Source organism: Phocoena phocoena, chromosome 13 (assembly GCF_963924675.1).
Source record: "Phocoena phocoena chromosome 13, mPhoPho1.1, whole genome shotgun sequence".
NCBI lineage: Eukaryota > Metazoa > Chordata > Mammalia > Artiodactyla > Phocoenidae > Phocoena > Phocoena phocoena.
In genome coordinates, this window is record NC_089231.1 from 62,096,531 (window position 1) to 62,376,166 (window position 279,636).

Here is a 279,636-nt window from a genome sequence, read left to right on the forward strand (position 1 = left end):
ATACTACAAAGCTACAGTCATCAAAACAGTATGGTACTGGCACAGAAACAGACACATAGATCAATGGACCAGGATAGATAGCCCAGAAATAAACCCATGAACTTATGGTCAATTAATCTATGGCAAAGGAGGCAAGAATATACAATAGAGAAAAGACAGTCTTTTCAATAAGTGATGCTGGGAAAACTGGACAGTTACAGCTAAAAGAATGAAATTAGAACATTCTCTAACACCATATACAAAAATAAACTCAAAATGGATTAAAGACCTAAATGTAAGACTAGACACTATAAAACTACTAGAGGAAAACATAGGCAGAATGCTCTTTGACATAAATCACAGCAATATTTTTTTGGATCCGTTTCCTGGAGTAATGGAAACAAAAGCAGAAATAAATAAACTAATTAAACTTAAAAGCTTTTGCACAGCAAAGGAAACCATAAACAAAACGAACAGACAACCTATGGAATGGGAGAAAATTTTGCAAATGGTGCAACCGACAAGGGCTTGATTTCCAAAATATACAAATAGCTCATACAATTCAATAACAAAAAAAACCAAACAACCCAATAAAAAAAATGGGCAGAACACAACTGCTGAGCCTGTGCTCTAGAGCCTGCGAGCCACAACTGCTGGGCCCGGGTGCCTGGAGCCCATGCTCCGCAACAGGAGAGGCCACCACAGTGAGAAGCCCACTCACCACAACGGAGAGTAGCCCCCACTCGGCGCAACCAGAGAAAGCCCGCGCACAGCAACGAAGACCAACAGAGCCAAAAATAAATAAATTTATTTTTAAAAAATGGGCAGAAGATCTAAATAGACATTTCTCCAAAGAAGACATACAGATGGCCAACAGGCACGTGAAAAGATGCTCAACATCACTAATTATTAGAGAAATGTAAATCAAAACTACAATGAGGTATCACCTCACACCGGTCAGAATGGCCATCATCAAAAAATCTACAAATAATAAATGCTGGAGAGGTTGTGGGAGAAAGGGAACCCTCTTACACTGTTTTGGCAGGAATGTAAATTGGTGCAGCCACTACAGAGAACAGTATGGAGGTTCCTTAAAAAACTAAAAACAGAGTTACCATATGATCCAACAATCCCATTCCTGGGCATATATCTGGAAAAGGTAAAAACTCTAATTCAAAGAGATACATGCACCCCAGTGTTCATAGCAGAACTATTTACAATAGCCAAGACATGGAAGCAACCTAAATGTCCATCAATGGATGGATGAATAAAGAAGCTGTGGTACATACATACAGTGGAATATTACTCAGCCATAAAAAAAGAGTGAAATAATGCCATCTGCAACGACAAGGATGGACCTAAAGATTATCATACTAAGTGAAGTCAGAGAAAGACACATATCATGCATCACTTATATGTGGAAAAAATGATACAAATGAACTTATATACAAACAGAAATAGACCCACAGACATAGAAAACAAACTTACAGTTACCAAAGGGGAATGGGGGTGAGGGATAAATTAGGATTTGGGGATTAACATATACACACTACTATATATAAAACAGATAACCAACTGTATAGCACAGAGAACTATACTCAGTATATTGTAATAAGCATAAGGGAAAAGAATCTAAAAATGAATACGTGTGTGTGTGTGTATACACACACCCATGTATAACTGAATTACTTTGTTGTACACCTGAAACACTGTAAATCAATTATACCTTAACTTTAAAAAATAATGAAGTCAATGACTTTATCTCCTCTTATCCTGAAAATTTGGCTTTGCCCCCATTCAGCAGTTAGTAGCCAGAGTAGTCATCATCCCTGTTCCCCTCAGGATTGAGGAATATAAAGAAAAGGGGGGACTGAAACTGGGCAGGACCCTGTGGGGTCTTCCTTGTGACAGATCCCACCCTCCTGTGTCCCCTGCCTCTTGTTTGTAGAAAAGTTTTAGCCTCCTAGGCCTTCCCCAATTTCCAAACAGATTTAATCAGAGAAGTGAGAAAATGCAGAAACAAAGGAAAACAGTTAAGCAAGTCAAAACAATAGTTTAGCCATAAAACAAAGTCAAGGACCTTTAGTTCTTCCTCAAAGGCAATAGAAAATATCGTGAGTCATATCCTGAGTTGTTTTGCAGACACTAAATCCCCTACCAGGTGGAGAAGTTAACTACATGCTGACCATCGGCACACAGACCCCCCAGAGTGGTCGGAACCAGAAGGTTGATGATGTTGACTCCTGAAATACCACCCTGTTACCTCACCACCCACCAATCAAACAAACGTCCACAAGTTGATTAGGCACCCTGACCCTCTTCCTCACCTTGCTTTTAAAAGTGCTTACCTGAAAGCCATCAGAGAGTTCGGGTCTTTTGATCATGAGCTGCCCATTCTCCTTGCCTGGCCCTATGTTGGGTGCCCTGCACTAACTGCTGCACTTCCCTTCACAACCCAGTGTCAGTAGATTAGCTTTGCTGTGTCAGGCGAGTGAAATCACATTTGGTTCAGTAGTTCAGTAACGTGCTCAATCATTGGTAGCTATCATTAGCTACTAAAAATCAGCAAAATATTTTAAAAGTTATTAATAGTAACAGCACAAAATATCTAATCTCATAAAGCTTACCTTTTTGTGTGTGTGTGTGTGGTACGTGGGCCTCTCACTGTTGTGGCCTCTCCCGTTGCGGAGCATAGGCTCTGGACGCGCAGGCTCAGCGGCCACGGCTCACGGGCCCAGCCGCTCTGTGGCATGTGGGATCCTCCCGGACCGGGGCACGAACCCGTGTCCCCTACATCGGCAGGCGCCACCCCCTCAACCAATGCGCCACCAGGGAAGCCCATAAAGCTTACCTTTTATCTTCCCTTATTTTCTTTTCTTGGCCAGATTATTTTAATATGACAAATTTGAAATCATTTAATATATTTAATTTCAGCCCAGTTGGTACATAAATTTTAATCAAAGTATTATGATTACTACCATACTATGAAAGGGGCAAGTAGTAAAAAGGTAATGAGTACCAGCCCAGTGCTGATAAACATACGCTTTGCATTTATGTAGTGGCTTCGATTATGGGTTTTTAACATCTGCCCATCAATTTGTTAATGGGAAAAAGCTGGGTCAGGAGGCTGGGCTGTACATGGTGGCTCCACCCAGGGGCTCTGGAAGTGGAAGAGTGCCTGGAGAGGAACTGTGATGAGTGGCATTTACAAGAGTGGGGTCGGAAACCCAGACTGGCAAGTAGGGTTTCTGCGAGCTGCAGGTAACCAACAGATGCATGAGCTGCTAACTCAAGCCTCCCTATTCTAATTGCCCACGTTAGGCCTGCAGTGATTTGTTGACTTAGGATTGTACTCCTGCCTTAAAGGAAAAACACAGGGCTGTACGTGGCCCTTACGTGTTAAAGAGCACAGACTACACACTGTGTCAGCTGTTTTGAAGACGTTGATGATTCCATCTTTGTATTGCTGACTTTTTCTCATTTCCATATTGAACCTGCTCATTCATTGACTCCACAAACATTTATTGAGCACCTGTTGTTGCATGCCAGATAGTTTTCCAAATCTAGGGATGTGGTGGTAAAGAAATCTGACAAATATCCGTGTCTTCATGGAAACAATGTAATAGATGCTGACTGCAGTGGAGAAAAAGAAGATGCAGGAGGAGTAGGAAGGGCAGGAAGCACTGCAGAGACATGGCAGTCGAGAAGCTATTGGAAGCAGCCCCTGGCCAGGGAGGAAGCCCGGTCTGTAGAGCTGTGAGACAGAACCAGGGAGTAAACGACTGCGTGAATGACACAAGGGCTCCATCCCAGCTATTGGACCTGTTCAGTGATGGAACGTGGCAGAGCATAAGCATCTGCCTGGCCCTTGATGTGTTTCATCAGGGCTGAGAACTGCGAGGGCCAAAGAGACAAGCTTCTTGGCTGGGGGTCCCATTACCACACACGGGAGGTGTGTAGACTGGGGACCCCTGTAGCTGTGGTAACTATTTCTTTGATCAAGCTGGACAGCAAGAGTTGTCTGTACTTTTGTTTCCACTTAACACAATTAAAAGTCTGTTACATGTAGTCATCCCTCCAGCTACTTGCTTCCCTTTACGTCTCGACAAGAGCACACGTCACACTGTAGGAACAGAGACCTGCCAAGACAGACCACGTCTTTCCATCGTGCAGGGCTGGGAGATGAACCACCAGTAACCGGATGGTGCCAACACAAAGTGGTGGGTGCAGAGGTGTTTGGGTTTTTTTGTCTGTTGTTAATATGTCAACTCATCTTTCTGTCTTGTTTTTTAATTTTGGGAGATGGACTCAGGTTCTTTACAGCAAATAGTAAAACTGAACTTGCCTTTGCCTCCCCAAGTTTCAAATAAATGCAGCATATACTGTTTCTTGCATTCATGTAATATAATCAGGTTCGTCATCAATACAGAGAAATATTGTTTAATAACACTTGGCTTCAGTAAAAGCGCTGGCGTGGATGCACAGAGATCTCTCTGAGTTTCTCACTACAGTGGGTCATGCTCTCGGTTACTCACTGTTCAGTGTTTGTGCAGTACTGGTTCTTTGACCCCGTGTGTGTTGTGTCTCTCCTGGTTAAAAGTGACCTCAGAGACCACCTCATCCAGCACCCTCACTTTAAAATTGAAGAAACTGAAATCCAGAAATGTTAAGGTGCTTTCCCAATGTCTGATAGCTGTTTTGCTGCCATGCTGGAGCAGTTTAGTTAGAACCATTTCAGATACTTGAGACCAGGTACTGCTGGAAGGTTCTGCTTCACTAATTACAGACTAGTTTGCATTTTTTTTCCAGTTATCATAAAGCTCTTTTAGCAAGTGAATACCATTGTGGAGCAGAGTCGGCTCCAGTTCCTACCATGAAGGAGGTGTGCCCACCACCGGCTGCACCAGGAGGAGTGCCTTAGGCCACCACAGGAGCCACGCAGAAGTGGGGGTGTCCAGCCAATTACACCCACAGTGCTCAGTCCAAGCTCACAGTCTGTGGATCTGACTCCTTAAATGACCTTGAGATTGTGGTAGGATGACCCAAGTCATCTTCCCTTCCTCGGTGGACAGCTGAAATCTCAGGCTTCTTCTGTCTTTGGGGTGTCTAAGATCAAAATTTTTTCCCTTTAAATGAGAAGTTATTCTGTTTTCTGTTTACACCTTAGGCTCCCTGCTGCAGGAGCTACACTGCTGAGGTTTACCTGTGCAGAATCTTGCTGTTCCTTCTCTTTCTCCCAAGTGATTTCCTGCAGCTTTTATACCATGTTTGCTTAGGAATTCGATATTCAGGTTAGCTCTCCAGAAATCCTCAATTTCTCTTTGGCATTTCCACTCTCCCAAACACTGTTGCTCCCGGAAAAGTTTGGGGTGTGACATTTTCTGCTGTGTTACCCTAGGGAAAGGAACTACTGGGGGGGTGGTAGGCCAGGGACCAACAGATGATTCCTGCAGTTACATGGGAACATCAAAGCAAAGAATTATACAGAAGGGCAAACTTCTAGTGAGGCTGCCCCTTTTTTCTAGCCACTCCCGAGGGAAGGAAGTTCTGCCTTTTCTTAAATTCATAGACAGTCACGTTCGTTGGAGCTGCTCTGAGAGCACTCACTCCTAGTACAGGAGCCAGCGTCTGGCCCCCTGGGTGAGTGGAACATCCAGGTGATCCCTCAGCTTTTAAGCCCCAGGGACATAAGTGAACTTTAATTAATACCCCAGTTTTCAAGAGCCCACTTTTAGAGAACTGTGTCCTGTCAGTTCTGAAGCCCTTTTACTTCCACTACTTCGATGGTAAGGAAGTGGCTCAGATTTTGCCACCAGCATCACAATTCAACAGCAGAAACAGAGCTGTAGAATGTTCCACACTGTAAAATCTATTCTAAGTAGATAAATATATACATCATACACATTTTAATGGAACGAGCCAGAACAGCATTGTGAATTCAGTCTGCCAGGTAACTGCACCTGAACATTTAATTAGTACAAGCAGAATTTTATATTAAGTAGGTTCTTAGCTCTTAAATTTTTTTGGATGAGCAAAGGGAGATGTTTCTAGACGTGGGCCTTAGGCTGACATGCAGGAAGAAGGCACATTCTGATGAATGTATGTGTATGTGTGTGTGTAACTGGAGTCTTGAAACACATCATATGTGCAATCAAGCCCTTACCTAGAAGAGTTCTCCTTATGAAATTCTAGACTCTGATGATTTGCAACTATACAACTTCTCAACAGGAGCTAAGAAGGAAAAAGAAAGTTGCAGTTAAATAAGGGTTACCCAGAGCTTCCCTTCCTGGTACCCGACCTCTCTGTGTCTCTGGAATTCAGGAGGCACAAGGCAAGGGCTGTGACCCGGATTCAGAAAGTCAGTGAACATTAGAATTATGAGCTGACTTCTTGTTACACACATGTCACAGAGAAACTTTAGCGGAAGAAGAGCCTAAAATATATCTGGCAAATAAGTAATGAATTAATATCACACTCAATATCATGTAATGTTTGGTACGTAAAGGGCTAATGATGCTCTATATTTAGTTAACATAAAGACAAAAGAACTTTCCTAAATTCATTCTGGGTTTAATCTTCCTAATTTTTTCTCGACCCTTTAAGAGCTACAGCAAGAAATTTTCTTCATTGGACATTTTAAGAATATATACCTTGAGGAATTCGATTTAGGAAAAAAAATAAAAGCTCTATCTTTCTATACATAATTTGTCTCCATAGATGTGACTTCTTATATAATAATTGTTATATACACTATTTATAGATTTTAGTTTCCTACCCTGCTGAGCTGAAAAAGGAGGCAGGCTGCTCAGTGACACGGCAGAGTTACGGTGACTGCTCATATTCATTTATTTTTCCAGTGTGGTCCTTGTAGATTGTATTTCTCAAGCTGATCGTAAACTGCTGATGTCATATAAATATATCTTGTCTTCCCAACCTAGGTGGTTTCCAACAGCTAGTTACCAAAAGACATCATCATTTTACAACAGGAACTCCACAAAGAAGGTATGATGTAAAGTCATTTATTTTCCCCTCGATAAATTTTAAAAGACTTTAATGGAAAACGTTTAGTACTGTCATGTCACACTGAATGCCAGCAGTACCTTGACTTTTACACACAGGAAGCCAGGTCAACGTGTACACATTTCCCCATGGCCCTTCAGCAGTTTTACATGTACAAAATTGTCTGCTATTTTGCTTTAGCAAACAGCAACATAATTTAAAACTTTCATGTCTCCTATGTGACACCTAAAATCAGTCCAACATTTATTAATACAGTTAGAAAAATAAAAGCCTTAAAAAATTCATGGTATGAGCTCACGGTGCTAATCACATGACATGAGTTTATGAGTTCATGGGATCTCATCAAATGTAAGATCATTTAAAAAACTCCTACATAACAACTTTCTGGTTTAATTTGAAAGGCCTAAGACTTGAAATCTAGTAAGACTGTTAAGTCGATGTACAAATCAATTACTTGATTTAACTTTTACTTGCCTTGGGAGAGTTAATTCTCATTGTCCACTGAATGAACGCCTTTCAAATATTACTATATTACAGTATTTACAAGCTTTCTTATCTATCCTAAACTGACAGAAAGTTCAGCTGTGAGAAGGGTGAGCTCATGAGGCAGGGGATGCAAGGGAGGGTGTGAGCCTGGAGGGAGAGGGTGAAAGTGAAGCCCCCCGCTGGGATACATCAGGCTCCAGGAGACCAGCCAGCCAATGATGCTGTTGTTGTCAGACCAGAAGTAAGTGCCAACAACCAGGACAAAGAGGAGGCCTGGGAAGGTGTGTTATCCCAGTAGGAAGGGAGGAAGGAAGCTAGGCCTCAGGTCAAACGAGGCTGAGGACTGAAACCACGCCCCACAGGCTGGCAGTGAATGACCCTCTGGAAGTTACCCGATTTGGGTGAGGTGCTGGGGATACATGTCATGGATCAGGGAGGGGGTAAGTGCAAGAATTTGTTTTGGCACCAGATAGTGATGCTGATTTGATTTCTACAATATTAGCTGTGCCATGTGCCCTTTTCTACTGTACTTTCTGCAATCTGTCCCACGGAGACCTACCACCCACTTGACCTCTTCAATACACTTGGCAAAGCCTGTTAGTGCTTTGGACAGTGCTGTGGACGCTCTGCTAAGAGACGCCCACAAATGCCCAGACAACCTGCACAGTGTCACAAACCTGGAGAAGTGAAGTCAAAGACTAGATGTGCTAGCTTTTATGTGCCTTGTGAATGTGGACAGGATTCTCATTTAGGGGCTTCAGTTTCTTGTGTTTTAATAACACCTGTAAAAAACTAGTTATTTTTATTTTTTTTTTGTGGTACACGGGCCTCTCACTGTTGTGGCCTCTCCCGTTGCGGAGCACAGGCTCCAGACGCGCAGGCTCCGCGGCCATGGCTCACGGGCCCAGCCGCTCCGCGGCATGTGGGATCTTCCCGGACCGGGGCACGAACCCGTGTCCCCTACATCGGCAGGCGGACTCTCAACCACTGTGCCACCAGGGAAGCCCAAGTCGTTATTTTAAAAAGCACACTCTCCTAGGTCTGGTCTGTGCATGGATACAAACACCACCCCATCTCCCTTGCACCCTTCCTGGTGGTTGTTTAGAAGCTGCTCACACCAAAAAAAAATTTTTTTTTTTTTGCGGTACGCGGGCCTCTCACTGCCCATGGCCTCTCCCGCTGCGGAGCACAGGCTCCGGACGCGCAGGCTCAGCGGCCATGGTCACGGGCCCAGCCGCTCCGTGGCATGTGGGATCTTCCCAGACCAGGGCATGAACCCGTGTCCCCTGCATCGGCAGGCGGACTCAACCACTGCACCACCAGGGAAGCCCACGCCAAAATTTTATAAATGAGATTCACACAATATAATGTTTAAAGCTCTTATGTGAGAGTCTTTAAAACTTTAAACGTTTCCATAATCAGTAAGGGTTCTCTGGTGGCCCACTTTTACATGCAAATACAGACAAACTGTTAACATGCATTACTTCAGTCAATTGGTAAAGTTTATTTTGTAAGTGTAAGTAATTTTAAGCCATTTACTAATTTATAAATTTCAGTCACGTAAAACCACTACCAGGGCAGTTCTGAGGTATTACTGTTAATTCGCTATAGAAATGTTCCTGTATTGTGAGGTGGTGTGAAGTGTGACTACCCTGCCTTTTGGTGAGCGGTGCTGTCACGGTGCTGACTACAGGTGTGTTCTAGAGAGTGTTCAGGAAACTGCTGTGCATGTGCATTAACCGAACTTCCAAACATGACTGGCAACTTGGCTGGCTGGTCTGCCAAGCGAACCAAAACCATAAAGATGGCCACGGAATGGGCCACACAAGTCGAGAAATGACAGTGTATGGTGCCGCCTCAACCTGGCTTCATCAAAACCCGTCCTACTCAAGTCACTTACAAGGAGAACGTGTGCAAAAAGCATCCACAAAGCCTATCAGCAGGTTAATTTTAAATGAACTAGACCATGTTTTTGCTTTTAAAATTCATTTATAAAAATAAATTTCAGTTTGAGACCTCAGATACCAAATTGTGGCTTAATTTAGTCATGATGGCGAGACTAAAGTTACGAAAACCACGGTTGGAAATGTGAGCGCTCCAGCTCATTCCCTGCAGCATGGCCGACGCACTCACAGCCCTTCTCCTATTGGCCAAAATACTCAACTTCTGGACAAACTTCTAGCCTGCCCTTGTCCCCAAATGCCACAAAACTTTAAATCTTAGACCTCCAATATAAAACTACTAGTAACCATAATACATTCAAGACAAGGAAAGCCCTGCACCTGCCTCAAGAGACACCGCCCCACTGCCCGGGCACAGACACAGCGTGGGGAACATGGGCGCCCACTTGAGCGTACAGCTTATTCAGATGCTTTGTACTGGAGCGCGGAGTAAAGTCCCTCCCGAGTCTTTATCTCAGAGCAACAATAATTTAAAACCAGTTTGAGAGCATGAGCAAATCCTTGTAGGTTCTGTGCTGTGAGATGGTAACAGCCTGGCCCAGCCTCCAGGGATCTGTGTGCATCAGGCAGGAACACTGTCGGGTGGAAATGCCAATATGACTTACTTCTTAGACTGTGCTGACTTCGACGCCTGTGTTAGACCGATTTCTCACACCAGAAGCTTTCTGCCTCAGTCAGAAAATTATTTGAGGGACAGTAAAGAACTGAACTAAGGAAAAAGTTTCTGGCCTCCAAATCACCACACACACAGAAGCAAGTTTCAAACTACTGTCCTCTCTCAGTGCAGACAAGGGACTGGCTGATATGAACACAGTGTTCAGTCTGTGGAACAGTGTGATGCAGCAAAACCCTGATCTCATGCAAACCCGAACCAGTTAACTGCGGCGAGAAGACAGCCCCGCTCAGTGTTCTCTCGCGAATGCGACTCTGCACACAAATGCACGGGGCTCAGACCTCACTGATGGTCCTCTCTGAAGGGCAGTACTCCGAAGGGCCTGCTGAGGACACGTAGAAAGACTGCGTTTTCCTTTTCAATCTGGCTCTTTTGTTGGCCAGCACCAGGCTATGCCGGCTTGAGTTGATGATTTCTGAAATGAACTTTTTGCAGTCTACACACACCTCCATGGTGCTCCAGTCCTCCATCAACTCTTTGGGAAATTGGAGTTCTTCATCTGATTTGTCCACAGACTTGGATTTTGAGGACAATCTGGAAAAAAACAAAACATTTACGACATCCATTATTGTTACTTATAGTTCTACTGCAATACTAAGAAAATATGTGCAAAAAAAGTAAATCTGTTGGCAAAACATGATGGAATGGGTGGGTGATTTAGTCATGTCAGTGTTGTCCAAAGAAGAAGTTATAATTGGTGACAACTTTCCAAATATTTTTGGGGACTTCCCTGGTGGCGCAGTGGTTAAGAATCCACCTGCCAATGCAGGGGACACGGGTTCGATTCCTGGTATAGGAAGATCCCACATGCCGCGGAGCAACTAAGCCCATGCGCCACAACTACTGAAGCCCATGTGCCATGACAACTGACCCGTGTGCTGCAACTACTGAAGCCTGCGTGCCTAGAGCCTGTGCTCCGCAACGAGAAGCCACCGCAATGAGAAGCCTGCTCACCACAACTAGAGAAAGCCCACACACAGCAATGAAGATCCAACGCAGCCAAAAATTTAAAAAAGACTTGTCAAATTATTAAAAAAAAAAAGAAAATTTTTTAAAGAAAGAAACCAGGAAACCTTTTACTAAGAAATAATAATACGGAACTTCCCTGGTGACACAGTGGTAAAGAATCCACCTGCCAATGCAGGGGACACGGATTCGAGCCCTGGTCAGGGAAGATCCCACATGCCACGGAGAAACTAAGCCCGTGTACCACAACTACTGAGCCTGTACTCTAGAGCCTGTGAGCCACAACTACTGAGACCATGTGTCACAACTACTGAAGCCTGTGCACCTAGAGCCCATGCTCCGCAACAAGAGAACCCACTGCAGTGAGAAGCCCGCACACCGCAACAAAGAGTAGCCCCCACTCGCTGCAACTAGAGAAAGCCCACACGCAGCAACGAAGACCCAACGCAGCCAAAACTAAAAATAAATAAATAACGTTATATTAAAAAAAAATACTACTACTAAAAGCTCTTAGTATCCCTTCTAGAATTTTTGGAAAATAGGATATTCAGAGTATTCACCTGACTACTATACGTAGATAGATCATGAACTTTAACAACCGAAATGAAGTACATGTTGCTAATCTCTCTGATGATTCAGAGAAAACTTCAAGTTCTTTCTCCAGTGACCCTGTGTCATGGTTAATGAACATTAGTTAACTGTAGATGGTAGGTGAGACTATAAGAAACTGAAGTAAATTTATCTTAATCCTACAACAAATCCTGAAAAATTATCTTTGGACCAGCTTTCTTGTCATTTCGTATTTATCAAATGTGTTTCCCACTCCACAACAATTCTCTATATCTGGGTGACTGACTATTTGGATTCCAGAGAGCTGGAGTTAACTAGACCAACATCATCATAAATGTTGTGGGTAGTTTTTGGAAATAACTAGGAACCATCTACTCATTCACTATTTTAATTAAACCAAACAGGAACACAGAGCTAGTGCAGGAAAGAACAGACCATAGTTCACCGGCCCTGAGCCCGTGGACAGCAGCCCATACTCAGAGGTCAGGATGGGGACTGAACACAGGGGCAGGAACCTCGGGTACAGGTTACTGCTGGGCTCTCAGCTCCCTCACCTCACTGTCCACAGACCCTGACATGCAGAATGGCCACCGTCCAGCATCTGGCACCAACACCAGTGTCCCTCCCAAATAGGAGGCCGCTGGTACATAAAACCCCAACACCCTGGGCCCTGCCAGCGTGTGGTCTGACCTCCTGTCTTTCTTAAGGACCAACACTAACCTTACTCTGTATTAAATGCAAAAGGATTGCTATTCGGGCACCTTTTTTCTTTTAAATTGCCAGCTCTTGGCATAAAGCTTTATTTCTGCCTTTACAATAGGAAAGTAAGCCAAAGTTATCACAGACTACTGTAAACACAGGATTAAAAAGATTTTTTTCAAAATTAAAGAAGGAAAGAAAGATTAGACTGTTATGCTCAAGTTTTCAACTCCATTGAAAACAAGGTCAGTTTTAAAGATGACTTTTAAAGGACACACAAAAGTAATTACTTCCAAAGTAGAAAAAAAATTAAACTGAGAGATTAAGTATTTTTCAGGGAGCTAGCCATCATCCCTTGTCATGTGACCTTTGGCAAGTTTTGGAGATTTGTGTACAAGTCAAAACTATATTAAAACCAAGCCACCCACCCACCCAAACTCCCGCAAGCCAAAACCCCACCATATCACCACAGTCCTCAAAAGAGCTCTCGCCTTTCACAAAGGATGCTCTGGAGACCCGGCCCCTTACTCACCTGGCAATGCTCCGAAGTGGCCGATGGTGGCCAGTGGAGGGTTTTTCTGGCCTCATACAACTTTCCCCTCTCTGCAAGGCAGAAGGTCCCAATGAAAAGATAGGAAGGGTGGAGTATGGCTTGGAGGGCAGCCGCATCTAGTATCCCAAATAAAACTGAGAATGAGCAGTACTGTTAAAGAGGCAGAGTCAATAAAATTAGCACAAGTTGTAATTTCACTAAGCTCAGCTTACCTTTTTGCAACACTGTGAGCACACCGGCCTGTACACAAAATCAGAAGTGTTACTCAGCGTGATAACCACGAACGCAACTGCAGAGTTAGAGAAGCCGCAGGCTGCGTGGCTGTGAATTTCTACACTAAGTCCCCTGGACTCTCTGCTTCTTCTATCAGAACGTAACAAACTGAGACAACTGGATTGCCAAAAAGACAATCACACTGTAAAACTTAACTCTTACACTGTGTCCTATGAAAGGATCAACTTACGTCTGTTTGGGATTTTCTTACTTGTCTATCCTGGGATCACGTGACAGTCACATCTATTTTTTTCTGTTCAACATGACATATTATTATTAGACCTATCTTGGATATGAAAAGAAATACATGCAGAGAAACTTTCCAGGCTTAATATCAAATAATTGTCCACTCTTGAAGCAATCACTGTTACTAACTTACAAGCACAGCACACGATAACAGACTGGATTATTTCTAATATTGTTCCTCAGAGAAAAATGATGAAACAGTGGATCCTTGACTGCTGTCATCAATTACAAAAGCCTTACCTCTTACAGAACTGACAGGTATAAGACCAAGTGAAGAAGGAAAATCTCCTGGTTCGGCAACAAAAGCAGAGCTAAAAAATAAAAATTTTAAAGGAGAAAAAGGCATTGCCAATAGTTAATTTCCTAATTTGCATGTTTGGACACACATTTATATGTGGAAAGTTTAGTAGACAAAGGGAGAAGAGCATTTAGAGACCCTTTTATTAAGTTTGGTTCTGTGATATTTATAATCTGCTCTGTATTTGATTATAATTCTACCTTTAAATGGTAGTAAAAGACCACAGTTCTCAAGGGTCTTGCCACCATGAAAGCAACCTGAAGAAGGTTCTGAAAAAGTCTTCTCTGTTTCTCAGATACATTTTCTCTACAATCCTTTAAAAGTGTAACTAAGGGCAGACCTTGTTTTATGAAGGCATACCATTATTTATTATGGTGGTTTTAACCTTCTGGTTTTCAATTTCTCAGGGAGAAATAAAAATACTTTCGTGAGCAAGGCAGAAAAGGGACTGCCTGCCACGGGGTAAGCCTCTTACCTCCTAGAATCCCCCCAAAGTCCTATGCCATCTGGCCACCAGACAGTGTCCTCAGGGGACATGCCTGTGACCGACCAATCTTCTAACCCTGCTGATCCATCAACTGTAAGTGGCTCTACCTTTCCTTTTTTCAGAGCAGTGTAGACATCTTTATACTGTTGGTATTTTTCCAGCTCTGCCTTCACCAGGACCTGACGAATATGCATCACCTCCTCCACAGTAAGTGCTAGGCATTCCACTGGGTAGCAGAATTCCTCCTGAAATTCAAAATTCCACATGAATAAGAAGCTCCCACCACCCTTCTGGCAAGGCAAAGTTCCCCTTCAGATCAGTCACCTGGTTAGTAGCTTCAGAGAAGAAAAGAGGTTTCCCAGTAAACACTGGAGCAGAGCTGGCTCACTCTGGGGACCACACAGTTTCTAATTACACTGAGACAAGAGATGGCAGAAAACTTCCGGGACCATGTGAAACGCTGTAGCCACTGAAATTTCCAATTAATAAAATTTCCTCACATTTGTTTAGATGTTTTGCCTCAGGTATCTCTATCCCATGAAGTGGAGCTACATATCTATGCATTGAAATCTTGGGAAAAAAATGTTATTGTTCTAAACCAAATTTCTGTCACTTTTCTCCTATGATTACACAAAGATATTATTTACTTTTGTGTTGTATATATCTGCTAATAGATAAACAGCAAATCTACAACATTGGTACTGTTTTAAAAACTGATTTGTGGTACCCAGAATAGCCAAAAGAAGGTGGTTAGTAATCAATATTGAGAAGCGTTATTTAGTGGTAAGTTACATCAGCACAGCCTAAAAACTCCTAACAGTGTGAGTGGAACTGGACCTGGAAGCCAGCAGGCACTTCCGTCAGGCTGCCCCACACTCTCCAGATCTCTCATCACTTTTAAACAACTGCGGAAGTACAGTCCGCACTGGACAGATGTGGAGACACTCAGAGAACTCTGACGATAAATATCGAAGTTGGCTGTCTTATGTTAATGGTTTCCCTAACAACAGTGGAGGAAGATGTTGATGTAACTGATCCCACTGAATAAAGAGCCTCACACCATCTGCTCCCCAGCCGGCCCTGCGCTTGATTGGTGGGCCCAGTAGAAAGACAGAACGGTTTTGTGCGCCCGCACCCTGCTGGACTTCACAAGGGCTATTGTGGCGGAGCGACACAACCCCGATGTCCTCGGTGCACACACACTGTAACTCACGCCCACACACACAATAGTGCTGCTCACAGGCATTCTGGAATCAAACAAGCCAAAGGAGACAGCACAGGACTATGAGTGCAGTCAGTTTATGGAGTTTTAACATTTAGTTCTGTCTTTCAATCAGAGAAAAACAAAAATAAATCTAGGTTGCAAACTTGAAAAACATTAGCATTTACTAAAAAAAAAAAAGTAGTTTGCAGAACTACTGCTTCTTACAAATAATCAATACAAAATCATCTCTGTTCAAGCTAACTTAGGGAAGATGAAATTTGTTAAAAATGTTTTGGAAAAAATCCTGCAATTGAACGTTTAAGATGAAGAGCTTAGTATCTGGAGGGTGGGAGGATAATTCATGTGCTCTAGAATATCTGATATACTCAAAAAAACCCACCATTACCCAATTTTCTTTCAATGGGAAGAGCTTTAAAAGTTGGCATGTCCAATATTTCCTGAGCTTCGCTTGACCCTGAGAACAGAGTGTGGGAACGGGCTCGCCTCCGAATGCTGGGCATCACAACTGTGCACAGACAGTAGGGTCAGCTGCACACGTCTGAACAGCGACTTTTCTCACCTTCTGACATAGTTCATAAGAAGTATCCCTACGGTCATCTTTATTCATCAGCAACAAGCATGACTTGTACATTTTCTGACAGTTACCTACGTGACAATATTGCTGAGCTGGAGTAAAATAACATATGAATCTAGCAAACAAGCAGAAGACCACTCCCTGAGATTGGCTGTCGTGTATTAGGAAGATGGTGCTGGTGCCAACGTCACAGCTGCGACGCCTGGGTGGCGGGGATGCTCCACACACAGCAACCCAGACAGCCCGCAGCTCCCAGTCCTCAGTCTCAAGTCATAAAGGGGCCAGTCAAGCACACTTCCGACTTACTGCTTTGACCCATGCACAAATCCAGTGTTCCATCAGATGTAATAAGAAATAGTGGATTTTTCTGTGTTCTTGTTCTTTTTTAAAATTTCAAGCAGATTACCCTTTAGTAAAATACCTTCCATCAGGTCAAATGCTAATGTTTTAATTCTGGTGCTTTCCCAAGGACAACAAAACTTTAATGCAACATGAAAGAAAATAATAGTTACTAGAATAGCTTTCATTATTTTTTTCAAATGACAAAAAATATTAATTCAACATCCCCAAAGCCAAATTAAACCTTAACAGATCTTGCTGAGATGCTGATGCCCCAAAATGTGAAGAGCACTCAGGGTTCTACCCATGAGCCGAGCCTAGTCCCCGTTGTTACAATGGGCCAGGTCACACCTGCAGCAGGCACTGACCTCAGTTCATGGCATGGACTCCAGGGACCAGAGCAGCACAACTCATTCTCTGGCTGCTCTGTGCTTCAGTATGGCTTCCAAATTTAGAAAAGGGAAGCTAAATCTTAAAGAGTTTTAACAGAGATTACAATATACTGTAGGAGCAGATGTGCCTTTAGAACTCACTGTTACGTATGTCACTAAAATGGCTGAGTTTTTGTTAAATATTCTGGTTATATTTACCATTCAAAAGGGGTCAGAGTTAGGGAGCACAGAAATCAGAGAGCATGGTGTATAATCTGGTTACTGAGCCAGAGAAGTGGAAATGGTCATATTTTATAGAGTGTTCTTGGTTAGCAAAAACTTCATAAATAAGTAGCAGATATTTGACAATTATCCAAAACAACCATTGGTTTTTGTTTTTAATAAACCAAAGGAAGGCAGATTTAAATAAAAATAGCAAATATTAAGTTTAATTACTCTCTTCTTTTTTCAAGTTCACCTTTAAATTTCAAGGTGTTCTCTGTCTAAAGTCACATGTCGACTTAGTAGACAGACTGTTTGGGGAGGGTTGAAAATAAAAATAAAATGTCAGCAGATCTTCAGAAACAGCAGCAGGAGGGACAGGATTAAATGCCACCTCCGCATCTGACCATGTGCTCACAGGGCCAGATCTAAAATGAAAAAAAGGAGAGATTTATCCTGTATTTCACGGCAAATAAAGAGAAAGGAATCTGTTGTACCTCATTTACATTCAGTCTCTTTTCTAAACCAAGCTGGGTCATAAAGAAAAAGAAACCAGCTGCTGGTTCACTTATCCAGGACAGGTCTGGTAAACAGAGGACGGTGGAGAGCCGGGCTGGGCAGCTGCCGACACCTGGTCAGCAGGTCAGCAGCTTGGGTCACACTGGGGGCAGGGGAAACCTCACTATGGTGCGAGGCTTTTTATCCCACTTAAGTTCAGAAACTATTATACTTCCTTTAAAAAATGTATTCTGTATGAAAATCTCAAAAACAATACAAAATGAGAATTATTTAAAATATTTTAAATAATCACATCAATTAAAAAAAACTTCAAATTTCTCTCTACAGAGAAGCATGGTGATTTTTCATAACAACCACATAACATCCTGACCATCACAACACAGCTTTAAAGGTGCTGGAGAAGAGAAAGAGTGCCCGAGCCTCCCTGGCCAGGCAGCTGAGTGTATGGGCAACGGCTCTTCTGAGGGTGGGGCGGCCCTGGGCTGGGGGAAGGCCCTGATTGGGGGGTGGGGGGACGTGGTTCAATCAGGGGGCTCAGAAGCACCGCCCACAGCTCCTCTGTGCTGATGCCGCTGCATTCTGAGTTTGTTGTCCTTTCACTGTCGTCCCGTCAATTGAGATCATGGTGTGATCTACGCGTCTACCAAAGATTGGAATCAACAGAAGCAAAGTGTCCATCTAAGCTGTTAATTTTTGCAGAGTGCGGTAGCTGAGGGATCACTGCCAAAGAGGCAGAGAGGAAAATAATTCCCAGAACCAGCAGAAAGAGGCCAACCTTTGCGGATTTCCACCTGCTGGTAAAAGCTCTCTCACACAGATAATACATAGCCCCTGCTACCCCCAACAAGGCTGCCTCCAAAGGGTGAGAGCCGAGCAGAGAAGCTGTTTGAAGGGTAGAAAAAAGCGGTCGGAAAGGTGTCGTTGGCCATACTCTGGTTATCCTAGGAACCTGAACAATAGATAAAGGAAAAGAAAACGGCAGGGGAAAAAGAAAAGGAGAAAATAATGCTGAATATGAGTGACCTACAAATAGCGATTACAGAGCATGAAACAAAAATAAACAAAACACCACGGAGGATGTTAATGGTAGATTCCACATGCAAGTCCATGCCATCGTCTGCATCCACATGTATCAGTCAGGAGCCCAACCATGCCTAGAGAACCTCAGAGTTCACACGGCAACACTTAAGCTTTCTGGAACTCGGCTGTCCTGTGAACACTGAGTCTCCTGCACGGGGCTCGGTGGGATGCAGGCCAGAGGCGAATGCAGAAACATACACCACGCAGCCACCCCTCCCCCGGTCGGTACTTAAAAACAAGTCGCCTTCATTTAGAGGCGTCATCCACAATCATCTGACCAAATGATGAAAAGAATTACACTTTCAACATCCTAAGGAAAGGGAGGAAGATACAATAAAAATGAAAATCAGTAACAACAAAGACATTTCTGCCATTTTTAGTTGAGAGCTTATAAATACAAAACGATTCCACGTTTTCTAAAACATAGCTAAAATTTTAAATTATCATACTTTTAAAAACAATACTTACCAAGCTAGACGGCACTACCATTAAAGGAGTGTGATTTTATGGATTTCCCAAGATAAGCTACTGGCAAGAAAAGTCAGGACTTTGACCTGGAGGTTCTTTTGTCTCAGCTGGTGTCTAGAGGCACTTCGGGGACAGAGTTCTGTGCCAACCACAGGTCTCCCCTGCCTGCTCACTGAGCCCCTTCTCCGCCATGCCATGTGGGTTGTATCTTCCTCTCCTCCATAAAAAACTGACAGCCAGACTACACACACACTGAGTTCCCCTTCACCAGGAAATATACCTCATGGGCCTATCTTGGTAAAGCTTCCATCACTAGCCACAAAATCCTTGTAGTTGATCTGACAGTTTCTTTTTTATTTTATTTAATTTTATTTATTTTTTTATCTTTCTGCGTTACGTGGGCCTCTCACTGATGTGGCCTCTCCCGTTGCGGAGCACAGGCTCCCGACACGCAGGCTCAGCGGCCATGGCTCACAGGCCCAGCTGCTCCGCGGCATGTGGGATCTTCCCGGACCGGGGCACGAACCGTGTCCCCTGCATCGGCAGACGGACTCTCAACCACTGCACCACCAGGGAAGCCCAATCTGACAGTTTCTTTACACTGATAATTTTAAAATTTAAGCCTAACCTCAACAATGATGTCATATGATCACAAGGCCAGGTACACAGCTGAATACTAAACTGACTTCTAGGAAAAGCTGTGAAGAAAAGAATCTCCTAATCGTTGGACTTGTGGAAAAAAAAAAAAAAAAGGAGTTCTCTCTTTTTCAGTTGTGACAATATTTTCCAGTTGTGACAATAACTGTGTATTTTGCTAAATAACTTATTGACAAAAGTCTTTGGATTTTAAACTTTGAACCTGTTGGGTCAGAGTTCTGTTTTTCAGTTGGTAAACCACTGATGAGGCTGTACTTCACCATATATCAGTGTGTGGTGATTATTTAGGAGTTAGAGGTAATCCTAACAGGAGTTGCCATGAAATCATTAGTTCTTTAATCACATTATTTGGGAATAGAGAAGACTGATCAAATTTCAACACTATCAGCATGGTTCAAACTTCGTTTCTTCACAAGATCCATACTATCTCCCTTCACCTGGACAGAGGGACCTCTATCATTGCTTCATTGAAGCCCTGATGATTCATCGCAGCCTAAAAGTATGGACTGAGTGTAGTCCAGTGTTTTATTCATGAGAATCTGAAGAATAATTAGGTATCAGGTTGGCTGCTGGTAGAATTATTGACTGAAGCCCTGCATCTTGCCTGCAAGTATTTTAGAAGTCAAGTAGGACAGAAAGAGTCTTCTCAGGCTTTCTCTGGCTGGCAGACCTGTTAGCTCTTCCTGGAAGGGCCTCATGTGCTACATCCCCTGTCTGAGAAATGAGTAGCCCCTACATGAGCCTGGAAGTCTCCGGAAAACAGCAAAAACTGTCAACCCGTCCAAATAGCTGCTTTGGCTGCAATATCACAAAACATGCTTGAAAACAATGAACAATGGTTTTTCATGGATCAAAATTCTCCCCTTGGACTTCTGCCTCAATAAAAGAGTCTATTGTAGTCAGACTTCACTAAGTTTTCTGTTTAGTTTCAACAATTTTTAAGTGGATTAATGCCCTTTGAAAGGAAGAAAGTATTTCTTTAATAAATATCCATACTTTCAACCATTAATAAGTCTTCTGGGAAAAAAAAAGTACTTTAAATGAACAAAGAATGGTCAGACTTCATTTGGGTTACTCTTAGGTTTGGTTTTCTTTAGCTACTAAAAACCAATAAGGTTATTTAAAGTTCAGTCTAGCTTGTGGAAGTTTCTCAAGGAAGCTAATGATTCCAGACCCTCTAACTGCTTGCAAGTTACTCTGCAGAGTCTGTCGGTTACTTACGAGAGACCGGGAGCTCTGCCTGGACGCTGGCAGGAACTGTCTCACGTTAGTGGGTGTTTCCTTTTCAATGGAATGTCGTCTCTGGGGTGGCTGCCGTCGTTCTGGCTGGGGTGTGGAGGATATGGGCAAGAACTTCGGAGGGTCTAAAGAAATGGAATGAACCACACTGAAATCAACTCTCTTATAAAACAAACTTAAGTTTTGAATTTCTAACAGAAAACCCTTTGTCATTTGTGACAAACACTGCATTCAAAGATGAAGTGTTTATTTTGTTGGAGAGGTATATTAAGATTGGAGGTCCGTAGGGGGATACTGGAAGGATTGTTATAGAAGAATCTTTGCAAGATAAACTTGCTACATAAATAGCAAGGAAAAGGAAAAAACAGTTTTTAACATTCATTCAAATTCATGCATAAAACACAATATAAATAGTTTCTCAGATTTGTAATACAAATGCCATCATGGTATTTTCCACAGAATTTTGCAGTTAAAGAGTCTCAGGCTTTATTTAAATTTTTTTTAATTGGACAAAAGACTTGTATTCAATAAAAAATTTTAAGAGCAAAAAATTCAAGAAGTAGATCTTGGGCTTTATTTTAAAAGCATGTAAAAATTATGTATTCTGTATGTCAAATCATACCAAAATTCTCAAGTGTACCCTCCTTTTACATTCTTTTTGAAAATAAAATATGAAAACTCTTTCTTCTTGATGTGTATCAAGACATTTTATCCTTAGGTTTAAATCAAGCTTTATTTAAATTTCAAAAAATAAATTCCAGCTTCAATGTTAATACTATATATGCCACTGCTCCTCTGCCTAGGAGTATTTGGGGACAGGGTTTAAAAGGAGAATGTCTCAGGGTCTGATTCACATTTTGGAAACATAAGGAGGACAACAGAAATCATTTCTGCTGTCAGAGCTTTACTTCTGTTATTGATTTCTAATCAATTGGTAGCCACCCCAGCTCACTTTTGGTTACTCTCTGCATGGAATATCTTTTTCTATCCTTTCACTTTCCATCTGTTTATGTCTTTGCACCTCAAGGAGTCTCTTGTATACAGCATGTAGTTGGATCATGTATTTATCCATTCTGCAAATATCTGTCTTTTGATTAGAGAGTTTAATCCATTTACATTGAAAGTAATTACTGGTAAGAAGGGACTTATTTCTGTCATTGTGCTATTTGTTTTCTATATGCCTTATAGCATTTCGTTCCTCATTTTCTGCATTCCTGTCCTGTTTTGTGTTTAGTTGATTTTTTTTTTTTTTTTTTTTTTTTTGCGGTACCCGGGCCTCTCACTGTTGTGGCCTCTCCCGCTGCAGAGCACAGGCTCCGGGCGCGCAGGCTCAGTGGCCATGGCTCATGGGCCCAGCCGCTCCGCGGCATGTGGGATCCTCCCGGACCGGGGCACGAACCTGTGTCCCCTGCATCGGCAGGCGGACTCTCAACCACTGCGCCACCAGGGAAGCCCTAGTTGATTTTTTATAGTGAAATCTTTAAATTCCTTTCTCATTTACTTTTTGTTTATATCCTATAGCTATTTTCTTTGTGGTTACCATAGGGATTATATTTAAGATCCTAATTTTATAACACTATAATTTGGATTAATACCTGCTTACCTTCAGTAACACAGAAAACCTCTGCTCCTATACAGCTCTGTCCCCATCCCTTTTAGTTCATGGTGTCACAGAATTACATCTTTATATATTGTCTGCCTCAAAACAGACTAATAATTCTTTTAAATGCTTAAGTCTCTCAAATTATATAGAAAACAAGATTTGGAATTACAAACCAAAATTACAGTAAAACTAGCTTCTGTACTAATAGTTCTTTTTTTCTTTAAATGTATTAGTTTGTTAAGTCATGCAGAAAACAAAAAGTACAATTACAAACCATTGTTATAACATTAGCTTTCATAATTGCCTATTTATCTTTATTGAGATCTTTATTTCTCCATTTGGCTTTGAGTTACTATCTAGTGTCCTATCATTTCACCCTACAGGACTCTGTTGAGCATTTCTTGAAAGGAAGGTCTAATGGTCTTGAGTTCCCTCAGCTTTTGTTTATATGAGAATGTCTTGATTTCTCCCTCACTCTTGAAGGACAGTTTTGCCAGATATAGGATTCTCAGTTAAGGACTTTTTTCTTTTAGCACTTAGAATATAGTGGCCCAGGGTCTACTGGCCTCCAAAGTTTCTGATGAGAAGTCTGCTGAAAATCTTACTGAGATCCCTTGTGTGTGATGACACTCTTCTCTCTTGCTGCTTTCGAGATTGCCTTTTGAAATTTTGAATATATGGGTTTCCCCCCACTATCTGAAAGAGTATTCCTATGAATCCTTTCATAAACTGAAATGGTATAAAGCAAAGAAGCAAATACCTTAGGACACATCTTGCTAACGAATGCACAAAATAAATCAAGGTAAAGCACAGATGCTCACAGCCACAGTTCAAAGTTATGGTGGCCTGATGCAAAGGCTGAACAGTTTTGTTTTTTTTTTTTTTAGAAAACTGGGCTGGAGATTTAAATTTATTTATTTATTTTAATTTTTGGCTGCATTGGGTCTTCGTTGCTGCACGCAGGCTTTCTCTAGTTGCGGTGAGCAGGGGCTACTCTTGGTTATGGTGTGCAGGCTTCTCACTGCAGTGGCTTCTCATGTTGCGGAGCATGGGCTCTAGGCACATGAGCTTCAGTAGTTGTGGCCCGCGGGCTCTAGAGCACAGGCTCAGCAGTTGTGGCTCATGGGCTTATTTGCTCTGCAGCATGTGGGATCTTCCTGGACCAGGGCTTGAAGCTGGGTCCCCTGCATTGGCAGGTGGATTCTTAACCACTGTGCCACCAGGAAAGCCCTGAACACTAGTTTTGCTTTTCAGCTTTTTTTTTTGTAAAAGCAAAAATCCTCTGCTGATTTCTTTCAGTTAGTGAAGACAGGTATCAATGTAGGTCTTTTGTAAAAGTGAAGGGACATAAGGTGAACTTTTGAAAAGCAGGGGATACCTGTAATGTGTCTTGGTGTGCGTCTCTTGACTTCACCTCAGTTGAGCTTCTTGGATATTTATATTCATGTATTTCATCAAACTTAGGAAGTTTTAGCCATTATTTCTGCAAATATTCTGCCCCTTTCTTTCTCTTTTGCTCCTGGGACTCCCACAACACGTATGTTGGTCCATTTGATGGTGTTCCACAGGTCCCTTAGTCTCTGCTTTTCTCAGTCTTTTTTCTTTCTGATCTTCAGTCTTGATAATTTCTACTTGCTAATTCTTTCTTTTGCCTACTCAAATCTGTCTTTGAATGCCTCTAGTGAATTTTTCATATCAGTTATTGTACTTTTCAGCCCCAGAATTTCTTTTTTGTTTCTTTCTAGGTTTTCTCTCTATTGATATTTCCATTTTGTTCACACATTGTTTTTTTCAACTTTCTTCACATCATCCTTTATTTCTTTGAGCATCTTTAAAATTGTTGTTTTAATGTCTTTGTCTAGTATATCTGTCATCAGGTCTTTTTCTGGGACCTGTTTCGGTTATTTTGTTCTTCTGAATGAGCCATATTTTCCTGTTTCTTTATATGCCTTGTGATTTTTTGTTGAACACTGAACATTTGAATTTATCAATGTGGTAACTCTGGAGGTCAGATTTTCCCCTTCCCCAGGGTTTTGTTATTGTTTATTGTTTTTCTTACTGTTGAAGGCTGATCTCTGAAGATCTCTAAACTTAACATTTCATCAGGTCTTTTATGAGCCATTCCCTGGGCAATCATAGTCACTTTCTAATCCTCCCATATGCATATGCCGTTGTTTTTGCATGTTCTAGGCTTTTCACTCTCAAAAGGGGAAACATGAAAAATGAAGGGGTAGGGGAAAGGCACCAGCCCTTTAAATCCCCTGGAGATGACTTCAGCTAGAGGGGAGGGGATGAAGCTAGCAACAGGGCAACAATGGCTGCCTGCCTCTTTGCACTTTTGAAATCAGAAGCAGTAATCAGCAATCAGAGGACAGATCCCCAATATTTGGAGGACAGGGTCCTTCTTGTCCACCCTGGCTCCTGCAAGCTGCTCTAAGAACAGCACATAGCTGCCTGTCATGGGGCTGGGGGTGGGGGATGAGTAGTTGCCACTGTGCTATGAGCTGAAATCTACTGAAGTTAACCCTGGAAGTTTTAGGCATTCAACAGACTCCAGAGTTCCAAAAATAATTACATCAGACAGATTCTACCACTGCAATTATTGTCTAGGTGGAAAGACAAATTCTGGTGCCTCCTACTCTGCCATCTTCCCAGAATCCTCCCCTTTAATATATAAGTTTTAATCCTTTATATTGATCTTATAAATGAAAAGATTACCAATAGTATTTTAAAAAATCACTTAACTTTAGATTCTGTATTGCCTGAAGAGTTATAAAGGTGTTTTTACTATCTACAAATGTATGTGGGTAAGGGTGTGTGTGTGTGTGTGTGTGTGTGTGTGTGTGTGTGTGTGTGTGTGTGTGTGTGTAGGGGGGATGATAACAAGTGTGATTATTCAGAGCTTCTGGTTTAAATTTAGATAAGGAGGTAATTAATCTAAAAAATACATACAGTTGACCTGTTCCCTACAACTATTATCCGTAAGCCCAAAGGTGACTGATTTGTTATAAGGTGAGAATGTGAGACCCAACTGTCCATTTTGCCCTATGTTATGATGTCATTCTAGGAAAATAACAATATTTCTCTTCTTAACTAGTGAAATTCCAGGGTTAGTTCTTTAATTAACTAGTTACCCCAAATGACAACAAGGCACTTTGGGATTCCCTTTTTTAGGTCAAGTATGTTTTTTAAGGCATCTGACACTAGTTCTTTGTACTACAAATACTCACTCTTCCTTGTGGACACAGCCTCCAGAAAGGGAGCTTCAAGGAATGAGGAAGGTGCACTGCTGCTGGCTGACCTGGGCAGAGTTTCTTCCTAAGAAAGGCACAGGCAGACAAGAGAGAGAGAGAGAGAGATCTCATGCTAATTAATAATGTTCACTCATAAATATTTAACATGAGGCACAAAATTTTAATGTCAAAGGTTCAAGGCAAGTTGGAGACAAGCTAGAAGGGATCTAAAATTAGACATGTCCGGGTTGTGCCCTGGCTTTGTCCCTCATTAGAATGATGTGACACTGACCAAGTTTCTTATCTTAGTTTCATAATTTCCATAGGTCACTACAAGGACAGATCTGAGAACACATTTAAAATGCTTACCACATTACCTAGCACACAAGAAATGGTGATTAATATTATCATTAGTGGAGTATTTAACACACTTATAAAAGTAATAAACTTGGAACCCCACAAGGGTAGATGTGGTGTATCTTGTTCATCGTTGTTACCTAGTACCAAATCCATCACTTACTAAGTAATGAATAAATATTTGTTGAATGAATGAAAACAAATATTTCATGAAATGTCATATGAATCTAGAAAAATGTCTGCATTGTGCCAAATAAAGTTTAAATTCCTATTACCAGTGAGAAGAGACCTTCTTAATTTGTTTTACACTATACCAAAATAAAGTATAATATTTATTCATGAAAAATTTACTATTTACTATGTGACAGGGGATATACATTAACTAGAAGACAACTTATTTCCATAATATGTATAGAAAACTGATAAATATTTTTAAATATATAAGAAAGTTAGGTTAATATATTAATCTATGACTATGTGAAACAAATAGTGAAAATTCTCTCTGACCTACTTAGTTAAGGTGACTTTAAGCATTAGCCATTCACTAAAAACTGGCTTTACCTAAAACCTACTGCTGAAAGCATTAGTTTTGAACACACCTCACTATGAAGGATCTGACCAAGGAACAAGAGAAGAAGAAAGCCTTGTAAACCGCACAGTCCAAACAAAGCCAGTCTGAGCAGCAACCTCCACATTCTTGATACTCACCACCAAGAACAAGTCAGGCAACGTAAGCAAAGACTCACTCCAGACATGCTGGAGGTCACACAAGTCTCTAGAAAAGCCAGCAAGAACTAGCATAATCCCCTTCTGTTATGGAAGGTCAAAAAGGAAATAAAAGCTAAGAGTATCTCATAGGAAAAGAAAAACGGAGTCATACCAGGACTTTCCAGTAGTTATGAGGTGGGAGCTAGAAACAAACAGCAGAAACCATCCCCAATGCACATATTTCAGCCAACCTTCCCCAGAATCATTTTTACAGCCTAATTTCACGTAAGTCTGAGACATGTCCATCCATGCCTTGCACCCCACTACTTACTGATCTGAAATCCCCGCATTGAGAACAGCCAAGAGCCTGTCCTGGGCAGGCAGGGCCATTGCAGGGACGGGGTGTGGCTCAGGGCCTCTTGGGATTTGCTCCCAGAAGCTGTGGTTGGTCCTCTGGCCCTGCACACCCACCTCAGGCAGCTGCATCCACTTTCAGACTACTTGAAAACTAATCCTACCATTAAAAAAATAAACTCAATCTGGATTAAAGACCTAAATGCAGAGGAAAACATAGGCAGAACAGTCTTTGACATAAATCATAGCAATATTTTTTTGGATCCATCTCTTAAAACAGGAAATAAAAGCAAAAATAAACAAATGGGACCTACTTAAACTTCCGTTTGCACATCAAAGGAAACCACTGACAAAATGAAAAGACAACCTACTAAAGGGGAGAAAATATTTGCAAATGGTATGACTGATAAGGGGTTAATATCCAACATATCTAAACAGTTCACACTATTAAACATTAAAAAAAATTTTTTAATGGGCAGAAGAACTGAACATTTTTCCAAACAGGAAATGCAGGTGGACAACAGGCACATGAAAAGATGCTCAACACTGCTAATCATCAGGGAAATGCAAGTCAAAACCACAATGAGCTATCACCTCACACCTGTCATTTTGATGTCAGAATCACTATCATCAAAAAACAAAAAAACCCCCCACAAATAACAAATACTGGAGAGGATGTGGAGAAAAGGGAACCCTGATACACTACTGACAAGAATGTAAATTGGTCTAGCCACTGTGAAAAACAGTATGGTGATTTCTCAATAAACTAAAAATAAAACTACCATATAACCCAGAAATTCCACTCCTGGGTATATATCTGAAAAAAAACAAAAACACTAATTCAGAGAGATACATGGACCCCAATGTTCACAGCAGTATTATTTACAGTAGCCAAGATATGGAAGCAACCTAACTGTCCACCAATAGATGAGTGGCTAAAGAAGATGTGGTGTGTGTGTGTGTGTGTGTGTGTATATATATATATATATATACACACACACACACACACACACACACACACACACACACATACACACACACGCACACAAACACACATATACATACAATGGGATATTACTCAGCCATGGAAAAGAATAAAATTATGCCATTTGCAGCAACATGGATGGATTTGGAGGGTACTGTGCTGAGTGAAATAAGTCAGAGAAAGGCAAATACTGTATAATCTCAATTATATGTGGGATCTAAAAAATATGACAAACTAGTGAATATAACAAAAAAGAAGCAAACTCACAGATATAGAGAACAAACTAGTGATTACCAGTGGTTAGAGGCAGTGGGGGAGGGGTAATAGAGGGGTAGGGGATTAAGAGGTACAAACTACTATGTATAAAATAAGGGCTTTCCTGGTGGCGCAGGGGTTAAGAATCCGCCTGCCAATGCAGGGGCCTTGGGTTCAAGCCCTGGTCCAGGAAGATCCCACATGCCATGGAGCAACGAAGCCCGTGTGCCACAACTACTGAGCCCGCATGCCACAACTACTGAAGCCTGCACACCTAGAGCCTGTGCTCCGCAACAAGAAGCCACCACAATGAGACACCTGCGCAACGCAATGAAGAGTAGTAGCCCCTGCTCGCTGCAACTAGAGAAAGTCCGCGCGCAGCAATGAAGACCCAATGCAGCCAAATAAATAAATAAAATTTAAAAATAAAATAAGCTACAAGTATATATTGTACAACACGGGGAATATAGCCAATATTTTTTAATGAGTATAAATGGAGGATAACCTTTAAAAATTGTCAATTACTGTATTTTACACCTGTAACGTATAAAATTATACATCAACTATATATATAAAGTATTTACTTCATAGAAAGAGAGAAAGGAAGAAAGAAAGAAAACTAATCTTCACCAGGATTAGTTCCTGCCCCAGAGGAGTCATGGAGACACCCAGAAAGGAACCGGGGAGCGTGTGGTGTCCCTGTCATGTCCACTCCTGTTGACTAAACACTTTCTGCCTGGCTGAGGTCTTTCAATGGGTCTCTGACATCTCTTAACATTAGTCTTTTCTACAGCCGTTTCTGAAATTTGCTTATTGTCTGCATATTGTCTGATCCAAGTTACTAGTCTCTGACACTAAGTTAGGCCTTTTCTAGTTCTTGACACTAAGTTAGGCCTTTTCTAGTTCTATGTCCTGATCAGTGACTCTTAATCAGGTCCTGGATGCAATGAGGTCACTGTCAGAAGTCCCGCAGCTTTGCTCCCGGGGTGGCGCTGTCACTGAAGGCTGCCAGAATTGTCTCAGATGCCAGCCTGGCACCTAACTCACTTAACAGGAAGGTAAGTCTCCTTCTTCCTGAAAAGAATCCCAGTGAAGGCATAGATACAGCTCCTTTGCTTAGTTTTCCTACTGAAAGCTTTGATATAGCTCCAATCAAAGCTTATCTTGACTTTTAAAACGTTACCTGGGACAGGCTAGCAGAGGTTATTAAAGATAAGCAAGAAACACTGAGGTTTAGAGTTTTAGGAAGAGAAAAAAAAAGTGATGGAAAAAGATCTGGTGTTGGGAGGTCTGGTTTAGCAGGGATTCTGCTACTGAAAAGTTGTCTTTCTAAAGTTGGTCTCTATCTCTACTAGAGGCTCAGTTTTCTCACTGAAAAGTAATGACGTTGAACAAGATTTCTAAGCCCCTTTCCAGTTTAAGTTATTTTAAATTCAAGCATTCTCATATACTGCTAGTTGGAATACTACAAAGTTTATGAGATATGCAGATTTTGGAGTTAGACTTGGGTTTCAAATCCGTCTCTATAATTTACTCTTTAACAATCTTAGTTCAAAGACAACACCTTTCTGTGTGTCTTGTTTCCTTATCTTTTATATAAGGATCGTAGCTACTTCTAGGGTCTGATCAATTTATAATACCTAAAGTATACATAGAGTTGGCTCAATAAAAAGTAGATATTAGAGCTTTCTTTAAGGAACTTGGCAATATGTATCAAAAGCTATAAATATGTACATTCTTTCACCTAGCAAACATTCTTCTAGAAATATCCTGAAAAATAATTCAAAGCAAAAATGTATCATAAGGATGTTCACAATATTATTGTTATTTATAATAACAGAAAACTGGTAACAGCTTAAATGTTCAAAAACAGGGGACTGGTTAAATATAATATGGCAAATTATTATGACAGAATACCACACAGCTATTTGGCATCATGTTGAAAAAGGATTAATCAGATGGGAAAATGTTCATAATATTTTGTTAAGTAAAAAGCATGGGTTAGTTCCAGTTCTGGCAAAATGGCAGATTAGATAACCTATTCCTACGGCCTCAAGCAGGGTATAAAGTCTCTGGGTCACTACCAATAGCCCAGTTTCACAACTAGAAACTTTTAAGGACATCAATTCAAGCTTGTAGTTAATGCTGATTATTTAACTATTATAATTTAAATGCACAAAGCTGCTGGGTAAATCTAAGAGAAAAAAAATCCCTTTACTGGTTCTGCAACTGGAGGTCTCACTTTACAGAAAGGAAGAAAATGCATTTCCTTGAAGGAACAAAGGACGCACGGCATTAAGAAGACTGAGGGCAAGTCATCATCTCATGGCTCTGAACAGGATTAAGGAGTTTTTCTTTCTACATAAAGCAGCTGAGTTTATGTTGATAAAGTAAATAATCCATTAATATCCATTTCATAAGAATATCTGACTTATAATAATATATTGACTCTTTACAGGGAAATTCACTACTCAATGGGGAATATTTAGACAGGAACCTGCTCTTTGTGATAATTTGGGCCCAACTTTAAGTTAACCTCAAAGACAGCAAGGGGCAACAGGAACTTTCTGGTGCACAATGGAGTCAAATGAAATATGTCTGCAGAGGTGAGCAGAGCTGCTACCCTGGAATGGTGGCAGTTACCTCTTAGTATGAAGTCTCTGTGGAAGAGAAAATTAAATGAGATCATGTACGAATGAGTTCACCATACACTCGGTATTCTGGTGGCTGGAAGGGTTTTTTTGGTCTGTTTTTATTTTTGTTTTTGGCCGTGCTGCATGGCTTGTAGGATCTTAGTTCCCCAACCAGGGATTGAACCGAGGCCCCCAGCAGTGAGAGCCTGCAGTCCTAACCACTGGACCACCAGAGAATTCCCCTGGAAGGTATTTCTTAAACCTGAGGGAAAAACCTCCGGTGGAGAGACTGCAAGGCCAGCAGGAGACGTGTGATCGTGCACAGAAGCACTTCCTCCAGGAGTGAGTACGGTGCCCCGTCCGCAGAGGGACGAGCTCAGTGTCAGGCATGCTGGGACTTCCTAGGGGACACTTCCTCTGAGAATGGAAAAGGCATGAAGATGGGGAGGTGGTGGGGTAGGAAGTGGAGAGCAGGGCCTAGCCCCGCCTCCATTTCTAGTTGACCCGCCTTGTACTTCTACAGCTTTGATGTGAAGGAAAAGTTTTGGTCCTTAAAAAAAAATTTTGGAAGCCACTCAGTAAATGGGAGGGAAGCAGGAAAAATGGGGAAGTGGTAATAAAATTGAGGGGATGGAAGAAAAGAGTAAGACCAGCCTTTTCTGAGCTTTTTCTTTATTTGGCCTCCACTGTCCTCCCACTACAGGCCTGAGTATTAGTCTTTGTTCCTGTGCAACCTCCACCAGGAATGCTTTAGACAAGTGAGAGAGGCAGGGTCAGTCCGCTCCTCCGCCCCCAGGGGAAGTCCAGGCCAGTAGGGGAGAAACAGGAGACCGGCTGTGACCTGGCCTGGCACGTGCCACAAACAGCAGAAGCCCTCTGCCCACTGCTCTCCTCGCCTGACTCCTCAGCCCAGGTCCTCCCTCTCCCTGAGGCTTCTCCAGCCCCCGGCCCCCTGGTGGCATCACACACGGGTGGCTCAAAAGGTGCCTGGCAGGCCGCGAGCACTCACCAAACACGTGTAATGACTCAGTGTATGTTTCTTATTTCCCATTTGGATTATGAGCAAGGGGACAAAGCCTATCGCACTGCTGTCCCTTTACTGCTTACTGAAGGCATCTGGTAAATATTTGAATGGAAAAAATGGAGAGGCATTGGAAAAAAAGAAGTTGGCGAAAAGGAAAAATAGGAGAAGAGTTAAAGAAAAAAGTGTGAAAAAACATTATTATAAAATGTGAATGAAGACACTGTGCAATGTGATGTGGGATATATCTGTCTTAGTATCTGTGGCCATTTTTATAAGTGAGCAAATAGGACCAGAGATAAATCAATCTTGGTTTAGGAATTCCCTGACATCAGGAATCCATTAAGGTGGGGAAAAGAACACCCATCCATCAATTTAGAGAAGGCAGGACTCCTCAGCCTCTTTTCCGCTTTCATATTTATGGGCAGGACTGCCACATTCTGGAGCTGCAGGAGACCTCAGATGGAGGACATGGTGGAGGCTGACACAAAGGGACCTGTCTTCGTGTCCTGTCCACAAAGCAGAGCCAGAGCCCACGGCACGTTCCTCGCTAACTCACACTGTAAGGAAACCCGGCTTGAGTTTCAAGGTGCTTCATTCATGTCTATAGAAACATCGGATAATTGTCAGGCTTTTACAAGAGGCATTTTTCTGAGTTGGCTTCAACCAGTCGGTAGATAATCTTAAAGAGGCTAACGTTAAGAAAGCTTTTTAGGATGAACACAACTAATCTACCACAATTAAATTAAAGCTGAGTTTCATCAAAAGAAACCCTACGGAGCCTCAGAGAGGGCACCAAAAAACAAAACAAAAAAACCTCTACTGAAACTTTGATTATCACAAAGCCCAAGTTTGAAATATAGCTGTTTAAAATTAAAGGCTTCTGCTCATCTGTGTTTTCTAAATTTCAAAGTTTGAACATATTTAGAAGTTTTAAAATTCTATATTCAGGGCTTCCCTGGTGGCGCAGTGGTTGAGAGTCTGCCTGCCGATGCAGGGGACGCGGGTTCGTGCCCCGGTCTGGGAAGATCCCACATGCCACAGAGCAGCTGGGCCCGTGAGCCATGGCCGCTGAGCCTGCGCGTCCGGAGCCTGTGCTCTGCAACAGGAGAGGCCACAGCAGTGAGAGGCTCGCGTACCGCAAAAAAAAAAAAAAAAAAAAAAAAAAATCTATATTCAGAAGTTTAAAAAAAAAAGGAATGTAAGGCATTCTCACATTCAGCATCTTTGCCCTGCCCCTCCTTAGTACTTTAGAGCATCAGCTGTAAGGGAAGAGGACAGAGGGGTGTGCTTGCTCCAGTCCTGGCCCAGGACCATTCCCTCTGTTCCAGAAATCAGAGATCCCCACCTTACTTCCAATCATGGGAGCCATGACTGCCCAGGCCTGGACCAGCAGCCAAAGACCAGGCTCAACACTTCTCAGCACCGTATTTCACACCCCCTTTCTAACTAATGGGCAGGCACGCAAACACAGCCTCGCTCTGATTAAGAGAATTGTGTCTAGCAAATCATCTCAAGATTTGGATTTAGGGCATCAGCACAATATTTTCACAAAGAGGAAAACTAAGACAACTGCAGAGGCCGCCCACTGCCCTCCTCATGGCCTGGGCATTCTAGCTCAGGGCAGTGAAGGACGAAGAAAGGACAGGAAGGGGGTCCTGGACACAGGATGGCGCGCTCGCTGCACCGGACACAGGTGCTCCCAGCAGACTCTGCAAGGGCGGCACTGGTGTCAGCACCGTCCACCTTGGTCACCTCCAGCCACACGTGAGAACTCAATTAACTGAGTTTTAAATTTATTTAATATAATTTGCATTTCAATTATCACAGTTCTAGTGGCTAACCACTAGATCTTCTTTTAATTTAAACTGTTGTTCTCACAGGTTAGCATGAATTTCTTTAAATATGTGAGTGTCTGCTGGGGATCAGGACCTGGGAATATAAGGTGAATTCCGTACCTTCCCTCCTGGGAGCTTGCACTTGGTGAGAGAGAGAAAAAAATGGATAATTATATTACAAAGGGTCAAGTGCTCTAACACAACAGACGGATCAGAGGGTTATTATGGAATCGGAGAGGAGCTGGGTGTAGGCTGCACGCAGATGCACAGAGCGGAGCAACAGGGAGTGAGCAGGAAAGAGCAAGGGACCCAGTGGGGCTGAAGGGTAAACTGAAGCAGAGTGATGCTGCAGGCACCAGATGGCGCAGGCTCTGACGCAGCTTCTTCAGGGACAGGAGCTTAGTCCTGTAAGTGGCAGGAAGCCTTCAAAAGGTTTCAAAGACAAAGACCCTCGTGGTATTTGCAAGATGGAATCAGGGAAGCTAGGAAGAAGGAAGATAAGATATGACTGATAAGAGAGCGCATGCACTGAATTGGGCAGTAATAAGAATACTTCTTTACTATTCTTGAAGTTTGAAAAACATTTAGTGGCAAAATTGTTATTACTGATATTGCTGGATAAGGTGTGGAGACCGGTGAGGGCGTTATGAGAGAATAACCCCTCAAGTTCTAACCTGGATGAATGAGGAGAGAATGGAGCCAGCAACCGAGACAGCAGACAGGAGACTAGAAGCCTGCGGTGTGTGGCATGGTTTGGCAGGGGGCGGGGAAATCATTTCATTTTATATAAGATGACTTTGAGGGTCGGGTAGTGGAGACATACAATAGTGACACTGCGGACAGAGGCTTGCAGAGATCTGGGAGCACCCACGTCAGGAACAGGAAGGATCCGCAGGGCATGGGCACAGTGTTGGGGGACTTGTCTTTTGGTGTTACTATTACATAAAGAAGAAGATTCAGTATGGGTGTGTGTGTGTGTGTGTGTGTTTGTGTGTGTGTGTGTGTGTGTGTGTTCTAGAGAGGGAAGAATCTATGAAGATGTTTTTCTTTTTCCTTCCCCAAAACAAAGGGAAACATATTTAAGAAAATATAGGTTTGAAAACTATTGACTTATTTTAACCCCACTGTAATCTAAGACTATGTATGTATGTCACAAGTTATTCTATAAACTACAGCCACTATATTGGCCTTTATTAAATAACAGTAAGTAATCCACTGTTTCATTTCCTGCTAAATGAATGAATTTTAAACCTAACTTTAATTGACTGAAAAATGGGAAGAGATTAAGTAACAGCTGGAGCAACACGAGGACCGGTCGGAGGGCGCTCGCCTCCTGACCCCGAATCGGGACATGGGGGGCCGTGGGGCCTCACCTCCGAGTCAGAGCTGTCCAGCTCGGCCAGAGTTGGGGCTTTGAGGAGTTTCTTCCGCTGCACAGGCACCTGCTGTACGGCACCTGCCCCATTTTCTTTTGATTGTGACGTTAAACCTCCATTCACCATCGATGATTCCAGGACATTCTTTGGAGATTCAGGGGTAGCTACCTCTGGTAAAACAAAGGTGAAAGCTTACCTTTTCTTGAGCACAGAAAGGTAGTCAGTGAACCAAACACACTGTTCCAAGTACCTGCACTTGGAATCACACCCGAGGTGATACAGCATTTCTATGTCATGCAAATACAACACAGAGGCTAGACACAGTAACACCTATGCCTATACAACACTTGCGTTGACATTAACTGTCAGATTCAAATAAAGGAAACCTTTAAATGAATAATTATATATTCACATTTGTAGATAAAAATTTAGAGCTAGAAGAAATACTACAGATAACTGACTCCAACTTCTCTATTTTCCAGAGGCCCAGAGAGGCTAACTTTCCTTTTAGCCTCTAAAGAGCTAGTGATCTACAGATCAGAGTGATGGCATGCACATATGGCTGTAGTATCTGAAAGTGGTTTTATTTTAAAGTAAAAATAGCTAATAATCTATATGCATATAAACATGAACACAAAGACTCTGAGATACATTTCCTCTGATAAAGCTGGTTTTGATTATCCAAAGCTCAAATCTGGATGGGAAGGCAGTGAAAGAAATGTGGCAGCACAGAGCATGGAGTACAGACTACAGAACACAGAGCATACAGTATGGAGTACAGTGAACAGAGTACAGAATAAGAGTATGTAGCATAACGTGTAAACTTTAGAGTATACAGTATAGTTAAGATGCAGATGGTCTGGATTCAAAGTCTAGCTCTAGTTGTTTGACCTTGAGCAAGTTACTTAAACTTTCATTCCTCAACTGTAAAATGGGGCTAACAACAGAAATGGGCTTGTTGTGAGGATTAAATAAGTTAACAACTGCATATAAAATACTTTAGTGTGTAATAAAGGCAGTGCACAGTAAATGTTAGCAATTATTAACACTGACTTTTATCTCCATTTGTAAGTGAGTGAACCAAGGCTAAGGGTGATTCAGCCAGTCACACAGCCAGCGCGGCACAGCTGACACTGGAATCCTTGTCGGTACTGATTCTAAAAGGCCACCTTTTTTTGTAGTGGAGCCTGTAATCTTCCAATGCAAGTGGAACTAATTTTCTTCAGTATTTCAATAACTAATAATTTTAATAACTACTAAATTAGAGTATTTAAAAGTGAGAAAAAGCAGTCCCTGCATGATTTAACTCACAGACCAGCCCATAACCTGGTTTTTGCCCATAGAGCAGTCTGTGAAACTCCCATGGTTGGGGGTAAAGGGTATGCTGGGCACTGAAAAATCAGGATTAATGCTTGTTTGTGGGGGGTGGGGGGAAGCGTTGTACCTGAAGTAACTATAAAATACAAGAATGTTCTATTTATAGTAGCTCCCCCCAACATGTAATAGTTTTATGCTTGAAGTGGAAGAGGTGGATTTCCAGATAACATTCAGAATGTAAGTATGTTCTAGTACAGCTTTCCTTGACATTATTTAAAAGAATTATGTGAATTATTTATTATAAATGATGTATATCTAACTTAATGTTCACAATTTCTGCATATTTTTAGATATCAAGAAGGCCAGAACTAGAACTGCCCCTGTGAACTACAAGGGTTTGAGTGAGCAAGAAAGGAATGAGGAAAGGAAAAAAGGAAGAAGACAGACTTGTCATAAATCATTTATCATTTTACATAAAATGTTTAACAGAAAACTTGACAACACATGTGTTGACAACACATGAGTTAATTTTGTTACTACCTCTCCAGGTATTAAGTAGCTAGAACAAATATATGATTGGGGGATGGGGTGTGCTGAAGGGACAAAAGGGCAAAAGCAGCAAGTTTTTACAAAATTACAAAGGTTAAAATCTTTAAATAAACCTTTCATAAGGTGTAGAAAGCAGTAGGCTGCCACACTTACAAGCGTAATTTAAAAGTCTTCCAGAGAGCAAAGGAGGAAATGATTGGGCTAATTGATTAATTCCTATTCAAGAAAAAAGGTAATGTTTAAATATGGTCTTGAAGTATCTTTTGAAAAATCGTATTCTATAGCACACATTTTTTACACACTTCCTCCAGAGGTTCATGCAGTAGCGGCAGCCAGTCTTCCAAGAAAAAGCACACGTATCTCCAACTGGTCCAACTATCCACACCCAACTGAGGCTCTGCCTGGAGACACAGTGAGCTTCTCCAGGCAGGTCTCACAGGTCCAAGCCAGAGTTTCCTTAAGGGTGAAGTCACCAGTGGTGTGTGGAGGAACATTAACACAGTTTTAATGGTTATATATTTAATGTTTCAGAAAAAATATAATTACTATATCAGATACATGATTTTATGGATGTTTTTGCTTAAGAAAAATTTAAAAGTCATTTATGGTAGATTTAAAAAGTTTGAACAGTACTGGTGGCACTTAAGTCTGGTAAAATCATGAGGGTGAGATCTGCACTGAAGTTTAGGGAACACTGTTAAGTGACAGTGGCTGCCATGAGCTAACTTCATTCTCAATGCAAGGGATCTGAGAAATTACCCAATAGGTCTCTAACTGCCTGAAGACTTTGCTGAGGTTGGTAACTGTACTTGAGCTCACTGACTCAAACTACTGAAATAAACACCTAGTACTCAATTCAAAGCTTTCGGATAAATGGAATTAATAGAAGAATATGTTATGTTCCAGTCAGGCTTCAGGATGATCTCCATATGTAAGACTAAATATTGTGTGTGATTTTATCTAATACTGCATATTTGTAAAAGCCCCAGTTGAACACACTTTTAAGAGATATTTTTAAGTAGTTTGATTACTTATACTTTTCTCTTCAAATGAATGAATCCTCATTATCACTTCAGTGTATCTGATGAGAAAACCAAACCCTTGGATAAGACTTTAGACTTCTTCTATATAAGACAATTTCTGGTGATATTTATAAGTAAGCAAACTATTTAAGATGCTACACAGAGCATTAGAAGTCACATGCCTCAGGTTCAGAATCTAAAACACACAACCATGATATTAAATACCTTATGTAATAACTTCTATTATTACATAGTGTAATAATTATGTCTGTTAGATACACCCAGGCTGCTGCCTTATTTAGTTGGAGGAAATATGGCTGAAATAAAGATTGTATATTTAATATTTGCATCAGAAAAATAAATTATACTTACCTTAATTAATGTTGACTGGATTAACATTTTCCACTAAGAATTAATATTTCTAAAACATACCTGAGCAGCAGAACATACTTCAATGTGTCCTATTCTACACTTACGTGCATTACCTACACTACACGTTTAAATATTTACTCCTTAGTTAGCTAATTTCCCAACTTAGACAAGAAATGCATCCCGATCTTTGCATTTAGGTTAGAAGAATAGATCAGTCTTTTCCATTTATAATTTGGGACATTTAAATTGGTTAGTCAAAATGACACAATGAAAACACAAGAAATCGAGAATGAAGTGTGTGGAAATTGCAAAGTACACTAAGGTACAAAATAAATTATGGCAAATAATAAGCAGTGAAAGCAAATCAAAAATTTTTGTTGCTCCTTTACATTGAGAAGCTCAGCACCAAGAGCTTTCTTCCCAACACAAGAACCCATCATATAACCTATAAGACACGAACACACCTACATACATGTGTGTGGGCATGCACGCCATCCAGGTCAGCCACCTGTGCCTACTTCACGGGAGAGAGCAGCCAGTGTGCTTAGGCAGTGGCCACTCCCAGAGAGCCCGCCAGGGAGGAACATCTTTAGTAGATATTTAGAAGAGATGGATCTTAGTATGTGTTGCCAACTTTTGGAGATTAGCAGTAACACACATGTTCTCAAACGTTTCTGAGTTTATTTTCCAGACCAAGCTTTTTTTTTTTTTACAAAGTTACTCTGCAAATCGTTGATAAAATAAAGATTGTCAAATGGATAAAGAAAATAGAAAAAGCTCCTCAGTGGTCAGTCAGAAGTAGTAAGTGAAGACTATAACATATTTATCTGAGTTTCTTGAAAGTGCAAATATTAGTCATGCCTAAGAGAACTACAAATATACATAGAAATTCAAAAAGCAGTTGGGAACTATTTTAGCAGTTGGAAGACAATCAGTAAATATTCACAGACAGAACATGATACTAGAACTCTCTGGCTCTTTAAATATGAATTTGTATGTAAGATATGCCAACAGTTCCATGGCGTGTAAAAGAAAATTCTGGAAGGAAATACTAGTTCCAATATCTTATCTCATTTTGCATTCAAAACAGCAGCTTCCAAAGTCTAAAATTCTAACGTGCAAAACATTTTATTGGGTCTAAGCTGGCTTTGAAAATTTGCTCATATATAATTTAAAAATTCAATTTAAAAGGGGGGCTGATTTTACAGGTCAAATTTAATCATTAATAGCTACTTGTTTCACTATTAGTCCCTGTCTGTTTAACAGAAGGGCTCTAAACGTGTCCTACAAACCCGGGACACATGATTATATTTTACAACCAAAGCCATTACAACGCTCATGTGTTTTTAGACTCTTAATCAGCACAAAGAACCAGCGTGACAAGGCCCTACGCACAGCAGCACTGGGTACGCAGATAGCTCTTGCCCCTCAACTGAGGAGCAGTCATCCTCTGAAGCAGCTGACAGTTCTGAGTTCAGCTACCTGAATAACTGAGTGCTTTAGAGAGTAAGAAGTGTCAAAACTTTGTTTCTTGAAAGTGTTTTCTATGCTCTGAAGGCAGAATTCTGTTAGACTCTGACCGCTGCTTTATGAGATTGGGGGTGGGGTGGGCACTGTGTTCCATGACCACAAGTGTCACGGCTCTTCCACAGGCTCTTGCAAGGCAACAGATTTATTACAGTTTTAATTTTTTAAAAGTATACTATTTTCAAAGAAACAGAATGTTTTATTTGACTGACCACAGCCTAGAAGAAGCCTTTCAATTTTCTTTTTTGACGTGTTTGAACAAGCAGATGAATGAAATGTATTTCACAGAGACCACAAAACCCACGTCAGGTGTGAAAGTGCTTTTTTTTTTTTACCTGACAAGTCAAAACTGTAAGACATGCTAAGTGGCCGCATTGCTGAAAAAAGAAAACAAACAATAAAAAGAAAATAATTCAGCTGTTAGGATATACAGGGAAGATGAAAAAGGGAGGAGGGTTCAAGACCTGTGGTGGCACATTTCACACTTTAAGGCAGAAGGCAGTGAATAACAATCTGAAATACAATAAAACCATGAGTCTTAGTTTTAATTATATTACTAAGACTTGAAATGGAGTAACAATAAAAGAAAACAAATAACTTTTAAAGAACATGTTAAAAATGAAAGCATGTTAAAGATACAAACATTTTAGAATCATAGTACAGGACTTTATACTTAAATATAAAAGAGTTCAAAAGAAAAAACTAGCCATGTTTTAAAACATGATTTTATGGAACATACAAAATCTTTAAAATTTAACAACAAATGTATTCTTAAATAATTAATTTCAGGATGAAAATGTGGCTTTCTGCATACAGGTGAAACATCTTATCAAAAATCTCATTCAGGTACTACCAGCATCACAAAGTATCACTAATTGTCTATTGTAGGCAGTGTAACCTGGCAGTTGAAGCAAGGCCTCAGGAGCCAGAGAGCCTGAGTTTGAACCTCAGCTCTGCCACTTACTAGCAGTGTGATTCCGGGCAAGTTACTTAACCTCTCTGTGCTTCAGTTACTTCATCTGTAAAATGGGAATAATAGTGCCTATTTCATGGGATTGTTATAAAAATTAAATGATTCCATACAAAAAAAGGCGCTCAGAATAGTGCTTAGCACATAGTAGAAGTTAAATAAATATAATCTCCTATGAATAAACTTATTTCTTTCCTGTTGAAATCATTTGTTTTAAAAATTTTATTCCATATACTAAAAAACACTGAATTGTATATTTTAAATGGGTGAATTTTATGGCAGGTAAATTATATCTCAATAAAGTTGATTTAAAAAGGTTATTACCAAGGTTTGATGAATTTGGGTATTCATAAGAATGAGAATTACCTATTTCCACTGTAGCCCCATCCATCCTATGCCCCAGGTCAGGGAGGACAAGTGGCTGTGTGGTCGGAAGAGGAGAGAACCGCAGGTCCACAGGCTTGTCAGGCACAATGTCCCCCCAGCTCATGTTTCCGAGGCAGCCCGCATACAGTTCTAACACCCAAATTTAACAGAATGAGAGTATCTCTCCATATGCTTTTGGCAGATGTTTTTAAAGGAACAATTTACATTTACAACCCCAAATCTCATAGTATGAGATGTCAGAAAAGGTGTTGGGAAAAAGAAAATGATAAGATATGAACAAAGACTGATGCAAAAGAATACTAATTTCAGACTTAACAGGAAAAAAATGGAGCTAGCCTGTAAAACAATAGGGAAATAGGCGAGTAAAAGACAACTTAGCCATGTGTTAGTAATCACATCCTTATAAATAATGCTGTGGGGCATATTTAACCACGTGGGAAGATGTTCCTGCCCCACACAACGTTACATGGGGACATCAGACACTGTGCACACAGCTCTTGTCTCCACCTCACGACGCACAAGCTCCATCACAGCGCATGCCTCTGCTGGTGAAACTACGGGTAACAGTTCTTCTTTAAACATTTCCCCAATTTCTACAGTGGGTTTCTACTTGCAATTACATGGAGGGGTAAGGTTTTAAAACTATTTAGGGAACTTTTCTTCAAGATAATTCTGCCAACTTTACCCAAACTCCCCAAGGGAAACTTTATAGTAAGAACCAATGTAGGTCTGCAGAAAGAAGAGCCCAAATCTCTTACTTTCCAATTAAGATGCAAGATCAATTTTAAAAGTAAGATTCTCATAGAACAATCACTTTCAATAACAGCTCAATTCTGGTTGTTGTGAAACACCAATTCATAAGGTTAAAATAAGATATACTATACAGAAAATTGATATTTAATTATTCTAAAGTAGATTTCCTGCTAGTTAGCATCTAACTTGTTGAAAATGAAACAGAAGAATATGTATATGACAAGGGCATGTGATGCCCCTTCTATGCAACGTGCGGTGTCCCGTTGCCACCCACAAGGACTGCTGGTTTCCTGAACGCTCAGCCCCGGCCACCCCCATGCCCCTGACGGGCTGCTGTCGGCGCTGCAGGGGGAACATGTACCTGCTGCCCCGAGCCTTTCCTCTGTCAGTGCCTGTGGGCAGGGACTCTGACTGCTCATCTCTCTACTCCAACAGCTGACACGGCTGTTTAATAAACACTTGGAAAAATGAAGGAACTGTATGTCAAATACCATCCAAATCACACAAGCACGTTACGTCTGTCTTGTTCCTTTCTCTGTCCTGTTGGTGCTTCCACTGGAGTTTATAATCCCTCCTCTTTTCTCCTGAAAATCATGAAGCTTACTTTTCTCATGGTAATATATTTGTTTTGCCTTATAATTTTGTTGAAATCTTTTCTATTACCCCATTATTCCTTCTCAAGGTACAGTAATTTTTAAAAATCCAGTCTTAAGCAGCCGTCCTATAACACCGTTTCCTTATTTTTCCATAGTGGTTCTTATTCTTTGAGGCTGTGGACCCTTTAGGAATCTGAGCAAAGCTATGAACCCCCTCTCCAGAAAATGCACATACATACACTTTAGGAAATACATACAAATTTGTTATATTTCAAGGGATTCACAGACCATCCTTAGGTTCATGCAAGGACTCCCAGAATAAGAACTCTCCATTTACTTCATGTATATGTTCTGGCTTATTATTATGTAAATGCTCATATGGATTTGTTTTAAACATCATTTTAAAGGGAAACACTTGCTGCCATAAAAATCAGACAGAGATAAATTCACACAGCCTGCCCTCACTCTGAAGCTCTGTACATGGAAGATACGTGCTATTATTTCAACACCTCTGGGAGTACTTTTCATCACTGTCCCTGCAGTGGAGACCAGGACATAACAACCAACAAGACAGACGTGGGCCCTGCTGCCACGGAGGCCACAGTGTGACAGAATGGCCAAAAGTCAAACAAAAGAACATCACGCAGTGACTGAGAGTCATGGGAGGCAGGGAGAGCCGCTGAAGTGGATGTGACTGACCAGACGGAGGAGAGCCTGGGTCAGAGAGGGGAGGACTAGAGAGACCTAGAAGTAAAACCCACAGGGCTTGGCTGTTGGGTAAGAGTCAGAGGTGATGCTGAGCAATCTGTCCTGGGCTCTGAGATGGGGAACCAGGAGGAGACAGTTGGTGGAGAAACCAGGCGAGGTCACCGCTTGGCTGCGGGGCTTGTCCTGCGTGAGGGGCAAGGAGGCCCTGCTCAGCAGACGGCTGCACGTGTGGGTCTGAACTTTCAGAGAAACCTGCGCTGTAGGGTGGGAGCTGAGGAAACCAGAAACAAACCCTGGAGGAGGACGTGGCTGCTCAGGGAGAGGGAGCCCGGGATAGAAACCAGACGACTAAGCAGGGCTTGAAAGAGGCAGAAGAGGTCGGAGGAGAGAACCAGGAGACAGTGCCACAGGGCTGGCTCCTGTCCTGTTCAGGCACCACGAGACTGTTTCCCTGAATTCTTTGGGCATCTTTAATCTTACAAATTGGAGGACAGCTGCATCAACAAAAATGTTTACATTTTATAATATGGTTTTGCTCTAAATGAAAATCAATGTGTGCTTATAAAAAAAAATTAAACATAATAAATGTAAAGGAACGTGAGTAGTAAGTTAAGTGATATCAGTAATAATTGAGTCTCTTATCACATAATACCATATCTTCAAACCATAATTAAGACAACAGAAACCTGAAGTAAAACTATGTATCACTTATATTTCTAAAACGTTATAACTTATCCATGTATATGTATTATCATTTATAAAGTATTTTGACCATGATCCTATTTAATTCTTAAATGAAAGTCATAACGAAGGTGTAGAGGACTTTTTATCCCCCTTCTGCTGACGAAGAAATCGATGCTCACAGAGGTGAAGAGACCGTCCTAAAACCACAGCCTAGAGGTTGCCAGAGCTCTGTCCACTATGCAGCGTGGTGCTCTCCTACACTCAGCATCACGGGGCAATAATTTCCTATTCCATGAATCTCAAGTATAGACTTCCAGCGTGAGGGTGTGTGTGTGTGTGTGTGTGTGTGTGTGAGTGGGAGAGGGCCCTGCAGACGGCAGTCTCTCACTGGGCTGCTGTGCTGTCTTCCAGTGACGCCCCGGACTCACCTAACCTGCCGCGTCTGGTTTCCTCTGGTGACACGGGCCGCAGCTTTCTTTCTGCTTTGATTTCTTCCAGGATCCTTTCATGGAGGCTCCGTGGCCGCGGTGGAGTAGGCTTCAGTTTTCTGGCTGAGGCCTTAGAAAAAATATAATGGCTATAGAGACTTGCCTGAGTAGTTTTCCTTAAATAATTTTTACTGAAGTCCACTCATACAGTACATTATGAAATTATATTTTACTGATTGCAACACTGCTTGATAAAAGACCATTTTCAAGCAATAGGGTGATTACTGGACTTCACAGTGGTTCAGTCACATGTGCTCCAGTAACTTTAAGGAGTCAGCTTTGCTGCAGCTGTAGTCATGCTCCCTATGTGCTACTGTGACAGGCAATCCATTGAAATGTAAGCTGTACATTACCTATTATGATTATTGTTTTTGAAAGTAATGTTTTTGAGTAAGTCATCACAACCTTCTTAGAGTATTATCTTCGTTCTATAGTTGAGGAAATACAGGCTCAGGGAGGCTGATCAACTCTCTCAGAGACATGTGGCCACTAGGTTGTGTAGCTAGTGTGCAAATCCGGGCCCATCTGACTCCATGCTCTTTCTGCTCCACCAGGACCGGCCTTAAAATTATTTCCTACGTGGCCTCTTTCCCTTATTTTAAAAACATTTATAAGAGGGATCATTAATTATGTTTTAGATGTTCACAAACTGAGAAAGAAACACCATTCCTGTTCTAGTTACTGAACACACATGGGGTTTGAGAGGCCTTGGTGAGCACTGGCTGTGGAGCTGGGGGGAAGTAAGTGTAGAACAGAGGAAACGCAAACCAACATTCAAACCAGATCAGAACACCCTGATTCCATGGTCACTAGAAAGAACCCCGTCAACAGACGAAGATAATTAATACAAAAGAGGAGGTACAGCAGGGTGGATTTACTGTAAAACAGTATCAAAACGACAATTTAATCAAGGTGAAGTGTTTGTAACATAAAGTAAACAGGGAGGGCAGCCCACACCAGGAACTACTTGGAATCATATTCAGCTGTTATTCTAGGAGGTATTTGGCCAGATTTTGCACCATAACTCAGGTTGTTTGAGTTAAAATATCCTAAGACAGCCTGTATTGAATAATTTTAAGTACTTTTTTGTGAATTAAGAATGTAATTTACGGTTGGGCTTCATAATTCTGAGAATGAAAGCTCAGTGTAAATACTCCTTTAAGAGCTGAGTTCTAGAGATCATAGGCTAGAGGAGAATACTTCATTATGTGCTCTCCAAACAAGGGGAATATGTCAAATTACATACTGGATTTAAAGGAGGTCTTGATCTGATGAAGTCCAGGATGATTTCATGAGCACTTTTTTTTAACCGAGGGGGAATATCACCATTCACCTGAAAGAAGACAAAAAGTAGAAGATTCATGTGACTACAGGTTTATCATTATAAGTTTCTGGGTACGTATGTCAACATATGTCACTTCAAAATTACTGAAGTGGAATCTGGCTCCACCAAGGATGCATTTCAAATCAATAAAAATGGAGAGTAAATGGCTGAATGATTCAGAGCAAAAATAACTATGCAGAATTGAAGAAACTCCACGTCCACTTTAGTTCTACATTTGGGGAAATTATATATAAGATGCATCCTTCCAACAAAAAGTTTCTACAATTATGAATGTGAATGGAAAAAATAATACTATGCTTAATTACTGTATAATTTCAAGTGTCTCTGGGACTTCCCTGGTGGTCCAGTGGTTAAGACTCTGTGCTTCCACTGCAAGGGGTGCGGGTTCAGTCCCTGGTCAGGGAGCTGGGATCTCACGTGCCAGGTGGCGCAGCCAAAACAACAACAAAAAGTCTTTTACCTCTTATTTTCATCCTTGTACAAAATCTTGGTAATGGGAAGGAGTGGGGACATGGTTCACGTTCTTAGACAAAGCTGAGGCTCAGATCGAGGTGGTGTCTGCCCCCTTCACAGGGTCGGTGAGCAGAAGAGCCTGGCAGGGGCCTGGTCTGACTCTGACTCTTGCCCTAACATCCTCTCTTTTTAAAGAAACAGGTTACAAAAATTTTAAGAAATTTAAGAAAAACCCACCAAACCCCCCCCCACCTAAACTCACATTCTGACCACTCAGAAGGCACAGTTGTGGTGACCGTAAGTCATACTTATTTCCCAACCTCATATGAAAAAACAGAACTGCTAGGTACTTTCTGTCATTATTCTCATAAAAGATAGATGAAAAAAGAACTGTTAACAAATTACAAATTTAAAAAACTGATGAATACCTTAAACTTCTCAAAATCCAGAAAATCAGCATACTATTTTTATTATGAACTGCCTAAAAAACCTCTATAATACTTTTTCACTCTCCTTTGGTGACCTACTCTTTATCTTGTCATATTTTAATAATTTTATGTTATCAATTTTATTGGAGAGAAAAAAGATAATTTGTTTATTCCTCTAGCACCAATAGTTGATATATTTTTAATTTTGATTGGTTAGAAAGGTTTCTTTAAGCTTCACAATTTGTTATTGAAATGTCATGCCCAATTTTAGAGTTATCGTAAAATTTGGTCAAACTTTTTAAAAGTATTTTCTTATCTGAATTGGAAGACTTCAGGGCATGGACAGTTTTGTTATGTACTTCCCAATCTTAATTACTGTTTTAATTGCTCAGGATCATTAATCAATTGGTTATTAATTTTTTATTGCAGCTGTATGAGTTTTGATCTTTTTGTCAATGTCACTATTTTGTGTCACCTGAGAAATGAAGTTAATTTAAAAAAAAAAAAAGAACCTGAACTGCTGCTCCCAGGCCCAGTGGCTGCCCCCCACAAATGCGACCACTCAGGGTGTGTGACAAGCCTGCTGACATCATCCACTCCCCTTTTCCCTGTGCCCCCCGTCCCCCAGTCCTGAGTGAGGACAGGACAGCCCTAAGGTTAGAGTTAGGAGTGAAAGCTGCCTGAGCTGAGCCAAGCTTGTGACCACTAGTACTTGGTTTAAGGAGGGCGTGTACCCAAGCAGCAGAGCTGGGGGCCTACCGTGGCACCACTCTTCACCCATGGACTTCATGTTACACAAGACTTTTTAAAAAATCCTTATTGTATGAACAACTTAATCAGACCTTTCTATTCTACTCCTGAACAGGATAACACATATCTTTCTAGCTACTTTTTTTAATTGGCATTTTTTAAAATTAATTTATTTTTTAATTTTATTTTTGGCTGCACTGGGTCTTCGTAGCTGCGCTCAGGCTTCCTCTAGCTGTGGTGAGCAGGGGCTACTCTTCGTTGTGGTGCACAGGCTTCTCATGTTGTGGAGCACGGGCTGTAGGTGCGCAGGCTGAGTAGTTGTGGAGAGTGGGCTGAGTAGTTGTGGAGAGCAGGCTCAGTAGTTGTGGCTCACGGGCTCTAGCGCACAGGCTCGGTAGTTGTGGCACACAGGCTTAGCTGCTCCGCAGCATGTAGGATCTTCCTGGACCAGGGCTCGAACCCGTGTCCCCTGCATTGGCAGGCAGATTCTTAACCACTGAGCCACCAGGGAAGCCCTCTTTCTAGCTATTTTTCGTATACTTTTATTTTAATGTTCTTTCCATCACAACAGCAGGATTGAGTGAGATAATGGAGTCAATAAGGCCAAGGTTGTGAGTTCCATTCCCCAAACAAGCACGTTAACATCAGTTTCCTCACTAGTCAGAAACTGGATCCTGGATCCCAATTACAAAATGTGTGTCAGTGCTCATGAGGGAGCTGCAGGCCAGTATTGATGTGAGTCAGTCAGTCAAAGTCCTTACTAGCAGGAGGAAAAGTAACAGCAAATTCCATTCTGCTGCTGGGTCAGTGAAATTACTTTTTTTTAAATATAAATACAGAACACACTCTGAAACAAGCTCTCTGAAGCTGCAACAATAAATGATTTCTAGATGAACACAAATAGTAGGCCCATAAGTAAATGAGACCAGTTATAGAACTTGATCTTACTTTTGAGCCACAATGCCTTAAACAAATAACTTCTATATAAAAAATGTTTAAGTTTCTACATCTTTATTTTTGTTTTGAATTTTATTTATTTATTTTTGTACAGCAGGTTCTTATTAGTTATCTATTTTATATATCTTAGTCAATCCCAATCTCCCAATCATATATGTCAATCCCAATCTCCCAATTCATCCCACCACCACCAACTCTCTGACTATACATTTTACAAGGATCTTTCATTACACTGGACTAGTCTTCTCAAATAATTGGTTTATACTTAAGAAAAAAGAGGTTAAGACAATTAGAAATAAAATGCCTCCTCTGTTAGGCTTCTATTAATCAAAGAAAGACAAAGTTTTCAAGAGCTCAAAAACATCAGAAAAACAACAGATCATCTGATCAGGCTTTAGACCAAGGTAAATAAATAGAGGGAACTTGGTAATGCTTTAAAAAAAAAAACCTTTAATGAGATATAATTCACATATAAAATTCATCCCTTTATTTATTTTTTTTTTGGCGGCACCACTCGGCATGTGGGATCTTAGTTTCCTGACAGGGATTGAACCCACACCCCCTGTAGTGGAAGCACGGAGTCTTAATCACTGGACTGCCAGAGAAGTCCAAAATTCACCCTTTTAAAGTGTACAATTCAGGGTTCTAAGTAGTCACAAGGTTTTGCAATCACTACCAATAACTTCAGAGAAATTTTATCACCCCAAAAGTATATGCTGCACCCATTAGCACTCATTCCTCATTCTTCCCTCCCCACAGCCATCGGCAGCCACTAATCTACTGTCTTACTGATGTGCCTACTCTGGAAATTTCAAATAAATGGAACCCCTCATACATTATGTAGCCTTTTGTGTCTGGCTTCTTCCACTTAGCATGTTTTCAAGGTTCACGCAGGTGGTAGGATGTATTGGTACTTCATTCCTTTTTATGCCTGAATAATATTCCATTGTATATTACCCACTCATGAGCTGATAAACATTTGGATGGTTTCCACTTTTTGGCTATTATAAATATGCTATGAACATTCATACATAAATTTTTGTGTGGACAAATGTTTTCATTTCTCTTAGGAGTGCATGTAATGGCTGGGCCGTAAACTCTATGTTTAACACCTTGAAGAATTAGCAAACTATTTCCCCAAGTGTGCACCATCTTACATTTCCATCAGTGATATGAGGGTTCCAATGTCTCCACATCCTCACCAGCATGTTACTTCTTGTGTTTTTTATTTTAGCCACTCTAGTAGGTGTAAAGTAGCATCTCACTGCAGTTTTGATTAGCATTTCCCTAATGACTAATAATGTTAAGCATCTTTTCATGTGCTTATTGGCCATATCTTCTTCAGAGAATAATTCAAATTATTTGCCCACTTTCCAACTGGGTTGTCTTTTTTATTGTTGAGTTTAAAATATTCTTTATATGTCCTGGATACAAGTCCCTTTTTGGATATATGATTTGTAAATATTTTCTCTCATTTTGTGGGTTGTCTTCACTTCCTTTATATTGTCTTTTTAAATCACAAAAGTTTTAATTTTCGATCAAGTCCAATTTATTTTTTTCTTTTGTTGCTGTACTTTTGGTGTCATATCTAAGAAAGCACTGCCTAATCTAAGATCACAAACCTGTTTTCTTCTATGAGTTTTATAGTTCTAGTTCTTAAATTTAGGTCTTTCATCCATTTTGAGTTAACTTTTATATATAGTATAAGGTAGCAGTCCAACTTCATTCTTCTGCTTGTGAATATCCATCTGTCCTGGCATCATTTGTTGGAAAGACTGATATTTCCCTTTTGTCTTGGGATCCCACAGAAATCAACTGACAACAAATGAAGGCAATTATTTCTGGACTCTCAATTCTATTCCACTGATCTATGTTTATCTTTATGCCAACACCACACTGTCTTGATTACAGTTTCTTTGTAGTAAGTTGTAAAATTAGGAAGTGTGAATCCTCCAACTTTGTTCTTTTTTCAAGATTGTCTTGGCTATTCTGGGTTCCTTGTAATTCCATGTGACTTTTAGGATCTGCTTATCAATTTCTGAAATGACCGGCCAGGGAGCAGCGACAGCAACACACAGGCATGGCGCGGGGCGCCCGAGCGCAACCACCATGGCCACCTTCCTTGGTGGGGTTGCCTGTTCGGGGCACCTGCCCAGTTACGTGGTCCTTGGGTCGCCCACGCCCCGCGCCTAGCCGTTGCCACAGCTGCCGGAAGAGGCAGTTCAACAGCCGGCCGGGCTCTGGAGCAGCCAGCCAGGCTCTGGAGCACCCAAGCCCGCTTCAGGAAAGCGGCTTCCGCTCCTCAACTGCTGGCAGCCGGCTGACGGCGGCCGACGATCTACATCTTTATTTTTAAAGGTGAGTTATCTGAAATTCTCTGTTAGAATTAAAGCATTTTACCAAAACATTTTGAAAAAATTCCATTGAAATGTTTTGTACTTCTATAACTTAATGTTCTAAATATAATCCCATATGGCTAAGCCATTCAATTCCCATCATGAGCATCACAAATATACCAAAAAAAGTGGATTACTATGGTATAGTTATGTAGTTTAAACCTGAGGATTAAATTAAGAACATCTTGGCACACCGCTTCAGATACAGATAGACTATGTGTGAAAATCCATTGTGTTTACTCTTTACAACAAAAATTTTTTTAAAGAAATTAGAAAGTGGCATTATATTGATAAAAATAAAAATTTTTTAAAAATATATCCAGTTTTTGAATGATGAAATATGAGTAGCTGGGGCTTCCCTGGTGGCACAGTGGTTGAGCGTCCACCTGCCGATGCAGGGGACACGGGTTCGTGCCCCGGTCCGGGAAGATCCCACATGCCACGGAGCGGCTGGGCCCGTGAGCCATGGCTGCTGAGCCTCTGCGGCCACAGTAGTGAGAGGCCTGCGTACCGCCAAAAAAAAAAAAATTTGAGCAGCTGAATTTCCACTCTCATTTTATCAGGTACATATATACATAACAAGGAACTAATCAAAATCTTAGCCTGTTAGACTAAAACTTGAAAACTTCCCCCACACAAAACCAATCACCACTAGAACTGCCAACTGCCTAGTCCCCTGCACAGAGGCTCAGTATAAACGTATCCAAGTGAACTGCATGGAATTACCCAGACAAAGAAAGACAGAAAAAAGGAAAACAATAATGGGTACCACAAAGTAGTAACATGTTCTTCTTTACTTACTACTCACAACCTCCAAACTGTATAAACATGCACATAACAGGAGTCCCAGAGGGACTGGAAAGACAAGAAAGGACAAAGAAAATGTGAAGAACTAATGGCTAAAAACTTCCAAAATTTGATAACAATACAAATCTACTCATCCAAGAAGCTCTATAAACTCCAAGCAATAAACTCCAAGAGGGCCACAACAGAACACATTATAGTCAAGTCATTGAGAGAAAAATATTGAAAGCAGCAAGAAGTGACTATCACATACAAGGGATCCTCAATTAGATGAACAGGTGATCTCTCACTAGAAACCATAAAGGCCAAAAGGCAGTGAGCTAAGTTTAAAGACAGAAAAAAACACTGTCAACCAATAATTCTGTACCCAGAAAAACTCTGCTTCAAAAATGAAGAAGAGGGCATCCCTGGTGGCACAGTGGTTGAGAGTCTGCCTGCCAATGCAGGGGACACGGGTTCATGCCCCGGTCCGGGAAGATCCCACATGCCGCGGAGCAGCTAGGCCCGTGAGCCATGGCTGCTGAGCCTGCGTGTCCGGAGCCTGTGCTCCGCAACGGGAGAGGCCACAACAGTGAGAGGCCCGTGTACTGCAAAAAAAAAAAAAAAAAAAAAAAAAAGAAAAAGAAGAAGAAGAAATTAAGACATTCCCAGGCAAACAAACACTAAGGGGGTTCATCACTAGTAACCCTGCCCTAAATGGAGTTGTTCAGGCTTAAAGAAAAGGACAGTAGACAGAAATTTAAAGCCATGGGTTGTGGAATTACACATTTGTAACTTTTCTGTGAGTTTACTGTATTTTCCAACTTTTCCATATTGAGAAGAACATTTTCAACAAATAAGATTACCAAAAAACAACCATTTGAGTCCATTAACAGTTTTCTTTATTACTTACCATCACTTTTCGCAAAGTGTATCTTTTGGATCGAATGTCATCCATTAGCATCTCATAAGGGGTGAGCTGATATTCAATAGGCAGAGGGTTGTACTGCCGCTCTTGGACCTTCTTGAGTTTTACTCCATTCCGCAAATCCCTCATCACCTGCACCCAGAATCGAGCCTGAAAGAGCCAAGGGTGGAGAGAAATCCATAAATAAATTTACCAGTTTCCTCTAAAGAGCTATAGTCGTAAAGAAAATATTAAGAGCTTGGATTACAAACAACCAAGCAAACCAAAGAGAAACGATTTTAAAAATTAGATTTTAGGGTACTAAAAAGCAGGTAGGATGCCAGCAGAGAATCCACCAGCTCTAACTGTGGGGACACCTGGATAAAACCCTAATTCACCCCCTGTGCTACCTGCATCCATGGCCTCAGTTCCTCAGGCCCTCATGTTCCACCTATCAGGTGGCTTTGCTCACTGAAGAGGTGTGTGTTTCTCACACTAGACTTTGGGTTTGGCTCTATTACTTCCTTGGCCACTGGAATTTTAGTGGATATGACATGACCAAAGGCTTCAACAACAAATGCACAATGGCTTGTCACTCTGCTCCTGTTACTGCCATGAGAACATCATGCTTGGGTTGGCACGAAGCACACTGGCAGGATTATCCAGGAGAAGGACGATGCACAGAGTAGAGCCACCACTCTGATCTGCAGACTCATGAGCTGAGTAAATGCTACCACTTTATGCCGTGGTATTTTGTAGTGTTCAGTTACGCAGCATTACTGTGACCACAGCTAACTGATACAGCCATCTACTGCTATTTGACATCCAGCAAGTTGCTTCCCCTTTCTGAACCCTGGCTTCCTCATCAATAAAAGAAAATGGCACTTTATAACTTGTTGAGATGATCAGAGCTGATGTACAGTGTTCTGCACATAGAAAATGCTCAAAAATGACAATTTTTATGTTATTACTATCTCTGCACAAATTATTTAATATCGATTTTCTTATCTACAAATAATAGCAAGTTGCTCTGCCTGCCCTTCAAGAAAATGAAATATATGTAAAATATTTATTATAATTTAAAATATATTAAATGTGTTAATATTATTATACTTTAACCTTTTTGTTTTCCTGCCTATAAGCTATCATATTCTCGGCTTCAGTAAAGAGAAAATCAATATGATATTTAACTGAAATATTATAGGTTGTTAAACATTAATAAGTGGCTCAATAGCTACATAATATATTTATTAAAAATCAAGTGACATATTTCATAAGAAATGCCTACATAACTGATTAAACTTCTCAAAAAGTCCTCAAAAAAATTTTTTTTAAAAAAAATTTTTTTTTAATTTTTAAAAATTTGTGATTTTTAAAAACTGTATACCATTTCTTATTCCCAAAAGGATTTGAGGTACTTAATACTGTGGTATAGCCATCAGAACATCTTCTAAAATATTAATATTTAAGACAAGTTCTTAGATTCTGCCATTAAATTATCCTAATATAAATCCCTAAAATATTTAGATCTCTCCTTTGGGAATGCTCGTCTCAACTTCTCTTGCTCATTCCTTGAAGATCCAATTCAAATACCATCTCATTTTTAAAATACTGTCTCTTCTCTTCACCTCCTCTGGCTTTAAGAAAACCTGACATATGAAACTTTGAATTTTCAAAACAGATAAATTAGTGATGATTACTCACATTAGAATCTTTTGCTATAATTTACAGAAAAATTCAAACAGACTCTTTTATATAGCCAGCTCATTATATATTACTGTTGGCAAAAATTTTACAAATGACTTTTCAGAAACTAAGTTCCAGTTATATAAAATAATGGACAACTGTCACTGTATGTATTCCCAGAGATTTTATCATTTACCCCTTATTACACTAGAAAGATTCTGAGATGTATAGATTCTGCCATTAAACATATTCTAATTCTCCTTCATACTATTCCTCATTCCTTCCTCATTTCATTCTAATCTTTCTAGGTAGTTCACTTTCATGATCTTATGAAAAAGAAGCTGGTGATCTAGGCAAATGTAACTCCCTTTGGAGATAGTATGTCTCTTGTCAGTGATCATACTGTTGTAGATGAGGTTGCCTTAAGACAGTTAATTAAATTTTTGGTTCAACTTTATACTAGCTATTTGCTAACTTCTGAGCACCTGGAGTTATTTACCTGGCTTCAATGTCTTGGAAAACAAATTTAAAAATTTATTAACCGGGCTTCCCTGGTGGCTCAGTGGTTAAGGATCCGCCTGCCAATGCAGGGGACACAGGTTCGAGCTCTGGTCCAGAAAGATCCCACATGCTGTGGAGCAACTAAGCCCATGTGCCACAACTACTGAGCCTGCACTCTAGAGCCCGTGAATCACAACTACTGAAGCCGGCATGTCACAACTACTGAAGCCTGCGTGCCTAGAGCCCGTGCTCCGCAACAAGAGAAGCCACTGCAATGAGAGGCCCATGCACCGCAATGAAGAGTAGACCCCACTCGCTGCAACTAGAGAAAGCCTGCGTGCAGCAACGAAGACCCAACGCAGCCAAAAATAAATTAAAAAAAAAATTTATTAACCAAGATGATATACACCTAGAGCAACACTATGCAAAGGAAACTGATCATCAATATTATTCTAAAGTGACAATACTAGCTTATAAGACAATATAGGCTACTTGTTTTTAAACTTTACTCTTAAATATTCCTGATTAATATCATTCCAAATATCTCAGGAAAGATATCGTCCATAAATTAAGAATATTGCTAACAGGAAACACCCAAATGACCATCAACAGAAGAATGGATAAACAAATTGTGGGACTTACATACAATGGAATACCTCTCAGCAATAAAAAGTATAAACTATGATACAGGCAACAACATGGATGAAATCTCCAAAGAATTATGCTGAATAAAAGAAGCCAAAAAAACCCCTGTATATACTATGTGATTGTATTTACATAAAAGTGTACAAAATGCAACCTAATCTATAGTGACAGAAAGCAGATCACTGGTTGCCTGGAAACTAGGGAGAAGGGAGGCAGGATGTAGGGTTACAAAGCAATACGAGGAGACGTGGGGTGATGGACAGGCTCACTGTTTTCTTATGGTGATGGTTTGTTTCACAGGTGTGAATGTGTATGCGTATATGTCAAACTTATCAAACTGTACTTTTTAAACATGTGCAGCTTGTTGTATGTAGATTATACCTTAATAAAGCTGTCAGAAAAGAATATGACAATTGAAATCTAACATGGTCAAAGGCGACTTGTTCATATCCTCCAAATCTGTATCTTTTCCGATTCTGTCATTTAATGTCATTATTTATCCAGTATCCTTAACATGAAAAGTCAGAATCCTAAAATGTGCCTTCCTACATGGATCTAGTACCATGTTGGAAAAACAGTAGACAGTCAGTGAGTCACATGAATACACTGCAATCATCTGTTCTAGAAATCTGTCTTCTGTTTCACCAGGGCAGAACATTGTAATGTATCACTCATTCTGCATCCCCAGGGCCCTAATCCAGTAACTATTCATTGGATAAATGAATGTACTACACTATAGTTTCACTATATCCTGAAACAGAGCTTAAACTTTGACTTCCACATAAGAGGATGCTAAGGTATTAATGTAATTAGAAAGGTCAATATCTTAAACACTGAAATTCTCAGAGACATTGGGGTGGTTCTAATAAAATTAGATAGTTTTTAAAAAATGGATAGCTATTTCCTCAAATGTAAGGTTAGGCTTTCTAATTGGTATAATATCATTTCATAATAGTCCTTAAGATAGATCATTTTACAAAACATGATACGACTTCTTCAACACTAAACAGAACACAGAGAATACCCAGCTATCTCACCCAGTCAGCGTTTTTCAGCTCCTCCAGGTCTGTGTTAGATTCGTTACTCTTCTCCATTTCTTGAATCTTCTTCAGATTCTACCAATTAAAATTCAAATAAAACATTTAAGCACAAAATTTCATTAAGTCACCTTCTCAAATTAAAATTTCGAACGGATACCTTCAGATAAAATATATACAGAAGTGTTACTGAAGCAGATAGCACAGAATCTACTCCTCTGTAAATTTCAGCCAATTTCAGTAAATTAAAATAAATGCAGTCCTGCAGAGGGATAGACTGAGATTGTTCATTCTAATTTCCTTTGAAGCCTTGTGGTTAAACCTCAGTCACAATATTAATTCATATCTTCTAAACTATACTGACATTTCCTTCTCCATCAACCCCCACATTCAATCCATCATTAATCTCACAGATGTAACTTTCTCTCTTTATTACTTAAGTCCTCTCCTTTTTATCTCCACTGTAAATCCCTTAATCCAAACACCATCTTATTTGGCCTGGACCCCTGAAGCAGCCTTGCCCCAGACGCTAAGTGCTAAGCCTTCAGGCAACCATCAATTTAACCCCAACCACAACCCATGTTACAGGAGAAACTGAGGCTCACGAAAGCTAACTAATATGTCTTGGGTACCCCAAGGTGAGTGACAGAGCAGGAGTGAAGCACACGGAAGTGCCCCAGGGCCTCAGACAAGGTAAGTGATGGAGCAGGACTGAAGCAGACATGAGGTAAGACATATGGAAGGGACAGCACACGATGAGCAGAGTGTTGGGAATGTAGCATCCAGACGCTTAAATAACCCTGAGAAAACGGACAGGTAACGTTCTACTTTAACTTGGCCAAAATGAGCATTTACGAATTGGTATTACACAAGGAAAAGAATAGGATTTATGATTTGTACCTGAGCTTTGCACATAACAGGTACTTAATAGGTGGTGTGACATTATATCAAAATCTGAGTAATAGGGGCTTCCCTGGTGGCGCAGTGGTTGAGAGTCCGCCTGCCGATGCGGGGCGCGCGGGTTCGTGCCCTGGTCTGGGAGGATCACGCGTGCCGCGGAGTGGCTGGGCCCATGAGCCATGGCCGCCGGGCCTGCGCGTCCGGAGCCTGTGCTCCGCAAGGGGAGGGGCCACAACAGCGAGAGGAGGCCCGCGTACCACAAAAAAAAAAAAAAAAAAAGATATATCAGAGGTACTGGTATTACATTATCTCTGATATTCAAAATTCCTCATTTTTTGCTAGGGATTATTAGTTAGCTTAAAAAAATAAAATCTCTGATGACTTAAGCCATAATACCAAAATCAGAATTGAGCGGGGAAGAGACCGAAAAGGAGAAGCACAGGTGTTATTTTGTTCCTCTAATGTCTGCAACCCAGGCTCCATTCCCAAAAGAATTAAAGTACATACTACTTGGGATTTCCCTGGCAGTCCAGTGGTTAAGACTCCGCGCTTCCTCTACAGAGGGGCGCGGGTTGGATCCCTGGTTGGGGAACTTAAGATCCCTCATGCCGTGCGGCACGACTAAACTAAGATAAAAAATAAATAACATAACATAAAATATAAAAAAAAAAAAGTACTACTCTATTGACTAGAAGATTCTTCCAGGTTTGTTTTTTTTTTTTTAACATCTTTATTGGGGTATAATTGCTTTACAATGGTGTGTTAGTTTTTGATCTATAACAAAGTGAATCAGCTATACATATACTTCCAGGTTTTTTAACAATTAAAATGGTGAAAGAAAAGAGACTTAGGAGGTGAAATGCCTCTGGGCACCCTGAGACTCTATCAGGCTACGTCATCTATTTATCAGCAGCAACACTCAAACAATGACAGCTGAACCTAAGTCCCCATCTCCCTCTCCCTAGAAAGCTTTACCCCAGATGCCCACTTAGCTAATTCCCATATATCCTTCTCATTCTTGCTCAAAGGTTACCTTCTCAATGGGGCCCACCTTGACCACCCTATATAAATTCCAAGCCCCACACCCTGCCATGAGCAACCCCTAGTCTACGTCTTTCTCCAAAGTCCATCCTGCCTCTAACAGTCCATATGATTTACTTAATATGTTCACTGTCTGCCTCTCCCTGACAGATTCCAAGCTTCCATGGGGAAGTAGTTTTGGTCTATTTTGTTCACTGTTGGGCTCCTCAAATCTCTAGAACAGTGCCTTGCACTTAGTAGGTGCTTAGTAAATATTTGTTGAATATGTGAATTAAGATACTTTCAACCAAGAACGTTCACTTAAATCTCTTCAATAGTTCTTATCATGTCAACTTTAATAAGTGGAAGCTCAATCAAAAGGAAAATTATTCAGAGGAAAATCTGTATTTTATTCCCTAAACTCAGAATCCCCCCGAAGGACGGGATGGAGAAATCTTATCTTTCTGTCATATTTCTCCCATCACCTAAAAAGGCTGATCCCACAGCAACCACTTTATTATTTATCCAATGATCTATAAACCAAAAGATAATGAAAAGAGCTGAAAACACAGTGGAGAAACTCATCTTTACAAGCCTATGTTGTTTTCAAAAATTCCGATGGTCTCTAGGTCCTTTTAGGATCCAAACAAGAGAAGGCAAGACAAATGTACAGATACAGTAGAAGATGGGAGGTCTCTGGCAAGATGAAATCTTTATCTTTTTTCCTTGAATCCTACTGCTACTACCAAAAAGGTGATTACAGTAGGTCTCTGAATTGTTCTTTCTGCTTCAGCTTCTTCCTCATTTGGTTTATCTTTTCAATCCCCCATGACGGGTTCTCAGCGTCTCTGTTGTGCCCCTCAAACTGGGGTGCCTATAAGTACTTCTGGGGAACTCTTTTAGTTAGAGCCTGTCCTGGGGATGTTGAGAGAGAGAGAAAGCCAGTTTGAGATACTGGATCCAGCTGTGCCTAAAGCTAGCTGTGCCCTTATATTCCCAATTAAGGGAGTCAATAAATTCCTCCCCCTTCCACCCATGCTAATTTGAGTGGATTTCTGTCACTTGCAATGGAAAGAATTATGATTTAACATGTCCCCTTTAGTCCAAAAATATGAGTTCACGCTTCTATGTCTTAGGGGTGGTCTGGTGGAAGAGTACAAGAAGCATATGGCCCTTTTTCCACCCAACCTTAACTGTTACTGTTCTCGGACACATCCCTGACAAAATGTAGTCAGGATGGTCTCACTGTTAAGACTTCAGACATCTCTATCTTTACTTGTGCTGTGACAAAATCCCTAACTCCCTGCAGCTAAGAAAAACTATCTGCTGTCTATAATACTGACGATAATTTAAATGAATGGCCTCAGAATTTCATGTTTCTTTATTTTTCTGAACAGCAAGTAGCACTAATTGTAGCTCAGATACTTCCTAGCTGTGTGACTCTGGATAAGTTATACAACTGCTCTAGTCTTCAGGTTGATTTTCTCACCTGTAAAATGCAGCTGCCAATAAATACCTTTTCGATTTTGTTAACATTATGTAAAATAATACAAAAGAAATATAGCATGTGGCCTGGTTCATATTAAGCAGATTAGTAGATACTAGTTATTTAGCATTTATTTAGTAGTTATTAGTTACTATAAGCCAATGAATATCTATGAAGATTTGATTGTGAACACTTCCACTCTATCACAAAAACATTATTCTTTTTTTTTTAAACATTTTATCTTTTAACAAATGAGACCTCTCTTTAGCCTCTGCATGAAGTAAAAGATCCTGAATCATCAATAAATCAGTATAAAATAGCTGAGAATCTGTAAATACTATAATTGAACAACCTTGAACAAATATTCAACGAAGAATCTCAGGTTTTCTCATCAGCAGCAACACAAATGAGTTAGTTGAAAGTAAATTACAGATTTTTATAGTTTTAGAGACAAGCTTCTGTCAGTTATATTCTAACTTCTGAATACGTTTTTTTTTTTGCTTGTACAAATGTAAGAAGAGATGCCAACCTGTGCTTGGAATAGGGTGAGAAAGTCCTAACTGAGAGCATCCACACGGCAATTAACTCTCCCCATTTCTGACACAACCATTCTCAAGCTAGCAATTAGAACTGCTCTTTGCCAACATCTTTAGTTCCCAGCATCTTAAAAAATAAATAAATAAAATCTACTCCATGAATCACAAGTATATCAAATACTCAGAGTAATGTTAATGTATTTGCATAGATTCAACCACCACCCTTACTGACAATGTATTCATGTATTAACATAATATTTTAATAACAGCATTTTAATGATCACCCTTTTCCTCCATATTGTTAACCATTTAGAACTATTTGTTATTTAATGGTATTCCCCTGTACAATGGGTACATGTTTTCAGCTAGAAACTTTTAAATATGTAAAAATGAATGTTTCAATAATTCCTTGAAAAAAACCTTTTTTGAACTCAGTTAAAATATGCTAATATACTTTTAAAGAAATTACTTTCAGACACCATTAAATATATCTCACAAGTGACAAAGTCACTAATATAAATATTGCCTATAATAAACAGAACATGTATATTAGCCTCACAGAGTAAGAGCCATGATGTCCTTCCTAATTCAGATACTTTTACCAGAAAAGAAAAAGGACTTCCAAATTAATATTTTGGAAATTAGAGCACAAAAAAGCCCCCAATTACAGCAATTCTTGTGATAAATGGAAGTCTCCCATGCATATAAAGAGCTAATGGATAATTACTAAAGAATATGATTTATATTTTCATCAACCTTTATGGCACTATCTTAAAGATGTAACATGCTCCTTCTCCCAGAGGGGTCGAAGAGGGAGAAGACATTTCTCTCGAGACAAAGAGCATTTTACTTAATGAAAAATGTAAAACGTTAAGATACTAAACTGTAAGTTGATATTCTATAAAGCTCAATTTGAATTTATACAGTTCACTGCAGAAATCAGAAAAAGTATAGATGAAGTCGTCAAAATGAAGGAAATGCATTTCTAGGTTCCAGGAAAGGAACACTGTTCCTCCATTCTCCCAATATTTTTGTAGACAGACAGACACACACACACACACACACACACACACACACACACACACACACTCTCACTGGCTGAGTGTTTAATGCCTGTCTCTGCCCCAAGTAGCTGGACTCACAGTATCTCCCTAAAGACACCTATCTGCCCTTTCGGTTTTTATACTCATTAACTGTTCACACCTACAGAAATGCAGTGATGATCATTATAAAACAATCATTAAAATATCAGAGACACTATTTACAAATTATATCACAAAAAGCTATTTTCTTAATAAATAAATAAGACCAATACTCCATTAGAAAAATGGACAAAGAATATGGATACACAATTGAAAAATACAAATAGTTCTTAAGCATATGAAAAGGTACCTGATCTCATTCATTGTAAGGAAAATGTAAACTAAAACTATGAGATATAAATTTTCACTTATCACTTAGAAAACACATTATGAAAATGTAGAAAAACAGACACTCTTACACATTTCCAAGGAGAGTATCAATTGGTAAACCTCAATGGAGGACAATCTCATAAATTTTATGAAAATTATAAATGCACAATTTCTTTGACCCAGCAATTCTACTTTTAGGAATTTGTCTTATATATACAATCACACCCACAAAAAACAGGTTAAAAACTATCCATTGCAGCATTGTTTATAAAGAGCAAAAAATTGGAAGAGACTTATTAGTTGTCAATAGAGGACAGATTAAATCAATTACAGTCTATCCAAACAACAGAACATCACGGAGACACAAGAAATGTAAACACTATGTGCTGATATAAAATGATCTACAAGATTTATTATTAAATGAAAAAAGGAAGGTTCAGAACAGAATAAAAAAGGACGAAAAAATATTGATATTTTCTGTTAGTTATACATAAATCATCTGTGTAAGGACAAAGAAGAAATTAACAGTATTTGTTGCCTGTGGGAGACTGTGCAGCTAGGAGACAGAGGGAGAAGAGTGCAGCTTCTTGCACTATTTCTGGACTCCTGGAGCTTGAATCATGTGAGTTTTTTTATTTGTTAAAATAAAGTTAATTAAGTTCAAAAAGTTACAGGACCTGAAAAGTCTATAACTGAGTTCTGACATGATCTTCTATATAAAAGATTCTTCTGAAGCATTTTAACAGGGCGAGTAGTGACAAACCCAAAGAAACCTAGGGGCAGAGAGGGTAATTTCACTATTGCTGATGAGAGGAGTTTCTGCACATTTACTAACTTTCACAAAATAAATCAAATAGAAAAAAGATAGACTTTGACAAGGACTCTAAAAAAGTTACAAATAATAAATGATTTAATTAAAATGAACACAATGGCAACCTTAAACAAACAGCTGGTGGTAGATTCTTTCTTTCAAAAAATATGTTCACCCCTTGGAGGACTGGAAATCCGTTTTGGCTCTAGGGAGAAATTTCCAGTTAACTTAAATGTCATCGCAGTTTTATTACTGGAGGTGTAGGGAGCAAACATGGGAGGGAGAGGCCAGGAGTATGAGAAAGCTAATTAAAATATACTTCAACATGTGAATTGAGATAGAGGTCTTGTGGCTTTATCTTTGTGCGTGCATTAAAGCAGAAAACAGTCTCAAGTCATGTCACAGCAGACGTCTTAGGAGTCAGCATTACCTGGCAATGGCACTATGATGTAGGTGGACTTGGTTATACTGGCTGTGAGATACTGGGTGGGAAATAGTTACATTTGATTTTTTTCAACCAATTACAGGTTATAAAATGTGGTCATCTGATTTTAAACAACAGACAAAAGACAATTCCATAACAGCCTAATCAATTCCAAAAACAGTTTTCCCCCCGTGGCAACAGAAGATACTTTATATATATATATATAGTATTCCATTTTAACTAAAATATTTTAGCACTATCTTGTTTAAGATTAACTGAGCTCAAAGATTTCATCACAAAATTATGATTCTTTTATAGGACTAATTGAAATAATATATGTAAATCACTTAATAAACTATTACAGCAATCATTCTCATTATATAGTGTAAAATTACTCATATAATCTTTTGAAAATTCATAATGAACCATACTGCTTTCCCACTCACGTTCTTAGCCCATAATTTCAATATATGGTCAAATACTAGCAGCTAAAAAGATAGAATGGCTCTAATCTGGGCACCTAGAAATCATCCTTCCATTACGGGGTTTTATTAAATTTAGGGTAAGATTTAACTAATCAGAAGAATGTGACTGGTGAAGTTTAAAATAAAGTCACATGTAAGTGAGAATCCCTCAAACACTTAGAAAATGGAGACACTGGCGTAATGCTCCTTCTAACAGCTGTATCTCTGAGTACCGGAAGAGGAAACAGGTGCCTCCACGGTGCCTCCATTCACACGCCACAGCCCGCATCCCACTGCTGGACTGGCTGCTCCTGGGCTGTGGCTCTTACTGGAGTATCTTGTTCACCACTGTGTCCCCAGTGAAATGTAAATAGTAAGAGCACTGAATGCACGGCTGTTGGGAGAACTGCAGACTTAATGCACACCACAGCCTTAGAGCAGTGTCTGCACAGGATAAGCGTGAGAGAAATACTTGCTGTTATTCATTGTAGTAGCACCTGCCATGTAGGAGACACATGACACAACTGTTGCATGAATGAATAAATTTTGCCAATTGATCCTAATTCCTTTGGGACCTAGTGCTTCTCTACTCGCCAGGATTTGCAATAGCCAAATATGGCTGCTGCATTCTCACAGGTCCCCGAAAGTCCCCCAGTCTCTGCCCACCCCCACACTCAGGTTTATGGAATCCTCCTGTACATCCTCATCTCCTACTGCAAGATCCATTTTTGGTGTTTGTCACTATTTCTAAATCCTTAGAAAGGAGTGTTAATCCCAATTCTTTCTATCACTATGGGCAGCTAATTGATTATAGTTTGTTAAACTGTGCTTCAGCTTTCCTCTCTATAAAATGAGGCGGGACACAAACAGTAACTGCCTGCTTATCAGGACTATCACGAAGTTTAAAGTGCTCACAAAGGCAATGAATAAGAGATAGTCAGGGATTACAAATGTTTATGTGAAAGTGACATAAATTGTTTGAGCCCAGAGCTGCAGCTGTGGGCTTTGGATCTTTTTTCCCAAAGCACATACATTTCCTTAGAGTGGAAATCTTTTTTTTTTTTTTTTTTTTTTTTTTTGCGGTGCGTGGGCCGCTCACTGTTGTGGCCTCTCCCGTTGCAGAGCACAGGCTCCAGAAGTGCAGGCTCCGGACGCGCAGGCTCAGCGGCCATGGCCCACGGGCCCAGCCGCTCCACGGCACGTGGGATCCTCCCGGACCGGGGCACGAACCCGCGTCCCCTGCATCGGCGGGCGGACTCTCAACCACTGCGCCACCAGGGAAGCCCGAGTGGAAATCTTTGAAAAAATTATAAAAATCCAGTAGCACTCCATCTCACCCCCTACTCCTCAGGTTCCCACTTTGGACAGCAGCTCGAATACAAGGGGATGGACTATAAAGGACTTAAGGCTGATTCTATTTTGCTCTATTTCTTCTTGAATGTTAATGTGTTAAACACTTAGGAAAATTCAACTATAGAACAAAATGTGACATTTACTAGGTTGAAAAAAATCTCATTAATGAAGGGCCCTAGTGTTGTCCTAAGCTGAGGAAGCAGCAAGGGGAACATTCCTAAAAAGATGACAGGAGATGCTGTCCTCAGTCCCTAATTCTATGACAAGGTTGGGAATATAAACATGGTCCTTGTCCCTAAGATGTTCAGTCTAATGAGGAGACGAACGTAAATGGTAATTCCAATACACTGTGATGAGTGACAGAAGCCAGAGCAGAGTGCTCTATGAATGAACACAGAGAATAAAGAAATTAACTTCGATCAGCAGAAGCATTTCAGAACAGTGGACATCTGAGTTAGGTCTTAAGTAGGCATTTTCTATGTGAGAGAAGAGAGGAGAAGGACATTTCCAGCAGGTGCAGAGGCCCTCGGCAATCAGGGGCTGGAGGAAGGTAGCAAAGCGTGAACGCGTGGTGAGCAACAGGGAATGAAGAGCCCAGAGAGGTCAGATTGGGGCCCGGCTGTAAACGGTCCCTATGCTGTGCTAAAGGGTCTAAACTTTCCACCTACAAGCATCAAGGAGTCAACACATCTTTACACAGGGACGGAAAGCTGGAGGATAGATGGAACACTGGAGGATAGACTGTACACGGGGACGGAACGCTGGAGGATACAGTCTATCCTCCATTAGGAGGCTTTGCCACAACTCAGGCAAGAGACGCAGACCACTGCACGAGCAAGGCACAGGTAAGAACGCGAAGGAGGCTCTGCATCTGGAGACAAGTCAGGAGTGTCAGGGGACCACGATTCGAAAGAGGTGGCAGAAATCAGATGTCCAACACCTGCCACAGTTCTCTAAGTCATTCAACGCTGATCCAAGATTTATATAGGCCCTATTACACTGCGGTTGCAGCAGTGAATTGGACAGAAAAGATCTCTGCCCTCAGTGAGAATGTATCCTAGTGGCAGATATGAATGAGGGGGAAAAGAGACCAGCAAAACAACTCTAGACTGTGATGGCTGCTAGAAAGGAAATACACAAGAGTAATGTGACTTTAAAGAAACAGGCCAAGTGCGCTCACTACATAAGAGCATTTAGGAGACGCCTCAGACGTCCTTTCAGCTGAGGACTGAAGGATACAAATGAAGAACCATAATTCAGAGGGTGAATGAACATAGCATTTATAAGAGGAGTTTAAGATGTCAACAAGCAACTAAATAATCAAGCACCACAGGTGCACTCACACTTAAGAAGAGATAAAGATCATTATGATCAGATAATCGGAAATGACAATCTACACTGTGATAGCCTGCCTCTGAAGAAATCCAAGATGGCTTAACGATATTAGACATCTTATCCCTCAAAGATCAAGATGTTTGGGGGTATTCTACCTTCATTCTGGGGTTATTTACATGTATGGCACAAGAAACTGCAAGGGGAGAGAAAACTTTCATCACTTTAAGTATATAATCTTCTAACCAAAATTACGTGCTTTAAAAACCTTTTACGTGCCTTCTAATTAAGAGTTCTTATTGCAATGATATGAACATGTTTCATAATGTTCAATTATTATTATTATGATTTTTTTTTTTTTTTTTTTTTTTGGTGATACATGGGCCTCTCACTGTTGTGGCCTCTCCCGTTGCGGAGCACAGGCTCCAGACGCGCAGGCTCAGTGGCCACGGCTCATGGGCCCAGCCGCTCCGGGGCATGTGGGATCCTCCCGGACCGGAGCACGAACCCGTGTCCCCTGCATCGGCAGGCAGACTCTCAACCACTGTGCCACCAGGGAAGCCCTGTTCAATTATTTTTACTGTTCATTCACTTATGACTAATATTATTATATTAGGAATTTCTTCTTTCCAGGAATTTGCTTACCGTTAGATTTTAAAATACAGAAGTTTGGGACTTCCCTGGTGGTCCAGTGACTGAGACTCTGTGCTCCCAATGCAGGGGGCCCGGGTTTGATCCCTGGTCAGGGAACTAGATCCCACATGCTGCAAGTAAAGATCCTGCATGCTGCAACTAAGACTTGGTGCAGTCAAATAAATAAATAAATAAATTTAAAAATAAATAAAATACAGAAGTTTTAGTCCTCACTGACATCAGTACAGTAGCAATGTCAGTACTGAGTTTACAGCTCAATACTGACAACACTGAGCTTTCCTATAAAATCTACAACACTGAACTGCTTTCATGAAATCCATCTTGAATTTAAAATATAATATAAAACCGGATTTAAAAAATGGATAAAATATGATATAAAATAGTATACATTAACTTCCTAGCAAATTTTACTGGGAATGCATTTTAAATGTTTATCTGTATATATTTTGCCTACACAAAACAAGACTGGTACAAAAATGAGGAAAATCTTGAATGAATAGAACAAAGATTTAGTCACATGAATTGCACTTTCTGCAGAGCATTTTATGACTAGAAGGAATCTGAGCATGTCTATTTTGCCCCCACTTCCCTTTTTAAAGTGAAGTAAACAGAAATCTAGCAAAGGCTATTTGACTTAAGCCAGTCGCATGACTAATGAGTGGAAGAATATGATTCACCAACACAAAAGGGGCTTTAAAAAATGACTGGTGTTGATATATTTTAAATATAATAAAAATGAAAAATGAGTTATTGCTTGAAAACAAGATTTTTTTTCAAAAGGTTCTTTTTAAACAGTGTACTTCCCTGATACATCAAGTTTTTTCTACAACGATAAATAGAGTTACACCTCTACTGTGAAAGGATTTCCTGGAGAAGGTGGGTAGGGCACACTACACACTAAATGTGGAGGCAATAATGTTACAGCAGGCTGGGAACATACTGTAATCAGTCAACTGACTTTCTAGTCTGGAAATAATTTTATCTCAATCTTTGACATTTCCATTTCCATAGTACTTCATACCTAAACCTAACATGACACGTCCCTCCTCCCATCCCATTCCCATCTGTGTGCGTGTGTGAGACAGACAGACAGACACACACACACACACGCTCTCGCACATGTTCCCTCATGAGCCCCCTTCTCCCCCAACTCCAAATTTTATTCTCTCTGGCTCACACCCACTTCTTCCCAACCCTGATTAAAAGCCTGTATCAAAGCGTACACCTGCACTTTCCTCCAGGGACTCTTGTCAGCCATGGACAAGTCTGTTGCAGGTGACTGTTCTTACAAGAAAACAGGAATAACTGCAGAGAGCACCTTCGCCAGGCTGGAGAGCGGAATGAGGATGGAAACACGGGCATCAGAAGTGCTGAGAACTTCCTTCTATGGGAACCTCTAAGCTAAGCCTCAGTTTACTAATCTACAAAGTGAGAGTCACAGGACTGGTCATGAAGACTAAATGATGCAAACAACAGCAGCCACTTTGCGGCTGTAGGGCTTAAAGTATGAGGAACTGATAAATAATTTCATGTAATAATAACAAAACCAGGGACTGATGATCAAAAACTACTTAGACAGCAATGAATTAAAGCACACTGCCATTAATATAATTTCCTTTTTTCCAACAAAGTAATTTACACTTGAAATTGCCAAGCTCAATCCTCCCCTCCCCACTGCACATGCTCACCAGCTCTAGCCAGTCGAGTTGGGCTGGGGGGGTTCACTGGCACGAGGGCACGGGCCATCTCTTCTTTCACGCGACCCTATGCACTAAATGGACGGCTCAGACAGTCCCTCCATCTACACTTACATACGAGAATATCAAATTGCTTATAAGACATGGGAACACGTACTCACTTTCAAGGATATCAAATTGCCTTTGAGACACAATAACAGCAGCCTATTCAAATCTTCTCTATCGTTTGGAGAACCACCTTAAAGGGTCTCATTCATTGTTTAAGAAGGAAATCATCACATCATGAAAAGATATCATTATGAAAATGAATTTACTTTCTAAATAAATAGATGGACTACAAGGCCTTGTGCTTTATAAAGTAGCTAGGTCTGGTAAATGTAATGACCACTTTATAGAACAATTATAACACTTGGAAATAGGTTATGGGTTTTATATTTTAATAAACTGCCAATTGAGCATATAAGAGGTTTAATATAATTAAAGTACTTTTGGTCTATCAAATCAATACATTATCAACAACTGAGCTCAAATGTTTTGATACTAATATTTTACCCTAATTTTATACACGCACACACAAGCACACGCACACACACAGATATATGGTTGTTTGAAACATCACTGATAATCAGATAATCAATCAACCTGTTGAATAAGACGTTATTTCTTTGAAAATTCCAGTTGATATACAGTAACTCACAGGTATAGAAGAAAGATCGTCTGATTCTTTTTTTAAAAAGAAATCCCATGGGTTTTAAAAAACTTAATTAATTTATTTATTGGCTGCGTTGGGTCTTCGTTGCTGCGCGCAGGCTTTCTCTAGTTGTGGCAAGTGAGGGCTACTCTTCATTGTGGGGCGCGGGCTTCTCCTGTGGAGCACGGGCTTTAGGCATGCAGGCTTCAGTAGTCGCGGTGTGTGGGCTCAGTAGCTGCAGCACACGGGCTCTAGAGTGCAGGCTCAGTCGTTGTGGCATGCAGGCTCAGTAGCTGTGGCTCGTGGGCTCTAGAGTGCAGGCTCAGTAGTTGTGGCACACGGGCTTAGTTGCTCCGTGGCATGTGGGATCTTCCCGGACCAGGGATTGAACCCATGTCCCCTGCACTGGCAGGCTGATTCTTATCCACTGTGCCACCAGGGAAGTCCCTCGTCCGATTCTAAAATTGTGTATTTTGAGATCTTCAGAAAAAAAATCAAATTAGCCCAGAGTTTTTTATTATTAGTGTGAATTTAGCACTCTTAAGACTAGGTTAAAGGTTAAAGTGACTAACATACATATATGAACTAATATGTATGAAAATTTTCTTTAATTTCAAGAAAAATGCATACATTGAAGAGGAAAGGGAAATGCATTTGGACCCTATAAGACTTTATTCCTAAAACCTCAGTATTGACAGGCAATTTATGTAGTATAAAATCTGTAATTAAATAGTACAGAATGTTCATGCCAGGATTTCCACATATCTTATAGCTTACCTTCTCAAGACTCACTATTAAGTAAGTTCTTATTTATAAATTTAAAGAATGGAAAGGGCACTCAAAGGCCTCATCTACAGCCCACAAAACTTCCTGTATTTACTAGAAATATCTTGGTCAAAATGTTTCTAATAGTCAAAAATGCTTTCAAAACTGGCTTCTTTCAACCAGAACATTTCTGAAGCTCTGAAAACACAGACAGAATGCATAAATCATTTCAGTTCAACAGACATTTCTAGAGTGTTTCCTACATGCACACACTGCAGTAAGAGTCACCAACAAGAAAATGATTCAAAACACAGTCATTCATCTCAAGCACTATCTGGTCCAGCTGTGGAGAAACAGTTCGAAGACAAGCAAATAACTCCCGGGGAGTATGAGACGTGCAGGACTGAGGGGTATAAGACAGAGGGAGTGAAGGGTGGAGGGAGGTACCACGTGAGCAGGCTTTAGGTGGGTAAACAGGAGCTCACCAAGAAGGCAAGGCGGGGAGAGAATGCCAGGCAGAAAGAACAGAAATGTGCTAGGGCCACAGACATACAACAAGCATGATATATTCAGAAACTGTAAGTAATTCTGACTGGATAGTGTAAAATGCAAAGAAGGGAGAGTTGAAAAGGAGAATAAAAACACAACTAGGTGAAATGCCATAAGGCCTCGTGTGCAAGACAATGGAGTTTGGTTTCACTCTCTAGGCCATGAGGAGCCATGTTAACCAGAAAGCAAAGTGCCTTGTCAAGCTGCCAGGTGTCCAGTGATCAGGAAGGAGGAGCCAAACTGAAAATAACAACCACGCCCTTATTCCCTTACTGCAGCAGCGCAAACAAGAGGCCAACAAAGAGGTTTTGCTCTCCTTGCTCTATTTTCCCCTCAGAATGGTGCTGGGTGAGGTCAGGTGACAGGCGGTGCAGATGGGTGATCTTCTCACTGTGAAAGAGCACTGGACAGCAGGGCCCTGCATGTGTGGACCCAGGGCTGGTGGAGGGAAAGAGTGGAGGCAAGGGCCTTAGCCAAGGTCCTTCGAGTGCAGGTGCCGGGTGAGGAATGCAGGCGACGGGTGAGGAATGCAGGTGTGTGTGCCCCTGTGGCCTGTGGGTGTGACACACCAAGCTCACCATCCCCTACAGAAAACCAGAGTACAGCACTCAAGTCCCGTGTAGAAAGGGCAGCCCGCCCCCGGGAGGCCTGCCTGGGAAAGCAGGCCTCAGGTCAGGCCTGGAAGAACACGCGGAGGTTTGGGCCTGGAGCCAGACTCCTCGGGTCAGATCTGTGACCTACAGCAATCATTCCCGACAAAGTGGAAGGTGAACTGGACAGAGAGAATTTACAGAGATGAGACCAGCAGGAGGCTACTGTAATAACCCAGGTTGGACATGTGGGCCTGAACTCTTGGTGAAGTGACTAAATCTAAGCCACACAGGACAAGAAGTGAATCCAGGAAGGACTGATAAACTGTCAGAAAATAGCGGGAAGGGGAGGTCAAGGGACAATACCCGTTCAGGTGGCAGTGAGTGGAAGAGCTCAATGGGCAGGGGGTGAGGAACGAAAGCCCACGATTTCCAAGATGGAATGATCACAGGCTATCATGAGGACAAAGGTGTGTTCAGGTAAGCAGAGTACTGAAGTAGAGGAGGTGTCAAGGAGACAAAGCTAAAGTTTCTTTTATCAATCAAATCAGTCAAGATGCTGGCAGATGACAGTGACAATGGGTTCAAGAATAACAGAAGCAGATGGCATGAGGTTTTGGTACAAGTATGAAGAGTCATTGTTTAGAAGCAGCAGAGAGAGGGAATATCACCAACCGACCCCAGTCCAAAGATCTGAAGCTGTGGAGGACAGAGCAGCCTCCCACAAGAGGGAGGCAAGAGAAAGCACTGCTCTTGGGGGAGCGAGAGTCCTGAGAAGAGCCTGAGGGTACTGAGAAGGTCCTTTTAAAAATGGAGCAGAGTTTCCAGAAAGAAGAATGGAGATTCAAGTTTCTGCTTAGATATGTCAACAAAGCTTTTGCTTCATTTTAATGAATCATAAATTATATATTAAGAAAAAAAGGCCCTGAACCAAGATGGCGGAGTATAAGGATGTGCTCTCACTCCCCCTTGTGAGAACACCGGAATCACAACTAGCTGCTGGACAATCATCGACAGGAAGACACTGGAACTCACCAAAAAACATACCCCACATCCAAAGACAAAGGAGAAGCCACAATGAGAGGGTAGGAGGGGTGCAATCACAGTAAAATCAAATCCCATAACTCCTGGGTGGGTAACTCACAGACTGGAGAACACTTAAACCACAGAACTCCACTCACTGGCGTGAAGGTCCTGAGCCCCATGTCAGGCTTCCCAACCTGGGGGTCCGGCAACAGGAGGAGGAATTCCAAAAGAATTACACTTTGAAGGCTAGTGCGATCTGACTGCAGGACTTTGACATGACTGGAGGAAACAGAGCCTCCACTCTCGGAGGGTACACACAAAGTAGTGTGCGCATCGGGACCCAAGGGAAGGAGCAGTGACCCCAAGGGAGACTGAACCAGACCTACCTGCTAGTGTTGGAGGGCCTCCTGCAGAGGCAGGGGGTGGCTGTGGCTCACCATGGGGACAAGGACACTGGCAGCAGTTCTGGGAAGTACTCCTTGGAGTGAGCCCTCCCACAGTCTGCCATTAGCCCCACTAAAGAGCCCAGGAAGGCTCCAGTGCTGGGTGCCTCAGGCCAAACAATCAACAGGGAGGGAATCCAGCCCCACCCATCAGCAGTCAAGCAGATTAAAGTTTTACTGAGCTCTGCCCACCAGAGCAACAGTCAGCTCTACCCACTACCAGTCCCTCCCATCAGGAAACTTGCACAAGCCTCTTAGATAGCCTCATCCACCAGAGGGCAGACAGCAGAAACAAGAAGAACTACAATCCTGCAGCCTGCGGAACAAAAACCACATTCACAGAAATATAGACAAGATGAAAAGGCAGAGGGCTACGTACCAGATGAAGGAACAAGATAAAACCGCAGAAAAACAACTAAATGAAGTGGAGATAGGCAGCCTTCCAGAAAAAGAATTCAGAATAATGATAGTGAAGATGATCCAGGACCTCAGAAAAAGAATGGAGGCAAAGACCGAGAAGATGCAAGAAATGCTTAACAAAGACCTAGAAGAATTAAAGAACAAACAAACAGAGATGAACAATACAATAACTGAAATGAAAACTACACTAGAAGGAATCAGTAGCAGAATAACTGAGGCAGAAGAACGGATAAGTGACCTGGAAGACAGAATGGTGGAATTCACTGCCATGGAACAGAATAAAGAAAAAAAGAATGAAAAGAAAAGAAGACAGCCTAAGAGACCTCTAGGACAACATTAAACTCAACAACATTCGCAATATAGGGGTCCTAGAAGGAAAAGAGAGAGAAAGGACCAGAGAAAATATTTGAAGAGATTATAGTCGAAAACTTCCCTTACATGAGAAAGGAAATAGCCACCCAAGTCCAGGAAGTACAGCGAGTCCCATACAGGATAAACCCAAGGAGAAACACGCTGAGACACATAGTAATCAAATTGCCAAAAATTAAAGACAACGAAAAATTATTGAAAGCAGCAAGGGAAAAACGACAAATAACATACAAGGGAACTCCCATAAGATTAACAGCTGATTTCTCAGCAAAAACTCTACAAGCCAGAAGGGAGTGGCATGATATACTTAAAGTGAGGAAAGGGAAGAACCTACAACCAAGATTACTCTACCCAGCAAGGATCTCATTCAGATTCCATGGAGAAATCAAAAGCTTTACAGACAAGCAAGGGCTAAGAGAATTCAACACCACCAAACCAGCTCTACAACAAATGCTAAAGAAACTTCTCTAAGTGGGAAACACAAGAGGAGAAAAGGACCTACAAAAACAAACCCAAAACAATTAAGAAAATGGTCACAGGAACGTACATATCGATAATTATCGTAAACGTGAATGGATTAAATGCTCCAACCAAAAGACACAGGCTTGCTGAATGGATTCAAAAACAAGACCCATATATATATGCTGTCTACAAGAGATCCACTTAAGACCTAGGGACACATACAGACTGAAAGTGAGGGGATGGAAAAAGATATTCCATGCAAACGGAAATCAAAAGAAAGCCGGAGTAGCAATACTCATATCAGATAAAATAGACTTTAAAATAAAGAATGTTACAAGAGGCAAGGAAGGACACTACATAATGATCAAGGGATCAATCCAAGAAGAAGATATAACAATTATAAATATATATGCACCCAACACAGGAGCACCTCAATACATAAGGCAACTGCTAACAGTTGTAAAAGAGGAAACTGACAGTAACACAATAATAGTGGGGGACTTTAACACCTCACTTACGCCAATTGACAGATCATCCAAAATGAAAATAAATAAGGGAACAGAAGCTTTAAATGATACAATAGACCAGATAGATTTAATTGATATTTATAGGATATTCCATCCAAAAACAGATTACACTTTCTTCTCAAGTGTGCACGGAACATTCTCCAGGATAGATCACATCTTGGGTCACAAATCAAACCTCAGTAAATTTAAGAAAACTGAAATCATATCAAGCATCTTTTCTGACCACAATGCTATGAGATTGGAAATCAATTACAGGGAAAAAAAACGTAAAAAACACAAACACATGGAGGCTAGACAATACATTACTAAATAACCAAGAGATCATTAAAGAAATCAAAGAGGAAATCAGAAAATACCTACAGACCAATGACAATGAAAAGACCATGATCCAAAACCTATGGGATGCAGCAAAAGCAGTTCTAAGAGGGAAGTTTATAGCAATACAAGCCTACCTCAAGAAACAAGAAAATTCTCAGATAAACAATCTAACCTTACACCCAAATGAACTAGAGAAAGAAAAAAAAACAAAACCCAAAGTTAGCAGAAGGAAAGATATCATAAGGATCAGAGCAGGAATAAATGAAATAGAAACAAAGAAAACAGTAGCAAAGATCAATAAAACTATGAGCTGGTTCTTTGAGAAGATAAACAAAATTGATAAACCATTAGCCAGACTCATCAAGAAAAAGAGGGAGAGGACTCAAATCCATAAAATTAGAAATGAAAAAGGAGAAGTTACACCAGACACTGCAGAAATACAAAGCATCCTAAGAGACTACTACAAGCAACTCTATGCCAATAAAATGGACAACGTGGAAGAAATGGACATATTCTTAGAAAGGTATAACCTTCAAAGACTGAACCAGGAAGAAATAGAAAATATGAACAGACCAATCAGAGTAATGAAATTGAAACTGTGATTAAAAATGTTCCAACAAACAAAAGTCTAGGACCAGATGGCTTCACAGGTGAATTCTATTAAACATTTAGAGAAGAGGTAACACCTATCCTTCGCAAACTCTTCCAAAATATAGCAGAGGGAGGAACACTCCCAAACTCATTCTATGAGGCCACCATCACCCTGATACAAAAACCAGACAAAGATACTACAAAAGAAGAAAATTACAGACCAATATCACTGATGAATATAGATACAAAAATCCTCAACAAAATACTAGCAAACAGAATCCAACAACACATTAAAAGGATTGTACACCATGATCAAGTGGGATTTATCCCAAGGATACAAGGATTCTTCAATATATGCAAATCAATCAATGTGAGACACCATATTAAAAAATTGAAGAAGAAAAACCATATGATCATCTCAGTAGATGCAAAAAAGCTTTTGACAAAATTCAACACCCATTTATCATAAAAACTCTCCAGAAAGTGGGCACAGAGGGAACCTACCTCAACATAATAAAGGCCATATGTGACAAACCCACAGCAAACATCATTCTCAATGGTGAAAAACTGAAAGCATTTCCTCTATGATCAGGAACAAGACAAGGATGTCCACTCTCACCACTATTATTCTACATAGTTTTGGAAGTCCTAGCCACGGCAATCAGAGAAGAAAAAGAAATAAAAGGAATGCAAATTAGAAAAGAAGAAGTAAGACTGTCAGTTTCCAGATGACATGGTACTATACACAGAGACTCCTAAGGATGCCACCAGGAAACTACTAGAGCTAATCAATGAATTTGGTAAAGTTGCAGGATACAAAATTAATGCAAAGAAATCTCTTGCATTCCTATACACTAATGATGAAAAATCTGAAAGAGAAATTAAAGAAACACTCCCATTTACTACTGCAACAAAAAGAATAAAATACCTAAGAATAAACCTACCTAGGGAGACAACAGACCTGTATGCAGAAAACTATAAGACACCGATGAGAAAAATAAAGATGACACAAACAGATGTAGAGATATACCATGTTCTTGGATTGGAAGAATCAATATTGTGAAAATGACTATACTACCAAAAGCAATCTACAGATTCAATGCAATCCCTATCAAATTACCAATGGCATTTTTTATGGAACTGGAACAAAAAATCTCAAAATTTGTATGTAGACACAAAAGACCCCGAATAGCCAAAGCAGTCTTGAGGGGAAAAAATGGAGCTGGAGGAATCAGACTCCCTGACTTCGGACTATACTACAAAGCAACAGTAATCAAGACAATATGGTAATGACACAAAACGAGAAACATAGATCAATGGGAGGAGATAGAAAGCCCAGTGATAAACCCACGCACCTATGGTCAAGTAATCTATGACAAAGGAGGCAAGGATATACAATGGAGAAAAGACAATCTCTTCAATAAGTGGTGCTGGGAAAACTGGACAGCTACATGTAAAAGAATGAAATTAGGACACTCCCTAATACCATACACAAAAATAAACTCAAAATGGATTAGAGACCTAAATGTAAGACCAGACACTATAAAACTCTTAGAGGAAAACATAGGAAGAACACTCTTTGACATAAATCACAGCAAGATCTTTTTTTGATCCACCTCCTAAGGTAATGGAAATAAAAACAAAAATAAACAAATGGTACCTAATGAAAGTTCAATGCTTTTGCACAGCAAAGGAAACCATAAATAAGACGAAAAAATAACCCTCAGAATGGGAGAAAATATTTGCAAACGAATCAACAGACAAAGGATTAATCTCCAAAACATATAAACAGCTCATGCAGCTCAATATTAAAGAAACAAACAACCCAATCAGAAAATGGGCAGAAGACCTAAATAGACATTCTCCAAAGAAGACATACAGATGGTCAAGAAGCACATGAAAAGCTGCTCATCATCACTAATTATTAGAGAAATGCAAATCAAAACTACAATGAGGTATCACCTCACACCAGTTAGAATGGGCATCATCAGAAAATCTACAAACAACAAATGTTGGAGAGGGTGTGGAGAAAAGGCAACCCTCTTGCACTGCTGGTGGGAATGTAGATTGATACAACCACTATGGAGACCAGTATGGAGGTTCCTTAAAAAACTAAAAATAGAATTACCATATGATCCAGCAATCCCACTACTACTGGGCATATACCCAGAGAAAACCATAATTCAAAAAGACACATGCACACCAATGTTCATTGCAGCACTATTTACAATAGCCAGCTCATGGAAGCAACCTAAATGCCCACTGACAGACGAATGGATAAAGAAGATGTGGCACATACATACAATGGAATATTAGTCAGACATAAAAAGGAATGAAATTGGGTCATTTGTTGAAACGTGGATGGATCCAGAGACTGTCATACAGAGTGAAGTAAGTCAGAAAGAGAAAAATAAATATTGTATATTAATGCATGTATGTGGAACCTAGAAAAATGGTACAGATGAACTGGTTTGCAGGCAGAGTTGAGACACAGATGTAGAGAACAAACATATGGACACCAAGCGGGGAAAGCCACGGTGCAGTGGGGATGGTGGTGTGATTAATTGGGCATTGGGATTGACATGTATACACTGATGTGTATAAAATTGATGAATAGTAAGAACCTGCTGTATAAAAAAAGAATGGAAAAGGTTGAGAAGAGATCAGCAAAGTAAGGAACAAGAGTAGGAGATGATTAAACAGGACACAACTCGTGTCTATGAAGACCCAGATGTGGGGTGGTGCCAGAAGTTGACAGGGTGAGATACGGCCAAAACCCCGACCTCAACCTTGACCAGGGCCTAGCTGGTCCCTGTGGGCATCACAAAAGCCACCAATGGGGCTTCCCTGGTGGCACAGTGGTTGAGAGTCTGCCTGCCAATGCTGGGGACACGGGTTCGTGCCCCGGTCTGGGAAGATCCCACATACCGCGGAGCGGCTGAGCCTGCGCTCCGCAACAGTGAGAGGCCCGCGTACCGCGGAAAAAAAAAAAAAGCCACCAATGGTTCCAAACACTCGTGTTCTTTTACTCCATTTGTGTGCATTTTCTTTAAACAGACTTATTTAAATAAATAATCCCTTTCTAAGAATTTGTCTGGCAAAGCAAAGTTTTCATCAAGAACAAATAAAAAAATTGAAGCTCATTGCAATAGAAAATTTATTAATCCTGTTCTTTAAGCTCAGAAATGATTTCTAAGACTGTCTGTGTTGGAAGGGCTCTAAGAGCTCATTTGCTTCACTCTAACCCCACAGGACTCTACTTATGCCCTAAAAATACCACTAGCCTCTCTGGAGAAGACAATCTCAATTCCAACAAGCTAGAGAAGACAATTACCCCAAAAAAAGTAATCTTTTTAGTAAATCTACTCTACTAAACCTTAATTGAGGATGTGCTTTTGGATGTTTACTCGGAAGCTTTTAACTGGACCCTCTGTCCTCTGGTTCTGTCCAGGAGGAAAAGCTAGTTTATGACGTATTTATAATTATTCTTCAAATAACAATTAGTTCACCCTTTCTACCCTGTTAAAGACTTTCTTCTTGGGTCCAATTCTATAAATTCCTAGAAAAATAGACATAACTTTTCATTAGCCTATCAAAAAAGACAGACTATAAGCAGTATCCTGGTTAGAACTAAAGAGGAAAGCTTGGAGCTCTTATTCATACATATAAAATGGATTTATTTAAGGTGATTTATTAAGGGTGATCTGAATAAACTTACATATTACCAGAACTAATTAGTCGTACTTTATTTAATATAGTACACATCCCATATGTGTACTATATTACACATCCCATATGTGTCTCTCCCCAAACTGTGTCATCGTGGGTTTTAAACTAGTGTTTCAGATAAACTCCATACTTCAGTCACAAAAGAAATGATACCCACCACTGATCATGTACTGAGCTCTTACTACGTGCCAGGTGCTTTACAAAGATCTCAAGAATCTTCACAATTGTCTGTGGGATGTGAAATATGGCAATTCACCTTGTAAATAAATTAGAATGATTCTCTTTGGACTCTACATGAAATTTTTTTTCAACTAAAATGTTTTTATTACACAAAGTTTTATAAAAATTGAAAAATACACAAGTTATATAAAGTAAAAAGGGAAAGCTCCCTCTACCCCCACCCTGCCTCTGTACTCTTTCTATTCCGTAGTACAGAGTTTGGAAGGTTTATTTTTATATATTAAGTAGGTCAGCTGTGTTTCCCATTCTTGGATAAGTAGCCTTCTATAGGAGACATTCTATGGGGCCCAGCAGCACACTCCTCTCTGGGCACCAGGGCTATATGCGACAGAAGTGACCCTCTGTGGGCTGCATGGGCCTTCAGTTGCGGCAGGGCTGACTGCTGTGGGTGCGCTGGTGAGTGCGGCTGGACCCCGGCCTGGTTGGCTGCCAGCCCCTGCCTCATGCAGTGACTACTGGCCCACTGTGGGTGGGTACACATAGTATTTTTAACTCATAGACACTGATAGATAATAAAGAAAATAGCTAAAATGAGATTCTGGATTATCTGAAAGTTAATTCATATCTCCTGCATTAAATATTTAATCACATCCACTATAAAAGTTAAATCATCAGATGTGTAGCTTCCTCTCTGCATCCTTATCCCTTCCTGAAAGACACACTAACATTTTTTTACAATGGACAAAAGAAGAGTGGCAGAAAGAGGGTGAAAAGCAAGTCACATGGGAAACTGACTAAACCAGTTCAGTAACATTTTCCATTTGTAAGGAAGCTTTATGAAAATCTTTGTTTTATTAAATGGATTCACACAGTAACATTTTAAAGAACAGATTTAATTCTGCCTAAGTTGCTTCTTTCCTGAATGATTTTCAGCACTCATCAGGATGGCAATAAATATTTTAAATAATATGATAGGCAATGTTGAAAATTCAGGTTTCTCTTTCACAATGCCATTAAATAGGAAAGCAGTAGTACTTACCTCCTTTGCACTCTTAATTTTAGTCAGAAATGTATACAGCTCCATTGTCTCTGCAAACAGTGCACGACACACTGCCTGATAATGATTTGGTGCCTCTGATGCAGTTGGGAGATGAGCAGCACATAACTACAGAAGAGGAAAATACAGGTACTTTTTTATTATCTGTGGGGTTTTTGTACCTTAAAAACAGACACACCCAGTATATTCACATTTTCATATCAGACAGCAAGGCAATCCCACAATTCCCATCACCCAAAGCTTAATGCATCACAAGACGACCAGTAAAGTCCACACAATTATATGGAAAAAGTGGTCCAGTAACTAACAAACACCCAGCAGCACAGATGAGCTTACTAGAATTAGTTAGCTTCTACTTGAAAACGATAGGGCATGTGTAAAAGTTTTGGTTGGGAGTAGAAAGGGAACTACCAATTACTGAGTACTGATCAGAACTCAGGTATTTTAATAACTACCATTTATTGAGTATTTATCATGCCATGTTTGACATGTCATATACACAGCATAATATCATTTACTCTTCAACGTAACCCTGAATTAGCACCATTACATAGCAACAGAAACTAAGGCTTCAGAGGAGTCACGTGACTTGTCCACAGTCATAAAGTTAACATAAGGGAGAAGGAGAATTTGACACAGTCCTATTTGATTCTGAAGCCCAGGATCATTCTAATACACACTGAGTTGTATAATTTAGTAAAAAGAATGTCAGGAAGACATGGGGACCACTGGGAAGATACCTCGTCAGTAGATGGGGAGTGGAGGAAAGAGGGCAGAGGGCAACTGGTGATACTACCAGTCCTAATGTCCTTTACAATACACAGCCCATAACCCCCACAAAACTACTTGTAGGTAAAAGATGCAATTTAACATCACGCACAACAATTTAGAAAAATCAAACACAGCTTATTAGATTGGAAAAGACATCCTGTCAAGAGCCTAGTGCATTTTATTAAAAAGATAACTTTATCTTTCTATAAAATAATAGTTTTGTATCTGTGTACAACGGTTATGTTTTAAGGTACTTCATTTGCATTAAAAAGTTGTAAGTTCTCCCTTATTCTTTACTATATTCAGTAAACTTGACATTAATATAATTACTGAAAATACACATTTATTATATTCAATAACTTGTATCTTTTGGAGAGTAAAAGATATCTTTGTAGCTTATAATATCCTTCACAATGTGTCTTTCTGTTATTTTTGTCATTTGTAGTAAGTATTGTATGCAATTTAATAGATTACTATCTTTAATAAAATACATTCTCAGGAAAATATCTTGAGTTTCAGTAAGAAACTTTTTCCACAGTACCAAAAACAGGCTAAGAATTGATTCCTTGGGAGCATGAAAAGCAAAAATCTCACAAGCTTAATTATTCACAAAGTGACCAATGAACAGAGAGTATATTTTTTGCACAATTATTTTTGTACGCAGAAAACAGCTTCCCATATAGAATTATCATTTCCAAGGTTATGAAAGGCATCTGCTAGGACTTTCACCTTTCACTAATCCCACAATTTTATATTCCAATTATATGTTCTGAATATGGCATAACATTTTTGACTGTAATTCACAGTAAGAAATACATTTTAGGGGGCTTCCCTGTGGCACAGTGGTTGAGAGTCCGCCTGCCAATACAGCGGACACGAGTTCAAGCGCTCGTCTGGAAAGATCCCACATGCCGCAGAGCAACTAAGCCCGTGAGCCACAACTACTGAGCCTGCACTCTAGAGCCCATGAGCCACAACTACCGAGCCCGTGTGCCACAACTACTGAAGCCCGCATGCCACAACTACTGAAGCCCGTGCGCCTAGAGCCTGTGCTCCACAACAAGCCACCACAATAAGAAGACCGCACACCGCAACGAAGAGTAGCCCCTGCTCGCCGCAACTAGAAAAAGCCCGCGTGCAGCAACAAAGACACAACGCAGCCAAAAATTAAATAAATAAATAAATAGAAATACATTTTACATAAGGATTCAAACACATGCATATGTATATGTTTTATACACAAAAATTTCACAAAACAAAACTTACACATTCAATTGATTTCACAACCCACTAACAGGCTGTGCCCTGCAACTTGGAAAACACTGGTGTAAAACTCTAAAAATTTTTTAATGCACATGATATAATCTTATATGTAGAAAATCCACAAAAACTATTAGAACTAAGAAGCAATTTTAGCAAAGTTGTGGGATACATGATCAACACAAAAAAGTTCTATTTCTATACAATACTAATGAACAATCAGAAAATGAAATTAGAAAACAATACCATTTTTTTAATAGCAAAAAAATAAAATACTAAGGAATAAATTTAACCAAGGAGGTGCAAGCCTTACACACTAAAAACTCTAAAGCATTGCTGAAAGAAATTAAAGAAGACTTACATAAATGGAAAGACATCCCGTATCCATGGGTTGGAAGACTTAATATTGTTAAGACAGTAATACTACACAAAATGATCTACAGATTGAATGCAATCCCTAACTAATTCCCAAAGGCCTTTTTTGAAGAAATGGAAAAGCTGATCTTAAAGTTCATATAGAATTGCAAGGGGCCCCAAATAGCTGAGACAATCTTGAAAAGAACAGAGCTAGAAGACTCAAACTTCCAAATTTCAAAACTTACCTCAAAGTTATACTAATCAAAACAAAGTGGTACTTGCATAAGGACAAACATACAGATCAATGAAATAGAACTGAGTCCAGAAATAAACCCATATATCTATGATTGATTGATTGTTCACGAAAGCGCCCAGATCATTAAGTAGGGAAAGAATATTCTCTTCAACAAATGATGCTGGGAAAACTGGATATCCACATGTAGGAAAAAAAAAAAAAAAATGAAGTAGTGGTACCCTTATCTCACACCATACATAAATATTAACTCAAAATGGATCAGGGGGCTTCCCTGGTGGCGCAGTGGCTGAGAGTCCGTCTGCCGATGCAGGGGACACGGGTTCGTGCCTCAGTCTGGGAAGATCCCACATGCCACGGAGTGGCTGGGCCTGTGAGCCATGGCCGCTGAGCCTGCGCGCCCAGAGCCTGTGCTCCGCAACGGGAGAGGCCACAACAGTGAGAGACCCGTGTATCGCCAAAAAAAAAAAGGATCAGAGACCTAAATATAAGAACCAAAACTATAAAACTCTTAGACGAAACCATAGGCATAAACCTTCATGGTCGTGGATTCAGTACTGGTTTTTAAGATATGATACCAAAAGCACAAGAAATAGCATATCTTGTTTTATTGCACTATACTGTGCATCGCAGATATTGTGTTTTTTTACAAATTGAAAGTTTGTAGCGACCCTGCATTGGGCAAGTATATCAGTGCCATTTTTCCAACAGCATTTATTCACTTCTTGTCTCCATGTCACATTTTGGTAATTCTCGCAATATTTCAAACTTTTTCATTATTATTACATTCATTATGGTGATCTGTGATCAGTGATTTTTGGTATTACTACTGTAACTTTTTTTTAATTTTGAAATTAAGGTATGTACATTGTTTTAGACATAATGCTATTACACACTTAATAGACTATTGTATAGCATAAAGATAACTTTTATATGCAGTGGGGACCCAAAATATTCATGTAACTCGCTTTATTGCAATATTTGCTTTATTGCAGTGGTCTGGAACTAAACCTGCAATATCTCCGAGGTATGCCTATAAATGGATAAATTAGACTTCATCAAAGTTAAAAATTTTTGTACATCAAAGGACACTATCAAGAGAGTGAAAAGATAATCCACAGAATCAGAGAAAATATTTGCGAATCATATATCTAATAAGGATCTAGTATCCATAATACATAAAGAACTCAAACTCAACAAAAGATAAACAATCTAATTTAAAAATTGACTTGACTAGACATTTTTCCAAAGAAGGTATACGAATGGCCAAAAAGCACATAAAAAGATGCTCAACATCACTGGTCATTAGAAAATGCAAATCAAAACCACAATTAGATACCACTCACATCCATTAGAATGGCTATAAAAACAAAGAAAAAATGGAAAATAAGTGTTGGCAAGAATGTGGAGAGATTGGAACCCTTGCGTATTGCTGGTGGGAATGTAAAATGGTGAAGCCACTGTGAAAATAGCTTGATGGTTCCTCAAAAGTTAAAGATAGAATTACCATGTGATCTAGCAATTCCATTCCTAGGTATATACCCAAAAGAATTGAAAGTAGGTGTTCAAACAAAAACTGGAACACAAACGTTCATACCAGCACTATTCATAGCAGCCAAAAGGTGGAAAGAATTCCAATGTTCTAAACTGATGAATGGATAAACAAAATGTGGTATACTCACAAAATGGAATCTTACTAAGCCACAGAAAGGAAAAAGGTACTGACACATGCTACAACATGGACGAACCTTAAAAATATTATGCTAAGTCTAAGAAGCCAGACACAAAAGGTCACATACTGTATGATTCCATTCGTATGAAATACCCAGAATACATAAATCCACAGAGACAGAAAGCTGATTAGTGGTTGCCAGGGGCTGAAAGAGGAAGGATGGGAAGAGATAGGTATGAGGTTTCCATCTGGGATAATGTAAAAGCTCTAGAACTAAACAGTGGTGATGGCTGGACAGTATTGTGAATGTACTTAATGGCACTAAATCGTACACCTTTGAATGGTTTAAATGGTAAATCTTATGTGTATTTTACCACAATTTTTAAATGTATAAAAAATTTTAAAACAACAACGAAATTCCACAAAGCTTCCATTGAGACAGAGGAGAAATAATCCCTCAGAGGAAAAATAACCTCAGTGGTTATTTCAGTGTCAATGTTGATATTTATTTTATTCTTTGTGTTTACATGCATCTTCACCTCTAATCCTTACAACAACCCAATTTAGAGATTTAGAATAGCTAAGTAATTTACCCAAGGCCACACAGTGAGACAGAACTGGAAATGAACCCAGGCAGTCTAACTCTAAAGCCCAAGTCCTTATGCACTCCACCCTAGAATGAAGAGTATATTACTCTTCCATTAAAGGAAATAATGTTCTTAAAGTGCTTAAGCATAGAGCATAGTATACAGTAAGCATGCAACAAAATCATCTTCTACAGTTACCAAAGAGGGGATAGTTTGGGGGCAGAGGGACACAATTAGAAGGAACAGGTTCTGTCCCATATCTATCAACATGCCATTATATAACTTTGGACAATTTATTTAACATTGCTGGGTTTCAGCTTATTTCTAAAAGGAGAAGACTAAGCTATATAATTTCTTACTTAACCTACCTTCGCTGTTCTATGAATAAATTTTAAGCTAAACCAAAATGCTGGAGTTTTTAGGGTTCAATCTTGGATCTTTGGGTTTCTCTCTACTCACCTTAGCTGATCTTGTCTACTCTAACTGCTTTAAATGCTACCTATAAAGCTGATGACTCCCCAACTCCTACTCTAGGCCACTGCTTTTTTGGTCAGGAAAAGAACTACTTTACCTTTAATCTGGAAAGATACTTCACTAGGTAATGAATTTTAGGTTCTATTCTAGAACTTTGACAATGTCATTCCAGTCTGTCTTCTAGATTCCATTGTTTCTGTTGAGAAGTCAGGTGCAGTCCAGTTTTCTCTCTGGCTTGATTTTAGACTCTCCGCTTGTGGTTTTTAGCAGTTTAGGTATGAAACTAGATTGTTTTCCATTTAATTTATCTTGCTCTTTTTGTTTGTGGGGCTTCCAGAATCTGCAGCATAGTGTTTTGCATTGTTTTGGGAAATTCTTAGTATGTCTTCAAATATGCCTTCCATCCTCTCTCTTCATTGGCTCTCCTTGGGACTTTAATTATGTGTACTGCTTTTATTCTTTTTGTGTCTGTGCTTCACTCTGAATATTTTCTATTGACAACGTTCCACTTCATTCTCTCTTCAGCTCCGTCTAGTCTATTAAACTCATCCACTAAACTTTTATTTCAGTTACTTCATTTTTTGGTTCTCAAATTCCCATTTGGTTCTTTCTATATATTTTCCAGTTCTCTACTCAAAGTTTCAATCCTGACTCTTAGAATCCTGAACATCAATTAAAAGTCTATCTGGGCTTCCCTGGTGGTGCAGTTGTTGAGAGTCCACCTGCCGATGCAGGGGACAAGGCTTCGTGTCCCGGTCCGGGAAGATCCCACATGCCACGGAGCGGCTAGGCCCGTGAGCCATGGCCGCTGAGCCTGTGCGTCCAGAGCCTGTGCTCCGCAACGGGAAAGGCCACAACAGCGAGAGGCCCACATACCGCAAAAAAAAAAAAAAAAAAAAAAGTCTATCTGACAACTCCATTATCTGAATTCTCTGTATAGAATCATTAATAATATTGCCAGAATCGAAATTAATTTTCTGAAAACTTCATTACACACGTAAGACCTTGTTATATATTTTCAACAAAACTTGAAATTATCAGCAAACCTGGGCTAGACTGATGTGATTAGAAAAAGACAGCCTACAATACTTTCAAAACATTTGGAAACATTTTTGGTCAAATAAGTTAGCATTTGTATTTTGAAGCAATGTACCAACTAGGAAAAAAATCTTTATCTGATATCAAATCAAAGATGTATGCCAGAAACTCTATTATCCATTGGCCTTTTACCCTAATTAGCGTCAAAATACTACACAGTAAAAGACCATAAAGTATTTTTAAAAACTTCGGCACAATTAATTGAGAATACAGTTTTTGTTTAAACTCTAAATTATGAAGCGTTCAGCAATCCAAGTCACTATGTCTGGAGACACATACTGCAGTGTGTGTAAATAATATCACCTTAGAAGAGAAAAAGGCATAATCAGAATTATATCTTCTGATATATTTAGGTTTTATATCACAGTCTTTTGTTGATAATATTAAACTCCAAATTTCCCCATAATTTATTCTCAACTGCTAAAATTCAAATGCTTAAAAAATATTCAGTTCACAAAGCTTAGAATTTTATTTGCAAAAATCTAAGTAGAATATAATTTTAAACCATAATTAAAATGTTTTGCCTAGTGAGTATAATCATGCATTTGTCATAAGAAATTAATAACAAAGATCATCTTCATTAAATGCAGCATCATATAGTTAGGATAAATTACTAAATTTTTGCCTAAACCAGTGAGAAAATTAGCACGTTTCCAGCAAATTTCAAAACTTAAAGAACAAACATTTTGAAGTACAGAGAACTACAGTTTGTTCCTTGGAGTCACTCTAATTTGACTGATGGACTATGGTCACCCAACTAACCTATGTTAACACACCTTCACTCAGTAACAGACAAGCTCAAACAAACATTATGGCTTCCCTTGGATATACTCCATTAAACCTAGGCCAAATTTATACACAAATGAAAATAACAGACTCATTCCACTTCAGCTGTCTGTAATACATGTGCAGTTTGAAGATGAAGATAAACTGTGCACTGTACTAATCTAGCTTGGTATAATAAAATTAGGGACTTCCCTGGCGGTCCAGTGGTTGGGACTTTGCCTTCCAATGCAGGCGGTGTGGGTTCGATCTCTGGTCGGGGACCAAGGATCCCACATGCCTTGCAGCCAAAAAACCGAAAAACGTAAAACAGAAGCAATATTGTGACGGAATCAATAAAGACTTTAGAAAGTGGTCCACATCAAAAAAAAATCTTTAAAAAAAATTAAATAATATAGGGTTTTTTTCTATTTTTAATCACACTCTACAGTACTATCCTTTTCTTAAATTTCTCTCCTGATGAGTTTTCAAAATAGCATGTAAATTCTGACATTATGTGGCAAACCAAAAACATATTAGCTTTTTATAAGCAGGGCTTATTATTTGTAAACTATATTCTTATATTTACAGAAACATGCCAGATTTTTTTGAAAGTATGAATTAACACTGGAAATATAACTTATAAAACTATTCATGGGCAATAACTTAATATAGCCATACTAAAATTTTACAATATTTTATTTACTATACAAATGCTAAACAATAAGAGGAATGGAATTTCTGAAGCCATATGGTTCCCCCTGAATCACAATGCCATTAATACCATTTATGGTAAATCATAAATCAGCACAGTCTCTTTTTTTAATAAATTATAGATTTATTGAAAACCATAACACCTACCATTTCTTTTCTTTTTTTTACATCTTTATTAGAGTATAATTGCTTTACAATGGTGTGTTAGTTTCTGCTTTATAACAAAGTGAATCAGTTATACATATACATATGTCCCCATATCTCTTCCCTCTTGCATCTCCCTCCCTCCCACCCTCCCCAGTCCACCCCTCTAGGTGGTCACAAAGCACCGAGCTGATCTCCCTGTGCTATGCGGCTGCTTCCCACTAGCTATCTATTTTACATTTGGTAGGGTATATATGTCCATGCCACTCTCTCACTTTGTCCCAGCTTACCCTTCCCCCTCCCCGTATCCTCAAGTCCATTCTCTAGTAGGTCTGCATCTTTATTCCTGAGCACAGTCTCTTCTTTATACACATAGCAGTACACGCAGAATTTTGTGGTCTTTTTTCCATTTATTAAAACAAAAATTTCCCATATTGCTTCATAACCCACATAATTATAATTTAAAGACCATATGATAATCCATGTAGTTGATATACCATTTCTTTGTGAGTCATTTATTTCCACTTTCAGAACAGTATAAATAATGCTGTGATACACATCTTCGTGTATCTATGTAACATTTTGTATTAAAAAACATCTCTTTGTACCGAGAACAGACTGGTGATGCCAGTGGTTGGGGCTTGTGGGTACAGGGTGGGTGAAATGGTGAAGGTGGTCAAAAGGTACAAACTTCCAGTTATAAAATAAGTTAAGTCCTAGGGATGTAATGTACAGCATGGTGACTATAGTTAACAATACTGTATTATATATTTGAAAGCTGCTAAAAGAGTAGAGCTTAAAAGTTCTCATCACAAGAAAAAAAATTCGTAGCCATGTGTGGTGATGGATGTTAACTAGCCTTATTGTGCTGATCATTTTGCAATTTATACAAATAGGGAATCATTATACATATTGTACAAGTGAAACTAATATAATGTTATATGTCAGTTCTATCTAAGTTTTAAAATTGCCCTCTTTGATAAATAAATTTTTTTAAAAAGTCCACAGGGACTAGAAAGCAAAAAAAAAAATTGACCTCTTTGAAAAATTCCTAATAGTAGCATTACTATGTGAAAAAATTTCAAACATATAAAAAATGAGGTGAATAATATAATGAATTACAGTGTACCCATCACCCATTATCAATTCATGGCTAATCTTGTTTCATCTACATCCTCATCCACTTAAGCCTCACCCTCCAGGATTATTTTACAGCAAATCCCAGATATCTGAATTTCACATGTAAATATTTCAGCATATATCACAAAATGATGAGTTCTTTTTTAAAAAATATAACCACAATATTATCATATCTAAAAATATGAATAATTCCTAATATCATCAACTAGAGAGTAAGAGGTCAAATTTTCCTGATTATCTCAAATATATACCCAGTTTTATAATTTATTTCTTTTAATCGAGGTTCATTCTACTGCAATGGGTATGTATTAAGTCTCTTTTAATCTATGTTTTTCCTCTCTCCCCTTCCTTTTGATTTGTAAGTTACTTGTTGAAGTAATTATGTGATTTGTGCTATAGTTTCCCACAATCTGATTTTGCTGATTGCATCCCTATGGTGTTATTTTAAATGTTTCTATGTCCCCTGAACTTCCTATAAATTGGTAGTTAGATTAGTTAGATCTAGAGGCTTGATCAGATTGTTTATTTGGCAAGAAGACTTTGCAGGTGATGCTGTAAACTTCCATCGGAGGCACAGAAAGTCTGCTGGTTTCTTGTGATGCCACAATGCTATTATTTTGTAGAATCAGAATATTACCATTTTGCAATCCCTATCACTTCACTTCCCTTTCATTTATTAGTTGGAATACTTTTATAAAGAGACATTCATCCAAAACTCTTTGGTTGCCCTGAGGTGGTGTCCTTATGGAAAAGGCAGAATGGATTCTGTCTATACACCAGTTGTCAAAATAATAAGTGGGTTAACAACTTGGTTAACAGCTGAACAACCGCTAAAGGTGACCAAAAGGGTTTTATTAATTATTACTTATGTGTCCAGAGAATGCAGAATATTTGGTCTGCTTTAATCCATCACAGCTACTATTCTTATTGATGATCAAATTCTTCCATCTGACCAATGCGGGAGGCTCCTTGAGTTGGCTTCTGAGTCCTTTTTACCTAACTTAGTAATCTTGGATAGTCTGTTTGCTTTCTGGTATGACAAGATGTTCCAGGCTATTTTACACATTTCCTTCCCAGATCTGGAATTAGCCATCTCTCTAAGGAATTCTAGAATTCTTTTAGTAGGGAATGGTATTCGAAGACCATGAGCTGGTGGCAGCTGTGCTCACTGCTACTATGTGATCGTTGCTTTCCAGGTCTGTCTATGTGGTCACGTTTCTGATGCGGTAACAGGCTCAGTTTGCTTTGGATTTGAGGGGATTATATTTCCATATTCAGTTTTGTTTCATAATTATGTAAAATATTTATATGGTTTCTAAATCAAATCCACAGAATCAAGTACACATATAGATATGTAGCTTTAATGCCTGTCCTGGTTTCTACTCCGGTTTATCTTTCCTCTTTTTAAAAAAAAAAAAATATATATATGTTCTTATCCATACATTTTCTTAGATAAATGCTGGCATACTATACATGATTTTCTACACCTTGTTTTCTCATGTAAATGATATATCCTGGAGATCTTTCCACAGCCCTTTTGATAGTGATATAGTACGCCACTAGTTGGCTGTACCACAGTTAGTTCACCATTTCCCTACTAATGGACATCTGGGATATTTCTAGCATTCTGCTATTATACATAGTGAATAGTTTTAGACTTCTTAATATACTGTCAAATTATTTTATGTAAGAGCTATGTAAATTTACACTGCAGCTATCAATTACTGAGCAAAAAAATTTACCGTAATTTCTAATTTCAACAAAAGTAAATTCTTGCTTTCAAAAGAATGGCAAATGGTATTGCTTTATTTGCATTCCCTGACAATTAGGGGGACTGGAGTGTGTAAGAGAACCAGGATCCACCAGGCTGAGTTCAGTGTGCCTCTCTGTGCCCTACAAGCCTCCCATGAACCTGTGCTGGCCCACCACTTTCATATTTTCAGATTATTTGTAAGGGTACCCCTTCTAGAAGGACATCCTCCACATTACAGACATTGCAAATTTTTATTTATTACGATTCTCTTACAGATGGAAGTACAGTATCCTGAAGAAGGAAAGCAGATTGCTACTTTACACCAAGGTGTATGGGCTAGTATGGTCCTAGACACCAGGTCCATAATATTTACCTCACTGGGGTTCATTTAACCCCAGTTAAGTTCATCTCCAAGCACCTGATAGAGTACTCAGAACAAGGAAGGCACACTAAATGCTTCCTAAATATCTGAGAAGGTAAATGAAGGCATGAGTAAGCTGAGACTTTTACATTCGTCTCAAATGAAGAATCTGCTCATGTGCTATTCTCATAGTAACTTCATTCATTTCTCAAACACTCCTTTCACTCTTCCTCTCCACACACTGTCTCACGTCCTCCTCTTCCATCATCCTGCCCCTGGTCTCCTTAATCTTCCTTGCCTACATACTTCACTCTCCATCACCACCACCGTTTACTTCACGTCTACAATCCCTTTTCTTTTCAACTAATGTTAACTGAAGGAATCTTTTCTAAGATATATTTATATATAAGAAAATAATTTTTAAGAATGATCTTTTCTTAATACTTCCTGAACGGCTCCACTTAGTTCTATATGTTTCTCAACAAACAATCTGAAAGAAAAATATTTTAGGTGTTATATTCTTTTTTTTTTTTTTTTTTTTTTTTTTGCCGTACGCAGGCCTCTTCTCACTGTTGTGGCCTCTCCCGTTGTGGAGCACGGGCTCCGGATGCGCAGGCTCAGCAGCCACGGCCCACGGGCCCAGTCGCTCCACGGCATGTGGGATCCTCCCAGACCGGGGCACGAACCCGTGTCCCCTGCATTGGCAGGCGGACTCTCAACCACTGCGCCACCAGGGAAGCCCAGGTGTTATATTCTTAATTTAAGAGAAGAACACATTCTATCGCTGACATAAATTTGTGCCTGCAATTTGTTCTGACCTATATGCAGTGGCAAAAAGCCTTGGAATGACTCAGAAAAAAATGATATATGTGTTTATACTTTACTTGTTTATATCCTGTTTTTCTCCATTACAATTAAGAACCATAAAAACAGGGACCAATTGTATGTTGTTACTGGTATATCCCTAGCACCTAGAAAAATGCCTGGCATATAGTAAGTGCTATTAAATTTTTATTCATGACAAGCACTATAGTAGGTACTTTATATTAATTATGTTATTTAATTTAATCTGCACAAAACTCAATCAGGCGGATATTCTCTCTTTACATAAGAATAAGGATCATAGGATTAAATAATCCAGGGTAAAACAATTGGTACAAAAATGGCAAAACCAGGGTTCCAATCTAAGTCCTACCTGACTATAAACCTCTGAAATTAACTTCCTCTCATTCACTCAGTTCAAAGAAGCTGGACAAGTCACACACCTCTCTGAGCCTTAGTTCTTTCATTTGTAAAATGGGTATAACAATGCCAACCCAATACCTCACAGTGTTACCATAAGTCTCAGATAACAATGGATGTGAAAGTAATTTTCAAGTGTAACACACCATATACCAAATTGAAAGACTGGTAGGAATAAACAACTGTTCCGGGGAAAAGTTACACAATAAAAAGGTCTTGCTCACTAAGAATTAAAAACAAATTGTCAAAAAAAAACAAATTGTCTCCAAGTTCCTAAACATTCTATTATTTATATTATTCAAACTTAGTTTCACATTTCCACTTTCAACAAGGAGAAAGCATATATTTCCTCAATTAATTCTTGTCTTCTCTTCCAACAATGTAAACAGAAGCCAATTTACTAATTGAAGATTTCAACCCACTGAGCAAATCACAAATTCCTATGTGTCACTATTTGGCCATGAATAATGGGTTTTATGATATATAAAATTCAGTTTACTTGTCAAATGTTTCAGCAATTATTTTTCTTCTCATGTAGCTAAAAGAAATATTCAGAACGTACTGTTACAGATGTGGAAATTTTTACTGATCAGTTTTGGTTAACATAGAAACTAAGAAACAAGGGGTGAGTATATGATATTCTCCAATAAAATTCGTAAGAATGGAATTGGTAAACTTAGTTTTCCTCCAATCTATAAAACCTTTCTAAAAAAGCATTTTAATTGTTTATTTTTCATATTATGATAGAAATAAGATAGGCAGGAGGGCAGACATAGTAGCTCAAATTTAAAAAACAATAAAACAGTGTAACAGTTATCAGTTCAAACTGATGAATGTCCAAGAATCTTTGTTTTATAAGTTAACATACTGAATGTCATTGAGTAGAACTGTAAGATTCCAAAAACTCTCCAGGTCTCATCTTCCAAATCTATACTATACAAGAGCAATCTGGCCATGACATCTGTCACTTGACTGGTGCCAGGGTTAACCAACTGACATGGTTGGGTGGGTGGGTGTCCCCTCCTCCTTCACCATGCCCTGTTCTCCCCCACAAATACCCACTAAACCACTACCAAAAACTGTTAGCTCAGTTTCAGAGGTATACACAGTTTTCCTTTCTTTTTTTATAAATTTATTTATTTATTTTTAAATTTATAGCTGTGTTGGGTCTTCGTTGCTGTGTGCAGGCTTTCTCTAGTTGCAGTGAGCGGGGGCTATTCTTCGTTGTAGTGCGCGGGCTTCTCGTTGCGGTGGCTTCTCTTGTTGCAGAGCACGGGCTCTAGGTGCTCAGGCTTCAGTAGTTGTGGCTCGCGGGCTTAGCTGCTCCGTGGCATGTGGGATCTTCCTGGGCCAGGGCTCGAACCCGTGTCCCCCGCATTGGCAGGTGGATTCTTAACCGCTGCCACACCAGGGAAGTCCCAGTTTTGTTTCTTAATGGAAAACTTTTTACTCTTCATTTATCACAGAATCAAGTATTTTTAGTTCCTTATTCACTTCATTTATGTTTTTTTCATTTGCATCATTTTTTAATTAGATTCCACATATAAGTGATATCATATAATATTTGTCTTTTCTATGACTTACTTCACTTAGTATGTTAATCTCTAGGTCCATCCATGTTGTTGCAAATGGCATTATTTCATTCTTTTTATGGCTGAGTAACGTTCCACTGTATATATACACCGCATCTTCTTTATCCATTCATCTGTCGATGAACATTTAGGTTGCTTCCATGTCTTGGCTACTGTAAATAATGCTGCAATGAACACTGGAGTGCAAGTATCTTTTTGAATTATGGTTTTTTTTCAGATATATGCCCAGGAATGGGACTGCTGGACCATATGGTAACTCTATTTTTAGTTTTTTAAGGAACCTCCACACTATTCTCCATAGTGGCTGTACCAATTTACATTCCCAGCGACAGTGTAGAAGGGTTCCCTTTTCTCCACACCCTCTCTAGCATTTATTGTTTGTAGATTTTTTGATGATGGCCATTCTGACCAGTGTGAGATGATACTTCATTATAGTTTTGATTTACATTTCTCTAATAATTAGTGATGTTGAGCACATTTTTCATGTGCTTTTTGGACATCTGTCTATCTTCTTTGGAGAAATGTCTATTTAGATCTTCTGCCCATTTTTTGATTGGGTTATTTGTTTTTTTGATATAGAGCTGCATGAGCTGTTTGTATATTTTGGAAATTAATCCCCTGTTGGTTGCTTCATTTGCAAATATTTTCTCCCATTCTGTGGGTTGTCTTTTCATTTTGTTTATGATTTCCTTTGCTATGCAAAAGTTTTTAAGTTTAGTTAGGTACCACTTGTTTATTTTTGTTTTTATTTTCATTACACTAGGAGGTGGATCAAAAACGATATTGCTGCGATTTATGTCAGAGAGTGTTCTATGTTTTCCTCTAAAAGTTTTATAGTATCTGGACTAATATTTAGGTCTTTAATCCATTTTGAGTTTATTTTTGTGCATGGTGTTAGAGAGTGTTCTAATCTACAGATTCAATGAAATCCCTATCAAATTACCAATGGCATTTTTCACAGAAGTAGAACAAAAAAATTTTAAATTTGTAATGGGAAACACAAAAGACCCTGAATAGCCAAAGCAATCTTGAGAAAGAAAAACAGAGCTGGATGAATCAGGCTCCCTGACTTCAGACTATACTACAAAACTACAATAATCAAAACAGTATGGTACTGGCACAAAAACAGAAATATAGATCAATGTAACAGGATAGAAAGCCCAGAGATAAACCCACGCACCTATGGTCAACTAATCTATGACAAGGGACGCAAGGATATATGATGGAGAAAAGACAGTCTCTTCAATAGATGGTGCTGGGAAAACTGGACAGCTACATGTAAAAGAATGAAATTAGAACACATTTCACTTATAGCTGAAAATCTAAGAACTATTATCAAATGCTAAATCACCATTCAGTTTTTTAAAGTGAAATAACTCTTCAAAGAAAGAGGTAATTGTAAACTTTACCTTCATGACATCTCTGTAGGACCGGATTGCTGAGATTTTTCTCTTCTCATCTTCCTCCTCCTCCAGACCTTCATCGGCAGCCTCATAGCCTTCATCATTGCTGCCATCAGCCTCTACCGTGTTGGCCATGCGATCGATGAGCTGCTCCAGGGGAGGGCTTAATTCCCTTTCTTCATTCTCCTTCAAGCCATAGTCCAGTGCCTTATAAATAATAATTCCCAAAGATTCAATAACCTAGGAACATTAAGGAAGGTGGTTAATAGAGACGACTAAACATTTTTATAGAACTAACTGTAAGGCATAAAATATTTAGTATGATATAAGCTAGGTCTGATTTATTCCATTTCAGAAACATGACAAATTATATTTGAAGAGATATTTAAAAGTCTCAACTATGCTTTAAAAAAAAATCTCAGATGGAAATTTTTGTGTGATTTCTTCAAACTAGTATGTAACACATACACAAACACTTTTCATGTTTCTTAGATTTATATCATACACTAAAATCTGTATTCTCCATTTATATAAAATACCAACAATACCAACCAGGTTGATTTTCCACATTTCCAAAAGATATTATTGAGAACAGACAGAGTTATCAAAGATCATATCCATTCAGAACTCCTATGGCAATGCTTATCTAATTAGGGATTTCATAGACATACCAAGGATCTGAGACTGAAAAATCAATGATTGGTAGCAGCTAACGTACGCTTAAACAACAACAACAAAATCTATTAATAGCCATATACGTACTGCTCATTGAGTTCCATTCAATTATTAGAAACACATATCCCTCATATGATGCAAACAAGTGAGAGACTCAAACTCTGAACTTTCAGTGTAGTGCATAGATAATCCTCCCTGCCACTCACCTCCACCACTACTATCTCCCAAGAAATACGAACCTGATTTATGAACACTGAATATACATCCCTGTATACTATCACCCTGACAAATGCTTTGGCTTTGGCCAAGACAAGGAATTCTACTTTATTCCACAACACTACCTTCTTTTCTGCTCAGAAAAATCACAGATAAATAACTCTTTTAAAAAAATTTTTACAATGCCAACAGCTCATTTTACCTTAGCTATTTTGGAGGGAAGAACACAGGAAATAAAGCCAAAGATGTAGGAGTTTGCCACTTTTACCACTAACCATTTGACTGAGGGTAAATTATTTATTTTAGTTAAATTATTTATTTTCTTATCTGTAAAACAGGTATCAATGATACCTACATCTCATGGGGTTTTGTTAAGACTAAATGCATTTGCTACACGTTCAAGTACTTAGTATGTGACTTTTAACGTGCACTGAGTAAATGTTATCTGCCTCCAACTCACCCTTTTCCAATGTTTATCCAGTTAATATACAGACATGCATACACCTTTCCTTCCCTTTATTCCATTTGTAGCCATAGTCAGTGCTCTGTTGTTGGGTTTTTTTTAAGTTGTTTATTTGGTACCAAAGAAAAGGAAAAGACAGAAGTTTTGACGATGAGTTAAATACATGGAGTCACTGTCAGCATATATTACAGCCCTTAAAAGCACTCAAGCATTCACTCAAAAAATCTCCACAAAATCTGAAATCTACCTTATCAAGTGAAATAATATTTTCTCAACACAAATTTCAAAATGAATAAAAGGCTTATAAATTCTCACCTTCTAATTTTTAAATAATACTGGGTTGTTTTTTTGTAATATTTCTCATTGAAAATATGTAATTTTTTCATTAGTTTTTTGTTTTTGTTTTTGTTTTTTTTGCGTGGGCCTCTCACTGCTGTGGCCTCTCCCGTTGTGGAGCACAGGCTCCGGATGCACAGGCTCAGCGGCCATGGCTCACGGGCCCAGCCGCTCTGCGGCATGTGGGATCTTCCCGGACCGGGGCACGAACCCACGTCCCCTGCATCAGCAGGCGGACTGTCAATGACTGCGCCACCAGGGAAGCCCCTTTTCATTAGTTTTTAATGGTCTGACTGGAACTCTAACCACTATTTTCAAAGTTGTTTTGTGTGACAATGGATCTTCTGAGTTCCAAGTCAGCTGACTACTTTGGTCACCTCTTCTGGGGACCAAACCTCCCTCGACACCCCACCCCCATCCACCCATCTGTCCTGGAGAGGGTACCTGATCTGTGTTTCCCTGGCAGAAGGTCCACACAGCCAGGGACACTCTCACCACAGACAGGTACTACTTAGGGCAGGGATTTTACCTTTCAGTTCAATGTCAGCAGAACCGGGCATTGTGATGTATGTGTAATAAACACCCGTCAACTCGAACCTAGAGCAATCACTTTAACAATCAGAGCATCATAGCTAATATAATGAAAACCTTAGACATCAAGAAAAGTTAAATTATGTTCAGTACATTCTTTTTAAGGCTGAGAAGGATTTACTTACTTACTTATTTATTTGGCTACACTAGGTCTCAGATGCAGCACATGGGATCTTTGTTGCCACGTGTGGGATATTTAGTTGCGGCACACGGGATCTTTCAGTTGTGGCATGCTAACTCATAGTTGCAGCATGTGGGATCTAGTTCCCTGACCAGGTATCGAACCTGGGCCCCCTGCATTGGGAGTGCAGAGTCTTAGCCACTGGACCACCGTGGAAGTCCCAAGGCCGAGAAGGTCTTAATGCAATTATTCTCGCATAGAAGTTACGTTTAACTGAGAGTCTTATGAGCTTGGATGAATCTAGCCATCTATATCCCTACCCCACCCCCACCCAAGCTGAAAAAAAGAATCCACAGTAAATACCAACACCAATGATGGCTTCCGACCTTAGCAAAGACCCCAGAGCTGCCCAGAAAGCTTCATCCCCATCCCCACTCAGGACTTTCCCTCAAGGGGCCGTCTGTTCCTCAACTCTGCAGACCTCCAACACCCCTTCTGCCTCTCTAGGTCTCAGCTGATAACTCTCCTTCATACTCCACTGCAAAGTGAAATTCCCTACATGAAAATGCACTCATTTTCCCACCTTCAAACGCATAATATGATAGGCATCTACACTTACTTTGTCCTTCCTTCCTTTCACAGTGGAGGAAGTGTCTCTCTTCCTATCAAAGGTCAATCCCATTCTCCCTCCAGAGCATGCCCCTCCAGCCACAATCCCATTTCTGCGCTCCCTTTCCCAGCAAAGTTTCTCATGAGGGGCCGTCTTACATATTCTGTCTCTCTTTTCTCTCCTTCTACTCACTGTTTAAGCCATTCCAGTCTGGCATCTAATCTTTTGAAGCCCCTGAAACCACAGGTAAAATCACAAACAATCTCTATATGCCAAAACCATTGAACAACTCGGTCCTCATCCCAAACGGCTGTTCAGTGGCATCAGACATAACTGACAACAGTCTTCTGTTCTAAGACTCTGGACTTCTGATTTCCTCTCAACTCAGCAGCTCCTCCTCCTCAGTCTGCCTGTAGGTACCTTCTCCTGCAGCTGCGTAAATGATGGAGTTCCTCAGAGTTCACGCATTCTACTCTCTTCCACGGTCTGTTGCAAAGTACTTTTATCCATTACCAGTTCTACAAATATGATATGTGCTCTGCTGTTTCCTTAACTTATATTTCTAGCTCAGAGAAACTTGTTGCCTAGGTAGCTGAAAGAGCTTAACTGGTCTTCCTTTCCCCAGTATCTCTTCATTTCTATTCATTGTATACAGTGATGCAGGATTAATCTTTCCAAAGTGGTTTCAAACGATTTAACCTAGCAGTGACTAAATCTATATCAGTCAGGATTAACCAAATGTGTATTAGGTCAGGGCTCTCTAGAAAGAACCAATAGGATGTATATATTTATACAGAAAGTGATTTACCATAAGGAATTGGCTCATGCAGTCATGGAGACCAATAAGTCCCAAATCTGCAGGGTGAGTTAGGAGGCTGGAGACCCAGGAGAGCCGATGGAATGGTTCCCAGTCCAAAGGCCAGCAAGCTTGAGACCCAGGAAGAGCCAGTATTTCAATTTGACGCCAAAGGCAGGAAAAAAAGCCAATGTTCCAGTCCAAAAGCCATCAGGAAAAATGTTCTCTCTTACTCAACAGGAGGTCAGCTTTTTGTTCTATTCAGGCCTTCAACAGATTGGATGAGGCCCATCCACATTAGGAAGGACAATCTGCTTTGCTCAGTCTACTGATTTAAATGTTAATCTCATTCAAAAACACCTTCATGGAAACACCTAGAATAATGCTTGTTCAAATATCTGGGCAGCCCATGACTCAGTCAACTTGACACATAAAACTAATTCCTTGTCAACTTGGCACTCATAAAGTTCTCCTTAAACCTTCATCACCAAAAGAAGACAATAACAAGGTCACAATTCCATCCAACATGACACAACTCTCTCGCACACAACCAAAAATCACTAACACCTTCACAAGAGGATCAAAATCCTTGAGTGATTTTTACTCTTCTCCTTTGATATCCCACAACTTTAAATGTAAAACCTAAGTATTATGTATTAAATCAATACATCTTTTGTTACATAATAAAGGGATCAGAGAGGGAAGGAAACAGAGATACTTGAGATACACATACATACATACTCGAAATAAGGAGGAAATACTCATGACAATTGCAGTCCTCGGGTCTGTAACTGGTCATGTGGTCATAGATGGTATTTATAAACACCTTCTTCCACTATCCATTCCACATTCCCTTTGCCTTTAGTAAGCACCTCAGCTGGTCGTGGTTCTTTCCTTGGTGGTGTGACATAAACCTTCATTCCTGCCATTAGTAGTACTGCCTGGATTGGGTTGTGGTCCTCCCCTGGTTTTAACCACAGGGCATGGCAATTCTAAGAGACAGCTTAAGGGCTCTCCTGTATTCCAGACATACTCTTCCTTAGCTCCACTGAGGAGGAGCAGCCCAATCTTTCCTTGGGAATCAGGCCCAGTCACCCCAGACAGCACAGTAACTCCTTCTTTGTCTGCTGATTCACAGGAATGAGGAACCTGAAGTGGATGAGAAGCAGTCTTAACTTCCAATTCAATGGACTCATTGTTGTGTCTCCTGATGGAATTAAGACCTTCAGGCCAGCAGAGCAGAGGCAGAGCAGGAACAGGAAGCAAAAATGTCGCTGTGGGTCACTAGGGGCAATGGTGAGTGGTGGCCCTCCCATTTCTACCCCTTGATTCCTGACTTGGAGAAAAACAGCACCATATATTGGAGAACCCTGACCCAGCCCTGCAAGGGACTGCCACCTAGCTGTCACTATAAGAGTCTTTCAAAAGGCCATTCCACCATTCTATCACGACTGCTGCTTCAGGACTGTGGGGAACAGAGTAAGACCAGTGAATTCCATGGGCAGGGGCCCACTGCCATACTTCATTTGCTGTGAAGAGAGTTCCTTGATCAGAAGCAATGCTGTGTGGACTCCATGATGGCAATTTGTAAGTCCATGGATGGGAGTTTTGGAAGAAGCACTGCATGAGGGAAGGTAAGTCCATACCCAGAGTAAATGTGTATTCCAAGAAGGACAGAATACTGTCCCTTCCATGATGGAAGTGGTCCAACGTAATCAACCTGCCACCAGGTAGCTGGCTGGTCACCCTGGGGAATGATGCCACACTGGGGACTCAGTGCTGGTGTCTGCTGCTTCAGACTGGGCACTCAGTGGTGGCCTTAGCCAGGTGAGCCTTGGGTGAGTGGAAATCCATGTGTAACCCCCACCCCTGCCCCTGTAGCCACATTCATGAGCCCACTGGGTGATGACAGGGGTGGCTGGGTGGTGTCCATACAACGGGTCATCCTATCCACTTGAATATTAAAATCCTCCTCTGCTGAGGTCACTCTTTGGTGAGCATTCACATGGGACACACGTATCTTCATGATTTTTGCCCATTCAGGGAGGTCTATGCACATACCTCTCCCCAAATTTCCTTGTCACCAACTTTCCAGTCATGTTCCTTCCAAGTTCCTGACCATCAAGTCATAGCCCAGGGCTCGGTGTACAGTTGTGCCTCTGACCATTTCTCTTTCAAGGAACAACCAGGTGCACTGCTGGAAGTTCTGCCCACCAGGAGGGCTTCTGCTCACCGCTGTCCTTCAGGGGTGTCCCAGAGACGGGCGGCAGTGCTGTAGCTGGTGCCTGCAGGCCAGGCAGAACCATCTGTCTATCTGGCCTAAGTTTTCTCTTCCTCAGTCAACTGACTGTGGGCAACGCCCCATGAGGCCACAGGCAGGGACTGAAACAGAGAAGATAGTGTGTGTCGGGGGGCAACGACTCCACTCAAAACTAGCAGTTTTCTGGGTCACTTGGTAAATGGGCTGGAGTAGCACTCAAGTGAGGAATATGTTGCCTTCAAAGTCCAAAGAGGCCACCAGGCATTGTGCCTCTTTTTTGGTTGCAGGAGGGGCCTTGGAAGGGTTATCTTGACATGCCCCACACCACTGGAGCCCTAGAAATTTCACTGAGGCAGACGGTCCCTGAATTATTTCCCACCCTCTGACACACAAATGTCTTGCCAGTAAGTTTGGCATAGGTGCTACTTCTCGCTCACTAGATCCAATCAGCATAATGTCAGGAATAATGGGCCAGTGTGGTATCTTGTGGAAGAGAAAGGCAATCAGGACCCCTGTGAACTAAATTATGACACAGGGCTGGAGAGCTGATACACCCCTGAGGTAGGTCAGTGAAGGTACAGTGCTGGCCTTGCCAGATGAAAGCAAACTGCTTCTAGTGGTCTTTACTGACAGGTACGGCGAGAAAGGCATTTGTCAGGTCAATAGCTGTATACTAGGTGCCAGGGGATGTTTAAGTTGCCCAAGCAATGAAGCCACATCTGGTACAGCAGCTGCAACTGGAGCCACCACCTGGTTAAACTTACAATAATCCAATGTCATTCTCCAAGATCCATCTCTCTTCTGCACAAGCCAAATAGGCAGGTTGAATGAAGCTGTGGTGGGAGTCAGCAGGCCTGCATCTTTCAAGTCCTGGATGGTAACACTAATCTCCGCAGTCCCTCCAGGAATGCGGCGTTGTTGCTTTTGATGTACTACTTTCCTAGGTAGAGGCCACTCTGCTAGCTTCTACTTGGTCTTCCCCACATACCAGCCCTTACTTCACAGGTCAGGGAAACCAGACCTGTGAGGATGTCTATGCACACCAGAACTGAAGAGATGACTGGGGAAATAACCAGATTCAGGATGGGTTCAGTCACGCACTGGCCTCACTGTGAGACAGATCTGAACTAAAACTCTAGTGATCATCCGACCTCCATAAGCACTGTTCTAACTGCTATACTGAGGTCACATTTTGAGCCTCCTAGAATCAGTGTCAGTTCAGAGCCAGTGTCTAGTAGTCCCCAAAAGGTCTGCTTGTTTCCTCTTCTCCAATGCTCAGTTACCCTGGTAAAAGGCTGTAGGTCCCTTTGGGGAAGGCTGGGAGAAAGATGAACAATGTAAATATCTGGCAGCATATTGGGGTCCTCTCCCCAAGGGGACCTCGACTCTTCTTCATTCAAAGGATTCTGGGCTTGTAAATGGCTCAAGTCTGGGAATTGATTGAGAAGCCATGACTCTCAGTTTTTATGATTCAAAAGTTAGACTTTTGTTCACTTAACCTAGAACTTTTCTGTTTATACCTATCAAGTGAGAATTTAGTGGGCTTCCTTCCTATCTATGTCACGTCTAAGAACACCATGATCAAGTAGCTAATGCCATAGGTCTCTGGGAGTCAGAGTATTCTAAATGCTGCTTTAAAAAATAAGTAAATAAATGCTGCTTTGACTCCGCAGTGTATTATGGTGACCACACCCATTGTGCCTTGTGGGTGTGGCTAAGTGCTACCACCGCAGGATCCAGTTATTCCCATTGCCTTTAGGTTTCCCAATTCAGTGACTGTAGTCACCCCTCTGTAAGATCTAACCTACAAAGAAGGATGATCATAAAGCTCTTCAAGGGTACCAGGGCGCCCCTCATAAATTTATTTCTCACAATCATGGTAAAAGCTGTGTCTTCTAGACATTCCCAGGGTGGGTGAGTACATCTTAAATGACAAATTCACTCATAACATTTTTCTCATCTTGCTATAACTTTTCAACCTAATTTTCTTTTATTATCACTCATGAGCGTTGTTATCCGAATATACTAATTTCTTATTCTTTCCTTTAAATGCTCTACACTTTGTCCCTATGCTAGTATTCAGCATCATTCCTACTTTCTACATGGTTTTTCCCCTGTATTTTTGTATGTCCAAATCCTACTCATTTTTCCATCCCTCTACTCAAAGCAATCTCCTCCATGGAAGACTCACTAACCCTGATTTTACCATCACATCACAGTCTCTACCTACACTTTTTTTCCTAGATGGAAACAGTAATTTTTTCTTCAGACTAGCCATGACATTCACTTACACCCTTATGTGCTTACGTTTCACTTTTTAAACTTGGATTACAGTTAATTATGTATATATCTTAATCCCCCAACAAGACTAAGCTCCTTGATGGTAAAATCTTATATGATTCATCTTTATATCTTAACATTATTTTATAAAGAGCAAAGACTCAATAGTTAATAAATGAATTAATCAAAATATAAATTCCTTCCACTGTTATGGAAGTGGACATGTATGGTTGACAGCTGGATACAGATTTTATGGACAGAAGCCATACCACCTAGTGGCATCCCAGCCCCAAACAGCTCTGAAACATTTTGGAGGGTCTCTTAGCTCAAGGATAAACTATGTCCAACCTGGTTTAAATGTCCCAAACCTATTCACCATTCCTGATTTAAATCTGAGCCATGTGGCAGTCCTATATTTAACCCAACCTCTTAGAAACATAGCATAACAAGGCTGGGCATTATTAGACTGACATGTACACCAGGTGACTCACCACTTTCGTGGACTAAGGGAACCTCTAGCCCTTTGCTAGAGAAGCATATACCTAGTTCTTCACACACAGTCTTGAGCTGGGGATAAAGAGTGACCACCCAAAAAATAACTGAAACATAATAGTACCTGGACATACCAGCTTGCCTAAATATATACTTATTTACACTAATTTTAGAAGCTCATTTTCCAAAACTTGTGGAAATGTTAAGAAAATCCAAGAGAAAGAGCAGTGTCAGATCTGAAATATTAATCTGAGTCACTAGTCTCCAAACAGCTGGAAAATCATCAGTCATGTCCTGTCACAGTGGCACCTCTAACATTCATTAAAGTGAGCAGGAAGTGCAGTATAAAACCTTAACGTTAAATGGAACAAGTGAAGCACAGAAAACTGTGGTTTTTAAGCCTAACTGATTGACAAACGGTGGGAGAAGAACGTATTAAATAAAACAACACATTCCAAAATTTAAGGCTGCCACGTCATGCCAAATTACCTCTCAGCTAGTGACAGGCGTCTATGAAGCCCATGGCTCTGGGGTAACAAGACACAGGAATGGAACTGCCTGGTCCCTGGCCTCAGACCCAGCCGTGCCGTCCCGAGGGCAGCCTCACACAGGACAGCAGCCCACGCGCTAACACCATGCTTCGTGCGACCACTCAAGGTTAGCTACAAGCCCACCAAACCCATATCCCATCTTCCTCTGACCACACCACCCTTCATCTGGCCCCTCTTCATGTTGACTTGTACTTCCTAAAAATATTTGAGTCTGTATCTGTCTCCTTTACTAAAATGTAAACTTCTCTAGGACAGAGGTCAAGTATGATTCTTCCTGGTATTTGCTACAATGCCTAGCACTTTGCTTTACACAGAGTATATGCTTTAAAATCTTTGTTAAACGTGTAAACTGCAGTAGCACAAAAGCCTTTAATGCCAAATCTGATGAAATGGGAATGACCCATATCAAGGGTGTCAAGCACAGCATCTGGCACTTGAGCTGACACCAACAAACAATAGCTGCTCTTGCCATCACCATCCTGCCTCACTGCCAAAAAACACCCCCCGCCGCCAGCCTAAAAATTAAAACAAAAAGTTTCTTCATCTCTTCAAGTCCCCTTGCCAATGAGACAAATGGAACTTCCTTATATCTGTATAGCATTTTATTAAGCATGTTTTCCTTTATTCATCACAATCCTGTTAAGAAGACATTATCCACATTTTAAAGACAAGGGGACTGAGCTTGAAAGAGAGTCAATAAATTGCTAATCGTCAGACAGTTAACAAGTAACAAAGCCAGTGGGGACTCCAACCTGGCCTTGGTACATATGAAATTCCATACCCAGAATTCTACTATACCACAAAGCTTCACATGTGAACATCTCCTAGTCTGCCAATGTTTGTCTAAAATGTGGCATCCAGAATTAACTCCTATTCCATGTGCAGTACAATCATCAGAGAATATACCAAATGAGCACCTTCCTCACTGCACACCACATGCTTCTATAAATACACCCTGTTTGCTATTCAGATTTCTGGTCAACTCATTAAATTGCTGATACCCTGGGTTTATAGTCAACCACAGTAGCCAAGTCAGGACCACCACATATTAGTTAAACATCTTTCTCTCTTAGCCTGCATTTGTAAAGATTTTTTTTTAAGACACGGTAAAGGGTTTTACATTTTTCTCAAATCTATTTTATCCCATTTATTTTGACTAATCATTTTAGCTTAGGAAAATCACTTAAAATCTAGAGTCCACCATCTAATTCATTATCTATCATTCCTGGACTTACAAAACGTACCAATTTGGGTATGCCTTCTGAGACTTCAGGAAAGTGATTTAAATATTAAATAGGAGAGTTCCAACCAAGAAGACCTTCAGAAAACCAGAGACATTTTTCCCATGCTGACATTGATTACAATCTACCTTTGTAAATACTGACCTGACACTTATCCATCTTGCTCACAAAAATACTACAAAAGACTTACTAAAATTTCCTGTTACAATCTCTAAATACTAACTGTGGTACACTCATATCTAGTAAAACTTATCCCCCAGAAGCCTAATTTTCTACTAGTTAATCTAGCTAATGTCCAGTGTACTTAGCGCCCTTCCCTTCACTCATTAATTCAGTCAACAGATATTTACTAAGAATTAAGTATATGTGGCGATGAAGGAATAGATGAGGTCTCTGGCCTTCAAAAAGCTTTTGTCCTAGGGAAAACAATAATAAATAAGACAAATGATTGTGCTACACATTATAATAAAAAAAGGAAGGGTGTCATGAGAGCATAATTTAATAGGGAGCCCTAATCTAGTCTGAAGATCAAGGAAGCCTTCATTAAGAAAATAAATTTTAGGACTTCCCTGGTGATGCAGTGGTTCGGAATCCGCCTCCCAATGCAGGGGACATGGGTTTGATCCCTGGTCTGGGAAGATCCCACATGCCGCGGAGCAAGTAAGCCCATGCGCCACAACTACTGAGCCTGCGCTCTAGAGCCCGCTCGCCACAACTACTGAGCCCACGAGCTGCAACTACTGAAGCCCGAGCACCTAGAGCCCATGCTCCACAACAAGAGAAGCCACTGCAATGAAAAGCCCATGCACCACAACGAAGAGTAGCCCCCGCTTGCCACAACTAGAGGAAGCCGTGCAGCAACAAAGACCTAACGCAGCCAAAAATAAAGAAAGAGAGAGAAGAAGGAAGGAAGGGAGGGAGGGAGGGAGGGAAGGAAGGGAGGGAGGGAGGGAGGAAGGGAGGGAGGGAGGGAGGAAGGGAGGGAGGGAGGGAGGAAGGAAGGAAATAAATTTTAAACTGAAACCTGAAAGGTAAGTAGAGTTAACCAGGATCAGAGGAGGTTAGAAAAGAAATCCAAAGAGGGAAAACTGAGTATGAGGGCCTAGAGGTCAGGAAGAACATGGAAGAAAAAAAAAACTCCTAATGACAAGAGGAAGGGCTAGGATGAGACTAGAGAGGTGGGGAAGGGCGACTCACACACAACACAGGGCCTCAAACGCTATCTGAAGGATCTGAGTCGTCATCAATCGTCATCAAGTAAAAGCCAGGGCAGGTCCCTGAAGTGTTTTGAGGAATGGGACAATATGATCATATTTTTATTTTTAAAAGATATCATGCCACAGTAATCAAGACAGAGTGGTACTGGCAAAAGAAGAGACAAAGAGATCAATGGAACAGAATACAGGGCCCAAACCAGACTCACAAAAATATAGCCAACTGACCGTTGACAAAGGAGCAAAGGCAATTTAAAAGGATAGTCCTTGTCGGTGGGAATGTAAATTGATACAGCCACTATGGAGAACAGTATGGAGGTTCCTTAAAAGATTAAAAACAGAACTACCATATGACCCAGCAATCCCACTACTGGGCATATACCCTGAGAAAAACGTAATTCAGAAAGAGTCATGTACCACAATGTTCATAGCAGCTCTGTTTACAATAGCCAGGACATGGAAGCAACCTAAGTGCCCGTTGACAGATGAATGGATAAAGAAGATATGGCACATATATACAATGGAAGATTACTCAGCCAGAAGAAGAAAGGAAATTGAGTTATTTGTAGTGAGGTGGATGGACCTAGAGTCTGTCATACAGAATGAAGTCAGAAAGAGAAAAACAAATACTGTATGCTAACACATATATATGGAATCTTAAAAAAAAAAAAATGGTCATGAAGAACCTAGGGGCAGGACGGGAATAAAGACGCAGACCTACTAGAGAATGGACTTGAGGACACAGGGAAGGGGAAGGGTAAGCTGGGACAAAGTGAGAGAGTGGCACGTACATACATACACTACCCAATGTAAAACCGCTAGCTAGTGGGAAGCAGCTGCATAGCACAGGGAGATCAGCTTGGTGGTTTGTGACCACCTAGAGGGGTGGGATAGGGAGGGTGGGAGGGAGGGAGACACAGAGGGAAGAGATATGGTGATATATGTATAGCTGATTCACTACACTATAAAGCAGAAATACGCCATTGTAAAGCAATTATACTCCAATAAAGATGTTTTAAAAAATAAAATAAAAGGATAGTCTTTTCTTCAAATGGTGCTGGAGCAGCTGGACATCCACATGCAAAAATATGAGTCTAGATTCAGGCCTTACACCGTACACAAAATTAACTCATAAGGCATCACAAACCTAAAAGTAAAATACAAAACTCTAAAACTAAAAGATAACACAGGAGAAAATCTAGATAAGTTCGGGTTTGGTGATTTTTTAAAGATACAATGCATGACCCATGAAAGAGAAAATTGGTAAGTTGGACTTCATTATAATTAACAAATTCTGCTCCATGAAAGGCACTGTTCAGAGAATAAAACAAGCCACAGCTAGAAGAAAATATTTACCAGACACATGTCTGATAATGGACTGGTATCCAAAATATACAAATAATTCTTAAAACTCAAGAAGAAAATAACACTGGGAGTTCCCTGGTGGCCTAGTGGTTAGGATTCCGGGCTTTCACTGCTGTGGCCTGGGTTTAATCCCTGGTCGAGGAACTGAGATCCCGCATGCCACACAGTGTGGTCAAAAAATAAATAAATAAAAATTACCCGGCTCTTCCCTGGTGGCGCAGTGGTTAAGAATCTGCCTGCCAATGCAGGGGACACAGATTCAAGCCCTGGTCCGGGAAGGTCCCACATGCCGCAGAGCAACTAAGCCCATGCACCACAACTACTGAGCCTGCGCTCCACAGCCCGCAAGCCACAACTACTGAAGCCCGCACGCCTAGAGCCTGTGCTCCGCAACAAGAGAAGCCACCACAATGAGGAGCCCACGCACCGCGACGAAGAGTAGCCCCCACTCGCCACAACTAGAGGCCCGTGCAGAGCAACGAAGACCAACACAGCCAAAAATAAATAAAATAAAATAAATTAATTTTTTTAAAAAACACTTTATAAAAAATTATCCAATTACAAAATGCACAAGTAATCAGAACAGATACCTCACCAAAGAAGATATACAGATGGCAAAGAGCATATGAAATGATCCTCAAGATCATGTCATCATAACTCGTACCAATGTTTTCTTAGGTGAGTCTCCCAAGGCAATATAAATAAAAGCAAAAACGAACAAATGGGACCTAATCAAACTTACAAGCTTTTGTACAACAAAGGACATCATAAATGAAATGAAAAGCAGCCTATGGACTAGGAGAAAATATCTGCAAATGATGCAACTGACAAGGGCTTAATACAATCCAAAATACATGAACAGTTCACACAACTCAACAACAAAAAAACTTACAACCCAACAGAAAAATGGGCAGAAGACCTACATAGACATTTCTCCAAAAAAGACACACAGATGGCCAACAGGCACATGAAAAGATGCTCAACATTGCTAATTATTAGAGAAAAGCAAATCTAAACTATGAGGTACCACCACACGCTGGTCAGATGGCCATCATTAAAAAGACTACAAATAACAAATGCTGGAGAGGGTGTGGAGAAAAGGAAACCCTCCTACACTGTTGGTGGGAATGTAAGTTGGTGCAGCCACTATGAAAAACAGTATGGAGGTTCCTCAAAAAGCTCAAAATAGAGTTGCCATGTGATCCAGCAATCCCACTCCTGGGCATATATCTGGACAAAACTATAATTCAGAAAGATACATAAACCCCAATGTTCTATACACACTAACAAACGTAGTAAGGTAGATAGCTGGGGGGAAGCAGCCGCAAGGCACAGGGATATTAGCTCGGTGCTTTGTGACAGCCTGGAAGGGTGGGATGGGGAGAGTGGGAGGGAGGGAGACGCAAGAGGGAAGACATATGGGAACATATGTATATGTATAGCTGATTCACTTTGTTATAAAGCAGAAACTAACACACCATTGTAAAGCAATTATACCCCAATAAAGATGTTTAAAAAAAAAAAAAAAAAAAAAAACCCCAATGTTCATAGCAGCACTATTCACAATAGCCAAGACATGGAAACAACCTAAATGTCCATCAATGGATGAATGGATAAAGAAGATATGATACACTCGATGGAATACTATTCAGCCATAAAAAAGAATGAAGTAATGCCATTTGCAACAACATGGATGGACTTAGAGATTACCACACTAAGTAAAGTCAGAAAGAGAAAGACAACTACCATATGATATCACTTATATGTGGAATCTGAAACATGACACAAATGAAACTATCTATGAAACAGAAACAGACTCACAAAGAGTACAGACTTGTGGTTGCCAAGGGGGAGGCAGGAAAGGATGGCTTGGGAGTTTGGTGTTAGCAAATGCAAACTATTACATATAGAATGGAAATACAACAAGGTCCTACTGTATATATCACAGGGAACTATCAATATATTCAATATCCTATGACAAACCATAACGGAAAAGAATATAAAAAAGAATGTTAAAAAAATCATGTCATCAGGCAGTTGCAAATTAAAACAATGAGATCCCACTATAAGCCTACTAGAATGGCTAAAATCCAAAACAGTGGCAACATCAAATGCTGATGAGAATGTGGGGCAACAGGAACTCTCATTAATGGTTGGTGGGAATACAAAATGGTTCAATGTGGAAAACATTTTGGCATTTTGTCACACAACTGAACATGCTCTTATCATACAATCAAGCAACTGCACTCCTTGGTATTTACCCAAATAAGTTGAAAACTCATGTCCACACAAATGTTTAGAGTAACTTTATTCATAACTGCCAAAACTTGGAAGCAACCAAGATGTTCTTCAATAGGTGAATGGATAAACTATGGTAAATCAATACAATGGACTATCATTATTCAAAGAAAAAGAGAGCTGTCAAACTACAAAGACATGGAGGAAACTTAAAAGTAGATTGCTAAGTGAAAGAAGCCAATCTGAAAAGGCTAAATTCTAACTATATAACATTCTGGAAAAGGCAAAACTATGGAGAAAGTAAAAAGATCAGTGGCTGCTAAGGGTTGGGGTCAGGGGTGGGGGTGGGAAGAGATGAAATGGTGGAGCACAGGGATATCTGAGGCAGTGAAATTGCTCTATATAATACATTAATGAGGGACATGTCATATTTATGTGTCACAACCCATAGAGTGTACAACACAAAGAATGAACCCTAATGTAAACTATGGGTTTTAGTTAATAATAGTAATAATAATGTATCAATATTGGTTAGTCAATTGTAACAAATGTACCACACCAATACAAGATGTAAATTATCAGGGAAACTGGAGGAGGAGAGGGATATATAGGAACTCTGTATGTCCCAACCAATTTTTCTGTTAACGTAAAACTGCCCTAAAAGATATAAAGTCTATTAATTAAAATTTTAAAAAACACAGTATGGCTTAAAAAATATAGTATTAGAGAATGGATCCAAAATGGGCTAGAGCAGCTGTGATAAGACTAGCTAGGGGACTACTGCAGTAGTGTCCAGCTTAGGGATGATGGCTTCTTGGGCCAGGGTGATAAGAGTGGATAGAAAGGAAATGGTGAGGATTTGAAGAGCTTTTAGCGGGGGTGGAATGGAGAGGGGATAGGACTGGGCAATGCAATAAATGGAGGGAAAAGGAACCAAAGTGATTCCTGGGTTTCTAGCTTGAGTTAGTACAGAGAGTGGTACCATTTACTAACATGGAAAACTGGAGGAAAAAGAGTTTCTGAGAGAAAGGTAAGTTCAGACACCTATGAGAAACACAATCACAGGTGTTAGATAGGCAGCTATGTGGACTGCGAAGAGACTGTGAGCTGGGGTCATGAAGTGGGATTCCTTGGCAAATAACTGGTCCATGAACTCATGAGAGTGTATGAGACAACCCCCAGAGAAAAACTACCCAAGAGATGGAGAACCAAACACTTAATGACTGGCCAGAGGACTAGACTGTAAAGGAGCAAGAGTATTGAGGAAGGGAGGGAAGGAGGAAATCAAAAGACTCTGATATCACAAAAATCAAAGAGAGAAAATACTTCAAGAAGGAGGTCATGGTCCTGTGCATTGAATGTGGATTAGAGGTAAGAAGAGGCCTAGGACACAGCTGCTAGATTTAGTGAGGCAGAGGTCACTGGTGACTTTATCAAGGGCAGTCTGGGTGAGTAAAGTGCCCTGTGTAAATAGTACACTCAGAAATTTTTATGAATAGGAAGGGAAATATATGGCAGCAGCTAGAGATGAAGACAGGGCAGAGGTAGGGCTTTTTTAATTACTTTATTTGAAGACTACAAGTCTTAAGCATGTTTAAATGGTGATGGAAAGAAAATGGAAAGAAAAAGCTGAAGATAATGAAAAGATAAGGGATCAGAATTCCTGACAGTGACCTTTGTTTGGCAAATCAGACCTCCAAAAGAGGTTAGTCACGTCTCAAAAACAAAAATCTTTCCATGAAATTTAGATATGCTTTTTTCTTTTATTAAGTGGGGGGAAAAAAAAAGGTCCACTTACACATGCATGAGAGTTAGTCTTTTATTCAAAATTACTTCCTGAGCATTTTCTAGGTGAACATCTGATAAATTCCTTAACATGCCATTTTAAGTCTTTTACATTCTGAGCCCAGTGAAATTTTCTGTTCACAGCTCCACAAAGAGCCTATCACTTCAGTCATTTTCCTTTTGCTGTACCTTTCTTTATTCATGTCATCCTCTGCCTATAGCATTTTTTGTCTGACAAATCCTACCTATACTCTTATCCCTCAGATCCCAGTGCAGTGTGACCTGCTCTGTGAGACATTCCTAGTCACCCAGAGTTGATCATTTCCAACCTTGCCACCTTTCCCTGCTCTGCTTATCCAACTTTTATCATAGTACATGTGACTATTAATTGAATCCAAAACTGCAGAATCATTCTTTTCAAGTGTATCTGGAATGTTCACCAAGACAGACCCTATGCTGTGCCAAAAAATAAAATAAGTCTCAATAAACTTCAAGACTGAAATATCAAAGATTATGTTTTCTGACAATGGAATGAAATAAGAAACCAGCTAACAAAGTAACTGGAACATTCCTAAGTACTGAAAAGTTAAATAGCACACTTCTAAACCCTTGGGTCAAAGAAGAAATCAAGGGAAATTTTAAAATATTTAATGATAATGAAAACATATATACAAATTTGTGGGATGCAACTAAAGCAGTTCTTAGAAATTTATAGCTTCAGATGAATAGACAACTCCCTGGAAGACACAACTTAGCAAAATTTGCAAGATCCCAACACTAAAAACTACAAAGCATTGCTGAAAGAAATCAAAGATATAAGTAAGCAGAGAAATACACCAAATTCATGGATTGAAACACTAAATATTGTTACAATGTCAGTTCTTTCAAATTGATGAAAAAGTCAATGCAATCCCAATAAAAACTCTACTAGGACTTTTGGAGAAAATAACAAACTAATTTAAAAATGCATGTGGAACTGCAAATGACATAGAACAGCCAATTTTGGAAAAGAAGAACAAAGTTGGATGACTTACACTACCTGATATCAAGGCTTACAAAAAAGCTGCAGTAATCAAACCTGTATGGTATTGGCATATGGAACAATAGAGAATCCATAATTAATCCTACACTATAAGAGCAACTGATTTTCAACAAAAATGCCAAAGTAGTTCAAAGGGGGAAGGATATCATTTCAACCAATGGTGCTGGAACAACTAGGTATCCATATGGAAAATTAATAAACACAGACTCCTACATCATATCATACACAAAAATTATTTTTAAATGGACCATACATTAAAATGTAAAACCTAAATCTATTAAACTTCTAGCAAAAAAACACAAGAAAAAATCTATATAACACTAGTAGTTTTTCATAGATTTTACATATTTTCTACATATATCATCATGTTGTCTTTGAGATAGGCAAATATTTCTTATACAAAACACAAAAAGCATTCATCATAAAATGAGAAATTAACAAATTAGATTTCATCAAAATTTAAAACTCTGCTCTTCAAAAGACAATAACAAAATGAAAAGGCAAGTCAGACCGTGCAAAAATATCTATAATATAGATGTATATACCTGACAAAAGACTTCAATCTAGTATACATTTTAAAATTCTTATGACTCAATAAGATAAATAATCCAAATAAAATGGGTAAAAGATTTAAACATAAACTTCATGAAAGAATATCCACAAATGGCCTATAAGCATGTGAATAAATGTTCTGCATCAACAGTCATTGGGGAAATGCACATTAAAATGACTAGATCATAATTTACATCCTCTAGAATGGCTAGCACTAAAAGACCGACAAGTATTGGTAAAGATGTGAAACAACTTGAACTCTCATACACTGCTGTTGTAAATACAAAATGATACAACCACATCGTAAAACAGTTTGGCAGTATCTCACAAAGTTAAACATACATTTACCATATGACACTCCAATCCCAGTTATTTACCCAAGAGAAACAAAAATATATGTCCACAAAAGACTCATACATAAATACTCACAGAATTTTTATTTGCAATAGCCAAAAACTGGAAACAACCCAACTGTCAATCAGCAAATGAATGGATGAACACATTGCAATAGATCTACCCAGGGGACTACTACTCAGTCCTAATAGAAGCACACTATTAGTGCACGTAACACAGAGGAATCTCAAAAACACTGCTGAGCAAAACAGTGAACTCACGAGTACATTCTGCATGGTTACATTTATGTGAAATTGGGGCTAGGGGGATTGACTGCAGAGGGAACTTCCTGGGGTGATGAAATATTGGGGTGGTGGTTACATGAGTGTACAGATTTGTTAAAACTCATCAAACTTGACATATAAAATATCTGCATTTTGTTAGCTTGGGCCAGTCACTTAATCTCTATGTATCTAAGCCTCTACAAGAGTAAACGTGAAGAAAAATCATTGAAGTTCTTTCCAATCCTGATTCCTACAAGAACAGGAAAACTGCAGAACTGGAACACTAAAAGAAAATACAAAGGCTCTAACTATGTGGAGGTTTGCTTACAGAAATGTCACAGTTGAAGAATCAGAGGCTCATTGGACTTTTTTTCTAAGTAGCCCTTTGAGTAAACTAAAAGGAATAAAGTAAAATGACAGTAACTGCAGTCTCTGAAAACCCTAAGCATCATAATGGGAACTTGCCTGGACTGCTTTGTGGGGTCATTCAACTCTGGAACTGATTCCCAACTTAAAAAACAACAACAAAAAATCCCCCCAAGGGCTTCCCTGGTGGCGCAGTGGTTGAGAGTCCGCCTGCTGATGCAGGGGACACGGCTTCGTGCCCCGGCCCGGGAAGATCCCACATGCTGCAGAGCAGCTGGGCCCGTGAGCCATGGCTGCTGAGCCTGTGCATCCGGAGGCTGTGCTCAGCAACGGGAGAGGCCACAACAGTGAGAGGCCCGCATACCGCAAAAAAAAAAAAAAGCAGATCTCATGGAACATTCTCCAGGATAGATCATATCTTGGGTCACAAATCAAGCCTTGGTAAATTTAAGAAAACTGAAATGGTATCAAGTATCTTTTCCGACCACAACGCTATGAGACTAGATATCAATTACAGGAAAAGATCTGTAAAAAACACAAACACATGGAGGCTAAACAATTAACTACTTAATAACCAAGTGATCACTGAAGAAATCAAAGAGGAAATCAAAAAATACCTAGAAACAAATGACAATGGAGACATGATGACCCAAAAGCTATGAGATGCAGCAAAAGCAGTTCGAAGAGGGAAGTTTATAGCAATACGATCCTACCTTAAGAAACAGGAAACATCTCAAATAAACAACCTAATCTTGCACCTAAACCAATTAGAGAAAGAAGAACAAAACAACCCCAAAGTTAGCAGAAGGGAAGAAATCATAAAGATGAGATCAGAAATAAATGAAAAAGAAATAAAGGAAACAATTGCAAAGATCAATAAAACTAAAAGCTGGTTCATTGAGAAGATAAACAAAATTGATAAATCATTAGCCAGACTCATCAAGAAAAAAAGGTAGAAGACTCAAATCAATAGAATTAGAAACTGACACTGCAGAAATACAAAGGATCATGAGAGATTACTACAAGCAACTCTATGCCAATAAAATGGACAACCTGGAAGAAATGGACAAATTCTCAGAAATGCACAACCTGCCGAGACTGAACCAGGAAGAAATAGAAAATATGAACAGACCAATCACAAGCACTGAAATTGAAACTGTGATTAAAAATCTTCCAACAAACAAAAGTCCAGGACCAGATGGCTTCACAGGCGAATTCTATCAAACATTTAGAGAAGAGCTAACACCTATCCTTCTCAAACTCTTCCAAAATATAGCAGAGGGAGGAACACTCTCAAACTCATTCTACAAGGCCACCATCACCCTGATACCAAAACCAGACAAAGATGTCACAAAGAAAACTATAGGCCAATATCACTAATGAACATAGATGCAAAAATCCTCAACAAAATACTAGCAAACAGAGTCCAACAGCACATTAAAAGGATCATACACCATGATCAAGTGGAGTTTATCCCAGGAAGGCAAGGATTCTTCAATATATGCAAATCAATCAATGTGATAAACCATGTTAACAAACTGAAGGAGAAAAACCATATGATCATCTCAATAGATGCAGAGAAAACTTTCGACAAAATTCAACACCCATTTATGATTAAAAAACCCTGTAGAAAGTAGGCATAGAGGGAACTTTCTACAACATAATAAAGGCTATATATGACAAACCCACAGCCAACATTGTTCTCAATGATGAAAAGCTGAAACCATTTCCACTAAGATCAGAAACAAGACAAGGTTGCCCACTCTCAGCACTATTATTCAACATAGTTTTGGAAGTTTTAGCCACAGCAATCAGAGAAGAAAAAGAAATAAAAGGAATACAAATCAGAAAAGAAGTAAAGCTGTAACTGTCTGCAGATGACATGATACTATACATAGAGAGTCCTAATGATGCTACCAGAAAACTACTAGAGCTAATCAATAAATTTGGTAAAGTAGCAGGATACAAAATTAATGCACAGAAATCTCTTACATTCCTATACACTAATGATGAAAAATCTGAAAGTAAAATTAAGAAAACACTCCCATTTACTACTGCAAGAAAAAGAATAAAATATCTAGGAATAAACCTACCTAAGGAGACAAAAGACCTGTATGCAGAAAACTATAAAACACTGATGAAAGAAATCAAAGCTGACATCAACAGATGGAGAGATATACCATGTTCCTGGATTGGAAGAATCAACATTGTGAAAATGACTCTACTACCCAAAGCAATCTACAGATTCAATGCAATCCCTATCAAACTACCAATGGCATTTTTCACAGAACCAGAACAAAAAATTTCACAATTTGTATGGAAACATAAAGGACCCCAAATAGCCAAAGCAATCTTGAGAACGAAAAATGGAGCTGGAGGAATCAGTCTCCCTGACTTCAGACTATACTACAAAGCTACAGTAATCAACACAGTATGGTACTGGCACAAAAACAGAAATATAGATCAATGGAGCAGGACAGAAAGCCCAGAGATAAACTCACGCACATATGGTCACCTTATCTTTGATAAAGGAGGCAAGAATATACAGTGGAGAAAAGACAGCCTCTTCAATAAGTGGTGCTGGGAAAACTGGACAGGTACATGTAAAAGTATGAAATTAGAACACTCCCTAACACCATACACAAAAATACATTCAAAATGGATTAAAGACCTAAATGTAAGGCCAGACACTATCAAACTCTTAGAGGAAAACATAGGCACAACACTCTATGACATAAATCACAGCAGGATCCTTTTTGACCCACCTCCTAGACAAATGGAAATAAAAATAAACAAATGGGACCTAATGAAACTTAAAAGCTTTTGCACAGCAAAGGAAACCATAAACAAGACGAAAAGACAACCCTCAGAATGGGAGAAAATATTTGCAAATGAAGCAACTGACAAAGGATTAATCTCCAAGATTTACAAGCAGCTCATGCAGCTCAATAACAAAAAAACAAACAACCCAATCCAAAAATGGGCAGAAGACCTAAATAGACATTTCTCCAAAGAAGATATACAGATTGCAAACAAACACATGAAAGAATGCTCAACATCATTAATCATTAGAGAAATGCATATCAAAACCACAATGAGATATCATCTCACACTGGTCAGAATGGCCATCATCAAAAAATCTAGAAACAATAAATGCTGGAGAGGGTGTGGAGAGAAGGGAACACTCTTGCACTGTTGGTGGGAATGTAAATTGATACAGCCACTATGGAGAAAAGTATGGAGGTTCCTTAAAAAACTAAAAATAGAACTACCATACGACCCAGCAATCCCACTATTGGGCATATACCCTGAGAAAACCATAATTCAGAAAGAGTCATGTACCAAAATGTTCATTGCAGCTCTATTTACAATAGCCAGGACATGGAAGCAACCTAAGTGTCCATCATCGGATGAATGGATAAAGAAGATGTGGCACATAAATACAATGGAATATTACTCAGCCATAAAAAGAAACGAAATTGAGATATTTGTAGTGAGGTGGATGGACCTAGAGTCTGTCATACAGAGTGAAGTAAGTCAGAAAGAGAAAAACAAATACCGTATGCTAACACATATATATGGAATCTAAGGAAAAAAAAAAAGGTAATGAAGAACCTATCGGTAAGGCGGGAATAAAGACACAGACCTACTAGAGAATGGACTTGAGGATATGGGGAGGGGAAAGGGTAAGCTGTGACAAAGTGAGAGAGTGGCATGGACATATATACACTACCAAACGTAAAATAGCTAGTGGGAAGCAGCCGCATAGCACAGGGAGATCAGCTTGGTGGTTTGTGACCACCTAGAGGGGTGGGATAGGGAGGGTGGGAGGGAGGGAGACACAAGAGGGAAGAGATATGGGAACATATGTATATGTATAACTGATTCACTTTGCTGTAAAGCAGAAACTAACACACCACTGTAAAGCAATTATACTCCAATAAAATGTTTAAAAAAAAAAAAGCAGAGCTGCAGCTGGGAGTGTTGGAGGGATGAAGGAAGAGAAAAGGTATGAAACAGTTCCCCAGCCATCAGGAAATGTGGTCTCTTCTTTAAAAAGCCAAGTTTTATTATGACCCTCTCTTGCTAAAATCCTTCACTGCTTAAAAAAAAACTGTAGGGCACTACATGAAAGAATCTCCCCATAATTCCAGCAGATCACATGTAGGAAGGATTTCTTCAGTCAGAGAGAAAGTGGTGTGGGTGCGTCTGTGCAACAGGACGCATGCACAAGCCCGGCCGAGCCCGCGACTAAGTGTGGACGGGGCGGCCATGCCTGCTCCAGAGTCACAGTGATATCTACCATGAGTGAGTGCAACGACCGAGAGCTGTAAGTTTATTTCCATTTTGTTCACAAACTCAATTTTAATTAGAAAGAACTGGGTGATAAGCAATGAGGACAGTGTCAGGGGTGAATCCACAGCTATGCCATACACATGAGATGCTACGAATATTTGCCAATTACCAAATAAACAAGGTGATGCAAGTGAAATCCATAATAGTTAATGACATTATTAACATTAAAATCTATACATTCTAGGTATCCTAGTTTTAATAGTAAAATAAGGCTTATTTATGCTTTTTTTTCAAATAGCACATACTTGATTGCTTCATTTATGTTTAGGAAGTTAAGGTCTAGGAAACAAATCAAGCCTTTATTTCCCAAGTTCTTTATACAACTAATTTTACTTTCAAAAGATTATAAAACATAGCAATGGCCCAAATGTCCATCACCTGATGAATGGATAAACAAAATGTGGTACAGCCACACAACAGACTATTATCCAGCCACAAAAAGGAATGAACCTTGAAAGCATTACACTAAGTGAAAAGAAGCCAGCTACAATAAGACACAGATTGTATGGTTCTATTTATATGAAATATCCAGGGACTTCCCTGGTGGTGCAGTGGTTGAGAGTCCGCCTGCCGATGCAGGGGACACGGGTTCGTGCCCCAGTCCGGGAAGATCCCACGTGCTGCGAAGCGGCTAGGCCCGTGAGCCATGGCCACTAAGACTGCGCGTCTGGGGCCTATGCTCCGCAATGGGAGAGGCCACAACAGTGAGAGGCCCGTGTACCACACAAAAAAAGAATCTGCCTACCAATTCAGGGGACACGGGTTCAATCCCTGGTCCAGGAAAATCCCACATGCTGCAGAACAACTAAGCCCGCACGCCATGACTACTGAGCCCGTGCGCCACAACTACTAAGCCCGCATGCCACAACTACTGAAGCCTGTGCACCTAGAGCCCATGCTCCACAACAAGAAAGAAGCCACCGCAATGAGAGGCCCACGCACCACGACAAAGAGTCGCCCCCGCTCGCCGCAACTAGAGAAATTCCACGTGTAGCAATGAAGACCCAGCAAAGCCAAAAAATAAAAAGAAAAAAAAGAAAGAAAAAGAAATATCCAGAATTGGCAAATCTATTGAGACAAAAAGTAGATTACTGGTTGCCAAGGGCCAGGGGCATTGGGGGAAATGAGGAATAAATGCTAATGGGTGCAAGAATTATTTTGGGGGTGAAGAAAATGTTCTAAAATTGATCATGGTGATGATTGCACAACTCTGTGAATATACTAAAAACCACTGAAACTATACACTTTAAATGGGCAAATTGTATGCCATGTGAACTGTATCTCATTAAAGCTGTAGGGACTTCCCTGCCGGTACAGTGGTTAAGAATCCACCTGCCAATGCAGGGGACATGGGTTCGATCCCTGTTCCGGGAAGATCTCACATGCCGCGGAGCAACTAAGCCCGTGCGCCACACCTACTGAGCCTGCGCTCTAGAGCCCGCTCACCACAACTACTGAAGCCTGTGTACCTAGAGCCTGTGTTCTGCAAGAAAGAGACTCCACTGCAATGAGAAGCCCATGCACCGCAACGACAGTAGCCCCCACTTGCCACAACTAGAGAAAGCCCACATGCAGCAACGAACACCCAACACAGCCAAAAATTTAATTAAGTAATTAATCAATTAATTAATCAATCAATTAAGTTAATTAAATAAAGTTTGAGGCAATCTGAACCACAAGAAGAACTGCAAACTCCTCGGGTGCGCAAGGCCCCTGAGACCAGACTCTGCTCACCCCTCTAGCTTTCTCCCCCCAACTCTCTGGCCCAGTCACACTCCAACAGCTTTACTCACAGTGCCTCATGCCTCTGGGTCTCTGTGCATGTTGGTCCTATGTGGACCACTTCACAACCTAACAAACACATACATCCTTCTTTATTTACCATCAGTTCAACATGGCGTTTGGGAGTTACAACCATAAAAAGCTGGAGAAAAAGGAACTTGCCCTGAAATCCATCTCCTTCCACAGAATTACCGAATATGAATCATGACCTCTTTTCCAAAAACATTACTTACCATAAAGGAAAAAGAATCCCATTTACTAGATTCCTATTAAACTGGCTACTGTGTTAAGATATATACCCTAACTCACTTAACCCCAAGAAATAGATGAGGTAATAGATTGAGGAAAGTTAAGTATCTTGTTCAAGACCAGAGCAGGAATCTGAAGTTAAGTCGAGATAATTACGAACCACATGATCTTTCTACTATACCAACTTGCTCTCCCAAAGTTGCTTCTTATATACAATGATGAGATAAGCTCCTTGGATCTCTGGGACTCAGAACGTTAATGCAGCTGAAATGTCAGTCAGAAAAACCTAGAATAAAACCCAACATTAATGGAATGATGTGGTATCATACAGAAAGAACTGAAATCTAAGTACCATATTAAGAAATAGTATTTTTAATATTGCAAAAGAAATACTGAGGTAAGAAATGGAAAAAGGCTAAGAACCACAGGATGGTTTGTCTAAAATTGTAGCTTAGAGTACAGATATGATGACAGAGTCCACTGGAGTCAATCGGTATAGATAAAAATGGGCAGCATGCTTTATTCTAAACTGCAGCACTGCCTAGTAGGACTTTTTGGGTGACAACATGGTCTATATTTGTGCTGCCCAATATTATAACCAATAGCCACACTTGAAATGTAGCCAGTATGACTGAGAAGCCAAAATTTTAACTTTATTTCATTTTAATTAATTTAAACTTAAAAAGACACAGGAGGGTAGTGGCTGCCGTTCTGGACAATGCAGGTCTAGAGAAAGGAAAACAATGCCTTCTAGTGAGTCTACGCACAGGCTAGAGACAACAGAAAGAGCAGGGTATAATCACCAGAAAGGCCAAAAGTTTGCAAGTTGGGGAGCATTTTACAGCCCATTTTACAGATCTAAAGGGTAATAAAGACAGGTAGTACCTAAAAGACACTAACATTTAACTGTCTTACAGATTTTGCACAACAAAGGGACCAAGTCTTGTTATAAGCATCAGCTGATGAAGTTTATGTGAAAGCACTATATAAATGTAAGATAAACGTATATAAATTTTTACCATCAGGATAGACCTGGAAAGGACAGAAATTCACTTTTCTTTTTTCCAGTGACTCTTCTATTTATCCTCAAGGATAGGGACTATGTTTTATTAGGTCTCTCTCCTGCGCCTAGCACAATGCCATGCACATGGCAGGTACTCCATAAACGTCTAATGAACTACTAAAGTGAGCAACTCTTTACTGAGTTTCCAAGCCAGGGATCACAGACAAGAACTCGAGAATAACCCACAGGTGAGTCCAGGAATCTCTGAAAATGGGGAACATGTCCCATGTCATCAAAAATAATCCTGACAGGACTTCCCTGGTGGCCCAGTGGGTAAGACTCCATGCTCCCAATGCAGGGGGCTCAGGTTCAATTCCCTGGTCAGGGAACTAAATCCCGCACGCATGCTGCAAATAAGACCTGGCGCAGCATGCATGCATGCACGCATAAATGAATGAATAAATAAATATTTTTTTAAAAGAAAACCCATCCTAAAATTTTAAATGCCAGGATTATTTTATTTTATTTTTTTTTGCGGTACGCGGGCCTCTCACTGTTGTGGCCTCTCCCGTTGAGGAGCACAGGCTCTGGACGTGCCGGCTCAGCGGCCATGGCTCACAGGCCCAGCCTTTCCGCGGCACGTGGGATCTTCCCGGACAAAGGCACGAACCTGTGTCCGCTGCATTGGCAGGCGGACTCTCAACCATTGCGCCACCAGGGAAGCCCTATTATTAATTTTTAAGTCAACAATCCTATGTTAGTCATTTCCACTGAAAGTTCTCAAACTACTTATTTAAAACATTATTACTATAGTACTTTGAGCTAAAGTAACTTTCATCTACGTTGCTTAAAGCACTTAATTAGTAACCATTATTTAAGGTTCCATACTGTACAAAGTATAATTTCCATTTGGAAACAGGCAGATTAAAAGGTGAAAGTAAAAAAGCAAAAAGCCACACTTTTTTTTTTAACTCTAACTTGATTAAATCTGAAAACATCGTCCCCACTAGTATTCTTCTTTAACTATATCTACTGAATCAAAATTCATTATGAGAGACTAATGTTCTAAATGCTTAGTTTCAGAATACAGACAAGGGACCTGAAGAACTACTTTTTCAATTATAGGTTTCACTAACAATTTTCTGCAAATCTAAAAGATTCACATTCCCACGAAGTTTGCTCCTTGAAAGTAAGTTAATTTCCTTACTCCACAAATGACAACTCAAAACAATATCATGCGTACAAGAGAGTAAACAAAAATCAGAATCAAGTCCTCTGAGAATCAGTATCTTAAAAACAGGAAGAAACCTAAGACCACCAGCCCAGACACTCATTCCGGGCTTTCATCCCTCTGCCGAACGTTTCCAATGATTGACACTGTTGATATAAAGGCCCAGAGGCATGTTCAGCCCAACCATCTCCTGTAGGGCAGATGAAAAAGATGCAGGAAAGCTGAAAGAATTATTTGAGAAAAAAGGAAAAATTTACCATTGCTACTTTAGTGTTATTCAAATGGTGATAACCAGGTATAACTTAAAAAAGAGAGAGCGCTAAAATGTGGTATGTTTCCTTGCTTTAGGGGATCAGTGTTTCACTTCACAATTATTAACTATACCATGAGAGTCACAAGTTGTCTCAAGATAAAAAATGTCCATAAAACATCAGTCCAGATTATTCCAAATCTAGCTGATAATCACATTATCTAGTGGAATTTTTTGTTTGTTTCTTAACATATGTATCCAGGCTCCATATCAGACCTACCAAATCAAAATCTCCAGGGTATGGGGCCAGGTATGAGTACATTTTAAAGTTACCTAGATAATTCTAATAATCACCTATCCATTAATAGATTCATTCAATAAATGTTCACTGAGCACCTATGTACCAGGTATCATGCCTGGTGCTAGGGGTACAGTGGTAAAGGAAACAGACATAGTCTGGACCCTACACTGATGGAACTTAGTATAGGGATCACAGAGATATACTGAACATCCACGTGAGGACTGTGGCAAACTGGAGAGTACAGCTCCTAAAAAGAGGCAGCAGCTTTACTATTTTAGCTGAATGCTTCCATGTAGGAGTGCATGACTGATATTGCCATATGTGATTTTTCAAGAAGGTAGGAAAAGGGGGTTGGCAGATCTAAATCAAAACGTGACAAGTAGATAACACAAAATAAGATAAAGGAAATGAGTTCAAATATATCAGAAATAATAAATGTAAACAGGTGAAACATGTCTATAAAAAGAAAAAGACTCTCAGATGAGATTTTAAAAAGAGATAATCTAGCAACATACTATTCACAATTACACCTAAAACAAAACAACACAGAAAGGCTTAAAATAAAAGGAGGGAAACGTGCATTCCAGAAAAATGCAAATCAGAAGAAAGCCACAGTAACAGTGTTAATATCCAAAAATGAGAACTTAAGGAAAGGATTATTTAAAAGGGTAAAAAGGGGCATCTCAAAAAATAATAATTATGAACTTGCATGTACCAAAAAATATAGCCTTAAAATATAACCACAAATATTTTACCTAAAACTAAAACTGTCAGAATTACAAAGTGAAAATGATAAGTCCTTAGTCACAATAGGAAATTTTAAAACATTTCCTTCAGAAACTAAGAAAACAGACAAAAATATTAAGATGAAGAGTGTCTGAATAATATGATGAACCAGCCAAATGGAAAACATACACATACACACATGTACATGCTTGTGTGTGACACTAGAGTAGTAAAACATGTCACCCTTCAAAGAATAAGCATAATTTTTCATTAGAAAAGCAAAAGTTAGAGAAACTGGAAAATGAAGAAACTTTGAGAGACGGAGAGAAGAGAATGGGATAGCTAGGGTCCCAGCAGACAGAAGGCTTACAACAACAGCAACAATTTAGATGTCATAGCGAAATATAATTCAGAAAGAAAATTCAGATAATTCTCTCCTTTGCTGAAAGCTAGTTATTCCTTCCACTCATAAGGTAAAGGCTAGAAAAATTAATAACACATTTACCAAAAAATAAGTTATAATGGGACTTCCCTGGTGGCGCAGTGTTTAAGAACCTACCTGCCAATGCAGGGGACATGGGTTCGAACCCTGGTCTGGGAAGATCCCACATGCCGCAGAGCAACTAAGCCAGTGCACCACAATTACTGAACCTGTGCTCTAGAGCCCACGAGCCACAAGTACTGAGCCTGTGTGCTGCAACTACTGAAGCCCGTGAGCCTAGAGCCCGGGCTCCGCAACAAGACAAGCCACCGCAGTGAGAAGCCCGCGCACCGCAACGAAGAATAGCCCCTGCTCGCCACAACCAGGGAAAGCCCACGCCAATATACAACGCAGTCCAAAATTAAATAAATAAATAAACAAAAAGTTATAATGAAAAACGGAAAATAACGTGATGTCTGTCCATAGCGAAATGTCATGTTTTGGTTAAAAAGGCAGTCTCTAAAGTTACTTGCCTGGGTTCACATCCTAGCTCCATTACTCATGTGTTGTTGGAAAAGTTGCCTCACGTATCTCTATGCCTGTCAGCTCATGTATAAAATGGGGATAATAACTGTACTTACTTCATAAGGTTCTTGTGAAGATAAAATGAGGTAACAATATATGCAAAGAGCTTAGAACAGTGCCTAGCATACTGTAGCTTTCAAACCTGTTAGTGTTCCATCAATGAGGTACACAATGAGGCAGCTCTATGTGTATCAATACATAAAAAGATGCCCAGCATGTATTATGGTTTAAAAGGCAGCTGCATAAAAACACTGATATACAAAAGAAATATGTGTATAGTAAACATATATGCCTGTGTATACATATACATTTATCTAGAAGAATATACAAACTGTTAACAGTTACCTCTGATAAGTGAGACTAGAAGAGCTTGGCAAACCGTTTCTTTCTGTATTATGTGAATTTTTTGTAAGAGCCTATATTACTTTTATAAATTTTAAATTACAAAAAACATAAAAATCATTTTTCACAACTCAGTTATTTTGCCACCATAATCCTAAAACATTAAGCCCTACAGAGTAAACTGTTATTCGCACAACAAATTTGGTTTGACCCATGCCTACATTCATTCCTATGCCCATAAAACAACAGTTCTTGAACCAAGATCCCAAGTTACCTTGGTATCCCACAGGCTGGAATGAAGCATCATGCCACCAAGATCCAAGAATAATAGCCTCTTCTAAATCACAGAAATGCTTGAATTAATGAAGACAATTCTCTCAAATCCATCTAATATACTTTTACTAGCAGATGATCAAACATGCAAATTTAAAATAACATCTATTTACAAGGAGTTGATTAGGCTTCATTCTATAGCCTTCTCATGGATGTGTACGCTTAAGGGGAATTTATATTATATAGATACAATAAAGTCATTCTCTGCTAGTAAAATTATTTCGAGTTTATAAGACAGTTTATCATGTATTCTATAACAAGCATGATGACTCCATCCTCTGAATAAATTTGATAAATCACTGCTCTGGGTTTATCATCAGAAAAATTATAAGGCATGTCAGAAAAATTATAATGTAGAAATGTTGAGAAAATGCATATTTCATTTAACTGTCCTTTTAAAGATATTCCTGAATCTAGACCCTTAAAGAAAGCAAATACTGTCTGAGTCTATTATTAGAAATGACAGCTAACATTTACTTAGCATGAACCGTGTGCCAGTGACTATGCCAAGCACTCCACGTGTACTCTGTATCATTAAATCATCATAGCAGTTCTATCAAGCAAGCATTATTCTTACCCTGTTTCCTTCTGATTAAGAAACTGAAGCACAGAAAATTTAAGCAATTTGTTCAAAGTCACAGAGCCAATAAAGAGGCAGAGCCACTAAAAAGCAGATAGTACCTAAATCTGTGGAGGTCATGGGGTGGTAAGGGATTATTATATACAAAATAAGATTCTACAAGATGAATGGAAAGACTACTGGATTGGGCAAAAGCAGACCGAAATCTGGATTCTAATTCTCCCACTTAGTAGCTCTGAGACTATCAAGAAAAAATTTAACTTCCCTGGCTTCAGCTGCCTGGTCTGTAATAAGGCAATGCTAGAGTGGTTCTGATGTAATTTCAAACTCTAAATAAATTGCTAAATATATATCTTAGTACTCATAAGGCAGCCAGAGCAACTGAATAAAAACAAAGGCTGGATCAACAGACCCAGGAAAACATTCTAAGAGAACCATCTCCCTGAGTCGTTCTCAATTTCTGATACAGAGAACAGCTGATTCCTTGGGGTACCAGTTAAAAAGAGTCCCAGCCCGGGCTTCCCTGGTGGCGCAGTGGTTGAGAGTCCGCCTGCCGATGCAGGGGACACGCGTTCGTGCCCCGGTCCGGGAAGATCCCACATGCCGCAGAGGGGCTGGGCCCGTGAGCCATGGCCGCTGAGCCTGTGCTCCGCAACGGGAGAGGCCACAACAGTGAGAGGCCCGCATACCGCAAAAAAAAAAAAAAAGAGTCCCAGCCCTTCCCAGTCCTGCTGAATTAGAACCTGCAAGGGAGGGTCTGGGACTCCACACTGTAATGACTCCTTAAGTGATCAGCATGCACTGGAGTTGGTGTCCCCTGACTTAGGTATTAGGGAGAATCGAGCTCAGTGTAAATGATCTATTCAACACCTTTGCTTTCTGAAGTTAGGAATTCCTTAAAATTGATTAATTAAAAAAAAAAATTAACAGCTTTCTTAAGATATAATCACATACCACACAATTCACCCATTTAAAGTGGATAATTCAGTGGGTTTTCATATATTAACAGTTATGCAATCATGACCACAATCAATTTTACAATATTTTCATCACCCCAAAAAGAAACCCCAGACCCATTAGAAGTCACCATTTTTCCCCAACCCCATCCTCTTCCCCCCCCCAGTAGACAACCATTAAACTAATTTCTGTCTCTATAGATTTACCTATTCTGGACATTTCATACAAATGGAGTCATACAATATGTGATCTTTTGTGACCAGCTTCTTTCACTTAGCATGTCTCACTACACGCTCCATCCATGTGTCACTACTTCATTTCTTTTTATTGCCAAACATTACATTGTGTGAAGGTACCTCATTTTATTCACCCATTTATCAGCTAATGACTCTTTAGTTGTTTCTAAAATTGCCTAATTTTAACAGAGAAAAAAGGAGATTAGATAAAAATTTTTTGCATTAAGATTTTTCCAGGGAAACGTATCAACGTACTCAATATGTTCACTACAGTAAACCTTACTACAATGTAAAAAATGTACTACTTAGAGTTAATAGCATACTTTTACATATTACTAAAACAAATAGGCTATCAAAATATGAATATGATTATCACATGTTTAATAGCAGAGGTTTTTATTTCTAAACCGAATACTCTTTCTTTCAAAACCAGTTGTTAAATTCTGATTCTGCCACCGGAGGTTATGGCTTCTGTGCTGGAAAACTACTGACTTCACTTTACAGCTCACAATTGCTCTCCCTGTCCCACTTTTTTTTTTTTTTTAAGCTCCATGGACTTGCTCCAGTCTACTTCACAGACCTCGTTCTTTCTCCTCCCTTCCTTACTTGTCCAGTGTTGACCTACTAATTGTCCTTACAGGCAAATCTGTCAGCTTGTGGAAGCACTTTTATTCAAAACTCTGGAAAACTACACTGATTTTCCTAAATCTTTTTTTTAACTTCAGAATTCTTTATTAAGCTTTCAATTTAAAACTTTATCCCTGCTTCAATTTAAATTTCTTTTTCCACTTGAGATTAGGTTAAAAGCTTGCTTCTAATAATTGACAAGTTCCATGGCACAACCATCTTTCTCACCGGACTCAGTGTGGTCTGGCTCACACCTGTTTTGGTCATTGTATTCTCAGCACCCAGCAGAGAACACAGCTAGTTATTCATAGTCTTGTTGAAAGAGTGAAAACAGAAATGCAGCTTGAAGTAGATTTTTATCATATAGCTAACATGTGTTGAGCTTATTTATACATGCAGGGGCCTAGGCTAAACATTCTCATGCACATCTTACTGAATTCTCATCACAGTACCATTAAACAGATAGTATGCATACTACCCCCTCCCAATTTGAAAGATGAAAAAACTGAGATTCAGTAAGCAACAGAGCCAGAACTCAAACCTAAGTCTGCCTCAAAGCCCATGAACTTAACCACCGTGCAGCCCTATTCACACAGTCAAAGGCAACAGAGCTAAAGCCAGAACAGCAAGCGAAAAAGAAGGAACACTCGTGACCACAGATCACACCACTTGGGGACCTAGGGAAGAGGTCCAAAGGTGGCCTGTCTCTTTGGGGTTTCTGTAGCAGAAGGCAGGCACACTCTTTCTACGACCTCTCTTCAAACATGCACTCAGACAGGACAGAAGAGGCACAAAAATTTCCACCATACATGAAATGTCTCTCTCAGCCCCAGGGGCTACTTATGAAAAATAAGCTCATTCTGAGTGGTTCACACCTCATAACTTATGAAGCAAAAAGCTTCTGTGCTAAACTGAAAAAACAAACAAAACAGGACAACCTGAGAAGAGTCAGGGCAAGGACAGCTGCTAATAACCAACTGCCAGCTCCTGCTGGTTCTAATGGAGTCACAGCCACCACCTCAACACTCACACTCATCTGTGTCAAAACAGGGAAGCAGGGAACACATTTCTTTAAGGATTAAATTAACCTTGCTACATAGAGAGTGGTTTAATGTGACAATGATATTAGGTTATCAAAATAAGTACTTTTCCATTGTCTGTTCATATTCAATTTATCTCCATAAAGCAAATTTATATTGATAAAGAACAGAGATTTGCATTTTTAAAAGCTTAGATGCATAATAAATACACTTTCAGGACTAGTTGGGATATTAGGATATTTTAATCTTGCCTCTCTTAGTAACATTTTTCCTATGTAACAATGAAAACGTCATTCTAAAAGGCAACTCCTAAAAAATGGTTCTGAAGAACCTAGGGGCAGGACAGGAATAAAGACGCAGACATAGAGAATGGACTTGAGGACACAGGGAGGGGGAAGGGTAAGCTGGGACGAAGTGAGAGAGTGGCATGGACATATATACACTACCAAATGTAAAATAGATAGCTAGTGGGAAGCAGCTGCATAGCACAGGGAGATCATAGGGAGGGTGGGAGGGAGACGCAAGACAGAGGAGATATGGGGATATATGTATATGTATAGCTGATTCACTTTGTTATACAGCAGAAACTAACACACCATTGTAAAGCAATTATACTCCAATAAAGATGTTAAATAAATAAATAAATAAAAGGCATCTCCTAACTTCTGAATGGGTTATGTTCCAAAGTTCCCTTTCAGTGCAGTCTGAAAACTAGAAATTAATTTTTCCCATAGAAGTTATAAACAATTCCAATATTAGGCCACAATCAACTATTTAAATTGAAAATAAAGTGCAATACGGAGAGGGGGAAGGGTAAGCTGGGACAAAGTGAGAGAGTGGCATGGACATATATACACTACCAAATGTAAAATAGATAGCTAGTGGGAAGCAGCCACATAGCACAGGGAGATCAGCTCAGTGCTTTGTGACCACCTAGAGGGGTGGGATAGGGAGGGTGGGAGGGAGGGAGACGCAAGAGGGAGGAGATATGGAGACATATGTATATGTATGTATAGCTGATTCACTTTGTTATAAAGCAGAAACTAACACACCATTGTAAAGCAATTATACTCCAATAAAGATGTTAAAAAAAAGAAAAGAAAGTGCAAAAGTAGTCTGAGCCCCACGGCCACCCCAGAGCCCTCAGAGCCCTGAGCAGCGGAAGGCAGCACAGGCACTGCGGAGTCTCCACAGCCAGCTGTGCGGCAGCAGCAGGGAGAAAAGGAGTGAGAAGACCCCCAGGGAGGCCCCTGCAGCACTAGCAGCAGGAGCACTGCAGCCTCCCGGGCCACACAGCACCCTACTTGAGTCAAGGACCTCCTTCTGCACACGCTACTGTATACAGTTTGTGAAATGGGTTACACAACGCCCATGACCTCTTCAGCTTTAATATACACTCACTGGGAAGTACTCAGTCAAAATGGTATCTATAAACAATATATAACCCCTTATTATCATCTCTATTTTTACAGATGGGAAAAGAGATTCTACAGATTAAGTTATTTGCCAAATATCACAAAGCCACTGACACAGCAATGAAACAAACAGATGAAAGTCCCTGCCCTCCAAAGCCGACTTTCTAGAAGAAAGAAAGAGAGACAACAAACAAGACTAATAAATAAATTACAGTATTATTAGAAGGTGCTGTGTGCTGTGGGGGAAAATGCCGTGTGAAGTGCCAGGGTGGTGGTGGGAGCAGCCTGCAATGTGAGCAGGACAGTCAGTGTAGGCCTTACACCAGGATGGTTACACAGGAGCAGCTGGAAGGAGGTGAGAGGGCAGTATGTGAATATCTGGGGAGAGAGTTTCCGGCAGAAGGAACAGCCAGTGCAAAGGCCTTGAGGAGGAAGTGTGCCTGGAATGTCCTGTCAACAGCAAGGTGGCCAGTATGTCTGAAGAAAAGCAAGCGAGAGTATGAATGAGAAGTAATGGAGCACCAGGCGCACGGGACCTTGCCGACTGCTCTAAGGACTCTGCCTTTTACACTGAGGGAGATAGGGAGCCACTGAAGGTTGTGAGTAGAGGAATGACAATAACATAACTTACAACTAAAAATGAGAGCTTCTGGCTCTGGGACTCTGGCAGAATAAGGGCAGGAGGAAGGAGTGCTGGCGAGAGGTGGGCAGCTCCTGGTTGTATCAGGAATCAATGAGGACACCAAAGTTTCTGTCTTGATCAAATATGTTAGACTCTAGGAATAACAGGTTTCGTGGGGAGGAGATCAGGATTTCAGTTTTAGGCAGATTAAGTTTGAGATGCCTGTTAGATTTCTCAGAGGACCAGTAAATTGGCAGGCAATTTCAGGGGAGCAATGCAGGTTACAGATATCAAGTTGTAAGTCGTCAGCACCGAGATGATATTTAAAACAATGAGGCCAGATGAGATCACTGTCCTAGATTCAAAAGCTTGACTATAAAGAAAAGAATTCACCAGGATTTTCCTTATTCCGAGATAATAAAGAATTGTCAGTTTTTAATTACTGAAGATTCATTTGAAGGGCTTTTACAATGTATGAAAATACTAATAATCTGTTAAACAAACGTAATATTATCACGTTTTACACAAAGGAATAATCCCCTTTTTCATTCATGTGTCTTCTCTCAAGGGCAAGATTTTTCTTGTATATTTGGTCATCAGAAAAATCAGATCATTTCTGAGTTTACGGATCATCTAATTCAATTCCTTTCTTTTACAGAAAGAAAGATGAAGGTGAAGACAGGTAGGACAACCTGCCTAAATTCACACAACTAACCAGTGGCAGACCCCACGCCTGGTGTCCCTTCCACCCCAGCAGTCTTCCTGCAGAGCAGCGGCTACGCGCTACGCTCACCACGGATGGCAACGGGACTGCCGTGTGGGGAGAGGGCAGAGCGGCTGACAAAGTTCCTCTGGGGACCCCACCAGGGCTGCCCTCACCCCAAGGTTGTGCTGCTTCCCAGTGGGATCACTACTGGAAGGAGTTAGTAAGATGAAAAAAGAAGGAAAAGAAAGGATAATTGTCAATTAATGACAATGCAGAGAACTGTGAAGAATTCACTACTACTATCTTATAAGCCTAATCAAGTGCTCTTATTTTCTGCTACTATTAGGTTCTCTGACCCGTATCCAAATATTTGTTTTATGGTTATTTTTCTTGTTACCTGATCAAAGCCCAATTATTACGAGCCATTAGATACAAAAAAATAAGAGCCTTCAGCTTCATGCTATAGTTTTAAATCAAAATAATACCATAATTACAAAAGTTTCATCAGAGTTTATATCTAATTACTACTTAAGACAGGCTTAAAATATAAATAATATAACCTATTAACTTAAATTTGTTTAGAAAGCAAATTCTCTACTTAGAAAAGTTAAGACTACAGATATGAGAATTACTAACATTATTGTTTAATTATCAATAAAGACTAATATATTAAGTATTCAAATAACAGATCAGTTCATTTGCAATGCATAATACCAATAAATTTAACAATACAAAATAAGAGCTGAAAATATTTTGTACACTAAAAACCACTTTACAAATAAAAGGTATTATTAATTATCATGCTTATCTGATAAATAAAAATACAAGATTGTTAAAGATCATCACTTAATGATGAACATTGGAAACTGAGGGGTTTTTCATGCATTCAAAAATATATTTACTAAGAAGTCTGTCCTATGTACCCGGCACTGCACTTAGGGCTGAGAAATACAATAAGACATAGTCCCTTTCCTGAAGGAGTTCATAATCTAGTGGGAGACACACTTAAGCAAGCATGCAATTAAAATACAGCAGACTGAGTGCTTCCAGGAGCAAGTACAAAACGCCACCTATCAAGCACACTGAAGGGTCAACTAATTCAGTCTGGGAAAACTTTCAAGAAGAAGGAATAATAAGCTTAGGCTTAGCTAGGCAAAGCAGGAAGTGTGCTATGAGCAGAAGGAAGAGCAATGCAAATATCTGGAAGTGAAAGAAAGATGAAGCTTTCAAAGCCTTAAAGGTGGATCAACATTACCAAAGTAAAGAATAGGATGGGAAAGGGATGAAATGAGAGAGACATGCATGATTAAATACTCTATTAAGTGAATAAATAACTACCCTAAACATTGAGTAATGCAAGATTGGTTAAAAAAATTACATCCATATAATAGAATATTGATAAAGTAGAATAAATATCCATATAATAGAACACTATGCAAACAAAATATGATACTAAAATATATTTGATAACACGGAAAGTATTCTTTAAACAAGTATCTATCGATCATCTATTATGCACTGAGCTAGCTAGACAAAAAAATCAGGTTGCAAACCAGTATGTTCACATGTGATATAACTCTTATGGAAAACATACAAATCTCCATGGGAATAAAGATAAAATTACAAAATGCTAACAGCAGTACTGGGGAATGGGGTTGCAGCTGACTTTTTTCTTTTTTTTGCTGATCTTTATTTTCTAACCTTTCCCACTTATTATAGAAGTCAGTATAAACAATCCAAAGCAGATTAGAAGCCTTTCCATAGGGCCAAGTGTTATTTAAAGAAAACTACACGGGTAAATCTTCTATCACTGGGGACTTCCCTGGTGGCGCAGTGGTTAAGAATCCGCCTGCCAATGCAGGGGACACGGGTTTGAGACCTGGTCCGGGAAGATCCCACATGCCGCGGAGCAACTAAGCCCGTGCACCACAACTACTGAGCCTGAGCTCTAGAGCCCACAAGCCACAACTACTGAAGCCCGCGCACCTAGAGCCCGTGCTCCGCAACAAAGAGTGGCTCACTCTTGCCACAACTAGAGAAAGCCCACGCGCGGCAACGAAATCCCAATGCAGGCAAAAATAAATAAATTTTTTTAAAAAAATCTTCTATCACTGGCTCTGGCAAACAGCAGATACCTAGAGTTGTATATGTGTTTTTAAAACAATTATCCAACTAACCTTTACTGAATGCCTGCCTTTTACCAGGCACTGAAATATGGATACAAAGATAAATGAGGCATGTGTTCTACTCAGTTTTATCATGTGTGCAGGTTCCTGTGTGACCCATCACAGTCAAGATACAGAGCAGTTCCATCACCAGGAGGATCCCTTGCGTTGCCCTTTTATACCCACCCCCCTGCCCTCTTGTACCTTCCCTCACTCCTAACTCCTGACAAGCACTCATCTGTTCTCCATTTATATCCTTTGGTCATTTCAGAAATGTTATATAAATGTAATCATATAGTTAAAAACCTTTTGGAATTGGCTTTTTCTTTATTTTTTTTAATTTTTTTATTCTTTACTTAAAGTATTTTTATTTTAAAACTTCTTAATATTTAAGTGTTTTTAAAAAATTTTTAAAGTAATGCATATTAGAAAGAAAGTTAATACAAATTCATGATGAAAAAAAGTTCAGACAGTACAAGAGAATACACAGGAAGTCCCCCTCCCACCCCAGACCCCCAGTTTTCCAGACCTTCTCAGAAACAACCACTTCTATCAGTCTCCTGGATGACTTTCTATGCAATATAAGCTTTGAAAAGAATTTTTAATTTTTGAATTATATTTTATTTATTTATTTTTTTATACAGCAGGTTCTTATTAGTCATCAATTTTATACACATCAGTGTATACATGTCAATCCCAATTGCCCAATTCATCACACCACCACCACCAACCCCCTGCGGCTTTCCCCCCCGGTGTCCATACGTTTGTTCTCTACATCTGTGTCTCAATTTCTGCCCCGCAAACCGGTTCATCTGTACCATTTTTCTAGATTCCACATATATGCGTTAATATATGATATTTGTTTTTCTCTTTCTGACTTACTTCACTCTGTATGACAGTCTCTAGATTGGAATTGGCTTTTTCATTCAGCATAACTCCCTGGGGATTCATCCAAGTTGTTGTGTGTATCAATACTTTCTTGCTGAGTAATATCCATGATGTGGATATACCAGTTGGTTGACAGCTGGATTGTTTCCAGTTTTTGACTATTATGAATAAAGTTGTTTTGAACATTCATGACAAAAAAAAAAAAAACGATAAATAAGGCACAGTCCTTGCCCTGAAAGGGCTCACAATCAAGCGGAGAAGACAGACATGCAAACAGAAAGCGCGACAGGGTGAGGAAACTTTAGCAGAGATGACAAAGTGCTACAGAAGCACTGAGGACAAATACTTGCAGAAGGTCAGAGCTCTAAGACGAGCATACCACTTCTGGCACTGCAGAAGCTGCTCTTAATATGTGCCTTATGGTTTCTCAAAAAACTGAAAACAGAACTACCATATGACCAGCAATTCCACTCCTGGATATGTATCTGAAAAAACAAACAAACAAGACCCCAAAACTATAATTCGAAAAGATACATACACCCCAGTGATCATAGCAGCACTATTTACAATTGCCAATATATGGAAGCAACCTAAGTGTCTGTCAACAGATGAATGAATAAAGAAGATGTGGTACATATATACAATGCAATACTACTCAGTCATAAAAAAGAATGAAATTTTGCTATTTGCAACAACATGGATGGACTTGAAGGGCATTATGCTGGGTGAAATAAGTCAGACAGAGAAAGTTAAGCACTGTGTAATGTGATTTATATGTGGACTCTAAAAAATACAACAAACTAGTGAATATTAACAAAAAAGAAACAGATTAACAGATATAGAGAACAAACTAGTGGTTACCAGTGAGAAGAGGGAAGGGGGGAGGAGCAAGATAAGGGTAGCAGATTAAGAGGTACAAACTACTATGCATAAAATAAGCTACAGGGCTTCCCTGATGGCGCAGTGGTTGAGAGTCCACCTGCTGATGCAGGGGACAGGGGTTCGTGTCCCGGTCCGGGAAGATCCCACATGCCGCAGGAGTGGCTGGGCCCGTGAGCCATGGCCGCTGAGCCTGCGCGTCTGGAGCCTGTGCTCCGCAGCGGGAGAGGCCACAACAGTGAGAGGCCCGCGTACCGCAAAAAAAAAAAGAAAAAAAAAAAGAAGCTACAAAGATATATAGTACAACACAGGGAATATAGCCAATATTTTATAATAACTATGAATGGAATATAACCTTTAAAAATTGTGAATCACTACATTGTATACCTGAAACTTACATAATATTGTACATTAACGATACCTCAATTTTTTAAAATGTGCTTCATGTACCCAGTGAGTCACATTTATCCCACATCACTTTGATCAATTTGCCACAAGAAAATAAAGGTGGGGAGGGATTGGAGGAGACAGCAATTACACAGACCAACCAGGCTCACAATGCAGGGCTGACACACTAAACCTGCCTTACAAGGAGCCTTTGTGGGAGCTGCACAATGGCATGCCCAGGAGAGCGGGTCAGACAGTCTCACTCTGGGCTGTCAAGGGCAGACACGCAGCTGGGTCTGACTGTGGAGGGACAGGGAGCTTTCTACTAAAGCCAAATAGCCAGAAAAGAGGAAGCCCAATATCACCCATCTTTCAGTGAAAGAAAAGAACTGAAGGGCAAAATAAAAGCCAGGAAAGAAGGCTAGAGTCTGCTCTTATTTCATCTGCCAAATAAACCAAAACAATAATTTTCCCTTTGCTTTCACCTTAAAAATTCATCACCAGGGGTTCCCTGGTGGCACAGTCGTTCAGAATCCGCCTCCCAATGCAGGGGACACGGGTTCGAGCCCTGGTCTGGGAAGATCCCACATGCCATGGAGCAACTAAGTCCGTGCACCACAACTACAGAGCCTGCGCTCTAGAGCCCGTAAGCCACAACTACTGAGCCCGCGTGCCTAGAGCCTGTGCTCGGCAACAAGAGAAGCCATAGCAATGAGAAGCCCGTGCACCGCAACAAAGAGTGGCCGCCGCTCACCACAACTAGAGAAAGCCCGCGTGCAGCAACGAAGACCCAACGCAGCCAAAAATAAATAAATAAATTTATTAAAAAAAAAACTCATCACCAACTCTTGAAATAGTTTCAATTTCTTACACTTATGTTGCCTTTTTCATTTCACAGACATTTCATTTTTCTCCTTCACCATACCACTTCCAGTTTTCTTTTAAAAAGGTAGGAACAATCAAATATAAGTATCAATCTAGCCACTTTGATTATTTAAACCTCTGTTACACACAAACTTAGGAAGAAATCTTTTTTCCTACAAAGTTCAAAGAGAAACAGGAAATATCCTAACAGTGTAAATCACATAAACAATTGTAATTTATTACTCATGTCAGATATTCACTTGAAATGTCATTAGGAGGAGAAATCCATGGCTTGTATAAAATTCTTATATTACAATGACTGTGGCACTGAACCTAATTTAAAATCACATCTAATTTTGTTAACACATGGTTAATATTAATATTTAAAATGATGTGTCAATTCACAAAACACACAGCTGGGAGATACGACTTTTGTCATTGACTTTGTAACCGTCTATTGCATGTTCTTTAAGATCAATGTGTAGATGAGACCCTAACAGCACAGGTGCAGGAATGCACTGCCTGTAACCCCTTCCCTATTTCCTCCTCCACCTGGAAGGAGTGACCACGAAAAGCCTGCTCTAATCCTCACTACCCTATTACTTTATTCTAGCCAATAACAACAGCTCGTGACACAGGCCTTCCTGTCTTTCTTCCTTTGCTCCTTTACAAGTACCCAATTTGCATCATCTCTTACCTCAAAACTTCTACTCTGAATTTCATTTTTGCAACTGTAGTCGGTCTCTCTCTCTCACACACAGTTATCTCAACCACCTGGCTTATTTGCAGTCTCCGGTTGGAAGAGAGCCCACCCACTGGGGCCACTCTCCCTCTTTTCTCGGCCCGTGTTTTGGAGCAAGCCTGAAGAACTAAAGAAGCCGTCAGGTCTGAAATCCCAGCGAATCAGGCACCACCCACAGGTAAGAGACCTCTGGGGTGAGACAGGGAGTGATCAGGCTCTGCTTTAACCCCTGCTGATAGACCTTGAAGACTCACCACAGGTATGAGCCAGAACAGCTTTCCTCTCCAAACTGGTGCCAAAAACTAAGGAGAGGCTGTACTATTATCTCTGCACCTGCCATTTTTCAGCATTTGCCAAACAAATGATTTCATCTCAGGGCCTCCAAAATAGTTCAACTGCTTAAAGGAATGTTTGGAAAAAAAGGAAACTCTGCATAGTGATAATCTGCTGAGAATTAAATACTAACAACCTCCACAGCTGGCTTCTCTTGCACTCAGAGTATTCAAAAAAGCAAAGTAGATATGGTCCCCACCATTTTATTTTATTTTTTTTACATCTGCTCACCTGCCTGCAACAGCTGCTTAACTTCTTTGCTCTGCTTTCTAGAGGGCATAACTAACTATGCAGGCTGGAGGAAGAGGAAAAGAGTGGACTCAAATGGCACAGATGACCAGATGACTGCATAGCGCTCGGTGTGTGGCCCTCCCTGCCCCTGGCTCCCCACCTTCACTCCCATCCAGCCCAGGACTGGAAAGCACCGGAGTGGAGGCGGTGGTGAGGAGAGCCAGGGCCACCGGCCAGTGTGCATGTGCAGAGGCGACAGAGACTCCACATACTTTGGATTCTACACAAGACACTAGCTTGAGTCACTGAACTAAAGGGTATAGTTGAAATTTTTTAAAATATGTGGTATAAAATAAGAAAACAAAGTAATATCTATATCATTTACTCCTAACATATTTTTCTTATATGTCGTTGGTATAATTATGTCTTCCTAAAATACACATTTATTTTTCAAACTAAATTAGAATTGTACAATGATTATAAGACACTTCAAACCTAAAATTCCTTTCAAATTATGTTGGAAGCAATAATTCTTTCAAGAATACTCCCTAAATTCCTGGTTCTTTATTAAAAGAAATATTCTGAATTCTGCCTAAGATCTCCTTTGGAGAGTACATAAAATTCAAATTACATCTCAATGACCACATAAATGAAAAAGTGTACTTTTTTTTTTTTTTTTTGCTGGGCGCAGGCTTTCTCTAGTTGCAGTAAGCGGGGGCTACTCTTCCTTGTGGTACGCAGGCTTCTCATTACGGTGGTTTCTCTTGTTGCGAAGCGCGGGCTCTAGGTGCACAGGCGTCAGCAGTTGTAGCTTGTGAGTTCTAGAGTGCAGGCTCAGCAGTTGGCACAGACTTAGTTATTCTGCGGCACGTGGGATCTTCCCTGACCAGGGCTTGAACCCATGTCCCCTACGTTGGCAGGCAGATTCTTGACCACTGCGCCACCAGGGAAGCCCCCCAAAATGTACTTCTATCACCACTTGCTTTCAGGCTGTATCTGTCCCAACATATCTTTAACGTAAATCACTGATTACATGTTTTTTGGTTTAAAAAAAAAAATAACAATGAAACTTCACCAGCCAAAATAACTACCAATTTAACAAAAGTTTAAATGACAGAATAAGCTTTTTAAATGCAATTATTACCTAATGTTATCAATAAAATCTATTTTGATGAAAAAATACATAGTTTTAAGTTATCATTATTTATCTGTAAATAGATGCCCCAAATTAAGGTTAGTACTTTATGATCAACAGAGCAATAACAAAAAATAAGCCCATAAATTAACCTTAGTATATATAAATATAGATAACAAACATTCCATTTCAAATCAGTGAAGAAAAGTAGAAGAATCGTTAATGTCTTAGAAATCAATAAAACAGCATCATTCACGTTGAACCATCCCCAAATTTTCAGGTAAGACTAAAATTTACTTTTTAAAGTACTAGAAAAAATGTGAAAATGTATCTGCCAATGGTATGGAAAGGACTTCTTGCCTATTTAAGAGCAAAGAAATAATCCATTTTTTAAATTCTGTAAGACAACAAAAATAAACAAATGGGACCTAATGAAACTTAAAAGCTTTGGCACAGCAAAGGAAACCATAAACAAGACGAAAAGACAACCCTCAGAGTGGGAGAAAATATCTGCAAATGAAGCAACTGACAAAGGATTAATCTCCAAAATATACAAGCAACTCAATATCAAAAAAAAACAACCGAATCCAAAAATGGGCGGAAGACCTAAATAGACATTTCTCCAAAGAAGACATACAGATTGCCAACAAACACATGAAAAGATGCTCAATATCACTAATCATTAGAGAAATGCAAATCAAAACCACAATGAGGTATCACCTCATACCAGTCAGAATGGCCATCATCAAAAAATCTAGAAACAAATGCTGGAGAGGGTGTGGAGAAAAGGGAACCCTCCTGCACAGTTGGTGGGAATGTAAATTGATACAGCCACTATGGAGAATAGTATGGAGGTTCCTTAAAAACTAAAAATAGAAACACCATACTACCCAGCAATCCCACTACTGGGCATATACCCTGAGAAAACCATAATTCAAAAAGAGACATGTACTGCCATGTTCATTGCAGCACTACGTACAATAGCCAGGACATGGAACCAACCTAAATGTTCATCGACAGATGAATGGATAAAGAAGATGTGGCATATATATACAATGGAATACTACTCAGCCATAAAAAGGAACGAAATTGAGTTATCTGTAATGAGTTGGATGGACCTAGAGTCTGTCATACAGAGTGAAGTAAGTCAGAAAGAGAAAAACAAATACAGTATGCTAACACACATATATGGAATCTAAAAACACGGTACTGATGAACCTAGTGGCAGGGCAGGAATAAAGACGCAGACATAAAGAACGGACTTGAGGACACAGCAGGGGAAGGGGAAGCTGGGACAAAGTGAGAGAGTAGCACTGACATATATACACTACCAAATGTAAAATGGATAGCTAGTGGGAAGCTGCTGCATAGCACAGGGAGATCAGCCCGATGTTTTGTGACGATCTAGAGGGGTGGGATAGGGAGGGTGGGAAGGAGGCTCAAGAGGGAGAGGACATGGGGATATATGTATACATATAGCTGATTCACTTTGTTGTACAGAAGAAACTAACACAACATTGTAAAGCAATTATACTCCAATAAAGATATAAAAAAAGTAAATTCTGTAGGACAAAAATACCATATATAATGTAAAAATGCCAAGAAATTGATTACAAACATTGCTAACATATACAACAGAATAAGACATAACAAATAATGGGCTCTTACCCAACACAAAGTTGAATATTGCAACAGAAAAGCAAGCAAAAGACATGAATGAACATATCACTAAAAATGTTTAAATAATCAATAATATGGTTTTTGTTGGTGTTGTTAGAAGTTCAATCACACTGACAATCAGAGAAGTGTATATTTTTTAATGAGATGTCATTTCTGCCTACCCATTTAGAAAATATTTTTAAATGCTGATACTCAAAATATCACTGACTGTTCAGAAAAATGAACATTCTTTCTTTCACATTATTTGTAGGATCATAAATTGGCACAATCTTTTGGGTGAACAATTTGGAAATATGTCATCTTAAAAAATGTGTAAACCCTTTGGTCTAGCTACTCCACTTCTCTGAATATTTCCTTATGATAAATTCACAGATGTAACATTTAGTTTGTTTACCAAAGAATTACTCATAATATAAAAAAACTGGAATCCTAATGTTCTACCCCAAAGGACTGGTTAAATGTACAGCCTTACAACTTAATGCTATGTAACTGCTATATTATCAGATATTTAATGATATGTAAAATATCCACAATATCCACAGCAATACGTATAATTCCATGCCTGTAAAACAAATTTTATATAGACACACACATACACACACACACACACACACACACACACACACACACTCGCCGAAGGAAGAATATACAGTGTAATCCTATAACCATTATCAAGGACTAGTTCAGTAACAGGCAAGTCACAGTATCCGAGTCAACTGGAGACAAAGAAAGGTTTGCTGGGAGTGACTATCTCCCCAGGTGGGTAACTCTAGAAAAAGGAAATACAGAAATTCTCGAGACTTTTCTTGAGACTTTTTCTTTAAGTTTAAAATTATATCAAAGTGAAAATTTCCAAAAAACTTAAACTGACATGAATGGCAAGGATATTTATTGGCTCAATGAGAAAGCATGCAGCCCTGACTGTTACTGGCAACCATCTACAACCTCAGAGCAACCAGCTTTAGGATGAAGCTGATACTATGGGCTACAGAGCAGAAGGATGGAAAGAACCTGGCTATTTCCTAAGATTGCTGAGCTGCTAAATAAAGCCAACCCTAAAGCCCACCCCTCTGGACTTCCAGCTTTTGAGCCAATAAACGCCCTTGTCGTTTGAGTTTTTTAGAACTTTTCATTTCAATATAATTTTAAACTAACAGAAAAGTCTCAACAACAGTCCTAACTCTTCACCCAAATTTATCAATAGTTAATATTCTGCCCCATTTGCTTTATGTTCTCTCTGTCCCAAACACACAAACACACATACACACATACACACACACACACACACACACACACACTAACTCCTGAAACCATCTGAGAGTAAGTTACATACATCATGCCCATCTCTTCTCCAAATATTGTAGTGTTTATTTCCTAAAAATAAGGATCTGTCTTAGATGACCATAGTACAATTATCAAACTCAGGAAACTTAACATTGATACAACCTAATCCACAGTCTATACTCAAATTTCACCAACTGTCCCCAAAATATGTCCTTTGTTGCTATTTTTCCTAACCCAGGGTCACCCATCCCATTTGCTGTCATGTCTCATTCATCTCCTTTTATCTGGGGCAGTTCCTCTGCCTTGCATGACAATGACACTTGTGAAGAGCACCAGCCAGACTCTGGTCTCTCTCACATCTCCTCAGGTTCCGCACACTTGGCAGAATACCTCAGAAGCAGTGCTGTGTCCCTTTCAGTGGGACAAGAGGCACACGGTGGTGGTTTGTGCCAATACTGGTGATGTTGACTTTGATACTGTGGCAGACAGACTCAGGTGTCCCCGTGACCCCAACCTCCTCGTGTTCATGCCCTGTGTGCCCTCCCTTGAGAGTAGGCAGGACCTGTGACTTGCTTCTAACCAAGAGAACAAAGATGACAGGATGTTTGTAACTGCAAGTAAGTGATTATGTGACATAAGAGGTAACTTCCATCTTGCTGTAGCCCCTCTCCCTTGCTGGCTGTGAGGAAGCAAGTGGCCACAATGGGGAAGCCACCTGCAAAGAAGCAGAGACAGCCTCTAGGCACTGAGGGCTTCCTCCCGCCAATGGCCAGCAAAACAGTGGAGCTGTCAGTCTTAAAACCACAAGGAATGGAATGCAGCCAACAAGCACATAAGCAGGAAGTGGACCTGCAACAGTCGTGCCTCCAGATAACCCAGCCCTGGGTTAAAGTGTCATCAGACCCTAAGCAGAGGACCCTGCAAAGCAATGCCCAGGCTTCTGACTCACAGAAGCTATGAGGTAATTTTAAGCTGCTAAATTTGTGGTAATAACTTCCTGGGCATTGTTACACAGCAATAGAAAATGAATACAGTCACACTTAAAGTGGTTCTGCCAGATTACCCCAATGTACTCTTTTTCCCTTTGAAATCAATATATAATTTATGGGAAGTTCCTCTGTAACTATGCCAAAACCATAGGCCTCATCAAACTTTCACAGACTTAATAATCACTGGTGATTCTTGCTTAAGCCAACAATTACTACCATGTTTGGAGAATTATGATGTTCTATCCATCATCCCTTCTACATTTATTAGTTGGCAATACGGGGAAAGAAGAACTTTCCCTTCTCCCCCATTTATTTACTCATGAATTTATTTACATGTCAAATACACTCATAGATTATTTTATTCCATAGCAGATTTAATCCACTGTCATTATTTATTGTGATCCTCAAATAACCAGATTTGGCCAGTGGGAACTTCTTCAAGCTAACTCCTGAGTCCTTTTGACAAATCCCATAACTTTTTTTTTTAACTGTCTTAATAAGGTATCCTTTACTAACCATAAAATTCACTTATTTATTGATTGATTGATTTTAATAGATCTTTATTGGAGTATAATTGCTTCACAATAGTGTGTTAGTTTCTGTTACACAACAAAGCTAATCAGCCGTATGCATACACATGTCCCCATATCCCCTGCCTCTTGAGCCTCCCTCCCATCCTCCCTATCCCACCCCTCTAGGTCATCACAAAGCACGGAGCCGATCTCCCTGTCCTATGCTGCTGCTTCCCACCAGCCAACTATTTTACATTCGGTAGTGTATATATGTCGATGCTACTCTCACTTTGCCCCAGCTTCGCCCTCCCACCCCATGTCCTCAAGTCCACTCTCTATGTCTACCTCTTTATTCCTGCCCTGCAACTAGGTTCATCAGTACCATTTTTTTTGGGGGGGGGCGGATTCCATATATATGCGTTAGCATACGGTATGTTTTTTTCTCTTTCTGACTTACTTCACTCTGTATGACAGAATCTAGGTCCATCCACCTCACTACAAATAACTCAGTTTCGTTTCTTTTCATAGCTAATATTCCATTGTATATATGTGTCACATCTTCTTTATCCATTCATCTGTCAATGGGCATTTAGGTTGGTTCCATGTCCTGGTTATTGTAAATAGTGCTGCAATGAACACGGCGGTACATGTCTCTTTTTGAATTATGGTTTTCTCAGGGTATATGCCCAGTAGTGGGATTGCTGGGTCATATGGTAGTTCCAGTTTTAGTTTTTCACCACACCCTTTCCAGCATTTATTGTTTCTAGATGTTTTGATAATGGCCATTCTGACTGGTGTGAGGTGATACCTCATTGTAGTTTTGATTTGCATTTCTCTAATGATTAGTGACGTTGAGCATCTTTTCATGTGCCTCTTGGCCATCTGTATGTCTTCCTTGATGAAATGTCTACTTAGGTCTTCTGCCCATTTTTTAACTGAATTGCTTGTTTTTTTGATATTGAGCTCCATGGGATGTTTGTATATTTTAGCGATTAATCCTTTGTCTGTTGTTTCATTTGCAAATATTTTCTCTCATTCTGAGGGTTGTCTTTCTGTCTTGTTTACGGTTTCCTTTGCTGTGCAAAAGCTTTTAAGTTTAATTAAGTCCCATTTGTTTATTTTTGTTTTTATTTTCATTACTCTAGGAGGTGGGTCAAAAAAGATCTTGCTGTGGTTTATATCAGAGTGTTCTTCCTATGTTTTCCTCTAAGAGTTTTATAGTGTGTAGTCTTACATTTAGGTTTTTATTCCATTTGAAGTTTATTTTTGTGTACAGTGTTAGGTAGTGATCTAATTTCATTCTTTTACATGTAGCTGTCCAGTTTTCCCAGCACCACTTATTGAAAAGGCTGTCTTTTCTCCATTGAATATTCTTGCCTCCTTTGCTGTAAATTAGGTGCCCATATGTGTGTGGGTTTATCTCTGGGCATTCTATCATGTACCATTGATCTATATTTCTGTTTTTGTGCCAGTACCATACTGTCTTGATTATCGTAGCTTTGTGGTATAGTTTGAAGTCAGGGAGCCTGATTCCTCCAACTCTGTTTTTCTTTCTCAAGACTGCTTTGGCTATTCGGGGTCTTTTGTGTTTCCATACTAATTGTAAAATTTTTTGTCCTAATCCTGTGAAGAATGCCATTCGTAGTTTGACAGGGATTGCATTGAATCTGTAGATTGCTTTGGGTAGTACAGTCATTTTCACAATATTGATTCTTCCAATCCAAGAACATGGTATATCTCTCCATCTGTTGATGTCAGCTTTGATTTCTTTCATCAGTGTTTTATAGTTTTCTGAGTACAAGTCTTCTGCCTCCTTAGGCAGGTTTATTCCTAGGTATTTTATTCTTTTTGTTGCAATAGTAAATGGGAGTGTTTCCTTAATTTCTCGTTCAGATTTTTCATCATTAGTGTATAGGAATGCAAGAGATTTCTGTACATTAATTTTGTATCCTGCAACCTTACCAAATTCATTGATTAGTTCTAGTAGTTTTCTAGTGTCATCTTTAGGATTTTCTATGTATAGGATCATGTCATCCGCAAACAGTGACGGTCTTACTTCTTCTTTTCCAATTTGTATTCCTTTTATTTCTTTTTCTTCTCTGATTGCTGTGGCTAGGACTTCCAAAACTATGTTGAGTAAGAGTGGCTAGAGTGTACATCCTTGTCTTGTTCCTGATCTTAGTGGAAATGCTTTCAGTTTTTCACCATTGAGTATGATGCTTGGTGTGGGTTTGTCCTATATGGCCCTTATTATGTTGAGGTAGGTTCCCTCTATGCCCATTTTCTGGAGAGTTTTAATCATAAATTGATGTTGAATTTTATCAAAAGCTTTTTCTTCATCTATTGAGATGATATGGTTTTTATTCCTTAATTTGTTAATGTGGTGTATCACATTGATTGATTTGCGTATATTGAAGAATCCTTGCATCCCTGGGATAAATTCCACTTGATGATGGTGTATGTTCCTTCTAATGTGCTGTTGGATTCTGTTTGCTAGTATTTTGTTCAGGATTTTTGCATCTATGTTCGTCAGTGATATTCGTCTATAATCTTCTGTTTCTGTGATATATTTTTCTGGTTTTGGTATCAGGGTGATGGTGGCCTCATAGAATGAATTTGGGAGTGTTTCTCCCTCTGCAACTTTTTGGAAGAGTTTGAGATGGATCGGTGTTAGCTCTTCTCTAATTGTTTGATAGAATTCGCCTGTGAAGCCATCTGGTCCAGGACTTCTGTTTGTTGGAAGAGTTTTTTTGTTTGTTTGGTTTTTTTTTTGCAGTACGCTGGCCTCTCACTGTTGTGGCCTATCCCATTGTGGAGCACAGGCTCTGGACGCACAGGCTCAGCCGCCATGGCTCCCGGGCGCAGCTGCTCCGCGGCATGTGGGATCTTCCCAGACCAGGGCACAAACCCATGTCCCCTGCATCGGCAGGCAGACTGTCAACCACTGCGCCACCAGGGAAGCCCTGTTGGAAGAGTTTTAATTATAGTTTCAATTTCATTACTTGTGATAGATCTGTTTATATTTTCTAATTCTTCCTGGTTCAGTCTTGGAAAATTGTTGCTTTCCAAGAATTTGTCCATTTCTTCGTGGTTGTCCATTTTATTGGCATATAGTTGCTTGTAGTAGTCTCTTATAATCCTTTGTATTTCTGCAGTGTCATCTGTGATTTCTCCTTTTTCATTTCTAATTTTATTGATTTGCATCCTCTCTCTTTTTCTTCTTGATGAGTCTGGCTAAGGGTTTATTGATTTTGTTTATCTTCTCAAAGAACCAGCTTTTACTTACTTACTTACTTACTTACTTATTTATTTTGCAGTGCACAGGCCTCTCACCGCTGCGGCCCCTCCTGCTGCGGAGCACAGGCTCCGGACATGCAGGCCCAGCGGCCATGGCCCATGGGCCCAGCTGCTCCACGGCACGCAGGATCCTCCTGGACTGAGGCACAAACCCGTGTCCCCCACATCGGCAGGCGGACTCCCAACCACTGCGCCACCAGGAAAGCCCAGAACCAGCTTTTAGTTTTACTGATCTTTGTTATTGTTTTCTTCATTTCTATTTCATTCATTTCATTCATTTCTTCTCTGATCTTTATGAATTCTTTCCTTCTACTGATTCTGCATTTTCTTTGTTCTTCTCTCTCTAGTTGTTTTACATGTAGGGTTAGACTGTTTATTTGAGATTTCTCTTGTTTCTTGAGGTGAGATTAAATTGCTATAAAGTTCCCTCTTAGAACCACTTTTGCTGCGTCCCATATGTTTTGGATCGTGTTTCCACGATCCAAAATTTGTTTCTATGTATTTTTTTATTTCTTCTTTGATCTCTTGGTTATTTAGTAGCCTCCATGTATTTGTGTTTTTTACAGTTTATTCCTGTAACTGATTTCCAATCTCATAGCGTTGTGGTCAGAAAAGGTGCTTGATACGATTTCAATTTTCTTAAAATTTCCAAGGCTTGATTTGTGACCCAAGATGTGATCTACCCTGGAGAATATTTCATGTGCACTTGATCCTTTGATCTGCCACTTTTGGGTGGAATGTCCTATAAATATCAATTAGATCTATCTGGTCTATTGTGTCATCTAAAGCTTGGGTTTCCTTACTAATTTTCTGTTTGAATGATCTGTCCATTGGTGTAAGTGGGGTGTTAAAGTCCCCTACTATTATTGTGTTACTGTCGATTTCTCCTTTCATGGTTGTTAGCATTTGCCTTATGTACTGAGGTGCTCCTATGTTGGGTGAATAAACATTTATAATTGTTATATCTTCTTCTTGGATTGATCCTCTGATCATTATGTAGTGTCCCTCCTTATCTCTTTTAACAGTCCTTATTTAAAGTCTATTTTATCTGATACGAGTATTGCTACTCCAGCTTTCTTTTGATTTCCATTTGCATGGAATATCTTTTCCCATCCCTTCATTTTCAGTCTGTATGTGTCCCTAGGTCCGAAGTAGGTCTCTTGTAGACAACATATATATGGATCTTGTTTTTTTATCCATTCAGCAAGCCTGTGTCTTTTGGTTGGAGCATTTAATCCATTCATGTTTAAGGTAATTATCAATATGTATGTTCCTGTGACCATTTTAATTGTTTTGGGTTTGTTTTTCTGGGTCTTTTTCTTCTCTTGTGTTTCCCGTTTAGAGAAGTTTCTTTAGCATTTGTTGTAAAGCTGGTTTGGTGGTGGTGAATTCTCTTAGCTTTTGCTTGTCTTAAAAGCTTTTGACTTCTCCATCGAATGTGAATGAGATCCTTGCTGGGTAGAATAATCTTGGTTGTAGGTTCTTCTCTTTCATCACTTTAAGTATATCCTGCCACTCCCTTCTGTCCTGCAGAGTTTCTGCTGAAAAATCAGCTGATAATTTTATGGGGATTCCTTTGTATATTATTTTTTGTTTTTTCCCTGTTGCTTTTTATATTTTTTATTTGAATTTAATTTTTGTTAGTTTGATTAATATGTGTCTTGAAGCTCAGCAGGCTCCCCAGGCCAAGTGGGTCGTGCAATCACTCTCCACTCCTCTCCCGCTCCACCCAGAGGGCCCCTTCCGCCTACCTCTCCTGATCTCCCCAGCCTCAGGGGTGCTGATCCTGTCTGGCCTCCATTTCTCCTCCCCCTTCTGTCCCCCTATGTTCTACTGGTTCACTTTGGGTTTCCTCCTGTCTCCTTGGGCGTCAGAATTCCTCCACCAGCAGCCAGCAGGCACCCGAGTTGTGGGGAGATGCTAACTCCATGTCTTCCCACACTGCCATCTTGACCTTAGCCTTTTCTTAATTCACTTATTTAAAGTATACAATTTGGAGATTTTTAGTTTATTTATAAAATTGTGCAACCATCACCACAATCTAATTTCTCAAATTTTAATTTTTTATCACTCAAAAAACAAACTTCATGCCCATTTGCAGTCACCACCCCTCCAAACCCCAGCTCTGGGAAACCATTCATCTATTTTCTGTTTCTACAGATTTCCTTTTCTGGACATTTCATATAAATGAAATCACATAAAACGTGGTCTTTTGTGTCTGGATATTTTTCACATAGCATGTTTCTGAGGGTCATCTGTGTTGTAGCACTTGTTCCTCTTTACTGGCAAATACTATCTCATTGTATGGACATGCTCCCTAATGTTTTGTATGCTTCCTTACTTCTCAGCACAAGATGTTCTGGGATCATCTTGTATTTTTCCTTCCCCAGCCCTGGCATCTGCCATTTCTCCAAGAAACCTTCGCTACTTTTAGTGGGGAAGGCTATTTAGAAACCAATATCTGGGTGGCTAGGAGTGCTCAGTGTTACAGGGGTGCCCCTACTGCTTCCAGGCCCTTTTGTAATACATGTATATGTACATATAAATATGTTTCTATAAACATAGACACACATATATACATACATACAAACATAAAAGGCTGACCTACTTTTTGTTGCTTGCAATTGAAAGCATCCTAACTCACACAGACATCAGAGATGAGATAAAAATCCCTTCCTTTCAGGACTTCCCTGGTGGTCCAGTGGTTAACAATCTGCCTTCCAATCCAGGGGACACGGGTTCAATCCCTGGTTGGGGAACTAAGATCCCACATGCCACAGGGCAACTAAGCCTGCGTGCTCTAGAGGCCACGAACCACAACTAGAGAAAAGCCCATGCGCCACTACAAAAGATCCCGTATACCGCAACTATTGACCTGATGCAGACAAATAAATAAATAAATATTTTTTCAAAAATCCCTTCCTTTTTCCATCTAGGAAGGAAAGGGCAGTAAAAAACAGATTAAACTTTAATTTCATTCTGTTTCATAACTCTGAAACATATACACGGAAGGCTTTGCTTGGGCCTTTTGACAAAGAAATCTCTTCCAAGCAATGATCTCAAACGCTCAACGTTAAATTTTTATTTTTACTTTCCTCTCTAGAAATCTGTATAGTAGGTAAAAACTATTTTGGTTGAGTCAAGGGACACCCCCTCTCCCCGCCAATGCCTATCAATTCATACACTGGCTTAGAGAATAGCCAGTGAAGGGGAATTCCTCAGTCATATGTTAGACTGAGTGTGAACTGTGAGTTCACCCTTTCAGACTGTCATTCCACATCAAACACATTCCAGATAAATGACAGCTAATTTTTTTTTTTTTTTTTTTTAACCTTTCTGAGATACAGCCATGCTCAAAAAACGATCAGCATTTCCATGGACCAGAAACAAACAGAAAAACAGCAATAAAAGGGCTGCAGTCATGGTCTCTCAGCTTCTGTATCCAGTAGCAGCCAGGAGTTAGGGACTCATGCACAGTTGGAGACTTGGAATCAGTCTACCGTGTATGGTGGGGATAAGTCTGTCCTGCCATGAAATAAGTCTGATGAAAACTGCAAATGCTGTGTAGTCTACAATCTGTAGTAAGTGGCACTGCCTGCTCAGGGACCGAATCTATGAGATCTCTGATATCACTGTAGGATGAGCACTCCAAGCCACCAGTATAAGCCAAAGAGTCAATGCCCTAGTTATATATGAAGTCCTTCTATGGGCATCAGGAGTTAAAGAACCCACTGACATTTTAGGTAAACATTTAGTATATTTGAGTGCTTGTTTTTCTGAGGAAGGTTTCATATTTTTCATCAGATTTTCAATGAGGTCTGTGATCCCCATATAGTAAAGGACCACTGACCTAATACGTGTGTGAGTTAATACAGCGTAAATCACTTGGTGGCTTCCAGCGCTTGCAGCTCAGTTTTTAGTTCTGTCATTTATTTCCTCAAATATTTGAGTGCCAGACAGTTTTCAGAAATAACACAAAATCTCTGCTTACTTATTAGTGGGGAAAGAGAAGAACCAGAGTGCAGTCTGTCTTTTTGAGAAAAAGACAGACCAAATCATGTCACTGCTCAAAACTCTCCAATGGTTGCACACCCGTGTCCACTGCAGTACTATTTACAATGGCCAAGGTGGGGAATCAACCCAAGGGACTACCAAGAAATGAATGAATAAACAAAATGTGTTCTAAACATAGAGTGGAATATTATTCAACCTTAACAAGGAAGAAAATTCTGACACATGCTACAACGCGAAAGAACCTTGAGACATCACGCTAAGTGAAATAAGCCAACCACAAAAAGACAAATACTGGATGATCGCACTTGTATGAAGTACCTAGAGCAGTCAAGTTCACACAGACAGAAAGTAGAATGGTGGTTGCCAGGGAATGTGGGGAGGGAGAGTTCTTGCTAGTAGTTCAGAGTTTCACTTTTTCAAGATGAAAAGATTCTGGAGCTCTGTTGCACAGCAATATGAATACATTTAACACTGTTTAACTGTATGCTTAAAAATGGTTAAGATGGTAAATTTTATGTGTTTTTTACCAAAATAAAAAATTTTTAAATCACATTATTTTGTTTGCTAGCAAATCCTAGAGGACAAATGTCCAAACAACAAACCAGCAATAAGAGAAAAACTCAGAAATGTGATTAAAATATCTCATACATTACCAATTATCAAAATAAGGAGACCTGTATGTAATAATTCAATTACATTGTCTGTGAGCTGAATTATTCCTAGGTAAGAGGGAATTAAATTTGTAATAGTCCTCAAATAAATCTCTGTTGAATAGATATGTCAGTATCTGTATTAGTGAGAGCAGTACTAGTTGCTGTAATAAACAAAGCTCTCCAGTGGTTTCCACATACTCTGTGGATGCTCACTGTGGCTGACAGGGCCCTGCATGATCTGGCCAGCTGCTACCTGGCTGACCTCACCTACCACCTCCCCGAGCCACACTGGCCTCCTTGATGTTCTGTGACCACCTGGGTACCTCTCTGTACAATGCCTTCACACTTGCTTTTTCTTCTGCCTGGCTTATTCCCTCACATCATTCAGATCTCTGCTCAAATGTCACCATGAAAGAGACCTTCACTCCTACAATATACCCTTCTCTTCTCTGTCCACTCCACCCCCCTGCCCACTTATGCTCTACTCCCTTGCCCTCCTTTATTTTCCTTCATAGCTCTTAATACCATATATTATTTTATATACATTTATTTGCATGTTATCTATAAACAATAGAGTGTGAATCCACACAAATCCACACACAAGACAGAGGTTTTTGTCTGTCTTGCCCATCGTTATACTCTCAAAGCCTAAAACGGTGTCTAGCACAGGGTAGGTGCTTTCTTGTAGAAAGAAGGAAAAGGAAAGAGGTACAAGGAGAGAGGGAGGAGGGAGAGAAGGAGAAAGAGGGAGGAGGGAGTGAGAGGGCAGGGGGAGGGGGTGTCTCTGCGCCTCCCTAGCTCAGGGGCTACTTTCCTAGTCTAGCTCCTTTCCAGGGCTGCTTATTTTACTAAAACCAGTAAATTATTTTCTCCCTATAATTACCCGACTTTTACAGTTAACAGTGTTAATGTTCCCTTTTATTAGTACTCTACACATAATTAAAAACCTGACTTACTCTCGTACCTGCTGAACAATGGGATAAAAGATAACTTTGTTAGGACACGCAACTTGCTTTTTACTTCGCTCAAGGTAAACCAACTGCAGAAAATATTTCAGTTATCTGAGAAGTCATCTGGTATAAGAACCATACCGGATCTCTCAGCTTTGTTAACTATATTTGTTTGACTGTGTGACTCATGTACCGGTTTACATAAGATCAAATTTCCTGGTTTCTAATTGCTTGAGTAACTTGTGACAATCACAAGGTCCTGTTTCTTGAAAATGGATTGTGCTAATTCAACAATATTCCTGGAAAGTCTTTAAAAGAAATTGCAGTTCATCTTTTTAGGATGGCCTGCAACTGCTAACTTTCCCCTATGTCTCACATTTTTTTCTTTTGGGTCACCTTGTCAGATGCTTTCCACTTCAACCCTATTTCGATTTTCTCTCCTAGTGAAAATCATTGAAATCCCTAAAGACACTGAATTTTATGGGAATCTACTACACTATTGCTGACTTGTGGCCAGGCTCTAAGGCAATGAGCATGGCTTGTTGCCTCCCCTGCTCATCCCGGGCTTAGTCACAGGACTGGGTCTGAGTTTGGACAAATGGTGCAGAATGCTCAAGTCACTCAGAACTAGTAAGAAAGCAAATGTATGTTCACCTCACATACCTACTCTCCACCCCAACATATATCCATGATGTCTCTTTTCTTATTAAAAAAGCAAAATATATCCATTAGAAATCTCGGGGGCTTCCCTGGTGGCGCAGTGGTTGAGAGTCCGCCTGCCGATGCAGGGGACACGGCTTCGTGCCCCGGTCTGGGAAGATCCCACATGCCACGGAGCGGCTAGGCCCGTGAGCCATGGCCACTGAGCCGGCGCGTCCAGAGCCTGTGCTCCGCAACAGGAGAGGCCACAACAGCGAGAGGCTCGCGTACCGCCAAAAAAAAAGGAAATCTCAGAAAATACAAGCAATCTAAAGGAACATTATAGGATGGACCTAGAGATTATCATACTAAGTGAAGTCAGACAAAGAAAGACAAATACCATATATCACTTACATGTGGAATCTAAAATATGATTCAAGTGCACTTATCTATGAAACAGAAACAGACTCACAGACATAGAAAACAAACTTATGGTTACCAAAGGGGAAGGGGGGGAATAAATTAGGAGTTTGGGATTGGCAGATACAACTACTATATATAAAACAGATAAACAACAAAGTCCTACTGTATAGCACAGGGCACTATATTCATTATCTTATAACCCATAAAGGAAAAGAATATGAAAAAGAATATATATATGAATGAATCACTTTGCTGTGATTTACTGTCTCCAATTTCTTTCCTTTCTCTTTTAAACTCACTGCAGTATGACTTTTGCCCCCATACCACTACACCAACTCTGCCTGTCAGCAACCACCACACTGTCAAACTCAATAACCAATTCGTAGTTCTCATCTCACTTACCTGTTAGACAGCATTTCATACAGTAGGCCACTTCCTCCTCCTAGATGTGCTTCAGTTACTCGGTGTCCTGGACACGACCCTCACATGGTTTTCCTCCTACTTTTCTGGTCACTTCTTTTGAGACTTCTTCACTGGTTCCTCCTTGTCTCACCACCCTCTTAATGTTGGGGTATTCCAGGGCTCAGCCCTTAGTCCCTTCTCTTTTCTGTCTACCCTCATTCCTTTGGTGATCTCTAAAGTCTCACATTTACATAGTCCTACAATGGCCTTTAAGGCCCTACATCCTTGCTAATCAAAGTGTGGTCCTAACATCAGCAGGAGCAGCACCTGAGAGTTTGTTATCTCTGGCTCCACTCAAAACCAACCAAATCAGAATCTAAATTTTACCAAGATCCTTAGGGGGGTTGTATGCATATTAAGGTCGGAGAAGCACTACCTTGGTGATCTGGTACCCCATTCCTCTCTGCTCCCACCACAATGGCCTCCTGCCATCACAGGAGCTCAGCAGATACTCTCCCACTTTCAGACCGGAGCAGAACTATTCACTCTGTCTGAAATGCTCTTCCCCAGATATCTAGATACTTGCTCCCTTACCTCCTTCAAGCTTTTGCTCATTTGTAACCATTCTGGGAGGTCCATTCTAATCACCTTGTTAAAAAATGCAAACCTACCTCCATCAACTACTACCACCATGCTCCCCATCACAGTTTTCTATATTAATTTTCTCCAACACACTCACAACCTTCTACATACTATAGTTCACTTATTTATCATATTTATTTTCTGTCTACCCCTAGTATAATGCAAATATTTGAGGGCCAAGATTTTTGTCTGTTTTGTTCACTGGTGTATCCCAAATCCTAGAAGAGAGCCTAGACACAGCAGGTGCTCAAGAAATGTTTCTTGAAAAAGGACTCTAGTCTCCAATAGCTTCTTCAAGCGCTTGGTAATCAACTCTGTGACTCAGGTGCCCCTGAAATCACTTCATTAGCACAGTTATTCATGCCTGGAATCTCTCTCCCCCTTGCCTACCTAGAATCTACTCAGTGTATCTGAGAATAGGCATCTACTGTTTTACCAAGATTTAACCAAGCCCCTCAACATTCTGTTACTGCCTCCCCACTAAGCCTCATGATTTTTTAAAGATAATTCAGAACTAAAACTATTCTGGTCCTTTCAAATTTCTCATTTCTTAAATATTTCCATTCCTTCTTCTCCCTATTTCTTTAACCAAATGTGGCTATTGAGCACTTGAAGTGTGGCTAGCCCAAACTGAGAAGTGCTGAAGCAAAATACACACCAGATTTGAAAGACTTAGTATGAAAAAAAGATACAAAATAGTTCATTAATAATTCTCATATTGATTACATGTTGACATGATAATTCAGAAATAGTGGGTTAAATAAAATATATTATAAAAACTGATTTCACCTGTTTCATTTTATTTTTTAATGTGGCTACTAGAACATTTAAAATTACATGTGGTCCCCTGTTATATTTCTATTGGACAGCACTGCTCTAAACAAGTTCCAAACAGAATGGTTGCTTCCTTCCTGGAAGAAATTCTTCCCGTAGTTTTTGTTTTAACAAGCAGGAGACTGGGAAAGAATGTGGGGGAATGCAACATACAATTAAAAACAGAAAATAAAAATCTGTAATACTCTGAAATTATCACTTTGATGATCACTTGAAATCGAACATTTTAAGATAATATTCTTCAAAGACATATATGATAGAGTACATTTAAGTGACATTAAAATACAATATTATCACTATCTGTAAAAATTTATCAAGCTACAACCTAAAAATCTGTGCACTTTTTTCAATGTCCTATACTTAAATATTTTAAAATATAATGTTAACACCACACAAATTAATTTAATCCAAACCAAGTGATTCTGTGTTTAAGGAAAAAGAAGATTCTTGCTTTTGCATGCTTCCTAAAAGTTAAAAGGAGTGAAATAAAAGCACCCTCCTCCTTTCATTTCCTCCCTTTAAAGTCAGAGCTCAGTAACAGATCATTTAAATACTACCCCTTCTCATCAGAATCTCCTTAGCAACCTTTTACAGTTTGTCATGGGTTGCAGAATTTTCCCATCTCCCATTCTTAAAAGGACCTGTGTCCCTTTCAGAACAAAGGAATTTAAAACAGAAAACAACAAGCTGTTTAAATAAAAACTTTAAGGTCACAATCTCCTTCAATGTTTTTGCCAGCTCCTTTCCTGTAAGCATTCTGCTTTCCTCCCTTCCCAAGTTAAAATCAGATCTGGTAACAAAGACTCCTGCAAAAACAACAAGGGAACACTTCTAACAATACCTGGCAGTCATAATTACAGGCCATACCTACTGGCCCAATATCATGAGACCCTGGGCCCATTTCACAATTACAGGTTGTGGATCCATTTTTAATTAATTTATTAAATTTCCTTCCTGTGTAAGCTGTATAACAGTAATAGAATAATATATTTGAAAATACCTTAATAAGAAAAGTACCAAATAATACAAATGATAATTGTTTTGCTCCTTTTTATTATGTTGGAATTAACTATCTAATTTTATTACCCATGCAGAAGAAAAAAATAAAATTCCAAGTTTAATAAAGCCAAATTTATATAAATAAATTTAAGAAATCAAGTACTATTGCCTCTAGAGTAAAGAGGGAATATTTGTGTCCAAAGCGTGTATCCACTGTTCTCATTTTTGCCATGTTCATGTAATCCTAACCAAATTATTTACTTATTTATGTATTAAAACACAAGCTCTGGGACTTCCTTGGTGGCGCAGTGGTTCTGAATCCGCCTGCCAATGCAGGGGACACGGGTTCGAGCCCTGGTCCAGGAAGATCCCACATGCCGCGGAGCAACTAAGCCTATGCACCACAACTACTAAGCCTGCACTCTAGAGCCCGCAAGCCACAACTACTAAGCCCGCGTGCCACAACTACTGAAGCCTGCACACCTACAGCCCATGCTCTGCAACAAGAGAAGCCCCCACAATGAGAAGCCCGCACACCGCAATGAAGAGTAGCCCCCACTCGTTGCAACTAGAGAAAGCCCGTGCAAAGCAATGAAGACCCAACGCAGCCAAAAATTAATTAATTAATTAAAAAAACAAAAACAAAAAACCTCTGAATAAAAACATGGGAGTGCAACAAGTAAAGTCAGTCACCAACTCCTCACTGGAAAGCCGTACACACCTTTTAAACTTATATTCTAGAAAGTACTCTTGCAATAAAGTTGATACTCTAAACAGAAAATGATCCTAAGGGGAAACAAAAAACAGCTCAAAATTCAGTTATACTAGGCCAAACTATGTTTCAACACACAAAAGTTTATATTTCTACTTGAAATATAAATTATATAAAGATTATTTCAAAAGTCTCTGATTTAGCATTCAAACATTTAAATATTCTCTCATAAAACAGATTTGAAGTAAATTACTTAAAGAGTTTGGGGGATTACTCCACCCTCTGACTCTGAGTTCCATAAAAACAATTTTTAAAAAGAAACAGCAAGGGACTTCCCTGGTGGAGCAGCGTTTAAGAATCCGCCTGCCAATGCAGGGGACACGGGTTCAATTCCTGGTCCGGGAAGATCCCACATGCCACAGAGCAACTAAGCCCATGCGTCACAACTACTGAGCCTGTGCTCTGGAGCCCGCGAGCTACAACTACTGAGCCCACACGCCTAGAGCCCGTGCTCCGCAACAAGAGAAGCCACCACAATGAGAAGCCCGCGCATCACAACAAAGAGTAGTCCCTGCTCACCACAACTAGAGAAAGCCCACGCACAGCAACGAAGACCCAATGCAGCCAAAAAAAATTAATCTTTTTTAAAAAGGCTTTAAAAAAAAAAAAAAGAAACAGCCAGAAAATGAAATAAAAGACATCCATATTGGAAGTGACGAAGAAAAGCTATCTCTATTCACAGATGACATGATCTCTTACATAGAAAATCCTAGGGAATCTACTAAGAAACTACTAAAACTAATAAATGAGTTCAGCAAGATTGCAGGATACAAGATCATTATACAAAAATAAATTGCACTTCTAAATATTTACAGTGAACAATCCAAAAACGAAATTAAGAAAACAATCCCATTTATAATCACATCAGGTCAACTGATTTTTGACAAGGGTACCAAGATCATTCAATGAAGAAAAATAGTCTCTTCAAGATATAGCTCTGGGGCTTCCCTGGTGGCACACTGGTTGAGAGTCTGCCGGCCGATGCAGGGGACACGGGTTTGTGCCCCGGTCCGGGAAGATCCCGCATGCCACGGAGTGGCTGGGCCCGTGAGCCATGGCTGCTGAGCCTGCACGTCCGGAGCCTGTGCTCCGCAACGGGAGAGGTCACAACAGTGAGAGGCCCGCGTACCGCAAAAAAAAAAAAAAAAAAGAAGATATAGCTCTGGAACAACTAACCGGATATCCACATGCAAAAGAATGATGTTGGACTCTTCATACCACATCTAAAAATTAATTTTTCTTTCTTTATTTATTTTTGGCTGTGCCACACGGCATGCAGGATCTTAATTCCCCGACCAGGGATTAAACCCACACCCCCTGCAGTGGAAGCATGGAGTCTTAACCACCAGACCACCAGGGAAGTCCCTAGCAATGCACTTCTAGATATGCCACCAAACGAGAAAGAAAAAACAGAAGACTGGTCTTCATCAAAATTAAAAACTTTTGTGCTTGAAAGGATACCATCAAAAAAATGAAAAGAAAACTCACAGAATAGGGGGAAATAGCTGCAAATCATATATCTGACAAGGAACTTGTCTCTAGAATATATAAAGAACTATTACGACTCAATAATAAAAAGACAAATAACCCAATTAAACAATGGGCAAAGGATCCAGACATTTCTACAAAGATGTACAAATGTCCAATAAGCACATGAAAACATGCTCTGCTCAACATCATCAGTCATCAGGGAAATGCAAATCCATACCACGAGATGCCATTTCACACCCACTAGGATGGCTAGAACAGAAGTCAGATGATAAGGAGTGTCAGCGAGGATGTGGAAAAACCAAAACTTTCATACACTGCTGGTGCAATGTGGCAGTTCCTCAAAAGTTAAAACACAGAGTTACCAGTTGACCCAACAAATTCTGCTCTTGTGTATATATCCAAGAGAAATAAAAACTTACATCCACACAAAAACCTGTACAGAAATGTTTATAGGAGTGTTACACATAATGGCCAAATGGTGGAAATGACTCATATGTCCACCAACTAATGAATGGGTAAAAACAAAATATGGTCTATCCATACAGTTGAATATTCAGAACTAAAAAGGAATGAAGTATTGATACATGCTATAACACAGATAAAGCCTGAAAACATTATGTTAAGTAAAAATCACAGTCAGTCACAAAAGTCCACGTATTATGATTCACTTACATGGAATGTCCAGAGCAGACTAATCTATAGAGAAAGAAAGTAAATTAGTGGTTGCTAGGGGAAGTGGGAAGATGGGGGATGATAGCTAAAGGGTAACAGATTTCTTTTAGAGGTGACAAAAATGTTCTAAAGTGATTGTGGTGATGGCTGCATAATTCTGTGAATATAACAAAAGCTAATGAATCACACACTTTAAATGGTTGGTTAACTTGTACCGACCATTTGTGAATTACATTTCAATAAACCTCTCACAAAAAATTAAGAAACACCATCATCAAAAGAAATTAGGTAATTATCACAATATCACAACATCAATTTTACTGCTAACAGGCTTTTCTTTTAAATATGTCTTACAATATCTGCCAAATACAGTAAAATCTCTACAAAATTTAGGGAAGATGCCAAGAGACACCACACTGAACAGCAGAAGCTCTCTTAGTCAGCCTCTATCTAGCTGACTTACCCATCTCACACTCCCCAGTCCTCTAGAGACCATACTGACTGATCTCCGTGACAACTACTGGCCATGAACAGGCTAGCTACTCTAAGGTCACCAGGTAGGGGAGCTGAATGTTTACCACAGGTCAGTTGAGTCTGGTCCCAAACCTATTCATACAACTCTACTTATGTGACTACAAAAACAATTTAATTAAATGATGCTTTAACTGATGAAATGTGAATGCATAAAAACGATACCCCTCTGAACTACAAGCAAATGAAGATACATAGCAAAATAAGAATGACCGTAATGAAACAGAAGAAAATTTCAGAAGGAAATGATTTTTCCCTTGAAGAGACACTGGATCTACATCCAATCTTTAACACAGCCTCTAAGACCTGGCACTTGTCTGCCTCCATTTCCTATACCTTCCCCCTCACACTCTCCATGCTGACATCCTGTTCTCTGTCAGTTTCAACAACAGCTTGCTCTCTGAGTCCTCACTATGATGTCCTTTTGCCTGGAAAGTTCCACTCCATATCCAAACCCTTTCCATCAGCCTGGCTAACTCCTTAAAGCCAAGTTTGTCATTTACACAAAGATGCATGTATCCCTAAGAGTAGCACAGAAAGGTGCTCAAAGAATAAGTCAACTTTATTATGTATATATGGGAAGAAATGTCTAGAAGAATATTCTCAACAGTCATTACAACTAGATGGTAGGGTATGAAGTTATTTTCACTTCCTTCTCTGTATCTGCCTGTGGTACAAAATACAACAAGCTAACATAATTTCTATAAAGAAAGGTACTTTGAAAAGGAAATAAAAATCTAGCTCCTTTGGACTTTCCTGGTGGCGCAGTGATTAAGAATCAGCCTGCCAATGCAGGGGACACGGGTTCGAGCCTTGGTCCAGGAAGATCCCACATGTCACGGAGCAATTAAGGCTATGCGCCACAACTACTGAGCCTGCGCTCTAAAGCCCGCGAGCCACAACTACTGAGCCCACGTGCCACAACTACTAAAGCCCACGTGCCTAGAGCCCGTGCTCCGCAACAAGAGAAGCCACAGCAATGAGAAGCCCACGCACCACAACGAAGAGTAGCTCCCGCTCGCCACAGCTAGAGAAAGCCTACGCATATCAACAAAGACCCAATGCAGTCAAAAATAAATTAAATAAAATAAATTTTAAAAAAATCTAGCTCCTTTCCACTTTGATACTATCAGCATTGTATTATCTGTGTTGAAAATTTCTATTTTATCTTACTAAAAACATTTAAAATTTAAACTATTCATTAAGGCAGATTGATATGGCCCCTGGATAAGGCAAATTATTATTTTTTTAAGGCAAATTATTAAGAAAACTTTCTACTCTATTATCAAAGTACTTAGAAGTGCTTAAGTTACCTGAAAGGTAAACTTTCTGTTCCTTCAAGAATAAAGTGTTTACTCCCAGATAATTTGGTTACTCTGAAACCCTTTGTGAGACATACATAGAGTACAACTGTCACTGGTCTTCAAATATAGTAAAAACTACACAAAGGAACACTACTTGTTATAAATTTTGTGTCCTATGGTCAAACAATGTTGTTGTGGTCCAAGTGAAGGTTGGAAAAGAATTTCCAGACACAAGGCAGAATGTAAGGAAGATAGAGTTTATTAAAGAGAAGGTCACTGTAAGAACAGCAGGCCTTAAAGGGTCGCTGCAAGAAGAGCGGGCTGACTTCCTGGTAGCCAGGGAAGTTGACTCCCTTTGTGGGCTGGTAGCCAACTTTTACAGCCTCAAGACAAAGAAAACTCCTGCTGTCAGGATGGCATTAGGTGATTGGTCAGGATGCTACAACGTTACTACATGGTGATTATTTTGCCTAATATGGAGTCAGGGGGCTGTCTGGTTTAGATTAGGAGAGCCCCTGGCAGCAGTTGCTATGGGGGCCTGGTTAATTCCAGAATTTTTGTCCTGTGTCCTTGATGTAGGGTGTCCTTGATGTAGGGCTTCACAAATGTCCCCTGTATTTACGACATGTATGACTGTACCACAGAAAGGCCATTTTGGTAATATTCTCTGAGATAGAGTGAGAAGAGAGGGGAGCGATGGGAATGAGGGGGCAGAGGAGAGAGAGAGGAGCTATCATGATGCCGCCAGTTTACATCTGATGATACATGAAATCACATCATCAATATCTCACTACCAACCTCCATTAGTACTGACACTCAGAAGTAACAACTCAAAGGTAGACACAATTTACTCTGAGGGCACACAAACCGATTTCCAGACCATATAAGTTAATGTCAATCAAATGGCTGTGTAAATTTAGGCATGTTTGGATTCTTTAATCCAAAAAGACAGGAAGCAGAATGTGAGTATACTTCCTCTTCCTTCTAGCCTGCTGATCAAGGAGAAAATGCTGTTATTACCAGCAGTTAATTTGAACTTACTCTTCCAATCCTTTTAAAGAACACGTATCATCATTTTAACTTATCACACAATCCTGTTTATAAACCCTTAAATCAAGGTTTAAGATCAGACAATGCCTTCCAATAAAAGGGCAGATGTGATAGTAATACCTTGTTGTTTCTGCTAGATATTCCGAGATTTACTAAGTTTGGTATCAAATACTATTTTCACAATCACACAAAACAGGTTCGGGACTTCCCTGGTGGTGCAGTAGTTAAGAATTCGCCTGCCAATGCAGGGGACACGGGTTCGAGCCCTGGTCCGGAAAGATCCCACATGCCATGCAGCAACTGAGCCCATGAGCCACAACTACTGAGCCTGTGCTACAACTACTGAGCCTGCGCTCTAGAGCCCGCAAGCCACAACTACTGAGCCCGCGTGCTGCAACTACTGAAGCCCACATGCCTAGAGCCCGTGCTCCGCAACAAGAGGCCACCACAATGAGAAGCCTGCACTCTGCAACAAGGAGTAGCTCCCACTCATCACAACTAGAGAAAGCCCACGCGCAACAACGAAGACCCGACGCAGCCAAAAATAAATTAATTTTTTTAAAAAAGGCTCACTGTGCAGCTAAAGCTGATGCAAATATTTTTGTAAAGATATTACATACTTCTTTCAGTTAATTTTTTAGTTACATTTGAAATTAACTGAGGGCTATCAAATGTCAATTAAAAGAGAGATTACTCATCCAACTATCACCATGAGTCTACATGAGCCAGAGGTAAAATCAAAGTACAGGGGGCTGATTTAGCTGAAGACAAAATGGTTATTTTTTTTCATATTATACTCTGCGTTAAAGCAGCAAACACCCACATACTACCTTTGGCAGTTTATTTTAGGCTGCTCAGGAAACATTAAAATTTTTCACATAGTCCAGTTTCTATCAAAAACTGTACATAATCAGAATGCAATAAGTCCAAATACTAACTATGATGTATTTCTTGGCTCATTCTCAAAATCGTTGGGTTTCCCCACAAAGCAGAGTAATTCTAGGTCTAATTTCCCAGGAGGTTAAAATATTGATATGCAGCGTAATTCTTGAGTCATTCTGAGTAATTTAGAATCAGACTAATTCACAAATTACTCCAGTACAGACCCTTCACCTAACAATGGGGCTAGAGTTTCATGGCTGGCGTTCGTTCACTCCTTTTTCTGGTTTCCATTCAAAAGAAACATATCCCCGGGCTACATAATGCCAGGACTGAAAGAGTCATAGGTGAGAAGCATATACAGAATAAGGACAATTTCACTGTCCCCAATGGGGCACAAAATTAATTATCAGCATTATGCATATGCCTCACACAGCAGACAAATAAAGGCTGGATAAACACAAACATAAGAAAGGTGAAGAGATGTGGTTCTGCAACATACTGGCTATACGGCCTTGGGCAAGTTACTTAACCTCTCCGTACTTTAGCTCTCATTTCCAAAATGCAAATAATAGTATCCACTTCATAAATTTGTTGTGAGAATTAAATTAATGCCTATAACAGTAACTCAGCATAGAGTAAGCTCTAAAGTGTTTTTTAAAGATGTATGTGGGGGGCTTCCCTGGTGGCGCAGCGGTTGAGAGTCTGCCTGCCGATGCAGGGGACACGGGTTCGTGCCCCAGTCCGGGAAGATCCCACATGCCGCGGAGAGGCTAGGCCCGTGAGCCATGGCCGCTGAGCCTGCGCGTCCGGAGCCTGTGCTCCGCAACGGGAGAGGCCACAACAGTGAGAGGCCCGCGTACCGCAAAAAAAAAAAAAAAAAAAAATGTAGGTGGGAATGAAACAGTAAGTACTTATATACAGTACACATGAACTTTATTTCTAAGATGGGAAGATGAATCTTTTTCATAGTTTCCCTCAGTAAAGCTTAAATTTTTCCACTATGCTCTGATTTTTACAAACTAGCTCTATCAAGATTAAAGTATTGACAAAAGTTATTTAACTTTATATAATGCTTTAACCAATTCCACTTAAAATACAGCAAATCCATCAAGGAGAACAGAACAGGACTGTCCTGGTTACTCATTTAACCTTCTTGCCTGCTAAAGGGAAAGGGCTTCTGAGTGCTACATAATTAACTGTAGTTAATAGAAGACAGAATGTGATGAAATTTGGAAAGCTAAAAACAATGAAAAAGTCTCAATTAAGATGCTTGAAAATTCAAATCTTTTATGTTTTAGTATTTTTAAGTGCTTAGCCTTTTCTTCAAGTATAAGAGTATATAGCCCACAAGACTATTTAAATAATGGCAGAAGGAAAAACTTGTAACCTGGGAGTGAAAGTTCCCCTAAACTGTGGTTGGGACTGCTTCCTTGACAAGCAAATCCCAAGTACAGGTCAGTCACTCAAGACTTTTTTCGTTGTTTTTTTTCACTCAAGAGTTTATAAATTACCAATTTGAGCTGTGAGCCATTCCGGGAGGGGAGGCCGAGGGAGAGTAACACACTATTTACCTTGCGGGTCCTCCTCAAAACCAAAGGGACAGAATACAGATCAGTGGTTGCCAGGAGTTGCGGGCTGGGGAGGGAAAGACAAGAGGGGGAGTGGGGGGGAACCTGGGGGGGGGGGGATGGAACTTGAACTTGACTGTGTAGATGGTGTTTGTCAAAACGAATAATTTTAACTAAAAAGTTTAAATTCTACTGTATGTAAATTATATCTTCAAAAAATAGAAACAAAGCTGTAAAAAAAATTAAATTGCCTATTAAAGTAAAAATTTTGCATATCTTTTACAACAAACTACATGAAAGATTTCCTTTCATGAGTTCAAACGCTGGAAAATACTCATATAATCCAGTGTATTAAAACAAATTTCCACACAGTGAGAAATAAGGAAAAACACCCGATTTTAATAAACATTAAGCTATTCTTGAGGTACAAAATCCCATAACAGTTGACTGAATGCCTAGGTATGGCCTCCTTGCTTTCTCTAAAGTCCCAGTTTCGCTTGGTTTTTGTGAATACAGGTAAAGTATTAAAAAGAGAACTATCAGTAAAACTAGAAAAGAATCCATAATACGATTTTTATGTACTAAGAAAACTATTAAAAAACAGTCAAACACTTCAAGTCACATCTTTCAGCCACGTGGAAAGGTGAGGGGGTCTGCGGCTCCCCTCGGGTCTGGGAGCCTCGCCAGGAGTCGGACCTTCTCCCCCACGGGGAAGCCGCAAGCGTCCGCCGTGTTCATTCACAGGCTCCCATGACCATGACCCCACCGTGTTCATTCACCGGCTCCCACGACCACGACCCCACTGTGTTCATTCACCGGCTCCGCACTCAAGGCTCGACCTTGTACAACGAGTCGCCTTAGGACAAGACCAGACCGAAGAAAATGGGGCGCTGACGGAGCTCAGGCGCGCCCCTCCCTCCTCCCAGGGAGAGGCTGGGCGCACGTGAGCCATGGGCCTCCAAGTGCTCTAGGTGGTCGAGGCCCCTTCCCACTCCTCCCACATGCACCGGGGTTTGCAGTCCTGGCTGGAGTAGACCCAACTCCAGAGAGGGCCTGTGGGGCTTCTGACTTACAGGAGATACAGGGAATCCCTTTTCTCAACAGAAAAGCAATTTTAGGGTGAAAAGAGGCTCTAGAAGTCACCGTTCTGACCCTCGCTCTCAAAACAGACTGGCTTCATCCCTATATCACGGCTTTCCTCACCTTCCACCATCCACCTTAGGGCTCTGGTTTGACCTCTCTCGACCCCCAATTCCATTTCTCAGGAAGAAGTATCTCTGCTCTTCAGGCCTCAGCCCAACAGTTCTCAAACTAGTTAGTTTCAGGACCCCTTTTACACTCAAAAATTACCAGGGAGTCCAAGGAGTTTTTGTTTATATGAGCTATAACCTATCAAACATTTATTGTATTAGAAATTAAAACTGAGAAATTTTTAACAGCTTTATTGGAGTATAATTGCTTTACAATGGTGTGTTACTTTCTGCTTTATAACAAAGTGAATCAGTTATACATACACATATGTTCCCATATCTCTTCCCTCTTGCATCTCCCTCCCTCCCACCCTCCCTATCCCACCCCTCTAGGTGGTCACAAAGCACCGAGCTGATCTCCCTGTGCTATGTGGCTGCTTCCCACTAGCTATCTATTTTACGTTTGGTAGTGTATATATGCCACTCTCTCACTTTGTCACAGCTTACCCTTCCCCCTCTCCATATCGTCAAGTCCATTCTCTAGTAGGTCTGTGTCTTTATTCCCATCTTACCGCTAGGTTCTTCATGACCTTTTTTTTTTTCTTAGATTCCATATATATGTGTTAGCATACGGTATTTGTTTTTCTCTTTCTGACTTACGTCACTCTGTATGACACTCTAGGTCCATCCACCTCACTACAAATAACTCAATTTTGTTTCTTTTTATGGCTGAGTAATGTCCCATTGTATATATGTGCCACATCTTCTTTATCCATTCATCCGATGATGGACACTTAGGTTGCTTCCATCTCCTGGCTATTGTAAATAGAGCTGCAATGAACATTTTGGTACATGACTCTTTTTGAATTACAGTTTTCTCAGGGTATATGCCCAGTAGTGGGATTGCTGGGTCGTACAGTAGTTCTATTTGTATAAAACTGAGAAATTTTGATTGAATCATTCAAATGAAACTTGTTTAAAATAATATTAAATATGTTAATATGTGTAATGTTTTTATAGAAACTCAAATAGTGAAAGGGGTGGTATTGTTTTACATTTTTGAAAAATCCCCCTCTCTCTCTGTCTCTGCCCCCTTTCTACCACTACCAGCACCAAATGTATGGTCTTACCCAAGCTAAAAAACAAAACAAAACAAAACAAAACTTCCTACTTAAACTATCTCCTCCTTCTCTGGAGTCAAACTTCTTGAAAAATTTCCCACTCCCTCTACTGCCCCTACTTTTTATTATTTTAATTATCAAAGTAATATACAGTGACATTCTCATTTCAAAACAAATCCAAGCAATATAGATAAACCACCATCCACAATCCCAATCTCTTCCCCAGAGGTAATGACCACTGTTACTCTAAAAAATACCCTGAACCCATTCTGTAAACTGAATATCATACTGAACTTTTTTTTTTTTTTTGCGGTACATGGGCCTCTCACTGTTGTGGCCTCTCCCGTTGCGGAGCTCCGGACGCGCAGGCTCAGCGGCCATGGCTCACGGGCCTAGCCGCTCCGCGGCATGTGAGATCTTCCTGGACCTGAGTACAAACCCGTGTCCCCTGCATCGGCAGGCGGACTCTCAACCACTGCACCACCAGGGAAGCCCCCACACTGAACTTTTTATTTTCTCATGATTTTCCCTTTCCAAACAGACCAAAAAAAAAAAAAAAAAAAATCTGAGAGTTCTGTTTAGATTCCAATTCTTTTGGTGATCCAAGTTATGGATCAAAGAGGAGATAACATGAAGTGACATTCCTATACAAAGCAAGTGCTAAACAAAATGTTAAAACCATGCTGATCTTATAGCAACAAAACATAGTAAGAATAATGAGATTTACGACTATGCCTTGTATGTAAAATCCTTACATTTCATTACCTAAATGCAGATGAATGCTGATTATATTTGTATCATTCTGATAGAGATAATAGTGTCTTTAGAGTTTATAAAACTTCTTCACCTATATAATCACTTTAAAATTTTACAACCCATGAGATTAACAGAGATTATCTTTAACATTTTATAAGTAAGAAAGCCAAAGTTCTGAGAGAAAAAACTACTTGCTCAAAATTACATAGCTAGAAAGATGCACACCAGAAACCACAGACAGAACTTGTATTTTTGGACTCAAATCAAATCCCAATCCTTTATATCATATTGAACAATACATCAAAAATTGTCACAATAAAAAAATATTAAGTTCTTGCTCATTTTTACAGCTAATTTGGAAGAAATTACTTCTACTTCTCAAGTTGAACAGAAAACATAAAATGCGTTGAATAACTTCTGAATGCAAAAAAGAATAAATTATTTTTGCTTCTTTATTATATAATATAATCCCTTAGGAATCTTACATCTTACTTAAAATAACAATTAAAATTTAATAAAACCTACATCAACATGTAAATGTGTTATAAAATTAGAAAGATAACTTCTTAAATCCTTAATTAGGCATTGCCATTAACAAAAGACCTAAGACTCCTAATTAAGGCTGATGCAACAGCTCCAGAAAAGACCACCACACATACATAATTCATCAATGCTGCCCTCATATTTCAGTGTCACCACTGAAATTTCTGCAAGGGACACATGGAGTCGCATTAAATTTCACAATAAGAATTTTAAATTATTTAAATTATTAGAAAATAATAAACCTACTTATACAAATGACAAAGCATTTAATTCATCAATAATCTTGCTGAAACACTTACCAAGTCCCTATTTTTTCCTACTCCCAGGCAACTCCATAGGAGTCCAATACATTTAAAAGATTATGACACACTACATTGGATTATTTAAAAATTGAATGTAAACTACTTCTTATTAAGGGCTCTGAATCTTAGTTAACTCCATTTCATAAACAACAACATAGGAAATTTTTTAACCTATGACTAAGCTGATCTTTATAACACACCTTGACATTTTAAAACTACGGACGAGATAACTGATTTTTCTTCACATTTTACTCTTCCTAAATATAAAAGATATATACTTTCTCTCAGTACATCCTCATCAGAAAACCAAAAACCCATAGTGAGGTATTTCAGAACTCAAGTTAGTCTAAATAGAACTTCAAAGCTGCATTACTGAGAAATATTTGAGGATTTCTCTTACCTCTGTTTCTGTACAATGTGAATATTCCAATTTACCTGTAATGAAAATACAAAAAGTTACTTTCAGAGGATTTTGGGTTTTTTATCATTGACAAAAAATATCTGAGCTATTCTGACTATGGCTTCATTATATCTATGAAAATTTATACAAAATAAAGGTGTTAGAATGACCAAATTTCTGGAAGGTCCTGCTTAAGGATTTAAGTTTAAAAATACCCATAAAAGAATAATAAAGAAAAAGATGGGAAGAACGTGCTTAACTGTTATAAGATATAAAACATACACACATATTTAATACATATATAAATTAATGAAAGTAAAATAAAAATATATTTTCTTGCTTTCTTTTTAAAATAACTTAAAATACTTTAAAGGCCTTTAAAAAGTACCATTTAAAATACTTTTAAATACGTTAAAAAAATCTTTAAAAGACTCTTGGGCTCTTCCCTAAATATATTTCCAGTTTAAAGTTACACTGATCGTTTCAATTAAAGCAGAAATGTTTCAAACTCCTATTTAATATACGATGGTTATTTTTCTTTAATACATGAATAGACACAACCATATAATTAATTTAGTAATTCTTCCAGTAGAGGATCATCTATAGAATAACCAGACTGAACAATATTTGGCTGCACCAACGTTAACACTTTCTCGTCATCACTGAGACATAATACCAAAGAACATGTACAGTTACATATTTCTGTCAATTTGGGTGATTAAAACATACTTTCAAAATAAAAAGACTGCTATTTTTATTTTATTTTATTTTTTTCCCTGTACGCGGGCCTCTCACTGTTGTGGCCTCTCCCGCTGCAGAGCACAGGCTCTGGACGGGCAGGCTCAGCGGCCATGGTTCACGGGCCCAGCCGCTCCACGGCATGTGGGATCTTCCCGGACCGGGGCACGAACCCGTGTCCCCTGCATCAGCAGGCGGACTCTCAACCACTGCACCACCAGGGAAGCCCAAGACTGCTATTTTTAAAGGAGAATCACTTATTAAGTAGCTTTAACAAAAAGAATACATATTTATATTGGATGCTAAAAAACTTAATTTCTCCAGTCTACATTTCTTAAATTTCATTGTCCTAAGTTCAAATACATATTTATCTCTACCTCTTTCCCTTCAACCAAAACTATCTTTCCTCCTAGCTAACTCCTTCTCCCCAACAACTAATGGGTTGCTCCATTTTTTTTAATGATTAATGAGAATTTATATACCTTAGAGTCTATGATGATACCACCAAAAAAAAAATCATAAATAATGTTTTTATATGCCTCCTAACTCTTAAGATGAAAAATAAACTTGAAACCCACATTTCTGTTGACCTAATGATACTAATGTGAAATACTGGCTGAAATTGAGACCAGAAAATAAGGAACCTTGGGTTCTGTGAATTAAAAATGATATATAAGCAATAAATAATTTTAAATTATATGAAGACACAGATAAAATGGGTTTAATATATGTGTGTATATACTAGAGTTTGATAAATATATAACTGTTATTTATATATTTAGTGTTATATAAAATTATATATTATAGTTACATTTTTCATGTTATATATTATCTTTTATTTATTTATATATGACCGCTCAGAACATTAGTGCTTTTGGTAGATTAATTATACTTCACTCCTATAGAAATGGTAATTAATTTAACATAGGAAAGTACTGTGGACAGGAATAGCTCACAGAAGGGCACAGAATACCTCTCAGCAAATATTTACTGAGTGTCTACTCTGTAAATGAGGAAGAGGGAGGGAGAAATACAGTATTAAGACAAGCCATAACAGAGAGTAACCTCTTTGAGGGTACACGGATATACATCTTTGGTATGATACATTCTCAGGGTAAAGAGAATTACAAAGAAAAACAATTTTATGTAGTAGATTTGATGTTGGTAATAGCGTTGGTGAAAAATTCTGAAACTATTTTGTATGTACTGTATCACTGAGCAAACTAGTAAATACAGTGATATTGTTGGGAATCAGCAACAGAGGGAAAAGAATATACACCTAACATGTGGGAAGCAGAGAAGAGCCCTGCAGTGGCAAACTGGACCAAGAGGTATTATACAACTTCAGAAAACCATCTATTTCCTAGCTCTGCCCTCCAAAAGAGGGAGAAGCAACAGCACCCCAGTTTGCAAGAGCATTCCTAGCCCATTCCCACTCAAAGGAACCAGGACTCTGGGAAATTGGCAGAAATCAGGGCTGGGACAGGTAAATTATTAGATAAGCTTCATTACTTTGCACTAGAAAGTAATGAAGTGCTCAAAGAATGACAGAGGTACAAAGTCCTGTAAGATTTTTTCAGTGACCTCTACTATAAAACTGAAAATGCTTTCCTGTAAGAGTACCAAAATTTTTGTAAGAACACACACTGCTTTCGGTTATTCAATCTGAACTGGGAAGTCACACAAATATGAAAAGGGGGTTAGGGACTTCCCTGGTGGTGTAGTAGTTAAGAATCAGCCTGCCAATGCAGGGGACACAGGTTCGAACCCTGGCTGGGAAGATCCCACATGCCGGGGAGCAACTAAGCCCGCGAGCCACGAATACTGAAGCCTGCGTGCCTAGAGCCTATGCTCCGCAACAAGAGAAGCCACCGCAATGAGAAACCCGTGCACCGCAACGAAGAGTAGCCCCCGCTCGACCCAACTATTGAAAGCCCGTGTGCAGCAGCAAAGACCCAACGCAGCCAAAAATAAACTAAATAAATAAATAAATAAGAAAAGGTGGTTAAGTATGAAGTGCCTGACCACCTGCACTACTCTGCCATCCAAATCCCTGCTCAGACTCTGACCCAGGAATCAGAAAATCCCAATTACATGACAGCAGAGCTTCAAGGAATCCTGGAAATGATCTTGCCCAATCCACTCATCCATAAATGGGTAATCTGAGCCTGAGGAGCCAAACATGCACAAAATGACAGAGCGAAGAGAAGCCTCCAAGGCTCCGACCCCCGCACAAGTATCAGTGTGCTTTTGTTACCCTGCTCCTCCATTCCCACTTGCAGGGGCCAGCGTCCTAGCTACCTACCACTGATGACATTGTTTCTGGGGAAAGGCACCCCCGATTTAACAGTTGGAAACTTCCAGTACAGCACCTAGGATTTTCATGTGACACCTTTGAGCCTTTCTTCAAAGGCTGGCCACCTCTGTTTACAGAACCAGACCTAAGGAATCCCTCTAAAACCTACAATCTTATGACTTCACTTTCAACAATCCCATGACTTCACTTTCAACAATCCCAGTAACCTAAGCTGATGGTAGGCCTAAGCAAGGTTTGAGATTATTAAATGCAGTAAATTAGTTCTTTCAATTAAAGTAACAACTTTACTGATTTATTGATTCTATTAATTTTTATTAGGTTGAATTTAATTAGAAGGCTAGATTAACTATGTGATGATACAAAATAAAATCAAATATCTGAAATAGTATTTAAACATTAAGTTTCAAAATATTTTAACATTATCAAAGTACTTACACACTAGGAAGAGGGATGATTTGCATAGCAAGCCAAAAATTCAGTTCAGTATTTCTCAAAAGGAAAGAGCATTTTAACAATGCTGCAAGAATCAAGGCTGGGGTTTAGACCCTTCTTTTTAACTAATTCTGAAATATCTGATGCTCTTAAGATTTACTAGACAAGCTCCCTCATGTCCCAGGAAACAGAAAAACTAATGTCTTCCTATAAATTAACATAGAATGGCTTTAAAAAACCACACTAGTCCTAGTATGAAATGTCTGTCATAAAGAACTCATCACCTAAGAATCACTGTCATCTTTAGCAGACATTTTAAATCTCAAATATTGATAATCAGATAATCCCACTCAGCAGGCCTGCTCAATAAGGTACCAGAGGGAACACATCCCACCCAGTAGGCCACTCAGAGCCCTGCTGTTCACACAGCACTTTCTGAAACGGCCTCACCTCAATGGAATCACAAATTCTGATGAACCACACAACTATCTTGTGGAAATTAAGGCACAGTTTCAAACAATTTCACAGATGTTCACAGAGGTGAATAACAGTTTTAAATTAAGGTAGTACTCCAGTCTTCGGGGTAGAAATCTCAGCATATGGCTAAATTATCACAGTCACATTATCAATATGATGCAAATTAGCTGAATACACAAAAGGCAAACTATGCCTGCCAAAAAGACACAGAATCCTGGTAATTTTTAGGATGAATAAATGGCTCTGAGAATTACTCTACAATTTTTTTCCTCTGTGACCAAACTCTGGGCAGTGTCTAGGTCTATCTGTTCTTTTTCATGGTGAAGCAAAGCAGTATCAATAGGTACATCTGCCTTCTCGCCAGCTCACTCCTTATCCACCTCGTTCCTTCAATAAATATTTACTGAATTCCTACTAAATACTACTGGTAACACTGATGATAAAGCAGCAAACAAGTCAGGCATGGTCCTTGCCCCATAGGGCTTACATGTTAGTGAACAGAGACCAAAGAAGGCAATCAAATAAAATAATTACAACTGGTTATCAATGCCATTAAGGACAGAAAAAGGAGAGAAAGAAAACAGCAGAAAAGACTCCTTGAGAAGATGACATTTAAATAGAGATCTTGAAGTGGGGTAGCAACTCACTGAAGGGTTGGGGAAGCCGCTGCTCTGTCTGGAACGAGGTAGAAGCTGTGGGAGGGCCCTGGAAGCTTCTGCAAGGACAGGCAGGGGCAGATCACATGGGCCTTGAAAGACAGTACAGGGAGTTTCAATTTGAGGTGAAGTACAATGGGAAGCTCATGGAAGATGCTAGGAAGAGTGTGAGCTGGTGCGAGATAGGTTTCCAGGTCAGTCATGCCATATGAAGAAAGCAGCAGAGAGGGTCAAAGTGAAAGCCTGCGGTCAGTGAGGAGGCCACTGTCACTGTCTTGGGGAGCAACGGGGCTGCCAGCCTGGTGGTGGCAGCATCCAGGAAGAAAAGCAGCGGATGCAAGGTATGAATCAGGAGCAGAACACACAGAACCTGCTGATGGGCTAATCACGGGTGGAGTAAGGGAAGAAGGAAAGAAGGATGCCCTGACCGTGCTCCATTTTTCCAAGGCAAGTATTCTCAACGACTTGATCAAAACTGATCAACAACAGCACTAGCTTAAGAACTCAAATATTTTATGAGAGAGAAGTAGTAGGCTTTTTGGACAGTTTTAATATTAATACTAGAAAAAAAGAGAGAATAGTTTTGAACAGTTAACAGGCTGAAATTTAGCAATAAAATAATTCCTGCAGCCTAACCAAGCCTGGATTTCTGAAACACCATGGCCACTGAGGGCTTAGAATCCATGATCAGCATATACTTTAGTTTGCTGGGGGGGGGGGGGGGGGGGGGTTGTTTGTTTGTTTGTTTTTAGGCCGCGCCATGCAGCATGTGGGATCTTAGTTTCCCAACCAGGGATCGAACCATGCTCCCTACACTGGGAGCACAGAGCCTTAACCACTGGACCGCCAGGGAAGTCCCTAGTTTGCTGTTTCTGTATCAAAAGTAAGGACAGGGAAACTCTGTAATCATTAGCTTATACCCAGCTCCCCCATAAAATCATTTTTTCCAAGTTACATTTTTAATGAGGAAAAAAAAGCTATACATTTGACACAAGAAACAGCTACATAGAGGATACTTTTATTTTGACTGTTAAATTATAAAATCATTATCCTCTATGTCAAACAAATTCACTAGTTATATAAATCCTCAAAGATTAACAGGAACTTAGAATGTAGAACTGGGAGAAAACTAGTATACTCTCTGACCAGCTAAAGAGTTTCATTAAGTTTCTCTTCTTGTCCTGGCTGCCAGGAAGAATGAAATAAAATTTAACTTTCCACCACCATAATGTCCCTGTGCTAATATATTTCTTCACAACTGCTGATGTTCAAGCAGTTGAGTATCTAAGTAAGCTTTCTCTTGGTTGCCTTGGTAAGGCCATCTGGTACAATAAGTATCAAGAAAAAGCCTTTAGATTTTGACAGGCCTAGGTTCAAATCGTCCTTCCATCACTTAATAATTGTGTGATGCGACTTTAAAATAAGATACTTCCCAGAGTTTTCAGCTTTCTCATCTACAAAAAAAGTGGGAAAATTCCAACCTCATGAGGCCAATACGAAAATTAAATGAAATAAAAAATGTTTTGAAGCGCTCTGCATAATGCCTACAGTAGAGGCTCAGCAACTGGCGGGCTTATCATCACAACCCTGTGGAAAGAAGGGTGATGTGGACACATGAAAATAAAGTCCTAAGTAAAACCAGCAGCATGAATTAACAGAAAGATCTTAGTATTCTTCAAAACTCTTGTGATAAAATGTTCTATAGAGAAACTGAATATAAATTTTTATGTTTACCAGATTACAGCCATGTAAAAGAGGTATAGACTTTGAAATACAAAAAGTAGCTAAGTCATATGATGGATTGTTGTAAAATTCAGCTCATTTTTATACCTGCTCACTAAGATCTTTAAAAGCCACTACCTTTTACTCTACACCTCTCTCCAGAGCTTCCTAACACACACACACTCCTCCCCTCATGTGATGGTATCTGGGGGGGGGGACGACATCAGCAGAGGCTCAGGCCAGGGTAGTGGGAAGGGGGATTTCATCAGTTATTACTCAAAAGTGAAATAAGAAAGTCTGGATTGGCCATATCTATCATCAACCCATAAAGAGACTACATAAGCCAAATAATGACACACACCCCCCAAAGATGTCCACATCCTCATCCTCAGACTCTGTGAATATATTACTTTAACGGCAAAGTGATTTGCAGCTGTGGTTAGGGGTCTTGTGGTGGGGAAGAGTACCCTGGATTATCCAGGTGGGACCAATGCGATCACAAGGGGCCTTATAAGAGATCCAGAGAAGGAGCGGTGGTGATGGAAGCAGAGGCTGGAGTGACATGATTGCAGGAAGGGGGACACAAAGCCGAGGAATGTGGAAAGCCTCTCTAGAGGATGGAAAAGGCAGGGAACAGATTTTCCCCTGGAGGCTCCTGAAGGAATACAGCCCTGCCAACAGCTCAATTTTAGCCCATAGGACCCATTTTCAGACTTCTGACTGACAAAACTGTAGGATAATAATTTTGTATTGTTTTAAGCCACAGAATTATTGGTGATTTGTTACAGAAAACAAATATACAGACCATTAAAAAGTCAAAGCAATATGACGTCCTCTCACCATCCCAAACATGACCCTCAGGCCAGCCTGTATACTGGCTAATCCCATAGAGAATGACCCACAGGGCGCAGGACAACAGAGCACAGTGGTTAAGAGCAAGGACTCCGGGTCAGACTTTGGGGGTTTGAATCCCAGGTGGGCTGCTGGCTGTACTTAAGGCCTCTACACTTCACATCCCATTTGTAAGGTAGAGGTTAATAACAGTACCTATCACAGGGTTGCTGTGAGGAGCAAAAGTAAGAATCAAAGTAAACTGCTTAGCCTGTCACCTGTCACACGATAAGTACTTGATAAAACATTAGCTCTATTACCACTTAAGTCTTTGAAGCATTCTCTCCAGGGAGAAAATAAGTCAAAAAGACTTTCCTCTCCCAAACCCAAAAAGCTGTGGTCCACAGACGGCTTGACCCCTCAGATATGGAGGTATAATTGACAGACCCACACCCATGCCCTGGCCTGTAAGGAGGAAGTCCGCCATGCCGTCTGTCCACCTTGAGTCCCCTGCACCTGTACGTGCTGCATCAGCCACAGGAGAAGACATGGGACTCATGGCCCTCACCCCACACTCCTCTGCCCTCCCCTCACCATCTTCTCTCCTCCCTGTCCTGTCCAGGGCATGTAGTGCTCATCGTCCACTGCCTGTGCACAGGCAGAGAGTCTTATCTTACCTCTCAAGTTCTCCTTCCAAAACTGACAGTATTAAGAATGATTCTGGTTATTATAATTTTTCATCTCCCTACCCTGAATAACTCTGGTTGAAAGCTTCATTCAGATGGACTGACAATTATTTTCACAAGGCCCCAATCTTAAAGGAAATGCTATGATCAATGGAACTATTCTGAACACCTCCGCCAGAAACATATTAAAGACAAAAGGCATCCATCCAAAATTTCCTAGACATTTCTAGATATCCATGTCATTCAAACCACCCCCACAATGCTCTTTTAAATTCTAAGAAAATAAATTATTGTTAATGAAATATTAATACTTCAAATTAATCCACACTTGCTTTATATGGATCAAACATATTCTACCTGCTGGTGTGAAGCCCAGACCTGAGAAGCACTGCTGTAAAACCTTCATTTTTACAGCTAGGGAAGCTCAAGCTCTGAAGAATAAAATGACTCAGTGAAGGTCAAAGAACTGGGACCAGTCGCCCAGCCCAGTAAGGGAGAGACTAGGAAGCAACGAGTGCCCAGAAGTGAAGCTCGGGTTGGCACTAGGGGGCAAAGTTCAAGAATAAGTGAGAGAGTGGCATGGACATATAAACACTACCAAACATAAAATAGATAGCTAGTGGGAAGCAGCCACATAGCACAGGGAGATCAGCTCCATACTTTATAACCACCTAGAGGGGTGGGATAGGGAGGGTGGGAGGGAGGGAGACGCAAGAGGGGATATGGGGACATATGTATATGTATAACTGATTCACTTTGTTATAAAGCAGAAACTGACACACCATTGTAAAGCAATTATACTCTAATAAATGTTAAAAAATAAATAAAATAAAATAGAGAATACTAACAACAAATTTTGCTAAGTACCAGGACTTCCCTGGTGGTCCAGCAGTTAAGACTCCATGCTCCCAATGCAGGGGACCTGGGTTTGATCCCCGGTCAGGGAACTAGATCACACATACCGCAACTAAGACCTGGCGCAGCCAAATAAATAAATAATTTTTTTTTAATTTGCTAAGTATCACTTTGGTTTACTCATCCCCTGCTCACAACTAATAAATGTGGGCAGAGAAAAAAAATATGATGTGTTTATGTGAGCTTTATAAGTCCCTTTAATAAGACAAAGGAAACCCTTGAACAATCAGTGTGAACAATACACTTAATCACATTTTGTAGGATTTGGAGCATAATCTTACCATTTTAAGGAAGTGTAGAACTTAAAGCCATTATATGTTTCCTTGTATAACCAGCATTGCTCTTACAGATGACTAATTTTTTTTTTTTTCCTGGCCATGCTGTGTGGCTTGTGGGATCTTAGTTCCCAGACCAGGGATTGAACCCGGGCCCTAGGCAGTGAGAGCGAGGAGTCCTAACCACTGGACTGCCAGGGAATTCCCTTCAGATAACTGATTTTGATCCTGACCCTGGTGAGGAACATAACCTTTCATCTGAGTACCACTTATGGACGAAGCATTCATCCATCTCTTCACTCATGGACAACATGTCTGTGTGACAGGTTCTCCCCAGAATTTGACTCTCCTTCCTTGAGATCATCTGACCCCCACTGGCAGACTCTGCCCCAAGCCAGGCTCTAGAACCTTCAGCGTCAAGTCACCTTTGCCATAAACCTCAAGTTTAACCCAATTCTGAAATGTGGGGGCTTCTGCTTTAACTTTGAGACTCAGACTGTACTTTGCATCCTAGATCCTGTAACTAAATCCTTTATCTTAAAAAAAAAAAAAAAAAAAAAAAAGGAAGCAAACCGTGGCTTGGCTTATTATTGCCAGTTGCCTTCCTAGGGACTACCTAGCCCTTGGACCTAATATCCCCAGCACAGACCACTTGCTGGCCCTTATCTGCAGCCCTTGCCTCCCTTCTGGTTCTGCTTGCTCATCCGACGAACCGGGCTGACTGCCTTACAGAGCTAACACCCCTGATTTCTGCCCCTCCTCTACCACCAAACCCTCCCAACCTATTCCATGGCACTAGAGTAATCAAATATATCTGAGCCTGTTCTGAAATGAAAGTCCTAGTAATACATTTTGTTAATTATTAGGTTATTTTTTTCTATTTAGCAACCTTAATTAACTAAACTATATCATCTCATAGAATAAACATCATTAAATGTCAAGTATTTTCTACTGAAAAATAATTACTTCAGTTTCAGCATAACTTTTTTCAACAAAACTCAAATACTATCTTTGTTTCATGTAATTTGGCAACACTCAAAGCTTATATAGCAAAGAGGTTTCCCCTCCTGTGCAGATTCTAGTCGAACAGTAGTGGCTGTCTAGGATGCCACTTTCAGAAGAGTTCTGAGGGCAGCTATGGGGTGGGAGGAGCCCGTGACCATTTAGCAATGTTTCCATGGCACAGAGGGATGGGCAGTGCAGAGGCCACATTTCTAACACTCCTGTGTTGGATGCGATGATGGAAGTTGTGGTCCTTTTTGTGTACAGTGTGAATTTGGGTTAAAAAAATTTCCCTAGTGATATTAATCCAAACATTAGTTGCCTGAGTTTCATGAGACCTCAAAAATACATTGAGATCACAGCACTTTATCACTTTTCTTCAAGAACAAGGAGAACTTGGAGGGGAATTCCCCAAGCCAAATCATAAAAAGAAGACGACTAGTGTCAATCCCAAATGTTCTCATATTTCCTATCAATTGAAAAAAATCTGGCCGTCATGCATTTCATACCCTGTGTATTCTCCTAAGAATCTCTTCTCCACTGTGGCCTCTGATCATGTACGAGACCATCCTAGCCAAGAGGAACCCTGCCAGAGAGGTATCTCAGGTACTTCTTCTATCCCCAGACTGAAGCTCCTTTAGATACAGTACCATAACTGCCATCTATATCCATTTGCCCAAATATGTTACTTATCCTCTATCGAGATTGGGTATACCTGATTTAAACTATAAAAACTACCTAGGCACACAGTTTTAGCTATTTAACCTTTAGTATATATATATATAGTGTGTGTGTGTGTGTGTGTGTGTGTGTGTATATATATATATATGTATTATACCTATGAGTAAAATATAGGGTGGGCCAAAAAGTTCGTTCAGGTTTTTAACCAACCCAATACTAAGTTCTTTAAATGCAAATGGAATCAAAATGACTATTAACTGCCAAAGGAGGTCAGAGTTAGGGATCAACTATCATTAGAATTTTTTTTTTACAAATTTTAATCATTTAATCATTTCCCACCAAAAAAATTTAATTTTATACGCATCAGAAAAAAGAATAACCAAATGTTTCATCTAAGCTATGTCTTATCTTACAGTTCGCAAATGAAATTGGTTTCAACAGTTTAGGGGGAAAACTTATATTTACGTTCATTTTATTATTAATGTAAGTAAGCCCCCCAAAACTCCCCCAAGGATTTAAAGAGGCTAAATTAAATTATGAGTAAGTGAATACCAAACAAGTTAGAAAGTGATAAAGTGAAAGAAAGCTAAATTCAAGAATACTATATGATTTTTTAAATTTAAAACTAGTATAAGTGGTGGTCAAACACTAACTTTCCCTCACATTTTTTTTAACATCTTTATTGCAGTATAATTGCTTTACAATGGTGTGTTAGTTTCTGCTTTATAACAAAGTGAATCAGCTATACATATACATATATCCCCATACTTCCTCCCTCTTGTATCTTCCTCCCACCCTCCCTATCCCACCCCTCTAGGTGGTCACAAAGCACTGAGCTGATCTCCCTGTGCTATGCGGTTGCTTCCCACTAGCTATCTATTTTACATTTGGTAGTATATATAAGTCCATGCCACTCTCTCACTTCGTCCCAGCTTACTCTTCCCCCTCCCTGTGTCCTCAAGTCCATTCTCTACGTCTGTGCCTTTATTCCTGTCCTGCCCCTAGGTTCTTCACACCTTTTTTATTTTTTTTTTAAGATTCCATATATACGTGTTAGCATACGGTATTTGTTTTTCTCTTTCTGCCTTTCTTCACTCTGTATGAGAGACTCTAGGTCCATCCACCTCATTACAAATAATTCAATTTCGTTTCTTTTTATGGCTGAGTAATATTCCATTGTATATATGTGCCACATCTTCTTTATCCATTCATCTGTCAATGGACACTTAGGTTGCTTCCATGTCCTGGCTATTGTAAACAAAGCTGCAATGAACATTTTGGTACATGACTCTTTTTGAATTATGGTTTTCTCAGGGCATATGCCCAGTAATGGAATTGCTGGGTCGTATGGTAGTTCTATTTTCAGTTTTTTAAGCAACCTCTATACTCTTCTCCATAGTGGCTGTATCAATTTACATTCCCACCAACAGCGCAAGAAGGCTTCCTTTTTTCCACACCCTCTCCAGCATTTATTGTTTGTAGATTTTTTGATGATGGCCATTCTGACTGGTGTGAGGTGATACCTCATTGTAGTTTGATTTGCATTTCTCTAATGATTAGTGATGTAGAGCATCCTTTTATGTGTTTGTTGGCAATCTGTATATCTTCTTTGGAGAAATGTCTACTTAGAAGACGTCTTCTGCCCATTTTTGGATTGGGTTGTTTGTTTTTTTGATATTCAGCTGCATGAGCTGCTGGAAAATTCTGGAGATTAATCCTTTGTCAGTTGCTTCATTTGCAAATATTTTCTCCCATTCTGAGGGTTGTCTTTTCGTCTTGTTTATGGTTTCCTTTGCTGTGCAAAAGCTTTTAAGTTTCATTAGGTCCCATTTGTTTATTTTTGTTTTTATTTCCATTTCTCTAGGAGGTGGGTCAAAAACGATCTTGCTGTGATTTATGTCATAGAGTGTTTTGCCTATGTTTTCCTCTAAGAGTTTGATAGTGTCTGGCCTTACATTTAGGTCTTTAATCCATTTTGAGTTTATTTTTGTGTATGGTGTTAGGGAGTGTTCTAACTTCATTCTTTTACATGTAGTAGTCCAGTTTTCCCAGCACCACTTATTGAAGAGGCTGTCTTTTCTCCATTGTATATTCTTGCCTCCTTTATCAAAAATAAGGTGACCATATATGCATGGGTTGATCTCTGGGCTTTCTATCCTGTTCCATATTTCTGTTTTTGTGCCAGTACCATACTGTCTTGATTACTGCAGCTTTGTAGTATAGTCTGAAGTCAGGGAGTCTGATTATTCCAGCTCTGTTTTTCTTTCTCAAGATTGTTTTGGCTATTCAGGGTCTTTTGTGTTTCCATACAAATTATGAAATGTTTTGTTCTAGTTCTGTGAAAAATGCCATTGGTAGTTTGATAGGGATTGCACTGAATCTGTAGATTGCTTTGGGTAGTAGAGTCATTTTCACAATGTTGATTCTTCCAATCCAAGAACATGGTATATCTCTCCATCTGTTTGTATCATCTTTAATTTCTTTCATCAGTGTCTTATAGTTTTCTGCATACAGGTCTTTCGTCTCTTTAAGTAGGTTTATTCCTAGGTATTTTATTCTTTTTGTTGCAATGGTAAATGGAAGTGTTTTCTTAATTTCACTTTCAGATTTTTCATCATTAGTGTATAGGAATGTAAGAGATTTCTGTGCATTAATTTTGTATCCTGCTACTTTACCAGATTCATTGATTAGCTCTAGTAGTTTCCTGGTAGCATCTTTAGGATTCTCTATGTATAGTATCATGTCATCTGCAAACAGTTACAGCTTTACTTCTTCTTTTCCAATTTGGATTCCTTTTCTTTCTTTTTTTTCTCTGATTGCTGTGGCTAAAACTTCCAAAACTATGTTGAATAATAGTGGTGGGAGTGGGCAACCTTGTCTTGTTCCTGATCTTAGTGGAAATGGTTTCAGTTTTTCACCATTGAGAACAATGTTGCCTGTGGGTCTGTCATATATGGCCTTTATTATGTTGAGGTAAGTTCCCCCATGCCTACTTTCTGGAGGGTGTTTATCATAAATGGGTGTTGAATTTTGTCAAAAGCTTTTTCTGCATCTATTGAGATGATATGGTTTTTATCCTTCAGTGTGTTAATATAGTGTATCACGTTGATTTGCGTATATTGAAGAATCCTTGCATTCCTGGGATAAACCCCACTCGATCATGGTATATGATCCTTTTAATGTGCTGTTGGATTCTGTTTGCTAGTATTTTGTTGAGGATTTTTGCATCTATATTCATCAGTGATACTGGCCTGTAATTTTCTTTTTTTGCAGTATCTTTGTCTGGTTTTGGTATCAGGGTGATGGTAGTCTCATAGAATGAGTTTGGGAGTGTTCCTCCCTCTGCTATATTTTGGAAGAGTTTGAAAAGGATGGGTGTTAGCTCTTCTCTAAATGTTTGATAGAATTCGCCTGTGAAGCCATCTGGTCCTGGGCTTTTGTTTGTTGGAAGATTTTAATCACAGTCTCAATTTCAGTGCTTGTGATTGGTCTGTGTATATTTTTTTCTTCCTGGTTCAGTCTCAGAAGGTTGTGCTTTTCTAAGAATTTGTCCATTTCTTCCAGGTTGTCCATTTCATTGACATATAGGTGCTTGTAGTAATCTCTCATGATCCTTTGTATTTCTGCAATGTCAGTTGTTACTTTTACTTTTCTAATTCTACTGGTTTCAGTCTTCTCCCTTTTTTTCTTGATGAGTCTGGCTAATGGTTTATCAATTTTGTTTATCTTCTCAAAGCGGGGTTCAGTATTGATGTGATTCATAATATGCCGTAGCCCCTGAATTTTAGTAATATGGCTGCAAGGACTATAGAGCCTGCGATGGGAGCTTCTACATGTGCTTTGGGTAATCAAAGGTGGAGGCCATAGAGGAGTATTTTTACTACAAAGGCTATCATGCAGGTCAATCATATAAAGACGTTGGATCAGAGTTGCATAGTGGTAAGGCTCAATATTGAAATACGAGGGAATTCAGAGAGCCCGTGGTGTTTTGTATGTATACTAATGCCACTAGCAGTAGGAGTGATCCAACTAAGTGTGTAGAATAAAAAAGTCCTGCAGTAAGGCGTTCTGTTTGGTTACCTCAGCAGGCAATGATAATAAGGGTAGGAACTAGTGTAGCTTCAAATATAATGTAAAATAGCATTAGTTCTGTGGTGGTAAATGTTATGATTAAAAATGTTTGTAATATGATTAGTATTGTCAAGTATAATTTTTTTCGGATTAGTGGTTCTTTGAGTAGTTGAGATTGACTGGCTATTAGTATTACGGGAAGGAGCCATATTGTTAGGACCAGTAATGGTGCGGATAGGGAGTCAGAGAAGAATACTAACGAGAAGTTAAAGCTACTGTCACTGAATTGGTTAAGAAGAAGTAGGCTTGGGCTTCCCAGGTGGCCCAGCGGTTGAGAATCTGCCTGCCAATGCAGGGGACACAGGTTCGAGCCCTGGTCAGGGAAGATCCCACATGCCACGGAGCAACTAAGCCCGTGCACCACAACTACTGAGCCTGTGCTCTAGAGCCTGTGAGCCACACTACTGGAGCCCATGTGCCACAAGTACTGAAGCCCGTGTGCCTATAGCCCATGCTCTGCAACAAGAGAAGCCACCACAATGAGAAGCCCGTGCACCACAACGAAGAGTAGTCCCTGCTCGCCACAACTAGAGAAAGCCCACGCACAGCAACGAAGACCCAACACAGTCATAAATAAATAAATAAATAAATAAAGTTTTAAAAAAAGAAGTGGGCTTGTGAAACTAATTAGTAGGCTACGGGTTGTGGAGTTAATTCAGATGATGTTGCTTTTTGATACTCAAGTTAGGGGTATTAGTATGACTGTGGGAATAATAAATTTCAGCATTGGAGGCGGTTGAGGTTTTGTACATAATCAGTGCCATAGGTATTTGATACTACTACTAGCAAGGCTAACCCGAGCGCTGCTTCACAGGCTGTGAACAGCAGCAAGATGACTGGTATTATGCTGGCTAAAGTGTGAATTTAGGATTGCTAGGGTTGCCAGGATGAATAGTGATAATATTATGCCTTCTAGACATAGCAGTGAGGATATTAGGTGAGACTGATATATTAGTAATCCTATGAGGCATATAGTAAACACTATAATAATATTTATATGTACTAAAGACACTTGGTAATTATGGGTCTAATCATAATCTAATGAGTCAAAACCACTTGTTTTGTTTTAAACTAAATACCATATTCACCCCACTCCAGTCCCTTTTGAGTTCACTTGCAGGCCAGGCTAATTGCCAATAAAAGTAAAGCCATGGTGAGTACTGTTTTTAGGTTGTTTGTTTGGGTTGCTCAGGGGAGGGGCAGTAGGAGAGCAATTTCTAGGTCAAAAAGGAGGAATGTGATCGCTACTAGGAAAAATTTTATGGAAAAAGGTAGGCAGGCGGATCCTATAGGGTCAAATCCACATTCGTAAGGGCTTGTTTTTTCTGCGTGTTTAGTTGAGGGGGTCAGAAGGCGATGAGTACGAGTAATGAGGCTAGTGTTGTATTTGTTAATAGGGTCAGTATTAAGTTTATTATTCTTTTTCAGGGTGTACCGAAACTAACTGATTGGAAGTCAGTTGCACTAATTAATACTAAAAGAATTATGAGCCTCATCAATAGATAGATACGAAAAGGAATAGTCATACAACAGCTACAAAATGTCAGTATCAAGCAGTGGCTTCAAAGCTGAAGTGGTGGTTGGACGTGAAGTGAAATTTTAATTGGCACAGGAAACAAACAATAAGGAAGGTAGATCCAATGATTACATGCAGTCCGTGGAATCCTGTGGCTATGAAGAAAGTTGACCTGTAGACCCCACCTGAGAGAGTAAATGGGGCTTTGTAATACTCTGAGGCTTGTAGGAGTGTAAAATAGATACCAAGAGTAATTGTAATAAAGAGGGCTTGAAGAATATGCTTACGATTTCCTTCCATAAGGCTGTGGTGGGCCTAATAGACACGCCAGAGGCCAATAGCATGGAAGTGTTGAGAAGTGGTACCTCTAAGGGGTTTAGAGGGCAAATGCCTGTTGGTGGCCAGCACCCGCCTAACTCAGGGGTAGGGGCGAGGCTTGAGTGATAGAAGGCTCAAAGAAGCCGGTAAAAAAAGGACTTCTGAGACAATAAATAAGATTATTCCATATCGAAGTCCCTTTTGGACAGCTGGTGTGTGGTGGTCTTGGAAAAGTGCTTTCTCGAATAACATCTCGTCATCACTGATGTATTGTTAGAGTGTTAGTTAGTAGGCCTAGTATTAGTAGAATTAGAGTTGAAGTGGAATCATATGATTAGGCCTGACGTTATGAGAAGGGCTGAAAGGGCTCCTGTAAGGGGTCAAGGACTAGGATTTACTATGTGGTACACATGGATCTGATGGGTCATTATGTGTTGTCATGAAGATATAAGCTTATTAAGAGGGTAAATACATAGCAATGGCGAATTCGAGGATAGTGAGTAGGGTGAGAATAATGAATGTAATGAGAGCTGTGAATGTGCTGATGCTTATTTGCACTAAGGTTGCTTCTCCAATTAGATGTATTAATATTTGACCTGCTGTAATAATGCCCGTTAATCGCACAGCTAGTGCTACCGGTTGGATAAACAGGCTGATAGTTTCGATAATTACTAGCATGGGGATGAGAGGGGCGGGTGTGCCTTGTGGTAGGAAGTGAGCTAACGATGCTTTTGTTTTGTTGCGGAAACCTATAACCACGGTACCGGCTCATAGGGGAATGAATGCCTATTCCCACATTCACTGAGAGCGGCATGGTGGGTGTAAATGAGTGGGGCAGTAGTCCAAGAAGGTTGGTTGACCCAATAAATAGAATGAGTGACATTAGTATTAGTGATCAAGTCTGTCCTTTATGATTATGGATGCTTATTATTTGTTTTGATGTAAGTTGGATTAGTCATTGTTGAAGGGAAATTATGCGATTGTTAACTAGTCGTTTTGATGTTGGAAATAAAATACTTGGGAATATAATAATTAAAATGACTATGGGGAGGCCCATTACTATCAGGGTTATGAAAGGGGCAAACAAATTTTTGTTCATTCTGTTTCTCAAGGGGTAGGTTGTTTTTGCACTTTAGTGAGTGTTGACTCTGGGTTGGGGTAGCAGATATGCTTTGAGACTTTTAGTTGAAATATAATAAATAGTGTTAGAAATATAGATGAAAAAAAAAAGAAATATAGATGAAATGGTAATAAATCATGTTGATATATCTCATTGTGGCATATCATTAAGGAGAATCTTAGCTCTCGGCCTTTAACTTAAAAGGTTAACACTAATCTAGCTTCTTAATGAGAATATAACATAGATGCGATCATTTTTCAAAGTATTTTAGAGGCACTAACTCAAGGACAATTGGCATGGAGCTGTGGTTTGATCCACAACTCTCTGAACACTGTCTTGTAATAAAAGCCCGGCTGTGTTGATATTAGGGTTGTTTGATTTAGGCGTTCTGAGATTGCATCTGTTTTTAGGCCCAAGGAAGGTACAGCTCATGAGTGTAATACGTCTTCGGAGGAGATTAGTATTCGGATTGTTATTTCTATGGGCAATACTACTCGGTTATCTACTTCTAGCAGTTGTAGTTCCCCTGGTTTTAGGTCTGATATTGGGATTATATAGAAGTCAAAATTTAGGTCTTCGTAGTCAGTATATTTATAGCTTCAGTATCATTGGTGACCTATAGTTTTTACAGTAAGAGACAGATTATTAATTTCATCTATTATGTAAAGGATTCAAAATGATGGTAGGGCAATTAAGATCAAGATAATGGCCAGTAAAATAATCCAGATAGTTTCTACTTCTTGTGCGTCTATCGTGCTAGTATGTGCTAGCTTAGTTGTTAGTATTAGTGAAATAATATAAAGAACCAGGGAGCTAATTAAGAAGACAATTATTAGTGTGTGGTCATGAAAGTGTAGTAGCTCTTCCATGATGGGTGATGTTGCACCTTGAAAACCTAGTTGAAAGGGACATGCCATAGAGATATACAAGATTTCCACCTGTGACTTAACTTTGACAAAGTTACATAAAATTTTACTAATATCTCGTTCATGGGGAAAGACATAGCGGTTATGGTGTTGGCTTGAAACTGATAAAAGAGGGTTCGACTCCTTCCTTTCCTGCCTACTTTAGATTGATGCAGGTTGGCCCTTCAAATGTATTATATGGTGGAGGACATCCATTTAGTCACTCTAAATTTGTAGTAGTGAGTTCTACTGTTAGTACTTCTCGTTTGGATGCGAATGCTTCTCAGATAATGAAAATTATCAGGATGACTGCTGTTAATGAGATCAATGAGCCTACTGATGAGATAGTATTTCATGTTCTATAGGCATCTGGGTAGTCGGAGTATTGTCAAGGCATACCAGATAGGTCTAAAAAATGTTATGGGAAGAAAGTTATGTTGACACCCACAAATATGATTACAAAGTGAACTTTTGCTCATGTTGAGTGTATATCCTGCGAATAGTGGAAATCAGTGCACAAATCCTCCTATGATAGCGAAAACAGCTCCCACTGAGAGCACATAGGGAAAGTGTGCGACTATATAGTAGGTAACAATGTCTAATGATCAATTAGCTAGGACAATGCCTGTTAGTCTGCCGACTGTGAAAAGGAAAACGAAACCCAGGGCTCACATCATGGCCGGGGACCACTTAATATTATATCCGTGGAGTGTTGCCAGTCAGCTGAACACTTTCACCCTTGTGGGAATGGTGATAATTATAGTGGCTGATGTAAAATATGCTCATGTGTCAACGTCTATACCCACTGAGACTATGTGGTAGGCTCATATAATGAACCCTAAGAATCCAATTGATATTATAGCTCAGACTATACCCATGTATCCAAAAGGTTCTTTTCTTCCTGAGTAATAGGTTACAATGTGTGAAATCATCCCAAATCCAGGCAGGATTAAAATATATACTTCAGAGTGTCCAAAGAATCAAAATAGGTGTTGATATAAGATTGGTCTCCTCCTCCCGCAGGGTTGAAAAAGGTTGTGTTCAGGTTTCGATCAGTTAGCAATATAGTGATTCCAGCTGCTAGTACAGGTAAGGAGAATAGAAGCAATACTGCTGTGATTAGTACTGATCATACGAATAATGGTGTTTAATACTGGGTTATAGCGGGCAGTTTTATATTGATGATAGTGGTGATAAAATTGATAGATCCGAGAATTGAGGATACACAAGCAAAGTATAGGGAAAAAATAGTAAGGTCAACTGAAGCTCCTGCATGTGCTAAGTTTCTGGCTAAGGATGGGTATACAGTTCAACCTGTACCCACACTGGCTTCAACTATTGATAATGCCAGTAGCAATAAGAAAGAAGGAGGGAGTAGTCAGAAACTCATATTATTTATATGGGGAAAAGCTGTATCGGGTGCTCCAATTATTAGGGGCACTAGCCAATTTCCAAATCCACCAATCATAATGGGTATGACTATGAAGAAAATTATTACAAATCTACGTTGTAAATTTGGTCATCTCCAAGCAGAGTTCCGGGCTGACCTAGTTCAGCATGAATTAATAAGCTTAGGCCAGTGCCTACTATTCTGGCTCAAGCACCAAAGAGTAAGTATAAAGTACTTTGTGGTTGGTTGAGAATAATCAGCTGTTAATGAACATAGGTAAAATGGCCGAGTAGGAATTAGACTGTAGATCTAAAGACAGAGGTTAAGTCCTCTTTTTGCCATGTCCCGTGGCGAACTGATCATTTTGAATTGCAAATTCAAAGTAGCAGCTTCAACCCTGCCAGGGCTTCTCCGGGCCTTTTTTTTTCTCACGGCGGGAGAAGTAGATCGAAGCCAGTTGACTAGGGTATTTAGCTGTTAACTAAAAATTCGTGGGAGATGTATCCCTCCAATCTAGTGAGAATTTAGTTAAATTAAAGTGTTTGATTTGCATTCAACTGATGTAAGATATAGTCTTGCAATCCTTATTGGGCAGGAGTTAAGTAAATTGTACTTGCTTAGGGCTTTGAAGGCCCTTGTTCTGATTTAACCTAAATTCCTATTCTAAGATTGATAGTATTGGTGTGAGAGGTAGAAGTATTGTAGATATTACGATTATGGTTGGTAAAAGGATTGTTTGTTTTGTAGAGTCTAATTGTCATTTTATCTTTAAGTTGTTCATGGAAGGAAAGATGGTTAATGCTGTAGAGTATGTAAGTCATATGTAGGAGTACAGGTTAAGTAGTGCTGTGGTGGCTATAAGTGTGGGTAAGATAATACTATTGGTTTTTGCTATTTCTTGAATAATCATTCATTTAGGCATAAATCGTGATAGTGGCGGGAGTCCTCCTATTGAGAGAAGGGTGGTCATGGTGAGGGTTGTGATGACAGGTGTTTTGTTTCATGTGTGTAATAGTGATACTGTGGTGGTGGCTGAGCTGTGAATAAATAGTATGAACATAGTGAGGGTTATTATGATATAAATTACTAGGTTTAGGATGGTTATAGTTGGGTTATATAGTAAGATGGCTGTCATTCATCCTATGTGGGCAATTGATGAGTAAGCTATGATTTTTCGGAGTTGTGTTTGCTTTAATCCTCCTCAACATCCGACTAGAATAGGAAGTATAGACAGAGACAATATTAGGTTTAGATTAATTGATGGTGAGATTTGATAGAGGATTGATAGGGGTGCAAGTTTTTGTCATGTCAATAGAATTAGACCTGCTGTTAATGGGATGCCTTGTGTTACTTCGGGCACTCAAAAGTGAAAACGGGACAGTCCTAGTTTTATGGCTAGGGCTACTGTTATTACTGTTGATGCTGTTGGATTGAATAATTTTGTGATAGTCCACTGGCCGGACTATCACAGTTAATGATGACTGCTACTGTAAGTAGTGCGGATGTCATGGCTTGTTTTAGAAAATATTTAGTGGAGGCTTCTATGGCTCATGGGTTAAAGTATTTTATTAAAATAGGGATGATGGCTATTATGTTTATTTCAAATCCAATAGTCAGTGGGAGCTGGTTATTATGATTATAGTTCCTAAAATGACAGTTACTAGGATAATGACAGAGATGATGGGGTTTATTAGTACAGGAAGGATATAATCCAACATTTTCAGGGTATGGGCCCGATAGCTTGTTTAGCTGACCTTACTGTAGAATGTAGTATAATATGGTAGCACGGAGAATTTTGAATTCTTAAGGGTAGGTTCAATTCCTATAATTCTAGAAACAAGAGGGCTTGAACTTCTATTATTTACTCTATCAAAGTAATTCTTTTGTCAGACATATTTATGTTTGTGGGGGGATGCCTGCTGTTATGAATGGTAGTGATATGTGTCATATGCATAGGGCTAGTGTTAGAGGCAGGAAGCTTTTTCAGAGGTATATTAATTGGTCATATCGGAATCGAGGATAGGATGCTCGAATTCATAGGAAAGATACTGTTAGCAATAATGTTTTAACGGTGAAGTTAATTGTGTATAGTTCTGGTGTATATGGGTTGTGGAATGCTCCTAGAAATAGGATTGTTGTGAACATGTTTATTATACTGATGTTGGCGTATTCTGCTAGGAAGAATATGGCAAAGGGGCCTGCTGCATATTCTACATTGAAGCTGGACACAAGTTCAGATTCTCCTTCTGTTAAATCAAAAGGGGCTCGGTTGGTTTCTGCAAGGGTGGAAATAAATCATATTATGGCTAGTGATCATGATAGGAAGATTAGCCATAGTTGTTCCTGTGTTGTGGTTAAGGTAAAGGACCCGTTTATTAAGAGCACTGATAAGAGGATGATTGCCAGTGTTACTTCGTATGAGACTGTGCTACTGCTCGTAGGGTCCCAATTAGTGCATACTTTGAGTTGGAGGCCCATCCAGATCATAGGATAGAGTATATGGCTAGACTTGATACTGCTAGCATGAATAACACCCCTAGATTTGTTGATGAGGGGGTATGGCATGCATAGGGGGATTCATATTGTTAGGGCTAGAGTTAAGGCTAAGATGGGTGCAATGATAAATATGGAGGTGGAGGATGTGACTGGTTGTAGGGGTTCTTTAGTGAATAGTTTGATTGCATCAGCAATAGGTTGGATAGGCCGTGTGGTCCTACAATGTTTGGTCCTTTTCGGAGTTGTATGTAGCCTAGGATTTTTCATTCTACTAATGTTAAGAATGCTACGGCTAGGAGAATAGGAATAATGAGCATTAGGATGTTGATTGTAAACATCTTGTTAGAGAGAGGATTTGAACCACTGGGCATAAAGATTTAAGTTTTACGCAATTACCGGGCTCTGCCACCCTAACTAAACACTGGTCTCGGGTGATTATTTTGTGTTTGTTTATTAAGTTGAGATTAGATCATTAATTGTTTTGAAGACACTTGTTTAAAGTGGGCCTTATTTCTCTTGTCCTTTCATACTGGGAGAAATGCATAATAGACAGAAACCGACATGGATTACTCAGGTCTGAACTCATCATGTAGGACTATAATTGTTGAACAAACGAACTCTTAATAGTGGTGACACCATTGGGATGTCCTGATCCAACACCAAGGTCGTAAACCCTATTGTCGATATGGACTCTAGAATAGGATTGCGCTGTTATCCCTAGGGTAACTTGTTCCATTAATCTATTTTTTGAATCAATAAGTGATATTATGCTTTGGCTAGTGGGTCTAGGCTTTAACCACTCAGAGGTTTTTTTGCGCTCCAAGGTCACCCCAACCAAAACTGTCAACCCTTGTGAAATTTTGTTATTCCTTGGTAGTTTAAGATTATGGTTTTTTGGGCTGATTAACTGAAGCTCCCTAGGGTCTTGTCTTATTTTGTCATCCCCACCTCTTCACAGGGAGGTCAATTTCACTGATTAAAAGTAAGAGACAGTAAAACCCTCGTGCAGCCATTCATACAAGTCCTTATTTAGAGATCAGATGATTATGCTACCTTTGCATGGTCAGGATACCACAGCTGTTTACAGTTGTTACTGGCAGGTGGTGCCTCTAATACTGGTGATGCTGGAGGTGATGTTTTTGGTAAACAGGCGGGGTTTATAATCCATGAGTTCCTTTTACTTTTTTTAACCTTTCCTTGGGTGCACACCTGTGTTGGATTAACAGTGTATTTAATAAATAGTTTAGTGTTGCACTGTATTTATTTACTGTTATCAGTATATTATTAGTTGCAAGGAGAAATACTTGTTACTCATATTAACAGTGTTGCTTCTATAATTTTATAGATTGGTCCAGTAGTAAGACTAGGAGTTGATTTACTTAATATTGGAATTGAGATGTGTTAGTTGTTGAGCTTGAATGCTTTCTTAATTGGTGGCTGCTGTTAAGCCAACTATGGTGTTGCTTGTTTTTACTCTCTAGTTAAGGTTGTACCCATTTCTAAAAAGCTGTACCTTTTTAGACAAAACGTTTAAAGATACGGTGAAGCTTATTATGGTTTTTAGTATTATTTAACATTGAACTGAAATTCTTTTCCTGGACAACCAGCTATCACCAGGCTCATTAGGCTCGTCACCTCTACTTATAAATCTTCTCACTATTTTGCCACATAGATAAGTTTGTTCTAGTAACTGTTCATAAGTAGCTCATCTGGTTTCGGGTAGTTTAGCTTAAGTTCTCTTTGTTAAGTTGTTGCTAATTAAGTCATTATGCAAAAGGTACAAGGGATAAGCTTTGCTTTTTATTACTTTTAATGTTTCTTTCATCATTCCCTTACGGTACTTTCTCTATAGCGCCATCAACGTCTAAATTTCTATCATCTGTTTTATTTGACTAGTTAGTGTTAGTATGGTGGGAAGAGTGTGGGTTAGGCTTAGTTCAAGGCATACATTGGTTATGAAATCTTCTAGGTGTAAATTAGGTGCTTTATTTAAGCTATGCCTTGGTTTATCCAAGCACAATTTCCAGTATGCTTACCTTGTTACGACTTATCTCCTCTCATATAATTGATTAGCATATGTTAATAGACTGTGGCTTTGTCATAGCACTTGAGGAGGGTGACGGGCAGTGTGTGTGTGCTTCATGGCCTTATTCAATTAAGCGCTCTATTCTTAACTTACTACTAAATCCTCCTTTAGTTTTTAGGTTTCATAAAAACTTTCGTATAGATAAAGGGTATTCTTGGTGTATAAAACGTAGCCCATTTCTTCCCACCCCATTTCTTCTTGACCTAACGTTTTTATGTGTTATAGTTGTGCTTACTTTTGCTCCTTTTTAGGGTTTGCTGAAGATAGAGGTATATAAACTGGATTAGCAAGGGTTGGTGAGGTTTATCAGGGTTTATCGATCATAGAAAAGGTTCCTCTAGAGGGGTGTGAAGCACCGCCAAGTCCTTTGAGTTTAAAGCTGCTGCTAGTAGTACTCTGGCGAATACTCTAGTTCTTATGATTATCTGGGTTTAGGACTAAGCACAGTGGGGTATCTAATCCCAGTTTGGGTCTTAGCTATCGTGTAATCAGGATATGTTAAAGTCACTTTCGTAGTTTATTTTTACTTTAATTATGGCTTTTTACAGCTTAATCAAGGTTTAATTTTATTTTGTATAATTCTTTAACACGCTTTACACCATAATTCTATTAATTCGGGTCAATCGTATGACCACAGTGGCTGGCATGAAATTTACCAACCCTTATTAATATGACTTAGTTGAACTTTTGTTTATGGCTTAATTCTTATCACTGCTGTCTCCCGTGGGGGTGTGGTTGAGCAAGGAGTTGTGAGCTGCTGGTACAGCATGCTTGATACCTGCTCCTTTTAATCTTAGTGATTTAGAAGGCATTCTCACCGGAGTGCAGATATTTGCATGTGTAATTCTATTAAAAACTAACAAAAAGGCTGGGACCAAACCTGTATGTTCATGGGGCTAGTGAGCCCATCTAGACATTTTCAGTGCCTTGCTTTAAGTGTTTAAGCTACATTAACTTGTTACATATAGGTGGTGTTAATATGGTTGTGTTTTGTGGTTTGTGTCAGATTTAGTATTAAATTTTTGATAAAATGGCTGGCGAATCTAGGGGGATGTCTATATGGGTGGTGAATATCTAAGTATATTCTAAGTAATATCTGAGTATATACCTGGAACAAATGCTACATTTGTTCACCAAAAGACATGTTTAATAGTGTTCACAGCAGCATTATTCATAATATCCAATAACTGGATGTCCAAATGCAAGATCCCAAAACTCCAATGTCCATCTAGAGTAGAATGGATAAATTATGGTCTAGTCATACAATGGAATATGACACTAAAATGTGAATGAACAAACTACAACTATATACAACAATGTGGACCAATGTCACAAAGTTCAGAGAAATAAGTCAGAAATAAGGTAGCCTAATACTGGTTGATTCTATATACTTAAGCTCAAATACAGGCGTAACATATGGCATTAGAAGTCATGATGGTGGTGACTCGGGGTGGTTGGTGACTAAAAAGTTGCACAGGCAGACCTTCTGGGATGGTAGTAATGTTCTGTTCCTCGATCTGTGTCCTGCTAATGTGAGTGTACTCACATTGTGAAAAGTCATCATTTATGATTTATGCACTTTTCTGTTAGTTACATTTTAATTAAAATTTGCTTTAAAAATGAAGGCAAAATAGAGACATTCCCAGACTAACAAAAACAGTGAATTCAACAGTGGCAGACTTGCACTAAAGTAAATACTAAAGGGAGCTCTTCAGGCAGGAAGAAAATAATCCCAGAAGAAAGTATAGTAATGTAGGAACAAACAAAGAGCACGGAAAGAGCAAATATGTGGAAAAATCCACATGAATATTAAACTGTACAAAAATATATTTAAAATCTATGATAAACTAAAATACATGTCAACAATAATAAAAAAGCAAAAGGAGATAAATGGAGTGACTGTGTTCTAAGATCTCTGCGTTGTCCAGAGAGTAATATAACTAGTAATTTATACGAAACTTTAATAAAAAGTCAATAATCTGGGATTTCCCTGGTGGTCCAGTGGTTGAGAATCCACCTTCCAATGCAGGGGGCGCACTTTTCTTTCTTTCTTTTTTTTTTTTTTATTGCGGTACACAGACTCTCACTGTTGTGGCCTCTCCTGTTGCAGAGCACAGGCTCCGGACGCGCAGGCTCAGCAGCCATGGCTCACGGGCCCAGCCACTCCACGGCATGTGGGATCTTCCCAGACCGGGGCACGAACCTGCATCCCCTGCATCAGCAGGCGGACTCTCAACCACTGTGCCACCAGGGAAGCCCCAGGGGGTGCACTTTGATCCCTGGTCAGGGATCTAAGATCCCACATGCTGTGGGGCAACTCAACCCGCGCGTCACAACTAAAGAGCCTGCGGGCCGCAACTAAGACCCGACGCAGGCAAAAATAAATAATATATTTTTTTTTAAAGTCAATAATCCATGTTGTAAAGCAACTACGAAAAAGAACAGTAAAGGAATATACAATAAGCAAGCTAATGAAGGAAGAAATTTCAACAATTAAAAAATAATCAAAAAGAAGATAAGGGATAGAAAGTTAATACAGAACTGGTGGGACAAATGGAAAGAGTAAGATAATGTGCTTTTAAATTACTGATTTTAAAAATCAGTAATTACATTAAGTGTAAATAAAATAAATAATCCAGTGTAAAAGTACATATTGCTATATTAGATAAAAAAACAAATCCAAACGATATCCTCCTTGTAAAAGACACACCTTAAATGTAAAAATATAAAAAAATTGATAGTGAAATTATGAAAAGGAATACACCATGCAAACATTAGTCAAAGAAAGCTGATGTAACTTTACAAACGTAACTATAGCCACACTGACAAAAAGGTCAATCCACCAAGACGTTATCACAACTCTAAATTTGTATGCATCTAAAAATATAGTCTCAATATAAATAAAAATTGACAGAATAACCCATGGATCAAAGAAGAAACTACAATGGAAATCAGAAAGATACCTGAATTTAGTGATAATAAAAATGTGATGATATATCAAAACTTCTAGGAGAGTGACATCAGAAATATAGCAGAGTGAAAAACTTCTATTCATCAAAACACAACATTAGGGCTTCCCTGGTGGCGCAGTGGTTGAGAATCCGCCTGCCAGTGCAGAGAACATGGGTTCGAGCCCTGGTCTGGGAAGATCCCACATGCCACGGAGCAGTTAAGCCCGTGCACCACAACTACTGAGCCTGCGCTCTAGAGCCTGCAAGCCACAACTCATGAAGCCCACGTGCCTAGAGCCCGTGCACCGCAATGAAGAGTAGCCCCCACTCGCAGCAACTAGAGAAAGCCCGTGCACAGCAACGAAGACCCAACGCAGCCAAAAATAAATAAATAAATTAATTAATTAAAAAAACAAAACCACACCATTAACAACGTGAAAAGGAAAGCCACAGAGTTGGAGAAGATAACTGCAATAGACACAGCTGGCCAATGGTTCGTATCCAGAGTACACAAAAATCAGAACATGTAAAAATAAGGAGAGACAAAAAACAATAGGAGTTGCAGTTACCAGGGGCTGGGGAAGGGGAAAACCAGCAGTTACTGCTTAACGGTTACAGTTTCAGTTTGTGGTGGTGAAAAATTATAGTGGTGATGGTTGTACAACACTGTGAATGTAATTAATGCCCTTAAATTAAACGGTTAAAATGGTAATTTTTATGTTATATATCCTATAAGAAAAAAACCTAATAGAAAAATGGTCAAAAGACCTGAACAGGAACTTCACAAAAGAGATATCCTCATGGCCAATAAACATATGAAAAGGCACTCAACCTGATTAGCCATCAGATACACACAACTTAAAACCATTATGAGATATGTACTATTCAAACAGCTAAACTTCTTATTTTTTAATAACATTTCCAAGTATTAGAGTGGATGTGGAGCAGCAGATACACTGCTAGTAAGAAAGGTAAACTGAAACCAGCACTTTGTAAAACTGCTTGGCAATATCTACTAAAACTCAAGAGACACACATGCAACAATCCAGCAAGTCTACTAGATATATACCTAACAGAAGTACATATATATATTCAGAAGTGTTCATAGCAATGTTATTTGAAATAACTAAAAACTTCAAACAATTCATACGTCCACCAACAGCAGAATGGGTAAATCAACTTTGGTTTTTTCATGCAGTTGAATACTGTATAGCAATAAAAACAAACTAAAGCAACATGCAACAACAAGTAATTTATCTCACAAATATGATGTTGAACAAAAGCAGCCAAACACAAAAAACACATAAAGTAAGATTCCACACATACAAAGTTCATAAGCAAGCAAGCAAGCCCAATGTATGGTGATAAACTAAGACACGGATTACATGTGGAAGGCTACTTGTAACGTTCCTTTGTTCTTAATCAGGTTGGTATTTACGTGATTGTGTCATTAATGATTTGTGCACTTTTCTGTACGTATACTAAACTTCCAAAAAAGTTTTTAAAAGCCCAAGAAAATAAGTTTTGAGGAGGAAATGTCAAAAGAAATTAGATTTTTAGACAGAAGTGGTCAGTGATTAAATTATCTTCAAATAGATACAACATACACCAGAGTCTTTAAGAAATTCTAATTACCAGCCTGTCATCACTAAAACCAAAAAGAGCTGTTGAACTCTCATGCAACTAGATGAAAACTGCTCAAATTGCATAAAAATCTGGTATAACATTTTCTTAATGTATTTTCTTTGTATGATGAGGATAATGCAAGCAGCAAAACAAAACAAGGTATCTATTTAAAATTAATAGAATGCCAGTTAGATACTGCCCTGAGAACAGCAGTCTGGACCAGATAAGCCAAATAATAAATTCAATGCCCATGCAGGGAAAAAAAAATCTTGTCTTGTCCTGACCTTGTTAAACTACTACTCGAAAGTAACTACCCAGAAGTTAGAATTAGGGAAAATACCACTACCTTTCCTAATAAATACGCATTACTATTTATATACATCAGTATTTTTCCGGTCCCCTAAAATAATCACAATCCCATATAACAGTCAAATACTTAGACAAGACCAAAAACCATTTCCTCAATGATAGATACTTAGTTTTCATCTCTTTTGTTTGTTTGGTTTAAGACATTTTACAAGCATTTTATCTACATGTTACACTTCAGAGTCAAAATGAAAATGCGTAGGAACTTCCCTGGTGGTCCAGAGGTTAAGGCTCTGCACTCCCAATGCAGGGGGCTTGGGTTCAATACCTGGGCAGGGAACTATATCCCACACACTGTAACTAAAGATCCCACGTGCTGCAACTAAGACCCAGCGCAGCCAAATAAATAAATTTTTTTTTTTAAAAAGTGTGATACCCATTTAAAAAAAGTTAAAAAAGAAAATGCACATTTACAAAATGGGGAACGATTTCAAATCTGGTTGATTGTCAACATTCTGCACAGTTCTGCTGCTACTTTAGGGACACCTCTAGCCCAGAGGTGCCAGAAGTACTTTCAAGAGGGAGGCCAGTGGTCACAAGATTTGTCCCAAACCAGTTCTTTTTTTTTTTTTTTGGCTGCGTTGGGTTTTCATTGCTGCGTGCGGGCTTTCTCTAGTTGCAGACAGCAGGAGCTACCGTGCATTACAGTGAGTGTGCTGTGCTTCTCAGTGCGGTGGCTTCTCTTGTTGAGGAGCACAGTCTCTAGGCACGCAGGCTTCAGTAGTTGTGGCTCGCAGGCTCTAGAGCGCAGGCTCAGTAGTTGTGGCACACGGGCTTAGTTGCTCCGTGGCATGTAGGATCTTCCTAGACCAGGGCTCAAACCCGTGTCTCCTGCATTGGCAGGAGGATTCTCAACCACTGCACCCCAGGGAAGTGCCCAAACCAGTTCTCGAGCATCTATGCATCTCGGTCAATCCACACTTGACGCCAGGTCACATTTCACTGACCTCCCCTCAGCTCCAGTCCATCCAAGTTTATCCCCAATACAGGCTCCTCTGGCTTCAGTTCCCAGGTATATCTCCCTTCTGATAAACAGTTGGGCAGACTGCTCTCTCCAAGTCTCCCTACTCAACTTGGCTCTATGGTATTTAATAAACAACTGCTAAACAAAGGAATGAATAGAATATACAGGCAGACAGTGGTGGGCAAGCCAGTAAAAGCAAGATACCAGACAGAGATACTTCCCAAATCTAACGAAGTGTGAACAACAAAAATAACCAAAACTTTTACCATTTCAATTTTTCTTCTGTATTGAAAACAAAAGCAGGGCAGAAGCAAGAACTACAATCCTGCAGCCTGTGGAACAAAAACCACATTCACAGAAAGATAGACAAGATGAAAAGGCAGAGGGCTACGTACCAGATGAAGGAACAAGATAAAACCCCAGAAAAACAACTAAATGAAGTGCAGATAGGCAATCTTCCAGAAAAAGAATTCAGAATAATGATAGTGAAGATGATCCAGGACCTCGGAAAAAGAATGGAGGCAAAGATCGAGAAGATGCAAGAAATGCTTAACAAAGACCTAGAAGAATTAAAGAACAAACAAACAGAGATGAACAATACAATAACTGAAATGAAAACTACACTAGAAGGAATCAATAGCAGAATAACTGAGGCAGAAGAACGGATAAGTGACCGGGAAGACAGAATGGTGGAATTCACTGCCATGGAACACAATAAAGAAAAAAAGAATGAAAAGAAATGAAGACAGCCTAAGAGACCTCTGGGACAACATTAAACGCAACACGATTCGCATTATAGGGGTCCCAGAAGAAGAAGAGAGAGAAAGGACCAGAGAAAATATTTGAAGAGATTATAGTCGAAAACTTCCCTAACATAGGAAAGGAAATAGCCACTCAAGTCCAGGAAACACAGCAAGTCCCATACAGGATAAACTCAAGGAGAAACATGCCAAGACACACAGTAATCAAATTGGCAAAAATTAAAGACAAAGAAAAATTATTGAAAGCAGCAAGGCAAAAATGACAAATAACATACAAGGGAACTCCCATAAGGTTAACAGCTGATTTCTCAGCAGAAACTCTACAAGCCAGAGGGGAGTGGCATGATATACTTAAAGTGATGAAAGGCAAGAACCTACAACCAAAATTACTCTACCCAGCAAGGATCTCATTCAGATTCCATGGACAAATCAAAAGCTTTACAGACAAGCAAAAGCTAAGAGAAGTCAGCACCACCAAACCAGCTCTCAACAAATGCTAAAGGAACTTCTCTAAGTGGGAAACACAAGAGAAGAAAAGGACCTACAAAAACAAACCCAAAACAATTAAGAAAATGGTCACAGGAACATACATATCGATAATTACCTTAAACGTGAATGGATTAAATGCTCCAACCAAAAGACAGGCTTGCTGAATGGATAAAAAAACAAGATCCATATATATGCTGTCTACAAGAGACCCACTTCAGACCTAGGGACACATACAGACTGAAACTGACGGGATGGAAAAAGATATTCCACGCTAATGGAAATACAAAGAAAGCTGGAGTAGCTATACTCAAAACAGATAAAATAGACCTTAAAATAAGGAATGTTACCAGAGACAAGGAAGGATACTACATAATGATCAAGGGATCAATCCAAGAAGAAGATATAACAATTATAAATATATATGGGGGCTTCCCTGGTGGCACAGTAGTTGGGAGTCTGCCTGCCGATGCAGGGGGCATGGGTTTGTGCCCTGGACCGGGTATATCCCGCATGCCGCGGAGCGGCTGGGCCCGTGAGCTATGGCTGCTGGGCCTGCACGTCTGGGGCCTGTGCTCCACAGTGGGAGGCGTCACAGCAGTGGGAGGCCCACATACCTCAAAAAAGTAAATAAATAAATAAATATATATATATATATATATATATATATATATATATCACACACACACACACACACACACCCAACACAGGAGCACCTCAATACATAAGGCAACTGCTAACAGCTATAAAAGAGGAAATTGACAGTAACACAATAGTAGTGGGGGACTTTAACATCTCACTTACGCCAATGGACAGATCATCCAAAATGAAAATAAATAAGGAAATAGAAGCTTTAAATGACACAATAGACCAAACAGATTTAACTGATATCTATAGGACATTCCATCCAAAAACAGATTACACTTTCTTCTCAAGTGCACATGGAACATTCTCCAGGACAGATCACATCCTGGGTCACAAATCAAGTCTCAGTAAATTTAAGAAAATTGAAATCATATCAAGCATCTTTTCTGACCACAACACTTTGAGATTAGAAATGAATTACAGGGGAAAAAATGTAAAAAACACAGACACATGGAGGCTAAACAGTACCTTACTAAATAACCTAGAGATCATTGAAGAAATCAAAGAGGAAATCAAAAAATACCTAGAGACAAATGTCAATGAAAACACGACAATCCAAAACCTATGGGATGCAGCAAAAGCAGTTCTAAGAGGGAAGTTTATAGCAATACAAGCCTACCTCAAGAAACAAGAGAAAGGCTTCCCTGGTGGCGCAGTGGTTGAGAGTCCACATGCCGATGCAGGGGACGTGGGTTCGTGTCCGGGTCCGGGAAGATCCTACATGCCGCGGAGCGGCTGGGCCCGTGAGCCATGGACGCTCCGCAACGGGAGAGGCCACAACAGTGAGAGGCCTGTGTACCGCAAAACAAACAAACAAAAGAAACAAGAGAAATCTCAAGTAAACAATCTAACCTTACAACTACAGGAACTAGAGTAAGAAGAACAAACAAAACCCAAATTTAGCAGAAGGAAAGAAATCATAAAGATCAGAGCAGAAATAAATGAAAGAGAAACAAAGAAAACAATAGCAAAGATCAATAAAACTAAAAGCTCGTACTTTGAGAAGATAAACAAAATTGATAAACCATTAGCCAGACTCATCAAGAAAAAGAGGGAGAGGACTCAAATTAATAAAATTAGACATGAAAAGGGAGAAGTTACAACAGACACTGCAGAAATACAAAGCATCCTAAGAGACTACTACAAGCAAATCTATGCCAATAAAACAGACAACCTGGAAGAAATGGACAAATTCTTAGAAAGGTATAACCTTCAAAGACTGAACCAGGAAGAAATAGAAAATATGAACAGACTGATCACAAGTAATGAAATTGAAACTGTGATTAAAAATCTTCCAACAAACAAAAGTCCAGGCTTCACAGGTGAATTCTACCAAACATTTAGAGAAAAGCTAACACCCATCCTTCTCAAACTCTTCCAAAAAATTGCAGAGGGAGGAACACTCCCAAACTCATTCTATGAGACTACCATCACCCTGATACCAAAACCAGACAAAGATACTACAAAAAGAGAAAATTACAGACCAATATCACTGATGAACGTAGATGCAAAAATCCTCAACACAATACTAGCAAACAGAATCCAACAACAAATTAAAAGGATCATACACCATGATCAAGTGGGATTTATTCCAGGGATGCAAGGATTCTTCAATATACGCAAATCAATCAATGTGATACGCCATATTAACAAACTGAAGAAGAAAAACCGTATGATCATCTCAATAGATGCAGAAAAAAGCTTTCGACAAAATTCAACACCCATTTATGATAAACACTATCCGGAAGGTGGGCATAGAGGGAACCTACCTCAACATAATAAAGGCCATATACAACAAACCCACAGCAAACATCATTCTCAATGGTGAAAAACTGAAAGCATTTCCTCTATGATCAGGAACGAGACAAGGATGTCCACTCTCACCACTATTATTCAACATAGTTTTGGAAGTCCTAGCCAAGGCAATCAGAGAAGAAAAAGAAATAAAAGGAATACAAATTAGAAAAGAAGAAGTAAGACTGTCACTGTTTCCAGATGACATGGTACTATACACAGAGACTCCTAAAGATGCCACCAGGAAACTACTAGAGCTAATCAATGAATTTGGTAAAGTTGCAGGATACAAAATTAATGCAAAGAAATCTCTTGCATTCCTATACACTAATGATGAAAAATCTGAAAGAGAAATTATGGAAACACTCCCATTTACCACTGCAACAAAAAGAATAAAATACCTAGGAATAAACCTACCTAGGGAAACAAAAGACCTGTACGCAGAAAACTATAAGACACTGATGAGAAAAATAAAGATGATACAAACAGATGGAGAGATATATACCATGTTCTTGGATTGGAAGAATCAACATTGTGAAAATGACTATACTACCCAAAGCAATCTACAGATTCAGTGCAATCCCTATCAAATTACCAATGGCATTTTTTACGGAACTAGAACAAATCATCTCAAAATCTGTATGGAGACACAAAAGACCCCGAGTAGCCAAAGCAGTCTTGAGGGAAAAAAACGGAGCTAGAGGAATCAGACTCCCTGACTTCAGACTATACTACAAAGCTACAATAATCAAGACAATATAGTACTGGCACAAAAACAGAAACATAGATCAATGGAACAAGGTAGAAAGCCCAGAGATGAACCCACACACCTATGGTCAACTAATCTATGACAAAGGAGGCAAAGATATACAATAGAGAAAAAACAGCCTCTTCAATAAGTGGTGCTGGGAAAACTGGACTGCTACATGTAAAAGAATGAAATTAGAACACTCCCTAACACCATACACAAAAATAAACTCAAAATGGACTAGAGACCTAAATGTAAGACCAGACACTATAAAACTTTTAGAAGAAAACATAGGAAGAACACTCTTTGACATAAATCACAGCAAGATCTTTTTTGATTCACCTCCTAGAGTAACGGAAATGAAAACAAAAATAAATAAATGGGACCTAATGAAAGTTCAAAGCTTTTGCACAGCAAAGGAAACCATAAACAAGACGAAAAGACAACCCTGAAAATGGGAGAAAATATCTGCAAATGAATCAACGGACAAAGGATTCATCTCCAAAATATATAAACAGCTCATGCAGCTCAATATTAAAGAAATAAACAACCCAATCAGAAAATGGGCAGACCTAAACAGACATTTCTCCAAAGAAGACATACAGATGGCCAAGAAGCACATGAAAGGCTGCTCAACATCACTAATTATTAGAGAAATGCAAATCAAAACTACAATGAGGTATCACCTTACACCAGTTAGAATGGGCATCATCAGGAAATCTACAAACACAAATGCTGGAGAGGGTGTGGAGAAAAGGGAACCTTCTTGCACTGTTGGTGGGAATGTAAATTGATACAGCCACTATGGAGAACAGTATGGAGGTTCCTTAAAAAACTAAAAATAGAATTACCATATGACCCAGCAATCCCACTACTGGGCATATACCCTGAGAAAACCAAAATTCAAAAAAACACATGCACCCCAATGTTCACTGCAGCACTATTTACAATAGCCAGGTCATGGAAGCAACCTAAATGCCCATCGACCGACGAATGGATAAAGTTGTGGTATATATATACAATGGAATATTATTCGGCCATAAAAAGGAATGAAATTGAGTCATTTGTTGAAACGCGGATGGATCTAGAGACTGTCATACAGACTGAAGTAAGTCAGAAAGAGAAAATCAAATATCATATATTAATGCATGTATGTGGAACCTAGAAAAATGGTACAGATGAACCAGTTTGCAGGGCAGAAGTTGAGACACAGATGTAGAGAACAAACGTATAGACACCAAGGGGGGAAAGCCACAGTGGGGTGGGGATGGTGGTGTGCTGAATTGGGTGATTGGGATTGACATGTATACACTGATGTGTATAAAACTGATGACTAATAAGAACCTGCAATATAAAAAAACAAACAAAAAACTAATACTAAACTTTCTTTGGGCTATTTGTAGGGAAATATGTTAATATAAATGTTTACATGAAATTTCATTACATGAAATTACATTACATGAAATTTCTAAAAATCTTATATGTTCTGGTATAATGTTATAAGTCATGATTCTAGTTATTACTTTATAATGTATATCTCAGACAAAAAAAAGAAAAAGAAAAAAAGAAACACCTCAGTAACAACAAGGACACCCAGCCCTGAGCTCCTTGGAGATATATCTGATTCTAGGGTTGGGGCAGAAAATACACATGATAAGTCTTGAAGCATCTTGTAATGCCAGAAAGTAAGGATGTGCTCAAAAACACAAAAGGATGGGGCACATCAAAGGGACATGGGAGGGCTTCCCTGGTGGTGCAGTGGTTGAGAGTCCGCCTGCCGATGCAGGGGACACGGGTTCGTGCCCCGGTCCAGGAAGATCCCACATGCCGCGGAGCGGCTGGGCCCGTGAGCCATAGCCGCTGAGCCTGTGCATCCAGTGCCTGTGCTCCGTAACATGAAAGGCCACAACAGTGAGAGGCCCACGTACTGCAAAAAAAAAAAAAAAGGGACACAGAGCCAACCTGAAGGAGCTTCCAATGGCCACAGCTTGAACAATTTGAGCAACAAAAGAAATAACATGGTAACAGATAATGCGTAAAACATACATGGATCCAGACTTAATAAATGATTGAATAAATAATTAAATGGGGAGAAGAATCAAATCTTCCTTACAGAAGAATTCCAAAAAATACTGAGTAGATATTCACCACTCCAGGAGGAGGCCCCCGTGAATGCAGACTGGACTCAGTTAACTCCCCTCCAAAGAATAAAGTATAGAAAAGGGAAAAACAGTAAAACTCTTTATTGGAGAAACCTGGCAAACAAGGCTCACATCCCCAGTGGTGCTGTGTGGATATCATGTGCCTCAATCTAGTGTGACGAGGGGAGCCCTTCCCCTTTCTGGTACTCTTCGCTCAAACGCATAACCCCAGCCTAGTCAAGAAAACAGCAGGCAAACCTAAATGCAAGGACATTCTGCAAAACCCCCAACCAGTACTCCTCAAGACTCTCAAGGTCATGGGAAACAAGGAAAGTCTGAGAAACTGCCATAGAGAGAAGAGACTAATGAGCCATGATGACTAAATGCAACCAGGTGTCCTGGGTGGGATTCTGGAACAGAAAAAGGACACTAATAGAAAAACTAGGGAACTCCAAGTGAAGTCTGAAGTTTAGTTAATAGTAATATGCCATTAGTTAGTTTTGACCAACGTACCCAGTAATATAAGATGTTAACATTAAGGGAAACAGGTGAGAGGCACACAGGAACCCTCTGCACTATGTTTGCAACTTTTCTTCACTCTAAAATTATCTCAAAATTTATTTAAAAAACATTAAATTTGGCAATTTAGCAACACGCAATATTTTCCTCATAGTTTTAAACAGGCATCTGGGAGATGGTAGTTTCTTTTTTTTCTACTTAGCCAACAGGAAGCAAATGGGAAATATAATACGACTCCAATATTATGAAAGTGGGATGGGAACTGCTGCCATTTAACAGAACCTACCAAGCAGGAAAGCGATTCCCACCTTACAAATAAAACAGGCAGAGTGTAACTCATCATCTCTTATCAACATATAGTCCTTGGTAGACCAGTGATTTCTTTTCCTTCTAAAGTTGAGTCAAAACTCTTAGTAAGACAAATTGTTTCCCAAAAGAGTCCCAACTTACTTACGTATCAATATGTATATGTGACTGATATTTTTCCACCGTTTTCCTTTGCATAGGCAGAAATACAGGTACAAAACCACAAATGCATTATTCCAAAATTTCTCCCCAAAATGTCTGTGGCCATTCTCACACAACCTAAATGGAAGTATGTTGGAGAGTAAACTGGAGTCAAAAGTGACAGCAATCTTAACTGATTATAGCTAAAATATCTTAATCTTGCAAATGGTCATCTGGACACATGGTTAAAGCCCCCCACCCCCACCCAGGGCCTAGAAGGGGACTGTGTAAGGGAGCAGGTTCCAAATTGACCTGCATTAGCTTCACAGTAAACTGATCACTGTTTATGTTCTATTTTCTCCTCTATAATGACTAAACTTGGACACTGCTTGCATGTAGTAGGGACTCAGTGCATGTTTTTAAAATTGAATTAAGCCTACATATCTGGACATATTGTTCACATGGAATAATTCTTACCTATTGCTGTTAACTGACAAGGTATTTCACCAACCCCTAATACTGTTATTCACCCCCAACCGCTACCCTGGACACACAAACCTCAAGTATTCCTTTCATTTAATGATCAGAATGTAAACACTTAAGAAAAATATCAAGAGTGAACAAAAATTAATCGTTTTAAAGATGTTTTCACTATTTCAACCTTCTCCGCAAATATTCTCTCTTTAAATTCAAAAAGGATATTATTCCGAGACCACTTCCCCACCAAACTGGCATGAACCCTGCTGAGAAGCCTCACGGATCACATCCTCTTTTCAAATCCCAAACAAAGCCCCAATGTTCCCTATACCAAGGGATGCCTTTATTAATATGCACGCAGTCCTTCATTGTTCCTCCCAGGAAAACCTATCACTACCCTTACAATGATTTTAAATCAAGATGTACTCATAATTTTGAAAGTGTTCTTTATACATCTAAAGCTAAAGGTACATCAAAAATTTTGAAACCAAATCTGAAACAAAGTTATTTTTGTCAGATGGGTATTTAAGGTCTACAAGGCTGCTAAGACCATGCAATGGTTCTAAGCTCTAGTACTACCATTAATAATTCTTTGTGGCATCCCAGAAAAAAACGAGTTATAATCTTGTGGAGATTGGAACATAACCTAAATTCCATCAATGACTACTTTCTAAAGAAAGTGTATACTAAAATGTGTCTAAAGACCAGTTAAGTGCCCTGGTTAAAAATAGCAGATTGTATATCAAGAGCCTGAGTGCCTTTGACTCATTAATTAATGGTGTGAATGAAAACTTCACCAACCTGTATGTAATAAACTTTTACCAAACAATAAGGTCTTTTTATGACTACAAGTTCATAAACATTGGGGAAAATAAAAATTTTAAGTAAGCCACCTAAGTGAAATCATAAACCCTCTTGATTCTAATCAACAAATCACCCTCCCGTCATCACAGAAATACTTCATAAAATGTACTACCCATTTTAACATCCTGATTCATAATTTAATCTCTTCCTCCTAAGGTATTCTCTAAAGAACTAGTTTTCCTTCTTTTTTAATCTCCTTCAGTCCTATATCACACTGCTTTCATGGCCATGCTAGTAAAATGACTTTGAGTTACATCTGAATGCTAAATAAAATTATTCATTCTTCATTGTTTTCTTCCAATATTGGTTTCATTTCCATGCCTCCCACATTTTTCTATTTCTCTTATATGTATTTCTAATTTTTTAAATTCAACCTGAATGTGAATACTCTGTACGTGTCGATACTATTAAAACAAGAATAAAATCAATTACTGATACATTCAATTCCAAAACAAGTCAATAATGAGTGTGAAGTGCTATTTCTTCCTATGGGACTAAATGGAGCGATACTGCTGATAGTGGTAAGAACCAACTATTCAACTCAACAGCAGAGAACAGTGGCCAGCTGAAAGATTCACACGCTTGAAGATTACAGCTGGGATCCATTTCCCCACGCTAAACACAATCCACGGCACCACCCATCATTGGCTAGACCAATGGTTCTCAACAGGGGACAGGTGGCCATGTCTGAAGTGTTTACTCAGGGAAGGGGGCAGGTGATTACTGGCATCTGGTGGGTAGAGACCAGGGATGCTGCTAAACATCCTACACAGGCACAGGACAGCCCCTACACAAAGAGTTATTCAGTCAAAAATGTCAGTGCATAGGCTGAGAATCCCTGACCTAGACATGTGTCCCAATTCTGAGTAAAAATTACAGAACAGCTGGACAGAGGCACTGTGGTGCTGTGAAAGGACCGCAAGATCAGGAGACGGAGAGACCTAAAACTTACTGAGTACCTGCTACATACCAAGCCTTGCGTTAGGCACTTTACACATACCATCTCACTTAAACCTCTATCCCGTAGGGAAAAAGTGATCTATTCTCACTTTACAGATGAGAAGGTTGCACTCAGGGAGATTAAGGAACTTATTCAAGGTCACTCAGCTAGAAAGGGGAGGAATCATGATTCCAATTCAAACCAAATCTGTTCCATTCCACAATACTACAAAGGCTAGAGGTTAAAAGACCTGGATTTGATTCAAAGAGTTACCCGTATGAATTCAAGCACATCACTTAACTTCCTAAACTTGCATTTAGAAAATAAGTCAATGGATAACACGTGAAAATACAAATGCTGTCGACTGCCACCATACAATCATGTTAAACATCTTACAAAGAAAAACAAAGTGCTTCTTAGAATGGAGGTTCAAGATTACCATTTTTCCTTAAAAATAGAATTTATACAAGTGTACAGAGTACCAAGTTATACAGAGTTTTTAAGAATCAGGGTAAATGTTCAGAAGACGTTGTGCCTTCCATAGCCACACAACAACTCTTAATACTAAGAAGAAATAAATTATCTAATATAAACACTATTTTAGTATGAACTTCCCAAATTTTTAATCAATCAGCCCTAAAATGCTCAAGACCATATTGGCAACTTTGATTGGGCTCTCTCCACAAGTGGCAGCAAAGGTCACAAGCAGAACTAAGTAGGAAGAGCATGGATCACAAGTCCATTACTACTGCTGCAGGAAACAACTCTGCCATTCTCTCCAGAAAGAGAGAATGTATTACATTGAAGTCAACACGTTATCATTCATATGACTGATGCAAAAAGTAATTCACTTCAACATAAGGTTATGATTTTCTTTTAAAATACCACCAGAATCCATTAGTCTTTGACAACTAAACTACTAGTAGGTCCACAAACATAACTTGAACTCTGGGATTAAGTTCAAGGACAATGTAAATCCAGTTTGTTCCTTCTGGAAATCACCACTACCAATGCTACTTCTAAAAGGAGGTTGCATACAACCATTTTTCCCTTTGAAACACTGGATCTCAAGGCATGACTTTGCTGTATTTTATGAAAGTATCTTTTCATATCATATTAATACACTGTAAATAAATTATAATTACAAGTATTTCCCACTAATATTGTCCAAGTTTAAAAGCAATAGACACATCAAATGAACTAAAAAACCTGTTTGAAATAATTTCAAAAGAATCGTAAAAAGACTGCCTTTAAATAAATTAAAATTCTAAAAGTCTGTTTACCTGACACCGAAAATAAATAATAAATGTTCTGTTGGAACTGAAAGAATTGATAACATACTCTTGACTGTTCTCTATTTTAATCAATTTAATAAGTCACTTTACTAATTCTGAAGTACATCTTTCACCTTAAGCATTTTGACACTTCCACCAACTTTTTAAGTAAGGGTGGATTTTCTTTTTTTAATGTTTTTAATAGATCTGTCTCTCCAAATGCTGAATTAGATAAAAACTGATTGGAGAAACCTATTATCAACCTTCTCTTCACCATCAATAGATATCTGGTTAAGCCGTAGCTATATGTTGATGGGTAGGTGATAATCTTGAAGAATTTACATTAGATAATGACCTAAGTAAAATCCATTTATCTGACATCCTGTCAACTTTTTACTTTACAAGCTTGTTTTTCATCACAACAAATATTAATGTACAGGGAAATCGTACTGTTTATCTTTATGTTAATTCAGCCTCTTCATTTCTCCCAAAATAGCAGCATTCTCCTCAGGGCTCGGATTTTTTTACATTCCCAACCGAGGGAATATCGTTGCCAGTCTTTGAAAAGTACTATCGGCTGACAGCTCCTTGCGAAAGCGCAGCCCTCCTACCAGCGCATCACCCACCCCACCCCCCGACCAGGTCTTGGCGAACGCCTGCAGCGCCGAACACATCCCACCCGGGCTCGGCCGCGAGCAGCACGAGCGCGCAGAGCCGGCCTCCCGCGTCCGGGGACCGACCCCACTCCCCTTCTCCGGGGCCTCGGTGCCCCGACAGGCCGCGCACTGACACTCGGCCCCCCGCCCCACTCCCGGCGCAGCCGCCCGCCCACGCTCCTGCCCACGCTCAGACCTAAGCGGGCCGCGCTCGGCCGCAGGCCCTGCCCGCTTCCCTGGCCTCCCGTGAGGGGTGGGGGGCCGCGGGGCGGAAGGGCCCGGGGCCTTGGCGAGGGTCCTCCAGTAGGAGACTGGGCGGGGAGGGAGCGGCGCCGAGGCGGAAGGGCCGGGGCCTGGGGGGCCAGGTCCTCCTGGGGCCGGGGTGGGGGTCCGCCGTGGGAGATGGGGGCCGCAGGGCGGAAGGGCACGGGGCTAGGGGTCGCGGGGGTTGGGGGAAGGGCCCGCGGCGGGGTCCTTCTGTGGGAGAAGGGGGTCTCGGGGAGCGGCTCACCCGCGGCGGCGTCCGGCTCTCCCGCGTCGCCGGCGGCGGGCGCCAGGGTGACGGCGCCGTCCCTCCACACGCGGATCTGCGCGGCCGAGCGCACCCGGCGGCGGGGCTGGCGGCGGCCGGCGTCCGCGGCGCGCAGGGAACCGCAGCACTGGTAGCACACGGCCCACGCCTGCTCCTCGTTGATGGGCTGATTGTAGAGCCGCAGGATTTCCTCCAGGCTCAGCGCGTGCTGCGGGCCCGCGGCTGCCCCGGGGTCCGGAGGCCCCTCGCCGCCCTCCGGGCCGGCCGGCTGAGCCATCCCGTGGGTCGCGCCGCGCTCCGGACGCCGCGTCTCCTCAGCTGCCGAGCATATTCTCCGCGCACCGCCGCCGCCGCCACATCCCCGGAACCCCGCCCAGCGGGCCGCGCGCACCGCCGCGGGGACGGGGGTGGACGGGGCGGAGACCAGACCGGGGACGGGCCACAGGCCGGGCCGGAGAACCGGACAGGGTAGGGTCAGAAAGGAGGCGCGATGCTGCGTACCCTACAAGACCGCAGCCAGCCGGTAGCAGCGCAATGGCGTCCGCGGACCCGCCCTCCGAGCCCCGCCCCAGGGGTGCGCCCCGCCCATAACCCCGCCCCCACTTAGAACCCCGCCTCCATGGTCTGCCTGGGTCCTCCCTGCCCTCTGAGTCCCGCCTCTGTCCCGGGTTCTCCTGGCACACCGAGCCCCGCCCCTGGGTTGGCCCCGCCCCGCCCCCGGGGAGGGTCCGAACCGCACCGCACCGCACCGCACGTGCACCCACACCCGCGCGAACTCCCGCGCCCTGGTCCAGTCTCCGCGCACTGGCCGACTTCGTAGTCCCCTGGCCTCGCCCCCCGCGTCCCCGTGCCCTGCCCTGCTCCGTCGAATACTGTCGCCATCAAGGCACCGAACCGTTCGCTTGGATAACCTCCCTCTCCACTCCCAACTCCATCCTAAGCCCCATGAGGACAGGGTCTTTTCGGGTTTTGCTCACTGGCTTCTCCCAAGCGCACAGATCAGGGCCTGGGGTACAAGCTTGTTGCAAACAATCTGCAGACGTTCCCTTGGATTCGCTTGTGACGTTTGTACAACTCTTCACCAAGACGATGTTCCCAGTGACCTCGTAGCCCAGTTAACCCAGTCTATTCATACCTCATAGAACCGATAGGACAGGGGCAAAACTGAACTGGGGCATTCAGCCATAGAATAAAAGACAGAAGTCCTCCTAGGCCTGGGCCTCGCTGAACTCATTAAGTGCACAATAAAACACATAATTCTTAGATAAAACAATCTCTCATTGGCAAATAAGTTTAACTGGTAACATTCCACTCTGAGACTAGTCCAGTATGAGAACCTTAGAGTTGAAAGCATCAACCAAGTAAGAAATGGATCTATACTAAGTACCAATAAACCTTCTAAGGCAGTTTTATGTGCAGTATTAATATTGCACTCTCAACAACTGCATCTTGCCATAGAAATTACAACAGTCATTGTAATGCCTGAGACACCACAGTACATACAGTGGGGAGAAGAGAGGAAAGCAGAAGGATATAAGAGTAAGAAATTGAAAGACAGGAGGAAAAAGTTTCTCCCTAGGCACCCTATTATAATTTCATTACAAGAGATACAAAAAAAACCCTTTAAAGTAACATCACTTAATTATGTGTTCATAATCCAATTTCTGAAAATGCATATGTGTGCCACATCCCTGACGAGAAAAGGTCTAATGCCTTATATGATATAGATAGGATAGATAGATATATACAAAACCTCTTGATTAAAAACATAGAAACAATTACTAAATTTTGCTAGTTTGCTTAGGCCCTGTGTGAATTTTGAAAATACAAACGGCTTTAAAATACTGATTTTTTTGGCATCTTAGTGCCCCGACCAGAGATAGAACCCGAGACCCCTGCAGTGGAAGAGCGGAGTCTTAACCACAGGACCGCCAGAGAGGTCCCTAAAATACTAGTTTGAACAATGTAGTAAAACAGCGGGTCTACTTTTATAGACAATAGCACCATCTTCTGGCCTTATGGGATATTGCTGCAGTGTTGCGCTTGGACAACAACAGCCAAAAATCACTAACATTTTTGTCCTTTCCTCACCCCTCAAAAGACAAGCAAATGATTTAATCAACTGAGCAATCCATGAGCCAGACACCTGCTACCCCTGGCACAGGGCAGAAAGTAAATCTCAAGTAAAGATAACGATGACAGGAAGAAGGAAGGGAGTGGAAGTGAGGAAAAGAAGTCCAAATTTTATCTCAAATGTTATCTTTGAAACCAATTCACAACAGAAGGATGTTTTTCCCTTCATAAGTGATAATTTTTTTAAATATGAATACATTTTAGTAAGAGAAATACTTTGGTACTGACTCACAGGAATATACAATATTACATACAACAAAAGGGCTTTTGTTTTGTTTTTGCCAAACACAAATTCATGACTAATATACTGTGTTTAAAGTAAACTTCTTGCCTTTGTGAGCTTATATGGAATTAAGTTGAGGCAATATGACAAGTTAAATGTTTGATCCTTCTGTATGCAGTAAAAATAAAAGGTAAATCCTTAAAAAATCCTAGCTACCTTCTATTATATTGATAAATCTAGTCAATGTATACCCTGAACCCTTGATGCTTTTTTATACAAAGACAGTATAATTGTAACAATATTTATATGATTTTCAGAACCCTTTGCAATTTTGATAAGCCTCACTGTCCAACCACCCCCCCCACCCAGGATTCTTAGAAAGTGACCGCTGACAGCTCAAAGGCTCTCAGAGGCTGACACGATCTCCGCAGGTCCAAGCAACACCGTGGGATAACCCGGGACCTCCCCATTTTCTCATTTTCAACTCAAAATCTAAGATTCAAATACCTTTATGTACAGTATACTTTGTTCCAATTTCTGTCATTGATTTTATTTTTTTATCCTGTGGCTTCACCACCCTTAAAAAATTGCTCTGTGTAGTTAAAATATCTGAACAACTCAAATCAACATTTGAATGCTGTCTTCAAAGTGCCGTGAGGTCTGTGAAAAGTGGTAGCCCGTGTTAACTCTGAATATGACTTTAGTTTTCGTTGATTTTATTGTTGTATTTATTTAAAAAACAGAACGCTTGAAATGTTGTCTTATATTTAATTATCATTTTTGCAGAATAAATGTACTTCATGCTTCACACTCTCGATGTGCCGGCTGAGCTGCTCCGAGTCTTTCGGGGAGCACACTGCCTGTGCAGCCCAAGCTTATCCCAGACACTCCCAGACAATTGCTCCTAAGAGGCACATTCACCTAGAAAAGTGCACCAAAAAGGAAAAAAATAGAACAGCATATTTTTTTCAGTGTTATAACCTAGATTTTTCACTGCCTACAAGTATAATACCTTATAACTTTACAGTGATATTTTATACTTTCAAAGTGCTTTCTTCAGTTATACAACTTGAAGATCAGATATTATTTATCTCACAGATGACATCGTACAGATGACAAAATACAGGGCTGGTAATGAAAGATGTAGACTGGGATCCAGGCCTCCTAATCAGCCCAGCTCTTTCTGCTACACTAAAATGTCTCTCAACTAGCCCAGAACAATTTAAAAAGTCCTCACACTTCATCTCATCCTGTACCAAGCAGGAGTACAGTAAAAAGCAGATGCTTTAAAATTTGTACATACCAATATGATCGATTAAACTTCTGATAGTTTAAACACTTTAAATAAATGATGTGATGCCCCATCTCCCTTGATTGGTCCTTGTGAATTCATTAGCACTTAAGTTTCACCCCAGCAGTTATCTCCCCACAGTAGTACTCATCTTCAAAGCAATCTATATGACTTCATCCCCATCAAAGGGCTGTAAACGATCACTCCTCTAAGGAGGTGAATTCCATCAACAATCCTAAATGCAATTTGAAACTCATCTCTTGTAATCAGTTATCAGATTGAATATTAACCAAAATCTTTAAAATCTGATATGAAAATTAGCATGTAACCTTATATGCAGAACTAGAAGTACATAGGCCAGATAAGAACACAACAGAATTGGTTTCCTCAAGTCTATAAACTTGTAAAGAATTAGCTTTTTTCTTATGGCAAGGATACATGTTTATTGGAAAACATTCAGTAAATATCCATTAATGCCCTTTTACTAAGTTATAACCTAAACCAGTGTTTTTCCACATTTTCATTCTGCATCATCTAATATGTAAGTTTACCTATCCTACCTTGATTAGATAAATTTATATACCTATTGATAAAAATTGAGGAAAAGTAGAGGAATGAGGTAAAACATATTAACAGTAGCATATCGATATGTCCATGGGGGATTCTGGAAAATCATAGGCCAAACAATAGTCATGTTTCAACTTCTTAATGTGATTCTCCTTTGAAACAATTATTTTAAAACCAACAAGGAGAGATGGTATTCTCATCCTGAATATAAGTAAAATTATTAGCTTCAATTAGTTAAGAAGATTTGATTTGGAAAAATCTCATAGATCTAAATTTTAAGCCAAGCCACTATTTTACTCTTAGAGAAATTTGAGTCTGCAGGAGATACGTGATTTACTTTAAATTATTGCTAGTTGCCAAAAGTAATTCAAATATACTTCCTATAACATAAGCTTTCCAGATGCTCTTTTTTAGCCATATTGCCTAGTTCTCATTGGATTTCAAAAGTTAGGATAAGCAGTAGTTCACTTCTTAATTCCAATGGGAAATAGAAAATAACATAAGGCACAAATATATCATAGAAAAATGTTGATGTTTAACAATAATTGCTTGAAAATATAGATTCTCAATAAAACTTTTAAGAGACCAGAGTTTTGGGCTGTTTAAGGTAAAGAGACAATCCATTTTCAGGCCGAACTCATACCTTATTGATGAGACAAAGCTAAACTATTTTTTTCAAACCTCTGTTAATTTCTTTTTATCTTTATACCAAAAAAAGAAAATGAAAAATGGCCCTTCCTTTTTGCTCAAAAAACCTTGTCTTTTTCCCCTAATGTACACAGGTAGAAGTCTAGAGCTGCTCTCACATCTAGAATTCTACTCTGACCCTATGAAAGGCTTATTTCTCTTCCAAAGTCAACATGTAACCAACACACATGTGGCTCACCTTCTAATTAAATAAGCAATGAATTAAGCACCTTCTAGTTAACCTCTAAGGCTTGCCTTGGTAATTTTTGTGGAAGGTTATAGGTACGGCTGTACTCATATTTATTCACTCACTGTTCTGTGAACCTGAATTCCTGTGGCCTCTTGATCCTTTCTCAAGAGTCATTCATGGAGCACATCTTTCTCCTATTTGCTATGCACGCTCATTCCTTTCAAGAATTGAAAGTTGTAACCCTTGCTCCTACTTTCTGCCTAGTCATCATGATCCTTTTAAAGAGAAGAAAATCATTGACATTGAAATTCATAAAGACACGACTCCCAGATTTCAACCTGAAGCTCTACAATATTTTAAACAAACTTCCTCACTATTCTTTTAATGGTATTATTATTCCCTTGCAAGATTTGGTAAGTAATGGTCATTCTTCAACTGTAATACTTTCATAATGCCACTGACATTTTCAGTTTTAACTAAATTATATACATGTTTTTCTTTTTAGCAGAAGCAAATTTTAATTTTACTTATGTTACAGGATTATAAATATTGGGCCAACTTTCCTCATCCACAGCAGAGCACCAAAGTAACCACCCAGATAATGTAGGCCAACTATTCACAACTTTTATTCTGATTTAACACATAAGATAGAAGGCATTCATTTACATAACAATCCTACAAGCATATCTAGGGATATTTGAAATTCTCAGCCACCTACCTATTTATACTTTCACTGATTTCTCTCCACTCAAGAAAGCATGTCATTATGCAAGACAATGAACATGACAAAACTAAACACCTAACAGCATAGGCTTAGCACCTTAAGTTTGCCTTAATTATTTTACAGTAAATTAACACACTAATATTTAAATGAAATTCTTTCAAAGCACCTAAAAATGTGTAAAATAACTAAGAAGAACTTATAAAGTAATAGAAGTGTATTAAAAGATTACCCACAACTCCAGGCAGGTCCCCTCTCATAATCTCATTTTACAAACAGGCAAATGAGGCCTGGCCCAGAAAGATCAGCCTGCTGCAGTCCTGTTATCAACTCAGATATAAGACAGCAGCGGGCCATCAACTTTTACCTGTACAGACCACAACACGAAAACTAGCATTTTTCAGTGATTAAGTAAACTACCAACTGATTGGAATCTCTATTATACATATTTTAGAACAAAAATATAACATGTGAAGACATTCAATATCTCAAAAAGACTTTAATTAATTCTAAATAAGTCTTTGAAAAAGAACCTAATATTGCCAGGGAAAATTAAAAATAAGTAACTGGGCTTCCCTGGTGGTGCAGTGGTTGAGAGTCTGCCTGCCGATGCAGGGGACACGGGTTCGTGCCCCAGTCCAGGAGGATCCCACGTGCCGCGGAGCGGCTGGGCCCGTGAGCCATGGCCACTGAGCCTGCGCGTCCGGAGCCTGTGCTCCGCAATGGGAGAGGCCGCAACGGGAGAGGCCACAACAATGAGAGGCCCGCGTACCGCAAAAAAAAAAAAAAAGTAAAAAGAAGTAACTACTGAATTAATTTCATCTACCATATTTAAAACAACCTCTACTTGTAATATACAAGCTATTTAACCAATTCTTACAATGAGGTTTATTAAAAACTGAAGGTTCCAATTTAACATGTTTTAACTAATCCAAAGACACTAGTTTTAGTAATATAATGCCAGAAAAAAGTAATCAAGTTTGATTTGAAACATTATTTACAAGTTTAGTTTAAAAAATTAAAAATTCCATATATTTAACAATCCAGTCAAAAGGCAGAGTGTAAAAAAAAACAAGATTCTACTATATGCCATCCATGGGAGATACACTTTATGTTGAAAGATACAGATTACTTGAAAGTTAAAGGATGGAAGAAGATATAATCATGCAGACAGCAACCATAAGAAAGCAAAACAGAGTTTAAAACAAAAATATTATTATACATAAATAAAAATATTATTAGAGATAAAAGGATATATGTGTATAACAATTATAAATATATATAACAGAGCACCAAAATACATGAAAGCAAAAACTGACAGGAATGGAGACTTCCCTCGTGGTCCAGTGGTTAGGGCTCTGCACTTTCACTGCTGTGAGCCTGGGTTCAATTCCTGGTCAGGAAACTAAGATCCTGTAAGTGGCATGGAATGGCAAAAAAAAAAAAAAAAAAAAAAAACCTGACAGGAATGAAGGGAGAAATAGGCAATTCAACAATAACAGTTGTTGACTTCAATATTCCACTTTCATTAGTGATTGAACAACTAGGTTAGAACCACTAATGGACAGATCAGCAAGGAAATATTTGAACAACACTACACCCAGCAGGCATCTAGAGAACACTCCACCCAACAACAGAATATACATTTTTCTCAAGTGCACACGTGAACATTCTCCAGGATAAGCAGTATATTATAAAACAAACCTCAATAAATGTAAAAGGATAGAAATAATACAGAGTATGTTCCCCAACCACAATAAAATGAAATTAGAAATCAATGTAGCAGGGGAAAAAATTGGGTAACTCACAAATACATGGAAATCAACACATTCCTAAATAGCCAATGGGTTAAAGAAGAAATCAAATGGGAAATCAGAAAATACTTTGAGATGGAGGAAAATGAAGAACAACATACCAAAACTTATGGGATGCACCTAAAACAGTGCTTAGAGGAAAATTTATAGCTGTAAATGACTATATTAAGAAGAACAATTTCAAATCAATAACCTGTGTACCTTACACTAGAAAAAGAAGAGCAACTAAACCTAAAGCAAGAAGGACACAAATAACAAAGATCAGGGTGGAAATTAATGAAATAGGGAATAGAAAAACAAAGAAAAATCAATAAAACCAAAACCCAATTCTTTGAAAAGATCGACAAAATTGACAAACCCTTAGCTAGACTGACCAAGAAAAAAAAAGGGAGAGAGAGCAGACTCCAATTACTAGAATAAGAAATGAAAGAGAGGACCATTGACCTTATAGGAATAAAAAGGTATAAAGGAATACTATGAACAATTGTATTATACATCAAAATTAGATAACTTAGATGAAATGGACAAATTCCTATAGAGACACAAACTACCAAAACTGCCTTAAGAAAAAAAATAGACAATCTGGATAGACCTATAACACCTGAAGAGATTGACTTAGTAATCAAAAAACTACACAACGTAACACCCAGGCCCAGATGGCTTCCAAATTCTACCAATTAAAGTAAGAAATGACAAAAATTTTTCACAAACTCTTCCCCAAAAATAGAAGCAGGGGGCGGGGGGGGGGGGGAACACTTCCAACTCATTTTATGAGACCAGTGTTACTCTGATACCAAAATCAAAGACATCACAAGGAAAGTAAACTACAAACCAGTATCGCTTATGAATATGGACACTAAAATCCTCAACAAAATAGTACTAGCGAACTGAACATAGCAACATATAAAAAGAATTATACACCTTGACCAAGTACAATTTGTCCCAGAAATTCACGGTTGGTTTAACATTTGATAATTAATTCATGTAGCATGCCATATCAATAGAATAAGAAACAAAAATCACATAATCGTCTTAATACACACAGAAAGAGTATTTGACAAAACCCAGTACCCTTTTGTGATAAAAATTTTTTAAAGAAGGAGTAAAATGGAACTCCCTCAACCTAATAAAGGGCATCAATGAAAAAACCAGTTAACATCACAGTTAATGGTGAAAGACTAGATGATTTCCCCTGAGATCATGAATAAGACAAGGATGTCCGCTTTCACCACTTCTATTCAACATTGTGCTTGGGGGTACCAGCCAGGGTAATTAGGCAAATAAGGGAATGAATAAGTAAATACATTCAGATCGGAAAAGAAGTAAAACTATCTCTCCTTGCAGATAACTTGATTGTGTATAAAGAAAATACTAAGGAATCCATCAAAAGAAAAAAACTATTAGAACTAATAAGTGAGTTCAGCAAGGTTGCAGGATACAATATACAGAAATCAATTGTATTTCTGTACACCTTCAATGAACAATGCAAAAATAAAATTAAGGGAAAAAATCCATTTACAATAGCATCAAAAAGAATAATAGGAATAAATTTAACAAAAGAAGTACAAAACTTACACTCTGAAAACTGCATTGTTGAAGGAAATTAAAGATTTAAAATAAATGTGTAAACCACCCAAGCTCATGAATCATAAGGTTTAGCATTATTAAGATGGTGATACTACCCAAAGCAAGGCACAAATTCAAGGCAACCTAGAATCCTGCCTGCCTTTTTGTAGAAATTGACAAGCTGATTCTAAAATTCATATGAAATTGCAAAGGACCCAGAATAGCCAAAACAATCTTGAAAAAGGACAAAGTTGGAAGACTCTCACACTTCCCAATTTCAAAACTTACAACAAAGTAGTGATAATCAAAATGTATGGTACCAGCACAACAGAAGAGACCAGGACAACAGGAACATGCATTTGTAATTATAACTGAAGTTGTGCTCTAGATGTAGAATATGCTATAAACTATATGTTAAGGTTCTTCAAAATTGGATGGCTTCTAGTTCATGTGTTTGGTTATTTTGTTAAGAGTTTACATACGCTTTGGCTAGTCTCAAATGATTTCTTAACTACCAACTGCTGGAAAGCAATGCTACTTTCATTGATATAACAGGTAGGTGCATGTTAAAAAACAGATCTAACTCCTATACTTATCTACTTAAGTAGAAAGTAAAAAATTGTTATCTGAGTTAAAAAAAAATTATGAAACTGCAAACTGTAGTCTAACCTAAGCTATTTTCTTGTTTAGTAGAGCATGAAACCAGAAGTTTGAATTAGTTTAAGCAATTCATGGTTCATAACTAGTCTTCCAATGGTGAGATATCTGGCACAGGATACTACTTTATGAGATATATTATTTTCAGATATAGCCTTCAGTTCATTTGGCTCAACTCTTATCTTTGTTAAGAAGTAGAAAAATGGGTTTCAAATGTGTGTACCTTCCAGAACTGCCAGGTTATAGATGCTTTTGCAGATCATAGCTAAAAATGTATACCTCAATACTAGAAAATATCTTAAAGGCACCTGGAGTGTTCAGTTAGTTGAAACTGAATTTAGTTAAGTTTTATTCAACAAGTTCATGCTTGACTAATGAAGCTTCTAGGTTTCTGATATTCTATGAAATAAATATACCTATTATATATTACATATGTAGAGAGAACTATGTTAGTGTACATATTGTCAAAAAGAACACATTAGGGACTTCCCTGGTGGTGCAGTGGTTAAGATTCTGCGCTCCCAATGCAGGGGGCCGGGGCCTGGGTTCAATCCCTGGCCAGGGAACTAGATCCCACATGCATACATACCATAACTAAGAGTTCGCATGCCACAACTAAGGAGCCCGCCTGCTGCAACTAAGGTGCCAGCGAGTTGCAACTAAAGGAGCCCACCTCCTGCAACTTAAGACCCAGCACAGGACAAAGTGAGAGAGTGGCATGGACTTATATATACTACCAAATATAAAATAGATAGCTAGTGGGAAGCAGCCACATAGCACAGGGAGATCAGCTCGGTGCTTTGTGACCAACTAGAGGGGTGGGATAGGGAGGGTGGGAGGAAGACACAAGAGGGAGGAGATATGGGGATATATGTATAGCTGATTCACTTTGTTATAAAGCAGAAACTAACACACCACTGTAAAGCAATTATACTCCAATAAAGATGTTAAAAAAAAAAAACCCAGCACAACCAAATAAATATATATATTTTTTAAAAAGAACACAATATAAGCATTATATTTTAAAAAGTTTACAATTTTAATAGAAAAACAATTTTTATGACAGAGCTAAATATACAAGGTAAATTTAATTTTTAAAAAGAAAAATTATTAGTAAGAAGAATAGCAGAATTCTAGTGATAAAAGGACTGAAATAATATTTGGAAATAAACCATCTTTAAAGGAAAATATTAATTCATGCCAGACTCTATTAAAGTGCAGAAAAAGGAAATTTATTTTAGAATTTACACCAAAGGCGCATTATAAGTACCTGTGTTACTCTGGCACAATAAGGTAGAAAGCCCAGCCTCAAAGATAATACGGCCTTGATCTCATATATTATACAGTCTGCCTCTTAGTACGTGCCTCATAAAGAGTTTGCTCCAGAAGTTGAAAACTACAAGCCAATTTCTCTGTCAATAGCTTTGTGAGTAATTCCAGCAACAGAGTAAAAGTCTAACTCATATCTCGCTAATCCTCTAAAGTCATGTCAGTCTCTCAAGAAACTCCTGATTGTTTTCAATAAAAATTGATACAGGAGAGATATTTTCAGATTTTTTAAACAAGTGAAATCATAAATATTTATCATATGTAAAAATAAAACAAAAAGTAAATTTTAGGATATCTTTAATTTTTAAAACATTAAATCATCTTATTTGTGATGGTGAATTAAAGTGATGAAAAGAATAACTTGCACAACCAACAGTACACAGTCACTTTCCTAAGAAGCCCAGCGGGAGAAGGAACTGAACCGAGAGCTGTGCAGAGAGGCTGACGGACCTGCGAAGTAATCCGTCAGGCAGCTTCTTACAGTCAAACTGCTACAGCCTCTTTCTTCAACGCTCACTGTGCTCAATTTAAAATCAAACATCGGCATGGAGGCGCTCACAGAGGCTTATTTTTCAGTGGCTTCACACATAATTCTGATTTAGATTTATCACATATACATCGATGTTTTTACCACAAAGGGAAAAAGAAAGAAAGAAAAACTGTGGTTTCAGAAGATGGACTCCATGAGAGGCTAGTAATGAATCCTCTGACCACAGAAAATCAGCCAGCAACAGACTGCCAATATTAATTACAGAAAACTATTTCTCAACATCGTAACAAAAGGGTATGATAAATTTTTTCTAAAATACCCAATTCACTTTTATAATGAATCAAACTAACAAATATTTATAAATTATTTGTGTACTTTCAAGTGCAGTTCGTTTTGTTACTAATATTTATGCTTTTCTGGTACTAGTTTTTTCCCTGCTCCTGCATCCATATCTTCCCATACTCTCTGGAAAGTCACAAATATCCCTATGGTTATGGGTAAACCACAAAAGTGGTAAACTCATCAAAATGTATTTTCATCTATGTAATAAATAAATCTGTTGTGAAGTTAAAGTCTCCTAACTTATATAAAATAATCCCATTAATCTATGAAAAATAATAATCATATTAATTTTACTATGGCTCAAACCCTTAGACAAATAATGTTCTGATTACCTGCTAATGTAAAGAAAACTGAGTAAATTTTATATTCATATTTAAACTACTGACTACCTATAAACAAAGTAGCATTTATTAAAATAGGATACACACTTAATTTATACTAACTTCCACTCAGATTTATATAAGTTTTTCATCCTTAATTTTTAAATACACACATCATGATTTTTTTCAAACATTATTAGTCAGGTATATACAAAAGTGAAATATGACATCCAAGCCAGACTGTGATTTTTAAAATAATGAACTTCTAAACAGCTAGTAATGTATCAATACAATGTGTAAAATTCCAATAAAATACAGGTATATTCTTATAGAAATGTTAGTTAGTCCTATAGTACTGAGCGATATTTACAAGCAAACATGATCCAAACAGCACATGCAGATTCAGGGTAAGTAAACACTCGGACACGAACTGCCAGTCGCACCTGGTCTCCACGGCAACAGATTATTTCTTCACAGAAAGGAGACCTACAGAAGAAAGAAAATGTATTCAATTAAGAAACGAATTTAGGTTTTACTTTCTTATTCCCAAGAAAGTCAGTATTTAAAATGATTTTTAGGGATAGGGAGGGTGGGAGGGAGACGCAAGAGGGAGGAGATACGGGGATATATGTATACGTATAGCTGATTCACTCTGTTATACAGCAGAAACTAACACACCATTGTAAAGCAATTATACTCCAATAAAGATGTTAAAAAAAAATGATTTTTAAAAATCCTGTCTCTGGGTCTTCCCTGGTGGCGCAGTGGCTGAGAGTCCGCCTGCTGATGCAGGGGACGCGGGTTCGTGCCCCGGTCCGGGAAGATCCCAAATGCCGTGGAGCGGGTGGGCCCGTGAGCCATGGCTGCTGAGCCTGCGTGTCCAGAGCCTGTGCTCCGCAATGGGAGAGGCCACAACAGTGAGAGGCCCATGTACCGCCAAAAAAAAAAAAAAAAAAAAAAAAAAATCCTGTCTCTACTACCAATGGCTCTATAATTTTGGTAAAACTATTCAAATTATAAACTATTTCCTCATAGTCTATAAATTTTTAAAGTGACACTATATAAGATCAGTGATCCTCAACTAGATTGTACCAAAACCATTGGGAAAATTATCCCGAACTCGCTAGAGCTACATTCCGGTCCTAATGAATCACAACCTGTGGCAGAAGGATGTATCATAAGAGCTGCCTGTGTGACTCTGAACTCATTCCTAAATGAGAACCATACTGATGGCTGAGATTAAGTCAGAAATATCTATGATGTCACAATCCACCTACCGAAGACATGTGGCAAAGGCGCGCCGCGCATTTCTATACACAAAGTGTATTGGGAACCCTTTAAATGTGTGACCATCAGGTACAGCCCTCCTGATGGCGTCCTGAAATTCTTCATTGCCCGCAGATATACTGGTTGTACGCTCAAATTCATAAGATGCCAGAGCAGGTGATAAGAGATAGGAAAGCTGGTCTTCCCAAACAGTAGTGAGGCCAAGATCCTACAGCAATCGAAAGGGAAATTGATTATTTTATTGATTTTAATAATTATTTTAATGTATGCCAAAAGATTTTTAAAACCTGTCATAATTTTCTTAGCTTCCTATTATTATAAGGATACACAGAAGTAAAAATTATAAAAAGAACCACAGGTATCAGGTTTTACTTCTTAGAGAAACAACAAAAATAGGCCAATGCAATGATGTTAGTGAAGGCTCCAAATCCTGTACTTCCTTAATATCCACAAGACCATAAGGAATCATCCTATTGCGGAAGACAGTGTCACTGAATTCTGAGGTCACATTTTTTTTTTTTTTTTTTGCGGTACATGGGCCTCTCACTGTTGTGGCCTCTCCCCTTGCGGAGCACAGGCTCCAGACACGCAGGCTCAGTGGCCATGGCTCACCGGCCCAGCCGCTCCGCGGCATGTGGGATCTTCCCGGACCGGGGCACGAACCCATGTCCCCTGCATTGGCAGGCGGACTCTCAACCACTGCGCCACCAGGGAAGCCCCCTGAGGTCACATTTTATTTAACTTTAAAGAGTTTAGCAAGGTTGAATCTGCTTAATTTGATTGCTCCCACCATAAATTCAACTGTAGTATGGGAGAAAAGTCAACAAACAAATTGCATATATAATTAAACTCAAATATTTACCAAGCATTTATTCTGTAAAAGGTACCGAAGAGCACAGGCTTTAGGCTCTCAGGGAACTTAAAACATGTTGAAGGCAATTCTAATGTCATTTATAATATCAAATGAACTATTGCTATCTAGACACGTGATATTTTTTTAATGTTACAAACAAACTCAAAATTCTAAATACTTTGATTATCATAACAGATCTAATTTCACATTCAGTTACAACTGGTTTCAAGTGATTCCAAGGTCTATGATCACCTATACTTTTCCTCCGAACCCCACTTGCTGGTTTACAGACACCATTAACTTAGCTAGTGATCATCAATGGCATCCAGCTCAGTTTTGTTTTCTTTTTCTATACAAAGTAACTCTTATAATGTAATAAAATACCGGTTTCATTTGTGAACAGGAGCTAAGAAAACTAAAAGGCAATACAAGCAATGGAGGGCACAAGTCAGGGGCTTTGGCTTCCAGCGGTGCAGTGAGCTGGGGCCCTGACCCACCTATTGCTGCAAACACACTACAGATGCCACATTAAATACTTCCCAAAACATATTCCTAAATGCTCTGAGGAGTTGGCAAGTAGGTAAGATTTTAGAGGCCAAAGCTAAGAGTAATTGGGAGCCCAGAGAACACACTTGCTAATCAGCTTGCCTTTGATGGTCTCAAGGAACATGAGTATCAGGGCTCACCCAAGGTGGGGAGTCTACTAGGGAATCCCAAAAGGTAAATTAGAAATCAATCTTCTGTAGAAGTTTTGGACTCTAGTCTTTTGTTGGTTATATGTGTGGCAAATAACTTTTCCCACTCCAAGGCTGCTTTTTCACTCTTAATAATTTCTTTTGATGAACATAAGTTCTTAAAATAAGTTCTTAAAATATACTAATCTTTTCCTTTATGATTAGTTCTTTTTATGTTTCCTTTAAGGCCCTTTACAAAAGAAATCTAAATGACTAATAAGAAGCTTGATCTCATCAGCAATCAGGGAAATGCAAATTAAAGACAAAATGAGGATACCATCTTACATCTACCTACTTTAATGTAATAGAAAAACAAAACAAACCTGGAAAAAAATGAATATGAAAAAAATTAACCCAATATTTTCAATGGGGAATGATGTGAATAAGTACTTTAAAAAGAGGAAATCCAAATTCACAAAAGTCTGAACAAGTCCACCGTTCTTCATTTCTAGAAGGAAGCAATAAATTCTCGAAGTATTGGTGAGTTTAGAAATTTTTGAATCTCAGAACTTTATTCTCATGATTTTCAAAACTACAAGCTTCATAAAGGAAGGGATTGAATTTACTTTGTTTAGGGCTAGAATATTGATTGGCACTATTTTACATGCCTCCCAAATTATTAAATACATAAACAAATGAAAAAACTGCAGGAAAGCACAAACGTCAGTGTTAATTACCTTCCTGTGTTCCGACACGAGTAGCCTGAGCTGCATTTCAATTTCATTGCTTGTTACCGAAGCATCAATCGTGGATGCACACAGCGGAGGGAAGGGAGGGAGGGACGTGGTGGCCCCTGGAGCACACACGGATTTAATTGCTTCCTCACTCATGGGTTTCCATTTGGACTCATCATTCAAATCAAACACACAGCTTTCTACTGAGTCAGAGGGCTGACAGTTTCCCAGGAACATCTGATGATTGAAAACACAACCGATTGTTCGATACGGGTACAACGGTTTGGGCTGCTCAGCAGCTGAAGGCTCATCAGGACTCGTAGGTTTGTGGAGGTACCTAAAAAAGGTTAATCATAATTTTATATAATAAGAACTTAAAAAATAAGACAACAGCAGCTTATTGAGGAAAAAAATTATTCTAACACTTAAGGTCATAACTATTTCCCAAGAGTACAGTTTAATACTTGTTTTTCCTTCTTCTATTTCCAAAATTTGATTACTCTATGTTAACTGTATGGCACATCTTACGATATAGAACCGATTTTATTCCTTTAACACAAGAACATATTCTGTGTATAGCATTAAGATCAAAAACATTTATCAGATAACAAAATAATTTAGTTACACATTTTTAGGTACAACTAATTAAAATGACTATCAACCAAGGAAAAAGAAAACCCAGGAAAATGAGAAGAGGGCCCAGGGCTGTGCCTTCAGGAACTCCCACATTTGAAGATAAAATGAAGGAAAACAGAGAAGAGCCAAAGAGGAATAATGAAAACTGAAACACAGTGCTACGAGAGAAGCTAACGAAGAGAATGTTCCAGGAAGGAGGAAACATTTCACTCTTTCAAAATCTGATGACACTGAAAAAAAGTACAGTGGATTTACCAACACAGAGTTAGTAACCACATCAAATTTTCAAAAGAAATGATTTACAACTTGTATTTATTTTTAGGCCTAGGGATGATCATCAGGAAAAACATATGCCGGGACATCCCTGGTGGTCCAGTGGTTAAGACTCCACACTTCCACTGCAGGGGGCGCGGGTTTAATCCCTTCTCGGGGAACTAAGATCCCGCATGCCACGTGGCACGCACGGCCAAAAAAAAAAAGAAAAGAAAAGAAGAAACATAAGCCAATTACACAAAATTAAAAATAAACATAATTCATTTTTTATTAATATCATGTTGGTAAAGAACATTTTAGGTGTACAAATTTTCTTAGAGTTTAGTTCCTAGCTATCTTACTTGAAGCAATTTTTTACATAACCAAAATTATCAATACATGTCTTTGAGTATCATCAATACAAACAAAGAACCTATAGTTTACAACATTTACACCCTCATGTTAATATCCTTATAAACTTAGTTGACAAACCTGTGTCCTGTTAAACTCTCCCAAAAAGTGATGGTTCCATCAGTCCCACACGTCATAACCCATGCGTGGGGCACTCCCTTGGCCTTTGTCCCAACACAGACAAAGGCTTCCAGCCCATATCCGAGAAGGAGGCTGCACAGGAGGTTGGCATGGTCTTCACAGTCTCCCTGGAAATGAAAGGAAGTAAAATTAACTATTTACTGCTTCATATTGTTTCCTCTTTAAATATTTAAATACAAAATTGCAATTAAAAAGTATTATTAAATTTTCACTTTTAATCATTAGTCCAGTGTTAAGCTAAAACAATGAGGGGACAAAAAGAACATACACATTTTAAAAGCACCTATTTTACAAAGTCAGTGCCTACAAATCTGATGGTCATAATATGTACACTCTAAGATTCCAAAGTTTATAAAGAACTCATACAACATAGAAGGAAAGCAGTAAGAATTTAAAGATAAATAGCTAAAGGGCATGAACACACAACCTGACAAATCATATAGTAGGAAATGAAAATAAACAGGAAAATACTCAAACTTAAATTAAAACAATGAATTAAAGTATCTATACATGATCGTTTTAAGGAAATACATACATAGAAAAAAATGATTGGATAAAAGAACACCAACAATAGCTACAATTAGCGTAGATTATATATATATAGTTTCCCCTTCTCTTGTCTAAACTCTCTTTGATAATGTTATATTACTTTCACAATTTTAAAAAATTATGAGACAACAAAAATAATAGAAAATATCTGACATTTTCTGTGAAAAAAGTATTAAAATTAATTAAACAGTAAGGCTATAATTATATGAAGATATTTAAGTGTAGGACTACAGGTAATATACAAAAGCAAAAATAACTATTGAGGTCAGTGTTAGAATGAGGGATGATTTCTTTCCCCCCAAATTTTGCATTAGTGGCTCTACACTGCTGTCTTTTAATTAACAATAATAAAACAAATAGCACCTTATAATTGTTAAATTGACTTTTGAAAAATATAATATCCAACCTTTTAGACCCAGTTATTTCTATACATGAGATTTTGTATTAGAAAAAAATTTCAAAAGAAAAATAACAATATAACCAAAGACATTCAATGCAAAAATTCATTCACAGTGATATCAAAAAACTTGGAAGCAAGCCTAACTTAGCCAAAAGAAACAGTTCCTATGATGGCAAAACAGATCCTATGACAACAAAACAGTTAAGCAGATTTTGTATATCAACTCATGAAAACTTTATTCAGCCATTAAAAGACGGAGATCATAATGACTGTAGCGACACATAGGAAAATGTTCAAAACATAATGCTAATTTATAAAAGCAGGGCACAAAATTTTATTTATATCAATTATAATTATGGAAAAATCGTATATACACAGGAGAGAAACATAAAAATATAAAAATAGATGAAAAATAGAATTATGGGTGAAATTTCACCTTTACTGTTGTAAAGCTATTGTTTGTGCAAGAAAAATATTTTAAATAATTTTCAAACTTCTAAGTCAAGCTGTGCTATCTCTTCAAATACACTCAGGTAAAGAAAATAAAACAGAGAATCAAAGGGGGTGATTATTTGTTTTACAAAAGAATTATTTAGATAATAATTTAAAATGTGTACCATTCCTACTATATTTGAAATTTTTATTTTAAGTTTAAATCCATATATACAACTTCTGGGAACTACAACTTGGGAATAAATCAAAATAATTTTTTTGATAAGTAATGTTTAACTGTTTTCAATTGTCTTTAAAAATCTTTCCAATTGACAAATCAATCTCTAATCTAAATGGTTTCTTCCAATGTATAAGCTTTGCCTTGTGAATACCCATATGTACTATTTACACAACTTCAGACTAAAAATTATTTCAAAACAATAATACATTAAAGAAGTTTATTTTTTCTGTTGTGTTTCAACAGAGTTGGAATGCTAAAGATAGTCTTGTTTTCATAATATCATCAAAATTTTAGAACACAGAAAATTAGAAAATATACCATAATATATAAAATTAGTTTACTGAAATCATTTACGTTCAACATCAATATATATACACAAATTCTTAAATATATGCTTATATTTGGAACTAAATACCGTGCAATCCAACATTTTTTTCCATATTCATTTTGTAACTGCCATTTTCTCTTTAAAAAAAAAAGTACCATCTAAGCAAATTTTAACCCATGAACTAAACCCATGAACTAACCCATAAACTAAAAGGCCATGGTTCTGGTCTTGGTGCTATATCTAATTCACTGTTTACCTCTCCACCTTGGTTTCTGACACTATAGTGCTTGTAGGTCCCTACACCTCACAAAAATCACATTATGTTAAATAAGAAATTACATGAGAAAATAAAGATGTGAAGTTTTTTTTTAATGTACTGACATTTAAATGTTAAGGAAAATGATGAAAAGAAGATCCTGACTTGTTCAAATTGACAATACGTACTTTTTTCCGAAGTTAATTCTTTTACAAATATACCATAAACTCACAATAACTATGATGTACTGGTTTTTAGTTCTATTATGTGTGTAGGATACCTTGTTTCTACAGAGAAAGGCCAGCAGAGTGCACCACTGTTCCTGTTTACCTCCTCCTCCGATAACAGGGGCTCTTTCATAACCAAGGACATTAACAAATCTTGCTGCTTGCCTTGGAGTATCCAGAAGCCTCCCAGCTCGAAGTGGTTTAACATAAGAACAGACTGGTCTATTTATCCCATTTTCATCCTGGAGGAGAAGGGGAAAACATTATCTGTAATGACAGGTTAATCATTCCCAATTTTAACACTTTTTCTTAGAATACATTAATAAGAGGAAGTAATTCTGGACACCACTTCCTGAGTGCTCACGGGACATGCAGCACTAGGCTACTAAGTGTTGTGCATGCAATTTTTCTTTTAATCCTCATAACATCTCTTATTATTTTCATTTCATCGATAAAGAAACTGAAGATACACGCAGAGCAACTAAGCCCATGTGCCACAACTACTGAGCCCTCATGCCACAACTACTGAGCCCTCATGCTACAACTACTTAAGCCCGCACACCTAGAGCCCATGCTCTGCAACTAGGGAAGCCACCACAATGAGAAGCCCACACACTGCAACGAAGAATAGCCCCTGCTCGCTACAACTAGAGAAAGCCGGCGCACAGCAACGAAGACCCGACGCAGCCAAAAATAAATAAATACAATAATAAATAAATAAAGTTAAAGAAACTGAAGCTACAGCTATTACACAACAGAGCCAGGATTCAAACACTGAGCCATGTGACTCCAAAGTATGTGACAGTAAGAACTTAAACCATCGTACGACCCAGCAATCCCACTCCTGGATGTACATCCAAAGCAACTGAAATCAGCATCTCAAAGAGATACCTGCACACCCATCCCAGGTCACTGCAGCATTATTCACAACGGCCAAGTTACGGAAACACCTAAGTGTCCATCAAGGGGTGAATGGATAAAGAAGGTGTGGTGTGTATGTATACACAACAGGACATTATTCAGCTCTTCCATGTGCCATTTCTCTGATCCACTTCCTCCCTCCCTCCCTGTGCAGGTCCCCCCTCTGGTCCGGGATTCCACAGGGCAGTGAATAACCGCACCCTAGACTATATAGACAGCAGGGAGCCAGTTATACCTCAACTGGTTTCTCTTCACCCTTGTCCTGACGTCACCTGCCCAGTCATTCAACGTATAGACAACGTTATTGGAAAGTCAGAAGCCACTTCCCGCATTTCCACCACCAGTCAACTAGGTTTCCCATTCTCAAGCTCCTCACCTAGAAACTGAACCATTTTTAGCCTGTTCTAAAATCTAGGGAATGTAAGTTAAAGCTAGACAAATGTATAGGATCTGAGAAATACTACCCAAAATACACTATACTCATATAAAAGCACCTACTCGAGGCTCAATATATATAAAATATTTGAATGGTTCCTCAGAAGTTGTAAAAAAAAAAAAAAAAAATGGATCTGACCATTTATCTTATGTTGGTTCATTAATAAGAGAAAATGGGCTTAGGATACAGAAAAAGTAGCGGCAGAGGGACTTCCCTGGCTGTCCAGCATTTAAGACTCTGCGCTCCCAATGCAGAGGGCCCAGGTTCGATCCCTGGTTAGGGAACTAGATCCCACACGCTGCAACTAAAGATCCCGGGTGCCCAGCTAAGACCTGGCACAGCCCAATAAAAATAAATAAATATTTTAAAATTATAATACAAATAAACAACAGAGGCAGAGATACATAACTAAATTTTTGCTGTAAAATATTGCTGATCACCAGCTTAGAGATCTGGGTTAAATAAAATTATTACATGCAATATTGTTTGCCTTAAAAAAGTACCCTAACAAAAAAATACATGCCTACACTCCCAATTCTGCACATGAAAGTTGAATTTATATATAAATTGCAAAGTGTCCCAGTACTTAATTATTTAGTACAAAGTATCTATCAAGGACACACTCCAAGTTAAACAAAATGAGTTTTCATCTAATTTAAATCAAATATATTCAAAAAAGGTTTAGAAAAACAATTGAAAAAGAAAACCAAAATAAAACAAAGATTGTGTTATGTCACTCACCTACTTACTACTGTAAGAGAGCACTACAAAATCAGCATTCTATTTTATAAATAAACTTTCATTTGTCTGGAATAAATACATTTTACAAATTCAAGTTAAATGAAATTTACATTTACAACAGTAAATCTCAAATACAGGTGTGAAGCTTTTCTCATACAATTTACAAACCTGTGCAAAAATCTTAACCAGCCGTGAATTGTGTGAGGGTCGAATTTGCAAATATTCTCTCCACCACTGCTTAGCATACACAAGAAATAACCGCTCTTTCTCTGCAGTTTTCTGACGTTCCAAAGCAAGCTTGAAATTTAAAAAATATATATCAATTTATATTCATTCTGCTTAATTAATTACTTCAAATATGTAACAAATCTCTGCATTTCCTCCATCGTTACCAGTACCCTAATCGAAGACACCACCATCGCTTGTCTGTAAGGGCCTCCTAACTGGTCTCCCTGTTCTCACACTTCCCAGGACAATCCAGTCTCCATACAGTAGTCAGAGCCACCATTTTTTTTTTTTTTTTTTGAGGTATGCGGGCCTCTCACTGTTGTGGCCTCTCCCGCTGCGGAGCACAGGCTCCGGACGTGCAGGCTCAGCGGCCATGGCTCACAGGCCCAGCTTCTCCACGGCATGTGGGATCCTCCCCGACCGGGGCACGAACCCGTGTCCCCTGCATCGGCAGGCGGACTCCCAACCACTGCGCCACGAGGGAAGCCCCAGAGCCACCATTTTTGACCCCAGACAAAAATTTTTAAATGATGATTCATATTGTCCTTCTCTTGCTTAAAACTAACGAATGATAATTTTCTAAAAAGAGAACACTTTCTACAATTAACAGGTAAATATACTACTATGAAAACACACACACAAAGAAGAGAAATTCAGGATTATTTACCTGTGTGTTCACTACTTCCTGAGATAATGTTTGATTGAGTGGTGGGTACATCTCAAGTTTTATATTTAAAATTCCCACAGAAACTTTTGATTCTGTGCCTGTAAATGTAAATAAATGTAACTTCAGACGTTTTAATACTATATATATTTAGTCAATCAAAGTTCAACCAAAATAATTTAAGAATTTTTGTACTTTACCACTTACATGAAATAAAGATAATACTTAATGTCATCTTTAATATTCATATTAAAAATGAACCAAATCAAATTAGTTTTTATTTTGTTCAAAGGCCTTTATCTAGTTATAAGGAGATTACCTATTTTCTTAGCTTCCAAATCACATTTTAAAGGACTTTCCAGACCTAAAGAATTTATGATTCTTGATTATCTTCATTAAAAACAAAGTCAAAGCAACTGGTTTTATTTTTCTTCTTTTTTTTAGTATCAATAATGTATATGTGTCAATCCCAGTCTCCCAATTCTTCCCACCCCCCCCCCTTGGTATCCATACATTTGTTCTCAACGTCTGTGTCTCTATTTCTGCTTTGCAAATAGGATCATCTGTACCATTTTTCTAGATTCTGCATATATGCATTATTACACGATACTTGTTTTCCTCTTTCTGGCTTACTTCACTCTGTATGACACTCCTTAGGTCCATCCACGTCTCTACAAATGACCCAATTTCATTCCTTTTTATGGCTGAGTACAAAGCAATTTTTAACACCTCATTCTCAGAAAATATTTATACATTTTGTCACATACAGTAATTTCCATTTATCCCTTCCCATTTTTCACATTACATGTGAATACAAATTTTTAATCCATGCCTGGATCTAAAGAATTAGAAAACAAATATACTTCATACCAGAACTATTTAATATTTCTTTGATGAATCAGAAATTTCCAGGTCATTCTATGACTATTGTGTTAGGTCTACATTTGAAAACAAATAATAGGTATCTCTTTTGAGAATAAATATCCTGGGACTTCCCTGGTGGTCCAGTGGTAAGACTCTGCACTCCTAATGCAAGGGCCCCGGCTTCAATCCCTGCTCAGGGAACTAGATCCCGCACGCCGCAACTAAGACCCAGCGCAGCCAAATAAATAAATAAATATATATTTTAAAAAATCTCCTACATAGAGCTTTCTCCCTACTATTTACTTATGGAAAAACGTATTCTGGGTTCTAACTTATCTAAATTACTAAAGCTCTATTGTCCACTGGCCAAGTTTAACTCTGTAACCAAATTTCAATACCACAAGTATTGGGTCGGCCAAAAGGTTCGTCCAGGTTTTTCCATAAGATCTTTTTGATCAACCCAGTAATTGCATAATATGTAGTGTTTAAAACAGTGCAGGTTTTATTTTGTTTTTCATTCCACTAGCAAATATGTATTACGTATCAGGTAGCATGCAAGAGTCCAGGAAAACAATGGTGACAAGACAGGTACCATCTCCGTTCTCAAACAATACTACCATTGATACTGACATTGAGCAAATTAGCCCTTCTTTGAGCCCCTTTCCCACCTGTAAAAGGTTAGAAGAATACCTACTCCATGTTCTGCAAGAACCGCTGGTACAGGAAGGCCCTGGCACTGATGGGATGCGCAGTATTCTGGGCTGTGCTAGGATGGAGGTTGTCACGTATGGGTGAGTGCATTCGTGTGTGTGTGAAGAATCTTAACTTTCTTTATAGCAAATAAATTTGGAGGAAAAAAGCCGTCAAGATTTCTTTATGCATCTCACAGAAAAAAAATTTTTTTCCTTTAGACAAGGCCAGAGTGACTGTGAAGTTCTAGAACTGTAATTATAGAACTGTAATTATAGAACCACTGTAATTCCAATGAAACTCTTTTTACACGTTTCCCCCTTGGCTTACAAAGGCATTTTTAAAATGTAAAATGTATTTACAAACCAACTGTGGCTATAAAAAGGTAACAGTGATATTAATCATCATACCTACACCCATAAGTTCCACAGTAAGATTGGTCACTCCATTTTCTGAGCCCAAAACCGATCGCCATTCAAGAAAATAGGATGCTACTAAAGTGGTCTCGGCAAATATGTCTGTTTTGATTAGCACCATATGAACTGGGTCACTTATTGATAACATTGTTGTTGAATCAGCCATTCTAGTTCCATCACCTAGCAACATAAACAAAAAAATTACACCACATTACATATCCAGTTAGACCAACGTAAAAGAATACATTCATTGAAAAGGATACTAATAATAAACAAATAAAATCAAACAGAGCAAGTTGGCAATGCCTCAGGAAGCATGCTACAGACTGGGAATAAAAAGTACAGTCCCATTTGTATCACTAACTTTTGAGAGGACTGGGGGAACTGTGACAAGTTACTTAGTTACTTAATGCATATTGGTGTTTTCTGACCTCTAAGAGGTAAGTCTGCTCTTCAAAAGTACATAAAAAAAAAAAAAAGTACATAAATAATATATGCTACCACAATAAAAGGCCTTCAAATATGTCAACATTCCCCTTTAATATTTCCCTTTAATAAAGGTACCATTATTCCCCTTTAATAAAGGTATTTTAGGAATAAAATACCTTTATCCCAAAGCCTCTAGAAACAACCACTGTATTACCTACACAAAACTGAAATATCCAGCACCTTGGAGCTAGCAATTTAAGCCATTAACTGCCTTATTAAGGTAACATTTTTCACCGGGTAAAAAGTAACAAAATTTTAGTAGTGCATTAGCCATCTCAGTAATCTAAAATTCTGAACGTATAATTATAAAACTGTTAAGTTTACAAATATGTTATGAAGATTTTGACACTGACAACTAAAATATGTAAGATACCTTTACAGAAAGAAACAATGTAAAATAATTACAGTAATCAAGCATCATAATTTTAAAGTCATAAAAATGAGTAATAGATTCACATCTAAACTTTGATTGTAAAAGTTATGTGACATCATAAATCTAGCCATCTTTCATAAATGAGAAGGATCCTGTCTCATTCTCCACCTAACAAGCATTTAAATTTTTATTACTAAAGAACCAACCATTAAAACAGTCAAAAAATAATATTCAGGGGGCTTCCCTGGTGGCGCAGTGGTTGAGAGTCCGCCTGCCAATGCAGGGGACACAGGTTCGTGCCCCGGTCCGGGAAGATCCCACATGCCGCAGAGCGGCTGGGCCCGTGAGCCATGGCCGCTGAGCCTGCGTGTTCGGAAAAATTAAAAAAAAAAAATAAATAAAATAAAATAATATTCAGGGAAAACTAATTTGCAAAAAATAAAGCAAGAAGGTAGGTGTAAGTAGTTTAAGTAGAAAAAAGCAGTGAGGGAAAAAAAATAAAACAAAAGACTGGGAGATTCAACCATTATAAATCTCACCTTAAGCAGAAATTGTTTATTGCAGAAGTTGTACTGCAATAAAACCTAACGAAGATTTACAAAATTAAATGGCAATTTATTATTGCTCCTTACCTAAATTTTCTCTGTGTACTTCAAGTAAAAAGCCATCATGAAAATCTGGTTCACAGGCACATGGAACAGGTTTAGAACGAAAACGTTGGTTTCGAAAATGTAAACATAAAGTAAAGGTTGAACAAGCTTGTCCTGGTAAAGGCTCAGGTTCTTGCAGATGTTCCAAGAAAGCTTTTCCACCCAAAACCTGAAGGTAAAGATACCTCCGTGTTGGATCAATATTAGCTGTAAAGTGTAGCAATATATATGAGGAAACTGCCAATTAACTTAAGCAATGTGATCAAGACAATAGGAAATAATAACTTGACAGAAATAAAACCAAAGACTAAATAAAGAGTAACATATTTACTAAATACCAGGCCCCTGTGTACCCCGCGAAAAAAAGATACCCAATATGATATCTTTTTCTGAATTTACACTCTGGCTACTTTCTCCCAGCTAGAAAGGAGTCAGAGCCAAGGTTTAGGATACCTTTATTTTTTAGTTGATTATCCAACTCCTTCACCTCCACAAAGCAACTCAGTCAATTACCAACTCAGCTAGTATACTTGTTAGATAATTACATTGCCATTAAAAAAGCAAGGCTGTACAATTTATAAGATATATTAATAAAATATGAGAAACAGGTGGTCCTGTTTTTGCTTCCACCCAGCTATACATTAAATCTTCTGATATACTTCATGCAAAATAGAATCTAAGTTTTTTGGATGATTAATCACAAAAATATAAGTATCTCATTCTGGAAAAAAAAATCGAAATGTTTTCTATCAAATACCAAACAGTACAGCCCATCAATATGCAGTACTATCCACAACTAAATTAATGTTAAAAAGAAATATACATACTTTTTTTTAACAACGTTGATTGTCTGTCAGTAAAGCCAACAGGTTTTGGAGAGGAAGGGAGTTCTTGATCAACATTATCCTAGAATGGCAGAAAAAAATCAAAACAAATTAGAAAACAAAAATTATAGTTAAGCAAGGAAATGCCAATAATGGGACTAAGAACTGAACCAAAAGTAGATAGGATAAAACCCCCTCAAAATGTCCTTACTTTCCTAGCATAGTTAAAATAATGAAAAGCCTGCCAAAACAGTAATGCAACTGGTCACTCCTAAAGTCTAACACGAAGGAATTAATGTTCAAGCCATGTCCACAGAATGCTAAAATAAATTCTTAACACTTTACAAAAGGTTACATTTTCTCCAAACCTCATATAACATCCGGCTTGTGATTCCACCAGGACCAGAACTGATTTTAATAAGGAAGTGACACATTCACACAGCAGAAGCTGTTACTAGGTCAATTTTTATAACAAATGAGTTTATAAACCTCAAAAACCAAAAAAGGATGCTGTACTAAAACACTTATTCCCTGGTGTATTATGAAGTCCATCCAATTTTCACAATATATTACCTAGGTATTGAGGTCACAGTCTCTCATTATTGCCTCAGTTTCAAAAGAAGACCTACTTACTAATTTGTGCACTGAGAGGCTATCACCTCACTACTGACCTATTTGTATGAAAAGATCTGAAGGTTCTTATGCAGACAATTATTTTCTTAAAGAAACTGATAATTTGTTCATCTTAGAAAACATAGTGCCAAAAGAATGTGTTTATTTTAAAAATAAGCTTAATCTAGAAAAATTATAGAATATTAGTAAAAAAGAATTAGGTTGGAGTGAACTAATTTGACTAATATATATACTTAAAGTTACAGACCTAGAAAATAACAAGAGAAAACTCTCACTGCCAAGGGAATAATCAGGTCCATAACTACAATTTCACTGAGGCATAATCCTACCTGCTCCATTCAAGAGTAGAGTAGCTCATACTTGAGACAAGGATATTACTAGACAAAATGGTCTTATTTAAAAAGTAGTTTTACTAAAAGGAGAGGCCCCAAATATGGACCCTACGAGCAGCAGTAAGCATGAGAACATACTTAGACTCTCAAATTTTTTCCTCTAAAAGATTACTCACAGTAACAAAATTAAGTTCTTTCATCACATCATCAATGATTCCCCGGCGTCTAAGGGCTTTGATCAAATCTTCCGTTGATAACTGTTGTTGATCAGGTGCCAGTTCTTCCCGTATGGTCTCAGCAAGGATTTCTCTTATCCTGCCATGGACATCCATCTATGCAGAGAACTCGCATTACGGCTTACAACGTTACAAATCAGTCAAAGATTGCCAACTAGCTAACCTCTTTCTAAAATACTGACCCGCCCCCCCAAAAATAATAATCATAATGAGAGTGTAGACTAAATTCAGAAAGACCTCTGAAGTAACAATAAATGTGAAATTGTCACCGAAATTCACTGAGAATAAAGAAAACGTTTTTAAAAGGAAAAAAACCTTTAAAGATGAATTTTTTAGTACGAATTCTAGAAATAAGCTCTACTGGTTATCTATTACCTTTGCTAGCATTTCCCCACAAATAACACTCAACCGAAACCAGTTTTTTGAGAGTAGAGACCTGCAGGAGACGATCAAAAACTAAGTGTCAGCTTTCAACTTTTTAGATGTGACCGTGAGTTAACTGACTGACCCTTTATGAATCTGGGGGACACAATGCCGTGTCAAGACCACGGCGGGGCTGAAAGACGCCGACACTCAGCACAGGCACGCGGCGGGCGGGAGGCGGCTGCTGCGGGGCCCCAGCTGAGCCCCAAGGACCGGCAACACTTCCACTCCAGAGCACCGGCAGCCCCTCCGCCTCCACCTCCCCGGTGAAGCTACGGCCTGCGGCCCCACAGCTGTGCTCGACGCGACTCCGCGGGGCTTGCCTCCCGCCCCAGCCCGGCCCCCGCCGCCCGCCCCGCCTCGCCTTGCTCAGCTGCTGGTGGATGAGCTGCTTCAGCTCGGACGCCTTCTCCGGAGGCAGCGACATGCTGGGCTCCCCTTCGGGCTCCCCGGCCGCCGCAGCGTCTCCGCGGCGGAGCGAGAGCCCGCGACCGCTCGACTCGCGCGCTCCCGGACCGCCGCGTCAGGCAGGCGGGGAAACCTGGCGGCGCCAACTGCTGTTTCCAAACGGCAGCCGGGCTGCCCTCGCGCCGCCTGTCAGTCATCTCGGCCGGCGCCCCCCGGTCGGCCCCGCCCGCCGCCTCCATGCGGGGCCCGCCGGCTCCCTGCGGCGCCGCCCCTGCCACCGCCCCTCCACGCAGGCCCTGCCGCACGCCGCCTCGTCAGGCGGTGGCACGGGCACCTCAGGACCCCGTGCCGTGGGCCTCGAAGAACCCCGCGCCGAAGGCCTCGTAGGACCCCGCGCACCGCCCGTCCGCATTTCCGGCCGCAGGCTTTTCCCGCTGTAGCAGCCGTCTAGACCATGTTCGTCCCCTGCGGGGACTCAGTCCCCGACCTCGCGGGGTGCACGCTTCTGATGGTGAGTCCGGCCCCGAGGGAGGGGGCGGGGTGGGGGTCCGAGCGGCGGTCCCCGAACGCGCGCGGGTTTACGGCCCCGAGTCCTGGTGGCTGAGAGCGAAACGTGCTGGGGAGTGAGTGACCTGTGCTCAGCTAGTGTCGTGCGGGCCACTCGCTTTACATTTCATCCTGGAAAACCTTTTCTCAGTTAGTTCGGGAGTCAGGTTCAAGCTAGCGAATCGTTGTCATTAGCCAGGAAACTACAGACGGGTTGCTAAAGACTTTGGCTCACTCAGTGAGCGTTCTGTGGTGTCAAAATGTGACAAAAAAGACTAGATTCTTGTCCTCAAGGATTTTGCAGTTTAGTTGAAAACACATGTATATAAATAAGGTTAGAACGTTGAAAAAGGTACAGAAAGACCCTAGGATTTATTGGGAGGGGGAGGGACACAAGGACCTCTTAAGAAAAGCTTCATATTTGGAATTTAAAAAACAAATAAACAAAAACTTATAGATACAGAGAATAGATTGGTGCTTGCCAGCAGGGGTGGATAAAATGGGAGAAGGGGGTCAGAAGTACAAATCTCTAGTCAAAAATAAGTCCCGGGATGTAACTCGAAGCATGATGACTATAGTTAATACTGTATTGTACATTTGAAAGTTGTTAACAGAGTAGATCTTAAAAAGTTCTCATCACAAGAAAAAAAGGATTTTCTGACTGTGTGACATTGGTTGCTAACTAGACCTGTTGAGGTGATCATATTGCAGTATGTACAGATGTCGAATCACAATGTTGTACAACTGAAATTAATATAATGTTATATGTCAATTATATTTTAGTTTTTAAAAAGGATGATGGTAATAGAAAAGTTACTTTTTGATAATTGTCATCATAATAGTGCACACAAGAAATATTAATGGGGACTTCCCTGGTGGTCCAGTGGTTAGGACTTCACCCTTCCACTGCAGGGGGCACGGGTTTGATCCCTGGTCCAGGAACTAAGATCTCGCATGCTGCGTGGCCAAAAAAGAAATAAAATGTCAATAAATGCTTAAATTAGCATGTGATAGTGTACTGAGGAAGGAAATTTGACTTCATTTCAAAGTATCTCCCTGAAAAATATTTATTAATCACAAAAGACAAGAAGTGTTTTTGCAGGAGATACCTGGCAAAAAAAAAAAAGAAAAAGAAAAATGTCATAGAGAAAGTAATGTACAAAAGATACTAGTGGTACCCTTGACAGTGGAGTGGTGAAGAGGGAAGCCATGTTAGGTTGAAGAAATGGAAGATTCATTCCATTGGGGTATTTAGTAAGTGTTCAATCAGTAGTCTGAAAGGTGGAGCTAATGAAGGGGTCAGAATCCAGCTGTGATTCACCTGAGTGTAAGCGTGTAGTACCAGTGCTGTGATTGTTGTCTTCTGACTAAACTTTTTAAAGTGCTGCTAATTTGGTTGACTTAATGAATATATTATTTTACTGTTTCAGCCAGCAGTATCTGTTGGAAATGTTGGCCAGCTCGCAATAGATCTGATTATTTCTACACTGAATATGTATAAGATTGGTTACTTCTATACTGATTGTCTTGTGCCGATGGTTGGAAACAATCCATATGCAACTGCAGAAGAAAATTCAACAGAACTCAGTATAAATGCTGAAGGTGTGTTATATTCTCCTACAAGGTAGAGTTGTTTTAAATCAGAACCAGACCCTCTCAGTATGTCCTACAGCGCCTGGCACCAGCTCTGTGCAGAGTTCAGGACACTGTGTTTTCCTCTCCTGCATACACCCTGGTTTAGGCCTTAGCCTTTCCTAAATGGCAGCTCCCTTGAGAGATGTGGTTGTATTTGTATCCTTGGATGGAATTTGAGATACCTATTTGTTTAACATGGGGTTTTTCCCCTTTTATCCTCAGTTTTATTTTCTCTCCTTACTGGCATGGGTAAGCATCACTAATATCAGGGAGAGAGAATTCCACTGGGCTCAGTCCCATATGTTTAATATACCCTACCTCACACAGGCCTCTGCCATCCTGTCACGTTGTAGAATCCGTCGTAACACTGACGAGGCTCAGAGAGGCCGAGTTTCCTAACACTGCAGTGGGTGTGGGCTCTTCCCATGCCGTACGTCTCCACAGTTCCTCGTTGGACTGTCAAGCTGGGTTAGTTGGGGCACACAGTTTACAGCCCCCAACCACTGTGTTCATGATGAGACTGCCCCTCGGGAGGAGAGGAAAACAAAGGAGCCTCCAGTTACTTCGCGTGATGGGCAGCTGCTGCCTTGGCCTCTCAGTCTTCGGTTTAGAAGCCAAAGGTGACAGAGGAACATGAAAGACCGTAGGTGGACCGAGAAACAAGTGAGGAAGGATTTTGGGTTTTGTCAGTCTTACTAACCATGTCATGAGCTTGCAATAATGAAATACACTTTAGAAAGATGGTTTTATTAACACTAGATAATTTCAGTTATTGCCTTGAAGGACAAAGGACTGTAAATGGTAGAACTAGAATTTTTATATTTAGATTAATGATAACAACTGTCATTTGTTGAGTATCTCCTCTGATCTGAACACTGTGCATTTACATGTGTTAATTCACTTAATGCTCACAACTACTCCATGGGTGGTTTTATAGATCAGGGAACCAGTGCACAGGGAATCATGGTCCCATGATTAATCGAGGCAGCCTGACCCAGAGACCTGCCTCCCCGTCACCTGCTAATGCACCTTCGCTCCAGCAGAAGACCCACTGGCTTTTTCCTCTGACACAAACTGGCAGCAGGTCCGTTGGAGACAGTTCTTTAATCCACTTTTTTATTTTTTAAGATGAGGTGTCTTTTTGAAATAAATTATAGACATCACAACATTCCACCCCCAAATATGTAAGTATGCACCCCTTATAGTACATTTTCTTACATAGCTAAAACACCATTGCATTTAACAAAATTAGCAATATCTTCCTATACCCTATCCATATTCAGAGAGGCCCAGTTTACCCAAAACTGTCCTTTAAAGTTAGTTTGTCCAGACCAGGCCATAGTACTTCTGATTATCGTGCCTTTGAAATCTCTTACCCTGCATAATCTCTTTTCCTTCTTGGCAAAACTGATTTATTGAAGGAAAAAGCTGGACACATTGTCCTATAGAACGTCCCACCTTCTACGTTTGTCTCATTGCTTCCTGTGGTGTCATTTGCCACTTTCCTCTAGTTTCTGTATTTTCTGAAACTGGAGTTAGGAATAAAGGCTTGATTGTTTAAAAGCTAAATATTTTAGCCAGAATACGTGAAAGGCGATGTTACATCACCTGACAAGAAAAAGGATCTGGAAAACAGGGTCTTAACAACAGAAAAAGACCTTCGTGATACACTGGTGGAGAGAACACAAGTGTTGCTGTTGTAGAAAGTGGTACATCTTATATTTTAAAGCTCAGCCTGCCCTTTTCCCTAATTCCTAGACCTGCTCTAGCCTCCTTTGCCCCACACATACCTGGTGGTCAGCAGACTCGCTGATGGAGCACAGCCGTGGCCACCCCACGTGCACCAGTCCAATGAGACAACCCCGAAAAGACCTGTATAACAGGAGAGACATGATCCACCGAAGGCTGTGCCCAAGTCTAGGGTTATTTGTAATCTTTTTACAGTAACTGAAAGCTTAGCCCTTGGCACAGTGGCCTAATCACGTGTCCTCAGGCACTCTGTATTTTGTCCTTGGGTCATTTTGGAGTGTCTCATTCTTGGAGGTGAAGTTGGGCAGGACCTCTTAAGCATCAGTAAAGTGGGCCCCTTGTAGAATCTGATGAAAATTGTGGATCCTTTTTGCAGAAAAAGTTCACACACGTCGACTCACAAAAATTTTTGCATGTTATTTCAGGTCTTTCAAAAACTCCTAAAGAACACATGTACCTATTGCAGGTATTTTATTACACAGCTAACATTCGCTGCATTTTATTCTTCCTTGTTCTAATCACAATGACTGTTGCTGTTCTCTAGAGAAAAGAGGAAAGAATATCAGAAACCAAAAACGGTCTTAAGAATGATGTCATTTGTCATAATGCTAGAAATTTCCAGGGGAATACTTCTCTGGATTTACAGTCAAAGAAGAGAAATAATTTTTGATAATTTTCTTACAGTTAACTTTTCAGTACTGAATGTATTCTATAGAATAAAGCCCACAGGTGAATTCTGAGGTATTAAAGTGTTTTGTTTTAACTAAATGATATAGTGCATATGTTCTATATTTTAACTATCGAAAACATTTAGATACAGAAGTTCTCCTAGTTCAGCTTTTTATCATTTTAACTTCACTTGTATGACTCCTTCAATTTAACTATCATTTGGTTTCATTTTCTTGGACTTGCAGTGTATGCATCGCCTTCAAAGAAACTAGTGGCTCTTCAGTTAAGATCCATTTTTATTAAGGTTAGTATGTTATTTTTGCCTTCTTAAGTTTATTAAAGTGCAATATAATGAGAAAATACTGAGTCATTATCATTAAGACTCAAAAGTCATTTCTTTGTTTATGTTTATACAGTTAAGCAAGGTCTGATTCTATAGAGAAATACTCATAAAATTTCAGAGTTGTTAGTATTGTTTCATGAATATATTGAAAGGAATTGGGACATATAGCTTGGGTCTTATATATTCCTGATTCAGGTAGCATTGGTGAAAAACTTTAAGCATATAAATATTACAGGTTTATTCTATTTGAGTTACATTTCAAACCAGTGGCATCTACATAAAAATTATATATATATGAAAATATTTTCTGAATCCAACTTCTTTCGTCTTCCGCTGCCACCACTCCAGTCCAGCCACCCCCTCCCTCATGCCCTGATTCTGCTTCTGCACCACCCGCCCTGCAGACAGCTCTACCCATGATCCTTTAAATCTTAATCAAAGCATGTCACTTCTGCCTTCCAAACCCGCCAGTAGCTTCCCATCTCAAAGCGAGTTCACAGCCCTCACCACGGCCCGACAGGCCCTACATCTCTGATGTGGCAGCCACTAGACACATGTAGCTGTTTAAATTTTGACTCATTCATTAAAAGTAAGTAAAATTTAAAATTCAGTTCCTCTGTCCCAGTAGCCACATTGCAAGTTCTCCACAGCCATGCGTGGCGAGCAGCTGCCATAAAGAGCATTTGGTTACCATGGAGCGTCTGCGGGGCAGCTCTGTCCCTGGCCCCACGTCCAGCTGTCCTGCATGCCTGTCCCTTGCTCCCCCTCTTGCTTGCCCTGCTCCAGCCACACTGGCCACCCTGTGCTGTTCAAACACATTAAGCTCATCCTGTTTCAGTCTTCACAGTAGTTTCTCTGCCTGGACCACTTCTCCACTGGACACCTGAATGGCTCACTTCATTTAGTCTTTGCTTAGCTGTCCCTCATCAGAAAGGCCTACCCCCAGCATCCTTTCTCTTGTCTTATCCTGAGCTAGTTTTCTTCACGACTCCTCACTTCCCACCTGATAGAATGGAAGTTCCCTGAGAAAAGTGACAAGGTGTCATTCACTCCTGTATCCTCGGCTTCTAGACAGAGCCTTGGTGTAGAGTGGATTGAGGTACCACCTGTTCAGGGGGGCAGAAAGGTCTCCCCTTCCCGGGGGCCCCTCCACACACCCCCACAGTCACCATGTTGTAGGAGCGGAATCTCACGGGTGCACTTCACGTCTGGCCTCCTTTACTCCACATTCTGTCTGCGAGGTGCTTCCACATTGTTGCAGGTAGAGGTAGTTACTTCCTTCTCACCTCTGTGCATGAATCTGTTATGTAAATAAACCATGATTTACACATACTGTTGATGGAGCATTTGATTTTTTTCCAGTTTGAGGCTATCATGAATGGAGCTATTGTTATTTTAATATTTATTACTCTTTCCTTAGTTAACAATACCACACAAAAAGTTTGGCAGTGAGAGTTGCTAGCAGTTTTACATTGTGCCACGTGGCTTTTTTGTTCTCTTCCTAATATCAGTGTAAGTTCGAGAAGTAAGATGGACAATTCAGACACTTCTAAATGAATTTTTTTAAATTAATTAATTTATTTATTGGCTGTGTTGGGTCTTCGTTGCTGCATGTGGGCTTTCTCTAGTAGTGGCGAGCAGGAGCTACTCTTGGTTGCGGTGCTCAGGCTTTGGGCGGGGGCTGCTCGGCTTCTCATTGCAGTGGCTTCTCGTTGCAGGGCACGGGCTCTAGGGGCACAGGCTTTGGTAGTTGCGGCACGCAGGCTCAGTAGTTGTGGCTTGCGGGCTCTAGAACACAGGCTCAGTAGTTGTGGCGCACGGGCTTAGTTGCTCCATAGCATGTGGGATCTTCCCGGACCAGGGCTCAAACCCGTGTCCCCTGCATTGGCAGGCAGATTCTTAACCAATGCGCCACCAAGGAAGTCCCTGAAATTGTTGATAGATATAAATAAAGAGTGATTTCAAAGTAGCAAACATTTTTTGAGCATAGATTCTTTGCACCAATAATACTCTAAATACTTCAAACATGTTGCTCTACTCAGTCCTCACAACAATCCTAGGAGGCAGATGCTAATTATCTTAATTTTACAAGTGAGAAATCGGAAACACAGAAGCTCAGGCAGCTTGCTCAAGCCATGTGGTTCATGGGTGGAGCCAGCATTCTAGACTCGGCAGCCTGTCTCTGGAGCTGGCCTCTCTTAACCACGACACAAACTGTCCTTCTGTTTTTAAAAGGTAGCCATTTCTTACCTGCATTTTAAATTTTATTGAATAATTATTTTATTAACAGTCTCTGAAAAGAGTTTCCATAAAATGGGTTTTCCCCCCAAATTTTATGACCCAGATCCCAGATCAGTCATCTGTTCACATCTTGCCACACCTGCTTGATTCTCTTTGCGCAAGTACACACAGTTTCCTCCTGCCAAACAGTCCAAAAAGAGGCTGCTGACATCATACTGCTCACTCCATACAAGAAGGAGACTCTTCTTCACACACAACCTCACAACCACAACACTGCCACACACCTAGAAAGTCAGCATTCAGTGAATTATTAAGTACTAGCATTCGGCATATTCAAATTCCCCAGTTGTTCCCCAAATATCCTTCAATTCTGGATCCAGGCAAGGTTTGTGTGTTGCCTTAGGCTGTTATATCTTTTCAGTTGGTGTTCAGTGTAGAGCTGCCCTCCTCTTTCTGTGATTTACAATATTGACTCCTCTGAGGGACCCAGGCCAGATGTTCAGCCTTCTGGATTCACCTAACTGTTTCTTTCTGATCAGATTTAGGGCAGAAATTTCTGGCAAGAACGTCTCATAGATAACCACGTGGTGGTTTTTGAGTAACAATAGATCACTGAAGTACAGAACCAGGAAACTGAAATCTAGATTCCTCACACTTAGCTTATCTCTAGTTGTAAAGATAAAATAAATAGTCATTGTGGGGTGCCTTCAAGATGGTGGAGGAGTAAGACGTGGTGATCACCTTCCCCCCCACAAATACATCTAAACTACATCACCACATCTACATGTGGAACAACTCCTAGAGAACACCTACTGAACGCTGGCAGAAGACCTCAGACTTCCCAAAAGGCAAGAAACTCCCCATGTACCTGGGTAGGGCAAAAGAAAAAAGGAAAAACAGAGACAAAAGAATAGGGACAAGACCTGCACCTCTGGGAGGGAGCTGTGAAGGAGGAAAAGTTTCCACACACTAGGAAGCCCCTTCACCGGCAGAGACGGGGGGTGGCTGGGGGGAAGCTTTGGAGCCACAGAGGAGAGCGCAGCAAGAGGGGTGCAGAGGGCAAAGTGGAGAGATTCCCACACTGAGGATCGGTGCCGACCAGCACTCACCAGCCCGAGAGGCTTGTCTGCTCACCCGACGGGGCACATGGGGGCTGGGAGCTGAGGCTCAGGCATCGGAGGTCAGATCCCAGGGAGAGGACTGGGGTTGGCTGCGTGAAGACAGCCTGAAGGGGGTTAGTGTGCCACAGCTAACAGGGAGGGAGTCCAGGGAAAACTCTGGACCTGCTTAAAATGCAAGAGACCATTGTTTTGGGATGCACAAGGAGATTCAGAGCACCACCTAAACAACCTCCAGAGATGGGCGTGAGCCGCGTCTATCAGTGCGGTCCCCAGAGACAGGCATGAGATGCTAAGGCTGCTGCTACAGCCACCAAGAAGCCTGTGTGCAAGCACAGGTCACTATCCACACCTCCCCTCCCGGGAGCCTGTGCGACCCACCACTGCCAGAGTCCTTTGATCCAGGGACAGCTTCCCCGGGAGAACACATGGCACGCCTCAGGCTGTTACAACGTCACGCCAGCCTTTGCCACCACAGGCTCGCCCCACATTACGTACCCCTCCCTCTCCCCGGCTTGAGTGAGCCAGAGCCCCCTAAGCAGCCACTTCTTTAACCCTGTCCTATTTGGGTGGGGAAGAGATGCCCTCACACAACCTACACGCAGAAGCAGGGCCAAATCCAAAGCTGAACCCCAGGAGCTGTGTGAACAAAGAAGAGAAAGGGAAATCTCTCCCAGCAGCCTCAGGAGCAGTGGATTAAATCTCCACAATCAACTTGATGTACCCTGCATCTCTGGAATACCTGAATAGACAACGAATCATCCCAAAATTGAAGCAGTGGACTTTGGTAGCAACTGTAGACTTGCAGTTTGCTTTCTGCATCTAATTTGTTTCTAGTTTTATGTTTATCTTAGTTTAGTATTTAGAGCTTATCATTGGTAGATTTATTTATTGATTTGGTTGCTCTCTTTTTATTATTTTATATATATATATTTTTTTTTCCTTTTTCTCTTTTTGTGAGTGTGTATGTGTATGCTTCTTTGTGTGATTTTGTCTGTATAGCATTGCTTTTGCCATTTGTCCTAGGGTTCTGACAGCGTTCTTTGGTTTTGGGGTTTTTTTTTAGTACAGTTTTTAGCGCTTGTTATCATTGGTGGATTTGTTTTTTGGTTTGGTTGCTGAGAGATTACTAAAATCACCTATATGCCAATAAAATGGACAACCTGGAAGAAATGAACAAATTCTTAGAAAAGCACAACCTTCCGAGACTGAACCAGGAAGAAATAGAAAATATAAACAGACCGCTTACAAGCACTGAAATTGAAACTGTCATTAAAAATCTTCCAACAAACAAAAGCCCAGGACCAGATGGCTTCACAGGCGAATTCTATTACACATTTAGAGAAGAGCTAACACCTATCCTTCGCAAACTCTTAGAAAATATAGCAGAGGGAGTAACACTCCCAAACTCATTCTACGAGGCCACCATCACCCTGATACCAAAACCAGACAAAGATGCCACAAAAAAAGAAAGCTGCAGGCCAATATCACTGATGAACATAGATGCAAAAGTCCTGAACAAAATACTAGCAAACAGAATCCAACAGCACATTAAAAGGATCATACACCGTGATCAAGTGGGGTTTATCCCAGGAATGCAAGGATTCTTCAGTATATGCAAATCAATCAATGTGATAAACCATGTTAACAATTTTAAGGAGAAAAACCATATAATCATCTCATTAGATGCAGAAACAGGTTTGACAAAATTCAACACCCGCTTATGATAAAAACCCTCCAGAAAGTAGGCATAGAGGGAACTTACCTCAACATAATAAAGGCCATATATGACAAACCCACAGCGAACATCATTCTCAGTGGTGAAAAACTGAAACCATTTCCACTAAGATCAGGAGCAAGGCAAGGTTGACCACTCTCACTGCTATTATTCAACATAGTTTTGGAAATTTTAGCCACAGCAATCAGAGAAGAAAAAGAAAAAGAAGGAATCCAAATCAGAAAAGAAGAAGTAAAACCGTCACTGTTTGCAGATGACATACTATACATAGAGAATCCTAAAGATGCTACAAGAAAACTACTAGAGCCAATCAATGAATTTGGTAAAGTAGCAGGATACAAAATTAATGCACAGAAATCTCTTGCATTCCTATACACTAATGATGAAAAATCTGAAAGAGAAATTAAGGAAACACTCCCATTTACCATTGCAACAAAAAGAATAAAATACCTAGGAATAAACCTACCTAAGGAGACAAAACACCTGTATGCAGAAAACTATAAGACACTGATGAAAGAAAGATGATACAGACATATGGAGAGATATACCATGTTCTTGGATTGGAAGAATCAACATTGTGAAAATGACTCTACTACCCAAAGCAATCTACAGATTCAGTGCAATCCCTATCAAACTACCAATGGCATTTTTCACAGAACTGGAACAAAAAATTTCAGTTTGTATGGAAACACAAAAGACCCCGAATAGCCAAAGCAATCTTGAGAAGGAAAAATGGAGCTGGAGGAATCAGGCTCCCTAACTTCAGACTATACTAGAAAGCTACAGTAATCAAGACAGTATGGTACTGGCACAAAAACAGAAATATAGATCAACGGAACAGGATAGAGAGCCCAGAGATAAACCCATGCACCTATGGTCACCTTATCTTTGATAAAGGAGGCCAGAATATACAGTGAACAGCCTCTTCAATAAGTGGTGCTGGGAAAACTGGACAGCTGCATGTAAAAGAATGAAATTAGCACATTCCCTAACACCATACACAAAAGTAAACTCAAAATGGATTAAAGACCTAAATGTAAGGCCAGACACTATAAAACTCTTAGAGGAAAACATAGGCAGAACACTCCACGACACAGATCACAACAGATCCTTTTTGACCCACCTCCTGGAGAAATGGAAATAAAAACAAAAATAAACAAATGGGACCTAATGAAAGTGAAAAGCTTTTGCACAGCAAAGGAAACCATAAGATGAAAAGACAAACCTCAGAATGGGAGAAACTATTTGCAAAGGAAGCAACTGACAAAGCATTAATCTCCAAAATATGCAAGCAGCTCCTGCAGCTCAATAGCAAAAAAAAAATCCAATCCAAAAATGGGCAGAAGACCGAAATAGACATTTCTCCAAAGAAGATATACAGATTGCCAACAAACACATGAAAGGATGCTCAACATCACTAATCATTTAGAGAAATGCAAATCAAAACTACAATGAGGTATCACCTCACACGAATCAGAATGGCCACCATCAAAAAATCTACAAACAACAAGTGCTGGAGAGGATGTGGAGAAAAGGGAACCCTCTTGCATTGTTGGTGGGAATGTAAATTGATAGAGCTGCTATGGATAACAGTATGGAGGTTCCTTAAAAAACTAAAAATAGGACTTCCCTGGTGGCACAGTGGTTGAGAGTTCGTCTGCTGATGCAGGGGACACGGGTTCGTGCCCCGGTCCAGGAAGATCCCACATGCCGCAGAGCGGCTAGGCCCATGAGCCATGGCCACTGAGCCTGCGCTTCTGGAGCCTGTGCTCTGCAATGGGAGAGGCCATAACAGTAAGAGGCCTGCATACCACAAAAAAAAAAAAAAAAAATTAAACTAAAAATAGAACTACCGGGCTTCCCTGGTGGCGCAGTGGTTGAGAGTCTGCCTGCCAATGCAGGGGACACGGGTTCGTGACCCGGTCCGGGAAGATCCCACATGCCGCGGAGCGGCTGGGCCCATGAGCCATGGCCGCTGGGCCTGCGCGTCCGGAGCCTGTGCTCTGCAACAGGAGAGGCCACAACAGTGAGAGGCCCGCGTACCACAAAAAAAAAAAAAAAATAGAACTACCATAAGACCCAGCAATTCCACTATATATATATATATATATATATATACACACACACACACACACACACACACACATACACACACCCTGAGAAAACCATAATTCAAAAGAGTCATGTGCCACAGTGTTCTATGCAGCTCTATTTTCAATACCCAGGACTTGGAAGCAACCTAAGTGTCCATTGACAGATGAATGGATAAAGAAGATGTGGCACATATATACAATGGAATATTACTCAGCCATAAAAAGAAACAAAATTGAATCATTTGTAGTGAGGTGGATGGACCTAGAGTCTGTCATACAGAGTGGAGTAAGTCAGAAAGAGAAAAACAAATACCGTATGCTAACACATATATATAGAATCTAAAAATACCAAAAAAATGGTCACAAAGAACGTAGGGGCAAGACAGGAATAAAGACGAAGACCTACTTGAGAATGGACTTGAGGATACGGGGAGGGGGAAGAGTAAGCTGGGACAAAGTGAGAGAGTTGTGTGGACATATATACACTACCAAATGGAAAGTAGATAGCTAATGGGAAGCAGCCATATAGCACGGGGAGATCAGCTCAGTGCTTTGTGACCACCCTGAGGGGTGGGATAGGGAGGGTGGGAGGGAGACGCAAGAGGGAGGAGCTATGGGGATGTACGTATATGTATAACTGATTCACTTTGTTATAAAGCAGAAACTAATGCACCATTGTAAAGCAATTCTACTCCAATAAAGATGTTAAAAAATAAAAATATAGTCATTGCTCCTCATCTTTCACCTTGAGTCTAAGGATGGTAAGTAGATATAAAAATAATTATAATTTTAGTATATATAAACTATATATCATCACATAACGTGGGTGAAATACTATATAGACTACTCTTATTGTAACTCTAGGATCTAACTTTTCTGTTTTTGTTTTATTCTTTCAATGGTATACAAAGTATAAATCAAAGTCATTCTGTGAGAAACTGCTTTTCTGGGTGAAAAGCAGCAACTGTGCCAAAGTTGTTGTTCTTTCAAGCAGCCACTCGTATCACCGTAATGACCTCCAGCTCCGCAGGTATGTCTGTGTCTTTGGAAAAGTATTTTGCTATGATTTATACAGTTATTAGGATGATTTCTCTGTTAAAAGGTTAAAATAAAATTTTAAAGCCATGCATATCCTTTCCTGTCCTCCCTGGAATTTAGAAAGAAGGAGGTAAAGAACATGAGCGAGGAGGAATAGAGGTGGCGGGCCCTTGACATTCCCAGGGCTGCGGCACTGGGATCCTAGGGTAAAGGCGGGAATGGTTCTGGGGCTGTGTTCTGCTGTGTGGTATCACGTGCCTGGCAGCGCCACAAACCTCAGCTGATGAAGGGAAAGGAGAAGGGGTACCTAATGTTTATTGGTTGATCATTTTTCAAAGACTGGATTGACGTTTCTATTTATTTCCATATATTCAACCATTTGTATTTGCAGAACTACAGTTGCCTTTAAGTATAGCTCCCAGGCATGTCAGATTGAATTCTTAGGTAGAAGACAAAGTATCCAAGACTTAAAAATCTAAACTAGTTTATTGCATTATCATTTCTTCACCTGTAAAATTCTGATGAAATTATTAGCCAAGAGTAACCTTTCAAGACTAGACTTCGTTTCTGGCATTCTCACAGTGGGCCTGGTGGGAGCGTGGCTGTGGACATCTTCACACTGGCCTGGCCTTGGGTTAAGTTTTCCTGTCTCTCTGCTCTCCCCTAAGTTTGTAAATAGCAAGTCAGAGCAATATTTTTACATGTTGCTCTTCCATAGACTGCTGAAACGCGTGCTTTGTGCAGCAGAATATGTGGAGAACAAGATAATTTTTGCTAAAAGAACTGTTAATTGTCTTAATGTACGTATTTGTGAGTTTTTAGTTAATTATATGATTGTTTCCAGTACTCCCTTCAGGTACCTACTTACACCTTCCATGCAAAAAAGTGTTCAGAATAAAATACAGAGCCTTAACTGGGAAGAAATGGAAAAAAGCCCATGCATTCCTGAAATAGACGATTCTGAGTTTTGTGTCCGTATTCCTGGAGGAGGTATCACAAAAACACTCTATGACGAAGGGTGAGCTTACCTGTATATTTGCTGCCCATCTTATCTGAAAATGAAAGTAAGATAACTGGGATAGTGTTTGGAGTACTTACTGGAACTCTGAAAATGTCTTCGTTAAACAGGTACCTTGTTACATTCAGGGGAAAGATTGAAATGTGGTTATAGAATTGGTTCCTGAAAAGCCATATTTAATGCTTTATTATGTGTGTCATGTTAGGGGTCCTAATACATGTTCTGTGCAACCTCTGCAGTCAGTCCTCTTTGTAGTGGTGGTGGTGGTGAGATGTACATAACATTAAATTAACCATTTTTAAGGGTACAGTTAAGTGACATTCAGTACATTCATTGTTGTGTACCCATCACCACCATCCACTTTCAGAACTTTGTCATCGTTCTAAAGAAGATCTGTACTCATTAAATAACTCCTGTTTTATACCTGAAAATCTATGCTCTTATTAAAACTATCATTTCCTTCAACTTTTCTTTTTTTCGTAGTCTATCTTCCATTCGTGTTTTCACTTCTTTCCCTGTCTAGCTTATGCCCTTTAGTATAGTATATTATTTCACCTCTTTTCTTACCACAGCCTAGAAGCCCTGGCCACCTGGTTATTCTCCACACCTGCCCTGCAAACCACCAGCTTTGAATCATTCTCTCGCTCCATTCAGGCCACATCACCCGTGGCCTGCACTTCTGTCAGACCATAGACTGCGGGGCTTAAACAACAGAAATGTGTTTGCTCACAGCTCTGGAGGCTGGAGGTCAGGGTGCTGGCCTGGTCGGGTTCTGGGGAGGGCCCTCTTCCTGGCCTGCAGACGGCCACCTCTGGCTGTGTCCTCACGCAGCAGAGAGAGAGCTCCTTCTCTCCTTGTAAGGCCATGGTCCCATCGGATTAGGGCCCCCTCCTGTGACCTTTCACTGAATTACCTCCTAAACCTCCTGCCTCCAGATACAGTCGCCTGTGGGTGAGGCTTCCACTTGTAGACTCTGGAGGGACACAGTCCAGGCCATAGCAGCTGCTGTCAGGGTCTCTTGATCGATCGCCTACTGCCTCATTCTGACCTGCCCTGACCACCTCAGCAGCAATGCTGGAATTAACTTTCTAAAATGCAAAACTGATGACAAGACTCCCTGAGTAAAAATCCATCAGCAGTTTTACTTGCCTTTTGTGGAATCTGGTTCATCCTCCGCAATGTGCCATCCAGAGCCCTCCAGGCCCCTCTGGCCTGGCCCCCTGGTGCGCTCTGCACAGATGCTGGCCTCCTGGCCCTCACAGTGTCCCCAGAGCTGTCGCATTCCTTGCTTTTGTTCCCTCTCCTTTTCTCCTCTTGCCTCCTTTGCAACAACCTGCCCGGTTTGCCAGAGTCGGCCCCACGTCGCTTCCTGGTTGCCCTTGCTGGTCTCGCCCTTCTCCGCAGGGGGAGGGGGATTCTGCTCTCTTTGCACTGCCCCCGCACTCTGCCCCTTCATACTGACTTCTTGCTTCTTTGCAAGTCAGTCTCCTAGCTTTGCTTCTGACCGTGTCAGAGTAGCTGATAGCAGACTTGCCCTCCTGCCATAAACAATTGGAAACTGGACAACATTAATGAAACAACTGTTCATCAGACATTGGACACCATGCAGCACACAGCTGTGAAGCCTGGGAGAAAGCAGTAGAGTCCTGCTATTGCCCCAGCTTCCTGCTGGACTGCAGCATGGGGTGGGGGGACCCAGGCAGAGTGCAGTCGTCTTGCTAAGTCGAGGGGACTGGAAACCAGAGTTGGGGTGGCTGACACAGCTGGAGAGTATGAGGCAGAGAACCAGAGGGGCACAGCTGCTGGGGGAAGAGCCCTGGGGCCTGCCTGAACCCTCCTCAACCCTGAGCTCACAAGTATAGGGTGACACCGTGAGGGCAGAGAACAACCTCTGGGCAGCTGTTAACTTTGCCCACAAAGTTAGCAACACTAGACAAAATACTATGAAAGACATGTTCCTCATAGAACATTTTGAAAATGTAGAATAGTCAAAAGAAACAATAATTTTAAATACTCAGTTCTGTCACCCAGAAGAAACTACCACTACTAATTTCTTGGTCTGTTTTCTGTTTTGAATTAAATTCTGTTTTCTGTTTTGAATTAAATTCTGTTTTGAATTAAATGTTTGTATCTGCAAGATACTGCAACTCTACCATCTGTAGCTTTAAAATTCATGGTATTTACAGATATTTCTCACAAAATTGATGTTCTTTTAATTTTCCAGTGCAGATCTTGGTGTGGGGCAGGAACATTCATGTGCCCAGGGTGGGTGTTACATGGTTCCTAGTTTTGTCCCTACAAATAGAAGGTACATAAGTGATCTTGTGATGTGGCATCTCCTTGCCTAAAACCTGGCAGATTATCTCAGCTATAAAAACAGGCACACTGGAACCATCATCTTGTATCAGTAGAAGAATATCTAATTATTCTTTTTAATTGTTGTAGCTGTTCTAAAGAAATCCCAATGGTGATTCTGCTGAAATTCGTTTCGGAAGGAGACAATATCCCAGATGCGTTAGGTCTTGTTGAATATCTTAATGAATGGCTTCAGATAATCAAACCATGTGTAAGTTTCACTAAAGCTTAAGTCTCTGATTTCTCTGGTTATGTATTCATAAACTTGCATTTTTACATGCTATATAAGTAGACCAAATAAGTGAAAGTTTATGTTAAATTTAGGCATCTTCATATAAAATTTAAGTTAGCTGAACTTTTCAAAAGAAGACAGCTAAGCAACCTGTTGTCTGTAGTTGTTTCATTAAGGCTGATTTTCAAAAAAAAAGGAAAATACTTCGTTGTATTCATTCTTAGTGTTGCATTAATTATACCAGGCAGCTTTTTATAAGGATAAACAAGTTCTCTTTGGAATTCAGGTTTTTCCTTTTTTTTCTAAGCAAAAGGTATAGCTTTGTGAGCAGTACTTTAGCTATCAATATGCATTATAATTAAAATACTTTTCTCTATTATGAAATAAGAGCATGACACCCAGGGAAATCAGTTAGCCTTTAGGCATAACAAAAGTAACCTAAGCCTACTTTACAAGGTAGGTGACTGTCTTTTTAATTCATGCTTTTTTGAAGAACAAATTGATACAAATCACACAGCATTGATTTTTTTTTTTTTAACCACTGTTTCTTTTGAATTTGATTTTGCTCCATGGACTCTATTTATAGCCTTTCTGGTTCGTATCTTTATGGCTTGGAAATTGAGGAAATTTATCTTCAGCTGATATAAAGATACAGAAATGTATTACTTTGTTTTTTCCTTACAATAAATCACAGAAGTGTCAAAACCAAAAGGAACAACAACAACAAAGGGAGAGTTTTATAATGCGTGTTAAAAGGAGATTTAGTGATAAAGTTGAAGGATTACAATATTTTGTTCTTCAATTGCAGTGTGATGACCCCTCAGCGTCTGCCTTGCCATGGAAAATGCCGAGTTCCTGGAGGTTACTCTTTGGCAGTGGTCTTCCCCCTGCACTTTTCTGATCCGTTTTCAGTTTTATACCTTATGTCCCAAGACACTTACTACCAACACAACTGTTAAACAACTATATAAAAAGAATGTATTAGGAAATCTTTACTTTTCACAGAAAAATCGCAAAGAAAAATGGATTAACAAAAGGTTGTTTTTGCCATGCTTTTCATCATATACAACAGATGTAAATTTTGTGCAATAAAGTGTTTCCTGAGTAATTTTATCTGAATGTATTTTTTTTTAAACTCAGACTTCTATATTAGTTTCCTATGTCTGCTGTAACAAATTACCAGAAACTTAGTGGCTTAAGACAAAATAAATCTATTATCTTAGAATTCTGGAAGTCAGAATTCCAGAATAGGTCTCACTGGGCTAAGTCAAGGTGCTGGCAGGGCTGCGTTTTCTCTGGAGGGTCTTGGAAGAATCCATTTCCTACCCCTTTCCAGCTTCTAGAAGCTGCAGCATTCATTGGTTCATGGCTCCTTCCTCCATCCAGAATAATTTCCCGATCTCAAAAGAGTTTGAGTATAAGAGAAAAGGTTTTCATTTTTGAGTGCCTACTACATACCAGTCACTTTTTACCTGCTATTTTGTTGTGTTACGTCTGTGCCTTGGCTTTCTCATCTGTAAAACTAGGGCTTATAATATTAAGGGGTACACCCTACTCCATAGCACTCAGTAAATGATTTATTTCTGATAAATTATTCTGGGTTCTATAGCCTGATGTGTTTCCCTTTGGGAAACTATTGTTGGGTCGGGATGTCAGCCAGATGATGGGATAGGAAGTCCTAGCCCTTGACCCAACAGAGACACCACTTACAAATCAAAATACCTTTATGGGAAGCAGAAACCAGTTAAAGAGTTCCAGTTCCCCAGGCAAGTCCAGAGTTGAGAACAGCTGCACTGAAAACAGAAGAGCGGTTTCACTTTACCCACAACTGTCCCTCCCTCAAGCCAACAGCTCAGCATGTTGGGAGAAAGTCACCAGCTCCAGGCTTCTGGGGGAATGGAGGGGTAGGGAAGAGGGGACTGCATCCAACGGGTTGGCTTTTTGCAGGGCTGGAGTGGCTGGTTTCTGCCTCGACTGACTTGGAGCCCTGACGAAACTGGCAGAGTTTAGATGCCGGGGGGCCACTGAAAGCAAAGGTGGAGTTGGGGGGTGGCAGGAGTGGTGTGCTGCAGCCCCAGAGAGCCTGCAGTGCCACAGACAGGCCAGCAACATCTCTACACAGTCCAAAGGCACCCAATTGGAGGGAAAGAGAAGAATAAAGTGTGGGTCCAACAGTCCAGCTTCTCAGAGGGCTGTTGAGGGACCAGTATCTGTTTCACCTGACTCAGGATGCTGATGGGGAGACAGCATACTTTGGATGCCTGGGGACTGCTGAGGACAAAGGGGAGAGTGGCACCTTGCTGCTGCAGCACCAGAGAACAAGCCTTGGACACCACAGGGTGCAAGAGATGACAAGCACCTGAAAAAGAAACCTGCAATGCAAACTGGGAAATTACATGCACAAGCCCAGAGAAATTACGTCCTCCACAAAGCATTTCTGAGGCCCCCAGACTCCCCAGCTAGCCCAACTGGTGAAGGTCTTCCCTGTAAGAAGACTGAGAGAGGTGGCTGTTTTATCAAATACATAAAACTCAACAACAACCCCAAAATCACGAGGCACAAGAATAAACAGAAACATAGCTCAATCAAAAGAACAAAAGAAACCAATCTCCAGAAACCAATCCCAAGGACACAGAAATCTATGAATTATATGACAAAGAATTCAAATTAATTGTCTTAAAGCACAGTGGTCTACAAGAGCACAGACAACCAAGTGGATTAAGAACAACGCATGAACAAAATGAGAATATCAACAAAGAGAAACTATTTTTTAAAAGAACCATACAAAAATTCTGGAGCTGAAGAATATAATAACTAAATTGAAATATTCACTAGAGGGGTTCAACAGCAGACTTGATCAGGCAGAAGAAAGAATCAGCAATTCTGATGATTGAAATTAACCAAGTCAGGTATAAAAAAAAAAGACTGATGAAAAATGGACAAAGCCTAAGGGACCTATAAAACAGCGTAAAATGGACCAATATGTATTATGAGAGTCCAAGAAGGAGCAAAGAGAGACAAAGCATATTTAAAAAAATAATAATAGGGACTTCCCTGTTGGTCCAGTGATTAAGACTCTGTGCTTCCAATGCAGGGGGAATGGGTTTGATCCCTGGTCAGGGAACTAAGATCCCACATGCCAGGTGGTACTGCAAAAAAAAAAAAAAGGCTTTTCTAATCTGAGAAAGGAAATAGATTTGAGAAGCTCAAAAGACTCCAAATAGGATGAACCTAAACAGCCCCCACCCAAGACACTTTTTAATCAAAAAACTGTCAAAAATCAAAGACAGACAGAATCTTGAAAGTAGCAAGAGAAAAGCAACTCATCACAAGTGAGTTCCCGTAAGATAATAAGCAGATATCTCAGCAGAAAACTTAGAGGCCGGAAGGTAGTGGGATGATATATTGAAAATGCTGAAAGGAAAAAAAATGTGCCAGTCAAGGATATTATCCTGAGGCTTCCCTGGTGGCGCAGTGGTTAAGAATCCGCCTGCTGATGCAGGGAACACGGGTTCAAGCCCTGGTTCAGGAAGATCCCACATGCCACGGAGCAACTAAGCCCATGCACTACAACTACTGAGCCTGCGTGCTACAACTGCTGAAGCCCGTGTGCCTAGAGCCTGTGCTCTGCAACAAGAGAAGCCACTGCAATGAGAAGCCTGTGCACTGCAACGAAGAGGAGCTCCCACTCACTGCAACTAGAGAAAGCCCACGCACAGCAACAAAGACCCAACGCAACCAAAAATAAATAAAATAAATAAATTTTAAAAACTTAAAAAAAAAAAGGATGCTATCCAGCAAAACTGTCCTTCACAAATTAAGAAATAAAGACTTTCCCTGGTGAACAAAACCTGAGGGAGTTCATCACCACTAGATGTGACTTACAGGAAATGCTAAAGCAAGTCCTGCAAGTTGAAACAAAAAGATGTTAGACAGCAACGTGAAAGCATATAAAGATATAAAACGCTCTGGTAAAATTAAATAGACAAATACAGAATCTAGTAATGGTGTAAAGGTGGTGTGTAAAGCACTTTTAATTCTGGTATAGAATTTAAAAGATAAAAGCATAAAAGTGACTATAGAACTGTTAATGGATAAATAATATATAAAGATGTAAACAAAGTGAAGGTGGAGAGATATAAAAGAATGGAGTTTTTGTAGATTCAAGTTGTTATCAAAATAGAATAGATTGTTACAAGATCTTATGTAAGCCTCACAGTAACCACAAAGTAAATATCAATAGAAGATATACAAAAGAAAATGAGGAAAAATTTAAAGCATGTCAACACACAAAAAAATCAATGAAACACAAAGAAAGGCAGCAAGAGGAAAAGAGGGACCAAAAAAAAAAAACCTAACAAAATAACAAAGTGCCAATAGTAAGTGCTATCATCTGAATGTTCCCATCCCCCAAAAGTCATATGTTGAAATCCTCATCCCCAAAGTAATGGTATCAGGAGGTAGGGCCTGTGGGAAGTGGTTAGGTCATGAAGATGGAGCCCTCATGAATGGGATTACTGCTCTCATAAAAGAGCCTACAGAGAGCAAGCTTGCCCTTTCCCACCACACGAGGGCACAGCAAGAAGGCACCATCTATGAGGAAGCAGGTGCTCATCAGACATCAAATCTGCCAACACCATGATCTTGGACTTCCCAGCTTATAGAACTGTGAGAAATAAATTGTTATTTATAAGCCACTTTGTTTATGGTACTGCATAGTAGTTCAAACAGACTAAAACAGTAAGTCCTTCACTATCAGTAATTAATTGTAAATGTATTAAATTCCCCAAACAAAAGACATAGAGTGGCTGAATGGACTAAAAAAAATGCAATTATATACAGTCTACAAGAGACTCACCTTACATATAAAGACACACACAGGCTGAAAATGAAAGGATAGGAAAGGATTCCACATAAATAATAACCAGAAGAGAGCAGGGGTGTCTATACTAATATCAGACAAAACAGACTTTAAGTCAAAAACTCCCACTAGAGAAAAAGAAGGACATTTTACAAGATAAAAGTATCAATACACAAGGATGATATAACAATTAATATATATGCTCCCAATATCAGAGCACCCAAATATACAAACACTGACAAAATTGAAGAGAGAAATAGACAATAACACAATAATAGTAGGAGTTTTCAATACTCCATTTTCAATAATGGATAGAACAACCAGATAGAAGACCAGTAAGGAAACAGAGGACTTGAACAGCACTATAGATTGATTGTACCTAACAGACACATGCAGAATACTCCACGCAACAGCAGCAGAATACATGCTCTTCTCAAGTACACATGGAATATTCTCCAGGATATATCACATGTTAGGCCAAAAAAAAAAAGTCTTAACAAATTCAAGAACATGGAAATCATACCAAGTATCTTTTCTGACTAATATAGGATGAAACTATAAATCAGTTGCTGTAAAAAAAAAAAAAAAAAAAACTGGAAAATTAACAAATAAGTGGAAATTAAACAACATATTTTTGAACAATGAATGGGTCAAAGAACAACTGACAAGTGAAACTAGGAAATATCTTCAGACAAATGAAAACGAAAGCACAACATATACAAACTTACGGGATGCAGTACTAAGAAAGAAGTTTATAATAGTAAACACCTACATTAAAGTAGAAGAAATTTCTCAAATCAACAATCTCACATTATACCTCAGGGAAGTAGAACAACTTTAACCCAAAGTTAGCAGAAAGAAGAAAACAACAAATATTAGAGAAGAAATAAAATAAAGAATAGGGAGGGGCTTCCCTGATGGTACAGTGGTTGAGAATCCGCCTGCCAATGCAGGGGACATGGGTTCAAGCCCTAGTCCGGGAAGATCCCACATGCCGTGGAGAAACTAAGCCCGTGCACCACAACTACTGAGCCTGAGCTCTAGAGCCCGCGAGCCACAACTACTGAAGCCCGCATGCCACAGCTACTGAAGCTTGCATGCCTAGAGCCTGTGCTTCTCAACAAGAGAAGCCATCGTAATGAGAAGCCTGCACAGTGCAACAAGAAGTAGCTCCTGCTCACTGCAACTAGAGAAAGCTGCATGCAGCAATGAAGACCCAATGCAGCCAATAAATAAAAAAATATATTAAAAAAAATAAAGAATAGGGAATTCCCTGGTGGTCCAGTGGTTAAGACTCTACAGTTTCACTGCCGAGGGCCCAGTTCACTCCCTGGTTGGGGAACTAAGATCCTGCAAGCCGTGTGGTGTGGTCAAATAAATAAATAAATAACTTTAAAGATAAAATAAAATAAAGAATAAAAAAAAGTCAATGAAAGAGTTGGTTTTTTGAAAAGACAAACAAAATTGACAAAACTTTAGCTAGACTAAGAAGAAAAGAGAAGAAGACTCAAATAACTAAAATGACAAATGAAAAAGAGACTACAGCTGATGCCACAGGAATGAAACAGATTATAAGAAACTATGATGAACAATTATATGCCAACAAATTGGATAATCTAGAAGAAATGAATAAATTCCTAGAAACGTACAAGCTAGTAAGACTGAACCATGAAGAAATAGAAAATTTGAAAAGGCTATTTCAAAAGAAGGTTGAATCAATCAGTTATCAAAAACCACCCAACAAAGAAAAGCTCAGGGACTTCCCTGGTGGCGCAGTGGTTAAGAATCCGCCTGCCAGGGCTTCCCTGGTGGTGCAGTGGTTGAGGGTCCGCCTGCCAATGCAGGGGACACAGGTTCGTGCCCCGGTCCGGGAAGATCCCACATGCCGTGGAGCGGCTGGGCCCGTGAGCCATGGCCGCTGGGCCTGTGCATCTGGAGCCTGTGCTCCGCAACGGGAGAGGCCACAACAGTGAGAGGCCCGCGTACCACAAAAAAAAAGAGATCCCACGTGTGTGAACACGTGTCCTTCTGTGTGAGCATGCCCACATACGCTTATGTAGAGTGTAAAGGTAAGGTGACACACTCAGTTTTGAGCATTCAGACATGTCTGGTTCTGTGCTGAATGCCCTGTTTTCACAAGCAGGTCCGGCACGTGGAGTGGCCGTCCCATCCGCACTGGCCTTATTTGGTTGAAAAGCATGGGTGGCTTCTGGACGGGAGGCAGTGCTGAGGCCTCTCCCTACCCTGTTCATCCGCCCGGGGGGATTCCCACTCCCTTCAGTGTAAAATGAGGCCACCCAGCATCACTGTGCCAGCACATCCCAACCAGACCATCTTCTCCTCCATCTTCTCCTCTATCACGGCCTTCTTAGAAGTCAGGCAGATGAATTTCAATAGAGAGAAATTCATTCTTACGTTTCAATATTTCACTTCTCAGTAATTGATATTTTTGGTGTTGAGACAAGTTTGAAAATAGTAATAGTAAATATTTAGTGAGCACCTACTATGTGCCAGGCACGGTTCCAGCACTGCAGACCCCTGCCCTCTTGGGAGTTAACGTGGATGAACAGGCCATGAACAGGAAGCACTGTAAAAACGCATCGCATACGGTATGTGGAAAGGCAGGGGCACGACAGGAAAGGAAGATTGGCCCAGGGTGCAGTCAGGGCCAGCGCAGTTTTTAACGTCCCTGTCTTACTCTCACACCAAACATCTCTGGTACCTCCCTAAGTGTGTCACCCAAGCCTCTGTCCTCTCCCGGCCCACATCCCGCCTCAACCAGGCCGTCCGTGCACATGCAGGCCCGGACCCTCACCAGCTTCCCCGCCTCCCAGTCCCCAAGCCAGGCTCCAACTCCGTCTGACTCGCGGACGGTGTGCCCACCTCTCAGGGGTGGCCCGCTTCCCAAAGGCTTTGGGGACCGTCTTGTGGTCCTCTGAACTCCCTGGTGTTTGCCAACCACTGCCCATATTCAGGCCCTGGACCACGGGCCTCCCTGAGTATCAGTCCTGGAGGGTGAGCATCACCTCAGGATTTAACTCAGCTGCTTTATGGGTACATGATAGGCCCCAGAAAAACCCCTGCTGTTGAATAAGTGAAGTACAAACCACTAAGGAGAGACATGCACACAACTTCTAGATGGTACCAGACCTCCTCCCTGCTCTTAGAGGAGTGAAAGGAAGGATGGAGGTGGTTCTGTCACCCTCTCTGCCAAACACTGGTTTTCAATCTTTGAGCAATTGTTTATAAAACTGATTTGACATAAGACATCATATTTTCAAGCCACTTATATTTTCTATTATTACTCTCTGGAACTGTTCTGTGAAAGATTTTTGGTTGCTTGCTTATAAAACTCTAAATTATGGCCTGCCTGGTTGATAAGCAGTTAGAATCCCATTCAATCAACTCTCTGCTGTTGATGTCAAATCCAGCAGATTCTGTGTACTGTGCCCAGCCGTAGCCAATGCCATACAATAACTCTGAACGTGGTCACGACAATTCACATCCCGAGAAGCTCTTTTTCAAGAGGCGGGAAACGTCAGCATGCATTTGAGAACATTTCTTCCAGGAATTGCTTTTCGGTGACTGTGCCCATGAAGGACACAGAGGACAGACTCTGCAAAAGGCCACAGGTGTCTGGCAGAGTCCACATCTGCTCTGGGGCCCCTGGACTGCCACAAGGAACACGCAGCCCTAGCCCTAAGGTTTTATTGACAGCACCTGCTGGAAACTGCCCTGAACTTGAACACAAGCCAAATATAATTAAAGCACAAATTGATGAGGTTTTAAAAAAAGGTTAAAACCGATCATTTGGAAGCTCCTAGGAGCCAAGTGGACAAAGAATGGTGTCAAAGGCCGAGGTCCACAGAGAGGTCCAGCCTCAGCCCAAACACCGTAAACTCAGGCGAAATGGGGCAAGTGAAACCCTTGAGACTTGGTTAGTAGGACTTACGTACACCGCAGCCTCGTAGGCTCTGTCTCCACGGCTGGTCTGTCCTCCTTCTTCTTCCCTGGACTCCTCATCTTCTTCACCTTCTGACCCTGACCTGCTGTCACTTATTCCAGGGGAGTTTGGAGATGGGCTTGGGGTAAACATGAAGCCTGGCTCTGGGGAGTCAGGGGAGGCCTCACACCAATGGCCTCACTCTTCACACCTCCTGGAGTCTGAGCCCCTGGAGCCCGGGACAGACCCCTGTGCATCCAGGCTGCACCGACCCACCTCCCTCTCCGCTTTGGGTCTTTCTTCCCCTCCCCAGGCCGCAAGCCACCATCTCTCTTCCTGAGTTCCTCCCTGGGCGCCCTCTCCTCCCCGCCAAGGTGGGGAGTCTGCGGGGGGAGGAGGTAGGAGAGCCCATCCTCGGGCGGGTGCGCCTGGTGGCAAAGAGCCATCAATCACCAATGAAGAGGAACAACTGAAAATCCTTAGCCTGGGAAGCTTCACCTTAAGAGTGAAGCCCCAATCCACCCTTGCCCTGGTGTTTGGCCCAACACAAGGAACACCTGGTGTGAAACTAGCCAGGCCGACAGGTTCCCTAGCGGGTGGCTGCCAGGTTGTGCCCACCCACCTCGAGCTCCAGGACGTGGGAAAGCAGTCAAATAGAGACCCTCAGGCAAACCCAGGGGAGGGGTCTTTAACTCGCCAGCGAGTACGACCAACCAAGGGATTTCTAGAGAATGATTGACACCGATAGGGTTTACTGTATTTTAACTCTGGAATGTGAGTATAGCAGAGTGTAGTGTAAGTGTAATGACAGAGAGCTCAAAATGGCTTAAGAGAATAAAAGAAAATTTTGACTCAGTAACAGGAAGGCAATTTACATATTTAATGACGTCAGCTGGACTCTGTCCCGCTCCATTTTTTTTTCCTTTTTAACCAAACCGTCTTCATTTTTTAACTGCTTTCTGCTGTGTTGGACTCTTGGCCCACCCCCCCCACCCCACCTCCAGTGGGGGTGGGGCATCCCAGCAAGCCCAGGCCAACACCCGCCAGGCCTCAAGTCCAGTGAAAATGCTCCCCTTCTCCACGGGGCCTAATAAAGCCCAGAAACGGGAGCCACACCCTGAACTAATGACTGTGTGTGGGGCTGGTCAGGTAACACACTTGAGAGATGGGACTTGGCCCCATCAACCCCGCCAAGTACATATGCGAGGGCTGTGCTGTGTAGGACATTTTCTGTATTTTTTCAAAATTGTATAATGAAGTATTTAGCAGCACATATATGATGTATGTAATTTATTTCACAATATTTTACTAAAAACAGATAAAGCAAATATGGAAAAAATAATCCTTATATCTAGCTAGTTGATGGGTATATATTTATACTATTCTCTCTACTTTTCTCTGTAGTACGTAAATATTTCTTTTCTTTTCTTTTTTTGTGAGGGTGCTGTGCCGTGAAGCTTGTGGGATCTTAGTTCCCTGATCAGGGATTGAACCTGGGCCCTCAGCAGTAAAAGCACCGAGTCCTAACAACTGGACCTCCAGGGAATTCCCTTAACTATTGCATAAGTTAAAAAAATAAATGCCCACACAATTATCTTCAAGTAAGTATTTTCAAAAATGATTTTTTAAATAAAATCATAACATTTCTATATGAAATTCTGCTAGAACTATAAGGTATCATAGTTTTTCCTTTTTTTAATATATTTATTTATTTATTTTTGGCTGTGTTGGGTCTTTGTTGCTGTACGCAGGCTTTCTCCAGTTGTGGCGAGTGGGGGCTACTCTTCGTTGCGGCGCCCGGGCTTCTCATTGAGGTGGCTTCTCTTGTTGCAGAGTACGGGCTCTAGGTACGCGGACTTCAGTAGTTGTAGTGCACGGGCTCAGTAGTTGGGGCTCACGGGCTCTAGAGCACAGGCTCAGTAGTTGTGGTGCACGGGCTTAGTTCCTCCGCGGCATGTGGGATCTTCCCGGACCAGGGATCAAACCCGTGTTCCCTGCATTGTCAGGTGGATTCTTAACCACTGTGCCACCAGGGAAGCCCTCTTATACAGTTTTATCAAAACTTTAAAAATTAAAAACCAGACATATGCATTCATTTCTTAGAGCTGTGAAAACAAATTATCACAAACTGGATGGCCTAAGATCACAGACATTTTGTCTCTCACAGTTCTGGGGGCAGAAGTTGGAAACCCAGTTGTCCACAAGGCCGTGCTCTCTGAAGGCTCTGGGGAGTATGTTTCCCTGCCTCTTCCAGCCTGTGGTGGTGGCTGGCCACCCTCGGTGATCCTTGGTTTGTAGACTGGTCACTTCAGTGCCTGTGTCCATCTTCACATGGCTTCCCCTGTGTCTCTTCTCTTCTTTTCATAACAACACCAGTCTTGTTGGATTAGGGCCCACTTACTCCAGGGTGACTTCATTTTTGCTTAACTCATTACACCTGCAGTGACTCTATTTCTAATTAGGGGTCTGGGAGGGACACGAATTTGGGGGGACACTAATCAACCTCAAGAGGTTTATACATTTGCCTGTGGACCTGTTTGGCCAGGTTGTGCCAGGGGGCCGTTCCTAGCTGTGTTTAGAGATCCTGAAGGGCAAAGTTGTCCCCAGAAGTACTGAAATAAGGTGTAAACCGATGGCTCAGTGTAGGACCAGAGATGCAGGTTCCAGTTTGCATCAGGTGTAGCTGAAGGTAATCTCTGAATACACTTCTTTCCCTCTTCATATCAGTGTTCTAAGACAAGAAAGCTTAGAGGTTTTATAGTTTTTAAAATACAAAGTATTTTGGTTTCAGAATTTATTTGCTTAGCTGCTTCGGAAGGAGTTAATGTCATGTCATCCCCGGGACTAGGTAAGACAGAGCAGATTACACAGTGCACAAATATTTGGTTTTAGGACTGGGAAAAATTGTCCATTTGAGAAACTGAATATGAAACGGTTTGCTCTGAAGTACACAAATGTCGTCTGTGAAATATGACTGCATGGCCACAATAATAAAAATATTATTTCCCTGGATTTTGAGTTTGTCACTGAGTTTCTTGGTTATTTATTTTATATCAGATTTATAAGGTCCAGGAATTTTATTTAATGCAAAGAATTATCTCTGGTTTCATTTAGGTGAACCAAAATGGAATGATAATATGCACACACAACCAGGAGGGTATATAGCTGTCAGCAAATGTCCCCACCTCTCTGCAACTCACTCTCCCAATTGGCTCTTCTCCATGGAACCACAGCTAATCCTGTGATGTCTTTCCCTTCAGACCTTTAACATGAATATTTAAACTACTTATATGTTTCTGTAAGTGAATGTGTGTAGTTGTTTATTTATACATAAGTTGAATTAGATCACATGTATTTTGGATTTTGAGACAACTTGTTATTTTTCTTAACTAAGCTATCTACCGTGGACACACTGACACATCCCGTGTCAGTATATGGTGTTCCATTCTGCATCAATAACCATTTATTTAGTCCACGCCCCTCTCGATGGACATTTAAGTGTCTCCAGTTTTGGAAAGCCTCATTTTTACAGGGATTTTTCAGCTGACAGTACCCTTTTGTTAGCAGTAGCTTTGGTTCAGCTCTTTAAAGGAATCTGGGGAAATAAAACACGTTGGGATGCAGCAACAAAGGACAGTTTCTCCATCATCAGTTTTATTGTTGCCACTAACATTAACCAAATATTAAAGAGTGAAAAGCAAAGAGGACTTCCGGTTTCCAGCCCAGCATGGAAGGCACCTTGGAAGTGGTTACTGTCCTAACAAGTAAAAGTTGAACAAACTGAAAAATTAACAACTCTTCTTAGACGCAGTGGGGTCCCAGGGAAAATGGCTGCCCCCCCCCCCCCGGCAAATTAGAGAGACGGCCAGGCAGATACAGAGAATCACAACTTATCAGGGCAAAAACCCATGAGCAAAAGTTCCCAGAGCAGGAAAACCTGAAGTGTGACCGACAAATTGCTGGAGGCTCGGTGTGGACAGGCCTGAGAGTGAAAAAGCCCAGGGTCCCCAGTCGGGGTAGGGGGGCCATATATTTGTGAGGTTTATCTCCAGGAGCTCTACCAGTGAATATCAGAGAAAAAAATATCAGAGAAAAAAAATCCTCATGTTTCTGACAGGGGGAGGGGAAAACAAGCATTCTGAAGTTCACCAGAGCGTTCTGTTCTTCTTAACAAGGTCTGTCCTCAGGAGGAACTATTTCCCCAGAGCCTAATGTGCTGGGGTTTTATCAGAGCCTACATTCTAGGCTCCTGTCTTTCCTGAGGCCATGGAGGTGGGGCACGACGGGGGCAGGGAATGAGAATGAGAATCACGTGTGAAGGACACAGTTCGGTCTAAGACCAAGACTTAATCACAGGACTGCAGGACGCTTCCCTACCCTCTCATCTTACTGCCACATCACTAAAGGCCTATTTATACCAGTTCCTTTTACCCAGTACATCATATCCTGCTACACAGAAAAAATTAGAAGGCATACTGAAGGCAAAACACACAATTTGAAGAGATGGGGCCAGCTTTAGAATCAGACATGGCAGGAGTGTTGAAATTTTCAGACCAAGAACTTAAGACAACTATGATTAATATAAAGGCCCTAAGGGATAAAGTATACAGCATCCAAGAACAGAGGGGCAATGTAACGGAGATGGAAATCCTTAGAAAGAATCAAAAAGGAATGCTAGAGCTCAGAAACACTGACAGAAACAAAGGATGTCTTGGATGGGCTTGTTAGTAGACCAGAAACAGCTGAGGGAAGAATCTCTGAGATTGAGGCTATGTCCATAGAAACTTCCAAAACTGAAAAGTAAAGAGAAAAAAGAATGGAAAAAAAAAAAAAAAAAAGAATAGAAAGTCCAAGGATTGGGAGAAATAAGTGAAGGGGGTTAAGAGGTACAAATTTCCAGGAAGTTGCCTGGTGGTCTAGTGGTTAGGTTTCTGGGCTCTCACTGCTGAGGGCCTGGGTTCAATCCCTGGTCGGGGAACTGAGGTTCCCCCAACCACGCGGTGCAGCCAAAAAAAATCGTGTGGAGGGAAAAGAGGTACAAACTTCCAGTTATAAAATAAATAAGTCACAGGGATGTAATGTATAGCACAGGGAATACAGTCAATAATATTACAATAATGCTGTATGGTGACTGATGGTTTTTAGACTTACCATTTCGATAAATTTGTAATGTATATAAATGTCAAATCACTATGAAACTAATATAATATTGTATGTCAACTACACTTCAGTGAAAAAAAAATTTTTTCAAGAAAATCCAAGAAATGTGAGACAACTACAAAAGGTGTAATATATGCATAGTGGGAATACCAGAAAGTGAAAGAGAAAAAAGGAAAAGAAGAAATATTTGAAGCAATAATGATTACGAATTTCCCGCAAATTAATATCAGACAGGGGGATATCTGACAGGGGGAGGGGAAAACAACCATTCTGAAGTTCACCAGAGCGTTCCACACTACAGGTCCAGGAAGCTCAGAGAACACAAAGTATGGGAAATGCCAAAAAACTACACCTGGGCATATCATTTTCAAACTACACAAAATCAACGATAAATAAAAAGTTTTAAAAGAAGTCAGGAGGAAAAGTATTTTACTTATAAAAGAAGAAAGATAAAAATTACGTCCAGGGCTTCCCTGGTGGCAGTGGTTAAGAATCTGCCTGCCAATGCAGGAGACACGGGTTCGAGCCCTGGTCCGGGAAGATCCCACGTGCAACAGGAGGAACTACTAAGCCCGTGCTCCACAAATACTGAGCCTGCACTCTAGAGCCTGCAAGCCACAACTACTGAGCCCGTGTGCCACAACTACTGAAGCCCATGCTCCTACACCCTGTGCTCTGCAACAAGAGAAGCCACCACAATGAGGAGCCCGCACACCACAATGAAGAGTAGCCCCTGCTCAGCGCAACTAGAGAAAAGCCTGCACGCAGCAACAAAGACCCAACACAGCCAAAAATAAATAAATTTATATTTTTAAAATTACATCCAAATTCTCAAAAAGCATGCAAGAAAAGCGTTGAATAAAATATTTAAAGTGTTGAGAGAAAACACACCAATTTAGAATTCTGTTTCCTGTTAAACTATTCTTCAAAAGTGAAGAAGAGGACTCTGGGAAGATAGTAGAACAGGGAGCACCAGGAATCTGTCTCCCCACCCAGACAGTGCTGCACTGGCAGAACCTGCCTGATGTAACTAGTCTGAAACTTGAGTCCGTTGAAGGCTTCCAACTTCACCCCACACCCCCAGTTCCCCTGCCCAGAAGTGGCCATGCTTTTTGAGTTTTCCTTTTTGGTGAATCCACCAAAGACACTATCCGCTATCAGATATTAACTGAAGTTCCCTCAGATCCTCCTGCAAGTTACACGGTGACCCTGACGACCCCTTGGGTCAGACACATCCAGTGCTCTGAGAGGAAGGGAACAAGGAAGACCCAAGCTTACTGTGAGACTTAAAAGCCAGGTTTCTGAGACCCACAGCATCATCGTGAAAGCAAACATTTTTTGCTAGTAATGGTTGGGTTGTTTTTATAAAAAAAAAAAAAAAATTGAGTAATAACATATAGATAGTAAAGTGCACAAATCTTAAATTTACAGCTTGATTTTTACTTATTTATTTATTTAAATTTATTTATTATATTTATTTATTTTTGGCTGTGTTGGGTCTTTGTTGCTGTGCATGGGCTTTTCTCTAGTTGTGGTGAGTGGGGGCTACTCTTCATTGCGGTGCGCGGGCTTCTCATTGCAGTGGCTTCTCTTGTTGTGGAGCAGAGGCTCTAAGTGCGCGGGCCTCAGCAGTCGTGGCACTCAGGCTCAGTAGTTGTGGCTCATGGGCTTACCTGCTCCACGGCATGTGGGATCTTCCCAGACTAGGGCTCTAACCCGTGTCCCCTGCATTGGCAGGCGGATTCTCAACCACTGTGCCACCAGGGAAGCCCCTACAGCTTGATTTTTAAATATGTGAAAACCCATGGAACCCATCCCCAGACATCCAGAAAGGAGTCAGGCTTTTGAGAAAAAAATGGTGTTTTTGAATTCCAAAAGGCTAAGAACCCAAAGGAATTAAAGCACAGAGTTTATACATTAAAATGTCTTCAAAAAGAGATAAAATGTTATTACCTAGGAGAAAAAAAATTGTCTCTCAGAAGACATCCTGCTTCCCACCGAGGCCAAGAATGGGGTTGGTAGGTGTTATGGACTGAATTGTGTCCCCAGATTCATATGTTGAAGCCCTAACCTCCAACGTGACTGTTTGAGGAGACAGGGCTTTTCGGGAGGCACATAGGTTAAATGAGGTCACTAGGGTGGCCCTGGTCTGATAGGGCTGGCATCCTCACAAGAGGCAGATGCTCTGGGCAGTCCCCTCTCTCCACACACAGGCGCCAGGGAAAGGCCACGTGAGAACACGGGAGAAGGCAGCCGTCTGCAGGCCAGGAGGAGAGGCCTCTCCAAAAACCAGCCTTAGGATTTTAGAACAAAACCCATGCTATCTTCAGTCAATAACTGTTCTCCTTTGAGGAATTGCTTTGGCCAGTTGCTGGGCCCTCCTGAGTGCTTGGTCGTGAACCACCAAGTTATCACGTGGCCTGAGTGTCCATCGTGAACCAGGTGTGTCTGACCACTGGGCCACGACGACTCAGCAACCTGCATCCCTGACCGACTCCATGAGTGCAGATCTCAGCCAGCCACGGAGGAGCCAGTTAAGTGGCTGAGGACTGAGGTCTGAGTGCCTTGAATTTGCATGAATATTAAACTCACTTTAGCTGCTGGTCACCTATCATAACAGTAATTAAGTTTCAGTCCTGTTTCATAAACTGGACTCCTTTGACACAGGCCCTCCTGTTAAGGTTTTCCACAGGATTATAAGCCTTCTCCCTCAAGAAGCACTCAGAGGTGACCACGCTTCCTCTCTGGCTGAGCCCCGGGACCCAAATCAATCTGTGTCTCCAACCCCCATCACCACTCCCCTCACTAATCTGAGCAACAGAGAGATGTTCCTGACTGTGTTTCCCACTTCCATGGATTTGTATTTTACAGGGGGACATCCAGACACTAATCACCTTAACCCAAAGAATGGTGAGAATTTAGGCATAATAGAAACAAGGAAATTCGATTTCAGTCATTACATTTTTGTTTTTCCATTAAAAAAAAAAAATCAACAGTCAAGCCTGGCTCTGATTCAAATAATAAAGACATTGGTTAAGCAAACCCCAACTATAAACTTCATAGCATCAGCCTCCTGGGTTCCAGGGTTTGTTCCACAAGACTGGAGGCCCGCAGGATGCCACGATGAGGCCCAGCTTCTCCAGGTGGAGGCCCAGCAGCCTCAGAAGAACATCACCAATGGAATCACCTTGGCTCCAGGTCTGCCCACAGCCTCACTGTCCCAGACACGTCACTAGTCAGAGGCCTAGATGAGGTTTAGGGTTAATAACTCATGATAAAGAAACTCACAGAACACTGAGCTATGAAGTCAAACAGGCCAATTTACTTGTTTAAAAAAAAAAAAAATCTGTGCATTTTTCTTAACCTGGATTGTGCATGTTTTGCCTAGAGGAAGAGAGCTTATCTGAAAATTGGTTGGTAAGCAAGAAATCAAAACAAGAATTTTGGTTGTTTGATTCAAAAGCTAAACAGCATCAAGTCCTTTAGCCTGATGGATCCATGTCTGGAACAGGAATATTTCTTCCTGTGAAATGGACACTTCCCTCAGTGCTCTCTTCAGTGTTCCGTTTTCCTTGAACTCTGTGACAGACACATTCCTTTTCTAGCTGTAATGACAACTGGGTTTCACACTAGTGTTTGTTCTCCTCGGGGGCCACTTTCTGTCTGTGACACCCAACGCTCTGGTCTCACCCGTCTTGTGATTTTATGTCCAGTTTTCAGAGCTCAGCCGCATTCCCTATTCCCCGCGAGTTCTGCTCCCATGAACGATTTTCTGTTAACTGTGGTGTACTTGGCCAACTTCACGCCATCTTTCTAGTATTTGTTCTTTCCCATCACAAAATGATTTGAGAATGTACCAAAAACGGGCAATTTGATAGCACCAAAAAGAATAATGGTTCCATGCATTTAAATAAAATTAAATGAATGGCAAAATTTTTTTAAATGAAAATTTCATTGGTTACTTCCAGAGTTTATTAGGGTACTAGCTCCTTATTCTGAAAACGGGCAAATCGCAGGAAAGAATTGGGCAACATCGATACTGACTTAACTGTGCAAATTATTTCAGAGCTATGTAATAGAAGAATCACAGCTGGTAACTGCAGAAAGAGACAGAATGAGAAAATTACCACACTGCTTCCTCTGATGAAGTGACAGATATAGGGGATGATCAGTAATGGCAGCTAACACCCACCAGGTGACAGGTCCAGGGTGCTTCGTAAGGATGGGTCAGCCTGACTCCACCTGCACCTCCCAAGCCATCAGCTGTAAGTGCCGTCGGGTGTGACACACAAGTGCACTCACCACCCGTGCAGCATCCGTGCTGAGAATGTTGCAGCTGCACCCAATCCAGCTCAACAGTCAGGACAGAGGGGAGCCTATTAAATGACACCACAAGGATATAATCAGCTAAATCCCAGATGTGGGAAATTCTATAGGACGAAGGAGCCAGCGTTTTCTACAAATAAATGGGGTGGGGTGTGGATAAGGGGAGGGAGTGAGGCTGTTAGAGCTCATCAGAGGCCTCGGAGCATTTTAACAAGGTGTAACGTGAGGACTTTGGATCCTGATTCAAACAAATTGACAGCAAAGATCGTTTCTGAGATAACTGGAAAGTCGAAGATAGACCAAGTATTAGAAGACAGTAAGTAATGAACAGAAATTTTGTTGAATGGGATAACAATAGTGTCATATCTGTTAGCTACACAAAATTACATGCTCCAGGTGAGATGGCTTGGTATCTGGGGGTGGGTGGCAGTGAAACAAGAATGGCAGGAAGCTGAGAACTGCCGAAACCGGATGACAAATACACAGAAGGCCACCATATAGTCCTCTTTACTTCTGTGTATATTTAACAGCCCTTTCATCTAGCGCTGTGTTTAAGCAAACTCTTCCTGTAAAGGGCCAGACAGTATTTTTGGCCATACGGTCTCTGTCACAAGTCCTCAACTCCGCCACCATGGCAAAAAAGTAAACAAATGTAACACATAAACATATGGCATGGCTGTGCTCCAAGGGAAATTGAAAAAACAGGCAGTGGGCAGAACTTCGCAAATCCTGAACAAGGGAAACCAAGTCACCAATGGGAAGAGAACTCGTGGCTTCAATAAAAAAGTAATAGAGGGCTTCCCTGGTGGCGCAGTGGTTGAGAATCTGCCTGCTAATGCAGGGGACACGGGTTCGAGCCCTGGTCTGGGAGGATCCCACATGCCGCGGAGCGACTAAGCCTGTGTGCCACAACTACTGAGCCTGCGCGTCTGGAGCCTGTGCTCCGCAACAAGAGAGGCCGTGATAGTGAGAGGCCCGTGCACTGCGATGAAGAGTGGCCCCTGCTTGCCACAACTAGAGAAAGCCCTCGCACAGAAACGAAGACCCAACACAGCAAAAATAAATTAATTAATTAATAAACTTCTACCAACAACAACAACAAAAAAGTAATAGAATAAAATCCAGCTACTGAATACTGTGCAAGAAGCACACACGGGGACTGTGCACAGGTACACGGGGAGGAGGGCGTTTCCAAATACGGGCGATATGCTGGGGGCTGGGGTTCAGGGGTCAAATGGAGACATCTGTGCTCTGGGGGCTCCCCTTTCCTCCCCAGCTTTAATACTTGTTCTGCATGTACAGCATCGGACTACATAGCACTACACGCTAAAGTCTCCCCACTTCAGCCCGCCCTTAGCTTTAGCTCACTAAGTGACTACCTGTTCCTCACCACCAGACCTTGTGTCAGCATCTTTCTAGCCATTTTGTTGTCTGAAGCTTGCTCTCCAGAAGGTTCCTAAGGAGGAACTCATGAGAATAGTACCCTGAAATCTTTTGTTGATAACTTTTTTTTTTGGTTGCGTCGGGTCTTAGTTGTGGCACTTGGGGTCTTTGTTGAGGCGTGTGGGCTCTTCATTGTGGCGCACGAGCTT

The 279,636-nt window shown here is 40.0% G+C and overlaps 3 protein-coding genes across 4 annotated transcripts; 1 reads left to right on the forward strand and 2 right to left on the reverse strand.

Annotated features, from left to right (window-relative positions):
- Positions 1–10,394: 10,394 nt before the first annotated feature.
- Positions 10,395–215,086, reverse strand: SPIRE1 (spire type actin nucleation factor 1). Its single transcript, XM_065889479.1, has 18 exons — positions 215,036–215,086; positions 213,880–214,402; positions 171,016–171,050; positions 95,925–96,158; positions 80,318–80,443; positions 56,530–56,607; positions 52,667–52,831; positions 45,888–45,974; positions 44,582–44,711; positions 40,391–40,432; positions 35,266–35,438; positions 25,739–25,826; positions 20,888–21,030; positions 14,319–14,456; positions 13,667–13,737; positions 13,120–13,147; positions 12,887–13,023; positions 10,395–10,653 (listed from the first exon to the last, which is right to left on the reverse strand). Exons 1-18 carry the CDS (start codon positions 215,084–215,086, stop codon positions 10,395–10,397), a joined length of 2,508 nt encoding a protein of 835 aa, XP_065745551.1.
- Positions 215,087–226,108: 11,022 nt separating this feature from the next.
- On the reverse strand, positions 226,109–243,072 carry CEP76 (centrosomal protein 76). 2 transcript variants are annotated; one of them, XM_065889970.1, is made up of 12 exons: positions 242,936–243,072; positions 242,089–242,244; positions 240,951–241,029; positions 240,106–240,330; positions 238,606–238,791; positions 236,645–236,742; positions 235,918–236,046; positions 233,705–233,893; positions 231,159–231,325; positions 229,782–230,115; positions 227,508–227,725; positions 226,109–226,716 (listed from the first exon to the last, which is right to left on the reverse strand). In XM_065889970.1, the coding sequence occupies exons 1-12, from the start codon at positions 242,996–242,998 to the stop codon at positions 226,578–226,580; spliced, it is 1,983 nt and encodes a 660-aa protein (XP_065746042.1). In that variant the 5' UTR covers positions 242,999–243,072; the 3' UTR covers positions 226,109–226,577. The 2 variants fall into 2 exon arrangements, with proteins under 2 accessions (XP_065746042.1, XP_065746043.1); XM_065889971.1 differs by lacking the exon at positions 240,106–240,330 and having other exon boundaries at positions 226,578–226,716; positions 242,936–242,998.
- Positions 243,073–243,423: 351 nt separating this feature from the next.
- PSMG2 (proteasome assembly chaperone 2) lies at positions 243,424–260,862 on the forward strand. The gene is made up of 7 exons (XM_065890314.1): positions 243,424–243,490; positions 244,956–245,127; positions 247,824–247,882; positions 256,023–256,141; positions 256,994–257,167; positions 259,613–259,733; positions 260,563–260,862. Exons 1-7 carry the CDS (start codon positions 243,434–243,436, stop codon positions 260,653–260,655), a joined length of 795 nt encoding a protein of 264 aa, XP_065746386.1. The 5' UTR covers positions 243,424–243,433; the 3' UTR covers positions 260,656–260,862.
- The last annotated feature ends 18,774 nt before the right edge of the window (positions 260,863–279,636 follow it).

Coding starts and splice junctions, on each gene's coding strand:
- SPIRE1 (XM_065889479.1), bottom strand. CDS start 215,086: ATGGCTGAATGCCCCAGTTCAGTTTTGCCCCTGTCCTATCGGTTCTAT. Junction 171,051..213,879: donor AGAGCCGGACGCCGCCGCGG/GTGAGCCGCTCC, acceptor TTTTCATTACAG/GTAAATTGGAATATTCACAT. Junction 35,439..40,390: donor TTACAGTTTTGACTTGTCAG/GTAAAAAAAAAA, acceptor TTGTTTTACCAG/AGGTAGCTACCCCTGAATCT.
- CEP76 (XM_065889970.1), bottom strand. CDS start 242,998: ATGTCGCTGCCTCCGGAGAAGGCGTCCGAGCTGAAGCAGCTCATCCAC. Junction 236,743..238,605: donor TGTGGAACTTATGGGTGTAG/GTATGATGATTA, acceptor TTACATTTACAG/GCACAGAATCAAAAGTTTCT. Junction 236,047..236,644: donor AGGAAGTAGTGAACACACAG/GTAAATAATCCT, acceptor TTAAATTTCAAG/CTTGCTTTGGAACGTCAGAA.
- PSMG2 (XM_065890314.1), top strand. CDS start 243,434: ATGTTCGTCCCCTGCGGGGACTCAGTCCCCGACCTCGCGGGGTGCACG. Junction 245,128..247,823: donor ACTCAGTATAAATGCTGAAG/GTGTGTTATATT, acceptor TTGGACTTGCAG/TGTATGCATCGCCTTCAAAG. Junction 259,734..260,562: donor TTCAGATAATCAAACCATGT/GTAAGTTTCACT, acceptor CTTCAATTGCAG/TGTGATGACCCCTCAGCGTC.